The sequence below is a fragment of the Sturnira hondurensis genome, unplaced genomic scaffold (genome assembly GCF_014824575.4).
Source record: "Sturnira hondurensis isolate 20B ecotype Veracruz unplaced genomic scaffold, ASM1482457v3 Scaffold0004136, whole genome shotgun sequence".
NCBI classification, from domain to species: Eukaryota; Metazoa; Chordata; class Mammalia; order Chiroptera; family Phyllostomidae; genus Sturnira; species Sturnira hondurensis.
In genome coordinates this window covers 19,914,509-20,145,260 of record NW_028076767.1, presented here as the reverse complement: position 1 = coordinate 20,145,260, position 230,752 = coordinate 19,914,509, and the positions used below count along the sequence as shown (strand labels likewise).

At 41.2% G+C, this 230,752-nt stretch overlaps 4 protein-coding genes across 8 annotated transcripts; 1 reads left to right on the top strand and 3 right to left on the bottom strand.

The window, feature by feature from the left end:
- Positions 1-14,972: 14,972 nt before the first annotated feature.
- Positions 14,973-36,211, bottom strand: DYNLRB1 (dynein light chain roadblock-type 1). The gene is made up of 4 exons (XM_037043905.1): positions 36,111-36,211; positions 27,447-27,522; positions 19,630-19,797; positions 14,973-16,096 (listed from the first exon to the last, which is right to left on the bottom strand). The coding sequence occupies exons 1-4, from the start codon at positions 36,111-36,113 to the stop codon at positions 16,053-16,055; spliced, it is 291 nt and encodes a 96-aa protein (XP_036899800.1). The 5' UTR covers positions 36,114-36,211; the 3' UTR covers positions 14,973-16,052.
- A 4,013-nt stretch (positions 36,212-40,224) lies between these two features.
- ITCH (itchy E3 ubiquitin protein ligase) lies at positions 40,225-147,591 on the bottom strand. Of its 4 annotated transcripts, none has more exons than XM_037043898.1 (25): positions 147,448-147,591; positions 143,638-143,721; positions 115,054-115,144; positions 100,510-100,651; positions 97,277-97,401; positions 95,047-95,184; positions 90,134-90,179; positions 83,196-83,353; positions 81,550-81,739; positions 80,100-80,195; positions 78,686-78,860; positions 75,612-75,681; positions 70,184-70,268; positions 65,863-65,991; positions 62,142-62,214; positions 61,269-61,340; positions 58,259-58,347; positions 57,387-57,546; positions 56,982-57,115; positions 56,555-56,695; positions 48,712-48,832; positions 48,178-48,282; positions 46,047-46,143; positions 42,274-42,346; positions 40,225-41,713 (listed from the first exon to the last, which is right to left on the bottom strand). In XM_037043898.1, the coding sequence occupies exons 3-25, from the start codon at positions 115,121-115,123 to the stop codon at positions 41,614-41,616; spliced, it is 2,589 nt and encodes an 862-aa protein (XP_036899793.1). In that variant the 5' UTR covers positions 115,124-115,144; positions 143,638-143,721; positions 147,448-147,591; the 3' UTR covers positions 40,225-41,613. The 4 variants fall into 4 exon arrangements, with proteins under 4 accessions (XP_036899793.1, XP_036899794.1, XP_036899792.1 ...); XM_037043899.1 differs by having other exon boundaries at positions 143,651-143,721; XM_037043897.1 differs by lacking the exons at positions 143,638-143,721; positions 147,448-147,591 and adding an exon at positions 143,587-143,611.
- A 47,804-nt stretch (positions 147,592-195,395) lies between these two features.
- AHCY (adenosylhomocysteinase) lies at positions 195,396-210,564 on the top strand. Of its 2 annotated transcripts, XM_037043895.1 has the most exons (11): positions 195,399-195,542; positions 198,884-199,058; positions 199,451-199,641; positions 200,778-200,853; positions 202,208-202,357; positions 203,467-203,579; positions 204,004-204,211; positions 204,303-204,390; positions 204,498-204,615; positions 205,407-205,601; positions 209,665-210,564. In XM_037043895.1, exons 2-11 carry the CDS (start codon positions 198,965-198,967, stop codon positions 209,794-209,796), a joined length of 1,365 nt encoding a protein of 454 aa, XP_036899790.1. In that variant the 5' UTR covers positions 195,399-195,542; positions 198,884-198,964; the 3' UTR covers positions 209,797-210,564. The 2 variants fall into 2 exon arrangements, with proteins under 2 accessions (XP_036899791.1, XP_036899790.1); XM_037043896.1 differs by lacking the exon at positions 198,884-199,058 and having other exon boundaries at positions 195,396-195,542.
- Positions 210,565-218,383: 7,819 nt separating this feature from the next.
- Positions 218,384-222,814, bottom strand: ASIP (agouti signaling protein). Its single transcript, XM_037044708.1, is given in 5 exon segments — positions 218,384-218,466; positions 218,469-218,513; positions 218,516-218,558; positions 221,221-221,282; positions 222,550-222,814. Coding segments are annotated over 5 exon segments (393 nt in total). The 5' UTR covers positions 222,710-222,814.
- Between the last annotated feature and the right edge of the window lie 7,938 nt (positions 222,815-230,752).

The following is a 230,752-nucleotide window of genomic DNA, read 5'->3' as shown; positions in this document are numbered from 1 at the left end:
TGATGAAATATAAAAACCAAGTCCACTAGTGTGGACCACAAAACAAAGCTAGACCTTTGAGAAAACCAATCAAATAAACATTAATTGCAAAAGGTTTATACCTACAGCTATATCAGAAATAACAAAAATAAGATTATAAACTCCATGCCAGTAAATTTAAATAGGTGAAATGGACAATTTTCTAGCAAAATATAATTTTAATATATTTTATTATGCTATTACAGTTGTCCCATTTTTCCCTTTATTCCCCTCTACCCTGCAACCCCCTCCCACCTGCCCTGTCCCTCCTTAGTTCATGTCCATGGGCCCATGTAATCCCATACATATAAGTTCTTCAGCAAAAGATAATTTGCCAAGACTAAAAAAAAATAGACAAAAAGAGAGAGAAAGAAATAGATAAAATGAATAGCCATATACCTCAAAAAAACCAACGAGTCCAAATGGTTTTCTAAGTGAGCTCTTTCTCTGCCCCGCCCCCCAAGCCCCCTGCAGACATCATCCTTGAGGGTAAAACCCTGTGGTATATGGTAACATGTTAAGCCAGGAACAGTTTTAAATTTTTTCACTGAACAAGAATGCAGTCTTATATGGAGGTCCCAGCTAGAGCCACCAAGACACTCATTCACAGTCAGAATAACAAAAGGAATCTACAAACAAAAAAATGCTAATAAAGTCTGACGACACCAAGTTTTAGAGGAATATGGAAATTGTTTACACTGCTGATGGGAGTATAAATCATTCCAGCCACACTGGAGAGCAATTTGGCAAAATCTAACATTGAAGTTGCCTGTATCTTACCCACCAGGAATTCCACTTCGGTGCGCCCATGAGCCCAAGAAAACACGGGCAGGCGTGTTTATTGGAGCATTTTCATAATAGCAAAAAATTGGGGCACCTAAACGTCCAATTAAATATCTTTGTTCCTATAACAAAATACACTGTTACGGTGAAAGGGGCGAGTCAGCACACTTTTCCTTTTAAAAGCCGGACAGTCCACATTTTTTGGCTTTGCAGGCCATGTGGTCTCTGGCAACCCCTCGGTTCTGATGCAGCAGGGAAACTGCCCTGGACAACTGGAATGGGCATGGCTGTAGCCAACAAAACTCTGTTTGCTAAAACAGATTTGGCCTGAGGACCTTAGTTTGCTGACTCTTGATCTAGAGCTGTGTGTGTCGAAGTGGACACATCTCCCAAACCCAAAGCTGAGTGCAATCACAAGATTGCACTATTGCACTATTTGGCCAATAAGAACAAGCCAAAGGACTAGGTCAGCCGTGGCCTGGGGAAGTGGTCACACGACTCTGTCAGACCACGCACTGGGCTGAGACTGCAGTGGGGGAGGGGCCCATGCCCCAAATCTCAAGGTCTGTGCTCATTCTTCTTACCTGACCAGTGGGCAGGGCTAACACTCCCTCCTCCAGTCCTCTTGTTTCTCACATCACTGCTTCCTCCTCCCCCCCATCTCCTCTGAATCCAAAGGCCTGGTCTACTTGACTCTAGTTGAAGGTCTAGCAAACATCAGAAACAGGATCTCCCCCAAATGAACCCATCATCTGGCCCTGGCATGTGCTCCAGTTGGAATCTTCCCTGTCCCCATCTGTCATCTTTGACTGTTTTCTTTCCCTCACTCCCCTGCACCCCCTTCAACGGACACATCCAATCCGTGCCCAAATCCTATTGGTTCTACATTGAAAATATCTCCAAGATCTCACCACTTCCACCACTGCCACTCAAGCCAAAGCCACCATCATCTCTTGCCAGACTACTCCCATCACCTCCTTCCTTGTCTCCTTGTCTGGCCTTGTCTGCTTCCGTCTGGTCTCACTACATGGACAAGAGCAATCCTGTTGGATCGTGCGGTTCCTGCATCCCACCTGTCAGAGCAAAGGTCAAGGCTGAACAGTGGCCCATGAAGCCTATGGGATCTGCCTCCCTGCTGGTCCTCCGGCCTCGACACTCACTCTCAGCCTTTGACTTCAGCTATGCTGGCCTCCTCACTATTTCAGGAACCCACTTGAGCCCCAGGACCTTCCTGTACTTACTGTTCCATTGCCCGGAATATTCTTCCCCAAGATCTCTCTGCATGGCTCACACTCTTAATTTCCAACGTCTCCTCAGGGAGGCCTTCCTGAAAGATCTTATTTAATATTGCAGGCCCTGCCCAGTGACCCCCTGTTCTTCTCCCAGTACCTTGCTTAACTTTTTCCCAGAGCAGTTATCACCTTCTAACAGGCTAGATAATTTTTCGAAGTATTTTATTATGAAAATTTTCAAGCACACAGAACCATTGAAATAGTTGTTCAATAACCACCTGTATGCCCACCAGTTACATTCCGCATTTAATCTTGCACCATTTGCTCTATCACTATCACTACCGGTCCATTCATCTGTCTGTCCATCCATCTATCCACGTTTCATCTTTTTGATGCATTTCAGAGTACGTTGCCAAGCAACATCCATTATGATAAAAACTCAACAAAGTGAATACAGAGGGAACATACCTTAACATAATAAAGACTACACACGACAGCCTATAACTAATATCACACCAGTGAAAAGCTGAAAGCTTTTTCTCCAAGATCAGGAAAAAAGACAAGGATGCTCATTCTCACCACTTTTATTCAGCATAGGATTAGAAGTCCTAGTCCGGGCAATTAAACAAGAAAAAGAAATAAAAGGCATCCAAATCAGCAAGGAAGAAGTAAAACTGTCACGTTTTGCTGCTAACATAGTATTATACATAGAAAACCAAGATCCCACAAAAAAACTTGTTAGACTAATAAATTCAGTAAAGTTGCAGGATACAAAAATCTGTTGCATTTCTACACACGAACAACAAACTATCAGAAATAAGTTAAAACAATTCCATTTAAAATTGGATTGAAAAGATAAAATACCTAGGGATGAAATTAAAGTAGGGGAAAAATCTGTACTCTGAAAACTGTAAGATTTTAAAAAAGATTTTATTTATTTTTGGAGAGGAGAAAGGGGGAAGAGAAGGACAGAAACATCAATGTGAAGTTGCCTCTTGAGCACCCTCTACCGGGGACCTGGCCTGCAACCCAGGCATGTGCCCTGACTGGGAATAGAACCAGCAACCCTTTGGTTCACAGGCCAGCACTCAATCCACTAGGCCACACCAGCCAGGGCTGAAAACTACAAGATGTTAATGAAAGAAATTAAAGAAGATACAGATAGCAATCTACTCTGTGCTCATCAGAGTTTTGTTAAAATGCCCACACCACCCAAAGTAATCTAACAGGTTCAATGCAACCCCTTTTAAAATTCTAATGGAATATTTTGCATAAATAGGACTAAAAACATCTAAAATTTCTGTGCAACCAAAAAAGACCCCAAATAGCCAAAGCTGGAGGCATCAGGCTCCCTGATTTCAAACTATAGTACAAAGGTCTAGTGATCAAAACAGTATGGTATTGGCATAAAAACACACACACAAATCAATGCAACAGAATAGAGCCCAGAAATAAACTCATGCATGTATGTTCAATTAGTTTATGAGAAAGGAGCCAAGAATACACAATGGGGAAGGGACAGTTTCTTCAGTAAATGATGGAGACCATGGATGACCACTGGATCATTGGAAATCTGGACAGCCACATGCAAAAGAATGTAACTGGACCACTGCCTTACACAAAAATCAACTCAAAATAGATTAAAGACTTGAATGTAAGACCTGAAACCATAAAGCTCCTAGACAAAAACATAGATGGTAAGCTCCTTGACATCAGTCTTGTATGACTTTTTTTTGATTCGACACAAAACAAAGGTGACAAAAGAAAAAAATAAGTGGAACTCCATCAAACTAAAAAAGCTTATGCACCGCAAAGGGAAACAAAATAAAAAGACAACCTACTGAATAGGAGAAAGCAAAGCATGTATCTGGTAAAAGGTTAAAACTGAAAATATCTGAAGAACTCATACAACTTAATAGCGAAAACCCAAACAATCAGATTTTTAAAATGGGCAGAGGATCTGAACGTTTTCCCAAGGATATACAGATGGCCAACAGGGACATGAGAAGGTGTTTAACATCACTGATCATCACGGAAATGCAAATCAAAATTGTGAGATACCACCTCACGCTGGCTAGAATGGCCATTATCAACGGGATGTAAAATAACAGGTGTTGACGAGGACATGAAGGGAACCTTTGTACACTATGGTGGGAATGTAAATTTCCATTATGGTAAACAGTATGGAGGTTCCTTCAAAAATCAACAATAGCCCTGACCAGGTAGCTCAGTTGGTGAGAGTGTTGTCCCAATATGCCAAGGTTGTGGGTTCAATCCTCGGCCAGGACACAGACAAGAATCAACCCATGAGTGCATAATTAACTGGAACAACAAATCAATGCTTCTCTCTAAAATCAATAAATTAAAAAATTTAAATGTATATATAAAATAGTTAAAAACAGAAACTAAAAATAGCACTACCATATGATCCATCAATTTCACTTCTGGCTATTTATCCAAAAGAAATGAAATGACCAACTCAAAAAGATACATGCACCTCCACAGTCACTGCTGTACCCACTTTAGGCAACATATGGAAACAACACTTAGGTCGTTTCCAGATAGATGAATAAAGACAGGTGAATGTGTGTATATATGTACAAACAAACACACATTCAGTGAAGGCAATCTCGTCATTTGCAACAACATGAATAGACCATAAATTCACTTATATGTAGAATCTAAAACAAACCCAATATCATAGACACTGAAGGTGGGGGGAGGTGGGAGGGGTTGACTGGGTAAAGGGGACAAAAGATAAAAACTTCCTGTTATAAAATAAAAAGTCATGGGCTATAATGTACAGACAGCGTGGTGACAATGGTTAGAAATACTGTAGTAAAAAAAGTTTAAAAAGAAATAGAAATACTTTAGTGTATATTTGAAAGTTACTAAAAAGAACAGACCTTAAACTTCTCATCACAAGAAAAAAATGTAACTATGTGTGACGATGGATGCTAACTAGACTTATTGCAATATATATAAATATATAAGTTGTGTTGTACACCTGAAACTAATACAATGCTATATGCTTTATATCTCAACTTTTTTTAAAGGGACAAAAACAGTGAGTTGCAGGATATCAGTTTTGCTTTATTCCCAAATCCTTCACATTTATATCAATTTTTGTTTTTCGGGTTTTTAAAAAAGATTTTATTTATTCATTTTCCAAGAGAATGAAAGAAAGGGAGGGAGAAAAATATCAATGTGTGGTTGCCTCACGCATCCCCCACCAGGAACCTGGCCCACAACCCAGGTGTGTACCCTGACTGGGAATCGAACTAGCAACCCTTTGGTTTGCAGGCTGGCGTTCAATCCACTGAGCCGCATCAGCCAGGGCCATTGTTTTTTAATGTCCCCTTTGGAGAGATTAAATTTACATACAGTTAGACACACAGACTGTGAGTGTGTGACTGAGTTTTGACCTGTGTAATCCAAACCCCTATCAGATACAGAACACGACCACCACCTCTTCAGAAAGTTCCCTCTTCAGTCCACCTGCACCCCACAGCCGGAAGCAACCACCACCCTGAGTTTTCCACTATAGATTAGACTGACTGGGCCCAGAACTCCATAAAATGAAATTATACTACATACTTTGTTTCTGGCTTCTTCACCTCAACATAAAGATTTTGAGGTTCATCCATGGCGTTGCAGAATCCGGTGGGTCGTTTCTTTACATTACAAAGTAAAGGGTCCATTGATGTATGTAGCATAGTTTGGTTTTCCATTCTTCCACTGACGGCCATCTGGACTGTCTGCAGTTTTTGACGATTGGGAATAAAGCTGCTATGAACATCCTTGGAACAGTCTTTGTGTGGACACACTTATTTTGTTTCACTTGGACGACTGTCTAGGAGTGGAATTGCTAGGTCATGGGGCAGATGTGTGTTTAGTTTTCTAAGAAATTACCAGCTATGCCCTGGCCGGGTAGCTCAGTTGGTTAGAGTGTTGTCCCCATACACCAAGGTTGCAAGTTCAATCCCCAGTCAGGGCACATACAAGAGTCAAGCAACGAATGCATAAATAAGTGAAATAACAAGTTGATGTTTCTCTCCCTCTCTCTCTCTCCCCCGCATTTAAAAATTAATTTTAAAATTCTTTAAAAAAGAAATTACCAGCTCTCTTTCCAAAGTGGTAGCTCCATTTTAGATTTCTATCAACAATATACGGGAGTTTGAGTTGCTTTGCACCCTTCCAACACTCGGTGTGGCCAGTCGTTTTAATTTTGGCTGTCCTGGTAGGTGTGCAGTAGCATCTCAGTGTGGATTTAAATTTAATACGCTATATAATTGAAAATCTTTATTTCTCCCTCCCACTAATGTGCAAGCCCCTCAAGGGCTGCGTTTTCTATGTGTGGTCCCTGCTTTACCCCAGGACCTGGACTGCGCAGACAGCAGGTGCTCAGCGAGGGTCTGTTGGCTGAGATGCTCTCCTCTGGCCCCACACGCCCTTGCTCTGCGTCACTGCCCATCTGGGGTCTGTCTCCTCTCTAGATCATGTGTGGGGACTGAGTTCAAGCCAAGCACCGAGTTTGGTGGGGGGCACTAAGGGGTCTGAGAGGACCATTTGGGATGATGGGGGTAAGCCCTGTTCAGGGCAGCGTCTCTCCCACGGGCAAGCTCACCCTCCCCATCCTCCTGTTCTTGCTGATCTGTGGCTTCTGACTGGGACTCATGGGCCTGAGAAATGGGAGACGGCCGGCCTTGGTTGGCCTGTCACGTGAGGGTGGAGCAACCCCTCGCCTGAGTGGCCACCAGTCACTGTGTGACCAGGCCAGTCCCTCCTCTGGGCCTCTGTTTGCTCCTTTGCACAGCGGCAGACAGACCTGGGTCTGAAGTACTTTACCGCTTACAGGATGACTTTGAACAAATGCGTTCCCCTGGAGGCTTATTTTTTCATCTGTAAAATGGAGACAGGAACAACCTACCTCTGAGGTTGAGGATTAGTGAGTGACCAGGAGGGCATAGCGTCCTGGGGGAAAGGGCCTGGAATCAGATGGACCAACTTTATCACCATGGTGGCTATGGTATCTCATTTAAGGAAATGAACTCGTAAAATGGGCCTCATGTTGGGAGGGCCCAGGAGAAACGAGGTCAGAGTCAGGGTTATTATCTCTGAGTAAGGATGAGTTGTTCCTGTTTACAGACTCCAAGAGCAGTTCTCCCAAGATTGGAGGGACTGAAACCCACCCAGAAGCCCCCAAGCCATGGGCATGGGGTGCCCCACCTCACTCCTGAAGCTCTCTGGCTTCACTGGGAGGTGGAGGCCATGACCATCAGCCCCACCGCTCACATGTGGCCTTGGACACGGCTGTTCCTTCCTTTGGGTCTCACTCCCTCGGCCCCTCCTCTCTCTCTGGCCAAGGGGAGTTCTCTCTCTGTTCTCAACCCACCTCCCTGAGTGATGGGCAGCATTACCTCCCTCTCCCCCTCCTCCTCTGTCTTCGCCTCTGCCCTCCCCAGACGCCCACCCTCGGAGCTGGCCAGTCACTTGGAGAGGCTGCCTCCTCCTGGAATTTCCAGCCTCTGGCTGCACCCCAGCCTGCTCCTCCTATCATGGCCCTCAGCTCTCACCCCACCCCTGTCGTCCTGGGTCATGTCCATGTTCACACCCATCAGCACTTCCAACGTGACAGCGACTCCCTATTCCCCGCCTCCAGCCCCTGACTATCCCTCCGTATCCCAGCTTTAGTTCCTGCCTCCCGAACGAAGGTCGACTCGGAGGCTTAGGCTTCTCAAACTCAACAGGTCCAAATGGAGCCAGCGTCCTCCCCAATACCTGCCAACAGCTAACACACACCTGCCCTCACACCCGGTCACCACAGCCCCGGCCTCAGCTGGGCTCACGCCTTGCCTGCCAGTCTAGTCACTCTGAGTCCTTTCAAACTGTCTGTCCCCTCCCCTCGCCATCCTCACTCCTCTGGGTGGCCTCTCCCCTGAGCCTGCTCCACTTGAACTTGTCCCCACACTTTCCTGGCCTCAGCCTAGAGCACCCCCCACAAACGCACCTCTCCTTCAAACACAGATCCGAGGGTCCCTGGCCACCATCCTTCGAGCAAGACAAGATTTCTGCCTTCATCCTCTCATTTGTTTCCTTACCTGTCCCCACGTCCTCCTGGCCCAGCACAAATTACACAGCCCATCACCAGAACCCCTTTCCAAAAGTGCTGGGCTCCCTCATTCTTTTAGGAGCTGAACTAGACTGGCAAAATCCCAGTCCTGGTTGAAGGCAGCTGTGAACGCGCTACACAGCTGCGCCTGGGCTGCAACTGATGACACAAACTCGTTGACTCAACTACGCTCAGCTGGGCCCTGACCGCTGTCCACGAGGTTCGACCCAAACCTGGAAGGTCTGAGTCCTCCCCTTACAGCCCCAGCAGCACCTCAGACCTTGCCTGTCCTCTGTGCCCTTGTCCTGTCTTCCCTCGGGTGGCAGCGTGGTAGCTGTCCCTGCTCCAGACTCAGACCAGCCCTTGCCCTGTGCCTGGTGCCACCCCTCCCCACTCTCTCGGCTCTGCCCCCCCCCGCCCCCCGAGAGAGGCCCCTCAGTCTGCCCCAGCAGCACTCACACCCCTCTCCAGCCCAGCCCCCTTCTCTGCTCCCTTCCCAACACCGCTTTCTCCCTGAAATTCTTTCTTCTCTTGGTTTCCATGGCAGAGACCACCTGATACCCCAGCAACTACTGTCCCAGTGCCCCTTGGACAGAACCCTGGATATCGCCTCAGGTGGCCATGCCCCCCGCCTGGTCTCTCAGCTCCCACCACAGTTAAAAGGGTCAAGATGATGAAACTTTGGTCAATAAAACTAAGTGTTGGGGAACCTGAGCATTTACGACAGCAAGACTTCAACCAGGGGAAGTCAAGCCCGAGATGGGTGGTTACGACCTGGGCGAGTTCTCCATCCCCTACAAGCCTGTGAAGCACTCTGGGCCACCGGTCCTCCTGCTGCCTCCTCAAGTAGCCTCAGCCAAGAAAGACCCAGACTTCTCTTAAAGGGGGAGGAGGGGCATGGAAAAAAAAAACAGTGACGTACTGTAGGGGGTTTCTGGGAAATTTCCTTAAAGGGAAAGGGTACCTGAACTTGAGTGTGATGGCTGGGGCTGCAGCAGCTATCTTGAACCACAAGGACAAGGGCGGTACCCTAGGGATGGTGGAAGCAAAGATGGTAGGAGCCTGGGTCTCTGACGATTTTGTGGAGTCACCATTCCAACCCTGGACTGCTCACTAGATAAACTTTTATCTTGTTTAAGCCACAGTCGTTTGGGGGTTTGTGCAGCTGAACTGAACCCTAATTGAAACAATGTATTTTACCATGTATAACGTGCACTTTTTGCCCAAATTTTTTGAGGGAAAAATAAGGATGCGTCTTGTACATGAGGATAATGACTACATACCATGGGTATAGTAATGGGCATAATAATCCCACACACAATGGACACAAAAACATGGGTCTGCATCATACACAGCAAAACCCAGTAGCTTCCATTTTAGTTGACTCTCCTGACCCGTCCTCTCATTTGCTGGCTCCTGCTCCCAGAGCAAACTGCCGCCCTCCCCTCCAGAGGCCAGGTGTCCCCAGTGAGGCCTTCACACCTTCTCTCTCCTCTCCTTTCATTCTTGTGAACGCATTCAGGCCCCCTTGGCTTTAACCACAGGCGATGGCTGCAAATCCGCACGTCCAGCACAGCCTGCAGAGCTGGTGTTCAAGTCTGTCACGTATCTTATTAGACACACGGATGTCTAATAGGCTCAGATTGGGCAGGTCATTTCAAATTGCTGAGCCCTCTAAACTTACTTCCCCGTCATCCACATCTCAGGAAGTGGCAGCATCTGGCGGCTCACGTAAGCACCCAGGAGCCCCTGGAGGTCTCATCCCATCGCTCCCATGTTCAGAACTCACCGGCAGGTCTTGCTGCTCTCCTAGGAGATCCTGCCACCACCCTCGCCACAACCCCGAGGTACCCCTGTGGTCCAGGCCACCACCAGGGCTCGCCTGGCTGACGGGGCTCCGATTCAGCTTGGGCCCTGCCTTCTCCACAGAGCCACCAGAATGCAAAATATGTGTGCAATTTTAAAGACAGGCGATTTCAAAGATATTTCGTGCTTGCAGTGGGTTCCCTCTGATCTACCCCTCCGAATTCCCTGAGGTTCTAGAAAACTCTCATTCTTCAGTTACTTCATTGCAACAGGGCTAGAAGCACCTAGATAATAAGCTTAGGTTATTTCAAACTTTCAAAATTTAATTTTTACCCAAATAATACAGTATGAAAAGGTCAAATAGCAATTTAAATACAGCTGTTCCTTCTGATATTTACATTCACGTTTCCAAGCACCATGGTTTTCCTATTTTCTTTAGCTCTTACGAAGGAAGGGGATTTGCCTGAGGCCCATTTGCCTGTGGCCTCTCCTCACCCTTCCCCCAGCAGTTACAGGTTTGGAGTATTAATGTTTTTTCTACACAACTATTGTTCATAGCTGAGTCACATGGGCCCTGGATTTGCTTTTTATTGTACATTTTAAAAAATGTTCTAGAGTTATGGCTTAATTTGCCATCTCTTGTTTTGTTTTCCATGCCCCAACACTACATTATCCATAAATTCCTTGCAGAAGTAAAAACCTCCTCTAAATATATTCAAATGCAATGGATAACCTGTTGGTTTTGTTTTCTTCCTGGAAACACCCTCCTAGGCTACCCAGGACTCTCCCCGATTTTCTGCCCCGGGCCCCGCACCACCATCTCGAGTTTTATCCCTTGTCTCCCTTCTTTGCTGGGAGCCTCAAATCGCCTGGGCCCCGTCTCACTTTCATTGCTTTGCTCCTTTACTTTGCTGTACAGTCCTCAGTAGCCTTCTGAAAAACGGTGCCTGGTAGATAAACGCAGATGACTTTCTATGCCTGAAAATACGTATCTTACTCTTACACTTGATTAATACGGGGTATAAAGTTCTAGGTTGTAAATACATTTTTAAAAATCAGCATTTCGAGGGCATTGACTTACCTGTGTTGTTTCTAGTGATGCTATCTGGGAGGCTCATCACTTTTTAAATGTCCAGACCTTGGTACCCTGGTTTTCTCCCCTCTGTGTCTGGATTGTGTCTGCCCCGTGCTCTGAAATGTCATGGGGACAGGGCCTGGCACCGGTTAAAGCTAATTGCTTTGGACACTCAGATCTTCCAATCTGGAAACTTATGTCCTCAGTCCAGGGAATATCTTTCTTACAGTTTCCTGCTGATAATGTTCCACCCTGTTCCCGCTTTCTGGGTCTCCTGTTAGTCAGAGGCTGAATATTCTAGCCTGATACTTTTCATTTTCTTGCATGCTCTCTTCCATTTTCTTTTGCTCACTTTTTTGGAGATTTTCTCATTTTCAATGCGCAACTCTTCTGTTGAATTTATTACCTTCCTATTTTTAATCTTTCAAGAGTTCTTCCTTTTTGCAAATATTTTATTATAGCTCTCGTACCCTTCACCACGGGGTACAAGGGGCTATGCCAGTGGTTCTCAACTCCACAGAAACCTGGGTAGCCTGCGCAAACCAACGAAGTCCCAGGATCTTGCTCACGAATACGATTGAATAGGTCTAGGGTGGGTCCCCAGTATAGCTTTTTTTTTTTAAATTGGCTGTCTCATCTCCACTAAACGATTGTCATTATCTCCTTTATGTTTAGACTAAGGCCTGGTACATAATAGGCATTCACTAAATGCCTTTTGAATGAATAAATGAATAAAATGCTTTTGTAAAGGTTGGTCATGAAATAAGAACAGCTTATAGGCAATCTACTTTTGTTCATGTTTTCCCTAAAAATGTCTGAAAACCAGCCAAACAGTAGTTTTGTGTGTCAAAAAGCGTTTAAAACTCAAAAAGTTAAAACATTTTTGCCATTTCTTGTTTCATCTTGCCTTTAGGCAGTCTTTTTTTTTTTTTTTTTTTTTAAAGAGGGGAATGGAGGGGAAGAGAGAGGGAAGAAACATTGATGTGAGAGAGAAACATCGATTGGCTGCCTGGCCTCCTACCTGTGCCCCAACTGGGGGCTGAACCTGCAACCTGGGTGTATGTCCTGACCAGGAATCAAACCCGTGACCTTTTGGTTTATGGGACGAATCACCAACCGAGCCACACTGGCCAGGGCTAGGCAGTCTTTAACACTGTATTTCCTGTGGACTAGGAAGTTCAAGTGTGATTATTTTCATTTCAGTTTCTGCTGTGACACCCAAGGCAATAGTTGCTGTAGACCAAGGAAAGGAGCAGGACCAGTCAGTGCAAGAAGTTAGAGAACAACTTTCAGAAGCTGGTGAAGTTCTGTGACTCCCACCACCCACGGAGGGAGGCGTTTTGCCTCGGAACAACAGAGGGAGACTGAAAACCAGGGGACAAAACAGGGTTATAAGGAGCCAACCAGAGAGAGTGCATCATCCAAAATAAGGCAATGGCAGGTAGGAGGAGGAGAGAAGTGGATGGGGTGTGGGGACAAGGAACAGATCTTTGCCAACTCATGAGATGTACCAGAGGCACGGCTTTAAACACACCCGGCTCAGAGAGCCAGAAGCCAGGTCACAACTGTTTTGTTACAGCACACGGTGCAGGAATAAAAACAAGCCTTGCGGCCCCGCCCCACCCCCAAGGGGGAAAGGCTGGCAGAGGCCCAAGCTGGGGTAGGGGTGGCCTCTATCTCCAAAGGCAGCTCAAAGGCTTTGTTGTTATACTGGACCAGACGCATCACCTACCCAAGATGGGGCCTTCAGTACCGGAAAGTGGTGAGGGAGGCCTGGGACTTCCCTACATTACACTCAGGGACAGGGGAAGGTTGAGCCCTCAGAATAAATTTAACAGTGAAAAACCAAGATAAAATTGGCCTTTGATCCCACTGAGCTTGTTTAACATTACGGTAGGGCTAGTACTTTGTGTCGTTTTCCTTCTCAGTTGAGTGTAATGGATCAGCCCAAGTTCACGGACACTGAATTGTGTCTTCCAATACGATGTCTGGCGTTTCCTACCTGCTGCAAATAATGGAACAGCTGCCTCGTCAGGGGGATGAACCTGAAACCCAGGCCTGCACCCTGACCAAAATCAAACTGGTGACCTTTCGCTTTGCAGCCCTATGCACAGCCAACTGAGCCACACTCATCAGGGCATCCTGGAGTGTTTAAACAAACATTTTTTGGCAGGGGGTAAAGGTGGTACCAACTCGCAGAGGAACATCGGGATTCCAAGGAACACCGGCAAGTGCTGAAGCAGGGTAAGGAATGGTGAATGGAGGTGGTAGCAGCCGCTGCATTTTTCCTGAGGCGATGACTTTCCTGACCATGGCCCTCTGTACCGGGACCCCAGCCAAGAGCTGGACCTTGCTGACGGGAATTGGCGCAGACTGTGGATACAAACTGCGAGGCAGAAGTTGCTGGGGTGATGTGATCCTGAAGGGGGAGGTTGACAGGTGTACACATGTCACTTAGGTGGTATACTTATGTGTAAACTGCACTGCATGTACATCTCACCCACCTACCAAAAAGGGTAAGCTAGTCAATAATACGGACATTGAAGTATTTAGGAGTGTGTCCTGTCTGCAACTGTCCTTTGAAACACACCAAATGGGATGGAGTTATGTGATGTTAATTGTAGAGTAAAACGGAGAATGTAAAATTATTTCAACTGTTTGAAATTTTTCATGATGATGGGAGCGGGCACACCGTGCTTAGGCAAATACACTCTGAAACCCAGAAGCTGTGCCTGTCCCCCCACGCCCAAGGCAGTGATCGGTTTGTAACATTAGTAGATACTGCATTCCCACACCCTTGCTGCCCCCAAGTGGCTTCCCACGGGGGCTGGGGAGGTGCAGCATCTTCATGTTCATGAGTTCCCTGCTTTTCACCGACGTCAGACTGAGCCTACTTTCCTCAGGACCTCGAGGGAGTTTCAGGATGGGGAACTTAAAGGAAAATAAGAGGGAGGAATGATGGGTGGGATCAGATCTTCCCCTATTATTCTTCTTGGAGAAACTCAAGCCAAAAGTACACAGGAACCTCACACCTGGAGCCCCACCACCCTCAGCCTCTGAGCACAAAGAGAAGATACTGGTCACCACGCCTCACTTTTAAAACTGAATCTGAGACAAAGATGGATGCAGGGTCAGTTTGCCCCAGTCCGGCAACCCCGCTCTCCAGGGTGTGCTTCCTGAGTCTGCAGGGCAAGGCCCACCTGCAGCTGGTTTCCCAGGGGCTGTTCTACTTGGAGATTTGGGAAAATTACTTGAAATGTATTAAGACAAACATGGATATATAATGCAATGGAAAATTCCTATGTTCTTTCACTAAAATAGGAGATTTTGAAGAGATGTGCCAAGCCCTTATAAACTACTAGGTTGGCTAAAAAGTTCATTTAGCTTTTTTCCCATACAATAGCTCTAATAGTGCTTAGTTATCTTTAACTTCATTCAAAACAATTTTGTTACATTGTGACAGCTGTCGTATCAGCATGCATTTAAAGAACTTATCAAAATTGCTGAATTTTTGTGCAGCCATTTTAATATTCAAGTTGACAGAAAATATGCAACATTTTCAGTGTAGTATGCTTTATTATTTCAAGAAAGGTAAAAACACAACTGGAACACAAAAAATTTGTGCAGTGTATGGAGAAGGTGCTGTGACTGATTGAATGTATTAAAAGTGGTTTGCAAAGTTTCTTGGTACTATTGATATTTTAGCCAAATAATTCTTTGCTGTGGGGTTGTCCTATGCATTGGAAGACATTTAGCAGAACCCCTGGCCTCTGTCCACTACAAGCCAACAGCAGGAGACAAATGGCATACTCAAAATATCCAAATCAATAAAGTTATTGGTGAAAATAAAAAATGTTTATTTTACGGAAAAAACCATACAAACTTTTTGGCCAACCCGATACACCGCTAGGCTTCTAAGGGTACATGTCTTACTTCTTTGATACTGTTTCAGGAAACTTCACTGGCAAATTTATTAAAGTATTTTGCTAGATGAAAGAACTCACACAGTAGACAAGGTTCCTTATGGGGAGAGGACAATGAAGAGGGATTTCAAGGTATCTTCCCCCCCTCTAACAAGAAACAAATGTAAAAAAAAACCTAATGAAAAAATAAACAAACATGTGATTTCTGGAGGAAAATCCCAGAGTGCTGCTGAATGGTGGGTGGCCTACAGCCTCGCAGAGTAGCGGGCACCTCCTGGGACCCCCCCCCCACCGAATCCAAGGGAAGGCGTCCGTTCACCCAGGATGAGCTCCCTCAGGTGATTTCCTGGAAAGGCCGTGCAGAGAGCAGAACTTCTGGAGTTGCAGACCTGTGCTCCCAGGTGAGACCCCAACTTCCCCATTTTTAAGATGGCTTTGACACCTTGTCTGTACCAGGAGGATGATATGAGCCATGGTACATAACACACCAGATACATTCTGGGTACTCAACACATATTACTTCTTTCCTCTCCCCAGGGCGGTGTAAGAGAAAACACCTTTCACCGCAAGAGACCCAGCAATCTGGGTACCAATGATAAACCAGGCTCAGCGGCGAGTACGGCCACAGGTGCCATGTGGAGCAAGCCTCTCAGGCTGCGAACTCAATCTGCAGCAGAGGCTGGAGGCGGCACTGGGCTCAGCCTTCAGACCACGTGATGACATAGGGGGAGAGAGGTCCTTTCAACACAGTGTTTACAGAGACACACAGCAGGGCAAGTTTCAATTATTTTTAGTTAAAGAAAAACAGCCTTTTCCAAGGGCAACAAAGTGAACTGAAGGTTAGAAGGAAGCAGGGTGTGTGCCTCTCACAGGCTCTTGTTCAAAACCTGGACTGGAGGAAAGAGGGCCCTCCTGGGAACCCAGGGGTGACCAGCCAGCAGGGGGATGACTTTGGTGGGATGGGGTGGAGCTACAGCCCACCGTGGCCACTTGATTGGTCTGCATGGGCTCCCAGGTGATTTCTACCTGCCAGGTGACATGATTAACACTATTCTTCTTGGGGACACTTAAGAAGGAATGATGTGTGGAGCCAAGAGGGTGGCTTATTCAGTTGGATTCTGAATCACAATCAGGAAATAGTCTTTATCTGCAAAAGAGAAAAATGAAAAAAAAATATCAGTAAATGTAAAAAGGGAGAGAAACACACTAGCAAAGGATTAAATCATTAAACCACCTACTATAAAACAGGCGGGGTGAATACAAAGTATCAGTGCTCAGGCTACTTCCAGTGGCTGCGAAAGTGAACTTGCAAGTTTCCTGTGGTGGCCTTTGCAAGTGTGACCCCGCAGTGCACCCTCTTTTCTAATCTTCCCAAAACTAAGAGGGAGGGAGGTATCATCACCGTTTTCTGGGTAGGGAAACTCCGGTTCGGAGATTTTCAATAACTTGCCTGTGGCAGTGGTTCTTAAGATGGAACAGCCTGGAGGGCTCTTTGGAGCGGGGAGGTCTGGGGTAGAACTCGAGAATCTGTATTTTTAACACTCCTAGGCCGTGCTCATGCTACAGGCTCTGGGAGAACCAGCGGTTTACGGTCAGCCAGCTGGTTGGTGTCAAAGATTCCAACCTCAGCCCCATTGCTCTTGGGGTTAATGTCAGTTCTGTCACGGACTGGATGAGAACATTTCAAAGGCACCAGACCAAAGGGGGCCAAAGCTACCTGGATTCCGGCTCTGGGGATCCAGCCCAGTGAGGAGGGATGTCCCTTGTGAAATCATCACAGGTCCGAGACCTCAGGGCTGAGCCTGACTGGCCCTCCTTTTACAGACAAGGAAACTAGAGAAGCAGAGTTTCGACTCTGCCCACTTCATCACCAAGCTGCAAACATTTATCAAGGTTTCCACGTGGCGGGCCCTGGGCCAACCATTTCTCACATGGCACCTCAATGAATCCCCGAATCGCTGTGAGGCAGGTACGAGTGTTTTCTCATTTTACAAACGAGGACACTGAGGCTCAAAGAGTTAAATGGCTTGCAGAAGCCAAGGCAAAAACGCAGGGTGGGGTAGCTGGGTTTGACAGCCTGAACATAAGCAAAATGGTAAGACTTCACCCACATCTGCTTCATGTTTGCTGATTTAAACCTAAAGCTTGCTTTTTCCCATGACGGTTGGCTGATGGGACTGGGGAGAAGCAGACCTTAGATGACTAACAGTTGCATGGCTAAGCAATCTGTGTAAGTAAAGATACAAATCACTTCCTAATAAAAATAAAAATAAAAATAAAAATAACTTAAGCCACTGACAAAGGCAGACATAATTAGCAACGGTAGTGTCTTTTCTTCCAAATAATCTAGCTCTAAATTCAATGATATCACTCCAGGTGCTCTGTGGGGAGCAGAGTTTTAAAGCTTGGTTAGGCTGACAACTTAGGTTTACATGAACGAGGTTAGTTAAGTGAAAACCAAAAGACAGTCTTGAAAACATCTCTTCACATGGGCTACCCCGGGCCAAGATGGAGTGAAACGTGGTACACACTCATACATGGGAACCAAACTGACGCCACCTCCTGCTACTCCTGGTCTTCTCAGTTTGATCAATGAGGAAGATTAAGGTGGGAAGAAAGGGACCTGGCCTCCTCCCTGGGCAGGGCTGCTCCAGGATGCCCGCCCCCCACGGGGTGCTAATTAAAGCCCCAGGAGGGCCCGCCTGAAGGGCGCAGCAGCTGGGCCTGGGGACTGGCGACCACACAAACCCTAGGGCGATCCAGCCCAACGCCTCAGAGGCTGGGCACAGCAGCTCCCGACATGGCGTGGTTATTCTGGCCATTACTGAAGTGGGTGTATCACGGTGTTTTCATCTTAAATAACATGTCCCATGGGCACACCCAATCCCCATCCCCACTGCCGACCCCACCTCTAACCCCCACAGTGGGAGGGTCAGCAATAGAGGGAGGTTTATAAAGTCCTTCATTTACTTATTCAACAAATATTTGTCAAAGGCTTACTACGTGTTTACAAGTTTCTATTTTTGGAACTGTCTAGAGGGGGAGATAAGACTTAAAAATGCAGATAAACAGGCCGGTTAGCCAAGTGGGAAGGCAGGATGGGAGTGCAGCCAAGAGCAGGGTGGCTCATGTGAGGGCCCAGGGAGAGGCTCCTAAAGGCAGCAGGGTGGCTGGAGGGGTGGTGAGGGCGTCTGAAAGGCCACTCCTTGTGTTTAAGGCAAAATGGCAAAGCCACACCCGCCAGCATAACAAGGGGTGTGTGTGTGTGTGTGTGTGCGCCCCCCCCATGAGGATGTGAGTGCGAGACAGTGAGCGAGCAAGTGGGAGTGCGAGCACACCCTCCCTCCCTGCCGGCCTCTCTGGGTGTCACCAGAGCCAGGGTCTGGTCACTGCATCCTCACCCCCCCGCTGACAAGGCTGTGCACCCAAAGGAGAACCTTTAACTGGACTCAAGCACCAACCACACCCATGAACTCTGAAAGCCTATGGGTCCCTCAAGGGCACCGAGTTACCCCAGAATTCTGCAGCTGGTCTCTGCCATCTGTGTCGCCAAGCCCAGGGGCATTCGGTGTCCCTAGCCTCCCTACCGCCTCCTCCATCTAGGCCCCCATCACAATCACATTGCCTCCTGCCTTAAAAACCTCTGCTCACAGGGTCCAGTCCACGCAGCCGAGTTTGGTGTTGGAGGCCCTTTCTCCTTCCTACACATATTCCGATGCCCTGGAGGGACCGCACTGCAGCCTGCCTGCATCACTGCACGGGCTCAACTCTGTGGCTCAGCCTAAAAAGAGAGAGGGAGCGAGAGAAGCAGCAACACGAAAACGGCCCTGGAGACTCTGCCCACAGTCTGTGCATGCTGAGTGAGGTGAGGCAGGGCAGGTGGTCTTGCCACCGTCGCCTGTGGTCCCAGGCTTCATGGGCTCCTCCCAGGACGAGCATCTCATCACCCTGAGAATGACCCTAAGCCCTAAAGACAGGGGTGTTGTACCACACAGCCGGCTCCGAAGTGCAAGCCAACACTTCACATGAAACAAAAGCAGTGATCAGTGCCCGGCGGGGGGGTGGGGGTGGGGGTGGGGGGTGGGGCTGGCTGTATGGGACCCAGAGAGACAGCACTGTTGTTCAGAAGTGGGTAACCGAACATTTTTTCAAAGACAAAATTACTATACAGTATCTTTGCCTTCCGCTTCGGTTTAAAATTATTGAATCTTTTTCCTTCAAACTTAAGCTTTCTTGCCCCTCTGCTTGCTTACACTTTCCTGTGCCCTCAAGATGATGCCCCTCAGCTGAAACGTCCCCTCTTCTGGGAAGCCTCTGCTGACTGCCCTGGGCAGGCCTAATCACACCCTCTTCTACGTCCCAAAGTGCTCCTTGAATGTCCCACATCAAAGTGAGGGTTACAATGAGTCATGCTTACAAGTCTGTCTCCCCCTATGAGTCGAGACTCCCCTTTTTGGCCTAGAACCCAAGACAGTGCCTGACTCAGTCACTGCACATGAGTCTTGGCTGGGATGCCAGCCAGAGACTGGACAGGCGGCAAGGCAATCAGCTCTGTCCCTTCAACTCTTCAGGCCTTTATGTGGAACCTGAGGAAATACCAACATGCTAAGCCTCCTCCACAAGCTGCAGAGCCTGTGCTGTGACGGTCTGATCCAGGAGGGGACATGGGAGACCTCTTACCTGGGGCAACCATAATCTCATTTTTCTTGGAGCGAATTCGAAGGAAGGTGAGGTCATTCTGGGGGTCAATTTCACGCACGGTGCTCCGGGCCTTCAAGATGAAGTTGTGCATGAGGTTGGCGTACTGTGTGGTGGTGGGATTGTCCATGGTGCTCTTGATAGGGATGCCTGAGGGAGAGCAGACAGGCTGAGCAGGATGTCGGGGCCCTTTCTGCCCAGCTCCCAACCCACACCCCTAATTCTACAGAACTGGACTGGCAGTTAACGGTCAACACCACTACTCCCTGAAGGCTCGTGGGCACAGTGCTGAGCACTTCAGGTGCGTCACTGCCAGTCCCCAGAACTACGCTGTGGGTGGTGTCACCATCCTCACTTGCCAAATGGGGCAACAGACTGGGCAGGAAGGCCACCTGCTTACGGTCACAGAGCAGAGCAGCAGTGGAGCTGGGACTCAGTGCAGACCTGCACACTCCTCTCATAAGGCTGCACTGTCTTGACCAGTTTCTGGCACTAAAAGGAGAGACTACCATTCAGAACACTAAGAACCCGGCACGCAGGACAACTCCTATGGATCTAAACCCCAGAGAGCAGGAAGAAAACAGCTCGGCTTGTGCCAGGACAGAACATCACTAGTGTGTGCTCCTGTTCCCAAGGGAGGCTCGGGGCCCAGCTGTAACAGACTGTTTAGTTACAGCCCATCTCCCCAGATTAGACCCTGTCTCTGCCTGCACACACCCTTGTAGACAGCATTGCTACAATTTTCAAAGAGCCCGCAAGTGGCCATTCCACTGAGTTCATCGTGCCTCCACTGTTGGGTACTGAGGCTGGCTTAAAAAATTTTATTTTGGGACTTCCGCCAAGATGGAGGCATAGGTGGAGACACTGTGCCTTCTCCCACAACCAAGTTTGGATACAACAAAAGTTTTGGAGATCTAAGACACACCCTTAGGCCAGAAAACCGAATTATACGGAAGTCCGACAGCTACAAACCGTTCAACGGGGATGGTAAGAGAGGCAGAGCCAGCAGTGGAGCAGGGTCGGGAAGGACAGACCTAGGAGCGCAGGCAGCCCGGACCTAGTCAGGGTGTGGGGCAGACTGACCAAGGTCGCACATTCACGCGCAGTGAGACGGACCATGCAGGCCCCAGGGGGCGAACCCAGTGGTGGAGGGCTGACAGCGGTGGGTGGCACACTCGCGTGCAGTGGAGCGGGGCACGTGGCCCTGGTGACGGATGTGGCTGCAGCAGTGGCGGCAGGCGCCGGAGGGAAGCCATTGCCCCCACATACAGCGTCACAACCCAGCGACTTAGTTGCCCTGCTCTGGTGAAAACCTAGGGCTCCGTTCCTGCCACTTAACAGGCACAAACAACCCAAAAGATGGTGCAAGAACTCAAAGTCCCAGAGCCAATAACTCTAAGCGACCAACAGATTGCCAGGCTCTCAGAAGCCCAATTTAAAACACTATTTATCAGGATGCTCACAGAATTGGTAGAGTACAGTCACAAATTAGAGGAACATATGAAGGCTAAACTAATTGAAATCAAGGGAGATGTCCAGGAAACCAATAGCGATAGAAAGGAAGCTGGGACTCAAATCAATGGAATGGACCAGAAGGAAGAATGAAACATCCGACCAGAAAGGAATGAAGAAATGAGAATTCAAAACAATGAGGAGAGGCTTAGAAACCTCCAGGACATCTTTAAACGTTCCAACATCCGGATTATAGGGGTACCAGAAGGGGGAAAGAAACAGCCACGAGTGGAACACTTATTTGAACAAATAATAAAGGAGAACTTCCCCAGTCTGGCAAAGGAAATAGACTTCCAGGAAATCCAGGAAGCTCAGAGAGTGCCAAAGAAGTTGGACCCAAGAAGGAACACACCAAGGCACATCATAATTACATTAGCCAAGACCAAAATGAAGGAGAGAATCCTAGAAGCAGCAAGGGATAAGGGGATAGTCACCTACAAAGGAGTTCCCATCAGACTGTCAGCTGATTTCTGAAAAGAGACTTTACAGGCAAGAAGGGGCTGGAAAGAAGGATTCCAGGTCATGAAAGGCAAGGAGCTACATCCAAGATTGCTCTATCCAGCAAAGCTTTCATTTAGAATGGAAGGACAGATAAAGTGCTTCCCAGATAAGGTCAAGTGAAAGGAGTTCATCATCACCTAGCCCTTATTATATGAAATGCTAAAGGGACTTATATAAGAAAGAGATGATGAAAAATATCAACGGTGAAAGGACAGCAAACACACAGGTATTAACAACCACACCTAAAACAAAAGCAAACCAAGAGGACAGCTAGATCAGGAGTGGAACCATAGAAATGAAAAACACATGGAGGGTTAGAAACAGGGGGGTAGGAGGAGGAGAAGAGGGGAGAAGGCACAGAAAATAGCATAGATGGTAGGTAGAAAATAGATAGGGGGGAGGGCGAGAATAGTGGGGGAAATATAAAATCGAAAGAAGCTGAGACACGTGGTTATAAACTAAGGGGGGAGAAGGGTGGGGGAGGGAGTGTGCGGGTGGAGGGGAATGAAGGGGGGAATAGAACAACTGTAATGGTATAATCAATAAACTATATTTAAAAAAAATTTTATTTTGAACTTTTGTTTATTTTTTAAATACTCACCTAAGGGTCCACTGATTTTTAGACAGAGGGGATGGAAGCGGGAGGGGGAGGAAGGGAAAGAGAGAGAAACATCAATCTGTTGCCTCCCATGCACACCCCAACCGGGAATTGAACCGCAACCCTTTGGTGTACGGGATGGGCCTCCAAGCGAGCCACACCAGCCAGGGCTGAGTCTGGCTTGTTTACTGCATTGCTGTGCGATATACGCCACTGTGCATCAAAGCCTTTTCTGTTTTGAAGACTGTTTCCTTGTGACAAACTACTCCACGGACCTCCCTCACTGGTCAGTGCCTGTTGTCATGGAGGGAGGAATGAGGCTCAGTCTGAGTGACCTCAGGCCCCACGTGGAGCATCAGGTGCCTGTGAATCACTGTGACATGCCAACAGAAGAGGCCCCAGGTGCTCACAGCTGACAGGCACTTGGGATGAATGTGGTACACGTGGCTCCTCACACATAAGTGGCTGGATTTGGGACACAGGCCCTGCTCATCTGGGCCACAACTGACCAGCCTAAGGATGAGCCAAAAGCAGTCACCCTCACGCCTACCCACGGGCGGCAAGAAACTGCCCCAATCTTATCTTTTGAGGGCACAGGGACACAACAGTGGGCAGAAGAGGACACAGTAGCAAGAGAAGAGCTGAGTTAGAGAGGCTGCTCTGAACCAACTGAAGCCAAGAGAACAGGTTGCAGTAATCACTTGCCTTTAAGAGATAAGACAAGTGGGTCACCAGCTGGTGCCCTTGGGTCCTAGCTGGCAACAATGTGTCCACCAGGGCCTTGCTCAACAGTGGAACCTTTCTGAGGATGGTAGTATGAGCAGCTGGGGTGGTGACTGAGTAGGAACTCTGAAATCCGATGACCTGAACTTACAGCCCTGCTCTGCCCCTTCGTGGCTATGTGGCAAGACAAGGGATCACCGTTCTCTAAGCCCCCATTTCCTCATCTGTGAAGTGCCTGTGCTTCAAAGTGCTGCTGGGAGGATTAGTATGACTTAAGAATGTGTAGCAAGGCCCGTGCTGGGATGGCTCAGTTGGTTGGAGCATCATCCTTTAGACTTAAAAGGGTGGGGATTTCATCTCCAGTCAGGGCACACACCTAAGTTTTGGGTTTGATTCCCCCGTGGGGCATGTATGCGAGGCAACCAACCAATGTTTCTCTCTCCCTTCCTCTCTGTCCAGAATCAATAAACATATTTTATGAAAAAAGAATACTTTGCAAGAGTGTACATGTAATAAATGCTGGTGTTTTAGCAACATCACCCACACAGTAAATCCCACCCCCCTGATAACTTGAGAGGCAAACCTCAAGGCCTGGCAAAGTTCAGATCAAACCTCTTGACCTTCTCTTTTGTATACAAGGGCACCTGCTCCCAAGTTCCTCTGCCTGGAACTTTCCTTTCTCCTCCTGTTCTCTCATAATTCCCACTGGTCCCTCAGGCCTCCATCTTCTGGTGGCCCCACCCCCCCCCAGATGTGCTCAGCTCCCCATTCTATCATCCCAGCACCATGCGATTTTCCTCTGCAGTTACTTGAGTTTGACATCACACCTTTACGGAGGTGACCATTATGTGCGTCCCCCAGCCAGGACCAGGTCTGACTTGTTTACCAATGTGCTTGGAGAGGCTGCATTAAGCATTCATCGCTGCTGATAAATGAGAAGTCACAAGGGCTACTTCCAATGTTTGATTACATTCCTACCAAGTGAAAAGGTGTGTAAAGGAGACAAGAATCTAACCACTTGCTGGCTTGCAGTAAAAGCAAAAGAAGGCCCTGGCCGCACAGCCCAGTTGGTTGACCGTTGTCCTGATACACCAAGGTAGTGGGTTCAATCCCTGCTCAGGGCACATACAAGAATCAACCAATGATTGCGTAAGTACATGGAACAACAAATCGATGCTTCTCTTTCTCTTCACCTGTCTAATATTAATAAATAAAAATTTAAAAACAAAACACAACCCAAAACATAGACAGAAAACATGAAGGTGGCAGTAGGGCAGGGACCAAAACTGGGGAGAATTTCAAAACAGAGATCAGAGGGTGTCAGAGCTGGGACGCGTCCGAGGCACCGCAGGGACCAGGCCACCCGCCCCGGAGCCACTGCCCTCACAAATGGGCCTGTGCAGCCCGCAGGGCCGCTGGTCGCCGGGGAGGCACAATTTCTAACCCGAGACTCAGATCTGTCAGGCCATATAGCCAGGTCCTTCCACCAAACCCGACTCCGTCAATCAACAATAAAAAAAGTTAACAAAACTTAACAGACATTTATTACACACAGACTGTGTCAGCACTGTTCCAGGCTGGGGCACAGTCGTGAACAGGAAGACAAACCCCTGGCCCTTCGGAGCTTACACATTTGAGTCCGTTACATCACCCTGTGTGGGTAGCAGCAGAGGGTAGCAGGGGGGCTGGAGAGGTACAAATAGACCAGAATGTTCCTTAAATTCTTGCTAAACTGTCTTTTTAAAAAAATTTTATTTAATTATCAAACTGTCTTAAACTCAGACTTCTATCATGAAGCATCATTGCCATTTGGCTAAGGCAGAGACGTCAAAATGCAGTGGCAGGTTGCTGGTTTTAGAACAAGGCGTGTCATGAGTTCAGAGGCAAGAGTGATCATACTGGGCTGGGTGGTCAGGGGAGGCAGCCCTCGGGAAGAGGCAACTGAGTTGAACTGTCCTTTACTGGAAGCTTCCAGAGTTTCGAGGCCCTCTAAGCAGTGAATTCTGGCCATCCCCACCCACAGCTGGGTGACCTTGGGCAGGTCACCTCGCCTCTCTCAGCTTCAGGTTTCTCATCTGAAAAATGGGCAAACAGCCCTGGTGAGTGTGGCTCAGTTGGTTGGAGCATTGTCCCATAGACCAAAAGGTTGGGTGTTCGATTCCCGGTCAGGACACATACTTAGGTTGCAGGTTCAATACCCACTCAGGGTGTATATGGGAGACAACCAATTGTTTCCTTCTCACATCGATGTCTCTCTCTCCCTCTCCCTTCCTCTTTCTCTAAAATCAATAAACACGTTAAAAAAATTTTTTTAATGAGAAAAACCCTGCCTTGCAGGGTTGCTGCATGAAATGTAAATAAGATTGAAGAGTAAGCTCTATGAACGGGACACAAAAATAAATACACACAATAATTTAACACTTTAATGGCATTTACTATTCTAAAAGCTTCCCTGAGAAGGAGACGGTATGATTATATTTTACTGATGAGACACTGAAACAGAAAGGTGAAGTCATTTTTCCAAGATTTCAGGTGTGTTTTCCTCGCTTCTCCCTCTCTCCCTCTCTCTCTCCCCTATACTCCAAGGGCCCCTCATTTGCCTCTGCAACTTGTTTCCTGAGGGGAAAACAAAAACCAAACCAAAACAAATCCCAGGCAGTCTGGTTCCACAGCCCATATTCTCCACCACTGAGCAATACTGCCATATTAGTATACAAAAAAATGCTCATTAGTATCCAAAAGGTAAGTAAGTAGTTGGGACGGTATCTTTCCAATGAATACGTTCAACTGTTGCACAGTTTTAAGGCAAGAATGGAGGCTTATGGTCTGCGAATACCACAATACTAGTGAAGGTCTAGGGGTCCCAGCTGGGGAGTCAGCCCCTGAGCCTGTTCCCTTCCATTTGGAGTCAAAAAAGTCCAGTCCCAAAAGACAGTCTCTCTCTGAGTGACATACAAACAGTCCTTCGGGCCTTGGACCAACCACTCCACTTGGGGCAGCTGAGGCCTGAAGAGGAGGCGGCAAAGGCCCAGGCCCACCTGCTGCTCCACAGCAGACCTAAGCTGGGGCCTGCTGCTCCTCCCAGTGTCCTGGGCGCTCCCAACCTGCTGCCTCCTTTAAATGCAATGACCACATGGTCTAATTAGGGTTCAACAAAGCCTCGGAGCAGCCTCTGCCTAACTCTGGGCTGGCCAGGGTTTAATGACTTGGAAAACGACACTCTAACTGAAGGTATGCCACCTCCACTTCGTCACCTTTGGTGACGTTCATTCTGCTTTACTAAAGAAGGCACCGTTGAGAACTTGGCCTTTCCAAGACAAGGCCCAGAACGAGGACACACATGGGGGCTCTCACAGGGCCTCGAACAACTCCCGATGAATGAGTGCGCTGAACCAGAGAACTGGGGAATCCCAGCCGCGTGACTCTGGGCCATAGACCTGCAGCCACTCCCTGGTCCTTCAGAGGTGTGAGAGAAGGCGCACAAGTGCCTCGAACAGACTTGGAATGACATCTTGGCTTTGCAGTGGCAGGCAAGTCAACTGATTTCTAGACTCAAGTTTCCTCCACTGCAAAATGGAGAAAGGGCTGCTTCAATAGATAAATGAAACTTGTTTATAAAGCACCAGTCCGTGGCCAGGCACAGAACAGGCAGGTGAGAAACATTAGCCTCCCTCTTCGCCATGTCTACAGCAGTTTGGGAAAATCAGAATCTGTACTCTTCTGATGAAATAACGTTCCAGACGAGAAGGGGAAAACTACAGGCATAAAGAAGCTGACCAGAGTATCACCTAGCAAAAAATGGAAACAACGTAAATGGGGGGTAATTTAATGAACACTGTACTGGCAGTTAAAAAATCACGCTTATGTAAACCATGAAGCAAAACAAACAAACTTCATGAGTAAACATATGCAAAAGGTAACAACCATAGTCTTGGCGGGTGTGACTCAGTGGACTGAGCACCAGCCTGTGAACCAAAAGGTCACCGTTCTGATTCCCAGTCAGGGCACAGGCCTGGGTTGTGCGCCAGGTCCCTAGTTGAGAGTGTTCAAGAGGCAACCCATTGATGTATATCTCACACACAGATATTTCTCTCCCTCTCTCTAAAAATAAAATCTTAAAATATATATATATATAAAACTCAAACTCCCTTAAAAGTAAAGAAAAAGAAAGAAAGAAAGAAAGAACAGAAAAAGAGCAACTATAATTATGGCGAAGAGAAAATGCACCTGAACAAGGGCTGAAAAAGCATGGCACACTTACCAGTGTGCTCTGCCAGGAGAGTGGGATTGAGCGACTTTTTCCTTTACTAAAAGTCAGAATTCAGTAACAGTGCTAGGACAACGCAGGTGTTTAAAAAGGGTGAAAATTCACGAAGGGGCTTGGTAAACAGCAAGTGCTACGCTGTGTTCGGGCTGTTTTCTGGGGCCGCCTGAGTACTGGTCATGGTGGGAGGGGAGGGCGTACCTTCCGTGTTCACCACGATGATTCCCTGCACTCCTTTCTGGCTCTGAAGTCGCTTCAGTGTCTCCTCCACCTCTGCCTGCCAGAGAGAACAAGACCAAGGTTAGGAGGGGCCAGGAAAGCTGGATTAACTCCCTCTTACCCTGGCAGATGAATCACACATTTGTTTTCCAACAACAAACAAGTAACACCTGGACACGTGGTACCTCCTCAAAGCTCTCCAGGCCTGAAGGTTCCCAAGCCTCCACTAGCACCAAAGCCATCTGTTCACACCCCTGGCATAGGGCAGGGTTCCTCTTGGCCCTTCGCCTACCAGGCTCTACTACCCCTCCTGCCTCAGCTATTCGGGAGCAGAACAATGATACCATTCCTGGGAGTATAGACACATCCATGACTCACGTATCTGGTACCCCTGGGGGACAGGACGACGACGATTTGAAAAAAACCCAAACAGTGGTGTCTAACAGGAAGGAGACGCTGTCATTTGGGGCCCAAACAGCACAACTGAAAACATTCCAAAGGAAGCAAAATGACCCCATGAGGACAGACTCGGGGACTTAATAAGCTAGTGTCTGAGATAGTGTAACATATGGCTCATAGCCACAGGAAATACGCCTGGGCTAGGGGCTCATTAACCCTGATTCTCCCGAAACTAGTCAGGGTGGGATGCTCTGGCACATGGGATCTGTAAGCAGAGGGGACGATCAGACATTTGGCGCCCTGACACGCAAAGCCTTCTATGTTAATCACGCGCATCTTGTACCCCACCCCCACTCCCCATCTACATGCCCACACCTGTTTCCATCTCTTTTTATCCTAGCAAGGCTTCTTCTCTGCTGAAATCCAACAAATTCTTCTAGATATTTAAGACATCACTTCCTTCAAAAACCTTTACCAACCCCAACTCAGTGGAGCTACCACTCCTGACTCTGCAAACTCTCGACTGTACCTTTCTGGGGATACACAGAACGGTCTGCAGAATAGAAACTCAATGCCACAGCTGCTCAGCTGAAGCCAGCCTGACTCTTCCTGCGGATGGATATGGGCTCTGCAGTGAGCTCGTTCTCTGAAGGCCCCTTCCAGATGTGTCCAGAACCCAGCCAGAACCCCCAACAGGCTGGGAGTTAGACTACGTTGGAAATAGAGGCTCCATTCTCCAGGAGAGTGGTTCCACACCCCTAGAAGCTCATGAGTTGGCCTGGGAGGAGGAGCTTCTAAACAGTGGATGGAGATGGCACAATGAGCTATTGTCTTTCCAGTAGGAAAAAGGCTAACATTCCAGTCTCTGCCACCCACCCCTCTATGATGTAAGAATACTCTCAAATGCTGGAGAGAAGGGCAAACAAGTTCCTCCTACAAAGTGGCCTGTCACCTCCAAAATCTGGAGCCTGTGTGAAAGGTCAGGGCTACATGAGAGTATACAGTACAGTGGGTCATACATGTAAGAGATCAGAGTTCATTCAAAAGACCCACTGAGTTCCTACTATGTACTATTCTGGAGAGGCGGGGTGGTGGGATATGATCACCACAGTACTCAGTCTGACCTGGTGACCTTCCTGGAAATTCATCCTAAGGAAATAACCCAGAGAAGCAGAAAAACACAGCAAGATGCGGTGACATCAGCATTAGCAAAAGGCAGAAAGAGCCACAAATGCCCAGTAATAGGGAAAAGGCCAAGTAAATTATGGAATGTCCATTCACAAGAATATATTGGATTGGGCAAAAAGTTTGTTTGTTTTTTTCCCATAAGATGGCCCTAGGAGGGCTTAGTTGTCTTTAATTTCCTTCTAAACAATTTTATTAGATTGTACTGTGACAGCTGTCACATCAGTGTGACAGCTGATATGACAGGACGTTTGATGTTCTATTTTTAATAAAAAATAAAACATCAAAATTGGTGAATTTTTGTGTAGCCATTTTAATATTGAAGATGGAAGAAAATATGCAACATTTTGGCATATTGTGCTTTATTATTTCAAGAAAGGTAAAAATGCAACTGAAACTCAAAAAAAGATTTGGGCAGTGTATGGAGAAGGTGCTGGGACTGATCAAACATGTCAAACGGGGTCTGCCAAGTTTCGTGCTGGAGGCTTCTCTCTGGAAGATGCTCCTTGTTTGGGCAGGCCAGCTGAAGCCGACAGCGATCAAATCAAGACATTAATTGAGATCAACATTATGCCACGTGGGAGACAGCTGACATCCTCAAAATATCCAAATCAATCAAGTTATTACTGAAAATGAAATATGTATGTGTCTTTGCCACTTCATTTTTTTAAATTTTATTTATTTTTAGAGAGAGGGGAAGGGAGCAAGAGTGGGAGAGAAACAACAATGTGTGGTTGCCTCTCATGTGCCCCCTACTGGACCTGGCCTGCAAGGCAGGCATGTGACCTCACTGGGAATCGAACAAGCAACCCTTCGGTTTGCAGGCCAGCACTCAGTCACACTGAGTCACACCAGTCAGGGTGTATGTGTCTTTTTCGGAAAAAGCCATGGGGACTTTTTGGCCAACCCAATGATATACACAGTAACAACGATGATGAGAATAAACCAGAGAAGATTAATGATGTAACCTTCCATAAAAACAGCTAAGTGCAAAAATAAAGTGCTTGGTGACTACAACCACGTGAAAACAAGAAGGCTAGAGGAGTTAAGAAAAATAAAACACACTGAGAGGAGGGAATTCTAGATCGTCCCACCCGCAAAACAGCCTCTTTTCATTCTATTATTTCTACTTAAAAACATTTTTAACCCCTCTCTCAGTGTATCCAAGAGTGAGATCTGTCTGACACGGGACTATAGGGCTCTGACATGCTCAGCATTATAAGAATATAAAAGAATAAGTTGGATGACAATTTAGGATGCCTCAATCAATCTGCAATCAACCCGAGGAAGAGGAAAGAACTAAAACTAAAGGTGACAGAATCAAGGTCTAAAATATCTTCTGGAGGATGGAAAGTGGGGCTAATGTGAAAGAGGATAAAATCCCACAAAACTGCTCTTCATTTAATAACTTAGTGCCTCCTATGTGCCAGACACTGTTTTAGGCCTGGGGATGCCATAGTGAACAAAACATAACAAACATCCCTGCCTTCATGAAGCTGATATTCCCGGGTGGGAAGTTAGACATTAAACAAACAGAGAAGTAAACTATAAATGTCAGATACAGTAATGAAGGGGGTCTATCTGGAAGGTCGGGGCTGGCGGCAGTTTTAAATAAAGTGGTCAGAGAAGTCCTCACTAAGGTGAGATAGTTGAGTCGAGATGTGAAGGATATGAGGGAGTTAACCGTGCCGAGATTTCTGGGGAGAGTGATCCAGACAGCACAGAGAACAAGTACAAGAGCCCTGAGGAAGGAGGGGCACACTCCAGGGAAAGCAAAGGAGCCGGTGCGGCTGAAGTGCAGTGGAGTGCCGGGTGGCCAAATGAGACAGGTAACCAGGATCAGATTGGATTCCAGAGGGTCTGGTAGACTATAGTAATGACTTTCGCTTGTAATACGGTTGGGGGCGGGGGGGAACCACTGGCAGGTTTTGATGTTTCAAAGGGCGGCTCTGGCTGCTGTACAGAGAATGGACTGCAGGGGGCAGGCACAGCCTGCTTGAGCTAGGTGCCCTAAGCATGTGATGCTCCCTCTGAAGGATGCAACCTTCTCCCTTGATGTAACTAACTCCAAACCCTTTGGACTTAGTTCATGCGCCTCCGTGAAAGACCTTCTCTGACATCTACCCTTCTAAATACCCCTGGAACTCTGCCTTCATAGCACTTATCACAATGGGGTGTAAATGCCTGTTTCTTATCTGCTCCAGACCCAAAGTACCCTGGGAGCAGGGACCTAGACTTTACAGACCTAGTACCTGACACTGTTTAGGCTCAATACTTAGGGAACACATAAAAAAGCATTTCTACAACTGTTTCACAAAAATTGACCTTTCTAAGTATAGGACAGGGGACATGGCCTTATAGTACCCAGTGTAAATAAGAGCTAGGGTTTTAGGTAATCCTAAATTTAATAAGAACCAGCCACTGACATCTGGCTGCTTAAAGTAAACACACTTACCAAGAAAGGAAGTATGAGTATATAATGACTATTCAGCACCTGCTACATGTCAGATATTGGGGATGAACATTTTCAGACACATCTGTCCTCTGGCCCTTTTATGGTAAGTATGATTCCCATTTTACAGAGAAGGAACTGAGGTTCAGATGGAGAGTTTTGCCCTAGGACACATAGGTCACGAGGAACTGAATATACCTTTGACCAAAACTGGTGAGGTCCCTGCCTCATCATATCATATTCTGGCAGGAGAGAACTTTAAATAGCAAGTGACCAAGATTCCTGCAGGGGACAGGGGAGGGCAGCAAGGGAATGCTAACCTGGCTAGTGTGGTCAGCAACACCTGAGGATGTAATCCTTAAACCAAGAACTCAATGATGAGAAAGTAAAGCACTCCAGGCAATGGAATAAAACCAAATGCAGAGAAGCAGGAACAAATTCGGCATGTTCAAGAACAGAGGTTCTTGAATTGCTACGTTTTTTGATTCCTTGCTAATCTGATGGGCAAAGACCAAATAACAGAAATCCAATCTTTCTTTAATTTTTAAGAGTTATCAGTAAAGTTAAAATGCATCTCTCCTCTTTTGAGTCTTCTGACTTTTCTTCAAATCTACTGATTTTCAAAAACTCTTGTATTAGGTTGGCCAAAAAGTCTGTATGTTTTTTTCCATAAAATAAAAGGCACATTTTTCATTTCATCAGTATGTTGGCTATCTCCCGTGTGGTATTGTTCTCAATTAATGTCTTGATTTGATCACTATCAACATCAACTGGTCTACCTGACCACAGAGCATCCAGTGAGAAATTTCCAGCACAAAACTTCATAAACCACTTTGACAGGTTAGATCAGTCACAGCACGTTCTCCATACACTCGCTGCACAAATCTTTTTTTGCATTTCAGTTGCATTTTACTTTTCTTGAAATAGCAAATATGCCAAAAATGTTGCCTATTTTCTTCCACCTTCAATATTAAAATGGCTACACAAAAATTCACCAATTTTGATGTTTTATTTTTGATGCACACCGACATGATGGCTGTCACAATACAACTTAACAACATTGTTTCAAATGAAGTTAAGGACAACTAAGCCCTACTAGACCCATCTTACAGAAAAACAAACAAACTTTTTGGCCAACTAGTATGTTAGAAATAATAGACTTTTGTCTATCATAAATTACACTTCCCCCATTTTTCACTTAATCTTTCGATTTTTTTCAGTAATAAGGAGTTAACAATTGTTATGTAGTCAAAGTATTTTATTTCTGTAAGAGTAGAGAATAGCTTCTCTACCTGACCCCAACCGGCAGGGTCGGGTGAGGCCTGGGTGAGTGAGTGGAGGCCATGGAGTCTAAGCGCTCTCTGTGAGGCACAGGGCACCAGCCACCTGTCTGTGTTCAGAAGAAATTGCTTATAACAAACTTCAAGTTCAGTGCTACAGGCGAAGGGAGGGAGGGAGGGAGGGAGGAAGAAAAGGAAAAAAACGATGCCAACCCCTCCCCCACCCCCCACAAGCTGCAACAGGGGCATGTGCAGATGATAAAGGACAGTTCTACTCAGGCATCCAAGTCATGCCAACTCTGCCTCAAACTCAGTCTGTCATCCCTTCAGTGCTGGCCAACGGGCACCAGTAGGGTCTGGTTAGACGGGCAGCCCTGCAGGGTCAGCTCACAGACAGCACCCAACTGGTGTCCTCAGGATCCTGGGTATGCAGTACTATCAACATCGTGTCTGCAACAGAGAAAGGACAAAGCTTCTGGGGTTTTCAGTTCCCAGGGTGCGTGTTGCTGACAAATGGAAATATAAGTAGCAATAAAACTCCAGGATTATTTATTGGTTCAGCACAGGAGAAATAACCATCTGAAACAAATGATTCTCAAGGGAACTGTGACCAGTCTGACTGCTAACCATAAAAATTAGAAATTTGCCTGGGCTGGTATGGCTCAGTGGGTTGAGTGCCAGCCTGCAAAGCAAGGGGCTGGCTGGTGTGATTCCCAGTCAGGGCGCATGCCTGGGCTTCGGGCCAGGACCTGGTGGGGGATGTAGGACAGGCAACCACACACTGATGTTTCTCTCCCTCTCTTCCCCTCTAAAAATAAATAAAATCTTTAAAAAGTGTTTTTGAATTTTTATAAAAGAATGAATCAAAAGGATATAAAAACATCTGCATCAAATAGAACAAAAGAGTGATTCCAAAACATCACACAAAATGATTAAGAAAAATAGCATGTCTTTAAAAGTCAAGTGGGCAAAAATAATACTAGGTAGAAAATACACCTAAGAGAAATTACAAACACACAGACTAATGTTCATTATTCCCTGTAAATAAAGAAATGAAAAAATCACAGCAATGCTGAGGTAATTTTTTCATGTTGGCAATGTTATAGCAAAATTGGTACAAAGGCAGTATGACTTTTGGGGATAGCTACACGGTAACACTATTGCAAGAACCAAAAAGTACTGGCCCTTTCACCTCAAAAATTCTTTTCTTGAGACTTTCGCCTAAGGAAATAATCTGATAAACTTTATTTTTTGATAAACTTTTTTTTAAAAAAGGAAAACTGTACACAGTCAGAGGCATTCATTACAGCACTAGCTCCACTAATGAAGAACTAGAAGCAACACGAAGGCACGCAGGGGAAATGGTTTGGCAAACTGTGGTACAGCCATTTCACTGATTATCACACAGCACAAAGTTATTCATCACAAAGATGATGCAGCAACAAGGTTAAAACAAACAAAAAGGAAAAACTATCATATGCATCTCAAAAAATACACATATGTGAACAAAGAGAAAGAACATACAAAAAAGAAAATAGCTGTGTAGTGGAGTAAAACCAGATGAGAATGATGGATGATCACCATTCTAAAGGGCAACTTGGCAGTTTCTACCAAAATGTAGAATAGGCACCACTTCTAGGAATCTATCCTACATAAACAGTAATAATCACTAGCATGAATTTTTAAAAAAAGAGAGTTGAGAACAGTTACTGCAGCATTGTCTGAAAACTAAATCACTGAAATGTATATACTGCAATAGCATACTATACAGTCCTTAAAACAGAATAAAGTAAATGTGTTATATTAACATGAAAAATATTTGATTTTTTAAATGAAGAGTAAATTGCAAAACACATAGCCTAAACACAAACACAGCATAAATACAAACACAACAGCATGGTAAAGGTAGCAGTGAGCTACAATTGGTGTAAGAGAAACCAGGGACATACACATGCTTACATCACACATACAGAAAACTAACAATGTTTCAGAAGAGACTGAGGCTGGGGGTCAGGGTCCAGCGGAAGATTTACTTTTCACTCAGATACTTTCAGACTGTATTTTACTGTACACAAGTATTATCTGCTAAAGACTACTTTTTCCTCACAGTTTAAAAGCAATGTGAAAGAAAACATGATGTGAAAGACAAAGTTACTTATGTTTGAAGCATTATCACTTATATTTCGTGACGTACATTCTTTGTAGTGTAATACATGAAGAAATCAGACTCCACAACTGTACATTCGGTAGGAGCTAAACCCTATGCAGCAATAACTGAAGAGAAAAACACTAGAATATGCTAATTAATATAAGCAGTTGCTTCTAGATTATGGCACTTTTTTCAATTTTACTTTTTTTTTAAAAAAATTATTTATTTATTTTTAGAGAGAGGGGACAGGAAGGAGAAAGAGTAGAAGAGAGACATCATTGTGTGGTTGCCTCTCATGAGTCCCTTGCTGAGGACCTGGCCTGCAACCCAGGCATGTGCCCCGACTGGGAATTGAACCGGTGACCCTTTACTTCACAGGCCCGCGCTCAATCCACTGAGCTACACCAGCCAGGGCTCAATTTTTCTTAGAGACTTTAAATTTTTAAGTAAGATTTCTGAAAAGTAGCACACTTACATGGCTAAATATTCTAAGTTTTTTACAGGTTGGGAGGATTAAAGGCATGAAAAAAGAAACTTGAAAAGGCGTTGAGGAGCCCACAGCTCCCGCCAGCAAAGCAGGGATCCTCCAGGGCGGACCCGCCCTTTTCCGATTCAGGCAACCAAGTCCCAGCGGCAAGAAAGAACCACAAGGACAAAAAGGCAGGAGTCAGTTTCTAGGGTTCTAATCCACTTCCGCCATTTCCTGGGACAAAGCACTAGGTTTTCCCAGGCTTTGGATTTCAAGCGTGTAAAATCGGAGACGATGCCATATCTATCTCAGAGACGTGGTGAGGAAAAAAAGCCAAACTACATAGAGAGCTTTAAGTGCCTGAAACAAATTAATCTTCCAGGAAACCTTGTCGCTATTGTAATCGCGCAACAAGGCCCAGGATACTAGGGTGCACCGGCCGCTGGGCCGGCTTCCCCAGCTCCGTCAGATCCAAGCCGAGGCCTGAGCTCCCGCTTCCGGTCAAGGGGCAGCGGGATGCACTGGCCCCGCCTAAGTCCCCTCCGTCAGGGTCTGCAGGCCCACCCTACTCGCGTTCCGCCCTTGGTCAGCGAGGACCCAAACCAGCCCCGCGCACGGACACTCTTGGAGGATGGAAGTCTAGGGGCACGGTGGGGCGGCCACGGTCGGCCAGGTTCCCACCGTCAGCCGCGGGCTAAAGAGAGATACTCACCATCTCGGACCGATCCGGTACCTCCGGGTCTCCACAGCACAACCCAGTCCACAGGAATTTCTGCGCCTGCTCAAAGCATTACTTCAGAACGGACAGCTTCACTAGCCAATCAGGAGCCAGCATGAGGCGGACGAGGCGGACGGGCCGGAAGACCTGAGATCTCTCAGGGCTCGTGGGAAATCTGCCCTCCGCTGTCCGAAAGTGAAAAGCAAGGGAGAACGTTAATTATGGAAAACTCCCAACTCCCGCAGTGTCGGAAAGATGCTGGTTCCCGCTGTCGGAAGAGGCAGGCCTTCAACCGTCTACGAGGCCTGACTCTGAAAGGTCTAGGGGGTGGGTGGTGGGCGAGTATGAAGGCGGGGGGCGGGGGGTGGCGGTTTGCTGAGACACCCCCACCCCTTCTGCGTCCAGATTGAGGCAAAGTGAAGCGCGGTGCCAAAATGTGCCGAAGATGTGAGAGAGTCCGCGGTTAGGTCTGGACTCCAAGCGTCTCTGGGATCTCAGAGCGACCCCGTTGGGAATATCCCATGCAGGCTCGGAGATGAAGTGGCTAGGGATGGTCTGAGAGTCTGCACACTTAGGGCTCAGCCCTATCCCTGTTACCTGGAAGAAGCCACTTCACATCTCTAGGCTCCCTCCTTTTCCCACCTTTAAAAGGAGGACCCTTCTTTCCAAAGAACTCTCCCGCCCTCTCGCTTTCTACTCCCGCAGACCACAGAAATTTCTGGGTTTTGTAGCGGAAAGTAATTTGTTAAAACTGCCCTTTAGTGAATCTTGTGCCTCATTACCGGCCTGAACACTTAATGCGTGCTATCGCAAGTAGCCTCAGCATCCCTTCACAAATGTCTCGTCGAGGCACTGGAGCTTGCTGAATTCAACACAGATGATTTTCATTCCACTGTAGCCGCTCTTTAACTGGGGAAGGAGTTGGTGCTCCTTTCAGGGGTGTCTTGTACTATAATGACTTGACAGTAAGGCAATCTGGCAAACACCATTTTAACTGTATGATCGAAGATAACATTACTGGTAATAGGATAGCTATATTGATGTCTGCCCCCTATATCAGGCACTAAGGGCACATCACCTCTGTGGTATTTTTCACAAAAATCCATGGCCTTAAGCCGAGAAAATATTAAACCAAATTTGAGGGACATTTTATAAAGTATCTACCCAGAACTCTAAAAAAAAAGTCAAGGTCATGAAAGAATGTGGAACTGTCACAGACTGGAGGAGACTGAGAAAAATATGATTGGTAGAAAAATTGGTGAAATCTGATTAAGGCTGTAGTTTAGTGTTACTTTACCTATGTCAAATTATTAGTTTTGGTAACTGTAACAAGTTATACAGGATGTTAACATTGGGGAAAGGTGGGTGAGTGAAGGGTGTGCAGGATCTCTCTACACTGTCTTTGCAACAGTTCTGTCTCTGTAAGGGTTGCAGAGACTGGATCTCAAAACATCTTGGAAAATAAGCACACAACGGATCATCACCCTCTTGCATATGGAGAACCAGGCTGAGAGAGACGAAAGGATTTCACAAGATCACAATCACAGATGCAAAACAGAGTCTGGCCAGTAGTTCATGTGACTGGTGCCAGAATGATGGGGAAGGAGGAGTTGGAGATAATTGTTGGCTTTGAATGAATGACAGGTTTCTGAATTCTGGAGTTTATTCTTTGTCAATGGAGGAATCATTGTAAGATTTTAAGCAGGGAAGAAGCATGAGACTAAGGTCTTCCACAGGTCATTTTGAGGTTGCACAGATGGACTGCAGGGGAGATAATGAAAGCAATGACAAGAAGTTGCTACATTCAACCAGTGATGAAGATATGGGCTGTGACAATGAGAACATCTCTGAGAGGAGTGATTCAAAAGAAGTTTTGGAGGTGGGCTTGACAGGATTTGGAAAACAATTAAATGGAATGGCTGAATCAATTACGGAAGACTACAAGGGCTGCAGTTTATGGGTAGCAGAATAGCCAAATGTGTAAGTATACAGCCTTTGGAGTCAGTCCTGATTCCAGTTTGCCCTCTCACCACAAAATAGCTCTGTACACTTCAAGGTAATCACTTTGATAATTTTTTTAGCCTGTAAAATAGAGGTAATTATCCCTCTCTGAGAATGGCCAAGAAGATTAAAAGCATATCTATGTTTGGGACATAGTAATAAATATTGACAGTTGTCCTGAGACATAGTCATGAATATAGTTGTGGTACTGGTTGCTAGGATAGCAAAGACAAATAGAGACCAACAATGTCTTTCTGAGGTCTCCACTGAGGATCCTCCTCCTCGTCAACCAAGAAATTTCCCCTGGATCCTCCCCACAAATGTCCTGACACAAAGAAGTCCTATAGACACACAGGAATTGAGAACTGAAATGGACCGGGACAGCTTTCTGTCCTCAGTTATGCAATATAAGATTGTTTAGGTTTAGGTAACAGTTGCCAGTCAGCAACAGCTGAGTCCCAGGTCCCAGTTTGGGGCTGGAGAGTCAAATGGTCACTAAGAACGATTACTTATTTCCCCATGGAAGATTTTCTCATGCTGTGGGGAATACCCCTTCCCCTCTTTTCCTAGCTACACTAAAGCTACAGTTTCCTGCTTATATGGGACAGATTAAAGAGGAGAGGGTATACTACTTCTCAGCACTGGTGAAGAACCAGCAGTTTCTGTCCTCCAGTCACTGATAGATCACCATATGTATTAAGAAATCCCACTTACATCCCTGGCTGTAACTCAGTGGATTGAGCGCCAGCTGCAAACCAAAGGGTCACCGAATTGGTTCCCAGTTAGGGCACATGCCTTGGTTGCCTAGAGGGGTCCCTAGTGGGGGCCACATGAGAGGCAACCACACATTGATGTTTCTCTCCCTCCCTCCCCCAATCTCTAAATATAAATAAAACCTCTAAATAAAAAATTATAAAAAAAGAAATCCCACTTTCCTTAGCCTCTCTCCACTGGTTCTCTTTTAAATGAGCTTGATCACCTTGTTTCCCAATAAGAAAAAGGTCTTCTGAAGCTAGTGAGCAGAAAGGCCTATTGAGAGCAGTCAGTCTTGGTAGCTAGCTGGTGGTTCAGCATCCATGGCTAAGGTCCTGACTTAGAGCACCGTGGCTGTCTCAGAAAAGCAGGTATCTTCATCTTGGTTCTCTTCACAATAGACGCCAAGCCAACTCTCATCTTGGTGGATCTTTCTGGTATTTTTTTTAGTACTACCCCTTCTACAGTACAGTTAGGCTGTAACCCAGTCAGTTACAAAAGCAGTCAGCAATCTGTAAGATCTGGTCTTTTCTACAGGTGGGGAAAACCTTACAAGACTAACAAGAAAAATGTGCAAATGAAAGACCAAAAAACTTTAATTATAAACAGTCTTACATCTTTTAAGGAAATGCAAGTGAGGCAGCCCCCAAGGGACCTTTATAAGAGCACTTGACTCCCTGTGATATCTGAAGAGTTACCTGAGTATTTTGAAATTACAGTTCAAGGGGAAAAAAGGAATGCCAATACAGTAATATACAATCCAGTGATGCTATTCCGTTTTTAGTTAATGAAAGCAAAGCATATATACAAATAATCTTGTAAATAACTCTAAAAGAGAAAACAAAAAAAGCGAGGGGGCTGGAGATACCAACTATTAAATAGAAATATTTAATCTTAAGGAGTTTAGAAGAATGAGAGTTACATCCAAATCAAGGAGGGATATAAATATAGAGAAGTCTTAATTCTATGAGTCATCCCTGGTAACATTTCAGATTATTAACCAGATAAAGAAAAAGGATTGACTGAAACAGCTCATTTAGCATGAGACCTCTGTGGGCAAGTGAGTCATGTTTCACTTAAATTTCTGATGAATTGACATTGGTATGTCAATCTTTTGGTGAAAAATTAGTACCTCAATCTTAAATAGAGTTATTGTAAGTCTTATAAAATTAGATTCTTCTGTACAATATAAGATCATAAAAGACAGAGTAGGAATTCATTATTACGAGCAGCTGGATCAGTTTTAAACCACTCTATCTATTTGATGAAATAATCGAGGTCCTTCCCTACTGACCCAGGCTGTGAAATGCTGCTTTCCCCAACCTCCCAAAAGAGCAAAAGAAAAGGCAATTGCTCATTTTACTTTGTTTTTATTTCAACATAACATGCAGTTAAAAAAATTAACAATTTATTAGCATTTACAATGCTGACAAAGAAAAAGGATTCTAAAAGCAATTTAGTTCATATTTAAGAAATCACTCTAATTAAACACTTACAATAAATCTATTTCCAAATGTTCAGTTTTGACCAAAATTTAAGATAGCATTTGGTAGATATTTACGTCTGCTGTCTATCTGCAGTCTTTTTATAAAACCTCTGATTCTTGGGATATCCAGCCCCCATTTTTCTAACACAGCAGGAAGACATATACATGTGGCCACTTAAATTAAAGAAAGAAATGCAGTAAGGGAGATCCCAGGCTGCAAAAATATATACAAGCATTTACCTTTTCCAGAACTAAATGTTTCTTGCATAAAAATATTAAATAGCCAAGCCCTATAGAACTAGGGCTGGGGCTACTTAAAATATAACTATTCTGTATTTTAAAAATATATAGGGCAGAAAGCCTTTTGGGTGATATTTATACATTTTCACACAATATTTCTAGGTCCCTAAATGAATCATCAAGCATTATGTAGAACCAAAAAAGTCTACTTTCTTACATTATCTCTTAATTTAATCTCATAAATCTCTAGTAAATATTGCAGGTAACTACATTTCAACATGAGAATTCACCTCTATAGGAAGTCTTTATTGAAGGCTTAATTTCCATAGCCGTATGTTACCAAAGTTCGGCCTTATACAATAAATGGGTAGGGGGCAGACATTCGCTCTGTAAGACAAAGCAATAGCATTTTCCACCCTACCAATGAAAAGGTACTCTACTGTGGGAAAAAAAAAACACGACAAAATACTAGCGCTTTAAGAGACAATACCACATACATTTTTCTGGAGTAGGTGGCATAAAAAAACAAATGAATGTAGGGCTGGGTAGACCCTAACCGCCTCCCCTTTGAGCTGACAATTTCTGGATGAGGTGATCCTGTCACTTGCATCAAGTCTGCTGTAGGACGGCAGTGTTAGAGCACACACACATGAGGTTAACAATGTTTCTGTTACTGTTCTAAGATGTAAAAGTAAGAGTGAGACTTCTGATACACATATACATAATCAAGGAAACAATCTAGTGGAATAAAACAAGGCAGATTTCATTGTTGTGTTAAATCTCATGGTAAGTAAGGTTTTGACTAGTCATTTGCAGATCTGATTTCTGGAAACATTTGAGTAAAAATCCAGAATCACTGGGAGATAAATCTCAATGATAACATTAATTTACTTACACTCAGATAACTCTCTAAACAGTCACAGTCCAATTTTACAACAAGATGTGCAAAGGCAGAGAAGGAAAAGGACAAACATTGCAAACAAGTTCTTGTCCTTTGGTGGTGCAAGTTTCCAGAAGTTACTCTTGTCCAAATCCTTCTGTTTCTTCAATTGCAAATAACAGCTTTTCTTTCAGTTGCTCATAGCTCTTATAGGGTGGCAGGTCCAGGCGGTTAAAACTAAAAGTAAGGAGTATTAGTTTGAGGAAAGGAAATGTACAAAGAATCCTATATAGGCAGTATATTATACAACAACACTGCATATTTTTATTTTTTTAAAGTTGATTTTAGAGAGAAAGGAAGTGAGAACGAGAGACAAACATCAACTTGTTGTTCCACTTATCTATACATTCACTGGTTGACTGTTGTATGTTCCCTGACCAGGGATCAAACCCACAACTGTGGTACATTGGGACAATGCTCTAACCAACTAAGCTACATGGCCAGGGCACAACACTGGTTTTTAGTTATCACTTGACGGCAGATGGGCAAATTGTTTTGGGGTAATGGAAATATGTTAAAACTGGATTGTAGTGATGGTTACTACTCTAAATCTATTAAATCTCATTGAATTAAAATGGGTAAGTTTTATAGTATGTATTATAAATTATGCCTTAATAAAGCTGTTAAAAATAATTCAATACAATAAGAAATATTTCATTTTTAATTTCTAATAGGCTTTAATATATAAAGAACAACTGGAAATGGCAATTTTCTCTACTCTTTCTGATTTTACTTACCAGGTATGACTTCTGGGTAACCAATTTTCTTTCCCAACTTTTTCAATGCAGAATTTTTGTGGTCCATTGCTCCCTGAAACGTAGTAAAATCAAGTTTGATAATACAATGCTTCTCAAATTGTGATCCCCAATCCAGCAGCATCAGATCAGCATTACCAAGAACTTGTTAGAATCACAAAACTACAGGTCCTTTCCTAAACATACTGAATTGAATCAGAAACTCTGGGGGTAAGGCTCGGAACTATGTTTTAATAAGCTTTCAGGTGATTCTGATGTGTGTGAAAGTTTCACAACCATTTTGCTAATGTATGCACACAAGAGGAGAAAATGCAGTTTTATTTAGCATTCTTTAGCTAGAATAACAGAATGTTATAATCACATAAGAGAACACATAAAAAGCGTACTTCTAGTTTTAAATACCAGAGGAAAGGTACAAACCACTGTCTTATATGATAAAACATGATTTAAACATAAATGGTTAAAACTTTATAAAATGTAAACAATTTTATAATTGTTTACTGAACCACCTAGTGGTTCAGTATTAACAATGCTTGTGGCACATAGATCTTGTAGGGCATACCCTTACACACACCTTATTCTTGCTTCTCATTTATCTTCTGTTGGAGACAGCTGTGAATGCCGATCTTTAAACGCTGGTCTTCCAAAAGGTCAGTACTGCTTCTTAGGAAGCATTTATTGGTGGTCACTGATTGGTAGTGCTACTCACTCATTAGAAGGGACTAGGCACACTAAATGTTCTGCAATGTGTCAGGAAATACTCAGAATTTTCTCATGTCCCACAAGAATAAACCTTGTAGAAATATAAATCTGTAATACTTTTGTATCTAATAACATTGAAGTATTTTCACAGGTAGTTAAGTGAAAAGCCCAGTGATATAGGATATGGTTATTATTTAAAAGGATAAATAATTAAGTTAGAAATTATCAAATAATTTATTCACACTGCACATTCTCTCAATATATTACAGCATTTCTAATCACATGGATGGAAAAGTTTCATTTAATAGTGCTAGTTAATACGGAATGGTAAGACATAAAGTTGTAAACATTATATACTGCAATTATTTTCAGGTTACCTGTTATTTTCAATCTACTCTGACACTCTCCTTACACTACGACACTTCTATGTAGACTCTTGCACTTATATTCCTGTTTTCAACCTATTTAAACTTCCAAATAATACGGTCTCTGAGGTCTTTTTACACATCAGAGCCTTGAACTGTAGTGTAATTTCATGATAGACAATACACTTTTAAAAAACTCCTCATCTGAGAATGTTTTGATTGGTTTTAAAGGGGGGGCGGAGGAGGGGGAGACAGAGACAGAGAGAGAGAAGATCATCAATCGGTTGCTTCCTGTATGTATCCCAACTGGGATTTAAACCTGCATCCTAGGCCTGTGCCCTGGCTGGGAATCAAACCCATCATCTTTTGGTACACAGGATGATGTTCCAACCAAACTGAGCTACCTGGTGAGGGCTAGACACTACAGTTTGAGATCTACCTTATTTTTCTCTACTTTGATTATTTGTAATTTATTCTGGCAGGTATAGTATCCCTACTTCATTCAGGTTATTTCCCACTTTTTCTTATGATATTATTTAAGTCTATTATCTATCTATCTATCTATCTATCTATCTATTTTTCTTACCTTTTCTATTTTTTCTTTCACATTCCAGTGCTTCTTACACAGAGGGGCTTTTAATCTTCCCTTAAACCCAAACCTTTTCTTAAACATAAACAAGTATCTGACTACTTATTTGTGTCTTCTAACATAGCTGTTCCCAAATATACATGTATTGAAATAAATATTATTTTATTATAAATTATTTCTTAAAAATTTACTGTTATGTACATATATTTTTTGGGAAATAAAAGATATGTTATTTCACATCTACCAATTTCATGCCAGAATATTAAAGAGATTACAAATATTGTTATAAAAATGGAATGTCAGATCTGGTATGTTCAAGCACCACCAAATTAAATTATTATATATATCACTCTTACAACTTTATCCTCCTACACTGGGTAGAAGGTTAAATCAGATGGCTTCTAAAATTCTACGAACCACAGTCTTGGTGTCTCTGCCTTCCACAGGTGCCCTTCTGTGTTGTTTTCAACAGCTCTACCCAACCCCAAATACTCCCAAGAGCAGACCTAGTTATCATCTCTAATAATCATATTTCCAGTTTATAGTGAGAATCTTGTACCATTTCCCCCCCTCATTTTGGTCACTACTCCTAACCCCCAACATGTTTTCTCTTTTTCAAACTAGAGAGCATTCTCGAAGGTGCCCCTCTCTAATAACTTATTTAGAAACTGTCCTCTCTCTAGCACTGGATTAAAAACCTCCCTTTACATTCCTTCTGAGAAATTAGAATATTTATTTCTCCTCTTTACTCTGAAGCCTCCCCTTTAAGTCTCCCTCTAAGCTATTAGTCTCATCCCTAAATACAGATGTTTTAAGCATCAACCCTCTATTCTCTTTTTGCATAAGCCCATTCTCACAGTTTCAAATATAAGGCTCTGCTTCTCCTCTCTTATCTCAAAAGTCATGCTTTGGTAACAGCTATAAAATTACTCCCTGCCTCCTATTTTCTACTTGGTTGTCTGGCAGTCACCTTAAACTCAGCAGATCTTAAGCAACTCATTATCCTCCCCCAATACTTCCAAACCATGTTCACTACATGTCACAACTTCTAAAATTTTCCAGATTTCATAACTACCTTCAACATTCTTCCTTCTTATCTCATCTTTTAATCAAGTACTGTTTCTACCTGTAGAATTTCTTTAGCATTTATTCACTCTTTTCCATCTCTACTTTCATCTCCTAAGATCAGGTTCTCATCATTGCTCCAATAATTTCTTCCTATGCTCCAGGCTCTCCCTATCTTTTGATGCACACTATGTCTTGCCAGCAAACCTTCCTAAAATGCAGCTTCAGCAAGTGTTCCTCTTTTCAAATAGTTTCCATAGCTTACAATACCTTCAGAGTAATGTTCAAATTCTTTTGGTCTGGCTTTTAAAGACACTGAAATTGGTTGCACACTTTGTCCAAAATTACCTAGTTCTTTTTATTCTGTCTCTTTGTTTTAGCTGAAGCAGGCTTAGGGATCACAACTTCTCTATCCTCCTATGGTAACTGACATAATATTGGTATTAAAGGAAGACTTGAATTTATTATTTAGTTGCAAAATATTCTCATAATAATTCATTTCAAAACAATGCACTTTAATCTGGCTACTATGTGATAAGCATTATGCTAGGTGTCAGAAATAAAAAGGTGAAGATATGGATCTATATCTTAAGGAGCTCCAAGTATAAGAGGGAAGAGTGGTAAAAACATCATTAAAATATAGTATAATACAACCAACAGTGCCTCAGCGGAGACACAAAAAAGGTCTGCCAAATGACTGAATGAACAAATAGATTTACAAATAGAAGATTGCTATCCTACTGAGTTAAAATGTGGAGTGTAGTCTAAGGGTTTAAAATGTCTAGAAGTAAAAAGTACAAAGTGTTTAAAAATTTATACAAACCTAGGTTAACTATGACTATTTAAGAAAATGGCTATACTTATCTTTGTTATTTCTGATAAGTATGTATAACACATTGATATGAACATAGGCTGAGTCCCTGTTTTCAATTCTTTTGGGTATATCCTAGGATGATAATTGCCAGATGCCATTACATTGATGTAATAGCAGTGTGATAATTTTCTGTGAAGGAAAAGTAATCCTATACACATACCCATAAGGTCAGCAAATCCTCCAACCGGTAATCGGCAGGTTCCAGTAACAAATTGTAGAAGTCTCATTCTCTTCTCATTATCAATTTCTTTAACAAACTGTTAAAGCATATTTAAAGAGATATATAGGTCATATGTTACATTCAGCATACTAAACAAGAAAAACAATTATTTAAAATCTTAAACAAACTCCCAGTGTCAGATGCACTAATGACTGTACCCACCACTGTGGATGGAGGAGTGTCTCTATGTTTGTCAAAGTCCCACCAACCTTCCCATATGTAAATCTCAAGACCACATCCTTATAGGGAGATAGAAAAAGAGGGTGTCCTGGGCCCAAGAACTCCCTACTCATAGTCTCACAGTCAGTTCTTCTAGGGCAGCTCCTTCTTCCCCTACCCCAGATATATTTATCCTATAGAAGACTCATGTCATTACATAAAACATAGCTTGAGGCAATACAGACTTTTGGTTTTACGAACAAATGAAATCAAATTCAAAAAATTCTGATCCAGATATGCCCTAACAAGTTAAGTGTTGCCAGAATTATGTGTCTTTTAACTCCTATAAAATAATTCTGACCCTGGCTGGTGTAGCTCAGTGGATTCCATGCAGGCCTGTACACCAAGGGGTTGCCAGTTTGACTCCCAGCCAGGGCACATGTGTGGGTAGTGGGCCAGGTTCCCAGTAGGGGGCACTTGAGAGGCAGCCACACACTGATGTTTTTCTACCCCTCTCTCTCTTTCTTCCCCTCTCTCTAAAAATAAGTAAAGTCTTATAAAAAGAAAAAACCCCAAAACATTACGTTTCTGGAGAATGCTTTTAGCCTAGAGCATAAGTATTTTGGCGCAGCCAAATTTTTTTGGTAAAGAATAACTTTTATCCTATTGTACTACTGTCAAGTATTTTTAAATGCTAATCTGATTTGTTACAGGACTTCAGTTGATCTTTCTTATGAATTTAAAAGAACAGCAGCAATATAAATTAAAAAATGTTTATTATGATACAATATATGTAATATACTTAACATTTTAAGTATACAATTCAATGGCATTAAATACATTAACTCTACTGTATAATTATCACCACCAATTCCAGAACTTTCTTATCACCCCAAACACAAACTCTGAATGCATTAAACTTATCTTCCCACTGTTCCTTCTCCCCAGCCCCTAGTAGCCTCTATTCTATTTTCTGTTTCTATGAATTTGCCTGTTCTCGATACCTCATATAAGTGGAATCATACAATAACTGTCCTTTAGTGGCTGGCTTATTTCACTTAGTATAATATCCTCAAGGTTTATCCATGTTGTAGCCTATGCCAGAATTTCCTTTCTTTTAAGGTTGGATAATATTCCACTGTATGTATCATATGTACCACATTTTGTTTATCCACTCATCCGTTGATGGATACTTAGATTGCCTTCATCTTTTGACTATGTAATTAATGCTTTTATGAACATAGGCTGAGTCCCTGCTTTCAATTCTTTTGGGTATACCCTAGGATTAGAATTGCTGGATCATGTTAATTCTGTGTTTAACTTTTTGAGGAACCACCCAACTGTTTTCCACAGTGGTACACCATTTTATATTCCCAGGAGAGTTCCAATTTCTCCACATCCTCACTAAGGATGATGATGATGATTTTTGGTAAATAGCCATTTCAATAGGTATGAAATAGTATCTCACTGTGATTTTGACTTGCACTTCCCTAATGATTAGTGATACTGAAAATCTTTTCATATGCTACAGGAGACTTTTTGAAGTAGACACCATTGATTCCAAACCAAGTCTATTCCTTAAGGTCTGCTTGCTTACCATTATCTGATTCTTAATGAGGTATGAATAACGAAAACCATCCTTCCATTCTATAAAATTTCGAAGCATTTAGATTAAACGCAGGAGAATCTTAACATCTGGAGTTATACCCTGAGCAAAGGTGCAAGGAGTCTGCCACTTACTAATCTTAAAAAGATGCTGCTATAATCTATATTCATTTATTATAATGTATAGGATGGAATAAGGAGTCTGAACATACTGCTATATTTTGTTCTGTAATTTATTTTCCTATATGGTAAAAAAAATTCTAAAAAATTATGGTGTGTTTGTGAATAGAAGTAAACTGAGACAAACCTGCCAAAACCACATGATCTGTTTGCTTGTCCTAGTATAATGACGGTAGATGGCATGTCTTTGCCAGTCATTCAAATCAATCTCTTGCATTCCACATAAAAGAACCTTTTGGAATTAAAAAAAACCAAATGATTTTTATAGGTAATTGTATAATCTATATAATAATACTAGACATAGATAAGAAAGGACTGATATTAAACAACTTTCAAAAACAAATTAATGAGGCTTTGGCTTGTAAACTGCGTATCAAGAATTGTAACTACAATACTTCTGAAGGCTGAGTTTCCAAGGTATAGTGTTATATATACACAGATTAAGGTAAATGAGTCATTCATTGTAGAGATGTTCTGACTGTAATACTTTGATATATTTAGGTAAGTTATGGACATTTTAAACCACAGGGGATACTTCAAAACATCCTGCCTACATAAAAAATAATATTGCTACTAGAAAGATGGGGAACTGAACCTACAGCAGATAACTGAAGGTATTATTTATTAGCATGCTAAAGAGGAAAGAAGAAAAAGTCATTACCTCTAACTCCTTTGCATCAAAGTACTGCAAATACTGCTGGGGGAGAATTTCATTAAAACCCTCAAAGAAAGCTTGTGTCTGTTCTTCAACACCTCGAGACAACCTCCATTCAGCTACCATTCTAGTAAATAAATATAAAAAAAGCTATCAGGAAGTTTAAACTTTATGTTTAAATTCTGAGTACAAAAATAAAATTTTAAAACTTTACTATTAGGAAAAACGTCATATACAAAAGAATATAGGGCACGGCTGGGTAGTTCAGTTGGTTAAGAGTGTTGTCCTGATATACGAGGGTTGCAGGTTTCATTCCTATTCAGGGCATATAAAAGATCAACCAATGAATGCATAAATAAATGGAACAACAAATCAATATTTGTTTCTCTCAAATCAATAAAAAAAAGAATATAATAAACCTCATACATAGATATCCCAGCTTCCATACAATACCAGTGTTACTTCATTATGTCCCTTACCCATACTTGAGACATAACTTCAATTCTTTTTTTTTTAAACATTGTATTTATTTAGCCTTAGAGGTGAAGGGAAAGAGAGAAGGAGAGAAATATCAATGTATGGTTGCCTCTCATGAGTCCCCCATCAGGAACTGGCCTGCAACCCAGGCACGTGCCCTGACTGGGAATCGAACCGCGATCATGTGGTTCGCAGGCCCGCACTCAATCCACTGAGCTACACCAGCCAGGGCCATAACTTCATTTTAAACATAATTTTTATTTTAGTATGTATCTCTACAAGATGAGGTCTCTTTTTAAAAACATGACCACAATTCTATTATCACACAAAAAAGCGAATAATTACTTTATATCAAATACTCAGTTCTTAAATTCCACCAAGGCTGATTAAAAAAATTGCTTAAATCAGAATTGAAAGTAAGTTCATACATTGTACCCTGGCTGGTGTGGCTCAGTGGATTGGGTGCTGGCCTGCAAACTAAAGGGTTGCTGGTTCAATTCCCAGTCAGGCACATGCCTGGGTTGCGGGCCAGGTGGCCAGTTGGGACTGCATGAGAGGCAACCACACATTAATGTTTCTTTCTCCCTCCTTTTCTCTAAAAATAAATAAATAAATAAATAAAATAAAAAAGAAAGTTCATGCATTGTCTCTTAAGTTTCTTTTAAATTACAGGTTTCATCTTGCATTTTTTTCAATGAAAATATTTTAAAGGAAATTGTCCTCTACTATTGTAGATTACAACTTCTGCCTCCTTCTAATCTTCATATACATAGCTACATAGCTAAGACATAGAACAAAGTTAAAATCACAACAAATACAAACTTTTTTCTATTTTATTACATTTATTTTTAAGAAATTTAACGAACAAACAAATGTGATTACTTAATGACAACTTAAGGCAACTAAAGTTCTCAAGTTTACTGAGAACTCTGAATTTTTGAAAATGGCAGCATAGGTTGTATTAGACTAATCCTATTGGTAATACAATTGTAAACTGTACAAAAACAGCCCTGGCTAGTGTAGCTCAGTGGACTGAACACTGGCTTGTGAACCAAAGGGTCGCCAGTTGGATTCCTGGTTAGGGCACATGCCTGGGTTGCAAGCCAGGTCCCCAGGGGGCGGTGTACAAGAGGCAACCACAGGTTGATGTTTCTTTTCCTCTCTTTCTCTCTTTCTTTCTGTCTGTATAAAAAAAATAATAAATTCTTAAAACTAGAAAAATTATAAAAAGATGTTTGAAGTCATCAGAGAAAAGTCAAAGGCAGGCAACAATTAATTGGTGGGGATGAGATTCTTAAAGGAGCTTGGGACACTGGAGCGGATCCACATTTAATAGGCTTTTTCCCTAAGGGCACTTCCCAGTTTACACAGAGTACAGAAGCAAGTCTTACATGTTACAGAGGTAACATGCCGTTGGGAGCTTGAAGCTGCCAAAGACACTATGGGGATATCCCAGGAAGAAAGAAGACAAAGAGAGGGAGTTCCCAAATCTGCACAGAAAAAACATCCTGCAAATCCTTAGTTGAGGCCCAGCTAGTGTGGCTCAGTGGATTGAGCATTGGCCTGCAAACCAGGAGATTGTGGCCTTGATTCCCAGTCAGGATACATTCCTGGGTTGTGGGCCAGGCCCCTAGTAGGGGGTATGCAAGAAGCGATTGTATCTCTCACATATCCATGTTTCTCTCCCTCTCTTACTCCCTCCCTTCCCTTCTCTCTAAAAATAAATAAATAAAAATCTTTAAAAAAAAAACTTAGTTGACTCCTAAATATACATGTAGAAAATGGTGAGACTCCAAGGAAACCCACACAAAGCAGTAAGCCAGCTAACAATTTAAGCAGAAATTTCAGCAGCTACCTAATGCTAAAGAGACAGAATTTAAGTGTTCGTATTTCACAAAATTACATGGTAAACACCTTGGGCTTTCCATTGTAAGGAGCAAGGACCATATTCTGGGAATAAAGGTTATGTTTTAGGATTAAAAGCAAAATGGAAATAGACCAGCTCTAACTGGCTTCCACAGGATCAATGTAATCTGCCTTTAATTTCACTGCCTGTCAAAACAAAACTCGATGTTCTTACAGAAGAAGAAAAAACCCAGAGTATCTACCAAGTATCATCCATAATAAAAAATGACTACAGACTTCTAGTCAAGATGGTGGCATGGACTCACATCCTCTTACAACCAAACTATACAACCATTGTTTAGAACCAAACAAGAAGCCACACTGAGACTTACAGGAGGAGTACAGAAGTGAAATGGGCAGTGAAATAGGCTGATTCCACACCCATGTGTGGCAGATAAAAACCCAGAGGGACATATCAACTGCAGAGGTCTCCTATGAGCAATAGGGAGTCCCAGCTCCACATCAGGCCTCCCAGACCAGGGTTCCAGTGCCAGGAAGAGAAGTCCCCATATTCTGGCTATATAAACCAGGGGGATTGGGGTGGCTCAGTGAGATGGAGGGCTTCTGCTGTTCCAGTCAGTTCCTCTTAAGGGACCTGTACATGGACTTATTCAGACTCACTCTGAGTTCCAGCACTAGAGCAGCAGCTTGAAAGGCACCAGGGACAAACAGAAAGGAACTGAACTATCTGGCATCAGGGTAAGAGCTAGAGGGGCAGCTTTCTGCCAGACAGAAATGCTAGGGGGCAGGCACCATATCTTAGTCTCCATCAACTAGGTTATCACTGTGCTTGGACCTGGTCATTCCCTGAGACCCTGCCCCACCCAAACTGTGAGCCCACTCAAGCCAGTACTGGTGGCTTTTCCATACAAATGGCTTTTCTTGGCTCATGCTTCAGACTTTTCTAAAATCTATCAAACAAGCAGTATCCGGCCTCATAGTAGTACCTTGTACCTCTTGTTAAATGGCCCCAGGTCTAGCAACAGCCAGCCTTAGGTCACAGTTGGCCTCTCCTGGGCACCTCCAGGCTCAGCACAAGTAGCAGCCATCTTCAGATCACTTTGTAGCTCATGCCAGGTAGTCCCAGACAGAACATAGGTGGTAGATGACCTTGGCCTATACCTCCCAGGAGGCCCCAGAGCCAGTGCACCCAGTGAATAGCTCAGACCACACTGAAGCACCACCCAACTACCCCACAAGTGACACACTCAAGGGGCACCACAGCTCTGCTGAAGTAAGTCCTACTTCATGAGGTGGGCCTCCGCACAGCTAATTTGTTACAACCAGTCCTTGCAGCCCACTGGCCTGGGGGTAAATCCCTCCCAATGGTGTGCCAACAATAAATAAGTCTCAACCATAACGGAGGGGTGTATACAGCCCACCTGGGGAAAGAAAGGGGATGTGGTGCACACCTGGAGTGTGCAGTTCTGGTGTATGAGAAGGCTGTGTCACTGGATCCCACAGGACACCTACATATTAGGCTTCTCTACTAAGCCTGGGAGACATAGCAGTTTTACCTAATACATAGAAACAAACACATGGAAGCTGCCAAAATGAGGAAACAAAGAAACATGTCCCACATCAAAGAACAGAACAAAACTCCAGAAAGGGAACTAAACAAAATGATGACAAGCAATCTACTAGATGCAGAGTTCAAAACACTGGTTATAAGGATACTCAATGAACTTAGGGGAAAAGGTGACAAATTTAGAACTTCAAGAGCATAAAAAAGGACGCAGAAACCATAAAGAATACCTGGTCAGCCCTGGCTGGTGTAGCTCAGTGGATTGAGCATGGGCCTGCGAACCAAAGGATCACAGTTCGATTCCCAGTCAGGGCACATGCCTGGGTTGCAAGCCAGTTCCCAGCAGGGGACACACGAGAAGCAATAAAAAAGAATAATACATTTCAGGGAATGTATTATTTCCTGGTCAGAAGAATACATTACAGGGAATAAAGAGTTGAACAGATGAAGCCGAAAATTAAAACAGCAATTTGGAATATAAGGAAGCTTTAAAACATCCAATCAGAGCAGGGAAAAAGAAGAAATAAAAAAACATGAGGATAGTGTAAAAAGCCTCTGGGACAATTTTCAAGCATATTAACATTCAGATCATGGGGGATGCCACAAGGAGGAGAGAAAGAGCAAGGAACTGAAAACTTATTTGAAAAAATAATGAAAGAAAACTTTCCACACCTGGTGAAGGGCATAGACATACAATTCCAGGAAGCACAAAAAGTCCCAAATAAGAGAAACCCAAAGGGGTCCACACTAAGACACATCATAATTAAAATGCCAAAGGTTACAAACAAAGAGAGAATCTTAAAAGCAGCGATAGAAAAGCAGTTGGTTACTTACACAGGAGCTCCCATAAAACTGTCAGCTGATTTCTCAACAGAAACTTTGCAGGTGAGAAAGGAGTGGCAAGAAAATTTCAGAGTGATGGAAACCAAGCACCTACAAACCAAGATTACTCTATCTAGCAAAGCTATCATTTACACTCAAAGGACAGATAAAGACTTTCCCCAACCAAAAACAAACCTAAACAAGTTCATCACCACTAAACCAGTATTACATGAAATGTTAAAGGGTCTTCTTTAAGAAGATGACAAACTACACACAAAAAAATATGAAGAGCCCCAGCCAAGTGGTTCAGTTGCTTAGAACACTGTCCTGTACACCAAGAGGTTGCGGGTTCAATCCTCAGTCATGGAACATACCTATGGGAAGCAAGTGATCGATGTCTGTCTCTCCCCCTTCCTCTCTTTCTAAAATAAATACACATATCCTTTGGTGAAGATTAAAAAATGAAAAAGCTATTAAAAATATATTAAAAGAATTTACAGCAAAAGATGGATAAAACAGAGGTGAAGATTCTCAGCAGAGAAACTCTTAAAAGAATCATATGGAAATTATAAAACATCTGAAATGAAAATTTCATTGGGTGAGCTTAATTAAGAGAAGTGAATGCAAAATGATCCAAACGAAAGAACAGGGAAGATAAAAAAAATATATGCAGCATCTGAGAACCACAGGATGATATCAAAGGATAAGTATGTATGTAACTGACATCTCTGAACTATGTACAGTGGGAATCAAGGAAAAGGAACATCCGCTGAGATAAAGCCCCAAATATTCCATGACCACTGAAATGGCATCCTTTGCAGATTCAAGAAGGTCAGAAAAGCCAAGCAGGATAAATATACATACAAGAAATCACAATTACATCAGAGTCAAAACGCTGAAACCAAAATTAAGGAGAAAATCTTTTAAAAGCCACAGGGGGAAAAAAAACCCACATCATTCAGTAAAACAATGGCTCATATCAAAATCAGATGCCAACAATGAAATGACATTATTGAAAGTGCTCAAAAAAGGAAATGATATTGAAAGTGCTCAAAAAAAGTAAAAATATCCTTTAAAATTAAACATAACATAAATATGGTTTCAGGCAAAACCTGAGAGAATTTACTGCCAACCAGTACACATGAAGATAAATGGTAAAGAAAGCTTTTAAAGTTGAATGGAAATTATCCTATATGGAAAAATAAATCTGTGGGAAGAGATAAAGAGAACCGGAAATGGTAACGTAAGTAAACATAAAAAACTAGTTTTTCTTAATTTCTTTCAAAATCTATTGATTGCATAAAGCAAAGCTAATAATAAGGTATTATAAGTTTATAGCATAAGAAATAAAATATGACAACAATAAGCACAAATGGCTGAAGTGAGAGAAATGAAATTATACCACCATGAGCCTCTTACACTGTATAAATAATAGTGTGCTATTGTTATATTATTATACATAATGCTAATGTTAATAGAATATTAATTCTAAGTGATAAGGATTCACATTTTTATAATCATTAGAGTATTCACTATAAAATTAGAGATATAGTTCACCAACAGGAGAGATTAAAACAGAAAATTAAAAATTACACCATTAATTCAAAAGAAGCAGAAAAGGAGGAACAAAGGAAACTGGGAAAAATAAATCACAAGGTGGCAGATTTAAGCCATCATGTATAACAAAACTAAATGTAACTGTACTAAAAAGTGCAATTAAAAAATGAGCCCTGCCTGGTGTAGCTCAGTGGATTGAGCATGGGCTGGGAACCAAAGGGTCGCCATTTCAATTCCTGGTCAGGGTACATGCCTCCTCCCCCTGGAGGGGAGTATGAGAAGCAACCAAACACTGATGTTTCTTTCCCTCTCTTTCTCCTTCCCTTCCCCTCTAAAAATAAATAAGTAACTTTCTAAAAAAGTAAAGATTATCAGACTGGATAAAAACAGCGAGACTGAAGAACATGCTGCTGCTGAGAAACATACGAGTATTTTAAATACAAAAACACAGGATTGAAAGTAAAAGATGGAGGAAGATATACCATACAAATACTAATCATAAGAAAGCTGGAATGAATATGTTAAACTGGAATATCAGAAGAAGCACATATATGAAATGAATTGGTGTTGAGAATATGTGAACCAAAAACTCTTGAGACTAAAAGTATGAACCAATGCAAAGAGTAAGAGAGGATTGTACTATAAATCACCATTTTACTTCAAAATTTTACCTGATCTTACAATATCCTCTATGAAAATATCTGCATATAAATTTGAGATTGTTTTCAACGATATGTTACATGGCATAGGAGGTAACAGAATTGGTTGTTTAAAGTGATCTAGAACTATTTTCTACCATTAAAATTCCTACTTTTGGAGAAAAGTGAAAGTTTTCTATAACCAAAATTCTCTCCTATCACTTCATGCATCTTCAAGATTTTGGTTAAGCTGAAATATACCAGGAAAGGAATATAAAACCCAGGAACAACCACTACACAAAGGGCCTACAAAGGGCCGAAATAATGTTAGGACTGTATAAATGTAACCACTCTTTAACTGTTAAGGAGTTGAAATTACATCCAGCCCTTTGAAGGCAACCACGAGGCTGATGTGGCCCTTGGTGAAAATCAGTTTCACACCTTTGTTCTAAAGAGTCTTCATTTTCTTTGGATTCTGAAATGCAAAGCATGGCAGAATGGGATATCAAACCTGAGCTGCCTGACAGCACCTCACACACCAGGGATACTCTTCCCTATTACTGCCTATGATTTGTGCTTTCCAGCCTCCATCTCTCTGCTCAAAACTTTTGCTCTCATGTCTACACAGCTGAAAGGCTCAACTTAAGTACCATCAACTACTTGCTCCATGATTACAACTAGATGAAATGACATCTTCTTCTTTAGACTTCTCACAGCACTTTCCTTGTTCTTCTCTCAAACACTTACGAGGCAGAAAAAGTGATCATTTGTGTCCTTAATAATACATGTTCAGTTCTCATGATTAGTTTTTTAGGCAAAAATTATTTCTAAAAATATTGTCCACTAGTATTACAAGGCAATTATCAACATGCTATAGTCCAACAGAAAGGCTACCAACTGTATCAAAAGGAGCATTCTCTCTCACCTGATATATTCCTCTTTATTTTCTTCTGTTACAAGAATATTGCCGCCATTGGGTTTCAAATCATGACTCTTGATTTCACCTAAAATTTCTTTATCGACGGAGAAATACATTTCCAAACCACATTCTTCAATATTGTTTTCTCTGCACAATGAAATTAACACTATTTGTTATACTAATCCAATTATTTAAAAAGTTTTAAACTAAAGGACTATGTTCTTAAATAACTATAAACCAAAATAACAAGAAAACTAAAAAAATTACGTTCTAAAGTCATATTTTGCCTAAGATCTTGGTTCTATTTCTATAAAATTTATCATGTTGAATAATGGAACAGGCTTAATGTAGACTATGCTTACAGTTTAGATATTAACACCATATTGAAAGCATATAGACTGTATTTTGATAAAATAAATGGAAACACACTTACTTAACCCAGATGAGAGAATTGTAAAATTCTGGATCAATAGATTCTAAATCCTTGAGTCCTACTGGTTTGTTCAAGATGCGCTTGTAGAATGGCAAAGAAAAACCTGTGTCTATGAATTTCCCATGGAACAAAGCCTATGAAAAAAAAAAACAACCAAGTACCATTTAAGATAATTTTATAACATTATTGTATTTCAGAATGTTAGATGAGTTCTTCATTAAAGAAAGGCTCCCTTGATATATGATTCCATTATATTCACCCTTTTTCTAGAGAAAGGGCAAATATAACAAATCCAATCTTAGAAATGTCTTAGTGATGAGAAAATTTCAAATGACAAAGTTAAAGAAACAATTCTTTAGTACCGCTGAATTAGCAAAGTAAACACAGTTCTCCAACTGTACTTACCATGGCAATAAACCTGCCAATAAAACGAAAATATTTCAGATGATCTGGATTGATATAAGAGGCGGGGTTTATCTGCAAGCAGTAGTTGTCCTTCCCTGCATATTCAAACAGGCAATACATTGGGTTCAACACCTCATGTGACAAAAGAAAGAACCATTCTCTGAAATGAAAAGAAAATTTTAAGTAAAAAATCATGCAAGTGACCATGACAACAAATCAGAGAGCAGTGATACAAAATTAAAATCTACATTCCTCAACTGGTAATAGTTACCTAATTTATCATGTTGATTTTACTGCTTCTGTTCAAACTGACATATATTTTACAGAGATGATATTTATACACTGTTTATTATATTTCAAAGAATCTAGGATACCATCAACTTTAAAGACACCACTATTGGATGAACCACTAAAACTTTTCTCCAATTATAATTGTGACACACATCCCAATTTCAGAAATGTTAATATAAAAATGTTAGTCTTAGAACCAATAAAATACTATACATAGTCAAGTTGAAACTTCACTGATTGACCCATGTGATTAGAGCAGCTGAAACAAGTCTAATCTCATTCCATCTATTTTACTAAGCCCTACAGTGATCCACATCAAGTACCACTGCTCTCTAAATCCTAGACAGATATGAAAAACAACCCAATTTCACAGAGCAATGTAGGCGAAACCAACTGGCAATACCTTAGTTACCTTCTGAATTAATGTTGAAATGCTACAGCTGAAGAATAAAAGTACAATAATTTCCTACATTTCATTTTCCTAAAATGTAAGATTTGAGAAAATAATACTTGCAAGCAAAGTATAATGATACCTTTGAAGGAAAGAAACTATAAGTTCTGAATAGTCATACTATCACTACCTTGCTACACCTCCATAATCTAAACCTTCTTCTCCTGGAAAAATCACCCACAAACGTCTTCGCAGATCTTGGGGACTGAAGCTCATTATCTACAAAACAATAAAGTAAAAAAATTGGTAAAAGCAGTTAGTGAAACACCATTCTATCACTTCTAGGTTTGAAATCTCCTTCATTTTAAATAAATTCCCCATGGTCTAATCAATACCACACATACAGAAAATACATTAACATTTAACACTATTTTTATATGATATATATCTATGTACTTACATACTTTATACATATTAATTTTCTTGTTAATGAGTCTAATATTGACATAAAGTTGCTTCCCTCACTTGCTTAGAACAGAGCAAAAATGGGCCTGGCCAAAGGTTAGGTGCTTTTTTTGTTCTGTTTTGGTTAAGTCTCAGTTGTTTAACAGTCAAAGGTACACATAATAGCTAATTGGCTAACGTGGAAATGAAGAACCAGTGGCTGCAGAGAGAATTAGAGTTAACTTTGGAAACTCAAGTTTCTCAGCAGAAACTTGTAGGTACCTAGAAATATTACTCAAATTCTGCCTCCCACTATGGTGATTAATAAGATCACGTTCATCTTTGAAGGTGAGTACCATTACTGAGCTACAATAAACAGGTCATTTGGGTTCTTTCTTTGTAAAACTACTTATCTGCCAAAAATTGGGCCACTAAAACATTATAGATACTAATTACCCTTAGAAAAATGAGAGCCTAAAGAGAGAGAGGTTGATACAATGCCTCTATTTAATGAAACAGTATGAATGAAGTCTCACAACATTTAAATATCCAGAGAGGCTCAGTAACTTACTTGCTTATGCCAGGGCTTCTTTTCCCTACTCATACTTATATCCCACTCAAATTCGTATTCCACTCAAACAAGAAAATTCAAGATGTAACAAAAAAATGCAATGCTTATTTCATGTTTATGACAAATAGTCTATAAATACTACAGGCTAGATACAATGAAAAAACAAAGAGGTTAAAAATATCTTTTTTGTTGCTCTGGCCAGTGGCTCCATTGGTTGGAGTGTCATCACCTACACCACAGGTGGCAAACACAAGGCCCGGGGCCCAAATCCAGCCCTCCACCTTGTTTCTTGTTTCTACCCAGGGAGGAAGCACCTAGCTCCTTGCCCCTAGTTAAGGAGTAGTTACATTTATACAGTCCTAAAATTACATTTGGCCTTTGGAAGGCAACCGAGATGCTGATGTGACCCCCAGTGAAAATGAGTTTGACACCCCTGCCCTACACTAAAAGGTTGTGGGTTTGATGCCTAGTCTGGGCTCATACCTAGATTGCAGTTCAGTCCTGTGTATGGGAGGAAATTGATTGGTGTTGCTCTCTCTCTTAAATCAATAAATGTTGTCTTTTATTGTCTTACTCCCTCTGACTATTCTTTGTCCCCTTGGCTGCTCCCCAAACCCAAAGGCTATCCCTGATCTCTCTTGAGACTGTTCCCCCAAGTCTGAGACTGCTCTCCTGGAAATTCTGGTTGTTCCTTTTCCCTGTGCCTGATATCTGGGGATTCACTCTTCCTTGGAAAAAATACCTTTAAATATCCTTTAATAAATGCCTAATATGAAGGAAAAAGAAGTTTTGTCCTACAATTTCCCTGATAAGCAGCTGTGCCATGCTAATAAAAACAGTTACTATTCTAAAACAATTTTATCCAACAGTTATGAAAAAAATCTGATGCTAATTTTGCTGTCAGATTTGTCATTCTTTCGAAGCAATCAAATATTTCTCAAATTGTAATTTCATATTTAATTGATAAGTGTCAAATCTAAGATGACAATTTTAAACAAGTGTTTTAGCACCATCTGGTCTGTCATTTTGCAAAAGCCTCTGGTTTAATAGACAAAAGATAAGGAGACATTTACACATGTTTTTCATCTTTTCAGCACTTCTGTAAGCAACTGATGTTCCAAGAAACTGGCTGCCCACCAGAAATTGCATACTCAGTGACTATACAGTGGTTATGAAAATGAAAATTAGAAAAAGGTAACAAATGTAGTAGGGAATGGCCTTGGAGATATATATCATATCAAAGGAATGACTCACAATTCTCTAAGTAGCCTTAGTTGAGTGCTGCTGCTAAAAACCTATCTGCTCCTACTTAGCGGGATGCCAACTGCATTTCTCCCTTTCAATGTTAATAACTGAGGTTCCATTAAGAAATGAACATAACTGCTTCCAAAAGGAAGTAGCCAGCTACTTTCAACTATCTCAATGTTTTTTTTTAAATTTTTGCATTCATTGTGACACTTATTGAAGCTGTAGCTATTACAATTATCAAAAGGGCTAGGTAATAAAGAATCACATCCACATCTGGCCATAAAATAAAGACTAACTGGATGTCTTCATATTAACACATTTTTTCCACTTGTCATTTAATCTTCCCTATAACAAAGTCACTTAACATTTAGTTGCATTTGGTTGGTAAATAAAGTTGCGAAATAAAGGTTAAGTAATAAATTAACTCAGGTTTTGAGGAAAACTGAAAGAAAAAAAGACAACTTCTAAAAACATGTTTTTTAGATATTGTCACCAATGATCATTTTCCTTCCTACATAATTTTTTTAAATTATAAGAGTATCACACTTATTGTAAAAATGCAAGCATTACAGAACTATAAAAACTGTGAAGTCTTCCCCCAATCCTATCCAATGACACTGATATGGATATTTCCAGATTTCTACCAAAAGCCTATTTTCTTACTTACAAATCAAATACTAAGCTTAGAAACAGAAACTTGAAACTCATTAATTACTTTAAGTTACTCTGACATTTCAAAAACACAAAACATACACAAAACACACACCGAACTACCTTCATGTTCCTAAATTTAAGCAGTAAAGCAGCTGGCAATGAGATTAAATTGAACAATTCAAGCACTCCAACTCAAAAATTCCCAACTGTTTAAACTGCCAACACCAAAAGATGATTTGGAGCTGGCAACCAGAGGGCAAACTACTTAGTGGAAAAATAGTACCTGCTGAAAGGAATCCTCAAACAACGTTTTTCTTGTTACTGTAATCTTTATGTGCTGTGGCATGGCCAATTGCTGAAATATAAATATTACTTAAGTCAATTCTTACCATTTAAAATGGCCTATCAAAAAAATAAATAAAGTTTTATTTACTTTTATCTCTGTTTACAGAAACAAGTAGAGTTTGAATATGAATTTATATGCAATAATGTTTTTGTGAGCCTTCATGATAATTACAGATCATTTGGTAAATACAATATAGAGGAACACGAGATCTCATATGCACAGAGCTTACTGAGTCAAATCTTTTATGTTCAAAATCCTAATTCAGATTCTTCTTGCTTGTCTACTTGATTATAAGTTTGAAGTTTAGAAATATTCATCACAGTAACATTTTGAATAGTACATTAATTTTATTTAAAACCCATAATGAAATTATTAATTCAATAAATATTTTATACATAAGAAATAGTTAATCACATCAGAGAAAAATAATCTTAATATAACCATATATATATATATTAAAGTGGTATATGCATGTATGTATCAAATGCTAATATGAAAGGGGATGCTAATAATTTATACATCAGAAAAAATGTTTTAGCTCATTTAAGGATTTCTGCAATCTGGACATAATGGACACTGGAAAGAGATTAACAATGTTTTCTTATTCAAATGGTTTCAAATTTACTATTCTGGACAGCAGAAGCGACAAATTATCGAACTGATAAAATCTATTTTTTGTCTTGAAATAGGAGATTCTGATGTTTTCAATTTATCTGTTTTTCTATGAATTATTTTCACAATTACTGACTATGTAATATAAGCAACATAAACAAAACAAAGGGAGTACAGAAACATAGTCCCAATACTAACCTGACACCAGAACCTGAAATATTGAACTTTTGCCTTGAAGTCCCGTACATAGGCTATCTGGGGTCCATTGTCTCTAAGAAAGAATGGTAATAAGAATGGTAATTGTAAATAACTGTTTACAAGATAAAATATTGAGGAAAAGCAAAATACCATACCCCCTCAGTACTTAGCAGTCAAATACAAAAACACCCTGGCACAGCATATTCTTACCATCACCTTTTAAAGTTTTTATTTCACAAGGCTATTTTTAAGTAAAAGACAGAAATAAATTTTTACTTTATTTCTAAAGACTTTATTTATTTATTTTTAGACAAAGGGTAAGGGAGAAAGAGAAGGAAACATCAGTATGTGGTTGCCTCTCACATCTCTCACGCACTCGCTACTGGGGATCTGATCTGGCCTATAACCCAGGCATATGCCCTGCCTGGGAATTGATCTGGCAACCCTTTGGTTCACAGAACAGCACTCAATCCACTGAGCCACACCAGCCAGGGCAAATTTTCATCTTTTTAAAGCTACTGTTGCGGGTCCTTGGCCAGTGTGGTTCAGTTGGTTGGGTGTCTTCTCTCAAATTGAAAGGTTGCAGGTTTAAGTCCTGTTCAGGCCTGGCTTGTGGGTTTGGTCCTTAGTTGGGGCTCATGAAATAGGCAACCAATTGATGTCTCTCACATTGATGTTTCTCTCCCTTTTTCTCCCTCCCTTACCCTGTCTCTAGAGTCAATAAAAGAAAGAAAAATTTAAAGCCACTGTTGTGAGACTGTCTCAAATCTAATAGGACTAGGTAAAGTAGATTCTGTCTGAGAATGTTGTCTATTTCCCAAATCCATTCTCTCCTTTGTCCTTAAATCAGACTCTTGATATTTACCTAAGCAGTATTTATGCAAATAAAAGTATCTGATAAAATGTAACATTCTTTCATCATTAAAAACACACACACAACAAACTAGGTCTAGAAAGAAACTACCTCAACATAATAAAGGCCATGTATCAAAATCCTACAGCTCATATCACACTCAATAATGAAAGGATGAAAACTTTCCTTCTAAGATCAGGAATAGTGCAAAAATGCCTGCTTTCACCACTTGTATTCAACATAGTATTGGAAGTTCTAGCCAGAGCACTTAGGCAATAAAAAAATAAAAGGCATCCAAATGGAAAAAGAAGGAAAAACTATTTGTTTGAAGATATGATCTTATATACAGAAAACCTGAAAACTTCTAGACCAAAAAACAAAACAAGAAAACCCATTAGAATAAGCAATTCAGCTAAGTTGGATATAAAACAGTACACAAAAATTAGCTGCATTTTTATAAACAACCAACAATCTGAAAAGAAAATTAAGAAAATAATTCCATTTACAAATAGTACCAAAAACAACAAAACATTTAGGAATTAACTTAACCAAGAAGGTAAAAGACCTGCACATCGAAAACTATAAAACACTGTGGAAATTAAAGAAGGCAAATAAATGTAAACATAGCTTATGTTCACAGACCAGAAGACTAAGATGTCAATACTAACCAAAGCAAACTACAAATTCAGTGCAATCCCTATCAAAATTCCAATGACTTTTTTTTGCAGAAAAGAGAAAAACCCTCCCTAAAACTCATATGGAATCTCAAGGGACCCTGTAGAGGTAAAACAATCTCAAAAAATAAAAACAAAGTTGGAGAGCTCACATTTCCTAATTTTAAAATTTAATATTGAATATAAAGCTAAAGTAACCAAACCAGTGTAGCACCGGTGCTGGAATGAAGACAGATATCTAGACTAATAGAACAGAATGCCCAGAAATAAACTCTTGTGTATATGGTCCAATGATTTTCAACAAGGGTGCCAAGACCATTCCATGGGGAGAGGAACAGTCTTTCCAACAAATGGGGCTTGGATAACTGTATATCCACATGCAAAAGAATGAAGATGGATCCTTACCTAACACCATTGCAAAAATTAACTAAAAACGGATCCAAGACCTAAATGTGCTAAAGCTATAGAACTCTAAGGCAACATACAGAATGGAAGATATTTGCACATGACATATTTAATAAGGTATTAGTATCCAGAATAAATAAAAAATTCTAAAACTCAACAAAAAATCCAAGCAACTGAATTCAAAATTGGGCAAAAGACTCAGACATTTCTTCAGATATACAAATGGACACTAAGCACATGGAAAGATGTTCAACATCATGACTCATTAAAGAAATAAAAATAAAAACCACAATAAGGTACTACTTCATACCTATAGGATGGCATTATAAAAAAGAAACAAGCAAAAAACAATTGTTGGTGAGGATTGAAAAAAAAACCCACTGAATCCATCTGCATTGCTCATGGGAATGTAAAATGGAGTACCTGCTGTGGAATACAGTATGGCAGCAACTCAAAAAACCCACAAAAACTACCATTTAATCCAGCAATTCCACTTCTGAGTATATACGGAAAAGAATTTACAGCAAGGATTCGAACACTTATTTGTACTTTCATGTTCACAGGAGTGTTATTCACAACAGCCAAAAGGTAGAAACAACCCAAACGTCCATGAATAAATGTATAAAAAATATGGCATATACATAGGCTGGAATAATATTAAGCCTTAAAAAATGAAATTCTCATACAAGCTACAACACAGATAAATTTTGGAAACATTATGTTAAGTGAAATAAGCACCAAAGAAGAAATACTGTACAATTCCACTTATATTGAGTAGTCAACCTCATAAAGAAAGAAGAACAGTGATTATCAGGGGCTAGGGAGGAGCATTGGGTAGTTATTACATAATGGGTACAGAGTTTCAGTACAGGATGACATGGTTGCAAAATAATGTGAATGTACTTATGGCCATTAAACTGTACACCTAAAATAGTGAATTTTGTTATGGATGTTTCACCGTAATTTTATTTTAAAAAAATTTTTAAAGATTTTATGTATTTATTTTTAGAGTGAGGGGAGGGGAGGGAGGGAAAAAGGGAGAGAAACATCCATATGCTGAGAGAAACACTGATCAATTGCCTCCCACGTGCCTCCAACTGAGGACCTGGCCCACACTCCAGGTATGTGTTTTGAGCAGGAATCAAAAGAGTGACTTTTCAGTTTGTGGGACATCTAACCCACTGAACCACTCCAGTCAAAGCTACCATAATTGAAAAAACCCTACACAAAACATAAGTTGCTTTTCAAAAATGAAAGAGAAAAGCAAAGTTAAGGAACCTTTTAAGTTCAAAGGTAGCAGAAATGAAAGAAAACAAGCACCAGAAATCAGGGATTAATTGGTGAGCAGTACTGTAGTGATAATTTCTAAAAAGTCTCATTTAGTGCTGGGTGCACAGATGGTAACAAATATAAAAAGTCAATCTATAGAAGAAAATATTCATGACCTGGCTGGTGTAGCTCAGTGGATTGAGCGCGGGCCTGTGAACCACACGATCGCAGTTCGATTCCCAGTCAGGGCACATGCCTGGGTTGCAGGCCAGTTCCCAGTAGGGGACTCATGAGAGGCAACCATACATTGATATTTCTTTCCTTCCCTTCCCCTCTAAAGATAAATAAATTTAAAAAAGAAAGTATTCAAAATGGTAATGGCAATACAAAATATTTCATGAATAGAAATCTATGAGCAAGCCAACACAAAAAGAACTGCACTTTTTGCTAACTCAAATATTTTTAAATCAAAATCTTGGAATCCGTTTTTGTTTTAATCTGCAATGTTTAAAAAACTTACAGGGCAGATTTGCCAGTGCGGGGATCTATATAGGTGGTTGTTCTTCTATTGTGGTCCACAAAATACGGAATTCCATCGACTGTGAATCTCATTTCCCAGCCTTCAGGTAAGGGCTTTTCATTTAATTGACTAAAGAACATAGGAAAAATATAAACAAACAAAAAAAGTTAAAGACTTGCTTGTCTGCCAAATACAGAAACAAAAAACAAATGTAAATGTAGTGGAAATCTTCTAGAAAACTATTCAGTCCAGTATATCTGGTTGTTTATAAGACCTCTTTACCTATATCCTCTTTATCCTATAAATCTTTACCTTTATCCTATTTATCCTTAACCTGTCAACAGGTCCATTAACCACCACTTAGTCTTCTCTCACCTACATGACTTGTATCCCCCATCTACCTAATAGCCTACCTAAACATCCCAGGGCAACCAAATTCTCCCCATTCTGCCTCAGAAGCTTTCATGTTCATTACTATTGTCAATCTCCAGCACCATCTTTGCTCTGGCTTTATTCATCTCAAACTTTCACAATAGCCACCTAACTGGTTTTTCCTGCCTCTAGTCTTACTCTGGTCCTACACTTGTTTATTTCATATTGCTGACAGAGTACTAAAATAGAGGTCTGATCAAATTAGTTCTTTCCTTAAGGTGAGAGCACTGTTTACTACAACCAATAATATGATCTAAATCTAAATCACTACACCTCACTCACTCTGGATCTATACTCTGCCCTCAAATCCCTTCCCTGAACTCTGTGATTTTATAGCGTTTAACAATAACATCGCCATTTCCCTAAGCATGATATGATCTGCCACATCTCCAAGTGAAGCCTTTCCTCTTGTCCAGAATCTCTATTATTCCTCTGTTACAACAACTCAAATGTTCTTTACCAAGTATTCCTATGTCCTTCCTTAATACCTACCTTTAAGACCTTGCTTCATCCCTCTAAACTTTGGCTTCTTTGTCCATAAAATAGAGATAATGTCTATGTAGTAAGACTATATGAGTAATCAATTAGACGACACAAGTAAAAAGCTTACCATGTAGTTTTATAACCAAAAGGGTTAAGTATGGACAAAAAATCAGCCACATACTACACCTGAGAAGCTCAGGGGAGGCCCGCATGGAGGCCCCACAAACTCAGAGACAGAACATAACACATAGTATGGTCTGAAATGAAAACTTTCTAACTAAAAGTGGTTTACAGTGGAGGGCAGTATTTTTCCCTATCAAAGGTCAGCCTTTATCTTAACTGAGCCTATCTTTTGCATATAGAATAAAGTACATGATTAGGAAGGCTTTGGAATAACAAAGTAATTTCTGCCCCCCACCACCACCCCTTAAAGGGCAACCACAGCATCAGGCAGAACACAAATCCCCTTATTGTAATTATTATTATCATGGTGTTAATTGTTGGCTTTTAACTATCTCATACCCACCTATTTAAAAGAAGTATGTGTAAGCCCTCAAACTGTTATTATTCCTCCTACTATATATTGATCCTTCTTTTCAGGTCTCTCAAAGAACTTCCTTCATACTTCTATCACAGCATTTATCAAGTATTTCAGCTTGTGTTGTCTGGCAACAACTTCCCTCCCTGAAAATATTATTATATATGAATTTTAAAACAGGAACTACGTTATAAGGCAACAGTGACTTGATTTTCATTTGTTATATATTAAAATAACTGAGGTATTAGCATACATATTCAAAGCTGCATGTTCACTGAACCTGAGAAATTTATTTTTACATTTTAAAATATTACACTAGAATACTAGTATGAGTAGGGAACTATTGAATATCTCTGATGCGTTTGGTGAGAGACAGAGCAATAGAAATGTTCAAGTTCACATGAGAAAGGGAGGAGTTGAAGGCACTTAAGCTCACTGTTTCAGAGAGCTACAGTTGTGACACGAACGTCATTTTCTTCAAGTGCACTTTAGAAGAACCAAACTCTGGGAACTGTTGCACAGAACGGTGATTTTATTATGTCGAGAGGCTACGAACATTTAGTTATATTCACAGAACTGAATACAATGTCAGATAAAACAGACTACGAAACTTTTTAAAAGATAACATTTCTCATTTGTTGTAACTGTATTTATAAGACAGACTTAGTAACAACTTGTTGCCTTTAAAAGCAAAAAAATCAAATAGACCTGGGTTATTTTTAGTATATGTTAAAATATGATTCTGACTTTAGCTCTACAACTTTAAAGGTCCAAGGGGAAACAAAAAAATGCAGCAAATTACAGTAAGGTGACATGGTCTACTCTATCCCTTTACCCTCAGAGATAGAATTTTTCCCCTACTCCCCACCAGAGGATGTTTATTGATTTTACGGGTGGGGGGAGAGGAGGAGGAGAGAGACAGAGAGAAAAGAGAAAGAGAGAGAAAAACATCAATTGGTTGCTTCCCATACCCGTCCTGACTGGGGCTCAAACCTGCAACCTAGGTATGTGCCCTGACTGGGGATCAAACTTGCAACCTTTTGGTGCACAGAACAATGCTCCAACCAAGCCACCCGTTAGTACTCAGAAATAAATTTCAAATTTAAAGCATGCCTTTAGAATAGCAGTTCTTAAAACTCTGAGCCCTAAATGTGTTAAGTGAAGAATTAATCAGTCATACCTAAAGAAAGGTTTGGTCTTTGCTCTTGGCTACCAGGAAGTATTCTCTAGGCCTCTGGAATGTGTTTTATGATGGAGACTTTGGGATATTCCGTCTTGGTTCCAACAACTGAAAACCAAAGGTTTTAGACCAAACTCTGGGAAATGGCTGGAGACTAAATGTTAGCCATACATGCAGTACACGATGAAGCCTTAATAAAAACCTTGGATACCAGACTCAAGTGAGACTTCATGGTTAACAATACTCCACATATACTGTTCCACATCAATTCTGGATGTTTGGAACCATCTCAGTTGCTGGCCTTTACATCTCTTTCTTCTGTTGGTTCAAATTTGCAGCCTTTCCCTATAATAAGTGACTGAGGTCAAGAGGCTTCAGTTGAGTTCTAGTCTCTCTAATGAAAGTGGTTATGGGAATGACTGAAATTTGTAAAATTTGTAGCCAGTTGGTCTGAAGTGAGAGTAGTCCTGGGGACCTCCCAGCTTATGGTTAATGCCTGAAGTCAGGGCAACCACGTAGTGACTGTGCTCTCTGACTGTATACCTTGCCGAATTCCTCGCAGAATGGAATCCTTTCAGCAGCCTGATAAATGCATAGTATTATATATCATTATGGGCAAAACTGTCATGGGCCCTGCAAATTCATATGTTGAATTCCTAATCCTCAGCACCTCAAAATGACTATATTAGGAAATAGGATCATTGCAGATGTAATTAGTTAAGATGAAAATGACAGGCCACTAATATTATGACTGGTGTCCTTATAAAAAGGGAACATTTGAACACACACACACACAGAAAGAGTGCCATTTCAAGACTGGAATTAAACTGCCACAAGCCAAAAAAACACCAGAAGGTAGGAGAGAGGCCTGAAACAGGTTCTTCCCTACTGCCTTCAGAAAAAGCACAGGTCTCCCAACACCCTGATCTTGTAGCCTCAACTATGAGACAAATTTCTGTTGTTTAAGCCACAGGTACTTTATATTAAGATGGCCCCAGGAAACTGATACACAAACCATTACATAATGTTACAAAGAAAAGCAATGATATATACATAGTTTCCAAACATTAAGAAGATGAACTTATACTAACAAACTTATCCTATTAATATATTAATAGACACATTATACTAATGTGTCTATTAATATATTAACTAGCAAGTTCCTGTAATGATGTGTGTAAGCAGTATTTGATGTACCTGGAACAACTACAGAATGATATAAAAGACCCATGATTTCTACTGATGGTGAAGTCCTAGGCATTGCTAATTTTACTATGGTTGTAGCCTACAATCACAATGGAAGAAAACACTCAATTTCAGGTAAAATTTAATAAAAATGAATGTTTGATTTTTTTCTTCCCTAAGTCATATACTCCCTAAAGTTTATCCAGTGGATCCCAGGTTGCAAAATCCTACTTTAGAATTACTTATCTTGTCTTATTACTAATAACTAGGTATTTTTAAATATGTAAGTATATTGGCATATATCATTGAGATTTTTTCCCCTTAAGAAACCCACATTCATTATATAAAATAGTATAATTTTTTCCTCTTTATAAGGTATGTACTTGGGTGGCTGATGTTTAAGGCCTTTGGGGAAAGAATATGTAATTGATCTTTTTAATAAATGAATCAGAAATAGGGTACAATTTTAAGTTATCTATAAACTAGTAACTGAAAGCTCTTACCCTTGACTTCTGGGGTCTTCCCACTGGGTAATACGAGTGTTGTGGTTGACAAAATATACTCTACCATTGGTGTCCGTTCTCTTCTCTTATATTAAAAAAATAAAAAAGAAAAAGAAAAGAAAGAAAAGCATTAGAGTTGGCATAGTCTTCTTCCTCAAACTAAAATAATAAGATGAGCTGAATCTATCCATTTCTTATTGTATTATTGGTTTTGTAGTTTTAAAATCACAACTCTCAAAGCTTAATTTATTCTTTCACTATTAAATTCACACACTTGCTAAGATATAAAAATATGATTATATCCTAGAAACTAAACAGATTTAATTCACAATATCCTGCCCGTAGAACCTTTCTGCTCAATCCAACCAACAGCAGAACTATTAACTGCTTTAACTTTCATGGGGTAGGTGGTTTTAGTTTATTTTGACAATAAAGACAGTCAGACAGGTTAAGTGATCTGCCCAAAATCTCAAAATTAAGTGGCAGTGACAGGATAGAAACTCCGGCCTTCAGTCAGGAATTTTTTTCACACCAAACCATTTTCCTTCTTAAAATTTAATGGGGGTGATATATCTTAATTGTTTATTATATACTTGGCATTATTCAACTGGGGGAAGACACTGTTTCAAAATATGTCCTGTACCTTAATATGTCCAGCTCCTAAATCCTAAATACCTATAGTAACTTTCTGCATAAGAAATGGGCATCTGAAGCTGCTGTTTACCCTCCCCACTCCCTTACTTTAGGATTCTCCTTGTTTTCTTGTTTCCTTTCTTAAAAAAATTTCCCTGCTTCCCTGTGCTTTCTCATCACGGTCCAGAAGACATGTGAATATAATTTCTGCCTTTAATAACCAAATAGTTTTGAAAAAAATTTAATATTCACCTGAGAATACGTTTATTGATTTCAATAGGGAAAGGAGGGGGGAAGGGTGAGGGGGAAGAGAGAGAGAGAAAGAAAAAGAGACAGAGACAGACAGACATCAACATGAGAAAGAAACATCTATTGGTTGCCTCCCATACATTCCCTTGACTGGGGATCACAACCTATATATGTACCCTGCTTGGGGACTGGACCCACGACCAACTGAGCAATCCACCCAAGGCATAGTTTCAAAATTTTAATATTCTGTTCTGATCTATTGACTTCTCTGCTCCATTACCATTAACTCTTCAAAAGATAGGTCTATTCCTACATCTGAATTTTTAAAATTTTGATAAGATGTTTTAAAATAACTAAAGTATTACAGAGTATAGAATGCATTCCAACTTTTTAACAAATATTTACTAAAAATTAACAATTCTCAAATAAAACTTTAAACTTAATTCCATGCTGATAAGGCCAATTTTTATTTCCTGTGGTTTGAAAAGTTTTATCTGTTTTTCAAATAACATTTATTTAGATCCTCTGATCTTTAAGCAATATATTGAAGGACGAGTCTCATCAAATTAGTATCTGTTAATGTTTAACTATTTCTCCAGCACTGATTCCATGACTTCAAGTAGCAGTGATGATATGGGGAGGTTAAGGAATATATCTGTATCATGAGTATCATGAACCCACTCCTGACATACTGGCTAATTTCTATATTCGCTGAGACTGAAATGGAAACAGAACTCCACGTATACATGATATACAGAAAAATGGGACTCTGTATCCTGTAACACACTGAGTATTTTAACAATGGCTTCACTGACCATGGCATCTTGAGTGTGAAAACATACAACTAACTTAAGATCCATTCTAACACAAAAAGAAGCACCCCCAGTACTAGAGCCAGCTACATGATAACAAAGTAAGTTCATGTTCTTGGCAGTCACTATAATTTAAATTTTTCAAATATACTTGAGAATCTATAAATTTCTTGATTCCAAATAATTTTTTATTATCTAAAACTAATACCCAAACTGTACAGCTAAGCATATATTCATCTTTTATCTGCCATGTAAGTTCAGATTTCAGGGCCAGAGATTTTCTCTTCAAAAGTTAACATGAACCAAGATAAAGTTAAGAAAAAACTTACTGTCTGTTACATTCTAAGTATATACTGCTAATATCAGCATTTCTTGAAAGAGGCTATAGAAAATAAAATTTCAAAGGTGGGTGTACTTGCAAACTGAAGGCTTATTATCTACTCAATGAGAGGAAGAACTATAGCTGTGCAACTGACTTTTTACTTTGTGGAAAAATCACATAATAAACAATAAATGACTGAACATCAAACCCTGAATGCAAATCAGAGCACTTCCTGACTCAATGAATAAAACAGTAAAAGCAGAAGCTTCTTGTTGGCCCATGTATTCTTTCATAGCAACTCTTAAAATGAGAAAATATCTTTATACTTGAGGGGTAAAACCAGCTATATATACACAAAGACGTATTAGACTACAAATCTGAATTAAAATATTCTGTCATCCAGCCTCTATAGTTTGTGTGTGTTAACAAATTCTCCACTTCAAGGCAGTAATGTCTAGTCCTAGCGTATAAAGTTCTGAAAGGGCAAGGAAACTGGATTTAAATCTATTTGGTATCACAAAAATAAAGCTGTCAATTCCATAACATAAACAGAGAATATAAACTGTGATTTTATTTCCTGGGACAATCCTAAGGGTACGTCAGGTGGGTCTCAGCTGTCACAATACCTGTGTTGTCGCTGGTTCCACAAATAAGACATATGCCCCAAATGCAGAGAATCATAAACAGTGCTTAGTCTGAGTAATAGGATGATCATGAACTCACTTAAGAAGGAGGGCACACTTCACCTTGAGGAGTGTGACCCCTAAAAATAAGCAGACTGTATATAAAATAAGCAAAATAAACACTCTTACAACCTGGATAAGCTGGGACTGGAGTCTTCAGAGGAGGTATTTTAAGGAGATGTTGGCTAACGAGAAAATGAGAAAGATCTTGATGATGAGAATAATGGTAAATACAGAAGGCAAGGACCAGCTTGCAGGAAACGCTTTCTAAATAAAAGCAATAATGCCTGTAATTCATGCTTCTATGAGTAAGAGGCAATTTTTCTTACAGCTGCTCTGGGGGAGTAAAATAGTCTATGTTTCTGACAAAGATCAATTGGATCATCATTTTTCTGTAATAAAATTAAAAGAATAAATACATAACCTTCACATACATCCTTTCAGTGCATCAATTTCTCCCCTGTAATGTGACACAAACAAACTCAAGAAAAAGCTGAGAAATGCATTCATGTCAGGGAATACAATCTGACAGGTCTGGTACAATATACCGCATAAGGACAACATCCCCTCTTCTAAAGGAACTTGATGTTAACCACACACTGTCCAATCTGAGGCTCCAACAGAGCCAAAACACTCCTTACCAAACTGCCAGACTTTGAAGAAGACAAAAATTTATAATTTTCATATGGCCTCCTTTTGCTTCAAAGTAGTAACAGTAAGTTATAAGTATAACCTATTATATTTTATGACTCACATGAGTATTAAGGATAAACAACCTCTTAAGAGCAATGGAATTTCTCAAAGGTAGGCTTATAGAGCCAGTATCATTTATTGCCCAGATTCACGGGATCTCGACATATCAATTTTTTCCATCCATGCCTCAGTAAAGTAATGCTAAAGCAATCTACCTTAGGGACCAGTGCTTCCCAACAAAGCTATCTGGAAATACCACTTTCTGAACTGACCCCAATGTTATGAAATACCCGCAGCTCTGTTTCCATAACAGGCTTTACTTTCCTGTTTTCCACTTTCTATATTCTCTTTGGCTCCCATGAAAAATTGTTTCTATAATGCCAGACAGTATATTCTAAAAACTTGCTACAGTGCTATGATATATAAAACAGAATCTCGTGTATACATTGAAGTTTTAATAATTAAAGTATCAAATATACTTGATAACAGAACATGTTCATGTGCTCCATGATATACGACACAAAGCCACCATCTTTGTGTTCCCCTTCCACTGTTCTCAGGTAACATCCATCAACTCAACCACGCTCTGAACTGTGTTTTGGAAGCACCATGTAATCAAAATATTTTTAAAGTTAAAAAAATATATATTATTCACAGAATGTGGCATAAATCACTCAAAAAATCCTTCAACCAATTTCCCCCACGTCAATAGTGATATGTTATATAGCTACAATATCAAAGTCACGAAACTGACACTGGTAAATATTTACTACAGGTTTTATTCAGTTTTCACCAATTTTTAAAAAGTTGATTTTAGAGAGAATGGGGGGAGAGAGAGTGAGAGAGAGAGAGAGAGAGCGCGCATGCTTGCCTCCCATATGCACCTTGAACTGGAATTGAACATGCAACCTAGGTATGTGCCCTGACTAGGGGTCAAACCCGCAACACTTCTGATGTACTAGATGACACTCCAACCAAGTTAGCCACCTGGCCAAGGCATCAATTTTCACCGATTTTAAAAAATGAATTCATTTATGTCAGTGTATAGTTTCATACACTTTTATGTCATGTACAAATCTGTGTAATCACCACCATGGTCAAGGTATAGACCTTTCCACCACCATATAAGAACCACTCATCTTCTGTATGTATACTAATCTACTGGCTGTCTCTTGGTACCTATTAATCTGTTTTCCATCCCTACAGTTTTATCATTTTGAGAATATTATATAAATTAAACCATGTAGTCAGTACATAATCTCTTTTTTTAAATCCTCACTTGGTGATACATTTAGTGATCTGAGAGAGAAACATCAATGTGAGAAAGAGAAACACCGACTCGTTGCTTCCCATATGCACCCTGACCAGGGATTGAGCCTATAACCTTTTGGTATAAGGGACAACGCTCCAACCAACTGAGCCACCTGGCCAGGGCACAATATATATAATCTTTTGAGACTAACTTTTTTCACTAAGCATAATGCCCTCCAGGCCCATCAGATTATTGTATGTATCAATAATCCATTTCTTTTTATTGTTGAGCAAAATATTTTTAAATTCTAGAAGAATAAAATAATTCTGAACCCCAATAAAAGTTTACTATAATAAAAGGTCAACTTAGAACTTTTGGGAAATTTAATGCCTATTTAGCGCTCTGAATTAAACCAACACACCCAAAAATATTCCCAGAGATTCATTCTAGCAAGAGCAAGATATTATCCATAAATACCTGATTTTAAAATGACCAAATTCACCCTGGCTGGTATGGTTCGGTTAGCTGGAGCCTCATCCTGTAAACCAAAAGGTTGTGGGTTCAATTCCCAGTCAGGGCACATACTCAGGCTATGGGTTCAATCCCTGGTTTGGGGGCACATATGAGAGAACAACCAATCAATGTTTCTCTCTCTCTTTCTCTCTCTCCCTTCCTCTCTTTCTAAAGGCAATTTTAAAAAAAGTCCTCGGGTGAGGATAAAAATAAATTTTAATGAAATAAAATAAAAATGACCAAATTCAATGAAAAAATTCACACAACTTACCCCATCCAGGTGGCAGGGGCCCAAGGGGATCAAATTCTTTATTTTGTGATGTAGCAAACAAATCTTGAGTCTAAAGAGAAGAACAACAAAAAGGTGAAATACTGAACTTAAACAGACAACTAAATTCTGGTATGCCTTCCCTGGCAATATGCAACATTAGTGAACTCTTACAGAGTTCACATCTTAGAGAAGTGTTACATCATCATGGATAAATGTCAAAGCACTCTGGTGGGACAAAACATCATTGCAAACAGTATTTAACGTCTGAAATTCAAATATTGCGAATATATAACCCTCACCCCCAAATGACTGTTTTTATCTTTATTAGCTACAAATCTTTAAGTTACAGAAATACAGGGGTGGGTAAAGTAGGCTTCAAGTTGTGAATACACAAATCACAGAGTTTATTCTCATATTATTATTTATTATTATATTATTTTCCATATGAACAACAGTAAACCTACTTTGCCCACCCATGTATAACCCTCCAAAAGTTATTTAGAAGTAACTATCATTGGAGAAGTGATAAAAATCTTGTATTTCTAACTCAACAAGAGAGGATCACATACAGAACAGGTATATACAAAGAACTGTGGGAAGAGAACTGGGGTAGCAGAAAGAACTGGCTGTCAGGTGAGTAAAAGGAAAGAATTCCAGGTGAAAGGAGTTGACAAGCTTAGAACTATATAGAAGATTTCTTAAATGTCTGTTTGCAATTATCACACTGATGGAGAGAGAGGTTTGGCTAGATAAAAGTAAGAGTCAACCACTAGAAAAAGAGATGCAAATGTAATACTGACTGTGTAAAGTTAATGAGTGTGTTTGGTTTAAATGTATAATAAAGCAGGGATAATTTGTGGTCTCTTATTAAGATCTGGTTAAGCCCTTTCTCCTTTAATAATAAGGCAAATAAATAATAGACTCTGTTCTGAAAAAATTATTACTGGGGAAAAAAAAACCCTACACAAGTAAAATAGGGCAGTGCAGCCCTTATACCCAGCATCAAGACTCAACACATTTCCTTATCTTTATTTTCCTACTCTTTGCTGAAGAGAATCTGTCATCATTTCATCCCTATTGTATTTTAGTATGCTTTTATAAAAAATATGAACACATTCTTACATAACCACAATACCATTACCACTACTAACAAAAATCGATGCTGGTTTCATCATCTAATATCCAATTCCTAATTAAATGCCTCTAACTGCTTACTTGTTCACATCAGAATTCGAAGTCCTCACTTTACATTTGATGGAGTCCCTTAAGTATCAATTTATATTTGTTCCCCTCACTCTCACTGACTTATTGTAGAAACAGAGTTAACTGATTAAAAGTTTTATAGCATATGAGAGATACCTTCATTTCTGATTTAACTGTTCTTGGAAGATAGGCCTATCAAGAACTAGCCTTGCTCCTCCTGATGAGGAGCAAGACAATTATGGAAAGGAGTAAGAGTGGGAGGCCAGGAAGGAACACAATATAAGGTTTGAACCCTGATCATAGAACAGGTCTGAAAAGTTTGGCATGTGACAAACTATTCTGGTAATTTTCTAATCCAAGCTTTTCTCTCTGGCTCTCCCTGGACAGATAAACTGGGAAGCCATGGGTTAGGAAGACCTATCACGCAGTGTTACAGCATCAACCATATACATTCTGAGGTTAACAGTGCTGGCATGTAATAGCCTATTGCCCTGTAGCCAAAGTCAGAACAAAGGCCATTTCATATGCCCAATAAATAGACTTTCTCAGCAACAGCCCAACACCCCATAACTTTTTAAGTAGCTGGCATTAAGAATGTTCAATTCATATCTCTTGCTAAGTTAAGGGTAACTAAAGTAAATTCCTTATGATTTAAAACCACTCTATAAGCAAGAGCAAGAAGCAATAATTTCAGAAAATTGGTCAGATTATTTTGGATAGGGAGGAAAAAATCCATGGACAATGAGGTAAAAGCTGCAATTCAAGAAAAGTTCTGAAGACTCTATCAAACCGGTCAGGTTACAATGAAGCAGTATGCTGTAGGTGCTCCAAAATTTTGCTCATCTTCCAACAATAGAATGTTTTAAAAGATTATGCACTGTAAAAGTGAGATAAATGGCACATTTACAAATGTACATATGAAGGTGAGAAAAGATGAAAACTAATACTTCTGTGCATGTAGTTAGTATGTGCTAGACATATGAGAAACTTTATTTTACAGAATCCTCAAGAAAATCCTCTGAGGTAATTAAATATAATTTATAAAGTAATGAATCTTGATGAGTAACTTTTTAAAAAACATTTATTTATTTATCTTTAGAGGGGAAGGGAAGGAGAGAAATATCAATGTACGGTTGCCTCTCATGAGTCCCCTACTGAGAACTGGCCTGCAACCCAGGCATGTGCCCTGACTGGGAATCAAACTGCGATCCTTTGGTTTGCAGGCCTGCGCTCAATCCACTGAGCCACACCAGCCAGGGGGAAAATATGTAAAATTTCAACTGTTTCCAAAAAGGAAATGTTTTTATACCAAGGATAAAATAATTTGCTTTTGATGCCAGAATAACATACTTAGCATAATCTTCTAAGAAGTTAAATTTCTATAGTCTCCCACAGCACCAAATAATTTATGAGGTATACTTTATCTTTATACATTACAAAGTAATTCGATTCTATCATTAATTCCATATAACCACTCAAGAGTCAGGTGTTCTTAGACTCAAGCTTTCAAATGTTCTGCTAAGTTTGGCAGTACTAAATTTAGAACTGTTCTAATTCTTTTCAAACTGCTTGTGTTTGCTTTTACTATTCTTTTGCCCATGGATTTTAAATTATCTTATTACCTTTTTTTTACTTTTGACACTAACAAAAAAAAGCAGATTGAACTTCAGGAAATTTCACAGAGGAAAGAACAGATCACATACACAGGATACTCGAGATAAGGTCTAAAAATACTATCTATGGACAGCAACAGATGGGTTGACATCCTACTATACCTTCCTTCTAACTAGTACTTTACATTTCATACACAGGAAAAGGTTAAAAACCACATACTCTTATTAAGTTTATAAAGCAACAAACAGGTTGCTCACCCCATAAATGAATCTCTGATTAAACTGCTGTATTGCTCCTTGGCGCTGACTACGGTGGAGCTGCCACTGTTCATAGTTCCGGACGGATTCCAATGTTGGCCTCTGCCACGTGGTTGTTCTTGTGAAATGGTCAACATAATAAATACGTCCCATGTTGTCAACCCTGCGTTCCCAGCTAAATCAGAACAAAAACAACCTAATTCAACAAACACTTGTGAAATAGGTAAGAATTAAACAGGACTCTGTCTTGGCCCTGGTGCATGTTTGGTAACATTGTACCTTGGTAACTGCTTTTAATTTACCTGCAGCCTTTTATTTTATTTTAAGCCTATTTATCTTAAGTAGCCTATAAGTGAACTTAAACACAATGTCTAGTAAGTAAGTCTCAAATAGTCATTAAGGAAAAAGTTCTCATTTTCTTTCCAAAAAGCATTTTCCATAAGAATATAACTATCTAATTTATCATTTCAAATGGGAACATATTAAGTAAACATTGATATAGTAACTGTCATTTCTATCTTGTTGATTGATTAGGGTTCTTTCCAATATTCTGATGATCATAAATAGTAAAATGACAATATATCAAAAATTTTTTTCTTCCTCTGCATTATTTAAGATAAATTTCCTGGAGCAAATTACTGAGTATGTGCATTATTATAGTTATATACAATTTTCTGCAAGAACTGTAACTACCACCAGCGATGTTGGAGGTAAAGTTCCTCCACAATTTCATAATGAATATTATCTGATAATTTAACAAGTAAAACAGTACCTTTTAGGTGTGTATTTAAGATTACTAGCACAATTAAATACTTCCATGTTTGCTACTGACCTCCCTTGAATAAAAATACTTTCCTTCTAAGTATATAATGTAACATTTTCAGTGCTTAACACCCTATATTAATATAATATAGTCTTTATTCCCCCAACTATTCTGCAATGACTTTATTATTACATAACAAAGTTTTTTCAATACAATAGGGACTTTATCTTCATATATATAAGGACTACAATTCTTATTCAGTCATATAATTACTCTTGGAGAAACTAATCCTAAAACCCTGTGATTTGAGGTGGTTAAAATTCAGAAAGGAAAATTTGGGAGTAGCAAGACCTATAGAATCTTCAGTCAGAAATACATGAAATTTGAAGTAATAGACAGAAAACTGTACTTGAAAAATAATTAAATAAAAAAATTGAAAAAAAAAAAAAGAAATACATGAAATTTGAAATCATTCATTATGCTCAATCAATTCTGACTCTCTTCTTTCCAGTTTGCAGCTACCATAAAACAATGTGGATAGAAAAAAGACTGACGGGAAGAGTAAAAGTAAGAAAGCAGTGAAGATTTTATAGAGACACAATCTATAGCTCTGAATAAATACTTTTTCTCTTCTTTAATTCAGATACTTACTTAGGAGGTAGAGGTTCTGGTCTATCCCATGTTGTTCTTTTTTCAATATGATCCACATAGTAAACTCGCCCATGCTGGTCCACTCTCTGCTCCCAACTTAAACACAAAATTGAAAAGGCTGGTATGGTAATTGTATTAGTAGCCTGGCTCTTTAATCCTGTCTTTTGACTTTTTCTCTTATATGATCATGTTATAGAACTGAAGCAAATAAGCATGTCAGTATATAAAGAAGATACAAAAAGAATTTAGGGACAAAATCAAGAAATGTTATCCTGAGGGTAACACACAGTGGATGAGATTACTTCTGCAGAAACATAAGCTCTAATAGGGGTGTCCAAATTTTTGGTGTCCCTAGGCCACACTGGTAGAAAAAGAGTTGTCTTGGGCCACACACTAAATACACAAACACTAATGAAACACTGATGAGCAAAGAAAGAGATTTTAAGTAAATTTACAATTTTGTGTTGGGTCATGGCTGGACACCCCTGCTAGGAGATGTCTTGTATTCTAAAGAGGCTTGAGAATGAAGCACTCAGGAGACAAAGTCTGTTTCAATCTGATCTGGGTATTTGCAGGGCTTGAGTGGAAAAGAGAGCTGTAATTACTGTTATGAAATCTAAAGAAAAACTAAAGAATTACTAACTAAAGGATAAAGAATTGTTTGGGTTCTAGAAACACTAAAATCAAAGAGTAAGGCTTTATCAGATATGTCTCTGCACAGTACAGTGGACAAAGTCATTCTAAGTATTTTAGTATTGGTAGGTTATCTCCAAATTGAAGAATACTAAACCACTGTAGCTTAGACGTACCCATCACTTCTAAGAGCACCCAGTTTCTCTTTGGTAATCCCCTACACAAACAACTTTCTAATTTGGCTTCCCATGGTGGCATTCCAAAAGGAAAAGAGCCTAACTACCTACACAGGTATTATATAATCTTTTTAGCAATTAAAATTATCTTCATGAGAGTTTATTAATCTGCTAGTTAGTTAATTTTGATTAGCATTCTAAGCTCTAAATTAATTTGAATGAAATAATATATATACATATATCATCTATTAGAGTATTATTAATTTAAAAAATAACCAGTAGTGATTAAAATGGGATTATGACCCCTGGCTGGGTAGCTCAGATGGTCAGAGCATCATCCTGATATGCCAAGGTTGCAGGTTCACTCCCTGGTCAGGGACAGGGACACTCCAGTACATTTAAAAAAAATTTTTTTCCACTATTCCACTTTGCCCTGGAAATGAGGGAGAAAATTTCAAATATGGGGAGGATTTTGTTTTTGTTTCATTTTTGGTTCAGTTTGACTCCAGATCCCCACCAAAATCAGTTACAACTGCTTGAGGACAGTTTTTTAAAGAAAGGAGTTTAGTATTATTTTCCTTATTAATAAGTACATGCAGAAGCCTAAAGCAAACAAGCATTAACCAAAAACAGTTACTCACCCAGGTGGTAGGGGAGCTTGGGGTACAGGATTTAATGGCCTAGGGCCAGAGCCCCCAGATATAGTAAGAGGAATTATTAACCCAGACGTTGCTCCCTCAGATGTATTTGAATTTGTATTTGTTGCAGGCAGAGAGCCTGTACTAGATCCATCACTTTCAGAAGTGGCAGAAGGTGAACCATTGACAGATGCTATAAAAGATTTGGGAAAAACAGGAAAACAATCTTTTATTTTCAGAAATCAAGATAAAATTTTAACTTTAAGAAGTAAAAAGACAAATGAAAAATATAAATGTAATATGTGGATATGCAGGAGAAAATTACTTAAATAATGAGAAACAGCCAATGGTCCCAACTAAGCAGGCTTGTTCACATTATTCTATGTTCTGTCTACTCCACGTCCTGTTAATAATTATAAAACGCAGGTTCTGATTTCCTGATACCACAGGAAATATTAAAAACTTTTAGAATAGGTAAGTATTAGTATTCCACAATATAAGTTCATTTAGTAATTTTCCAGATCCTTAAAATTATCTTTCCTATGAGACCTTGCAGATCAGAAACCAATTTTGATATTAAAATACAGAAGATATGGCTGATAAAACAGTAACATTCTTACAAATAGTTATTGAATAATATTACATTTTTGAGAAATACTTATTGACAAAAAATTTCTGATAGAAGTCACCAATATTTTGACAAAGTAGTTTTTGACTTGAAAGACTGGGAATATATTGTTAACACAAATATCTATAGAAAAGGGGGGAAGATGTATAATGAAACACAAAGTCATTTACTAAAGTAATTTGTGAAAAACCAGTTTACTTTTCTAGTGATATTTGGTTTAATTATTTTACATGCCCTGTCCACATACTAGCAGAGGAAAATTATAAAAGATTAAAAGATTTGTTCTGGCCAGTCAGAAAAGAAATGGATATTCTACCTATAGATGTTTACATTTTACTCCATGAAGTATGTTCATTTGTTATAACAATTTTTGCTTCAAAATCTGAGTATCATTTAGCATTACTTGACATTTATTAATTATCTTTCTAAAGGATATAATGAGAATAAGCAACCAGATCCTTGACTTAATGGGCATACTTATGCCCACACAGTTATAAACCCTGACAGAAAGCTGCAATCTTTTTTTTTTTTAAGATTTTATTTATTTATCTTTAGAGGGGAAGGGAAGGAGAGAGGGAGAGAAATATCAATGTATGGTTGCCTCTCCTGGGTCCCCTGCTGGGAACCAGCCCGCAACCCAGGCATGCGCCCTGACTGGGAATCGAACCGTGATCATCTGGTTCGCAGGCCCGCGCTCAATCCACTGAGCTACACCAGCCGGGGCAGAAAGCTGCAATCTTATCTGTACTGCCTATACTTATATAACGCACATGTGATTTACACTCTGAATTAACCATGTGCCTCAATAACTTCACCCCTGAGAAAAAAACTTAGGTAAAAGGCACATCTTAAATACCTATAGAAAGAGCATTCTTGGCCAAAATTTTAATGTAATAATACAGCTTGAAAAACCAACCTAAAAGGTCCTCTTGACACTTACCTGAGGATCAGTTCCCAACAGAATATTACTTACAATCATAGTATAAGAGCTACATCCCTAAAGTATGACTGAAATACATACCTGGTCTACGTGGAGTAGGTGGAGGTGGTCGTGAAGGTCTTGGAGGCCTAGAAGGTTTAAAACCACCATTTGAGAGTGATGGAGAATTATTTCCATTGACCCTCCTATTTTCACCAGACCCTGCATCCTCAGGGTCGTCTGATCCATTTGTATTCACTCTAGATAAGAAGAGGGTAAAGAAAAGGGAGAAATGGGAAATGATCTTTGAATTTAGCAAAAACCAGCAGAAAGACCAAAACTAAAAAGTTTTGGGAGTTTGAGAAAAGCTTTCTTAATTTCTGGCTAGCCTTAAATATATAAATAGCCCTTGGGTAGTAGGGGGTCTTATATATAACCCTCAGAGACAATCCAGAAATAGAATGACAGGAGTCAGGGCACAGAACCACTTGGGGCCATTTAAAACCACTAGGTATACTGGTTCAAATTTCAAATAAATATACTGAGGCCCTGTATAAGCATAAATGTAATCAAATTTTCAAAACCCCAAATGCCTTAGGAAAGGGCACACTATTTTATCACAAAGACAGATAACTTCATAATTTTCTTGATTTCCATTGGCCTTTAGGTTGGGGCAGGGCTGACTGTTCCATGGCAGGAGAAAGAAATACACTTATTTCCCAGGGTACGTGCTCCCCAATCCCAATAAATGGTATGGAAAATGTTCAAAGTTAATGACCTACAGAAGAGATGCCCAAAGACCTTTTTTAAAGAAGTTATCATTTCTTCAGAGCAATCACATTAACTAGAAGGAAAGAAAAATGGAAAAGAACAGTAATAAGAAATGTCATTTTGAACTTTATTACTACTGCCAGCTAACAATAGTTGATTCCTTTTCCCAAAGGGAATTTACTCATGGATTAGAAAATAGAATGTAAGTGCCCTGGCCAGCTAGCTTAGCTGGTTCGAGTGTAGTCCCAATGCAGCAAGGAGGTACACTCAATCCCCAGTCAAGGGACATGCAAAAGTCAATCAAAGAATGCATGGATGGGTGAAGCAACAAATCGATGTTTCTCTTCCCAGGCAAAACCAAACCAAACCAAACCAAAACAAGCAAAAAAGGCAGACAGTGAGTTAGCCAGTTTGCAGCTGTCTCAGCTAAGGCTCTGATAACTATTATCTGGTAAGTAGTAAACCACTACACAGTATTAATCCATAACCCTGGGCCGTGATCTAGAACAAACCTAAACATATTAAAATATTAGAAGATTTCAAACTAAGTTTTCCCAGAAGTAGTTCGGAACCTTTCTTCCTCTTTTTTTAATTTTTAAAAAATCCTCACCTGAGGTTATGTTTATTGATTTTAGAGACGGGGGCGGGGGGGAGGAGACAGACAGACAGACATCCATGTGAGAAAGAAACATTAACCAGTTGCCTCCCATATGTTCCCTGCTGAGGACAGACTCTACAACCTAGGTATGTAACCTGACCAGGGATCGAATCCACAACCTTTTGGTGTATGGGACAATGCTCCAACCGAGCCAACCAACCAGGGACTAGGGCCTTTCTTCTTAAAGTGTGGTCTTTGAAATCAGAAGCCAAGGACAACATACATAAACCTGTTAGAAATGCTCAATCTTGGACTCCACTCTCAACCTACTATATCAGAGCTAGCATTTTAACAGGATCTCCAGAGATGTGTGGAGATCTGTATGACAAACTGCTTTGGGAATTCCTCAAATGCTCATTTTGAATAAAGGGGAGAGCTTAGTAACTGGCTGTCAGCACCTGGCCTCATTAGTGTTAACTGCCTGAAGGAAGGCCAAGCCACCCCTGGCTTGATGAATCTAACACTTTACTCTCTGCTGCAGTATTTGGCAGTGTTAAACAACCCATCTTTTAAAAAGCATTCTTCTCAACTTCTGTGACAACGTTTTCCTAATCTTATACTCTAAACTCTAAACATTCCTTATTCAGTTTGTCCTCTTCCTCTCATTTATTAAATATGCGTTCCTAAGGTACTATTCCTTCTTCTTCTCCATGGATTTTCCCCTACAGTCTCAAATTCCCTGATTTCAGAGATTATCTCTAAAATGATTCCCAAATCAAAATCTCTAATCTCTGTCTTGTTCCCATCCTCTGGTAACAAATTACCAACTAAATGCAGGAGACACTGGTTCTGTAGGTGACACTGCTCTCCTCCCAGGCAATCTGACTTTTCTTCTCTCCTGTGCCTCTTGACACCAAGTCCCACTGATTTCACTTCCACATTCTCTCTATTCTTCTACCACGGCTGCTCTGTTTCTAACCCTCACTGGACTAGAGTAACAGCTTCCCACATAGGTCTTCCCACATTCACTCACTACCTCATAATCCAAACTACATACTGCTATCAAATAATTTTGTGTGGAATTTTGATCATACCGACGCCCTATTCAAATATTTTTAGAGACAATCCTCTCCACAGAAAAAGATTCTATAAGCTTATACTTGCAAACCAAAATCACCATCTAGCTCCACCTTCTATAATACTAAAAATAACATTTATTGATGGCCGAGCACCCATTTACATGGGAAAAAAAGCACTCCATTTTAGGCAGAAGTAAAGCATGACAATGATGAGCTCGGGCTCTGAAGACAGTCCCAGGTTCAACTGTGCCACTTAAACCACAAACTCAGGCAAGTTCTTTTCATTTTGAGCCTCAATTATCTTATCACCTATAAAAATGACACCTACCTACCTCACAGAAATGTCTATGTCCTCTAGGTCTCAGAAACCTAGGAGACACTGTTCTAAATTATTTATGATAATTTGATTCTTAATTATATTATTGATTGATCCTGCCCTCAAGTTTACCACCTGCCATTTCCAACTTTCAGTTATTCTTTCAGCTAAACACTGACTGAAGATTTCCAATAAAACCCCCACCTTTTTGACTGTTTTTCTTTTTTCCACCTAGAACTTCTTCCTCTCTCCAATTCCCCCAAGACATGCACACCCAAATTACAGCTATGCTTTATGATCTCAAGTCAAACGCTATTTCTTCCATGAAACTTTTACACATTTTATACAATTTAAATTTTTAAAAGCAATCATGTATTATTTTCTAACAATAAAAACAGTTAAAAAAAGAAAAAAGATGAAAACTAGTTTGGAAATAAAATGGATTAAGATGGAGTGACATTTCTGGCACATTCTTCAAGCCCGAATTTTCAAGAAACAGACTTCGTTGCAGAATTGACTAGATTTCCCATAAGTTTGTCATAATCTAAGAAACATCTTTATCCTGGTCCAGCAGCACCAGTATCATCATCACCAGGAAACTCGTGAGAAATGCAAATCTTGAGCCCTACCCTAGAAGTGTAATAAATCAGGAATTGAAGATGAGACTTAGCAATCTGTGGTTGAACAAGTCCTTTAGATGACTCTAATTGTATGCTCAAGTTTAAGGAACATGCCTATAATAAAATAGCTCTATTGGTTTGTTTTAGTTCCGTTAACAAGTAGGTGTGAAACTAAAGCCTGAAACAGATCTTGAAAACCAACATACTAAATAAACAGAACTGTCAGTGTAAACTCATCACACTACGGTCTTTTAAAGCAATTAGCTATTGCCAGGCAGGTGTGGCTCGATTAGTTGGAGCATCATCTCTTAAATCCAAAGATCACAGCTCTGATTCCTGGTCAGGGCACACACCTGGCTTATGGGTTCAGTCCCCAGCCTGGTAACCTATAGATGTTTCTTACATCTCTCCCTCTCTCTCTTCCCCCCTCGCCCTGTCTCCCTCTCCGAGATCAATAAATGTATCTTTGGGCAAGGGTTAAAAAAAGATAAAAGCATGAGCTACTAATTATGTGCTACTGTAGCTTTGTTCCTTTGCTTCACAATCTTACAAACCTCTGCTTATCTCACCATACATAATACATCTGACCTACAAAGAACCAAGATGCTAATACAATAAGGTCATAAGAAATACACAAATCAAAAAATAAGTCAAGAAGGCACATCTAACAACAAAATCTTGAACATCAGAGACCAATCATCGTGATACTTCATAAAAATGACAGAAGACTAAGAAATATAAAATATCCAAACATGTATGGGGGAAAGCAGACCAGCAAGACTATAATAATGATATAAGTGGGAACCCCCAAAACAAACAAAAAAACCCCAGGATTATCTTCTGGAGGATGGGCCCCTTGTAGTACAGACTTCCTCAGCTGGGTGAATGTTTAGGAACCTATCTGCATCAGTGTGTCAGCTGGCATTGTTGTGAGAAGCTGAGTTTGGCCTCAGTGAATTTTTTTTGAAGACTCTTTCAATGTGTTTGCCCATTTCATGATGGGTGATTTGCGAGCACACCTGCCCATACCTCGCTAAGTGTTGAGCAGTTTTTGACCAAAAGCAGCATGACCCCCATGCCCCACTCTCCCTATTCATCTGATCTTGCTCCAAGTGACTTTTTTTCTGTTTTCCTGGATGAATAAAGTCCTCAATGGGAAATGTTTTGCAGATTTGAAAGAAGTGAAACAAAAATGGCAGAAGCACTAAAAGGCATCAAAAGTGATGAGTTTAAAAACTGTTTTGAGCAGTGGAAAAAAACATCTCAACAGGTGTATTGCATCAAATGGAGAGTACTTTGAAGGTGACTGAAGTTTAAACATGTCAGAATACACAATTTTTTTTTAAAGATTTTATTTATTTATTTATCTTTAGAGAGGAAGGAGAGGGAGAGAAACATCAATGTATGGTTGCCTTTCGTGTGTCCCCTGCTGGGAGTTGGCCTGCAGGGAACCAACCTGCAACCCAGGCAAGTGCCCTGACTGGGAATTGAACCACGAGCTTCTGGTTCGCAGGCCCGCACTCAATCCACTGAGCTACACCAGCCAGGGCACACAATTTTTTAATAAATAAATTCCAGGGAGGTTTTTGCCCCCCACCCCTGTACACATAGTCCTTGAACTAGGACAAAAAGGTAAAACAACATAAAACTGCAATAAACTTCTTATATGATAGCTGGGACATGGAAGAGTGGAAGCCATTGTTCACTGAATATATACTGTACTGCTTTTTGGTCATATTGTTATGAAATCTGCAAATAAAAGCAAAGAGGAAAAGCCAGTCATGGTCATAGTTATTGTGTAGTAACATTTAAACAGCATTTGACAGTTAACAAAATGCTTTTCAAACCTATTATCTCAGAGACATGCTCTCTAAAACAAAAGCTAATGCAAAGGAACTCATGCTTAACATAAAAGACATGCTCAGCCCTGGCTGGGTGGCTCAGTTAGTTGGAGCATCATCCTACACACCAAAAGGTTTTGGATTCAATCCCTAGTCAGGGCACATGCCCAGGGTGTAGGTTTGATCTCTGGTCAGGGTGCATAAAAGACGCAACAGATCAATGTTTCTCTCTCCCTCTCCCTTCCTCTCTCTCTCTAAGATCAACGAATATGTCCTCGAGTGAGGATTAAAAAAATAAATAAATAAAAACACATGCTCAAAGACTAGTCTGGCAGTCTCAGAAACCTAGAAGACACTGTTATTCAGATTACTTATAACATTCACTTGGGAAGATGTAGCAGGGGTATCCAACCTGCAGCCCAGTATGGCTATGAATGCGGCCCAACACAAAATCATAAGTTTACTTAAACCATTATGAGGTTGTTTTTTTTTAAGTGCTTGTGTATTTAATGTGTGGCCCAAGACAACTCTTCTTCCAGTGTGGCCCAAAGACACCAAAAGGCTGGACACCTTTGAAGTACTGATTAAATAAATGACATGAATTAAGACCTATAGGAATGCCTTTGCAAGAAATAGATAAATGTCTAGAGTGGTTTCATAGAAGTATTGTTAAGAGATTTGCAAAAAATTAACAACAGAGTGGCATAAACAGAACCTTTCAATAGGTATACAAAATTCTATCACATTACCACTTATTAATGCAAAAATACAGGTTTATTATATAAAAGAAGAATTAACTGGCCAAAGTAAACTGAAATAGTACAACATTTTTACGGGAAAAACTTCAGGAATTCAAGAAATCTTCTATTAAACAAAAAACTAAAAAGAGGCACAAGAGGCATAGTTGTCTTTATGTAATTTTAAAAACTATTCTGTACTGGCTGGTGTGGCTCGGTTGGAGCACTGTCCTGTAAAATGAAAGGTCACGGGTTTGATTCCTAGTTGGTGTTCATGTTTAGGTTGTAGGTTCAGTCCCCAGAAAGGGCAAGGCAACCAATCAGTGTTTCTCTCCCTCCCTTCCCCTCCTCCCTCCCCCTCCCCCCTCCCTCTCAACACACACACACACACACACACCACCACCACCACCACCACCACCACCACCACCCCCCCCCCAAAAACCTTTTCTATTGCTTTTTATTTCCAACAAGAAATAAAATAAACATTTTTCTCTGGCCAAGAAGTTATCACTCCTTTAATATTCTACACTTCTTGTGAGATTAGTATAGGAGATGATTCTTTGTCACAGGACTGACTCTGAAGGCAGAAATCCATTAGGTAAAAGACAATAGTTCTATAAACTGTGATTTTCCTAAAGATCTTAATGAGCTGTATTTTTAAAACTTTTTATTATAAAATTTTTATACATTACAAAAGTAAATAGACAACCACAACAAATTCCCATGCCCTTATCAACACAGCTTCAACAACCCGCATTTGTTCTACTTGCTCCACCTATTCTCTCTTGAAGTATGACACTATAATAAACTCATTTTTCTAGATATTTTCCCTCATGTTCTTCGACACTGCTTTTCTAACTCTTCACCTCTTCTGACTACTGCTTCTGTGGTTCATCTTCCTACACCTAAGAGTCCTGAAACTTTTATAAATATTTCCTTTCTTACCTTGGGCCCTGAATTTTTTGAAACTTATTCATTCTTCTATCAATATGAACTTGAAGTTTCGACTAAAATAAATATTTATTAATTTTCCCTGTCTCTTTTCTGCTCTCTTGATAAGCAATAAGTAAACTCTTACCTTGTTTCATCCTTCGGTCTAGAGCCATCATCATTCTGTGAAGCACCTAACAGCAATAAAATTTAGATGGAAAATCAGTTTCAAAAGTGGTTTTCATGTTTTTTTTCAACCTGCTGTGTAAACAAAGCCTTTTATTTAATCTTTCTAGAAAGAAGGTACTAGAACTTAAATTCTAACATGACATTTAAAAAGAAAATGTGATAAATGTTCATATGATTGAAATAAGTTTTACCAATATTTTATGCATATGATTATGTGTAAGAGATATTAATTAGTCAAGGTATATCACTCCTGGGCTACTTCTGCCTTCTTGAAACATATGTTTGCTTGACTCTAATGTAAATCTAATTATTTTAGCCATTTTTATAGTCCAAATGCCTTACAGAAAAGTGCTGATCACCAGCAGAATGATTAATAAAATAGATTCTGAAAACAGAAAAACCAGTAACATCTCTCCTATACTAGGACGTGGAAAACAGCTTCAAGAATGGGAAAGGCAAAAACGGATCTTAAAGCAACCAAAGGAATGCCACAATGTTCACACTTTCTTCAAACTGTATCCACAGGAAATACTTCCAGAATTCAGCAGTAAAGGCCTGCATACTATAAAACATTAGGAAGAGGCTGCTAGGGATAGGCACACTGCCACAAAAACAGAGAGGGAAAAACTATAAAATGCATAAATAAGAACTCAAATTTAACAGTCTAGGTCCACTTAGTCCATGAGAACAACAGTCCCTATGTAAACAGCCATAATTTCCAACAGAGAAATCATCACTATATTACTCTAAAGCATAATCAATAGATTAACCCCTTAAAGAGATGCTGAGTCATCACTATACTATATAGCAAGGTTGGCAAGTATCTCATTTAGTTGAGAAATATTACATTAAAAAAGATGGTAGAGATGAATAAATAAAATATAGTATATCTATGCAATGGAAAACTATTTATTTAGTAATAAAATGGAATAAACTACTGAAACATGCTGTCATGGATAAACCTAAAAAAAAAACGTTACGCTAAGTGAAAGAAACCTGACACAAAAAACCATGTTGTATGATTCCATTTATATAACATGTCTAGAAAAGACAAATTTTTAAAGACAAAATACATTAGTGGTTGCCTGGGGTTTGGGGTGAGAATAGGATTTCCTATAAATAGTCAAGAAGGATCTTACTGAGGAGATGAAACTGTTCTAAATCTGATTTGCAGTTAGTGGTTGGATTACCCAGCTAAATTACTAAAAACCATTAAACTCTATACTTGAAATGGGTGAATTTTGTGAAATATAAAATACATCTGAATAAAGCTGTTAAAATAGTTTAAAAAACATGACAATGAAGAAAAGGGTACAATTCAGTTTTATAAGAATTATTTTTATATGAAATATATTCCCCTAAGATAGATAATAAATAAAATATCTTATGATTTTATTATAGCTTTAACACTTCATTTTTAAAGTAGCACTGATACAGTAAGGTAGAAATATAAAAGTGTGGAAAGGACAGTTTATTGGCTTTTGGGGGAAGGTAAGTTAGTTAATATTATGGGCATACATAAAAATGTTTAAATGTAAGTCAGTTTTTTTAAATACCATTATAGCAAAGTTTCTCTCTATGAAACAATTAGTTGGGGCCCTGGCCTAGTAGCTCAGTTGGTTCTAGTGTCTTCTCAATACATCAAGGTTTCAGGTTTGATCTCTGGTCACGGCACAGACAAGAATCAACCAATGAATGCATAAATAAGTGGAACAACAAATCGATGTCTCTCTGTCTCTTAAATCAATAAAAACAATGTTAGTACCCAGACCCAGTTGAAATCTGGTAATTTCAAATAATATTTGGTAAATCAAAAAATTTAGGCTGGTTTCCTAGATTTCATTATACTGGTAAAAAACATTATAGATATATTCACACTGAAAATGGCTATTGAGCCTAAAATTAATGCAAGAAAGTCCAATACGAGAAAGAATGAAATAAAGTCAAAATGAAATGGAACATATATAATAAGAACCAGGGGTCACATATGCCAAGGCATAGCCCTAAATTAATTTTAGGTACATTTCCAGAGTATACATGGTATAGAATATAGATCTTCACAAGAATATGCTCCTATTTTATAATAATGAATTTAACAGTAGTATTTCTCTTTAGGAAAAGTAATGTCTTTGACAACAATAATTTTTGATGTTTCTTGTTGGATGTCCTATTTGGAAAGACAGGTATTAAACTAACACTCCACTACCAGCCACCCACCCAAGAACTAAAAACAATGAATTGGGAAGTTGTAGATAGGAACTGCCCACTAGCAAATTAAATAAAAGCTTCTTCCCAGAGACTTACAAAAGGAGATTAACTCTGCACTTAAGTAAAGGAAAACATCTGAGCAAATTATGTAGTCACTTTCTAAATCAGAGAAATAAGAAAGAGCATTGAAACATTACAACTGAGACTCTCAGCTGGTCATTAAACTTATTCCCTGAGTGAGGGCTGGGGTAGGGAAGGTGAGAACATAGAGTTCTCTGGTTTTTAAACAAAGTTTGAAGAAAAGTAGGAAGAACAAACAAAAATGCTAAATAAATTTTGTTTCACTTGGAAAAGGTTTAGTTATATAACTGTCATCTTTTGAAAATTTATCCACCAAAAAGAATGAACCAAAAACTCATAAATACCAAAAGACATAATGTCTCATTGGAAAAATCCAATGTTCACAGTATATCCAAATATAATTGCAAGCTATATTATTTGGTTATTTTTCATACCAAAATTCAGACAATGACTCTTTTTATAAACATTATCTAATTAACCAAAAATATCAAAATCTATAAGAACAGGTTTTATTGTAAGAACCATCCTATCTATGTGTTCTTCCGCAAAGACTTCTGACTGAATATGCTCAGGGGGGAAAATCTAAAAACCTGTAACATTATAAAAATATGAAAATATACAAGTTATGCCTCTACCTGCACACCCCACCCCCCAGTTCTAATCCCACCAAACAATGCTCAGGTAGCAGAAATTCCATTTCAGTGCTAAACTCTACTTTTCATTTCTGGCTTGCAGTTCAAGTTACAGAAATGGAACCGATTAAAGGAATATACAAGTGCAGTTCCCACCACACTGCTTGTAGGCTGAAGTGAGTTTTGTTTGTTTGCTCAAAACCAACTCATGGTGTAATAGATTTTAAATATGTACTAGAAAGTAGAAAGGAAAGGAAATATAATGCCTTACAAGACTGTGATGGTCAAATGAGTATATGCGTAAACACATCCAACATTGTGCTTGGCCCATGCTAAGCATTAAAAAACAAAAAACAAACAAACAAACACCCCTGCTATTGCATCTGGCAACTCTAACCCTAAAATCCACTGTGACTTTCCAGTCAAAACCATTTTATTTCAAGGAATCATGTTAAATTCTGCTAATTATTTTCCTCCTTGAGCAGAAAACTGATGACACAGAAATGTGCACTTCTGTAGAAAATAAACAATAAAGTGTTAAACATAAATAAGCAGCTTAGATTCTACTCTGAAATATGAACACTGACATACCTTATTTTTGTTAACTTTTAATATTCTGAATTAATAACAATTTCAAATTTGTAGGAGATAAAACTTAGGAAGCTGTAAAAACTGAAGTTTAGAGCGGTTTAACAATATAATTTAACCTATATATTCTAGAACTCCACTTTATAGAAAAATGTAACTCTTACAGAGTTCCCATAAATTGCTGCCAATTAAAATGAACATATCAACTGTGAACCAGTATGACCATTTCACAAACTTCTCTTCACTTTCATTTACTGAAAAGAATCAATCTGGAAGACACACCAGGACCATCTGGAAGGTCCTGCTATTAAAAAAGGTTATGAGGTAAAGTAGGAAGTTTTCCCAAGTAGAAACAGAAGAGTAAGAGCACCCAACAACCACAAAATGTTTCATAATGCAGTTTCTAAGTAAACAAAAAGATCTTTGTCAGACTACTCAAGGAAACCATTAATCTGTTCTCTGTGTTGCAGCCTATAAAATCTATGTTTCAAGGGAAAATACAGTTAGCACAAGAAAAGTGATGGAAATATCTAAAGAGAATCCACTGGAAAGTAGTTTTATTAAGCATGCTAGCTCAGCAGGCACAACTTGGGTGCCATCAAACTTCTTTCAATTTATAGTTCATGTTCATTCCCTTTAACAAATAATAGTTAATCATAAAATGTAAGATATATCAGCATACATATAATGAATTGGTTTTGTCATTATTATAACACAAAGACATCTCTGTAAATTTAACCTACAGAAACAGAAGTGGCAAATAAATTTAAGCTTGTATTGGCTGTCTGGTACAAAGAAGAATTTTTCAGTCAAATTTAAACTCAACCACACACTGCTACAGACCAAAAACTATGCCATATGCCACATTAACTGCTATTGTTGGCCTAGAGAATAAATATTTAATAAATCAATTCATTACCCATAGGGCCAACTGTCGTTCAACTTTTATTTGGGTACCCTTTCAACTTATAGAAAAATGTTTTATTCATAGAAACAAAGCACTAAAAGGAAAATGTTTAAAATTATCAGTTTCTCTTTTTAAAAAGGAAATTTCTTTAATGTGAAAGAATAGTAGAAACTACATAGAGCATACTAGAGTGGCTAATGTAAGAATCATTAAAGATCCTATACAAAAAAGAATTCCTTACATCCTGGGTATTGTGGCTCGGTGGACTGAGCGCCCACCTCTGAACCAAAAGGTCACTGGTTCAATTCCAAGTCAGGGTACATGCCTGGATTACATGCCAGGTCCCCAAGGGGCATGCAAGGGGCAACTGATGGATATTTTCCTGCCTCTCTCTCTTCCCTTCTCCTCTCTAAAAATAAATAAAATCTTTTCTTTTTTAAAAAGGTAATTACTTACTTTCTGAACATGCAGTTTCACCATTAGTGACAACTTCAGACTCTAATTGCAGCCCATCAAGACACACTGACAAGTCTCCAATTGTTTCTGTTGGCTCTCTGTCACCTACAAGCTGTAAAGTCACAACTACTTCCTCAACTGGAAGAGAATAAATTACAGGACAAATGGTCATTTTCTTTTCTTTAAATCATCTTAACTGTTAAAAAACTAATGTCAGAAAAATATCTACATAATGGTCACTTTTATTTTCCTGTAAGTAATTATAACTGTTGAAAAAAATACATTTGTCTTCTTCACCCAAGGTTTCAGGGTTTATGCCAACAAAACATTTTAGAAATAGATCAGAATTTGCTGATGTTTAGTATTCATAATGTAAAATGCTAATAGCTCAATCATCTCATTTATTATGCAAGGGGGGACCCCAAAACCCCAAAATTTATTTATTAAAAATCGTGGTTTTATTCTTACATGTTTAAACTTCAGTCATCCTCAAACTACTCTCCATTTGATGCCATACACCTATCGAGATGTTTTTTCCACTGCTCAAAAGTTTTTGCATCTGTCAATTTTGATGCCTTTTAGTGCTTCTGCTGTTTCTTTTTGTTTCACCTCCTCCACATGGGCAAAACGTTTCCCACTGAGGACTTTCTTCATCCAGGCAGATAAAAAAAAGTCACCAGGCAAAAAAAAAAAAAAAAAAAAAAAGTCACCAAAAAAAAAAAAAAAAAAAAAAAAAGTCACCAGGGACAATATGGGTCAATCACCCATCATGAAAGAGTCTTCAAGAAAAAAAATCACTGAAGCCAAAAGCAGCCTCTTACAACAATGTCAGCTAATACACTGATACAGAAGGGCTCCTAGAACACTCACTGATTGGGAAAAGTCTGTACTACAAGGAGCCTGCCCTCCAGAAGATAATTCTGGGTTTTTTGGGGGGTTGCCCCTTGTCCACATTCCATCCTTGTATAAAATGAGCCAGCAGAACAATCAAGATTATTCAGCAATGTGCCTGAATAATACTGACTGAAATGCATCACTTTTGTACCAGGGCTAACAATGGATTAGCCCTGGTTAGTGTGGCTCAGTGGATTGAGCACAGGCCTGCGAACTCAAAGGTTGAGGGTTTGCTTTTCAGTCAGGGCACACGCCTGGGTTGCAGGCCAGATCCCCCAGCTGGGAGTGTGAAAGAGGCAAGGGATTAATGTATTTCTCACACATTGCTGTTTCTTACCCTCTTTTTTTCCCTCCCTTCCCTTCTCTCTAAAAGTAAACAAATATAATCTTAAAAACAAAAACAAACAAAAAGCCCCACAATGGATTATATCTCTTAAATTCTAAATGAGAAATAAAATTCTTACAAGTATATTTTAGATAGTCAAGGGGTTGAAAATATGTTTTAAAAATCATGACATATTAATCATACCATATTTTTTGGACCATAAGAGCACCTAGGTTTTAGAGGAGAAAAATAGGAAAAAAATTTCTGAAGCAAAAAATGTGGCAAAATATTTAATAATATAAATAACATAATATTTCCACCAATGTCAACATAATCAGAATTCAACAACACCATTAACAACCATTATTCCCCCCAAATTGGGGGGCAGGTATGTGTCTTATAGTCCCCAAAATGTATTATTTGGGGTATGGTAATATATTAATCAAAACAAGTATGTTTCAAGTTTTTATATATTTACATATACACATACAAAGTGGGACAAAAGTAGGCTTCCAGTTTTAAGTACATGAAACAGAGTTTATTCCTGTATTATTATTTAACATTTTATTATTTTCCAAATTATGAACAACTGTAAACCTACTTTCCCTCACTTCGCATAAATTTAAAAAACCTAAAATGAGAAAATTTTTCAAATGAGCATTTGGAAAAGGAAATCTGCCAAAATATTAATTATATCTGTCCCACTTAAGTGGGATTTTTTTCCTTCATCTTTGCTCTCTATCTTATATTTTCTATAATTGAGTTATGTAGTACTTAAATAAATATCTATTTACTAAGTGAATATTTATTTAAAATATTGGATCCAAAAGAAATGGTCACACCAAAGTTATTCAGAATGCTTTAAATAGTTCAAGATTCTTCTTCCTGTTAATATATAACCAAGTAAACTTAAAAAAAATAGTGAACACAGTCATTTTGTATGTTTGGCATATAAATTTCTTACAGGGGGGGAAAAACTGAGCACAATTTCTATTACTTTTACATACATACGTTTCATATTGTTTGACTTTAATGTTTCATAGATATCTAATGCAGCAGTTCCCAACAAAACATCAGATTTCAGTGTCTGGTGACTCCATACACGAAAATGTAATTTACTCACAGGGGTGACGATACTAAAAATGAAGAAAGGTGAAAACATTTTTTTCATTAAATATCACAATGGGATGCTACATAAACTACAATTAAGTTTTAATGTCTAAAATCTTACTGCTCCCCTCATAGTTTACTGTTCAACCAATACTGCCTATATTCTACAATCTTGAGAAAAACATCCGAATGTTACATGCTGGCATGACCATTTTTCCTTGTGACTGACCTAATATGGGCAACTCACCCATGCATCATCAACAAAAGTGAAACTGCTTATCACGCTATGAACCGCTGGAAAACTATACACTAGAATAAAAATAAATTTATAAATTAAATCCTTATTTTATGTAAGGTTGTATGCTGAGCTTGAGGTTACTTCATTTAATTTTCAAAACAACCCTATGAGATGGAATCTGGCACCCCCATCTTCAGATATAGAAACTGATACTCAAATCTGTTAAGCCAACTGCCCAATATCACAGTTACTGGCAGACTACTCTAAACAAAGGCCTACCATTAAAATTTATATTAATGGTCAGCTACATAATGATGATTTGAGGATTATATTGTGAAACCTCAAGTTTCACACTACTAGAGGCAAAGTGTCTAGGACAAATGTCAAATATTGATTAATTAATACCATGCTAAATGCCAATAAAGAATGCTATCTGTAATGGTAATTTCCAAAGCAAACTTTAGAAAATTTGTATTAGCAATAAATTGTATTCAAACTATTTTAGAGTCATCGATTAGAAAAACATGAACAGCATATAATCTACTATAGTCCTATGGTTCAGTGCCACAAGGACAAATTCTTGAAATCTTTCAATTTCTCTATACCTCATTCTAAAATGTGATCAAATTTGGGGGGACAAATAAATACTTTCCTCCTTATAAGTCTGCCTATACCTGTAACTCCATCATCATATTTCTACCATCATTTTAATAGTAACAGGTATTTTAAAAAAACTAAAAAATTTTTACTTTAACATTGCCTTTTTTTTTTGGTGGTGGTGGGGGAAGTAGAATGTATTCATTCTCTTCAAAATTCTTAAATGTTACTTTCAGAAGAACATATAGTATGTAGCAGGAAAACGTTTATTAGTCATCTGGGAAATCATAATGGAGATATAAAGAGCTGATAAATTTAATTTTACTTTAAGTAGAGACAGGATAAAGTATACTGTCACAGATGATCTTATCTAAATCATTTCAATTCAATTCTAGACAGAAGTCTGGAAAGTCTGCTATATACCAATGAAAGCTGTGTTAAAATCACAGGCCAATCTGCAGCAAATTAAAAATTCAGGAGAAGAATGTGAATTACATCTTCTCCCAAACATCTGGGCTCAGTAACAGCACTACCAATATGGGGCTACAAGGAGAGTTTCTTTTTTCTTAACTTTTTAACCACTAAGAAGGAGTTCATGTCATTATCAGCTTAAGAGTCTCAAAGTGTGGATCTAGTGAGCACAGATAGCAGCTGACAGAAAGTTGATTAGCATTCAGTCTATTATTCTGTTGAACATCTCTAGTCATTATGGAGGCCATGAGATTTTATAAATTTCATTTGATTTTTAAAATTTTTTATTCATAATTGTTTAATTTAGATTCAATCTCTAATGAGCCATTAGTTAAAAACAAAGCCTAAGAAAATTAATGTTGAAATGAATACAGATGAGGAACGTTAGAATACTTCTGCAAATAGGCCTCAAGATGATCTTCCGAGAATTCTTGAATTTCATTCATTTACTCAAAATCATCATGAAGTGCCCTGCCTGGTGTAGCTCAGTGGATTGAGCATGGACTGCAAACCAAAGGGTCACCAGTTCGATTCCCAGTCAGGGCACATGCCTGGGTTGCACGCCAGGTCCCCAGTGGGGCCCAAATGAGAGGCAACCACACACTGATGTTTCTCTCCCTTTCCCTCTCATAAAATAAATAAAATCTTTAAAAAACATATACATATATAAAAATCACCATAAAGTACATTAAGCTGCCTCAGACCTTCAAAACCCATGTTAAAGAATAATACAGGTATATCCAATTTCTTTGTCATTTATTAGGAATAAATACTAATCACATAAACATGTATCATGTGAAAAAAAAAGAGCTTATAGTTTTAAATGTCTCAATTGACCATTTAGAAATAAAATTTTTTTTTAGTCAGTGGTTTATTTCTCTGAGGGGGAAAAAATACAAGAACTCCAAATGTTAGGTAATGAAAGCAATTTGTGTATATTTGATGTGACACCCAGTAACATTTGAACTACATTTTTGTATATATTTGATCCCCAAATCAAGTATGTGTTGTTATTTTAAAATTATTTTGTTAATAAATCATACTTATTTCATTTTAATACAAATAATTAAAATCAACCTGTAATTTCCTATAGTGAGTGCTCAATACCAACTTTTGGGGCTTTGTCAATGAGTGTTGAAACCGAGCTATATCCTACTTCTATGAATTCATACTAGAGAGAACACCAACATATAGACATATGTACATGGATATATGTTTTAACAGTGTCTAAAAGCACAACATTAGAAACCAGTTGATCAATAAGAACTAGTAAAATAAGTGATAGTCTATCCATATTAAGGAATATTATGTAGCTATATAAGAGAAATTAACCTTGTATGTACTCGGATAACCATGTTATATATGCTAGGTATAAAAACAGAGTTGTAGAATAAAGTACATAGTGTAATTTATTTTTAAAGGAAGAAAATCCCTATGTAGGTTCTGCGTGGGTATTGTAATTAAAAATTGAAACAAAACCAAAAAACAATTTTTAAAAATTAAACTGAGTTACTCATGGCCTTCTATTTCCTAAGTTGAGGAAAGAGGTACTAAGAATGGTTCATGACCACGGGCTTGCCCAGCTGTTGTTCAGGGGCAATAACGACACCATCATCAACTAAACTGGAGAAAGTAAAGAACAAGAAAGGCTAGAAAGAAACAGAAATATCTGAAGAGAAACAAAAAGGGGCTAGAAAAAGGAGTTCTAGGGCAGGGGGGAAAGATGAGAGAGGGAAAAAGCGAAGAAAAAAGTGAGAAACTTTTTTCAAGCTAGATTTTTGCTCACCTACTAAACAAAATGTACTGTAGAAAATACTTTCAAACCTACACTGTAAGGGGTTGTTTCCATTTGGGACTGCTTGTATTGTTACATTTTTCTGTCTTCTTTGACTGTCCATCTACTGTGACTTCCACATAAGGACTTGGTCCAAACCAATTCTTTTTATTTTCTTTAAGTTTTGCTGAAATGACTAAAAGAAAAAGAAAAATAGTTCAATATTTGAGATGCTAGTTCATTTTCAAATCACTTTAATTTCATAAAGGTTATATAAAAATTACTTTTACTCAGAGAAGCAGTTTTACTTTAAAGTATTTACTAATTTTATTCACTCATGAAACTTGTGTTTCCCCCCATCCTAGTTAATAAATAATAAATATTGGACTTCCCCACCCCATCCTCCCAAATTCCCAACAGCATCATCAATATAATTCCCCACTATCAGTATTACTTGTCCTAGAACTCCAAAGTCAATTAAAGAGTACAATGACAAATTTGGTCAACAAGTATTTAAACGCCTACCATGTATCAGATAGTGCTCTAAACTGTGGATAGAGCCATTTACAGTACAGAAAAGGCACTGGCTCTCAAGGAGATACAATCCTAGTTAAAGAAAAGTTCTTATGATGAAAAACAGGCTAATGTGGCAGAGTGACTTCACAGTAAGAAAGGCCTCTGAGGAAATACTTTTAAGCAACCATATAAATGACAAGTAGCTCTAGTCAAGTGAAGATTAGAGTTGGAAACAGACAAAGCTCAGCCTATCTGAGGAAAAGTACAGCAATGAGGGAGGGATGATAAATGACGTGAGATCATGTTTAGCCAAAATAAGGAATTTGGATTTTATTCTAAGCATCCAGGAAAGCCACTGGAGGAAGAGAGTTACAAACCAAGATTACTTTTAGCATCCATATATCTCATATCATCTTAGCATGACCTTCCTACATTGTACATTGAGAGACAATGACTCCTTACCCTTTACCCTTGAGTTAGTCACTTTTGCCATAAAACAGTCAGGCAGGATAGCTCAACTGGTTAAGAGTGTTGTCCTAATACACCAAGGTTGCAGGTTGGATCCCATCAGGGCACATATAAGAATCAACCAATGAATGCATAAATAAGTGGAATAACAAACTGATGTTTCTCTCTCCCCTTCCTCTCTCTATAAAATCAATCAATAAAAATTATTTTTAATTACTTTTTAAATTTAATACTTATTATATTTTTCCCCATTACCATTTAGTCCCCTGTGTCCTCCTCCCCACAGTAGTCAGGACTCATGGAATTGGACAACAGTATGGTAAAAAAGTTTTTTAAATAGCCTTGCCCAAGCCCTGTGGAAGGTATAACAAATAGATAGGTTTCAATATAGCAGAGCACACCATGGTTCCACATGTGACAACTCATTGCTTCCCTATCAATGAGGTGATCACGGCCAAGGAAATACTCTACCATCTGAATATCTACTCCAGCAGAAAAATTTAGAGAATGCCATTGCCCATAAGGTTAAGGGACCCTTAGAGTTGCTGGAGGAGTCTGTATAGCAACTATCCAAGAAGCTCAATCAATATACAGTCCAAATCATAGATAGTCCAGACATCCTAGCAGGCACAGTTCCAGGTGGCAGCCCTGAATCTATAGACTTCACCTAGATCAAATATTTCTGTCCTTTTGCAGTTCTGCTTCATTTTCGTAGCATTCAAGCCAGCTACTACTCTAACAATGTATGCACATTCTATGAATGAGAGCTTCATCATTTTTAAAAATATTTTCTTTTCTTTTTTTATTTTTATAGAGGGGGAAGGGAGGGAGAAATAGAGGGAGAGAAACATCAGTGTGTGGTTGCCTCTCATGTGGCTCACAATGGGGACCTGGCCTGCAACCCAGGCATGTGCCCTGGCTGGGAATCCAGCCAGTGACCCCTTGGTTCACAACCCCCATTCAATCCACTGAGTTACACCTGCTGGGGCTAAGAGCTTCGTCATTTTTTGAAATGCCTGGTATAATAAAGTTCAATCTGATTTGAAATCAATATGCATTACCAAAAACATCTGTCAAAGAAAAAGAAGAGCTGCAAGAGATAATGCTAGAAAAGTAGGCAATAAGGAGCCACTGAGGACATTTAAGTAAAAGAGTTCTATTCAACAGATTTACTGGGTGCCCAAAACACATCAGGTATTGTTACGGGCACTGAGGAAACAAATGACCAAGTTAACTCTGAAACATTACTCTACTGCTGTGGGAAAATTAAGCTGAAAGGGAGACAAAAGTAGAGGTTAAGAGATTAATAGTCATCTAATCAAGAAACTAATGGTGGCTTGGACATGGATATGGAGAAGAATAACTATTTTCTAAGGAAAACCAATAGGATTAGATTGCATGAGGAAGCTGGGAAAAGTAAAAAGGGTAACACCCAGGTTTCTGGCATGAACAACTGGATGGAAGATAGTGTCATTCAATAAGGAGGAAAAGAACAAGTTTGAGGAGGGTGGCATGGGCAGGAAATCAAGAGTCTTATAATGAACACAAAATTTAAGATGCTTGTAAGGCATCTAAGTAGAAACACTAAGAAGTCTTTTTCAGAACAGAATATATTCAAGTGGGGACCAGACCTATCTCGGATTAATGTATAACTATATATATATATATAGTTATATATTAACTATATATATACAGTACTTATATATAAGTACTATATATATATATAGTACTTAATAATACATAGCCAAATTTAATCATAGAATTGTCACAGAAATATATTACATCCCTATTTTTAATTCATTTCTGGTCTGAGAAAAGTGGGAAACAAGTCAAAACAATTATGCATAAACCCATTATATTTCTGGGGCTCTTGTGTTCCTCTGAAACATATCAACTTTGAACAAAGAGCAACTGCAGTCCTGACAAGAAGGAAATACTCTGCTGTCAGTGGCTTTTTAGGGGTGAAACTTTTGAAAGCTATTTTGACACATAATGCCACCCAACCCCACAAAGCTGTTTAAGGAAACTTAAATTGGGAAATAAAAGAGGTAAAGGAAATCAACACCAATTATTAGTATTTACTGTGTATCTGATGCTTAAATATTGTCATTTTAATACTAATGACTATTCTGTGAGGTAGGTATTACTATCTTAATATTTACACATAAACAAACAAGCTCAACAAAATTTAAAAAGTTTGCCCAAAGGTTACTGCAAACCCTGGACAGGATACTACCTTAACGAAATTTTAATTCTCAGTAATTAACAATAAAATTAACCGTAAATTATAAACTGGAAGAAAAGGAACTAGAAAAAAGTATTATCTGTTACTTAGGCCACTTCAAGAGACCTCTCATAATTGTCTGATTTTACTCTAACTTCTCTAATCTAATCCCTCACAGCTCTTAGAATTATCTTCCTCAAACAGATGTGATGATGTTAATATTTTTCGGTGATTCTCTAATGTCTGCAAAATGAAGTTTAAACTCTTCTGGAACATTTTACATTTTTTTACTATGTACTGTTACAGCCTCCTCCTATACCAAATCCCACCCAGCACCCTGGCATTCTAACCACAATTAGCTGTTCTTTCCTTCACAAGTGCCACGCACTTTCATGTCTCTGTGTACTATCTTTTCTCCTTTTTCACCCAATAAAATCCTACTTCTTTTTTTATCCTCAGCCAAGGACATTTTTTTCATTGCTGAGAGAGAGAGAGAGAGAGAGAGGGAGGGAGGGGAGAGAGAGAGGAGAGAGAAAGAGGAGAGAGAAAAAAGAGAGAGAGAGAAAGGAAGGAGAGAGAGAAAGGAAGGAGAGAGAGAAAGGAAGGAGAGAGAGAAAGGAAGGAGAGAGAGAGACATGGAGGGAAGAGATATCAACTAGTTGCCCTTGGTTGCCTTCTAAAATGTGCCGTAACAGAGGATCAAACTCACAACTTGAGTATGTGCCCTAACTGGGAATTGAACCTGAGACCATTCAGCCCATGGGACGACACTCCAACCAAGCCTCATCAGCCAGGCCAAAAAGAAAATCCAACTTCTTAACAGACAAATGCTTCCTTCTCTTTGAATGCTTCTAAAATCCTACAAAGTTAATTGTTCCTGTCTCTAGGCTTCCATTGCATTTTCATATTTATGTACGCCTCTTAGAGCTTTTCATCCCTAGTTTTTCAGAAAGTTTATTAGTTTATACTTGCTTAATTCACCCTGTAATAACCGTCATGGTAAGGATGTAGTCAGTCTTTATAACTCCTGTACCACTTAGTGATTTAAATAAACTTCAGAAACATTTAATACATTTGTTGAACCAAATGATTAGTCATAGTAGAAAACAAGTGTCCCTGCTTTACAGTTTGTCTGTCTGTCTGTCTCTCTCACACACACATACAATATCTACTGCATATATGGTTTTGCAGTACATATTAGCATTGTTCTGATCACTCAATGCTTTGACCTAATTTCAATTCCTCATCTTTCTCCAATACAAAATAAAAACTTTGATAATTTAAATATGAAGAAAATGAAAGTGACTCCTTAACTTATCTAAACTATTTTTATAATCAGGAGGCTATAGTGAACAAGGGAAAACAATTAAAAGGTGTTGAGACCAGATAAATTAGCCATATGATGAACTGATAAGAGATAAAACCAATTAGGAAAGGGCAACTACCTCTGTGGTCAAAAGTCATGACAGGCCTCTGGCAGAATTACGTCTTGGCTGGGTAGAATTGGATATATACTCTTGACTTTAAATTTTAATTAATGAAGGACCAAACAATCAGAGCTAAATATACGATATTCCAGTAAATTTAGGTAAATACAGTAATATTTAATTCTAATTATTAATAATTAAAATAAGATGGTTTCTTTTTTTTTTAAAGATTTTATTTATTTATCTTTAGAGAGGAAGGGAAGGAGAGAAGGAGAGAAATATCAATGTATGGTTGCCTCTCATGCATCCCCTGCTGGGAACTGGCCCCTGCGGGGAACTTGCCTGCAACCCAGGCTTGTGCCCTGACTGGGAATTGAACCGCAATCGTGTGGCTCACAGGCCTGCGCTCAATCCACTGAGCTACACCAGCCAGGGCGCTCTTTTTTTTTTTTTAAATATAGTTTATTGATTATGCCATTACAGTTGTTCTATTCCCCTCTTCATTCCCCTCCACCCGCACACTCCCTCCCCCACCCTTCTCCCCCCTTAGTTTATAACCACGTGTCTCAAGTTCTTTAGATTCTATATTTCCCCCAACTATTCTTGCCCTCCCCCCATCTATTATCTACCTACCATCTATGCAATTTTCTGTGCCTTCTCCCCCCTTCTCCTCCTCCTACTCCTCTGTTGCTAACCCTCCATGTGTTCTTCATTTCTATGGTTCCGCTCCTGATCTAGCTGTCTGCTTAGTTTGCTTTTGTTTTAGGTGTGGTTGTTAATAACTGTGAGTTTGCTGTCCTTTCACTGTTCATATTTTTCATCATCTCTTTCTTAGATAAGTCCCTTTAGCATTTCATATTATAAGGGCTTGGTGATGATGAACTCCTTGAACTTGACCTTGTCTGAGAAGCACTTTATCTGTCCTTCCATTCTAAATGAAAGTTTTGCTGGATAAAGCAATCTTGGCTGTAGGTGTTTGGATTTCATGACTTAGAATACTTCTTTCCAGCCCCTTCTTGCCTGTAAAGTCTCTTTTGAGAAATCCGCTGACAGTCTGATGGGTACTCCTTTGTAGGTGACTGTCCCCTTATCCCTTGCTGCTTCTAGGATTCTCTCCTTCATTTTAGTCTTGGCTAATGTAATGATGATGTGCCTTGGTGTGTTCCTTCTTGGGTCCAACTTCTTTGGCACTCTCTGAGCTTCCTGGATTTCCTGGAATTCTATTTCCTTTGCCAGACTGAGGAAGTTCTCCTTTATTATTTGTTCAAATACGTTTTCCACTCGTGGCTGTTTCTTTCCCCCTTCTGGTACCCCTATAATCCGGATGTTGGAACGTTTAAAGATGTCCTGGAGGTTCCTAAGCCTCTCCTCATTTTGTTGAATTCTCATTTCTTCATTCCTTTCTGGTGGGATGTTTTGTTCTTCCTTCTGGTCCATTCCATTGATTTGAGTCCCAGTTTCCTTTCCATCACTATTGGTTTCCTGTGCATCTCCCTTCATTTCAATTAGTTTAGCCTTCATATGTTCCTCTAATTTGTGACTGTACTCTACCAATTCTGTGAGCATCCTGATAAATAGGGTCTTAAATTGGGCTTCTGAGAGGCTGGCAATCTGTTGGTCGCTGAGAGTTATTGGCTCTGGGACTTTGAGTTCTTGCACCATCTTTTGGGCTGTTCGTGCCTATTAAGTAGCAGGAACGGAGCCCTAGGTTTTCACCAGATTAGGGCAACTCAGTCGCTGGGTTGTGACGTTGTATGTGGGGGCGGGTTCAAAGATGGACAATGGCTTCCCTCCGGAGCCCGCCGCCGCGACCCCCACCAGCACCGCAGCCACCACCGTCACCAGGGCCATGCGCCCCGCTCCACTGCACGCGAGTGTGCCACCGCTGTCAGCCCTCCACCACTGGGTTCGCCCCCCAGGGCCTGCGCGGTCCGTCTCACTGCGCGCAAATGTGCGACCTTGGTCAGTCTGCCCCGCACCCCGACTAGGTCCGGGCTGCCTGCGCTCCTAGATCTGTCCTTCCCGACCCTGCTCCGCTGCTGGCTCTGCCTCTCTTACCGTCCCGGTTGAACGGTTCGTAGCTGTCGGACTTCCGTATAATTCGGTTTTCTGGTCTCTGGGTGTGTCTTAGATCTCCAAAACTTTTGTTGTATCCAAACTTGGTTGTGGGAGAAGGCACAGTGTTTCCACCTATGCCTCCATCTTGGCGGAAGTCCAAAATAAGATGGTTTCTTCTCCTCATGAGTTTTGAGCCCTGGCTGGTATGGCTCAGTTGGTTGGAGTATTGTCCAATAACAAAGGGCTACTGGTTCGATCCCTAGCCCCTACACTCACAGGAGGCAATCAATTGACATTTCTCTTGCATCAATGTTTCTCTCTTGCATCAATGTTTCCCTCTTGCATCAATGTTTCTATCTCCCCCTTCCTCTCTGTCTAAAACAGCAACAGAAAAAATGTCCTCAGGTGAGTATTTTTAAAAAATGAGTTTTGACTAAAGATTGAGACTAAGAAATTTCTAGAAAATATGGAAGTACTTATTTTGTCAATATAGTATAATGTTAGCATACAGCAAACATCAAATAAAAAACACAGATAAATTCAGTATAGCTGAGGTTATGTATAGAACATAATTAAACAGGAAATGGCTAAAGACAGAAAAGGATGTAAGAAAATAGACTTACATCCAAGGTAAGGTATCCACACACCAGGATTAGAGAAAGAGAGTAGATGCTCCAGGAAATGCAAAAGTAAAAAATACAAGAATCTAATGATGGACAGGGATGCAAAGGATAATAAAGAGGGAAATAAAATACAATTTTTGCATCTATCTGCCAAATTATACAGGTAAGCTACTGCCCAACACAAGAATAATACAAGTATATTCAATGTTAAACGATCATTTAAAAGCCAATGTCACTTCCCAAAGGGGATACCTCAATGAACTTCCTGGAATCTATGCGAAAGAGCAGCGAAAAAGATAATCTTTCCTACTCAACTTAAATCTGAACAGTTAAATGGCTAGTCAGCTTATGTCCATACATTAGATTCAAGTTATAGAAGGTGTTATGTAATGCACTGGTACTGCTTTTTTTTTCATGTAAATACTGAAAAGGAAAGGTAAGGCTGCCTTTCGTTTGATACTCCTATAAAAAGTTCAGGGATATTAAAGCTCACCCAAGTTGATGAAGCTAATCCAAACAATCCACTGATCAACACCACTATGAATTATTTTTTAAACCTCTATTCTGCTACAATTTATAATAGATGTCATTTCTCTGAAATAAATGTCCCACTTGCCCTTACTTAATCTGGTAAGACAAATTAGCAAATATATATTATAAACAAATAATAATAATATATGTATGTGTGTATGCATCATAGAGTTAAGGAAATAAATCTGACCAGAACCACAGAGTAGAATTTTAACTTCTGATTCTAAATTCTATCAGTCTTTCAAATCAACTTTATAAAAACTATCAGTCTTTCAAATCAATTTTATAAAAACACAAATCCGAATGACTGTTCTTTGTTAAAAACTCTAATTACTTCCAATCTCCCTTAGCAATCATTATTTTTGTAGCCCTGACATACTGAAAGATGATGATCCACCTCCATTAATTCTCATGATGCCTCCTCTATGCAGCAGTACCTTTGGGCGGCATAAAGGGAAAGCTTGTGCATTTCTTCATTCCTTATTCTCATATTCTCTCCTGAGAGGATCCTGTTCTACCTCTCTACATTTAAACAGCAGCAACGCTTCAAGCACCACCTCTTTTGCCAGCTACTCTAGACAAATAATGATCTCTCTTTCATGACCAAACTTATGATCTCTTCTGGCCATTACCATCCACCATGACAATTATTTTTTACACCTACGTACTTATGCTTTCCTCAATTCTAGAAAGATGTCAAAGCAGCTTACAACGACACCACCACAAAATACTGTAACTGATCAATTAACACAGGATAAAAAATACAATGTCATCAAAGGGATTTGTGCAAAAAAACCCCTTAGATCTGCAGGGTCCAGCATTAAAATCAGAAAAGTAAACAATGAATAATGAAGGGCACTTGTTTGTATTCAACTTGGCACTTTACTGTTGATTATCTTGTGCTCTCCATTTGCCTCATACTAATGATGTTTGCTAAATAAATAACTTTTATCCATTATTCAAGATTTTTAAAAAAGATTTTGTTTATTTATTTTTAGAGAGAAGGGAAGGGAAAGAGAAAGAGGAGAGAAACATCAATGTGTGATTGCGTCACACATGCCCCTACCGGGGATCTTGCCTGAAACCCAGGCATGTGCCCTGACTGGGAATCGAACTGGCGACCCTTTGGTTCCTAGCCCAAGCTCAATCCACTGAAAGATTTGGTTTTTATTAAGCTGTTTTTACCCCGAACTCTTGCACTCTCAGAATTTTTAGACCAAGATTAAAAACTTTTCCTTTCTTTCTTCCCTCCTCTTCCCCTCTCTCCCAACTTCTGCCCTCCCTTCTCTCTCAAAACAATGGAAAAAAAATGTTCTGGGGGGAATGGGGATAAAAAGTTTTTTGGTTTTTTAAAAAATATTTTATTTGGAGAGGACTTCCGCCAAGATGGAGGTATAGGTGGAAACACTGTGCCTTCTCCCACAACCAAGTTTGAATACAACAAAAGTTTAGTAAACAAAGACGCAGCCAAAGAACAGAAACCTGAACTATATGGAAGTCCGACAACAATGAACCGTTCAACCGGGACCAGTAAGAGGGGCGGAGCCAGCAGCGGAGCAGGGTTGGGCAGGAAGGATCCCCTGACCCAGGCGACCCAGGCAACCCAGGCACAAAGGCAGCCGGGGTAGCATCTCAGACCCAGTGAGGGTGCGGGGCAGGCTGAGCGAGGTCACACATTCACACGCAGATAAACCAGCAGAGGTGTGAGCAGTGAGACAGACCCCCTGAAGGCCCCAGCAGAGGACTGCACAGTCCCCACCTGCGAACCCATGTTCGCGCCCCGCAGATAAACCAGCAAAGGAGTGAGCAGTGAGACGGACAGACAGGACTGGCCGAGGGAGGAGGCAGAGGGGACCGCCACTGATTCCCTTTGACCCCGCCCCCATATAAGCATCACAACCCAGCAACTGAGTTGCCCAGCCCTAGTGAACACCTAGGGCTCCGCTCCTCATACATAACAGGCACGAACAGTCCAAAATATGGCTCAAGAAGAACTCAAAGCCCCAGGGCCGATAACTCTCAGTGACCGAGGAATAGCGAACCTCTCAGATGCACAGTTCAAAACACTGGCAATCAGGATGCTAACAGAACTGGTTGATTATAGTCACAAATTAGAGGAACATATGAAGGCTAAACTGATCAAAATGAAGGGAAATGCACAGGAAACCAATAGTGATGGAAAGGAAACAGGGACTCAAATCAATGGAGTGGATCAGAAGGAAGAAAGAAACAACCAAACAGAAAAGAATGAAGAAACAAGAATTCAAAAAAATGAAGAGAAGCTTAGGAACCTCCAGGACATCTTTAAATGTTCCAACATCCGAATTATAGGGGTACCAGAAGGGGGAAAGAAACAGCCATGAGTGGAACACTTATTTGAACAAATAATAAAGGAGAACTTCCCCAGTCTGGCAAAGGAAATAGACTTCCAGGAAATCCAGGAAGCTCAGAGAGTGCCAAAGAAGTTGGACCCAAGAAGGAACACACCAAGGCACATCATCATTACATTAGCCAAGACTAAAATGAAGGAGAGAATCCTAGAAGCAGCAAGGGATAAGGGGACAGTTACCTGCAAAGGAGTTCCCATCAGACTGTCAGCAGATTTCTGGAAAGAGACCTTATAGGCAAGAAGGGGCTGGAAAGAAGTATTCCAAGTCATGAAAGGCAAGGACCTACAACCAAGACTGCTCTATCCAGCAAAGCTTTCATTTAGAATGGAAGAGCAGATAAAGTGCTTCTCAGATAAGGTCAAGTTCAAGGAGTTCATCATCACCAAGCCCTTATTATATGAAATGCTAAAGGGACTTATCTAAGAAAAAGAAGACAGGAAATATGAACAGTGAAAGGACAGCAAACTCACAGTTATTAACAACCACACCTAAAACAAAAGCAAACCAAGAGGACAGCTAGATGGGGAGCAGAACCATAGAAATGGAGATCACATGGAGGGTTAGCAACAGGGGAGTGGGAGGAGGAGAAGGGGGGAGAAGGAACAGAGAATAAGTAGCATAGACAGTAGGTAGAAAATACACAGGGGGGAGGGCAGGAATACTATGGGCAATACAGAATCTAAAGTACTCCTGATACATGGACATGAACAAAAGGGGGGGAATGGTGGGGGAGGGGTATGCAGGGTGGAGGGGAGTGAAGGGGGGAAATGGACAACTGTAATGGCATAATCAATAAAATGTATTTTAAAAAAAATTTAAAAATTTTAAAAAAAGCTTTAACAACAACAACAACAACACAAAGAATCCAAAAAAATGAAGAGTGTAAGCAGCCTCTGGGACTTCAAATGTTACAACATTAGCATCACAGGGGTGCCAGATGTAGAAGAGAAAGAGCAAGAAATTGGAAATTTAGTTGAAAAAATAATGAAAGAAAACTTCCCTAATTTGGTGAAGGAAATAGACAAGCCAGTCGAAGTACCAGAAAGAACCCCAAACAAGATGGACACAAAGAGGCCTGCTCCAAGACGCATCATAGTTAAAATGCTAAAGGTAAAGATAAAGAGAATATTACAAGCAACAAGAGAAAAGCAGTTACCTACAGGGGTATTCCAATAAGTTTGTCAGTTTGTTTTTTAAAAGAAACTTGCAGACTAGAAGGAATTGGCAAGAAATATTCAAAGTTATGAAATGAAGGACCTATAGCCAAGATTGCTCTACCCAGCAAAGATATCATTTAGAATTAAAGGGCAGATAAAGATCTTCTCAGACAAGAAAAAGCAAAGAAGTTCATCATTATCAACCCATTATTTTGGACTTATTTAAGAAAAAGAAGATCAAAACTATGAACAATAAAATGTCAACAAATATATTTCTATCAAAAAACAAACTAAGCAACAAACAAGAAGAACACAGACAGAATCATGGGTACAGAGAATGTTTTGATGGTTGCCAGATGGAAGCGGGGTAAGGGGAATGGGTGAAGAGGTGAGAAGATTAAGAAGCACAAATAGGAAGTTACAGAACGGCCATGGAAGTATAGCACAGGAGATGTATACTGACAAATACATCTGCCAAACAACCTATACACATGACCCATGGACAAGAACAACAGTATGTGGATTCCCTGAAGGAGTGGGGGTTGCTGGGTAGAGGGTGACAAAGAGGGAAAAATTGGGACAACTGTAATAGCATAATCAATAAAATATCATTTTAAAAAAGAAAGGGCCCTGGTTGGTGTGGCTCAGTAGATTAGTGTCAGCCTGCAAACCAAAGGGTCTCCAGTTCCATTCCCAGTCAGGGCACATGGCTGGGTTTCGGGCCAGCTCCCCACTGAGGGGCACGCGAGAGGCAATCACACATTGATGTTTCTTTCCCTCTCTTTCTCCCTCCCTTCCTCCCTCTCTAAAAAATAAATATCTTTCAAAAATAAAGGGATATAAACCTAAATTTAAATGAACATAACAATATTTGTCTTCAAGGACTGTGACAATGTATTAGAATTCCTCACTTCATTATTTTACTGAGTGTTTAAAATAAAAAGCATGCAGCCATAGCCTGGCGGCTCAGTTCGTTGGAGCACCAACCCTGCAACAAACGTTGCAGGTTTAATCCCTGGTCAGGGCACATATCTAGGTTGAGGATTCAGTCCCCAGTTGGGGTGTATAGGGGAAGCAACTGATCAGCGTTTCTCTCTCTCACTCTCTCTCCCTTACTCTTTCTCTAAAAGCAATGAACATGTCCTTGGGTGAGGATTTAAATAAATAAATAGATAGATAAAAATAAAAAGCACGTACACTATTGGGTTGGCCAAAAAGTCTGTTTAGTTTTTTTCCATACAATGGTAGTGTTTACTACCATTGCTCTGGTAGTGTTTACTAGTCTTTAACTTCTTTCAAAACAATTCTGTTAGGTTGTATTGTGATAGCTATCTTATCAGTGTGCATTTTTTAAGAAACATCAAAATTAGTGAATTTTTGTGTAGCCATTTTCATATTGAAGATAGAAGAAAATATTCAACATTTCCAGCATATTATACTTTATCATTTCAAGAAAGGTAAAAACACAACTGAAATGCAACAAAATGATTTGTGCACTATGTGGAGAAGGTGCTATGACTGACTAACTGTTCAAAAGTGATTTCGAAGTTTCTTGGGACTACTGACATTTTGGCCAAATAATTCTTTGCTGTGGGGTTATCCTATGTATTAGAAGACATTTAGCAGCACTTCTGGCCTCTGCCAACTAGAAGCCAATAGAAGGAGACAGACATACTCAAAATACCCAAATCAATAAAGTTACTGGTGAAAGTGAATAAAGTCTTTTATTTTATGAAAAAACTAAACAAACTTTTTGGCCAACCCAGTCAGTACTTGTCTAATCTGAAAACCAAAGAATTTTTTAAAAGACTGTTCCAATCAAAGATCTCAACATTAAGCTTTCCTCTCAAAAAGAAAAGCCACAAGAATCTTGGCCCAATTAAATCAGCTACTCAGGCTAACTTGAGGATGGGAAGAGAAGAAACAATTAGAAAGTGACTTTAGCAAAAAAAATATATTTATCTCTCTTGGGGAATCAGATATTTCTTAGGAAAGAGACTCTAGTTAGTGAAGGAATTCCCAAAAATAAATCATAAGATCCTGTTAGCTTAAGAAAGTGATACTTTATATATTTCAATCACTTTTAGGTTTTGAGGTAATAAGGCTGTAATTTTTTAGTTTAATGATTCATAATACATAGGTGGGAAGAGTAAAAACTAAAATAACATACAGAAGATGATAACTGTTCTATAAACAATAAATGCTATTAACTTTAACAGGGAGAGACTGGGATTTTGCTGTGTGATAGAGACACATGCATGTCTGAAGAAAATCCAGTGATTCACCTTGACTAGTACAAATAATTCATATGTATAAAGAACTACAAAGAGATCATATGGATCCAGACCAGTAACTTAGCACAAGCTAAAGAAATTCTATACCATAGTCAAGGAAAAGGCTCTGAGGTTTTCTGAGCAGGCATGCAACATCAGGTGGCGTGTTAAGAATATTAACCTGAAAGTACTATACTTGGTTAGTAGGTTAGAGGAAGAAACTTAGTTAAGCAAAAAGAGCAACAAAAGCATTTAAACATATTTAGACAGATATTTCTCCAAAAAAGATATAAAAATGACCAATAGCTTATGGAAAAGATACTCGACATCATTATCCATCAGAAAAATGCATATCACACCCACACAAGATACCACTTTATACCCACAAAGATGTCTATAATCAAAAAGCAAACAACAAATATAGGCAAAGATGTGGAGAAAGTGAAACCTTCACACAAAGCTGGTAAGAATGTTGAATGATGTGGGATGCTTTGAAAATTTGGAATTCTTCACAATGCTAAATAATGGGTATTATATGATTCAGTAATTCCACTCCTAGGTATATATTTAAGAGAACTAAGAACATACATATTCACAAAAACTTGTACATAAATGTTCATAGCATTATTTACAATAACCCAAAAGTGGAAACAACCCAAACACCTATCAACTGATAAATGTATAGATAAAATGTGGTATGTCCACACACAAAATATTATTTGGCAATAAAAAGAAATGAAACACTAATACACGCTACCCAAGAATACCATGAAATAAAAATGTGATTTTTATGCATGTACACATTTTATTTATTCATTCATAAGGCAAATATTAATTTAGCACTTGATATGAAGCAGTCGCTAAAGATTTTCTTAAGATTTTTTTTATGTTGGGGGGAAAAAGTAAAGTAGTAGGCCTTTTTAAGACTTACCAGTGATCTGAAGTTGTGATTTCATGGTCAGGCTACCCATTGAACCAGGTTGTGATCCACTGTCAGACATACCACCAACAGGATGGCAAACCTGAACATGGCAAAGAAAATACTTATAAACATCAAAAATTCCCATTTAAACAATATATAAATAGTGTTAACCAGGCCATTTCCACATCCCACTGAAGGCCACATAATTGCCAGTGGACTTCAACATTGCTAAGTATAATTTTCAGTTCTAGTATTCATCCTGCCTAGCCTATCAGCAAAAGCGGACATAGTTGATTATTCCTCTTCCCAAGATTTACCTTCTTCCTTTGAGTTTCCAAGGCACCTTCTCTAAGTTTATGTTGTACCTCACTGATTGTTTCTTCTTACTCTCTTGTGACAATTCTTTCTCTTCTCTCCATTCTTTTAATGTTGGAGTAACCTAGGGATCAGTTATTGGTTACCTCTTATTTCTTGATACTCATTTCCTCAAAAATATCATCCAGCCCTGGCTGGTATAGCTCAGTGGATTGAGCGTGGGCCTGAGAACTAAGGAATCGTGGTTTCGATTCCCAGTCAGGGCACATGCCTGGGTTGTAGGCCAGTTCCCAGCGGGGGACACATGATAGGAATATCATTTCTATCCCACACGTCAATCTTCAACTCTAAACAACTTTACTTGGGCATTTAAAGATACACCAGACTTAACATATCCAAAACTAAACTCCTCTTCTCTATAAACTATCTCAGTTGATGGCAACTTCAACATTTCAGATGCTTGGGATAAAACTCTTATATCCTCCTTGAATCCTTTCTTTTATATTTCCCTTCCAACCTGCTAGCAAATTTTGTTGTTTCTGTTTGCAAAATATATCCAGAATCCAACCATTTCTCATTACCGCTAATGAGAGGTAATGTGTTCACAGCTGCCTGACAGCCATCTTTTTCTTAGATTATGTAAAGCTCCTAAATTACTGCAATAACCTAACATTCTACCCTTGTCTAGCCTCAATATTTATTCTCAACACAACCAGGATGACTCTTTTTAAAATACTGAAAACCCATAAAAGGCCTCCCTTTTTATTGAGAGGAAAAGACTAATTCCACACAATGACCTAACAGACCTAATATTACGTGCTTCCCCTACTCCAAACTTCCTGATCTTATATCTGTTTCCTTCTATCCTCCTCCCCTACTCAGGCACCTTACTTCCTTATGATTCCAGCATGCTCTAGCCTTAGGGACCTTTATTCTATTTGATCTGGCAATTTTACAATCTGTTCTACATACCCAGGTCATTTTCTCCTTCCACAGAACATATCACACCTCCTGACATACTAAGTAATTTACTTTATAGTTTATGGGTTTTCATGCTCTTGCCTAGACTATAAAGTCCATGTGAGCAGGGATTTTTTGTTCACTGATGAAACCCAAAAGCCCAAAACAGTACCTGACATACAGCAAATACTTAAATATCTGTTCAATAAAATGAACCAAGAAATGGCTATTGCTGTGAATTTTACATGAAAAAACTGCAACATACCTTCTTCAGTCCCTAATCAGGAAAAAGTTAATCCCCACATAAAAACAGCATACTTGGTATAACAAAGATTTTATTGAGAGTAGGAATACTTGGGCTTGATTTCCTAGCTCAATACTTACTTTATGTTACTGTTTTAGTTATACAACCTCTTGAGGTCCCAGTTTCCTACCAGAAAAATGCAGTAATACCATCTCTAAATCACAGGGTTGTTGTCAAGATTAAATGATTATGTAATTGAGAAAAAAATCATGAACTGTGTTTGAGTTAAACTAAATATGTTTTAATATAAAAATCTGTGCTTGGGCTTTTGGGGACTGGATGAAAATATTAGAAATAGTTTAAGTAGGCCAAGGTAAAGATTAAAGTCAAACAAAATTTAATCAGCACTACTTTCCAGATACTACAAAATAAGTATACAAATACAAAACGGCAAACAATATATCATTAAACTGTAAATACTACCTTAAACTTTATACAAAATCAGATTTAAATAACATTTAAATATAAAACAATTCTGATGTCTTCACATATCTCTCAAAATGAAATGGAACAACAGTTCCTGTTGAAGACTGCTCTGCCTGGTTCTAGGAATTGTATCTCGACTCCCTGTGGGCTAAGGGCCAGCGACGGACGACCTCTGGAATGTGAGCCGAAGAAGACAAAGCTTGTTTCGGGTAGCAAACACTGCCTCAGTTTCCTTTCCCTGCCCCCAAAGCTTGGTCGGAAGTCAATAATGGGTAAGACCCCTCACAGAGGGGGGCAACCTAAGCCAGATTTGATCACTTGGGAGGCCATTATGGAAGGACTGTGGAGGAGGGAGCCTGCAACAAAGAGGGAGCAATGAACTCCACCCACCTCCGGCTTTGACAAAGCCAGAGTCCTCATATTCTCTGGGAGAAGCACTTCCTGGCTCTAATCCCCTTGAGCCTGAATACCTGATGGGGAGGAGTGCAGCTCCTTGCCCTGCTAGAGCGTGTCCTGGGGAAAAATCTGGCATCACAAAGACTTCCTGATAAACCTGTGAAATATGCTCTGCTAAGAGTGCTTTCATTCATATGTTAAGGTAGGGGTTCGAGCAGGAAACCCTAAAACTCTGTTCCTGATAGACTCTGACTCAAACTAAGCCCTCATATTTCTTTGAAATGTTACCTACTGTTTGATCCTTGCTGCCCTGTATTCCTGTGTATTACAATCCAATAAAAGCCCCTGGAGGAGAGGGCTCAAAGCCTTTTCCACCTGAGAAACTGGCCACTGCTCACGGCCTTTTTCCTCTGGGAAAATGGCCACCTCTCCTCCCCAAGCAGATCACATCATGTCTCAGTCATGTCTACTCTCATCTGTGGTGGCTGGGGGGACTTTGCGAGGAAAGTCACCCCCACAAGTTCCTACTGAAATGAACTCTAGAAAATTAGTGTTTTATTCCTTGATCTACACATGAAAACACTCAAAGATAAAATTGTGGCCCTATTACAGTGACTAAGCTCATACCTTGGTCTGGTATATATATTCTTCAGCTTCTTTGTTTGTTTAACCTGTCCCATTTCAGAGGTTTTATAAGTTACAATTTACTAAAAGAGACCTTTTATTTTAAATAAGAAAGGCATACACCATAACTAAAGTCATTAGTAGTCAAATGAGATGTTAACAGGTAAGTTTTAACAATGCAATGCATAGGATATTCTTCTAATTCAAAGTGCCTGTTACAGAAAGGACCCTCAAAGATGACATTACCACATTCTATATAGTTATGAACCTCTCCTCAATACTCAAAGGCTATTTGCCACAGAACTATAACATTAAGAGATCCAAGATGGGAGAGGAGTAAGTGGAAGCTATAACTAAATTGTAGGGAAATCATTCTGAATAACCAACTGAACACTAGCTAGAGAGACAATTTATAATCAAGGACAGACAGAAGAAACCACTTCAGCACAACGAGACTGGTAGGGAGTGTGGAGGTGGTGCACGAGGGCTGGGTGGGCTCCCAACAGGCAGTAACTGAAGTTCTGGTGAGATATTTCAACAGCTGGGGGTTCCACCTAAGAAGTGTGGAGTCTAAATCTCCAGCTGGACCCCCCATCCTATAGTAGCAGAGCCAAAAAGGAACCCAGATACCACTCAGTTGTGAAAAACAGCAGGTTTCTGTCTTGCCAGGAGACAGCTGGAGACTCAAAAGAACCTCTAAAAGGGCCAGTGCACAAAATTTGGTTTGTAGCCACTTACCCTGGGCTATGGCAGAGAGAGGGCAGAATGTACTACAGATGCTTGAGGGGAGTCTGGGGTTGGTGTTTCCAGGGAAAAAATTGAAGGAACAGCTGCCAGGATTCCTGTGCTGAGTCATTCCCTATACAGCAGAAGCCATCTTTGTCAGCCAGACTACTCTTCTCCAAGTGGCATCAGCCTGAGGGGAAGCAAGAGCCCACCCTGTAGGAATGACTCTGTCCCACCCTGTGGAGCTTAAGCCAGGCTGCTGATTACAGCTTGAGGCTGTATCACTAATCACCTATAACAACTAAGGTGGAAAATACAAAGAAACAGACCCCAAATGAAAGAACAAGAGAATTCCCCAGAAGAACTAGATGAAATGGAGGCAAGTAATTTACCAGATTGAGAGCTCACAGTAATAATTATAAGGATATTCAACAGCAGGAAAAAAGACATAGAAACCATTAAAAAGTCAGAAATAAAAACAATACAATATATGAAATAAGTAATGGCCCTGGCTTGTGTGGCTCAGTAGGTTGACTACCAGCCTGCTAACCAAAGGGTCACCAGTTCGATTCCCAGGCAGGGCATATGCCTGGATTGAGGGCCACTCCAGCTGGAGGCATACAAGAGGCAACTACACACTAATGTTTCTCTACCTCTTTTTCTTCCTCCCTTTTTCTAAATATAAAAATCTTTTTTAAAAAATGAAATAAATAATACACCATGATCAAGTGGGATTTATTCCAGAAATGCTAGGTTGGTACAGCATTTGCAAATCAATAATGTGATTCACCACATAAACAAAATGAAGGATAAAAACCACATAAATGTATCAATAGATGCAGAAAAAGCATTTGCTAAAATCCAGCACCCATATATGATTAAAACTCTCAGTGCAGTGGGATTAGCAGGAACATATCTAAACATAATAAAAGCCACATATGACAAGCCCACTGCCAGCATCACATTCAATGAGCAAAAACTATAACCCCTTAAGATTGGGAAGAAGACAGGGATTCCACTTTTACCTCTCTTACTCAACATAGTACTGGAAGTCTTAGCCACAGCAATCAGGCAAGAAGAAATAAAAGGCATCCAAATTGAAAGGAAAGAAGTAAAACTGTCTTTATTTGCAGATGACACAATACTGTACACAGAAAATCCCGAAGATTCCACCAAGAAACTACTAGAACTGATAAATGAATTCAGCAAAGTAGCAGGATACAAAATTAATATCCAGAAATCACTTGTTTTTATATGACAACAAGCTAACAGAAAGGGAAATTAAGAAAATAATCCCATTCACAGTTGCTACAAAAAGAATAAAATATCTAGGAATAAACCTAACCAATGATGTAAAAGACGTGTACTCAGAAAATTATAAGACACTGAAGAAAGAAACAGAAGATACAAGTGGAAGCACATATCATGTTCATGAATAGGAAGACTTAACATCATTAAAAGGTCCATACTACCCAAGGCAATCTATAAATTCAATGCAATTCCTACCAAGGGTCCAATGACGTCTTTCAGAGAACCAGAATTAATTATTTCAAAAATTTATATGGAACCACAAAATCCCCCCCATAACAACAGCAATCCTAAAAAGAATAAAGTTTGAGGAATCATGCTATCTAATATCAAACTATACTATAAGGCCACAGTAATCAAAACTGCATGGTACTGGCATAAAAACAGACACACAGATAAATGGAACAAAACAGAGAGCCCAGAAATAAACCCAAATGTTTATGGTCAATTAATATTTGAAAGAATAAGCAAGTGCATACAGTGGGAGAAAGATAGTTTATTCAATAAATGGTGTTGAGAAAATTGAATAGATATGTGGAGAAAAATGAAATTACACCACCTTCTTATACCATACACAAGAATAAATTCAAAATGGATCAAAGACTTAAATGTTAGACCTAAAACCATGAAAGTTAGAGAAGAAAACATAGACAACAAAATCTCAGACATTGCTCTAGCAGTATTTTATTGGATACATCTATGCAGGGAAGAGAACAAAAGAAAAAATAAACAAATGGTACTACTAAAACTAAAAAGGTTTTGCACAGCAAAGTAAATCATTAACAAAATAAAAAAACAATCCACAAAGTAGGAGAACAAACAAATATGCTAGTGTAACGGATAAGGGGTTGATATCCAAAATTCCTTAAGTATCTACAAAACTCAACAACAAAAAAACCCCAACAACCTAATTAAAAAATAGGCAAAGGACCTGAATAGCCACTTCTCCAAAGGACATACAGATGGCCAACAGACATATGAAAAGATGCTCAATGTCACTACTCATCAGAGAAATGCAAATTAAAACCACAAAAGAACTTATATGTACTATCCATGGACATGAACTAAAGGGGGGGAATGTGAGTGGGAGGGGTTGTACAGGGCAGAGGGGAATATATGGGGGAAAATGAGACAACTGTAATAACATAATCAATAAAATATATTTTTAAAAAAAAATAAATAAAACTTTCATATTCTGTTCAAAACACACACACGCACACACATGCACACATGCACACACAATGTCCAGCTCTGGCCCATGTCGCTCAGTTGGACAGAGCATCGTCCTGTGCACAGGAAGTTCACAGATTCAATTCCCAGTCGGGGCACATACCTAGGTTTCAGGTTCTGTCCCCAGTCTCCAGTCAGGGCATGAATGGGAGGCAACCAATCAATGTTTTTTTCTCCCTCAAATCAATAAAATGTATCCTCCCGTGAGTAATGAAAAACAAACAAAAAGCACTATATCCACATAAAATCTGTACAAAAATGTTTACAGTAGCTCAACAGGTAAACCATAAACTGTGGTACAATCATATACTAGAATTTACTCAGCAATAAAAAGAAAAAAGTACTGATACATACAAAAATCTGAATGAATCTCCAAAGTAACACGCTGTGTCTGAGTGAAACCCAATCTCAAAAAGGTACATGTTTTCTGCTTATGTGGCAGTTTCCAAAAGAGAGAACAAATCTGTAGCTACCAAAGGTTAAGAGTAGAGGGTGGGTATGTCTACAAAAAAGCAGTACAAGGAAAGTTTTTGGTGTAATGGAACTGTTCTGCATGCTGGTTGTAATGCTGGTTTTAAGAATCTATACGTGAGCCCTGGCTGGTGCAGCTCAGTGGATGGAGCGCAGGCCTGCGAACCAGAGGATCGTGGTTCGATTCCCAGTCAGGGCACATGCCTGGGTTGCAGGCCAGTTCCCAGAAGGGGGCACATGAGAGGCAACCCTACATTGATATTTCTCTCCCTCTCTCCTTTCCCTCTAAAGATAAATAAATAAAATCTTTTTTTAATAATTCATTTGTTTAAATATAAATAAAAAGTATTGTTATATCATATAAAAAGATCAAAGGAAGAAAAAACACAAAAATCAGGTTAGGTGCTATGGGGACATTAGAGAAATAGTAAAAGAGAATTAAAAATAAGCACAAGTTAGGTATAATGGCATTGTAAATTATTCTACCTCCTGAATAGTGTGGCAAAGTCACGGGTTTTGATGTTATACTTTAAAATTTTTATATATATTCCTTTTCAATATATCATAACAAATAATAAGAGTTTTTCAAATATAAAAAATTAAGTAGAATGTTCTGGGAAATTCCATAAAGCCAATCACACACACAAAAAACACACTTGAATTATATGGAGATAAATCAACAGTGAAAACCTTGTGCACAGGAGAGGAACTCTCTACAATGAGAGAAATTCAAAAGAAATTTTTTAAATAATGAAAATGTTCAGAATCTGAGCTGTCCAATAATCAGTAGTACCCCATAATCAAATGTAGTGATTATGTAGTACCCCATAATCAAATGTAATAACTAAGCATATAAAATAGGGCTAGGCAGCTGAAAAATATAATTTTTTCAATGATGTTGTAATATTTATTTTTATTTTTTTAATATATTTTATTGATTATACCATTACAGTTGTTTTATTCCCCCCCTTCATTCCCCTCCACCTGCACACTCCCTCCCCCACCATTCTCCCCCACTTAGTTTATAACCACGTGTCTCAAGTTCTTTAGATTCTATATTTCCCCCACTATTCTTGCCCTCCCGCCTGTCTATTTTCTACCTACCCTCTATGCTATTTTCTGTACCTTCTCCCCCCTTCTCCTCCTCCCACTCCCCTCTTGCTAACCCTCCATGTGTTCTTCATTTCTATGGTTCCACTCCTGATCTAGCTGTCCTCTTGCTTTGCTTTTGTTTTAGGTGTGGTTGTTAATAACTGTGAATTTGCTGTCCTTTCACTGTTCATATTTTTCATCTTCTTTTTCTTAAATAAGTCCCTTTAGCATTTCATATAATAAGGGCTTGGTGATGATGAACTCCTTGAACTTGACCTTATTTGAGAAGCACTTTATATGCCTTTCCATTCTAAATGAAAGTTTTGCTGGATAAAGCAATCTTGGCTGTAGGTGTTTGGATTTCATGACTTGGAATACTTCTTTCCAGCCCCTTCTTGCCTATAAGGTCTCTTTTCAGAAATCCGCTGACAGTCTGATGGGAACTCCTTTGCAGGTGACTGTCCCCTTATCCCTTGCTGCTTCTAGGATTCTCTCCTTCATTTTAGTCTTGGCTAATGTAATGATGATGTGCCTTGGTGTGTTCCTTCTTGGGTCCAACTTCTTTGGCACTCTCTGAGCTTCCTGGATTTCCTGGAAGTCTATTTCCTTTGCCAGACTGAGGAAGTTCTCCTTTATTATTTGTTCAAATAAGTGTTCCACTCATGGCCGTTTCTTTTCCCCTTCTGGTACCCCTATAATCCAGATGTTGGAGCGTTTAAAGATGTCCTGGAGGTTCCTAAGCCTCTCCTCATTTTTTTGAATTCTTGTTTCTTCATTCCTTTCTGGTGGGATGTTTTGTTCTTCCTTCTGGTCCATTCCATTGATTTGAGTCCCAGTTTCCTTTCCATCACTATTGGTTTCCTGGACATCTCCCTTCATTTCAATTAGTTTAGCCTTCATATGTTCCTCTAATTTGTGAATATAATCAACCAGTTCTGTGAGCATCCTGATAAACAGTGTCTTGAATTGTGCTTCTGAGAGGCTGACAATTTCTCGGTCGCTGAGAGTTATTGGCTCTGGGACTTTGTGCCATCCTTTGGGCTGTTCTTCTTGTGCCATCCTTTGGGCTGTTCGTGCCTGTTAAGTAGCAGGATCGGAGCCCTAGGTGTTCACCAGAGCAGGGCAACTCAGTCGCTGGGTTGTGACGCTGTATGTGGGGGCGGGGTCAAAGAGGAACAATGGTGTCCCGTCTGCCGCCTCCCCCACAGGTGCAGCAGCTGCCACTGTTACCGTGGCCCTCGAGTTTCGTACCACTGCACGCGAGTGTGCCACCGCCATCAGCCCTCGCCCCCTGGGGCCTGCGCGGTCTGTCTCACTGTGCGCGAATGTGTGACCGAGGTCAGTCTGCCCCACACTCTGACTGGGTCCGGGCCACTTGCACACCTGGGTCGGGGAATCTGTCCTGCCCGACCCTGTTCCGCTGCTGGCTCCGCCCCTCTTACTGTCCCGGCTGAACGGTTCGTTGTTGTCGGATTTCTGTATAGTTCAATTTTCTGTTCTTTGGCTGTGTCTTTGTTCCCCAAACCTTTGTTGTATTCAAACTTGGTTGTGGGACAAGACACAGTGTTTCCACCTATGCCTCCATGTTGGCGGAAGTCCCTTCTCTGGCCGTTCCGCCTGAACAGACTTCCCTCCCAAATAAATAAAATTAAAAAAAAATATATGTACATGTATGGCCCTAGCTGGTGTAGCTCAGTGGATTGAGCACGGGCCTGTGCATCAGAGGATCGTGGTTCGATTCCCAGTCAGGGCACATGCCTGGGTTGTAGGCCAGTTTCCATCAGGGGACACATGAGAGGCAATCATACATTGGTCTCTCCCTCTCTCCTTCCTTTCCCCTCTAAAGATAAATAAAATCTTTTTTAAAAAAGAATCTATACATATATTAAAATTTATGCAACTGTATGTCAAAAAAAGCCAATTTTATTATACAGTAATTTTTAAAGTTAACATTTAAAATATTTTTAAAAGCTACATACCCATGTATTAATATGGGTTGAATAGTGTCTCCCCCCAAATTTAAGTCTACCTGGAACCTCTGAATGTGACCTTATTTGGCCTTATAAGGCTTTGCAGATGTAGTCAATTTAGGATAAGGTCCAACTACACTAGGGTGGAACCTAATTCAGTGACTGATATCCTTATAAGAAAATTTGAACACAGAAACATGTACACAGAGACATGTAAAAATGACGTGATAACATACAGGTAGAATACCACTTGAAAATGGAGGCAGACTGGAGAGATACGTACAGAAGGTAAGGAATGCCCATGATTACAGACAACCATCAGAAACTAGTATAGTCATGAAACAGATTCTCCCTCTCAGAGTTTCCAATGCTGCAGACACCTTATTTTGGCCATATGGACACCTAAACTATGAGACAATAAAGATGTTATATATTTTTTAAACTACCTAGCCTTGACTAGTGTGGCTCAGTTGACAGGGTGTCATTCTGCAAAGGAAAAGGTTACTGGTTTGATTCCAGTCAGGGCACATGCCTGGATTTTGAGTTCAGTCCCCAGTCAGGACATGTACAAGAGGCAACCGATCAATAGTTCTCTCTCCCTCTTCCCCTCTCTAAAAATAAATAAATAAAATCTTAAAAAAGAAAAGAAGGTACCTTGGTTGTAGTAATCTGTTACAGTAGTACTAGGAAACTAATATATCCAATGACCCTATTTATGACACTCTGGAAAAGACCGAGTTATTGGGAAAAATATGTATCAGTGATTCTTAGGGGGTAGGACTAGAAAGAGATGAATAACTGCAAAGGAGCACAAGTAAAGTGTTTATCAAAATTCAAAGATGTGTATACTTGAAAAAAATTAATTTTATTATGTATAAATTATATCTCAATAAACTTGACCCAAAAAAAAGTATTCTCTGACCTGGCCAGGTAGTTCAGTTGGTTAGAGCATTGTCCCAATATGCCAAGGTTGCAAGTTGGATCCGAAGTCAGGGCACAAAGACTCAACCAATGAGTGCATAGATGGGTGGCACAACAAATCTCTTTCCCTCCCTTCCCCTGCTTCCTCTCTCACTCTAAAATCAATAAAATATTTTTTTAAAATGCATTCCCAATGTGAATGACCAAAAAAAATGCTCTTAATCTAGTTTCTACAACAAAAAGAAAACTTAGTTTCCTTATCTTGAGGAGACCCATTTCTAGCTCCTCCTTTCTACCTCCACAGCTCACTGTTAGATTAACCTTTCTTTCCTAATGTCCCTTTCATCTTACAATCTATCCTACTTTCACTTTTTAAAAAATATTTAATTTATTTACTTTTAGAGAGAGGGGATGGGAAGGAGAAAGAGTGGGAGAGAAACATCAATGTGTGGCCGCCTCTCATGTGTCCCCTACTGGGGACCTGGCCTGCAACCCAGGCATGTGCCCCGACCGGGAACCGAACCAGCAACTCTTTGCTTCACAGGCCCGTGCTCAATCCACTGAGCCACACCAGCTAGGGCTACTTTCACTTTTTTTACCATCCTCCTAACACTCAAATTTATTTTATTTATAAAAAATAAATTTGTTTGACCCAGCAATTCCACTGCTAGGATTGTATCCTAAGAACCCTAAAACACCAATCCCAAAGAACCTATGCACCCCAATGTTCATAGCAGCACAATTTACAACAGCCAAGAGTTGGAAGCAACCTAGGTGCCCATCAGTAAATGAATGGGTCAAAAAACTATGGTACATATACACAATGGAATTTTATGCTGCAGAAAGAAAGAAGGAGCTCCTACCTTTTGCAACATCATGGATGGAACTGGAAAGCATTATGCTGAGTGAAATAAGCCAGGTGTTGAAGGACAAATACCATATGATCTCACCTTTAACAGGAAGCTAAACAACAAAACAAACAAGCAAGCAAAATATAACCAAAGACACTGAAATAGAGAACAGGCTGACAGTGACCAGAGGGGAGAGGGGAGGGAATTTCAGGGGAAATAAGGGAGGGATTTAGAGAAACCTATATAAAGGATACATGGACAACAACTGAGGAGGGTGGAAATGGGAGGGAGGGGGGAGGATGGGGGGTAGGATGGGATGGGAGTAATAGACAGAAAACTGTACTTGAAAAATAATTAAATTAAAAAATTGGAGAAAAAAAGAAAAAAATAATAAATTTGTTTATTGAGGGCAAGAGAATGAAAGTAATATAAAAATCAAAACCTATCTATAGTTTTAGTTGACTTTTCTTTCTCTTGTCAAATGGGGGTGGGATTTTATTTGTACATTTTTTCTAAGGGTCCCAATCTGCTCATGAAAACTTTATACAGGGGGAGGCTGTGGGGCAGAAATTCCTTAAGCAACCAATTTGGAGAACTCTTTATTAGGGCAGAAATAGCTGCTCAGTGCTACCTACTTCTTTTCCTAATACAAAATAGTCACGGCATGCAATGGGGAGCCCAGTAATTAGTGAAAAGAAGCTCTAGAAGCCCACTCTGCCCTCTCGGCACTGGTCCACATCTTTCATTATTTTGTCTGCAGCCAGAGGGTCTTTTTGATCTTCCAAAAATCCAGGGAATTCCTTTTCCACCAGTACTCTGTAACGTAGCCTTTATCCCTAGCAAATCTGTAAAACGTAAACAGCATGATTTCCATGGCATGTTGCATTTGAGACAGCATTTTGGTGAGGTCTTGGCCAGAGACTCAGCAGGATCACTCTGCTGGCCAGGACGTGTGGCCAACACTCAATTTTTAAAGCCATTTCAACTTTGCCTCCATCTACAGCTTTAAAATTCATAACAAAGACCGAGGTAAATGCCTGTACATGAACTTCCTATGGAAATAACTGATTTTTAAAGGGATTTTTAAAAAAGTTTTCACAATCAAGTACAGTGGTATGGTTTACTAGGTATTTCCACCTAATAAACCATTTTGACTCGAACCAATGAAGGTATCAGTTTGAATCTAAGATCAGATATAATGTTAAAATGATCTATTACCTTATTAGCCTGTAGGTTACAAAGGAACAAAACAGAGTCAATTCTTTACAGTTTTATATAATCTGAGTAATGTTTACTATCACACTATAAAAACATGACAGACAGAAAATGTAGAAAAAATGTGCTAAACCATTGCCAGAGGTAAAAACTAGTCTTAACGTCTTCCTGACAGGCAGTGGAGAGAAAAATATGAAAAGAGAGACATATTTCAAAAGATTATTTCAATAACATCTTGACCCATAAGCAACAAAGAAGCAAACACATTTCTGGCCTTATTTTAAAAATATGTATCCTATTTATAAATTATTAGATAGAATATTATGAAATTTACTTGGTATATTTTCAGAAATGCATCTCTAAGAATCAGTTATTTTTATAGGCCACATCTATTCTGACCTAGAACACCTTTCAATAATTTAATAAGGCCTATATTGCCTTAAAAGCCACCAAAAAGACATTTCAGGTAACATAAAAAACTGATGAGAAAAACTGGTTATTGAAACAGAAAGTACAAAGTTCAGAGCTCAAGTACATAGTGGTATTCAAAGAGCTAAAACCTAATGAAGTCAAACCCTCAAACAGCCTTATTAAAATACAGAAGCATAAATGGTAACTGTAAATACTGAGTAGTCTCCCTTGAATAGGACTAGTCAACCGTGTACCCAAACTACGACTCAAGTGAGAGTAATGTATCAAAGGACCTGTTTTGAAAATCTGTCATCATTCACCAGTCACTGCTGTGAAGAGTGGATCCAGCTTCAATCAATCCACTTGAAAGTGAAACCACAAAGTTAATGATGGTTCTTGTGTATGCAACTAGTAGCCACCAATATCCAGTGGGGTTGAAAACTAGACTCTGTTCCCTAAGGTCACAGTAACAGAGACTGACTACAAGGAACAATGGTTTCAGATCCTGTTCTCTACTAGTGACAGCAAAGGAGCTGACCTTGGTATATGGGGTTGCTGAAGGTATCATCACAGAGAGGTATCATCAAAGAGTTCTTTGGGTTGGGGTAGAAAGTAAATACTCATTTCCATAACTTAATTTCTCAACAAAAGAGAGGGGAACGAACTCAAACCCACACATGAAAAGTTGGTTTCCTATTTACTGGAAAAAGTTACCTTAACAGGGAGGCAGGATATAGACCATCCTCTCTCCCCCACAACAGTGACACCTTGGCTCTGAACATCACATGTCATTCATTGAAAGATCCTTTCCCACTTTCCAACCAAGTGTGTCAGCATGGATTTGTGAAGAATATCCATAGAGATGATTATCTTATTCAAAGAGAAAAACAGGAAGGTACAACTTTCAAAGTTCAACAGTATGACAACAAAGTTTAAGGAAACTGGCACCAGAACTGAACTTTTAGCATTCATTTGCTGGTTTGAACTCTGTACCCAGTATTCCAGAAGTCAATTTTTTCTGTTCTCCCAAATGGCTTTCCAACAAACATTTTAACATTAACTACTGTTACAAGTTGTTTCCCAGCTTTCATTACTTACTGCTAGAGTTTAAAGGATTTGACATGCCACAATAAATATAACTACTGTTGTGCTACTACAAATATTGCTCTTTTGTGTAATAATATACCACATTACATGTAAAGTTTATTTCCTGACTCCTAAAACATTCTTGTTTCTGACCATCTCTCAATATCCATGAGTTCTCAAAATATAAAACCCTGATGTCCTCTATCCCCAATCTTCCAGCAAGCCTTCTCATATAATTTCTAAACACTTAAGAACTAGCAAGTAAATTTGGTGTCAATACTAGTAAGTTACTGAGTAACCTATGCACACTTTAGAAACAAATGTATGCATTTTTACTAAAAGGAGTTTAAAAAATTGTTATTCAGATAGTATTTAAAACCAGAAAAAAAAAAAACCCTGGCTGGTGTGGCTCAGTGGATTAAGCACAGGCCTGAGAACCAAAGGGGTACAGGTATGATTCCCCATCAAGGCACACACCTGGGTTGCAGGCCAGGTCCCCAGTGAAGGACACCTGAGAGGCAGCCACACATTGATGTTTCTCTCCCTTCCTTTCTCCCTCTTAAAAAAAAAGAAAAGAAAACAGGAAAAAAATCAAAGAGAGAGTAATTTACACTAAGCCTTAAATACTGGGGGGAGAAAAGATGGGATAAATTACCACTTACCTATTAAGAAACAAATAGGATTATGAAAGCAGAGTCAACTTTACACTCCAAAAAAAAATTGGGTCTACATACTTTCCCCTTACTATTTATTTTATTCCAAGACTACCTCCTCTACTTTGACTGAATCTAAAAAGGAACTGAATAAAAATATTATTCCAAAGAGGGCAACATACCACACACATCCTTTTTGTTCTCACAGGTAAACAAATTGAAATCAAGGAAAGTTAAATGGATTGCCTAATTAGACAAAGAATTCCTTTTTTAAAACATTTTATTTATTTATTTTTTAGAGATAGGGCAAGGGAGAGAAAGAGAGAGGGAGAGAGAAACACTGATGTACGAGAGAAGGTTGCCTCTTGCATAGCCCTAATGGGGGACCTGGCCGGCAACCCAGATCGCTGTGAACCAGCGATCTTTTGGTTCACAGGCCAGAACTCAATCCACTGGGCCACATCAGCCAGGGCTAGGCAAAGATGTTGTTACATGTAATACCAAAAGTACCATCCACAAAACAAAAAAAAAATTGAGAAATTAAGCCTTGTCAAAATTAGGAACTTTTACTCTTCAAAAGACACTATTAAAGGGGGGAAAAACTGGAACAACTATAATAGCATAAACAATAAAATATAATTTTAAAAAAAGACAAGCAAAAGGCTGGGAAAATATATTTTGTAAGTCATATATCCGATAAAGGATATATATCCAGAATTCATACCTCCCCTACAAAAACCCCTTACAACTCAAAAATAAGGCAAACAACCCAATCAAAATGGACCATTCGAGGTCAGAACATAAGCTATGCCAAAAAAACTGAGATCTCTAGCCTTGCTCAGTGTTAATTTCATGATTTAAAACCATGGTTCCATAAAAGAGCCAAAAAATATAAAAGAGAAACAATAAAAAAACACTTATTGCTATATTTGAACTTATTCGGTTTAGTCCTTTTCAAATTTATTAAAGTATGTTGAGTCTAGGATTACTCCAACTCTCTCTTGACAAAGACAAAACCCTAACAAATACCACAGTCTCAAGACTTCTCATCATCGCATAATAAAATCACGTTAAAAAGTGAATCACTGATATGACTGAAACAGATTTTTCCCCTCAGAATTATGAAGGGTAAAACCCTTGTTTGAATTCCTCAGGGTGACTTGTATTTTCTTAGGGAAACAGTAACAACAGCAAGAAATCAAATTTCTTTTAATAAGATCGTATATTTTCCTTCTCTAAAGTAAAATTTAAATGACACAGGGACACTTCCTTGTGCAAAGGCTTAATCCTTTATAAATGGTTACCCCACCAAGTAAATGGTTAAAAGTGAAATACAGAGAAATTCAAAACTTAAAAAAATGTAATGAAGGTCTTGCCCCAACCAACCTTCACTTGTAACCTCTCGTCATCAAACATTTACCAAAGGACTATATATAGAGAATGGTTCCAGGGGCTTTGTCAACAATAGGGAAGGAGAAGGACCAGCAGTAGAATCAGACACAGAAAAGATATAGACAGCAGCCTGGAAAATTATTAAGATGTCAAAAAAACAAACAAAACAATTTAAAAAATGGGCAAAAAGCCCAAGCCAGATAGCTAAATTGTTGGAGCATCTCCCAATACACCAAGGTTGCAATTCAGTTCTGGTGAGGGCACATTCAAGAGGCAATCAATGAGTGCATGAATAAGTGGAACAGCAAACTGGTGTTTCTCTCTCTCTCTCTTTCTCTGACTCTCCCTCCGTTTCTCTCGATTAAAAAAATCAATAAATTTTTAAAATTTACATAAAAATAAAAAATGGCAAAGGACTTAAGTAGACATTTCTCTGAAGATACAAATGGTAAAAAGAACATAAGAAGTGCTCAACAGAAAAATGTAAAGGAAAACCACAGTGAGATATCACGTCGCCCATTAGGAGGACTTACTAACAAAGAAATAGAAGACAACAATGTTGACATGGGTGTGGAAAATGGAAAATCTTGTGCACTGCTGGTAGAAACGTAAAATGGTACAGCTGCTGTGGAAAACTATGTATGGTGGTTGCTCAAAAAATTAAACCTGCATTACTACATTATCTAGCAATTCCACTTTTAGGAATACACCTAAATGAGTTAAAAAGGACATAAGATATTTGTATACCCACATTCCTAGCATCATTATTCAAAAAATGGCCATAAATGGAAATAATCCAAATGTCAATCAACAGATGAATGGGCAAACAAAATGTGGCATATACATAAAATGGAATAATATTCAGGCTTAAAAATAAATGAAATTCTGATACATGCTACAAAAATGTTCTTGAAGACATTACATTAAGTGAAATAAGCCAGACCCGAAGGAAAATCATTGTATGATTCCACTTACATTTGGTATCTCAAATAGCAGCATTCTATATAGAGAAAAAAGTAGCACAGTAGCTACCAGCAACTAGGGTAGGAGGTTGTGAGTTACTGTTTAATGGTAACAGTTTCGGTTTGGAATGATAAAAAAGTTCTGGAAATGCATAGTGGTAAAAAACAATGTGAATATATTTAATTTTACTGAACCAAACACTTAAAAATGGTTAAAATAGTAAATTTTATGAATGTATATTTTACCACAATAAGAAACAAACAAAATAATAATCAGGACAGATAAGTTCACCATTTTCTTTGTCCCTTAGAAATGAAAACATCAATTCATATGGTTTATGTACTGAATCTTCATTCCCTCATGAAAGCCTGGCAAAATGAAGTAAAGGAATTAAAAAGTATAAACCCTTAGGGCACAGACAAAGGGGGAGGAGATGACTACAGTTAAATGTTGGCAACATTCTGGACAATGAAAAGGAATAGTAGTTATATTCTGCACATTTCAATATACATAAAATATAGTTTTTAATTAAGACCTATAGTAAATATCTTTCCTCCAAAAAATTCAAGAACAAAAAAAGTCTGGGATTTCCCTTTAACTACTGACATCTCGCAGAAGCAAATGCAGCTAATTCCTCTCGATGTCCCCATGTTTCTTTCCTTCCCACTTCCAAAGCAGATTTAGAATTAAATGAACCACCTGAAAATCCCTTTTAATGTTCAAGACAAATGAACTCCAAAAACTAGGTTAGGCAGTGACTCAAAAAAAAGAAGCAAAAACAAAAACAAATCCCTTCCCTTTAAATGAAATTTAGCTCAATTTTACACTATTGTTACATCTCTATAATGACAACAATTTTGTGTACTTTTCAGAGGCTCAGTTTAGTACTCTTATTCGTCAATGAGGGAAATGTTACTGTATCTCAAATATTCTTTTATTTTATTTTTCTTACATTTTATTTCTTTATTGTTTTAAAAGATTTTATTCATTTACCTTTAGAGGGAAAGGGAAGGAGAGAAGGAGAGAAATATCAATGTGTGGTTGCCTCTCGTGGGTCCCCTGCTGGGAACTGGCCTGCAACCCAGGCATGTGCCCTAACTGGGAATCGAACCATGATCCGCTGATGCACAGGCCCATGCTCAATCCACTGAGCTACACCAGCCAGGGCTATTTATTTATTTATAGAGAAAGGAGAAGGGAAGAAGGAAGAGAGGGAGGGAAACATTCAGGTGATGGGAGAAACATCAATCAGTTGTTTCTCACATGCCCCCAACCAGGCCTACAACTTGGGACCTGGCCTACAACCAAGGCATGTGCCCTGATAGGGAATCGAACCTGTGACTTTGAGGTTCTGGCCTGAGAACCTCAAAGGTTTGGCCAGCACTCAATCCACTGAGCCACACCTGTCAGTGTTCCAACATTCTTTATACTCAGGCTATCTTTAACACTATTTTTTCAGTTTACTTACTAAAAAAACAAAACAAAACAAAACAAAACTACTTACAACACTAAATTTTTCATTTTAGCCAAAAATAAGGAATAACTAACATGTGTATGTCAAGAAAATTGTCGTGATAACATAGAAACAGAACAAAGAGCCTGGTGAAAATAAAATCCAAAAATCACTTTCTCATGTTATACAGAATAAACACATTCCACCTTTCTACAATATTTATCAGTCTTTTTAAACATTCTGAATCATAAATTAATTATTGTATCAAGTATCCGCTGCAAAAATCTACATTTTTTCAATGACCAAACCATTTTTCAGTGTTTACAAACCTTTGTAAATACAAAAATTCCACATATAAATGAGTTTAATGAAATTTACCAGGGGTTAACTGAAATAACCAAAAATCCAAAACTAGAAATGTGATAAGCAGTTGAACAACTTTGATACTTCCTTTTTCTTTTTTAAAAAACAAGGTTACTAACAATAGCTATCATATAGTCATCATTTTTTCATGTGCAGTTTCATGACAACCATGGGAAGTAGAAATTACCCATTTTTCAGAGGGAAAAAAATGAAGGCCAGCGTATCTATGTTTAATACAATGATGGAGCTGGCAATACAAATCGCATGCTTTAAAACCATCATATTACACAATTTTTCAAAACTATAATCTTTTCAAATCCTAGTTTCATAAAACAAAAAAACCCTAAGTGCGTAGATAAAGATCCACTTTTTACCTAATTCATCTCCACTGTTTATAAAACTGTCTGACAGAGACTGGCAGCATTTATATTTAGTTATACTGCTAATTAACCTTCAACTATTTGTATAGCACATAAAAACTTACTTGTCCTTCTATTCCACTTGTACAAACTAGAAAATCGTAAGACTATATATGTGATCCATCTTTAAGGAGTTTGCTGGCGCTGAGAGTGTGATGAAGCAAGATCTGCAACATGAAATAAGAGGGATAGCCTGTCCACACAGTGTTATCCTCACATACCCCAGTTTTTACAAAACAAATAGGAAAAGAATCTTTCAAAACTAGCCCTCTTTATCTGTTGTAGGGTTCCAGTGACAAAGGTGACCCCAATACAAGCTTTTGTCCCTTCCTTTGTATTCCCACTACCACCTCCTTAGTCTGGTCTCTTTGCCTCCAAACCCCACCAACTCTAATAAATACTGCAGACCTCAATAATATCAAATAAATCTTCATAAAATCCCATTTAAATTGTCAGCCAATAGGACTTAAGGTTATCCCAAAATAAGATCTCTTAATTCTTCCCAACTTTCTCCTATTACCAGGCCCACACAAAACCCCTTCAGACTAATCTAAACTCCAACTAATCTATTCTCTTCACCCTTGCCCATTCTGAATCCCAGTCTTAAATAACTTCACTTTTTCTGCCTTAATAATTATTCTACATACCCCTCATACAGCCCTAGACTGCTTGGAGGTATTACTTGAACTGTCTTAAATCTTTATGTGGGTAAGGACTTTCTTCCCAGAGAGCAGGGAATATGGGTTATGCTGCAAAAAGTCAAGCCCCAGATCAGAGGTTGCAAAGTGGTAACCCACAAGGTAAATTCAGCCCACAGTGGTAATTTGTTTGGCCCACAGTGTTTATATTATGAATTTTATAAGTTGCCAACATTTAAAAATAATGAGTTCTTACACAAAAACTGAATTTCCAGCTTCTCTTCAGAAAAAAAATTAAGATGTTTAGACCACACGCAGTCTATACTCTCCACTAGATCAATAGTGAACCAACACTGAAGTATATATTTTTAAATGGTTACACTGGTGAATTTTACCTCAATTAAAAAAAAAAAGAAAAGAATGCGTCAGAGCCCTGGTCAAGTAAATAAGTTAGTTAGAGCACGGACCTGATACACCAAGGTTGCATGTTCAATCTCCAGTCAGGGCACATACAAGAACTGACCAAGTAACACATAAATAAGTGGAAAAACAAATCAATATATCTCCGTTTCTCTGGTCATCCCTCTCTCAACATCAATAAATTTTAAAAAGGGAAAAAGAAAAGTGAATCAAAGCTGCCTAACAGTTGTCTAATTGGAGAGACAAATTCCCTCATTCACTTCAGTCCCAACATAATGTATCTTTACTATTTAAAATGTTCATCTAGCCTTTATTGGCTTTTGAATTTATAATGCTCACCCTGGATAAGTGACAAGGTTGGTGGTAATGATGACAAAAATAACAGTAATAATAATTAACATTTCACACTTATTTTGAGCTAACCATTGTACAAAAAATACTTTATCTCAGACTTCCAGCCAAGATGGAGGTGTAGGTAGACACACTTCACCTCCTCACACAACCATAGAAGGAATGATAACCAGATCTCAAAACAAGTAACACTGAGAACTGTCAGAAAATCTAGTTGTATGGAAGTCTGACAACCAAGGATTTAAAGAAACCACATTCATCCAGACAGGCAGGAGGGGCAGAGTCACAGACATGGGCAGAGATACGGTGTGGCAGAGAGAGGTGGCAGTAGCAGAAAGGACAGTCTCACAATCATGTGTAGTGGATAAAAGCCAGGAGGGATACCTTGGGAGCAAAGGATACCTTGGGAGCGAGCAATCCCAGCCCCAGGCCAGGCCACACAGCCCAGGGTTCTGGCACCAGGAAGATAAATCCCCATTACCCTGCCTGTAAAAACCAGAGTGGAGTTGGAGCAGCAGAATAAACTGCCAGATTTTCGCCACTTAAAGGTCCCATATGAACTAAGAACGTACACAAACCCACCCACTAAGGGTTTCACCACCAGGGCAGTAGCTGGAGGGGCACCAATTGCACGCAGGAAGTGGGTGAAGTGACTGGAAATGGGGCAAGTGCCAGAAAAACCTCCAGAAACCAGGCAGCAGCACTGTCCCCTCTCTGGACCCTTCCCACACACAAAGCCACAAAGTCACCCCACCCTGGCAAATACCTGAGACTCCACCCCATACAACTTAACAGGTGCACTAAGTCAGGGAGTCAAAGCAGATCTACCTAATATACAGAAACAAACACAGGGAGGCTGCCAATTTAAGAAGACAAAGAAATATGGCCCCGATGAAAGAACAGGGGGGAAAAAACAGGAAAAGGACTAAACAAAACAAAAATAGTCAACCCATCAGATGCAGAATTTAAAGCACTGGTGATCAGAGTGCTCAGAGAACTCAATGAGTACAGCAAAAACATTAAGGAAGAAATGAAGGTTACACTAAGTAAAATTTTAAAAAATCCACAGGGAACTAACAATTAAGGGAAGGAAAATGGGATTCAAATAAATGATTAGGAACATAGGAAGAAATAAACATTCAATCAGAACAGAAACAAGATTTTTAAAAAATGAGGACAGGCTTAGGAACATTTGGGACAACTTTAAGCGTATCAACATCCGAATCATAGCGGTGCCAGGAGGAGAAGAAGAAGAGCGAGGAATGAGAAACTTATTTGAAAAAATAATTTTAAAAAACTTCCGTAATTTGGGGAAGGAAATAATCATACAAGTCCAGGAATCATAGTCCCAAACAAGTTGGACCCAAAGAGGACCACACCAACACACACCATAATTAGAATGCCAAAAGTTAAAGATAAGGAGAGAATCTTAAAAGCAGCAAGAAAAAGGAGACAATTGCCTACAAAGGAGTTCCCATAAGACTGTCGGCTGATTTCTCAAAAGTAACTTTGCAGGCAAGAAGAGACTGCCAAGAAATAAATATTCAGTCAAGAAAAGCAAGGACCTACAACCTAGATTACTTTACCCAGCAAAGCTATCATTTAGAATGGAAGGGCAGATAAAGTGCTTCCCAACAAAGGTAAGGGTAAAGGAGTTCATCATCACCAAGCCATTATTACATGAAATGTTTTATCATTTAAGACAAAGAGATAAAAACCATGAACATTAAAAAGGCAACAAATTCACAACTATTAACAACAGAATCAAAAAGAAAAAGAGAATTGAAATCTTTTTGAAGATGGCGGTGCAGGCAGACATGGCTCACTTCTTCACACAACCACATCAAAATTACAACTAAAATACAGAACTACCATCACTCAGGAATGTCAGAGATCAAGTTGAACGGAAGTCTGACTACAACAGAATTAAAGAAACCACATCCATCCAGAATAGTAGGAGAGGCGCAGATGCCAAACAGGCAGGAGCCACATCCACATGCAGTGGATAAAAATTCTGGAGGGATGTATCAGGAGTGAGGAGTCCCAGACCCACACTAGGCCCCCCAGCCCAGAATTCCGGCGCCAGGAACATAAGTCCCCAAAACTTCTGGCTGCAAAAATTAGTGGGGATTAAGTCAGTGAAATAAATCACTGGAGCCCCAAGCAGTTCCTCTTGAAGAACCCACACACAGACTCACCTACTTGGACTCATTCCCTCTGAGCTCCAGCACCAGAGAGGCAGCTTGAAAGGCACCAGTGGCAAACAGGAAGAAACGGAAGTATCTGGCATGAGGGTGAGCAGAGGCCATTGTCCCTTTGCTAAATCCTACCCCTCACAGAGCTGGCAAGCTGGTGACATATCTGAGATTCCATCAACCTGGCTAACACTGTTTGACCCACCTTGTAGATCCCCAGAGGCTCTGCCCCACCCAATTTGCAGGCTCAACCAAGCTCCTTTTCCATAGAATGGCTAGTCTTGGCTCCTAAATCCTACTGGCTTCAGTGAGCCCTAGTGCAGCCATAAGAGATTTACAGCTTGGCTTCACCTGGGAATCTCCAAGCACAGTATAAGTAGCAACCATCTCAGATTGCTTTACAGCTCAGGCAGGGTGCCCCAATGGGAAAAACAGGTGGAGGCTGACTTTGGCCTACACCACGTGGGAATCCCCAGGGCCAGTGCACCCAGTGGATAGCTACAGACAGACCACATTCAGAGTAAAACCACCCTGCCCCTGCCCTGCTGATCCTCCACAGAGGGCAGAGGTTGGTGATCAGTAGTCATAGCCAGTCATTGCAGCTAACTGGCCTGGATAAATCCCTCCCACTGATCTGCCAACAGCAACCAAGGCTCAACTACAAGAGGAGGTTGCACTCAGCTCACACAAAGGGTACACCTCAAATACCCAGGTTGGGTAATAGGGAAGGCTATGCCACTGGACCCTACAGGACACCTACTACATTAGGACCAAGTCAAAGCAGCTCTACCTAATACATAGAAACAAACACAGGGAGGCTGCCAAGGAGATAAAGAAACATGGCCCAAATGAAAGATCAAAACTCCAGAAAAAGAGCTAAATGAAATGGAGATAAGCCATATACGAAATGCAAAGTTCAAAACACTGGTTATAAGGATGCTCAAGGAAATTAGTGAGGATCTCAGCAGCATAAAAAAGACCCAGTCAGAAACTAAAAATAGACTAATTCAGGGGTGTCAAATTCATTTTCACCAGGGCCACATCAGCCTAACAGTTGCCTTCAAAGGGCTGAATGTAATTTTAGGACTGTATAAATGTAACTACTCCTTAACAGTTAAGTGAAAGCTCGGTGCTGCTGCCAGGTAGAAACAAGGTGCCGGGCTAGATAAAACAAGGTGGAGGGCCGGATTTGGCTAACTGGACTAATTGAAATAAAGAACAATTTATAGGGAAACAATAGTGGATGAAGCCCAGAATAAAATCATGATTTGGAACATAAGGCAGGCAAAAATAACCAATGAGAACAAGAAGAAAAAGAAAGAATCCCCCCCAAAAAATGAGGATAGCATAAACAGCCTCTGGGACAACTTCAAGAGGTCCAATATTTGCATCACAGGGGTGTCAGATGGAGAAGAGAAAGAGTGAGAAATTGGAAATCTATCTGAAAAAAAATAGTGAAAGAAAACTCCCCTAATTTGGCGAAGGAAAATAGACTTGCAAGTCCAGGAAATACAGAAAGTACCAATTATGATGCATGCAAAGAGGGCCACTCCAAAACACTTCATAAATTAAAAGGCCTAAGGTTAAAAATAAAGAGACTCTTAAAAGCAGCAGAGATAAGAAGTTAACTATCAGATGGTTGACAGATGGGAGCAGGGGCGGGGAGAATGGGTAAAAAGGTGAGGGGATTAAGAAGTACAAATAGGTAGTTACGGAATAGCCATGGAGATATAAAGTACAGTATAGGAAAAGGAGTAGCCAAAGAACATATATGCATGACCCATGGACATGAACAATGGTGGGAGTATTGCCTGAGGGAGTAGGGGGCACTGGGTGAAGGGGGGCAAAGGGAGAAAAATCAGGACAACTATAATTGCATAATCAATTAAATATAATTGGGGGAAAAAAACAAACCTAAGCAAACAACCAGAACAAGAACAGAATCATAGGTATGAAGATGATTTGGACGGTTATCAGCTGGGATGGGGAAGAGGGAGAATGGAGGAAATGGTGCAGGGATTAAGAAGCATAATTGGTTGTAACAAAATAGGGGGATGTTAAGAGTAGTACAGGAAATGGAGATGCCAAAGAATTAACACACACGACCCATGGACACGAACTAACTGGGGGGATTGCTGTGGGGAAAGAGGGGTACCAGGTGGAGGGGAGCAAAAGGAGAAAACTGGGACTATAATGGCATAATCAGTAAAATATACTTTTTTTTAAAAAAAGGACCCTGCCTTGGCTGGTGTGGCTCAGTGGATTGAATGCCAGCCTACAAACCAAAGGGTTTACCAGTTCAATTCCCAGTCAGAGCACATGCCTGGGTTGCAGGCCAGGTCCCCAGTAGGGGGTGCACAAGAGGCAACCGCACACTGATGTTTTGCTCCTCTTCTCCCTCCCTTCCCCTCTCTCTAAAAATAAATAAACAGAATCTTTGTTTTAAAAAAAGGACCCTAAAAAATATACAACTTGGTCAAAGTCATACTGCCAATACATGGTAGAGCCAAAATTCAAAATTAGACAGTTTAACTCTAGCACATACTAGAGTGCTAGAGTTATCCCTATATGATTATATAGGGATATAATCATAGGAATATTATATCCCTATATTAATCCCTATACGATTCCTTAAGACTAGAATACTTTCTTTTTTTAAAAAAAAGATTTTATTTATTTATTTATCTTTAGAGGGGAAGGAGAGAGGGAGAGAAACATCAATGTATGGTTGCCTCTTGTGCGTCCCCTGCTGGGAGTTGGCCTGCAGGGAACTGGCCTGCAACCCAGGCATGTGCCCTGACTGGGAATTGACCAGAGATCCTCTGGTTCGCAGGCCTGTGCTCAATCCACTGAGCTACGCCAGCCAGGGCGACTAGAATACTTTCTTATGTGACCAACTAAACTGATTCTCTGAAACAAAGAATCAAAAGACTAAATTTTAGAGTCTACTCTTTCTTTGCACAAATGATTAAGTAGTAAACCAAAGTTCACCTAAATGCAGATGGCATTTATGGATTTTTTTCCCCTTGTCCTAAAAGAAAAAAAAATTCTCTGTAATTGACAGAGAAAGGGTTAAGGAATCCAATAAACCGTATTCTCTCGGAAAGCCTGTATGTTATTTATTAGACATTTCTGGAGTGAGATAAGCTCCATGTACAAAAATTTTCTTTCTATCTATCAGGGTAAACAGTTTGTAGACATGACATAAAAATGCAAGCTTCTTTAGGGCAGGGACTGCTTTTTCATCATGAATCCCTGTAATGCCCAGCATAAAGCAGTACTTAACATATATTCAATTATATCAGAAATAAGAAACCTAAAAAATTGCAATTCAATGCAATCCTTATTGTATCATCTTGCTTTTTACAATAACTACTGGTAAATGTATTTTCATGACAAAACCAGAAAATCCTTGAGGCAGGGGTTTTATATTAAGCAACCTTTGGGACTTAGCACAATAGGAGCTCAATGAACACTTGCTGAATATTACAAACTTAACATTTCTTTACCTGGGTTCCCTACAAGTCTCTCTTTCTACTCGTGTTCAAAATATAGCTTAAAATGCTTCTCAATTATAAAGCACTAGATATTATGAAGTGCTACTACGAGACATTTCTGAAACCAGTCCTACGTGTTATCAACAAAGCACTGAAAAATTAGTGAACTAGTACAGAAAGTACTAAGTATAATCAAAAAATGAGCTAGAAGGAACCTGAGAGATCATGTTTAACACTTTCAATAAACAAGTGAGGAAACAGAGACCCACAGAGATTTAAGTAAATTGCCCAAGATCACAGAATTTAAGTAACAAGCAATCCAAGGTTGGAACCCAGGTCTTCTGAATGTTTGCCCAGTTTTCTTTCCACAGAGAAGTACTTTGTGAGCTCAGAATGAAGTGGATACTTTTAGAAATATTTTAAAGAAATTTGGTATGTAGAATGATCTTTCCCAGAACATAAGTTTTTGTGAGATATTACATCACCATTAAATAAATGAAAGCTGCCATGCTCCTTTACCTCAGATAACACCATCTCCTTTCCCTTCCTTTTTTTTCCCTATATACGCTTCTCATGTCTTTCCTTTCACTGTCAGATTCTAAGAATTCTTCCTTTTACCATTTCTACTTTCCTCTTACTCATTCTTTTCCTAATATCTCTCACAAAGCATCCCATCTCCTTGTTTTCTCTCCATGATTATAAAAAAGAACAGATTAAACACACGTTTGATTATAGTACTGGGACACCATAATAAGCAAATCACAGCCTTGGCAATTAGTTAACAAAAAGTAAAATAAACAAAGGTTCCTAAAAATGACTGAATAATAAATATTGATGTTTACAATGGAGACAAGAACATTCATGCGAAGGGAGTGGTAATGACAACAAATAGCAGAAAGGTAAAGGTTAGGCAAGGGAAAGGGACCACTCTTTTCTTATTCAGCTTCCTCACCTACCAATTCATCTGCTCTACTCCACTCACTCCCTATTCTCTTATTGCTGTCTTTTTATATGTTCTACTTTTTTTAATCCACTAGTCTTCCTTTCCTCTCTCCCAATCTTTTAAAGTGAATCTGTCCTGTCCTCATCTTTTCTTTTTGACTATTATTGCCAACTTCTCCCCTTTGTAGATCTAGATAATGTCCTAAGTTATAAAAACTCCTGTTTCCTACAGATTTAATATGTATTACTTTATTTGATCCCTACAACAATGTCAGGGAGACAGATAAAAAGCAATACATCTATTTTAGAAATATAAACTGAGTCCCAGCAAGATTAAATAAGTCATGAAAAGTCAGTTTGTCAGTGGCAAAAATCAAATGACAACCCAGACCTATTCTTTCCACGTCCTCCATTTTTTTTCCACTATACCATGTTGCCTTCTTTTTAATGCCTGCACTTTTTTACCATATACATGCAAATGCCTAGATAAGTATACAAAGATGTTTATAAAACAGCACAAATGGGAAAAGTGTGTGTATATCTAAGGAAGCTAGAAAATCAGAAAAGTCAGAGAGCCATACTAAGAGCACCATGTGACCCCAGCTGGTGTAGCTCAGTGGACTGGGTGCAGGAATTGGACCTGAAGGGTCACCAGTTCAATTCCCCAGGTTGCAAGCCAGGTCCCCAGTAGGGAGTGTGCAAGAGGCAACTACACATTCGTCTTTCTCTCCTTCTCTTTCTCCTCCCCTTCCTCTCTAAAACTAAATAAATAAATAAATAAAATCTTTTTAAAAAAGAGCAGTGTGGATCACATGCTAATTCTTACAGAGGAGACTTTGGGTTTCAGCTCTAAGTAGAAACTATTTTTTCAACCAACTGATAGAGCCAGCATTAACAGTCCTCTCTCACCATGCCTCCCACAGCAGTTATATTATATGCCCAAGGCTCACCCTCTGTACCATTCCTGTGCCACAATCTCTCTCACAGGCATGCCATCATACCTGAAGTTCTCACCGTTCAAGTCACGAGTCACTTCTTCGGGTTAAGGTGCTGTCTCCAGAAGGCCACTATTAAATGCATGTTACCTGAAAGGGGGAAAAGGGTCCATTAACACATTGCTTCTATGGTTAAATGCATCAAATTAGTAATGACCTTGGGAATCTGACAGCACAGTATTTTTTTTAAAGGTTCCCTGGATAGATAATTGTTCGTGGGGCAGGCAGGAGACTCATACATAGTGGGTTATTCTGGGTAAGATGGCTACATGGCAAAAAATGAGAGTAGCCATAGAAACACATATTCTAGCTCTAGTCACCCTAAGGACAGTCTCTGCAATCTGGAAGCTCCTAGGGATATGGGGATTAAAAAAACACTCCAAGGATCTGACTGTAGTCAGTTCTGAAAAGAAGAAAAAGAGCTGAGCTGGCAGCAGTTTTCCAAGGACAGTCAGTACACTGCTAGACGGAAGAAGGATAGAAGCAGAAAAAGCTTCTAGTTAACTATGTACTTGTAGTTGTGAGGCTAGTTTCCAACCGAACATTTTTAGCTGAGTGCCAACTTCCCAACCAGAGAATACTGCAATTCAACTCTGCAACACCCCCCCCTTGCTAATTTATATTGACTCAAAGCCAGTATCATTTACAGTCACAAAAATCAACACACCTTTACTGAGCGCTTATTATGAGCCCAGAATTTGACTAGGTACTATAAATACAGAAAAAAAAACTGTATAAACCTTTGCCTTAACTTGGAAAAAAGAAACCAATCCCCAAAACCCAAAATTGAGAGACAAAAAATAAGAAAGTAATTTTAAAAGTTAGTTAATTCTTATCAGCACTAACACAAATTTCTTAAGCCAGAATGAATACAACAAAATTTACTTCTCAGCCAAAGTTCATTGTTAAACTCTTGCCTAAACAGTCAAGAGGCAAAGACTAGAAAAACCTTTCTTTTTCCTTTTGGTCTAATACTAAAAACTCTTTAGTAGCACACATCCATCTTGGTACACTGGAGAATAACCCACAAAAAGTTACAAAACTTGGTTCTACTTCTAGCTCTGATTCTTAGCTCGGTTTAGGTAAATAATTTAACCAGCTTAGGACTTTATTTAAGAAGACAAACAACCCCAGAAAACTAAAAGAATGGACTAGTCTAAGACTAACCTGGTACATATACCTGCCACCAGAGAACTATGTCCACAGGAGGTATCACCAGTCAATCATAACTCCCTTACCCAGAGAACCCATATGACAAAAATCGTTTCTCAACACATTACTTCTAGAAGCTACCTTAAAGCAGAGTTGGCCCATAAACCAAAACATACTTGCCACTGTGGACTAGATAATCTCTGCAATCTCTAAATTTCTAATGCCAAGTTTCTCAGGGTGGAAGAAAAACACTTCTAATAGGCTTAGATCAATAATGTTGACAGTTATAAATTTCAGTCTAAAATCCAAGTTCTCCTCTAAATTGAACCCAATCTGGTTCTTTAAATTTTTGAAAGATGCTAACAAACAATATACTCCAATACCATTAACATATATAGCCTGACAATATTATTTATATTTGCTGATGGGTTTTTGACAGAAAAGGAGCTTTTTACCCAGACTGGCCCTTAAAAAAAATCATCATCCAAAATTACGTCAACAATATTGCACCAGTAAAGAACTAAACCCAATCCTCTGATCATCCCTACAGCCTCTCTCCAAGGTCTAGACTCTTCACTCTCACCTAGACCTCTACAATAGCCGCTCTTCCATCCTCTCACTTATCAGAGCCATCTTTCTAAAACACACATGTATTCATATCACTTCCTTATTTAAAAATTGTTACTGCTACCAACATATAACTCAAGATTTTTAGCATTATACTTAAAACTCTTCATATAATTGTCTCCTTGTACTTTTCTGGCCTCACATTTCATAATACTCTCCTTCTCCACTCGACTCTGTTCCCTGAAACTTTTTTCTTCCATAATCCTCTGCATTGACAAAGCATTAAGATGCTTCCTCTGCCTGCCCTGTTCTTCCCCTTCCCTATCCCTATCACACTTACTCATCATCTATCAGTAAGACCCATATTAAGTACACAGGCAGGTCCTGCCTCCTTCTCTGGCAACCTCAGACAGAACTGGTCACTTCCTCTTGTGTCTCAAAGCTTCTTGAGCTGTCCTTGTTATATCCACAGTATTATTTGCCTCAGTGGCTCCCCAAACCATCACAATTGCGTGAGGCATGTTTTAAAAGGAAATTCTGCAGGTCCAACCCAGGGGTACTAAATCAATCTCAGGAGATGAAACCCTGGAATTTCTACTTTTAAAAAGTTCCCCTAATTATTCTAATGGTCAAATTTGGGTACTAATTGTTTGTCTATCTCTTCCAGTAGGTATAAAGGTGTGTGTGTTTAAGGAATGTAGAAATGATTTTCACTAGAATACACTATGGAAGTATTGTGCACTTGGTTTTTCTTTTGTTTTCATATCACATTTTTGTTGACCCAGGTCATGCTGAAGATGAAGGAATTCCTTTTGGATTCACATCCCCCAAATTTACATTCATTGTTCAAAAAAGCAGTTGAATTTCCACGTTCATATCTAAATATTAAAAATCAAGTAAGTACACCCATGAATACACAATGCAGGCTTTCTCACCAGATCTGCCACAGAACTTTATTTCTGCTGAGTAAAAACCCTTGGCCGATTTTTAGGATAGAAATGCACGCGGCCTTTATATACTTCCATAAGATCGATTTGCACTAGGAAAAATGTCAGAGACCCCAAATTAGTGTAGTGATAGGTGGCTGACTCCAGTACCTCAATAATTTTCAAGGAAAAATTACATTCTTCTCTCCCCACCCGTCACTCCCCCCAATAAAATGTAACAACATTAAGATAGACTATAACCAAGAAAAAAGGTTTAGTTGTTAACGGGGAATCATGAATTTCGGGGAGTTTGCAATTTCACCTGGTTACATCTCTAACTTCAGGCCCAACCTCGGGGGACAGACCGTGTTTTATCTCTGTAAATCGCGACTCGGAACTAAGTCTGAAAACTTGATTCCTCACCAACTCATGTCCTCATCCTGTTAGGGCCCTTAGAATACGTTCACCGCTACTCTTTCCTTTTCTCTACTAAAGAAAAGGGCACTTTGAGGAGGGTGGACAGTGACAGTTCCACGTCTGCAAAACTTGGCGCCGGGAGGCGCCAGCGGGACCGCGATAGAAGCGGGCACCTAGGAGGGCGCCCGGGCCGGGACCACCACGCTGGAGGACAATGGAGGGAGGAAACACAGAGACAAGGGGAAGCAGCGGCGGTGCTAGGCCCCCCTCACGACTGTGGGCTCCAAGAAGTCTCGGGAAGACCAGCCGGGTGGCAGGTGGGCCCAGCCACCGCCCCTTAAAGGGCCACGTCGCCCGCGCGGACCGCTGCCGCTGGGCCCCGCGTTAAGGCCGGGCCCCGAGAGAGTGGCCCCGGGCAGGACTGCGGAGCTGGACCCTGACGGTTCTGGCCACAGCCAATCCCTCTCATAACCTGGCGCTCGCGGGCCGAGAAGCTCCAGAGTCTCAGCCCGACGGTGGCCTTTCGGCGCGTCCGGCCGTGTCCTCCCCACCCCCCCCACCCCCCGCCACCCCCAGCCGCAGCCACTAGCCCGAGGTCTCCGCGCCCCCAACGGGCACCGGCTCTGAGGGAATAGCGAGCAGCCGCGGATCTGGGTTCCGGCTTGCGCGCCGCATTCCTCCACTCCTCATTCTCCTCCGACACTTTTTCCCCCCTGTCCCCTGAACTGCCCCCAGTCCGCCAGTGGGTGTTTACCGGGACTCGGGGCGGCGGCGACTCCTCAGTCCCTCGACTAAGATGGCAGCCGGTCCCGAGCCCCAACTACAGCGACTAGAGCGAGTTGGCGGCCAATGCGCAGGCGCCTCCGGATTTGGACCGATTCGCACTACAATCCCCAGAAGGCCTTGCGCACTAGCCCGCCCTCCAGAATTGGCAGGGGACTGGTAGCCCCTTCTAGATCGGTGTGCTTGCCTTCCCAGGTGAGAGGAGCTCTTGAATTGCTCCCAGCATCTCTAAGCTTTTCTTTTAACCCCCCACCCTCACCAACAGCACAAACTCTAAAGTCTGTAGCTTGGTTCCCAAACTACAGTGTGAATCAAAATCACCCGAAGGACTTGTTAAATCTTAGACCGCTAGACCCCACCCCCAGAGTTTGTAATTCAACAGATCTGGGATGGGTTCCATTGTAATAATTTGCATTTCTAACAAGCTCTGTGGTGTGCTACTGGTGAAGGATCATGCTTTGAAAAACACTGGATTATAGTACTCTCCGGGGTTAACCTAGATTGGGGTCAAATCTACCTTTTACAAGGGTACACTTAGGGATGATGAAAATAGTTTACGCAACCTGGCAGATGTTCTAAGACCTGATCAATAAGCTTCTTAAATTCTCACAACAAATCTACAAGGGAAGTACCCTCACTATCCTCACTTTACAGATGCATAAATCAGGTCGTATGGCTTCAGAGTCCATCCTCTTAACTTCCTTCATAGGTTCTTTGTGAAAATGAATATATCGTGCAATTACACTCAGAAACGCAAGTAAGTGCTTAATAATTAGTCACCTTTGTTATTATTGTATAGCATGTTTCCTCCTAGTGAAAATAATCTTTTGCCACCTGGAAAGTCACTCACACTTTTCAAAGTACTTTTAAATCCCCCATGTTAATGTTTCCTGAAATATGTCTTAGGAGAGTTTTTTAAAGATACAGATTCCAAGACCTGTATGCCATGAAGATTCTCTAGGGCAGTCATTCTCAGACTTCAGTGCCCACCAGAATCACCTGGAGGATTTGTTAAACAGTAGATTGCTGGGCTCCACCCCCATAATTTCCAACTCAGTAGGTCCCCCTGGGGTGGGTCTGAAAATGTACATTTTTTAATCAAGGACCACATCTGGAGAATCCCTGCCATAGGGCACTGTTTCTCAATTTTTTTTTCCAATTACAGTTTACACTCAATGTTATTTTCTATTAGTTTATATTCAATGTTATTTTCTATTAGTTTCAGGTGTACAGTATAGTGGTTAGACAATCATATACTTTGCGAAGAGGTATCGGGTCCCCCCTGCCCATTACTCACCTGACACCATACTTAATTATTACAATATTATGGACTATATTCCCTATGCTCTACTTTTACATCCTGTGACTAGTTTGTAACCATCAATTTGTGAAACCGTTCATTTTGTCACTCATGCCTCTAACCTCCCTCACGTTTGGGAACCATCGATCTGTTCTCTGTGTCTTTGGGTCTGTTTCAATTTGGTTTGTTCACTTATTTTGTTCTTTAGATTTCATATATAAGTGAAACCATATGGTATTTATCTTTCTCTGCCTGACTTATTTCACTGAGCATAATGCCCTCTAGGTCAATCCATGCTGTCACACTTGTGAGAAAAAGGGGTCATAAGATTTCACTCTTTTTTATGACCAAGTAGTATCCATTATACATATGCACCAAAACTTTTTTATCCACTTATCTATGGATGGGCACCTGAGTAGTTTCCATATGTTAACTATTGTAAATGACACTGCAATAAACATAGAGACCCACATACTCTTTCGAGTTAGTGTTTTGGTTTTTTTCCAATATGTACTCAGAAGTGGAATCGATGGGCAATAGGACAGTTCAATTTTTTTTAATTTATTGAGGACCCTTTCAATAGCAGCTGCAGCAATCCGCATTCCCACCAACAGTGCACAAGGGTTCCCTTTTCTCCACATCCTCAACACTTGTTTCTGGATTTGTTGATGACAGCCATTCTAATGGGTATTCAACTCTTTTTTTTTTTATCATCTCTCTAAGGAGCAACTTTAGACATGTTTTCCCTAACCATTACCCCCATAACACTTTAAAACTTTTATTTTTTAGATTTTTGAGAGAGAGAAACATTGATTTGTTATTCCACTTTATTTATGCATTCACTGATTGATTCTTTTTTTAAAAGATTTTATTTACTTATTTTTAAAGAGAGGGGAAGGAGGGAGAAAGAGAGAGATAGAAACATCAACGTGTGGTTGCTTCTCACATGCACCCTACTGGGCAACTGGCCAGCAACCCAGCCAGGCATGTGCCCTGACTGAGAATCAAACTGGTGACCCTTTGGTTCACAGGCTGGTGCTTTTTTTTTTTTAACTATTCTTTTTTTCTTTTTTTTTTCTTTTATTTATTTACCTTTAGAGGGGAAGGGGAGAGGGAGAGAAACATCAATGTATGGTTGCCTTTTTTTGCGAGTTCCCTGCTGGGAGTTGGCCTGCAGGGAACTGGCCTGCAACCCAGGCATGTGCCCTGACTGGGAATTGAACCGCGATCCTCTGGTTCGCAGGCCTGTGCTCAATCCACTGAGCTACACCAGCCAGGGCCTGGTTCACAGGCTGGTGCTTGATTCACTGAGCCACACCAGCCAGGGCTTCATTGGTTGATTCTTGTATGTGCCCTCAACCTTAAATCAAACCCACAACCTTGGCACATCAGGATGACACTCTAACCAACTGACCTACTTAGCCAGGGACCTCCCCACATGAAATTTTAATATCACAAATATAGTATGTATCTATTTACTATATGAATACCTGTTTTTTATATAAAGAAATTTTTACGAATATCCTCTTCACCTCTGACCAGTGTTTGTCCCATTAAGAATGTATTCTCAAAGTGAGTATAGCTGTACTTATATCTGACAAACAGATTTCAAGATAAAAAAGATAACGAGACAACAATGGACATTTTATAATGATCAAGGGGACAATACATCAAGAAGACACAACACATCAATATATATGTACCAAATCACTCTGGCTGGTGTGGCTTGGTTGGGTGTCATCCGGCAAAGCAAAAGTTCATGAGTTCCTTTCCAGTCAGGACACACGCCTAGGTTGTGATTCCGTCCCCATCCGGCGGGTTGTGTGAGAGAGGCAACCCACTGATGTTTCTCTCTATGTCCATGTTTTTTCCATCCCTCTCCTTCTCCCTCCTTCCTCTTCTCTCCAAAATAAATAAATAAATATTTAAAACAACACATTAAAAAGATAGTATATCACAATCAAGTGGGGTTATTTCCATGGGCACAAGGATAGTTCAACAGCTTCAAATCAATCAATGTGATACATCACGTTAACAAAATAAATGATTTTGATATGATCATATCAATAGATGCAGAAAAAACATTGGACAAGATACCAAATCCATTCATGATTGAAAAATTCAATAAAATGGGTATAGAAGGAAGTACCTCAACATAGTAAAGGCCATATACGACAAACCCTCAGCTACTATCCTACTCAATGGTGAAAAACTGAAAGCTTTTCCTCCAAGATAAGGAACAAGATCACTCTCATCAGTGTTATTTAACACAGTAGTAAAAGTCCTAGCCAGAGCATTCAAGCAAGAGAAAGAAACAAAAGGTATCCAAATTAGGAATGCAGAAGTAAAATTGTCACTTTCTACAAATGACATGACTCTTTTTTTTTTAAGATTTTATTTATTTATTTTCAGAGAGAGGGAAGGGAGGGAGAAAGGGAGAGAAACCTCAATGTGTGAGAGAAACATCTGTTGGTTGCCACTCACATGTGCCACAACAGGGGACCAAGCCCACAACCCAGGCATGTGCCCTGTCCAGGAATCACACCAGCAACTTTTTTGCTTTGTAGAATGATGTCCAACTGAGTCACACAAACCAGGGCAACATGATTCTTCATATAAAAAACCCTGAAGACTTTATCAAAAAGTTATTAGAAACAATAAACAAATACAGCAAAATTGCAGAATACAAAATTAATATACAGCCCTGGCCAGTTTGCTCAGTCGTTTAGAGTGTTGCCCCAATATGCCAAGACTGTCAGTTCGATCCCCAGTCAGGCACATACAAGAATCAACCAATGAATGCATAAATGAATAAGTAGAACAAATTGTTTTTTCTCTCTCTCCCCCTTCCTCTCTTTCTCTCTCTCTAAAATCAATAAATTAAATAAACAAATAAATAAATAAGAATTAAAAATTTAAAAATCAATGTACAAAAATCCATCGTGCTCCTACATACTAACAATGAAACTTCAGAAAAAGAAAAGAAAAAAATTGCACTCGCAATTGCAAAAAATACAATAAAATAACTGGAAATAAACTTAATCATGGATGTGAAGGACCTATACACTGAAAACTACAAGACATAATTAAAAGAAATGGAAGACAAAAAGAAATGGAAAGATATTTCATGTTCATTGATTGGAAGAATCAACATAGTTAAAATGGCTGTAACACCCAAAGCAATACACAGATTAAATGCAATCCCCATCAAAATCCCAATGGCATATGGCATTTTTTAAAAGAAATAGAACAGAAAGTCATCAGATTTGCTTGGAACCACAAAAGACTCCAAATAGCCAAAGCAATCTTGAGAAAAAAACAACAAAGTCAGTAGTATCATACATACTCCCTGACTTCAAATTAGATTACAAAGTGACAATAATAAAAATACCATGGTATTGGCAGAAAAACACACACACAGAATTGAGATCCCAGAAATAAACCCACATGTATATGACAAATTAAATTTTTTTGATTTTTTAAAATATATTTTATTGATTATGCCATTACAGTTGTCCATTTCCCCCCTTCATTCCCCTTCACCCTGGACACCCCTTCCCCCATCATCCCCCCCCCTTTAGTTTATGTCCATGTGTCACAAGTTCTTTAGATTCTATATTTCCCATACTATTCTTGCCCTCCCCCCTGTCTTTTTTCTACCTACCGCCTATGCTACTTATTCTCTGTACCTTCTCCCCCTCTCTCTTCTTCCCACTCCCCTGTTGCTAACCCTCCATGTGATCTCCATTTCTATGATTCTGCTCCTGATCTAGCTCTCCTCTTAGTTTGCTTTTGTTTTAGGTGTGGTTGTTAATAACTGTGAGTTTGCTGTCCTTTCACTGTTCATATTTTTTATCTTCTTTTTCTTAGATAAGTCCCTTTAACATTTCATATAATAAGGGCTAGGTGATGATGAACTCCTTGAATTTGGCCTTTTCTGAGAAGCACTTTATCTGCCCTTCCATTCTAATGAAAGCTTTGCTGGATGTAGGTCTTTGGATTTCATGACTTGGAATACTTCTTTCCAGCCCCTTCTTTCCTGTAAAGTCTCTTTTCAGAAATCAGCTGACAGTCTGATGGGAACTCCTTTGTAGGTGACTGTCCCCTTTATCTCTTGCTGCTTCTAGGATTCTCTCCTTCATTTTCATCTTGGCTAATGCAATTATGATGTGCCTTGGTGTGTTCCTTCTTGGTCCAACTTCTTTGGGACTCTCTGAGCTACCTAGATTTCCTGGAAGTCTATTGCCTTTGCCAGATTGGGGAAGTTCTCCTTTATTATTTGTTCAAATGACTTTTCCGCTTGTTGCACTTCCTCTTTCCCTTCTGGTACCCCTATAATTGGGATGTTGGAACATTTAAAGATGTCCTGGAGGTTCCTAAGCCTCTCCTCATTTTTTTGAATTCTTGTTTCTTCATTCTTTTCTGTTTGGTCATTTTTTTCTTCCTTCTGGTCCACTCCATTGATTTGAGTCCCAATTTCCTTTCCATCACTATTGGTTTCCTGTGCATTTCCCTTCATTTCAATTAGTTTAGCCTTCATAAGTTCCTCTAATTTGTGGCTAAAATCAACCAGTTCTGTGAGCATCCTGATCACCAGTATTTTGAACTGTGCATCTGATAGGTTGACTATCTCTTGGTCGCTAAGAAGTATTGGCTCTGGGGCTTTGAGCTGTTCTTGAGTCATAATGTTTTGGTCTGTTCACACCTGTTACATATGGGGGCGGAGCCTTTGGTGTCCACCAGGGCGGGTCAACCCAGTCGCTGGGTTGTGGTGCAGTCTGGAAGAATGGTTTATTGTTGTCAGACTTCCATACAGTTCAATTTTCTGTGTTTTGGTTGCGTTTTTGTTACTAAAACTTTGTTGTCTTTAAACTTGGTTGTGCGAGGAGGCACAGTGTTTCCACCTACGCCTCCATCTTGGCCCTGAATTAAATTTTTGACAAAGGAGCCAAAAACATACAGTAAAGAAAAGAAAGCCTCTCTGATAAATGGTGCTGGGAAAATTGAAAAGCCACATGCAAAAGAATGAAACTAGGCTGCTAATTGTCACCATACACAAAAATTGGCTAAATATGGATGAAAGACCTAAATATAATACCTGAAACAAACTATATATAAGAAAACAAAGGTATTGCCCTGGCTGGTATAGCTCAGTGGATTGAGCCCCAGCCTGTGAACCAAAGCCCAGTCAGGCCACATGCCTAGGCTGCAGGCCAGAACACTGCCATCCTCGCACAGGGACCAAGGTCTGCACAGATTCCATATTGTGAAGCTATCAAAACTCACCTTTTTAGAGGCCTTCAGGTTTGAAAAACTGGTTTTGGCTAGAGGGTTTTGATACACATTCCAAGTGGCCTTTTGTACAATGGGGTTTAGAATTCAGGAATTCAGAGGCTGTGCAGAGCCTTCCCAGGTTAGCACAAGGTCTCCCGGGTTGCCTTTCTAGCTACTTTCTTTCTTTTTTTTTCCCCTAACTTCTTTATGACATAGGGAAGCATAACATGCACTCTGCGGTTTTGGCTGATTTCCTATAAATGTTGTTGTTTAAAATAAATTTTACCTCTTATTCAGATTGACAGCTTTCTTAATAAATTCTAAAATTCACATAAATAAAAAGCCAGAAGGTGCTCTGAGCCCCTCCTCCTGCAGTATTTGGGAGAAATGACAGTCAGGTGGGCAATTGCAGGACTGAGGAACTCCCTTAGAAAATAAACAGCACCGCAGAACTTCTGGTCCTGCTCATGACCCTCAGTTCCTCTTTTCTGGCTTTCAAACCTAAAGTGCCCTTCCTCTAGGAAAGACCCATGGGTCCATCTCTACAGATTGCAGATCAGAATCCTTTCTTACCTAGAGTTCTCACTGGAAATGTCTATTTAACCCAAAATCTGTATCACTTCAAAAAAAAAAAAAAAGCCCTGGCTGGTGTGGCTTAGCGGATCGAGCACCGGCCTGCAAACCAAAGGGTTGCTGGTTCAATTCCCAGTCAGGGTACATGGATGGGCTGCAGGCCAGGTCCCCAGTATGTGGCATGACAGAGGCAACCATACACTGATGTTTCTCTCCCTCTCTTTGTCCCTTTCTTCTCCCTCTAAAAATAAGTAAATAAAATCTTTTTAAAAAAATAAGTTAAAGGCATACCTGCAAATTCCTCAGGCAAAGATACAATCAGTGCAAAGCATCCAGGTCACCTCATGCAATGTGCAGAGTGGGAAGGTGTGTCAGACTGAAAATGCTCCTAAGAATCTTAGAACCCATCTTTGATCCAGGTAAATATCTCCTGAGGTTGCAAGAAGTATAATTTGAAATTCAAAGGGATGTGTCACCTTGTTTCTAGTCCTTGAGGATCTTCTAAACTTGAAGGAGAGGCAGGTCACTCAAGGTCAGATGGTCCAGTCATCTGCATTCAAACTGTTTCCTCATCTGCAAAACAAGACTAATAATAATACCTTGCCTCTTGAGTGTTATAGGGAGGATAAAATGAGAAAACATTAACACAGCACAGAGCCATTGTAGGTGTTTGACTAATTCCTAGCTCTTCATTTTTCAGATCAGGTAACTGTGTCCCAGAGAAGTTTGATGATTTGCCTGAGATCAGCTAGTAACTGGTGGAAGCAATACTTAAACTTGAAAGCCCATTTTCTTAAACTTTAAGCCAGTATCTCCTAAGGACTTGTGCATTAATGGATGTACACAAGATGCTTTTAGGTGGTGCAATTAATGGCCATTAAAATTTTTTTCATTATGAAAAATTTCAAAGATATGTAGAAAAAGAAAATAGTATAATGAATCTCTGGCTTCACCCAGCTTCGAGTATCAATTCAGGAACAAACAGCTTTCATCCATTACCTCCACTGATACCTTATTTGGGAGCAAATCCCGGGCAGTATATCATTTTATCAGAGGTTATTTTGGTAAATTGTATGGTAACTTTTTGTATCTCAGTAGTTGTGTTTTCTAGTTTGTATACTAAAAGAGTATGTAGCTAATATTATACATTGAGCTGATCATTTCACAGGTAATGCTTAAGATGTGGCTAAAGCAGGACCTTAGCAAACTAAAACTCTTGAGATGCTACATTTTCACTATTAGATTGACAAAGAACAAAAAGTTTGATATCTCAGTTGTGTTACCAAGGGCATGAGAAACAGCCAGGCTCACTGCTCACTGTTGTGATGCCAATTGTGTGGTGGGAAAACAATTTGGCCCTCTCCATCAAAATTAAAAACCATTCTGGGCAGGTAGCTCAGTTGGTTACAGCACAGTCCCAATATACTAAGGTTGTGGGTTCAATCCCTGGTTAGGACACATACAACAATCTACCAATGAATGCATAAATAAGCGGAACAACAAATTGATGGGTTTTTCCTCTCTCTCTCTCTCAAATAGATACAAAAAATTTAAAGATAAATAAATACATAATGTCAAAATACCTACATGTATAAAAATGAACTTATATCTCTATTTCACACCATATACAAAAAATAACTCAAAATGAAACAGAAACCTAAAGAAAAGAGTCAAACTAAAATGTTTAGAAGAAGATACTGGGGGGAAATCTTTAAGACCTTGGGTTAGGCAAAGATTTCTTAAATATGACAGCAAAAGTAATAGAACAAAAGCCACTTTCTCAGGCCCTCTTTCCCAGAGCTAGCTGGACCCCATAAAGCGTAACTGACCCCAGCTGTCCTTTATCCTCAGGACTAGAGTTACCAGAAGACCCCTAAAGGCTCAGAGGCTCTGGAAACTTACAGAACAGACATATCAGACCTCAACGACCACCGGACCCTGCACCCAAAGATAACATCAAAAGATCCTGCTCTACAGTGACCCCATCACCGGATAAAAACTCAAAGCCCTAACCCCTCAGTGCCATTGCTGGTTTTGGTCAGGCGCTCAATGTCCACAGATGTGGACATTTCTCCACATCTAGCTCTTTTCCTCCCTCAGGGAAGTAAGAATAAAACCTTTACTCTCTGTGCTTTCTTCTCTTTGTGAATTCTTTCAAGGACCTTGTCACCAATCACCCTAACGAAAAGTATTATCTATAAATTGACATCCAAGAAAAAATTGAGAAGTTAGATCACCAAAATTCAAAAATGTTATGCTTCAAAAGATACCATTAATAAATTATGCAGTTTTAAATAGTTAATATTGTTACGTGAACTTTACTTCAATAACATTTTTTTAAGGCTCCATTAAGAAAATGAAACACATCCCTGGCTGGCATAGCTCAGTGGATTGAGCATGGTGGGTCTGCGAACCAAAGAATCACTGGTTGGATTCCCAGTCAGGGTACATGCTTGGGTTGTAGGCCAGGTCCCTGATGGGGGGCGCGCAAGAGGCAACCACCCATCTACATTTCTCTCTTCTTCCTCCCTTCCCCTCTGCCTAAAAATAAACCAATAAAATCTCTTTTTAAAAATGAAACAAGTCCTGGCTGGTGTAGCTCAGTGGATTGAGCGCGGGCCTGCGAACCACACGATCGCGGTTCGATTCCCAGTCAGGGCACATGCCTGGGTTGCAGGCCAGTTCCCAGCAGGGGACACATGAGAGGCAACCATACATTGATATTTCTGTCCCTCTCTCCTTCCCTTCCCCTCTAAAATAAATAAATAAATAATAACAATAAAAATAAAAATGAAACAAGTGACAGAGTTTCTGCTGGTGTGTCTCAGTAGGTTGGGCATCATCCCACAAATCAAAAGGTGTCTGGTTTGGGCACATGCCTGAGTTGCAGGTTTGGTCTCCAGTTGGGGCACAAGCAGACGGCAGCCAATCAATATTTCCCTCTCACATCAAGTTTCTCTCCTTCTCCTTCTCCCTCCCTTCCCCTCTCTCTAAAATCAAACATAAAAACAAAAGTAAATTTTAAAAAAGAAACATGAGTGACAGAAAGGGGGAAAACATGTGCAAAACTGATGAATGGTCAAGAATTTCTCCCCTGGTTCGTGTGATTCAGTAGATTGAGGGCCTGACTAGAAACCAAAAAGTTGCCGTTTGGATTCCCAGTCAGGGCACATGCCTGGGTTTCGGGCTAGGTCCGCAGTTGGAGGTATGCAAGAGGCAACCGATTGCACTTCGATATTTCGCTCCCTCTCTTTCTCCTTCTCTTGCTCTCTCTCTAAAAATAAATTTTAAAAAAGAATTTCTAACCAAAATGCACAAAGAGCACTTTAAATTCAATATTAAGACAAAAGATTTCAATAAACATTTCACCAAGATACTGCCAATATGTGCATGAAAAGATGCCTAATATCATTAGTCATTAATAAAATGCAAATTAAAATCACAAGGAGATGCCATTTTTACTAGAATGGTTGTTAAAAAAATAATAACATTCCAGATATGAACAAAGATTGACAAGAATGTAGAAAAGCAGGAAGTCTCAAACATTGCTGGTAGAAATCTAAATGGTATAGCCACTTTGGAAAAAGTTCGTTGTTTTCTTTTTTAAGTTTTTTAAAGTGTATTTTATTGATTATGCTATTACAAGTGTGCCATTTTTTTCCCTTCCCTTTATCCCCCTCCACCCTGTACCCATCTCCCATGAACATTTGCCCCCCTTAATTCATGTCCATGGGTCATACATATAAGTTCTTTGGCTTCTCCATTTCCTATACCATTCTTAACCTCCCCCTGTCTATTTTGTACCCACCATTTATGTGTCTTATTCCTTGTACCTTTCCCCCCATTCTGCCCCCCATCCTCGCTGATAACCCTCCATGGATTGCCTCTTACATGCACCCCGACTAGGGACCGAACCCACAACCCCTGCATGTGCTCTGACCAGGAATTGAACCAACAGCCTTTGGCTTTGCAGAACAATGTCCAATCAACTGATCCACACCAATTAAGGCAATAGTTTTTCATACTTTTTGAATAATGTATCAGATGCCTGTATTAGCTATTTGAAAAACAGACTTGTTTAAAAATAACTGAAATCATTTAAAAAGTAATTGACTCAGAGAAAAATGTAAGTCACGTCATAGAGTATATGCAGAGAAAGACACAGCACTGAGGTAGGATGTGGACATTTGTGGCTGGGAGCCCACCCAAAGCCATGCAACAGTGCAGCCGGCCTAGGTCTGCCTACCTGGTGACTCCACACCCTGCTCTGCCTCACTTAGGGAGGGACAGAGACTGGGCCCATGAGCCCTATGCCCTTTGACCAGGACAATGGACATAAAAGGATCTGTCAGGTATTTGTGACTGCTGCCTGGGAGGGTGAAAACAGGCTCATGACCAACACAGAGCTCCCAAAGCCCTAGCTGGAGAGCTCAGTTTGTTGGAGTATTGTCCTGCTACGCCAGGGTTATGGGTTTGATCCCTGGTCAGGGCACATATAGGAATCAACCAATGAATGCATGAATAGGTGGAACAAATCAATGCTTCTATCTCTTTCTCTCTCTCCCCCTTCCTTTCTCTCTCTAAAAATCAGTAAATAAAATTTTTTTAAAAACCCACAGAACCCCCACACTGCATCACTGATAAGGTCTTTTGGGCATCCAGGGCAATTCCTTAGTCCCAGAGAGTCCTCTGCAGTTGAGGTGCAAAACTCAGGATGTGGAGTCAATCCTGGTTCTGATCATTTGCTGTGTGACCTCCTACAAATCATCTAACTTCTCTGAGCCTCAGTTGCCTCAGCTGTTAACATGGAAATGATACTTTCAAAATATATACATATAAAACAAAGCAATAGAACAAAAGCAATAGAACATTGTCTTTTGTAAAAGACAGTAAGGGAACAACCCAAATGTTATCAAAGAGAGAATGAATAAAATAAATTACAGTATATTCACACAATAGAATACATAGAACAATAAAAAGGACAAACTACTACTACACACAAAAACATAGATGAATTTCACAAACATAATGCTGAGTGAAAGAAGCCAAACAAAAAAAGCATACACCATAAAAAATTGTACTTTTTAAAAATGTTTATGAACACGTAAAACAAACATAAGGTGACAAAGGTAAGAATACTAATCACCCTGGAGAGGCAGGAATTAGCTGGGAGAGGTCATGAGGGTGCCTCCTGGGGCATGGGAAATGCTCTGTATGTCGATCTGACCTGGTTACACAAAAATATTTTACATATGCACACATATAAATTCAACTGTATACAATATTTGTATCATTTACTGTATACATGTTATAGTTCAATATAAAATTTTAATAGTTAAAAAGAGAGGCATGATAAACATAAGACGCAGGAGGAAAGTTATCTCAGTCAGGGAAAGGGTTAGGAGGGGAGGAGGGCATATAGTTAAATGCAGGTTATTGTGAGGTTTTGCATTTATTTTGGGATGGTGGAGTCTCAAGCACCTATATCATTTACTTTGAGAAACAAATAACTCAAAAATAATTTTAAAATAATAGAAAAGATACACATACCTGGTAGAGTTGTTACGGGTTATATCATTCAGGATTCTTAGTTGCAAATAAGAGAAACCAACTGTCTTTAGCTTGAGTAAGAAAGGAACTTACTAAAGGATGCTGAGTGGCTCAAAGAATCTCCCTGAAAGTCAGAGCTCTAGGCTTGTGGGCTGTGTGCAGTTAGGAGCAACTCCCAAAATCACCCCAAAGATTCAGGCAGGCTAGGAGAGATGCTGGGTCCCAACTGTAGGGCAATAAATGCCTATTCAGTTAGGGTTAGCAATGGTAAGGTCAGGTGGCAGCTGACAGGAATGCAGGTAAGATCCCTCAGAATTCTGAGGAATTCTTGAAGGAGACCTGACAGGGAGTGCCAGCCTGCTTTGCCAGATGGGGTCCAGGAAACATGAAATTTTTTTTCTTTTAAGATTTTATTTTAAAGAGAGGGGAAGATAGGGAGAAAGAAAGGGAGAGAAACATCAATGTGAAAGAGAAACATCCATCAGCTGCCTCTCACAAGCACCCCAACCAGGGACTTGTTACAACCTGGGCATGTGCCCTGACCTGGAATTGAACCAGTAACCTTTGGCTTTGTAGGACAACGCTTAAACAACAGAGCCACACTGGCCAGGCCTGCAATTTTTTAAAAGTCATTTTAAGAAGAATGTTTAACCTGGTACAAATGCTATCATGCCCATTATCTTATCTAATTTTCATAATTTGCAAAGGGCAAAAACTATGAGAGCCAGAAATACTCAGAACTGACATTAGCTCTGCAACTTCCTGGCTGTATGGTCTTGGGCAAATGACTTAAATTACAGATGAGGCCTTTTGTCCTCATCTGTAAAATGGAGAAAAAATGAGATGCCACGGGGACCAAATGATAGAAGATTCATGCCACAACTGGCAAGGGGTAGGTGAGTGATAAAGCTAATAGAAGCAGGTGCTATTTTATTTATTTATTTATTTGTTTATTTATTTATTTATTTATCTTAGAGAGAAAAACAGAGGGAGAAAGAGAGGGAGAGAAACACTGATCAGTTGCCTTTTGCATGCCCCCTACTGGGGATCTGGCCCACAACCCAAGCATGTGCCCTTTCTAGGAATCGAACCAGCAACCTTTCAGCTCACAGGCCAGCACTCAATCCACTGAGCCACAAATGAGTGAGCCAGAGCTACAAATGAGTGAGATTTAAAAATACACTGTACACTACAGAAGAAAAGACGGGTAAACGTGAAGATACAGCAATAAAAAATATCTAGGAATAAACACAAAGAAAAGGGAATTTTAAAATAATGAACAGAGCATCAGTGAGATAACTTCAAGTAGTCTAATACATGTGTGATTAGAGGCTCTGAAAAAAAGGAGGGTGGGATAGAAACATTATTTGAAATAACAATAGCTGAAAATTTTCCACATATGATGACATAATGGTCTATGTAGAAAGAAAGCCCAATGGAACCTATTTTCAAAACTACTAGAACTAATAAAAAGATCAATATACAGCCCTGACCAGTGTGGCTCAGTTAGTTGGCTGTGGCTCAGTTGGTTGGCTGTATCTCCAGCACATGTATGTTTCTCTCTCTCTTTCTCCCACCTTTCCCCTCTCTCTAAAAATAAATAAATAAAATCTTTAAGACTTTAAAGATTTTAAGAAGATAAAAAAATAAAAAGCTTTAACTTCTCAAAAAACAATCTCACTCATCTCTAGAGCTTTGACTTCTTTTTTATATCTCCCATATCTCTGCTTATCTTTTTGGACACGTATAATGCAGTTTTAATAATTGTTTTAAGACTCCGGCCAAGATAGAGGTGTAGGTGGAAATGCTATGCCTCCTTGTACAACCAAAATTAAGGACAAAAAATATTTAGAAACAAAAACACAACCAGAACAGACAGAAAGTTGAACTGTACGAAAGTCCGACAACCATTCAACCAGACTGGTAAGAGGGGTGGAGTTGGCGGCCGGCGGAGAGGGGTCACAGCAGGAAAAGGCGGTGGCTGCCAAACCCGGGAGCACAGGCCACGTGGGCCTAGCATATCCCGGGCACAAGGAGGAAACAAGCAGAACGTGCAAGGCCACTGACTGACCACAGTCACACATTCTCGCACAGATAAACTAGAAAAAAACAGGCAGTGAGACAGCCTATGCAACCCCAGGCCCCAGCAATGGGAATTAAAGCCTAAAAGCACTGATTGAAAAGGTGCTGGGAGAGACTCCCAGCCTCACAGGAGAGTTCGTTGAAGAGACTCACAGGGTCCTAGAATGTACACAAGCCCACCCACCCGGGAACCAGCACCAGAAGGGCCCAATTTGTTTGTGGGAAGTGGCATAGGGGACTGAAATCCAAGAGAGAGCAGAACAAGTGTCATTGCTCCCTCTATGACCCCGCCCCCACATATAGCGTCACAACCCAGGGACTGGTTTACCCTGCCCTGTTGAACACCTAAGGCTCCGCCCCTCATATGTAACAGGCACAACAAACCCCCCCCACCCAAAGTGGCCCAAATGGAAGAACAGATCAAAGCCCCAGAGCTAATACTTTCAAGCGACCAAGAGATAGCCAACCTATCAGATGCAGTTCAAAACACTGGTGATCCGGATGCTCACAGAACTGGTTGGTTTTAGTTGCAAATTAGAGGAACAAATGAAGGCAAAACTAATTGAAATGAAGGGAAATGCACAGGGAACCAATAGTGATGGAAAGAAAACTGAGACCCAAATCAATGGAGTGGACCAGAAGGAAGAAAGAAACAACCAAACAGAAAAGAATGAAGAAACAAGAATTTAAAAAAAAAATGAGGAGAGGCTTAGGAACCTCCAGGACATCTTTAAACATTCCAACATCCAAATTATAGGAGTACCAGAAGGGGAAGGGGAAGTGCAACAAGTGGAAAACTCATTTGAACAAATAATAAAGGAGAACTTCCCCAGTCTGGCAAAGGCAATAGACTTCCAGGAAATCCAGGAAGCTCAGAGAATCCCAAAGAAGTTGGACCCAAGAAGGAACACACCAAGGCACATCATAATTGCATTAGCCAAGATTAAAATGAAGGAGAGAATCCTAGAAGCAGCAAGAGATAAGGGGACAGTCACCTACAAAGGAGTTCCCATCAGACTGTCAGCTGATTTCTGAAAAGAGACCTTATAGGCAAGAAGGGGCTGGAAAGAAGTATTCCAGGTCATGAAAGGCAAGGACCTACATCCAAGATTGCTCTATCCAGCAAAGCTTTCATTTAGAATGGAAGGACAGATAAAGTGCTTCCCAGATAAGGTCAAATTCAAGGAGTTCATCATAACCTAGCCCTTATTATATGAAATGTTAAAGGGACTTATCTAAGAAAAAGAAGATAAAAAATATGAACAGTGAAAGGACAGCAAACTCACAGTTATTAACAACCACACCTAAAACAAAAGCAAACTAAGCGGACACCTAAAACAGGAGCAGAGCCACACAAATGGAGATCATATGGAAGGTTAGCAACAGGGGAGTGGGAGGAGGGGATGGGGAGAAGTGCAGAGAATAAGTAGCATAGACAGTGGGGAGAAAATAGACAGGGGGAGGACAAGAATAGTGTGGAAAATGTAGAAGCTAAAGAACTATGACACTTGGGCCTGGCTGATGTGGCTCAGTGGATTAAGCATGGGCTGTGAATCAGAGGGTTGCCAGTTTGGTTTCTGGTTGGGGCACATGCCTGGGTTGCGGGCCAGGTCCCCAGTGTGGGGTCCATGAGAGGCAACCACACATTGATGTTTCTCTCCCTTTCTTTCTCCTTCTCTTCCCCCTCTCTAAAAATTAAATAGATGAAATCTTTTTAAAAATAATATTTAACAAGTTGTAAGTGTGAAACCCATTGAAAAAATAAAATAAAGAACTTATGACACATGGACATGAACTAAAGTAGGGAATTTGGCTTGAAGGGGGTGTGCAGGGTAGAGGGGAATGAAGGGGGGAATGGGACAACGGTAATGGCATAATCAATAAAATGTATTTTTAAAAAAGAAAAATAATTGTTTTCATGTCTTTACTCATTGTTACACCTATGTCAATTCTGGGTCAATTTCAATTCATTTTTCTCCTTATTATTTCCTGATTGCATGACTGGTAAAATTTTTTATTGGATGCCAGATATTGTGAATGTTACCTGTTGACTAATGGATATTTCTGTAATTTTCCTCAGTATTCTTGAACTTTGCTCTGGAATGCAGTTATTTGGAAACTGTTTGCTATTTTGGGGTCTGGGTTTTAGAATTAGGCAGGACCAAAGCAGTGCTTAGTCTAGGGCAGGGGTGTCCAAACTCTGGCATCTCTGGGCCACACTGGAAGAAGAAGAAGAGTTGTCTTGGGCCACACATTAAATACACAAACACTAACGAAAACTGATGAGCGAAAAAGGTCCGTGCATAATTTTCGTGATATCCGCCACCACAGATAAGCAAAAAGGTCCTCACATAATAACCCTAATGATGCAGTGGCCCCTTCAATAATCTAAAATCATCGAGCAGGTCCCAAGTTTGTGACCATTAGTACAGAAAATGTACATATCTAAGTGATGAATCAGTATAAAACTTAGTAATTTAAGTAATGCTTCAAATAAATTTACGCTTTTGTGTTGGGCCACATTCATAGCCATCCTGAGCCACATATGGACCGTGGCTGTGGGTTGGACACCCCTGGTCTAGGGCTAATTCTTCTCTACCACTGAGTTCTGTGCTCTCCACTGAATGCCCTATGCACCACAAGGCTTTTCAGTCTGCCTAGTGGGAACAGGCACTCAGTGAGCAGAAACACTGTCACCTCTAATCTTTCTGGATGGTTCTTTCCCAGACTTTGAATAGTTTCTTCATGTGCACGTGCTAGTGAGTACTCAGCTGAGTATTTGAGTAAATCTCCAGAGTTCTCTCTACACACAGTGCTCTCTCCTCTCTGGTACTCTGCCAACTCCAGCATCTTTGGTTTCTCCAGGCTCTCAGCTCTATCTCCCCGACTCGAAAAGTCTGTTGGGCTCCACCTGGGTTCACCTCCTTGCACCATAGCTTGAAAACTCCCAAGACAGTAATTTTGGGAAATCATAGGTCTTACCTCATTTTTTCCAGTTTCAGTGATCCCTGTCCTTCATTACCTGGGGTCCAGGGACTTGAGAAGAGTTGTTTCATTCAGGGTGTAAGGTGGAGGAGCTTTTAAAATTCCCAATGTCCAAGTCACGTCCTAGAGAATTAAATTCAAATCTCTGGAGGTGGGGTGCAGGCATCATTAACCAATACACATCCAAATTTGAGGCTCAGTATCCTATGCTGTGATTTTACTTCTTTGGTGAAGGTACTATGGCCTATTTTCAACTGATAGCTGAGCCCATGATTAAAGAGATGAAATCTCTTTTAAGTTGCCCTGATTAAAAAACAAAGTTCGTCTCAAACCCAGAGCAGGGCAGAGCCTGCATGTGAGAGTTAAGGAGCTCTAGCTAAGGGGAGAATAGGGCAGAGCAGGGAGCTGGGCTGCAGGCTGGGCGCATTTACACAGTTGACTCTTGAACAACACAGGGGTTTGGGGCACTGACCTCCATACAGTTGAAAATCCACATGTAACTTTAGACTCCCCAAACTCTGACTACAGCCCCTTGTATATAAGGGGATTGTTTGCAGGACCCCTGCAGATACCAAAATCTGCAGATGCTCAAGTCTCTTACATGAAATGGCAGAGGACAATGAGTGTGGGCAGTCCTCCGCAATCACAAATTCCCAACTATGGATAGAAAATACTGTTTTCTGTTTGCAGTTGGTTGAATCCATGGATGTGAAACTCCAGGTTAAGGGCCAACTGTATATTTATTGAAAAAAATTGGCCCTGGCTGGTGTAGCTCAGTGGATTGAGCACAGGCCTGTGAAGCAAAGGGTTGCTGGTTCAATTCCCAGTCTAGGGCACATGCTGGGTTGCAGGCCAGGTCCCTAGTAGGGGACACATGAGAGACAACCATACATTGATGTCTCTCTCTCTTTCTCCTTCCCTTCCCCTGTCTCTAAAAATAAATAAATAAAACATTAAAAAAAATAAAGTTAAGAGTAAAAAGAAAAAAAGAAAAAAATCCATGTATAAGTGGACTTGTGCGGTTCAAACCAGTGTTGTTCAAAGGTCAACTGTGGTTCATTATTTCTACTTAACCAAGTTTTCATACTGTCTTGCTTTATTTGCTTCCCCCAACAATCCTGAGGCAAAATTCACTACCTCTGTTTGGCAGATGAGAACATGGTGCTCAAGAGGTTGGCTGACTTGACAAAGGGCAAATCAGTAGCACAGTTAAAATTTAAACTCAAAGGAAGTTGAGGAAAGCAATCCTTAGCAGGTTAGCTGCCAGCGGTAAGGGAACATCCCAGCAAAGCGCTGAGTCAAAGCAAATTGCCTTGGTAGGGCCCTGAACAGTGGTGAGACAACATGGATACCCTCTGCACAGTGTGACAGGCATTAAAGATTTATATAGTCCTGATTGGTGTGGTTCGGTTGGTTGGGTGTCATTCTGCAAAGCAAAAGGTCATCAGTTCGATTCCTGGTCAGGGCACATGCCTGCAATACAGGTTCGGTTCTTCACAAGGCAGGTCCAAGAAGCAACCCACTGATGTTTCTCTCTCACATCTCTGTTTCTCTTTCTCCTCCTTTCCCCTCTCTCTGAAAATAAATAAATAAAGTCTTTAAAGAGAATTGTATAGAACTGAGCAGGGTGGACAGGGGTACTGGCACGTGACCCACCCCAGCTAGGGGGAAATCCCTTACTTTGCAGGGCAGTGGCCTGTTCCAGGAACCAGCAGCTCACAAGGTACAGGGGAGGAGTCCATCAGACAGTCTCTAAGAGCATTTACGGCAGCGGACTCCTCACTGAACAGTCTGTCCTCCACAGACTTCGGCCTTGGGAGAAAGTATGCAAGTGCACGGTCGAAGCTGAACTGCAGGGAAAATGAAGATGATACTGGGCGTTGTTACTTCATCCTCCCTCCTGGCCCTTACTCACACAGTACTTAACCTCTGCTCTCAATTAAAGAGGATCGTAAAATAATACAGCAAAATTGGCTCCCATCAACAAGTGTTTGCTATGAGCCAATCCCTTTCCAGACATCATCCTGTTGAATCCTCGCCCTGATTCTGTGAAGCAGGTACTATCATCATCCCCATTTTAAAGATGAAGAAAGGGAGGCAAAGAGTGACTGTACTTATTATCTGTTGCTGTATGATAAATTACCCAGCTTACAACTGCAATAAATGTTTATTCTCCCCATATTTTCTGTGGGTCAGGAATTTAAGAGAGGATTACCTGGGTGATTCTGGCCTGGGGCATCTCAGGAGGTCCCAGCCAAAATGTCATCCAGGGTTATAGTCCTCTTAAAGCTTGACTAGGGCTGCAGGATCTAACTCCAAGGTGGCCCATGCACATGGCTGCCAAATGATCTGGCAGTGGACAAGGTCAAGATCTCAGTCACTCGCCATGTGGGTTTCTCCATTGGGCTGCTTGAGTGTGCAGAAGGAAAAGGGGCCACAACTTAAACCTGAGAAGCTCAGGGGAGGCCTGCATGGTGGGCCTTACAAACTCAGAGACCCGAAGTAACCACATAGGATGCTTTGAAATGAAAATTTCCTAACTAAAAGCAGGTCATGGCAGTTAGTCGTGTCCTAGGCTGGTTTCTTCCCTGACAAAGGTCAGTCTCTGCCTTCACTGAGCTTATGTTGTTGTTGGTGGTGGTGGTTTTTGGTTTTGTTTCTGCATCTACAGTAGTATATCTTTGAAATATCAGGGTAATTTCCTTTTTCCAGACCCTTCAGGGCACAATCACTACACCAGAGCACAACCCCTCATTATTACTATGATTGTGTTATTAACTGTTAACTCCTATATCCACAAATGTAAAAGAAGTGTCTACTCCGTTTCTTTTTATCCAGTCTCAGAGCCCCCCCCCTTTTGCATTCTTTCACCTCCCCAATGCCTCACCAATGGATTTCATGTAAGCCCTTGCATCTTCCCTTTTGACTCTATTGTGTACGATAGAGTGCAAAACTGCCATTCTCTTGAGCATTTTCTCAATCCGTTGAGATTTTGCTTCCTGGCAATTATCATCAGTTTGGCTCAGATAAACTCGTAACAATTCCTACAGGTTTGAGAATTTCTTACGTTACCCCATGTCTTGACTTCCCCCTGAGCAAGTGATCCAAGAGAGCACACTGGAAGCTGAAATGTCTTTTCCCACCTCGTTCCAGAGGTCACATTGTCATTTCTGCTGTGTCCCAGTGGTTCCAAAAGTCGGCCCTGATTGTTGTGGGAGGGGACTGGCTACACAAGGGCATGGATACGGGGGCGGGGGGGGGGAGAATCACTGACAAAGTAATTTATGCAAGGTCAGAAACATGAAAGGCATTAGAGGTGGACTTTAAACCCAGGCAGCTACTATGTCACAGCAAATATTGGTCTGAAGGAGTAGAGGCAGGCAGGTATCCACAGGTCTCCCACTACCTGGAGGTATTCATACGTAAGGTCACATGCATCTCATTCCAGGGAGCATGTACCTCAGACACTTTATCTGATACGTCAGACACTTTGTCAAACCAATGTGCCCTGGGCATGTTTAGAAAAGATTGCACAAATCATCACTTGATGGTAAACTTGGTTGGTGAGTCAAGAGGAACCTGGATTCTGTCTCCATCTTTACAATTAACTTTTTGGGTGACCTCGGGCAAGCTGCAGCCCCTTTGAGGCCTTTGTTTTCCTGCCTGTGCAATGGAGCATTTTGATGAATTCCATGGGCCCTGAAGCCCTCTGACTGAGAGGTTCTGGGATTCCATGTACAGTTCGTTATCAGGAAGGCTGAAGGGATTTCCTCTCCAGTGCCCCTGGATCTCTTAGGCTCTTGCCCAAGTGAAGTGGAACCCTCAGGTGCAAGGGTCGCTTTTTTGGACCGAGGCCAGGTCAGGCCAGGCTGCTCAGCTCTGCTTCACCCGCAGCTGGCTGGCACCATTGTTCCCCCATAAAGCCGGGCCCCTTTCCAGCTGCTGCTGCAGGAGAGAAGCTCAAAGAGCTGTTGTGTGACTTCCCTCCTCCCCCAGGGCAGGACTGGGTCACCCAGCAGGCTGACTCAGCCCCTGCGGGGGAACAAAGGAGATGAGCTATGGTTTCAGAAAAGAATTTGACATTTACTATTCTCCCCCACCCCCCCAAAAAACTTCAAAGTAATCATCATGGGGAAAATTCTCTTATACTTATTTTATAGTTTAATAGGATAATAAAAAACTGGGGCAAGGACATTATAATCTTTCAGGGCCCTAGGATCCCATATTTTAATGATTCTACAATGCACATTTGTTTGCCACGTACTTATTTATTTTTAATATTTTATTTACTTATTTTTAGATAGAGGTTGAGGGAGAGAGAAATCTCAAGTGATGGCCTCTTAAATGTATCCCAATCAGGGACTGAACCTGGAACCCAGGTATGTGCCCTGACTGAGCCACACGGGTCAGGTCTGTTTGCCTTTTAATATCTTTGAAATTGGGATGCATGTAATGGCTGATGACAAGTCATAAACTAATGGCAGCATTTAAAAAATTATGTAGTGTTTCATAAAATAAAATAATTGTGCATATCACAATGGTGGATTAAATTCGGTGAAATATGGTGTCTAGGTGCTGTTCTTGGAGCCTGGGCCCTACTGCGCCCCATCCCCTCCCCTCCCCTGGCCACTCCTTTTCACACCCACACGCTTGTCCTTGCCTTGCAGTGTTGTCTTAATCCTGTTAAGACGGGGTTGTCTCCACTATAGTCCTTCAGACTTTTTAAAGTTTTTCCCTGCATAAGACCCTGGAGGAATTATGAGTGGGAAGCTGAAGACAGAGAGGTTATTTAAACCAGGGAAAGGGCACAGGATAAAAAAATAAACTTAATTCCATGAGTAATAGCTAACAATGATCTTATATTACATAACAGGCAGGCACTATTCTAAGTGTTTTATGCGTGCCAATTCATTTAATGCTTACAGCCATTTTTCAGGGAGCTGCTAGGGTATCTCCACTTTAAAGATGAAGCATATAACTTGGTCAAGATCACACAGCTAGTAAGTGGCAGAGCCCCCGGGTAAAAAAAGCAAAATGCCTTCTTTGCTCCAGAGGTAACACTGTCATCAATGTCATGTATATCATCCTACGTCTTGTTTTTATGTATATGTGACATAAACATATAGAAATCTATCATTTTGCTTTCCCAGGGGGTCGTGTTGTGCTGCAACTAGCTTTGTGCACTTCATGAGTTGGAGATTTATTTTCTATATAGTACACAGAGATTTACTAGTTCTTTGAAACTGCTGCCCAGTATTCCACAGTGAGTATACTGGGAAAATACACCCTAGAGCCTATGAGGCACCAGACCCCAACTCCCACGCTTCACGTGTGTATCTAATTTTAACCCTCCTGCCTGTGACCACTAGCATTCTTTCAACTTTTAAGATAAAGACAATGAAGCCTGGTGAGGTTAAGTATATTAACTGAGTGAATAAAACAGGACTTGAACTGTGAGTCCATCCTTTTTTCCTTTTGTGCCCTGACCAGGAATCGAACCAGTGATCTTCTGTCCATAGAATGATGATCTAACCAATCGAGCCACACCAGCCAGAGCTGAGAGTCCACACTTTTAACCATTGCTCCTCTGTCTTCCTAAATGAAATAGTTTATTTAACTCACTACCCTGCTGGTAGATATTCGACGTGTTTCCAATTTTTCCCCATTACAAACAATGCAGACCTTGCACGTGCTTCCTTCTGTCCACACAGGTATGTTTCCTGGGTGGGTTATGATGATGAACTTGCTCAGTCGAAGGTCATTACAGTATTAATTGTGATACTGCCACATCTCTCTCAAAAAGGCCTTTCTAGTTTATACTCCCACCGATTACCTCTAAGAAGCACAGGATTTGAAGCTACCATATCTGAGGTTGAGCCCTGCTTTTGCAACATGACTCTGGACACATCATGTTTTTGAGGACTTAGTAGTTTCTCCCTCCCTTCCTCTACTTTGTCCTTCTCTCCTCATTATGCAGTGTTTCAATGTGTGAATAGTTCGCAATTTCTCTGTCTTGCTGGTGACAGGTGTTTGGGTTGTTTTCAGAGAAGGCTGCTAGGAACACTCATGTATACATCATTTGGTAGACCTATGTATTACTCGTCTTGGGTACATAAACCTAGAAGCATTTCTGAGTCATAAGGGAGGTGTATATTTAGCTTTAGCATACACTGCCAAATAGTTTTCCAAAGCGGTTGTGCCAATTTATTCTCTTACCAGTAATATATCGAATGGCAGTCCTAAATGCTCCGCATCTTCATCAACACTTGATAGTCAGTTTTAGCTATTCTGGTGGCACTGTGCTATGTTAATACTCATGTCACCCCTGAGAGGTAGATGTGTGTGCAGACACTGGTTAGTGGCTGACTTTGTCAACACATTCCTGTCTAGCTATCTTCCAGCTAAGGGGAACCCTGCGATATCGTTTTAGACAATGAGACAGAAGAGAATATCCGTTAGGTGAGACTTCTGGGAACATGGTGGCTTCTCTGAAAGAAGAAGAGACTCAGGTCCATGCTGGTGTGGCTCAGTTAGCTGGAGCTGGGCCCATGCATGAAAAGGTAGTGTACTGACTGGGTTCAATTCCCAGTCAGGGCACATATCCAGGTTGCAGGTTTGATCCCAGGCAGGGGATGTACAGGAGGCAACTGATCAGTGTTTCTCATACCAATGTGTCTGTCTTCTCCCTTCCCCTCCCTCTAAAAATCAATGAATATATCCTGAAATGAGAATTAAGAACTCAGTTTGCTCATGCTTTATTCCTAGAACATGGACATGCTATCATCCACAGAACAACTTATTTCATGAGGCTACGGCATGAGGAAAAGTCCAAGAGACTCACAGAGAGATTGGCCATGACATCGCCAAGCCAGTGAAACAACGCAAACAGCCTTCTGTGTTGTGACTTCCTGTAAGACAAAGAAGTCTCCTAATCTACTATTGGTCAAGTTTTCTATTACTTGCAATAAAGAGCATTCTTTGGCAATACTTTATCCACTTTACAACTGAGGAAACAGAGGTTCAGATAGTTCAACTGACTTGGCCAACGGATGCAATTTCAAATCTTTCCAACTCCAAATCATGAGTTTCTTCTTCTAGCTTCCTGGCATCCCAAAGAAAGGAAATTTGGGTTAAGAGAAAGATGTGGCAATCCTTTTCAAATGGCTGTGGTCACATGATTAAGTCTGGCCAGTGAGATGTGGTGACTTCTGGGATATCTGGGGGCTAGGGGTGGGATGATGTCATACCTTCCTTCTTTCTTTCTTCTGCTTGGAAAGATAATACAATGACTGAAATTCAAGCAGCCCTTTTGAACTATGAGATGACTTCAGTAATGGAAACCATTAAGGATGGTAGAGTGGAACGATAAACTTCTGGGTTTCTAATGATACCATAAGGCTGCCATTAACAGCCCTGGACAGCCTACTTCCAGTCTACTTCCAATCTTTGTACATGGTAAACTTAGTTATTTTTTAAGGGTTTGAAAAACATTTTTTCAATTTATTGATTTGAGAGAGTGAAAGGAACGGGGAGAGAGAGAGATAGAGAAAGGGAGAAAGAGGGAAATATCAATTAGTTGTTCCACTTACTTATGCATTCATTGGTTGATTCTTGTATGTGCCCTGACTGGGGATCGTACTCACCACTTTGGTGTACCTGGACAATGCTCTAACCAACTGAGCTACGTGACCAGGGCAAACCTTAGTTCTTTTTTTAAGCCAAATTTTTCTCTGTGTTCTATGTGCCTAAGTCTAATTCTTGCTGATACACCAGCATTTAGTGTAGACACGAGTAGATGATGCAGTTCTGGTTGCTGGGGAAGTTTATTGCCAAGTGGCTGGAGTAGGAGGAGGAGAACACATTCCGGAAAATTTTACTTTCATTTTATAAAATGACATAAGGAAGAGAAGGTCCCTTTCTTCCGCCTCTTAACATTGTCCCAGGTTGTAATATTTGGGCCTGGGCTAGCCACCTTGTGAGCATGTGGGGAATCAGTTTGTATCTAAGGACAGCAGAAGGGAGAGAAAGAAGAACCTGAGTGTTTGATGAAGTCACAGAGCTGCCACTGAATTAATGTACCCTGGAGCCACTCTACCTCCAGATTCTTGTGACGTGAGGTAACAGATTCCCTTTATTGTTAAAGCCATTTTATTTGGGTTTTATGTTATCTGCAATCAAAATTCTAACCAGTACAAGCAGTATGATAAAGGCCTAGGATACGGCCTGTGGAGGAGGTGGCTGATATGAAGTGCAGATGAAGGCAACTAACAATCAGGAGGATGAAGAAAATGGAGGCCAGTGTATGAGAAGGCAGGACTTGCGAGGGAGAAGAAGAGTTTGGGGCAGGGGCCAAAGTCTTCAGTAAATGAAGGGGAGATTGGTAGACAGCAAAGCAGGTAGAGGGGAATGTAATGAAGCAGCACAAACCCCCAAAGAGTTGGGGTTTGGATGTGAAGAGGAAGAGTGTATCAACCAGGATAGTTTGGGTTATAAGCAACAACAACAAAAAATAATTCTGGCTAACTCAGCAGAAAAATTACTTATGGAAAGATGATGGATAACTCAGAATCCCCTGGATGTGTACAGACCCAGGCTTGGAGATTCCCTAGCACGGTTCGTGCCCCAGAGCAGAGGCCAAAACTGGCCCTACAAACAGAAAGAACACTGATGTCACCAGCAGCCCAGACATAGCTGTCCCCACAGACAGTCTCTGTGGACTTGTGAGTGTCTGTTGACGGGGCCTAGGTCACATGACTGTACACTAGCAGCAAGGGTGGCATTTCTAGTTTCTAGTGTGGAAGGAAGGCTCCGTCTCAGAGGCAGGGGATTTTCCCAAACACTGCAAAGGAGTTCAGTCGCTGGATCTCCAAAAGGAATGTTCAATATCCACTGCAAGCAACAATGTGTAAGGAGCACCGGGGAATGAAGGCGGCACTGAGATGCAGGTGATTGTCAGGGAATTAGGGGCCCCAGCTTCCAAGGGCTCAGGTGACAAGCCACCATAAAAGCTTTTGTGAAGATTAGGACAGCTCCCAGGACAAATTTACAAAGCATCCTTCCTCCTAGTGAAGTCAACCTGGAGTTGGCCTCCCCCCCACTTACTCTTGTGCAGAGGCCCTGAAGGAAAGAGACATTTTAGGAGGATCCAGAAGTGTACACTGTGTGGGAAAGGCAGTTCAGAGGCCACCGAGGAAATGTCTAAGACAGGGACCAATGTGGGAGGGTCCAGGGTTAGGGAAGCCTGGAGCAGCTCAGGTGACAGTATGGTTCAGGGTGGGAGTACTCCAGGCAGGACAGGGGTGGGGCCAGGGTGGGAACAGAGTTTACATCCCAGGGGATGAGAGTCTTGGTGGCAGAGACTGGCACCACTGTCATCACTCTGCCCCAACCCTTTCTGGTGGCAGCAACTGCTGAGGGTCCCTGAACAATCCTGGCCTGGTCTCAGAGAGGTGGTAAAGGTGTCATGAGATCTGTAACGGGGCAGCACAGTGTTGAGCTGGGCACAGAACACCCCAAACACGACTGCACTTACCCCACCAAGTCTGTGCCTGTGGCTCCCACAAGGCTTCCTGATGTCACCAGCAGCCCAGACACGCTGGGATTACAGCTAATTTCCTCCCTATTAGGTTCAAGGAGGTAAAGATAAGCTTGATTTCCCTTTATTTTTGTTGTCAATTTGAATAATACCCCAAATAAGCATTTTATTTGGTCCTTGGTAAATAAAAGCTTAATATTTTGTAGATGGACTAATAAGACCAAGTTATATGTGTGATTATGTGTTCTGTATTATAAATAAATTCATTTTTAATATTTTGCATCTTTTTTCATCGTGTTTATTTATTTTTAGACAGGTGAAGGGTAGGAGAAAGAGAGGGAGAGAAACATTAATATGTGGTTGCCTCTTGTGCGCCCCCTACTGGGGACCTGGCCTGCAACCCAGGCCCGTGCCCTGACTGGGAAAGGAACTGGCGGCCCTTTGGTTCCATTCCAGGCTAGTGCTCAATCCACTGAGTCACATCAGCCAGGGCTCATTTGTAATATTTTAGAAACAAACAAACAAATTTCTTTTTCTATCCCTAGGGGTGAGTGCCGGATTGGGAGAATATTTAGGCCTCACATGACTTGTTCATTAATTTGCTGTGTGGCCTTAGGCAAATCAGTCAACCTTCCCAGGGCTCAGTTTCTTTATGTCTAAAACAGAGCATGGACTTGATCTTTGAGGTCCTCCTCAATCTGCTCTCTACATTTCTCTTATGTCTTCTCTCTAACCCACCTGGAAAGTAGCATTACATTACATGAGTGCACCACATTTTATTATCCTGTTGATGGACCTTTGTCTCCCTTCTAATATTCTGCATTAACAGTGATGCCATGAACAGCACTGTACATGTCCTCTTGTGAGTTTCTCTCATGTATAGACTTGGGGATGAATCAGTGGGTCAAAGGGGATGCACAACCCTTCCAAGTTATTACCAAGTGGCTCCCCAAAGTGTTTATACCCATTTACTCCTCCCTACCAGCAAAGCAGAAGTCCCGGAGCTCCTTATCCTTGCCAACACTCGGCACTGACAGACTTGTTAATGTTTTGGCTGAGATATAACAAACGTACGGTTAAGTAAATAAAATGCAATTGTCCTAAGTGTCCAGCTTCATCCATTTTCACATTTCTTAAACCTGTGTAACCGCTATCCAGTTTATTTCTGTCCAAGTTGAGAGCCCCCAGTTTCCTAGGCAAAGTAACTACTATTCTAACTTCTATAAACATAAATTAGTTCTGCCTGTTCTTGAACTTCATACAAGTGGAATTATACAGCATGTGCTCTTTTCCATTTGGCTTCTCTCACCACTTAGTATCTGAGAGTCACCCATGTTGAGAAAAACAGAGAAAGATTGATTTTGAGGAATTGGCTCACATGATTACAGTGACTAAGAAGTCCCATGATCTGCCATCTGCAAGCTGAAGACCTAGGAAAGCTGATGGTGTATTTTAGTTCAAGGGCAGAGGACCAACATCCAGTTCAAGCACGCGGTCAGGAAGGGAAGGAGTCCTCCCGTACCATGCTTTTTGTAATATTCAGGCTGCCAATGGATCAGATGATGCCCACCCACATCGCGGAGGGCAACCTACTTTACTGAGTCCACTGATCCAAATGCTAATCTTACCCAGAAATACACTTACAGACACACCCAGGAATAACGTTTAATCTGGGCATCCTACGGACCAGTCACGCTGACATGAAATTAACCATCACAGAGGGTGAGGGTGGCAGGTACCCTTGGCTGACCAGAGCAGCCGCAGGCAGAGGTTCCTGTGCTGGGCCTGCCCCTTCTTTTTGAGTCTCATGGTACCTAGTAGAGACTCTGTACTCAAAAGAAGCTTGAGAAAATTAATCGGTGACCTAATTTCATGGGGACATTACTCAAATAATAACAATTCAAAATTGAGCGCTTTTTATATGTGGGGCACTGGTGAAAGCATTTTACATTCATGATTACATCTCTCTCCTTTTTAAAATTTGCTCTCTCTCTCTCTCTCTCTCTTGTTTTTTAATATTTTATTTATTTATCTTTAGAGGGGAAGGGAAGGAGAGAGGAAGAGAAACATCCATGTATGGCTGCTTCTTATGCATCCCCTGCTGGGAACTGGCCCCTGCAGGGAACTGGCCTGCAACCCAGGCATGTGCCCTGACTGGGAATCGAACCGCGATCATCTGGTTCGCAGGCCCGCACTCAATGCACTGAGCTACACCAGCCAGGGCTCTCTCTCTCTTTTTTTAATATGGGGAGAGAAACACCAATGTATGATTGCCTCTCATGTACCCCTTACTTAGGACCTGGCCCACAATCCAGGCATGTGCTCTGACTGGGCATCAAACCAGCAACCCTTTGGTTCGCAGGCCTGTGCTCAATCCACTGAACCACACCAGCCAGGGCTACATCTCTCCCTCTTCACAATCCTTGGAATCCAGGCTGTTGTCTTCTTTTACAAAGACAGAAACTGAAACCCAGACAGGCCACACTTGGCTCTGCCTTAGATCCTAGAAAAATGAAGTGAGTGTGTTGAATGGTGACCCCTCCGCCCAAACATACATCCATGTCCTAATTTCAGAACCTGTGATTATGACCTTGTTGGGAAAAAGGGTCTTTGTGGATGCAGTTAAGGATTACAAAATGAGTTTATCCAGGTGGGCCCTCAATCATAAATATAACAACAAGTACCCCAGGAGAAACAAGTGGAAAGAGACAGAGCAAGAAGAGGAGAAGGCCATGTGAAGAAGTCAGAGACCGGAGTGATGCAGACAAAACCAGTAAAATCTTTGAGCCTCCAAGAGGCTGGAAAAGGCAAAAGTGGATTCTCCCCTGAAGCCTACGGAGGGAGTGTGGCCCTGCTGATACGGCGATCTTGGACTTCCGGTCTTCATAGCTGTGAGAGAATAAATTTCTGCGTTCTACACCACCAGTCCATGGTAGTTTGCTGTACTGCCCCCAGGAAACAGACGCACATGGGTAGTGGAAAGGGGAAAGGGAAGGAAGGAGAGGGACCCTCCCTGCGAAAGCTCATGGTTCTCTATGTCCGGGTGGCTTTATGACCCAATCTCTTCCCCTTTGCCCCCAGTTCATTCCACCGCCTCCTTGTCATTCCTGGAAGGTGCCAGGCACATACTCACCTTAAGGTCTTCATGCTTGCTGTTCCTTCTGCGTAAATGTCTTCCCTTCAGACACTCTTAAGTTGTCTGCCCCACAAAGAGGCTGCCCTGATCTCACCTCTAGAGCACCTCCCACCTCCCCAGTTAGTCCCCCCTATCCCTTTTATTTACGGTACTAGGAACCACCTGATGTTATTTGTTCATGGCATATATTTTTTAAGATTTTATCTATTTTTCAGAAAGATGGGAAGGGAAGGAGAAAGAGAGGGAAAGAAACATCAATGTGTGGTTGCTCCTCACATGCCCCCAACCGGGGACACAGCCTGCAACCCAGGCATGTGCCTTGACCAGGAATTGAACCGGTGACCTTTTGGTTTGCAGGCCTGTGCTCAGTCCACTGAGCTACACCAGCTGGGGCTAGGATGGGGCTTTTGTTCACCACTGTACCCCTGGCCTCTAGCATACTCCCAGGCCCCGTAGCAGGTACTCAATAGATATTTGAATAAGTGAACAAATTATCTACTAATTGCAATGGGAATGAGGAGTAGGAAGACTGCAATGCTAAACTGTCATCCAAGCTGAAGAGGCGACTCTGTGTGGGAAGCAGTTGGCCCTAATAGGAGCCCTGGCTCCCAGCCCAAGCGTGATTACTAACCGCAGAAAAGCCTTTCCCCACACCCCTCCACCCGCTCGCCTCGTCTTTCCAGCTGGTTGTAGTCACCAGGGGTTCATTTGATTCGAACATCCCTGGAAGCTCTGAAAGGGTTCTTTGTTTCTACGTTTTCTCATTTTTTCCAAGCTCCAAGTAGGGACAGGCAACTTCTAGAAAATATGCACTCCCGTGCACACAAATACACACAATCTAACACACATGCTTGGCCGCACCCCACGCTCTCGTACACCCTCATGGCTCAGTCTGCCCACACCCAGTGCTAATCATGCACCCCTGTGGACACACACTCACACTTGGCCTCAGCCATTCCCACTCCCGTCCCACACATTCACAGACATCAAAGTCCTGACGTGTCCTCATGTGCGCAGGCAGGCCTCCACCCAAGTTCCCACCCACACACCCACCTACACCAACAGACACACACATTCATTTCAGCTGCTGTGGCCATGTGCACATGGACTCACTTGCATGAGTGGACCCACTTGCATGGACTCACTTGCACGCACAGCTTTGAACACACCTCTGGGCTTCCTCACACACACACAAATAGGCTAACGGCCTGGTGTGATAGATCACATTGATTAGAGCTTAACGCGATGAGCTGTCCCAACAACAGTGGTACCCGCTGAGCCCCAGCCACAATGCCAGGTTCCTTGCACTTTGGGTCCCTAACTTGTTTAATACTCACAGTAATCACATGAAGTAAGTGCTATTATTGGCCCCACTTTAGAGATGAGGAAAATGAGGCTTAGAGCCATAAATGGTAGAGCTGGATTCTAACCCACACATCTGACTCCAGAACTCACCCCGTCTGGTGTGGCAGAGTGTATTTTTAAAAAATGATCACAGTGATGGGGATGTAAAGTACAGTAGAGGGAATTCAGTCAATGATGTTGTAATAACTATGTATGAGGGGGGAACCAAACCTCCCCAGAATTTATTTACAAAAAATTGGGTCTTTATTCTTACATGTTTAAACTTCAGTCACCTTCAAGCTACTCTCCATTTGATACAATACACCTAACAAGATGTTTTTTCCACTGCTCAAACAGTTCTTGAGTTGATCGATTTTGATGCCTTTTAGTGCTTTTGCCATTTTTTATTTCACCTCTTCCACATTGGCAAAACGTTTCTATTGAGGACTTTCTTTATCCAGAAAAACAAACCAAAAAAAGTCACTTGGGGTGAGACTGGGTGAACAGGGAGGGTGGGGCACAGAGGTCATGCTGTTTGGGGTCAAAAACTGCTGAACACTCAGCATGATGTGGGCAGGTACACTCACAAATCACCCATCATGGAATGAGCAAATGCATTGAAAGAGCCTTCCAAAAAAAATTCACCAAAGCAAAACTCAGCCTCTTACAACACCACCAGCTGGCACACTGATACAGTTGGGCTCCTAGAACACTCACCTAGTGGGGGAAACCTGTACTGTAAAGGGGCCTGCCCTCCAGAAGATAATTCCTGGCTTTTTGGGTCCCCACTGGTGATAGGTGGGTACTGGAAATATTGGGGGGGGAACACTTTGTAAAGTGTATGATTATCTAACCACTATGTTATCCACCTGAAACTAATACAAAATTATATTGAATGCAAACTGTAATTGATATATTTTTTTCTTTTCAATGTATGGTTGCTTCTCATGCATCCCCTGCAGGGAACTGGCCCCTGCTGGAAACTGGCCTGCAACCCAAGCATGTGCCCTGACTGGGAATCGAACCGCAATCGTCTGGTTCGCAGGCCCGCACTCAATCCACTGAGCTATGCCAGCCAGGAATTTTTAAAAATTTTAAAAATGAAGAAAATAACAATAACCATATCTCCTACCCCTCATGCTCTTTTAGAACCTTGCAACTTTCCAATCAGAGGTCAAGTCTATGGTCCCTTCTCATGAACTTCATTGGTTTGTCTATGGCTGCTTCAACTACCAGTATGGTGGAAGTAATGCCATAAGAATTCTACAGCTAAATCATAAAAGGTGATACAGCCTTGGCCAGAGTGCCTCAGTTGGTTGGGCATCATCCTGCAAAGTAAAAGGTCACTGGTTCAATTCCTTGTCAGGGCACATGCCTGGGTTATGGGCTGGTCCCCAGATGGGGCATGTGTGAGAGACAGCTGATCAATTTTTTTCTCACACACTGACATTTCTCTCCCTCTCTTTCTCCCTCCCTTCCCCTCTCTCTAAAAATAAATCAATTCTCTAAAATAAGTAAATGAAAATAAAAGGTGATGCATACAATAGCCAAGACATGGAAACAATCTAAATGACCATCAATGGATGAACAGATAAAGAAAATGTGGAGCCCTGGCTGGCGTAGCTCAGTAGATTGAGCGCAGGCCTGCGAACCAGATGATCGCGGTTCGATTCCCAGTCAGGGCATATTCCTGGGTTGCAGGCCGGTTCCTTGCAGGCTAACTACCAGCAGGGGACGCACAAAAGGCAACCATACATTGATGTTTCTCTCCCTCTCTCCTTCCCCTCTAAATATAAATAAATAAATAAAATAAAATAAAATAAAAAGAAAATGTGGTACACACACACACACACACACACACACAGGAATATTATTTAGCCCTAAAAAGGGAAATCTTGCAATTTTAAATAACATGGATGGACCTTCGGGGCATTATGCTAAGTGAAAAAAGTCAGACAAATACTGCACAATTTCACTTGCATTTGGAATCTAAAAAAGCCAAACTCATAGAAACATTAAATAGGATGGTGGTTGCCAGGGGCTGAGCTGTGGGGAAATTGGGGAGGTGTTGGTCGAGGGCACAAACCTCCTAACCTGAGTAAGTTCTGGGAACCTCATCTTCAGCAGGGCAACTATAGTTAATGATACTGTAGTACACACTTGAAAGTTGCTAAGAGAGTAGATTGTAAATGTTCTCACTACCTACACCACCACCTCCACAGAAAATTACCACTAATTACATGAGTCAATGATGTATTAACTAACCTTACTGTATTAATAATTTATAATATATATGTGTATCAAATCATAACATTGCACATCTTAAACTTACACCATGTTATATGTCAACTATAACTCAATAAAGCTAGAAATATTTTTAAAGAATATATATATTTTTAAAAAGTGATGCAACTTGCCCTGGCTGAATGGCTCAGCTGGTTGGAGCATGGTCCTGTGCACCAAAAGGCAGTGGGTTAGGTCCTCGGTCAGGACACATACCTAGGTTGCATGTTCTACGCCCAGTCAGGGCACATACAGGAGGCAAATGATTGATGTTTCTCTCTCACATTGATGTCTCTCCCCACTACCCCCATCTCTTCATCTCCTCTCTCTTAAAAAAAAATCAATGAAGATATCCTTGGGAGAGGATTTTTAAAATAATAAACAAACAACACGTTTTAAAAAGTGATACTTCTGCTTGGCTCTCTCTTGGGACATTCAGCCTTTAAACCCAGCTCCCCTTCTGTGAGGAAGCCCAGGCTACAAGGAGAAGCCAGGATCTGGCTTCCTGCCGACAGCCCCACTGAGGTCCCAGCTGGCAGCCAGCATTGGCTGGCAGCCGTACTAGTGAGGAAACTTCTTCAAGACGACACCAGTCCAGCCACTGTCTGACTGCAACCACGTAAGAGAACACAAGCAAGAACTGCCCAGCTGAGCTCGATCAGCCCCCCAACCCAAAAAATTAATAATAAATGATTATTGTTGTTTTATGACACTAGGATGAGTGGTTTGTTACACAGGAATGGTTAACTGAAAGACAGGGCAGAGAATTACCCACAAGTAGCCTCAGACCGCCATGCCAAGCTCTTTGTCCTCCTTCTGGACCCCCCTCTTCCACCCCGAAAGATCCAGAAGCTCGGAGCACAACCCTCACCATTTCATTCTCACACCATGCGCCCACTGGAACATCAATCTGCTTATTTGGGTTTGAGCTCCTCAACCGCAGGCTCTCGTCCACTGCTAATTCTGTGATGCTTCCGGAAAGTACTCATCCCTCAGTTTCATCTTCTGGAGAATGTGTAAGGGTCCCAGTCCAAAAGCTTGAGTGTAAGGGGTTAGTGTTATTATTATTATTACTATTGTTTTAAAGATTTCACTTATTTAGAGAGGAAGGTAGGGAGAAAGAGAGGGAGAGAAATATCAATCAGTTGTACTTTGCATGTATCCCAATGAGGGACTTGGCCTACAACCCAGGCACAGGCCCTGATCAGGAATCAAACCAGAGACCTTTAGTGTTGCAGGATGACACCCAACCAACTGAGCCACACCGATCAGGCAGAAGAGTTATTATTAATGCTTGCATTTTAGGATCCAGTTGAGCAACTAAGAGATAGGTAAATTATAACCAACAGATGAATTCAGAAAGCCCTGCAATGTAGAAACAAGCAACTCAACAGGTGCTATGCAAATGAGAAAGACAACCAATGGTCATTGAGAGGATTCTGTTCCATTGAGAAAACTTTAAGCCAGAGATCAGGCTGTCAGGTGGGGATATATGTTGGCCTGGATAATTTACACACCATCTAAAGAGGTTAGCTAACATCCAGCTCACCCATTCTTTGCCATAGGACAATATAGCCTTAGTTGCCAGACCTGATAATTTTTTCAAGAAGCTAGAGATATGAATTTTCTTGTGACCTCTCCCAATTTTTAAAAATGGAATACTAATTTAAAACATCAGAAAACATTAGTTCTGGCCCTGGCTGGTGTAGCTCAGTGGATTGGGCGCAGGCTGTGAACCAAAGGGTCGCTGGTTCGATTCCCAGTCAGGGCACATGCCTGGGTTGCAGGCGAGGTCCCCAGTGGGAGGCATGTGAGAGGCAACCACACATTGATGTTTCTCTCACTTTCTATCTCTTTCCCTTCCCCTTTCTCTAAAAATAATTAAATAAAAAGAAAACATTAGTTCTGGGGCAAAAATTCCAAGGACTACCATGTTCTAACCTCTGCTCAAACCCTTGTATCATCCATGCCAGTCTGCAAACCTTAACCAGGGAGCTGTCCTAGGCCAGGCCAGGAGCTGGATGCTGGGTTGCAGAGATGCCCAACATTTGGTGGTTGCCTGGAGGAGTTCACGGTCTTCTGAGCTTTCAGTCCTCCACGAAGAATTTAGGGGCATGTATTACACTAATTTACACAGATGTCTGCCAAAAAACAAAACAGAACCACATGGTTCATAAGGACACACTGCATGAAAGTTCTTGGGCAGAACAGCATGTTGGGTGCAGAAGGAGGCACCAGGGTACTTAGACAAGTTTTGGAGGGTACACTGCTTTGGTGCACCTCTCGGCACCCCCTTTCGGAGCAGAGGGAGAGAGAAGGAGGGTGTATGTCTGTGCACAGCAGATGTGACACAGTCAAGGCAGCAGAGCCCTGGGGCCATGGCAGACCTTGGTTCAGATCCTGACTCTGCAGCTTCCCAGCTGGGTCTTCCTCACCCTCAGGTTCCTTACCTGCAAAATGCAGTTAATTATCTTTTTATCCCACAATGTTGTTGAGGGGGTTAGATAGGATAGTCTACAAAGAGGGTTTGAAACAGTTCATGATATAGACTATCTTTTAAGTTGATTTCAGAAAGAGAGAGAATGAAACATCAATTTGTTGTTCCACATGTTTATGTGCTCACTGGTTAATTCTTGCATGTGCTCTGTTTGGGTATCGAACCTGCAATCCTGGCATATCAGACAACACTAACCAACTGAGCTAACTGGCCAGAGCCAATATTTGCCCCCCCCCAACTTTTTTACTCTGCCATGAGTAATAGTGTCCCCACACTTGGGTAGGTAGATCTCTTTCTGCTTTCTCAACTTGGCTCAGGTGGGAGTCTTTTCCTCTGAGAAACCACCCACAGCCCCCAGGACGGTGCATCCAGGAGTGGAGCTCCTCCCTCCATTCTAGATGCTCCACCCAGACCTGCCCTGGTATCCATGACTGTGGCAATTGTTGGTGAGTCCTTCTCCCCCCTGGCTAGAAAGTTCCTTGAGGGCAGGGGCCAGGTCTGAGTCAGCTGGGCTCCCTAGTAGCCTGCTCCTAGCGGGCAGCTGGCAATGTTTGTGGAATGAATGGAAGGGAAGAAGAAGGGAGGGGTGTCACAGTCAGCTCACAGATCACAGGTTGAACCTAGCGCCCTGGGACCCTGGCAATTTAAGCACAGATCTTGAGTCACACCTAACAGTGTGCCTATCTGAGTAAGTGTGACTGAGTATATGAGATGTGACCGTGTGCATATGTGTGAGTGTGAACATGTGTGTATGCATACATTTGTGGGGTGGGGAAAGTGTACACTGTATATGTGAATGAATAGGCATCTGAGAGTTTGTATGACTGCATTCAAGTGTAAACACACATATGTTCATTAAGATGGTGCTGGGGAGCCGGGTCTTTGTCCTGTTCCTCCTTGTGTCTTTACATTTAGCATTCTCAAATGAATGGGCGGTGGTCTAGTCTACAGCCATACCACCCTGAACGTGCCCGATCTTGTCTGAATGTGCGGTGGTGGGTACAGGGGAGAGTATGACGGGAAAGCAGAGCAGCACAGTGCTACCGGTAGAAGTTCTAGCACCAGACACCATTGGCACTTCCTAACTTTGGGCCAATTGACCACAATCAACTTCATTTTTCTTTCATCTGTAACATGGATATAATAGCAACATCTACCTTACAGGGTGGAGCATAGGAAGTACTTAGTAAATTGCAACTAGTATCATTATACTGGTATTACCAACACTCAGAGCTGATGCTTCCATGGGCTAAAGACCTTCAAAACAAGCCCAAAACTACTGACTATCTACGTCCATTAAACTTCTCTGAGCCTTAGTTTCTTGTATGAGAGGGAGCAATAAGTTGCATTTTGCCAGTCTGTCAGGGCATCTGGGAGGTTTATGTATCACAACCGAGGCAGGAAAAACTTAGGGGTAGGGTGCCCTCTCCTGGCAGTATGGGGTAACGGTTGGCTTCTGCCAGACAGGGACTGACCACGGATGTTAGGGCGGCGCTGTCAGGACACCCAGCAAATGGGGCAGTGGGCTGGGGAGGGGACTGTTACAGCTTCAGAGCAGGAGCTGCCTCCCCTTTTCTGCCTGCCAAACTCCTCCTCCTTCAGATCTCATTTCAGAATGTCTTCCCTGACCCTGGACCAGCCTGGGCTAGGAACCCCTGCTACAAGTTGCAGAGCATCTGTGTCATTTTGCATTTCTCTGTGGGATTATTTAGGCAACGTCTATCTTTCCACAAAGGAAAGGATCATCTGAGAAATGAAAAGGAGTGGAGCAACCCAGACTGTTAAATTCCTAGCGTCCCTGGACTAGGTTCTCAGCAAATATTAGAATAAAAGAATGAAATTCTGACTCCAGTGGGAATTGGCCAAGCTCTCTGGGGAAGACTCCAGCCTGATCTGGGATATTTGAGACCTGGACTGGAGGACATCCTGACCTCTACCCCCAGGGCAGCCGGATCTGGAGGCTGAAGCCAAGAAACACCACAACATGAGCTTCTGGGCAGACACCTGAGAGCACTGATTCATTCTACAAATACTGAGTGCCTTCTGTGTGCCAGGCCCTGAACTGGACATTGGGAATACAGCAACAGACAAAACCAGACACCTTCCTGACCCTCCCAGAAGTAGTGGGACAGTCAGACACATAATCAGATAATTTTGACATACCCCCATCTTACAGGTAGAATGATTGAGGCTCAGAGAGAGCTCTTGGCTTGTGGGGAGCACTCCCTTATATTCTATGAGTCTGGAGGACTCCTTCAAGGGGAGAAGTGTGTTGGTGGAGATTTGTGGCCAGATCCTGGAACTTCTGTGAGCTCCCTCACCAGCCACAGTGGAGCAGTCTGGGATGAGGGGGCTTGGTGGGAGGGGGAACCCTGTTCTGAGTTCTTTAAGAAATCCTCCTACCTGTGTACTCCACTGCCCAGGCAGTGACATCAAGGCAGACTCAAAGGACAGTTTATAAATCCAAGGGAGGCTGGAGGGGGAGGTGTGGGAGGAATTGGGAAACAGGGTAGACATCATGATAGGACTCGAGCAGTGGGGGTTCTTCCTATAACTGCATTATTCTGTCACATCCTTACTAGTGAGTGTCTTCAGCATCTGGAGATTCCCCATCTCACAGTGCCCCAATTAATCCAGAGTGTGAGCACTGGATGCTGGAGCAAGGCCAGTATAGATGGCCCCTCAGCCAATGGGCAGGCTCCTTGCCTCTCCGCCCCTCTCCTGCCTCCACACTGAGGATCTCAATGTCTACAAAAGTAAACACCGAAAGGGCAGGTTCAAAGGGCAGGCAGTGCAGCCACATGGTTGGCCTGTCTCTGCCTATTGTTTCGGGGGCGGGGGGCCCACACCCAGCCACTGTATAGTCTGCTGCCGGTGCCTGGGATGGAAGAAGGCCAGTCTGACAATTATTTGTCCACTGCAGCCTTCAGCAGAGTTGGGCAGGGGGTAACCCTGAGGACGTGCTGTTAGCAGTTGCTTGTGTATCCAGCCTGTTGACACATATAGGCAAACACCTACTTGTGTGTTTTTTTCCTTTTATACAACTAGTAACATAGTAGACATACTGTTCCTCACATTGCTTTCTTTTTTCTTCACTTGACATTTTATCTTGACAATGGATCATTCCCTATCAACAGATAAACATCTCCTTTTTATTTTTTAACGATTTTATTTATTTATTTTTTAGAGAAACGGGAAGGGAGAAAGAAAGGGAGGGAGAGAAACATCAATGTGTAAGAGATACATTGATCGACTGATTGCCTCTTGTATGCGCCCCGACCAGGGACCGAACGTGCCACCCAGGCGTGTGCCCTGCCTGGGAATCAAACTGGAAACCTTCAGTTTCCAGACTTGTGCTTATGCCCCGAGACAAAGCCAGCCAGGGCAATATCTCCTTTTTTAAAAAGGGGCAGACTCAGCATTCCGCTATGTGGAATGTACTGTTTTTTATGTAACCAGCCTCCTACCAAACAACATTTAGACTGTTTCCCGTTTTTTATTCTTCTCCTCATTTCACTCACATCATTTCATCTCACTGAGATAAATTCCTAGTAGGACGGCCGGTCAAACAGTATGTGAGTTTGTAATATTAGCTATTACCAGAGTGTTGCCCACGAAAGTTGGACTGAAGTACAATCCCCAAAGCAAAGTATGAGGGAACCTGCTTCCCCAAAGTCTCACCAACAGTTATCACGCACCTTCATTTTTATCCATCCGATGATAAACTTGAAAAGTCTGCCACTCCGACCCCACCAGCCAACCACACCAGGAGTCTGGACTCCACCCCATCCAGCACTACTAAGAAATTCCTTCCCTTTCCTGATATGTTTTTATTTTTCTGTCATTGTTTATTTCTTTTCCATTATATAATGATAACAGGGTCAACCCACCAAGAAGACAAAACATGACTGAACTGAAAGGAGAAATAGACAAATTCATAATTACGATTGGATACCTCAACACCTCTCAACAATTGACAGAACAACTGGACAGAAAATCCACAAGGCTATAGAACCCAACAACACCAACAGCCAAGTACGAACTGACACACCCAGAACACTCCACCTGGCAACAGCGGCATGCACACTCCTTTCAAATGCTCAAAGCACTTATGAGTATCATGATCAACCATATCCTGGGACATAAAACACATCTTACAAAATTTAAAATAACTGAAATCATACAGAGTGTGTTCTCTGATCACAGTGGAATTAAACTTAGTAATCAGCCCTGGCTGGTGTGGCTCAGTGGATGGAGCATGGGCCTGTAAAACAAAGGGTTGCTGGTTCGATTCCCAGTCAGGGCACATGCCTGGGTTGTGGGCCGGGTCCCCAGTAGGGGACACATGAGAGGCAACCACACATTGATGTTTCTCTCCCACTCTTTCTCCTCCCCTTCCCTCTCTCTAAAAATAAACAAATAAAAAAAACCTTGTTAATCAATAACAAAGGCCCTGTCTGGGCTCAGTTGGTCCCAGCAGCAAATTTCAACTTGTGTGACATAAGAGTTTTTAAAACATGCAATACCTGGCTCTTTAGTCAGGGGCGCTGACCTCTTTTCCCTAACATGGTCAAAAAAACAAAAACAAAAACCCCCAGCCCTGGCTGGTGTGTCTCAGTGGATTGAGTGCCAGCCTGTGAGCCGAAAGGTCGCCAGTTCGACTCCCAGTCAGGGCACATGCCTGGGTTGCAGGCCAGGTCCCCGGTTGGGGGGTATGCAAGAGGCAACGGATTATTTCTCTCCCTCTTCTCCCTCCCTCCCCCCTTCTGAAAAAAGAAAACAAAAACGTATCCTCAGGTGTGGATTAAAAAAAAGAAGAAGAATCCAGCCTTGACCAGTGTGGCCAAGTTGGGTGGGCATTGTCCTGGAAAGCGAAAGGTCACCAGTTTGATTCCATCAGGGCACATACCTAGCTTGCAGGTTCAATCCCTAATACAGATGCATTCAATTGATGTTTCTCTCTCACATCAGCGTTTCTCTCCTTCTCTTTCTCCCTCCATTTGCCCCTCTCTAAATAATTAAATAAATGATTATTTAAACATTAAAAAAAAGAATCAACAAATGAATGCATAAATAAATGGAACAACAACTCAATGTTTCTGCCTGTCTGTCTCTCCATTCAATGAATAAAAGATTTTAGCCCTGAGCAGGCTGGCTCACTTGGTTGGAGCATCCTCCTGTAAGCAAAAGGTTGTGAGTTCAATTCCTGGTCAGGGCACATAGCTAGGTTGTGGATTCAATCTCTGGTCTGGGTGCATATGGGAGTCAACCAATCGGTACTTCTATCTTGCATCAATGTTTCTCTCTCTCCCTTCTTCTCTCTCTGAAAGGAATGAAAAAAAATGTCCTTGGGTGAGAATTAAAAAATTAATAAATGGTAATGCCTATTGCTGTGGAACCTATTGCAAAGTTCTGTCACCCAATAAATTAGGAAATATTTGAAGTACATAATTATACTCATTTTCAGAGAATATTGAACCAAATTTCCAGAGGGTGATTAATTTGGCAAATTGGGTCAAGACTTTGACAAATATTGATATTCCCTAAGCAAGCAATTCTATTTCTTGAAATTTATATGAAGCCATAATGCATCAGAGGGGTCAAATTAATGCAATGATTTTCAACTTTTCCATCTCATGGCACACATGAACTAATTAATAAAATTTTGCAGCACACCAAAACATGTATTTTTTGCTGATCTGACTACAAAAGGTATAATTTTGATTAATTGACACTGGTCGGCTATTGTTGTGTTGGCTGTTGTCATTTTTTCAAGCAATTTTACTTTGTTTTAAATATTTATTTGAGAGAGAGAAACGTTCCTTCATTGTTCTACTTATTTAGTCACTCATTAGTTTGTTCTTAAAAAAGATTTTATTTATTTACTGTTGGAGAGAAGGGAAGGAAGGGAGAAAGAGAGGGAGAAATACTTAAATGTGTGAGAGATACATTGATTGGTTGCCTCTTGCACGCCCCCAAGTGGGGACCTGGCCCTCAATCTAGGCATGTGCCCTGATTGGGAATGGAACCAGTGACCTTTGGGTTTGCAGGCCAGCACTCAGTCCACTGAGCCAGACCAGCCAGGGCAACACTGGTTGATTCTTGTATGTACCCTGACCAGGGATCAAACCCACAACCTTGGTGTATTCAGTCAATGCTGTAACCAACATGAGTTAGCTAGCCAGAGCCAGCTGTTGTCATCTTTCTTTTAAATCCTCACCAGATGATATGTTTATTGAATTTAGGGAGAGAAGAGGTGGGGGAGGGAGAGAGAGAAACAGATCAGTTGCCGCTGATAACTCTCCATGTGATCTCCACTTCTGTGATTCTTGTTCCTGTTCTAGTTGTTTGCTTACTTTGGTTTTTCTTTTCCTTTTCTTTTTTTTTTTTGGTTTAGTTGTTGATAGTTGTGAGTTTGTTGTCATTTTACTGTTCATATTTTTTATCATCTTCTTTATCTTAGATAAGTCCCTTTAACATTTCATATAATGAGGGCTTGGTGATGATGAACTCCTTGAACTTGACCTTATCTGGGAAGCGCTTTATCTGCCCTTTCATTCTAAATGATAGCTTTGCTGGATAGAGTCATCTCGGATGTAGGTCCTTGCCTTTCATGACTTGGAATACTTCTTTCCAGCCCCTTTTTGCCTGTAAGGTTTCTTTTGAGAAATCAGCTGACAGTTTTATGGGCAGTCCTTTGTAGGTAATTGTCTCCTTATCTCTTGCTGCTTCTAGAATTCTCTCCTTCATTTTAATCTTGGGTAATGTAATTATGATATGCCTTGGTGTATGCTTCCCTGGGTTCAACTTCTTGGGGACTCTCTGAGCTTGCTGGACTTCCTGGAAGTCTATTTTCTTTGCCAGATTAGGGAAGTTCTCCTTCATTACTTTTTCAAATAAGTTTTCAATTTCTTGCTCTTTCTCTTCTCCTTTTGGCACCTGAAGTACATACAAGGTAGGCTTGTTAAATCTGCAGAAGCAGGAGTGTTGACAGTTCCCAGAGGCACTTTCCAACTGAGGGACTCCATCGTGGCTTTCCCACATTACTTACTTTGCACTAGCCACACACCTTCCCTGCTCACCAGTAAGCTGAAGATAGAATATTGACAAAACGTGTACATACCAAAAAGTGAAATGAAATTGGTCTTGAGCATTTCCTCTTTGGAGAACAAAACACATATGCATGTAACAAGCTACGAAATACAAATTGTGTAATTTGGGTGATTTTGCATATTAATAAATGCTCTTATATTTACTTTTAAAACTGGCATTGTACAATATAAAGATAAATGGTACAATTTAACTTAAATTTTTTTCTTGACTTAGAGTGGCAATACAAATTTTAAAAACCCCATGACAAAGAAAGAGAGAGAGACTTTGGAAGAAAAGCAAAAGCTTTATATTTTAGTACCTTTAATGGCATACCACCACTCCCCAGCCTCCTAGTTCCTGAGTTTTTGAACAAGGGTCCTGCTAGGCTGGATGCTTGGAGGACCGTGAGGAAATTGGTGCACTGATCCAGATGGGAGATGATGAAAAATGGAACCAGGCTATTGGCCATGGAGTAGACAGAAGGGGATGAATTTAAGAGCTCTATTGATGATAAAATGGGCAAGTACTGGATGGAGGGGGGCGCCAGCCAGTTAATGAGATGAAGAAGGTAAGAAGTAGTTGGGCAAGATAAAGGCACCCATGTCCACCTGTTCCATTTACCATTGTACTGGAAGTCTAGCCAGTGCAGTAAGGCAAGAAAAAACAAAGCAAAACAAAACAGTGTCAGAATTTGAAAAATAAGAAAATTGTTATTTCTTACAGGTAACATGATTGTATACACAGTCATTACAAAGAATTTATAAGCAAATAGGAATTCATTAAACTCCAAAATAGACCAACCTATTAAAAGCAATTCTTTTCTATATATTTGTCACAAAAATTTAAAAATAAAAAATTAAATGATAAAGTTTAAATAACAAAAAACACCTAGGAATAAATATAACAAAATATATTCAGGATCTATATGGAACTTTATTGAAAGATATTAAAGAATATCTAAATAAATAGATAAATATATAATGTAACTATAAATGTATATGTACATTTGTATACGAGGCCTGTCCACAAAAAGTCCAGCCATTGTTAATACAACAAGAAGGGTTTGCGTGACATTGATGTAACCTAGCAGTCAAGGAGAGTGGACTGCAATGTACATGCCTGAACAATGACAACTTCACTGCACTAGTCAGTGGGGGTGGTAGACGCCATTAAGTGAGCATGTATACTATGTGTGGCCGTCCCATTCAAAATGACTGAGCAAGTAGAGCAACGAATCTGCATCAAATTTCATGTTAAACTTGAACATTCCTCTGTGGAAACTATTTGGATGATTCAGAAGGCTGCAGCTATGGGCAACTGGTGATTGGCAGCTTCATCACGACAACATGCCTACTCACGCATCATGTCTCATGCAGTTTACTGGTGAAACGTCAAATCACCTAGGTGATTCAGCCCCTCTACAGCCCAGACTGGGCACCCTCTGACTTCTGGCTTTCCCCCAAACTGAAATCACCTTTGAAAGGGAAGAGATTTTAGACTAATGGTGAGATTCAGGAAAATACAATAGGGCAGCTGATGGGCAGAATGGGAGAACTGTGTGAGGTCCCAAGGTGCCTACTTTGAAGGTGACTGAGGTGTCATTGTCCTATGTACAATGCTTCTTGTATCTTGTATCTCCTTCAATAAATGTCTTTATTTTTCATATTACATGGCTGGATGCCTTCTGGACAGACCTTGTGTGTGTGTGTATAATTTGTCTGTCCATATAAACCATATTAATGGTTGGAATACTCAATGACATCAAGATGTTAATTCTTTCCAAAATTATTTATAGATTAACATAATTTCAGTAAAAATTCTAAAAAGCTTTTTTCCACCTTAGAACTTTATAAAGTGACTCCAAAATTATATAGATGTGCAAACATCTAAGCTAGCCAAGACATTCTTGAAGAACACAAGGTGAGGGGGCTTCCTCTACCAGATATCAAGATGTTATAAAGCTATAACAAATCATTTATCACAGTGATGGCACTATAGGTCCCTAGGGGAAAGATGTGCTATTCAGTAAGTGGTGCTTCTCCATATGGGAAAAAATAGAATTCCTACCTTATACCACATATATATTTTAATTATAAAACTTTGGGATGACAATATAGGAGAAATTCTTTATGACCTTGGCATATACAGGCTTTCTAAAACCAGACAAAACTTCCATTAACTCTAAGGGAAAAGACTGATAAATCTGACCACATTAAAACTAAGGATTCCACTCTGACTGGTGTGGCTCGGTTGGTTGGGTATCATCCCGCAAAGTGAAAAGTTGCTGGTTTGGTTATTGGTCAGTGCACCTGCCTGGGCTGTAGGTATAGTTCCTGGTCTGGGTGAGTACAAGAGGCAACTGATTGATGTCTTTCTCTCACAGTGAAATTTCTCTCCCTCTTTTTCTCCCTCCCTTCCCTTCTCTCTAAAAATAAATAAATAAAATATTTTAAAAATAAAACTAATTTTTAAAAAAGTAAGAATTTCTATTTATCAAAAACAACATGGCTCTTGCTGGTGTGACTTGGTTGGTGTGTCCTCCCATACACCAACAGGTTGCAGGTTTGATTCCTGGTCAGGACACGTATCTAGGTTGCTGGTTCAATCCCTGATTAGGGAGCCTACAAGAGGTAACCAATCGATGTTTCTCTCATGCTTCCATATTTTTTCTCTCTCTCTTTCTCTTTCTCTCTCTCTCTCTGCCCCTTTCTCTCTCTCAAATAAAAGCAATGAAAAAAATCTCAGGAGATGGTTGAAAAAAAACATGTTAAAAATGTGAGAAGACAAACCACAGACCTGGAGAAGATATTTGCAATATATATATATAATTAGCAAGGAACTAGTATACAGAATATGTAAAGAATTCCTATTATCTGAAAAGGAAAGCAAATCATCTATTTTTAAATGGGTAGACATGGATGGAACTTTTACAGAGAAAGAATCCCAGATGGGTTACAGCATATGAATAGATGTTCAACCTCATTAGTAGTCAAAGCAATGCAAACTAAAACCACAATAAGGCATCATTTCACACCTGCCAGATTGACCAAAAATAAATAAAAAAATGATAATAGGAAGCGTCGGTAAGGGCATAAAACAAGAATTTTTATCACTGTTGGCAAGAATGTGGATGATTCAACCATAGTGAGGAAGAGTTTCATATTACCTAGTTAAGTTGGACACGAGCATATCCGTTCAAGCAACTAGACTCCTAGATTAGACTCTGGACTTCCAGAATGTTAGAGCAGTATTCTCTTAGTAGCAAAAACTGAAACAACCCGAAGTCCATCAATAATAGAATGAAGAAATAAATGGGTTATACAAAAATGAAAATAAGTGAGTCCACAGCTTTCAACATCTACACAAATGGCTCTCAAAAATAACGTTGAAAGAGAAAACAAGGTGCAGAAGAATAGATACAGTATGATTTCACTTACAAAAAGGCAAAAAACTAAACAACGTATTGTTCAGTGATGGCGAAATGGAGCATGTGATTGAGAAGGGAAACGGGGCAAGACAACGTTTTATTGCATGAACGCTTGAATTACCTGGATATATGTGGTCACTACAGCCATAAATGTGGGTGAGACGGCCCAGGAAGATAGAGCAGAATAAGAGGAAAAGGGAACATGAACACTTGAAGGGGCTAGTGAAGGAGGAAGTTGCTAAGGCCTGTTAAGGAATCCTATGAACGATGGGAGGAGAGATTGGAGAGTGGGAAGCCAAGGGCACATAGGTGGGTCGGGATGCAGGCCAAAGCACATCTGTTGGACTCAGCGTATACCGTATACCATTTATTTAAAGGTTTTAAGCACAAAAATTCTACGAAGCGTTTAATGATTTAAACACATGTAGTAAAAGTATAAAAACGCATACAAACTTACCTAAACTCAGGATAATGGTTTGGTTTGGAAGAGGGTGGAAGGTCTGTAATTCTAGCTAGTTGACAAATTGCAAATTATCATATAATCTGTGTGGTAGATATCATTTGGCACATTTTACAGATGAGGAAATTGAGGCTCAGGGAAATGAACTGGTTGTAATTTCAATTCCACTCGATTTTGACATCTAATTCACTGCCGAACGAAAGAAAGGACCTTCCTTTGCTCACAGGTTCCCTTCCTGACCCACGAGGGATAAAACCTGCTGTCTTCACTGCGGAGGTCGAAGTTCCGCACTTGGTCCCGCCCTTGTGCGTTGGGCCCCGCCCCGGAGGGCTCAGTCCTAGAGGGACATGAATATGCAAATAGTGGAAGATATTTAAAGGCGCGGGCGCCAGACGCAGACCTCTCACTGTCGCAGCCCGCCCTGTTCCGATATCCTCTCTGAGGCCCGGCCCCCTTCGCCTGTGTCTATCACTATCACTCCGTGTGGAGTAGCAGTCAGCATGTCGGACAAACTGCCCTACAAAGTCGGTGAGTTCCAAGATATGCAGGTTTTGTACACCTTGGGGCCTATACGGCAGAGGCCGCCGAGACGAAGGCGGGGGGCTCTAGACCCCTTTGAATCGCTTGGCTGGGCGCGATCCTGGCTGCGCGAGGCTGCCTGGGAGTTGGAGTTTTTGCGCCGCGTCCAGCTGGTTGTTGTAGGGTGCTGCGGACTACAAATCCCGGGATATCTCGCGATGCCCTGTGCAGCGGCGCGGACAGCGGATCCGCTAAGCGCCGGCGTGTTTAGCATAGAGGTCTTTAGGGCAGGCTGGGAGTGCGCACCTGGCGGCAGACTGGGACCGCTGGCAAATGCCAGAACCTGCACTAGGAGGTCCGGAAGCAACTTCCGGGGTCCGGACCGGCCTCTTGGCCACCTGGGTGGTCCTAGACAACAGCTGGTCCCTCTCTGAGCCTCCTACAGGGAAGGCGAGGGCACTGGAGCCCCAAAAGGCCGGTGAAGAGAGGCTTGGAGAAGGAGCCCAAGGCCGCCACTGGTCCGTTTGCAAGGGACTTTAGGCTTGTTACTCAACCTCTGGGGTCACCCGTCTGGCCAAGAGGGACAGCCCTGCAGAGAATCTGGAAGAAAATTTGGAGTGGTTAGAAAAATCCTTCCTGCTGTCCTATGGATTGAAGCTGATGTACATCATGATAGTTTACGTTTACTGAGCGTTTACTGGGGGCTGGGCTCCACCTTCTGCCTTTATTCCAGATTAATTCATTTTATTCTCTTCCTCGTTTTATGGTGAGTGTACTGAGACACAGGCAATAAAGGTAACTTGCCCACAATCTTACAGCTGGGACGAGGTGGAGCAGTATACGAATCCAGGCCCTGTAGGGGCACTTGGAACAACACTAATGAAGTTTCAGCAAAAACCGGTTCAGACTGATTAATAAGTTTTAAAGTAAATTCAAGACAACCTTACACCCGGAATAAGGCACCAACATTTATGGAGCACTTGTATATCTGGTGATTTGCATGTGTTTACAGAATAATCTTGAAGAGGTGAATTTTATCCCATTACACTGTACAGTTTAAGAAGCTGGGGCTTTAATGGGAAGTGATTTGCAGAGATTGTGTGAAATACAGGTGACCGTGTACAACAAGGGTCCATGTATATGCGGCTTTTTTCAATAAATACACAGTTGGCCCTTTATGTCTTTGGGTTTCACATTCATGGTATTTTCCCATCAGTAGTTGGTGGAATCTGCCCATGCAGAGGGCCAACTGAATGTATTGTTCTATGCCATTTTATATGAGGGACTTGAGCATCCATGGATTTTGGTATCTACATGGGTGGGTTCTGGAACCAATCCCCTATGGATACCAAGGGATGACTGAAGTTTGGGGGGAGTCAGAAGTTACACCCAGATTTTTGGCTGAGCAGGGTCATTGCCTCTAATCCCTGCGTTATTCAAGGGTCAATTGTAATAACTTATCAGTAGTAGCTCATGAAGTTAAGTAGTGGCCAGAGTAGACTGTCGTCCCCATTCTGTGGATGATTAAACTGAAGCCCAGAAAGTTTAAATCGAGGTCACGTTAGTGGCTGAGTTGAAATAGAGACTATGAAGAGAACGATGGTGGGTCAGGGTTGAGGACATCAAGTTGCATAGGAGGAGAGAAGGCTGCATGTGGAAGTGAGATAGCTTGGCTGGATAGAGTTGGAGGGAGGAATCCCCCATTGAGAAGGGCATACTGTCCCAGACTTTGCCCATATGACATCTTTAATCCTCAGGACTCAGCAAGGTTTGGGATGATTATTCCCACTTTTATAGATGAAGAAACTGAGGCTCAGAGAGGATCTTGCTATTCCTCTTGGCTTGTCCGGGCACAGGTGTTCCTGCAACTTTTTCAAGTCCTCAACTCCTGCAGGACCAAAAGCCCCGGAGCTTGGAGTACCAGACCTCCCTTGCCCTCCGGGTTGAGGGGTCCATGGAAAATCTGGAGCTGGCAGTTACCATGAGGGGAGTGGAGTTATTTTTAGCTAGAGGGACAGATGGTGATGGAGGGGAGTGGAGCTCAGCAGGATAGGACAGCAGCCATTGTCCACTACTGCTGGGCCCCTCTCAAGAGCCTAGGGAAGGCCTCTGGCTCTAGCTCTTCCTGGCTACCAGTCCCACTTCTGCCACTGACTGGCTGTGGAACCTGGGGCAAACCCCTCTCCAGGCCCTGTCCTCATTGGTAAATGCTGCAAGTTGTACTGGGTTTAGATTTGTTTCTTTTTTGTATTGTGCCAGTCCCTTTCATGGACTTTCTCTTATTCAGTCCTAATAACAGATATGGTCAGTAAACATTTGATGACCACTTTTCTGTGCCAGGCCCTGCTGGGAACTGGACATACAAAGGTGACTCAAGGATGAGGTTGGGACAGACTTGTACACAGGTAATGTAGTATCATTGTCCCCATTTTATAAGTGAGGAGTCCTGTCCACTTCTGTCTCCACAGCCACCACCCCAGTTCTGGTCAACCTCCTCATAGATCTTCCTGGGTCTCTTGCTCCATAGATACATGCAGCAAACAAAAGGGTCTTTTGAAAAGACAAACTAGTCATGATATTGTACAGTACTTCCCCTTAGAATTCTGTAGTCTTCCCCCTTCCTGGGAATAAAATCCCGACTTATCCTGCTCCCTCTACTAGAGTCACCCTGGTTCACTCCGTTCCTCCAGCAGGAATATACCAGTTCTTTCCTAGGTCCAGGTTTTTGCTGAGCACCTACTATGTGCCAAGTCTGTAGTAGGTGCTTGGGGAAGAGCCATCCAGGCTAAGAAAACTGCTTGAGTTAAAGCCCTGAGGTGGGAATGAGCTTAGCTTGTCCAAAGGCCACCAGTAAGCAGATCCAAGTGGTTAAGCAGCAAGGAGGGGGGAAAAGAAGGTGGGGAGGTGGGTGGACAAGCTCGGCAGTCCTGTGGGTAGGGCCTTGAGGCCAAGTGAGGAGTTGGGATTTTATTCATGGGTTAGGGGAAGCCATTGGAGGTTTTTCACTTTCAAAGAAGGGTGGAAGTGAGATAATGTAAATTTTATAAAGCTCATAATAGTATCCTTTTTTCCTGCCTGAGAAGTTGGACAAATTTGAGACATTAGGGTACAGATACAAGCCAAAATAAAACTTCATTACTAATAGCATTGGAGCCAGAGGATGTAGATTAGTGTCAAAGTCTAATGATCCTGCTAACTGAACCCCAAAATTCAGTTACACATCCATTTCAGGTGAGGTGGGCCTGGGTAGGTCTCTGTGGAAGAACATGCTTCCGGCAGGCAGGGTGACTGGTGCTTATTTGCTAAAGAAGGGAGAGATGAACTGAGCATGCCCAGTTTATCCTCCCAAGTTTACTAATCAGACAAGTCACTCCACCTCCCTTGGGACAGAGAGGAGCCAAGAGTGTCACTTACACAAATGAGTTCTCTCCATGGGGAAACATCAGGAGTGGGGGAGAAGCATTTTCATACCTTTAAGGAGACCAAAGAACTGTGCTGAATCCAAGGTGTTAAGTAATGTCACTTATAAGTGTTGAAGTCAGCAAGAGTGATGATGTGGAAGATGGATGGATAGCGGAACTAAAGCCTTTAGGGAATGAGGAGGTTGGTAGGTGGCAGCAGAAAGGGTAGTGGGAAGTGAGTGAGTGAGTGTGTGTGTGTGTGTGTGTGTATGCTGATAGATAATTTTTCAAGGGGGTACTTACCTGTGTTATTTACATGTACCTGTGCGATTCTTTGACTAAATGTTCTCCCAGAAGACTGAGCTGAGGTTAGCTAGGGATCTATCATGCCTTTCTATTTTGACTGCCTCAGCTCTACAGATCCTTGTTGAATGAGTGAGAGTCAGTGACTAGATTGCTCAGCCTGGTTGATGGGGTGAGCTGCTCATGGAACTGCTGGCCATCTTGCCCCTGCAGCCGACATCAGCCTGGCCTCTTGGGGACGCAAGGCCCTGGACATCGCGGAGAACGAAATGCCGGGCCTGATGCGCATGCGGGAGATGTACTCAGCTTCCAAGCCACTGAAGGGCGCCCGCATCGCTGGCTGCCTGCACATGACTGTTGAGACAGCTGTCCTCATTGAGACCCTCATCGCCCTGGGTGCTGAGGTGAGGCTGCAGCTGTTCTGTGCAAAGTGGGAAATCCAGTGTGGTGCCTCCTCAGGCCCAGCTTGGACACCCAGGCTTGTCACAGTGTTGTCACTTTTTGTGGTTACTGTTGTGCAGATTCTTTTTCTGACTGGGAAGATAGCATCTAACTGCCCTCAATTCACATACTCCTGGTTGAGGAGCTCTGTTGGAAAAAATTTAGCCCCAGTATCCAACTGAGTCGTGAAAGAACCAGCTCTCATTGGCCCTCCTAGGGTTGTATGCCTGTCCTGGGCCAATCAAAGCTGCCAGAAGTATGGTGTTCTAATTGGTTCAGCCTGGGTCATGTGTGCATGATTGACAGCTCTTCTAAACTCTTTAGGAGTTTCCAAACTAGATATATTCCTAAAGAGGGCAGGGCATAGCAGCCAAAACCAACTAACAGACTACACTAGAGTTCAGTTCTAGGACCTCCTCTTTCTTTTCAACATTCACATTCTTGGTGATCTGATTTTATGGTTTTAAATACTATCGACATGGTGATGACTCCCAGAAAAATGTACCAGCCTAGACTTCTCCCCAGAGCTCCAGACTTTCATATTCAGTAGCTGATGTGTTATATCCACTAGGAGATCTAATAGACATACCAACCTCAGCATGTCCAAACAGATTCATGATTTCATAGGCCACTCCCCACCCCCTTTCTGCAGTCTTTCCCACATAAGCAAATAGAAATTAAGCCTTCCAGGTTTTCTTAGTTCAAGAACCTGGGGTCATCACTGACTCTTCTTTCTCTCTCACTCCCACAACTAATCCTGCAGAAAATCTGGTCAGCTTAGCCATCAGAGTACACCCATTATCACCTCCACTGCTACTGTTACATCTCTAGTCTGGCCTCTTACGACAGCTTCTTCACCTGTCTCCTTGCTTCCTTGTGAGCCTGTTCTCCACAGCACCAGAGTGATGTTTTACAACATAAGTTGGGCCTTGTCACTGCTTTGGCATCCATGCATTCACCAGGGCCCCTACTCTACGTTCACAGAGCTGGGTGGGCCTAGATCACAAGTCTGTCACCTCTAGCACCAGGGCTTTTCCTTATCCTTGTCTAGTGACCCTAGTGCTTCTGTGACCACAGTCTGTCTTGCTGGCTCTTCTAGGTGCAGTGGTCCAGCTGCAACATCTTCTCCACCCAGGACCATGCAGCAGCTGCCATTGCCAAGGCTGGCATTCCAGGTGAGTCCTGCTTGCTGCTGGAGTAGGGGTTTTGCTTCTCCATGTTTGCTTCATTGACTCCTACAGTGTCAAGACTTCCTTGTGGCACGGGGGAGGAGTCATGGCCACATAATCCTAACCTAATGACCCATAGGAAAGAGCTGTTTTGCCCTGCTGTCATCTAAAATTCTATGGGAAGTGCTTATTGTCCCTGCTTAAGTCATGTGATCAACAAGGGCAGAATTTCGTGGTTGGGAACCATTGGTGTGGAGGAGGGGAAGTTCCTTAAAGAAAGAAAGTGGGTCCATTTCCAAAAGAATTGGAGAGGACTACTGGTCAGAAAAAGAGCCCCAGAGGTTCATTGCCTGGGGTCTGATGGTGTAGAGGCTGGGGAATGACCAGAACTAGTAGGAAGAACTTTCATAAGCCTGCTGGAGAAATTGGCATGTGTTTTCCTGGGCCTGTGGAGGGGAGTGCTTAGCTCTGATGGTGATTAAGTAGGACATTCATTAGTCCTAACTAGCCTCAGACGGAAAGGAAAGGATCGGGAGGATCCGTCCAGAGACTTACCGGAACTGGATAGGTATGTCTCCCATTTCTCAGCCTTTGGTTGGGCTTCATGGACCTTTTCTGGGAAATGCTTTGTTTTGAAGACTATTGTCTGCCACAGTTAGGCAGAAGGGTAGCTTTCCCTGCTTGGCTAGTGGCCTTTGTTCATAGGAAGTTCATGGGAGCCCTAAATACATGTCCTAGTCATACCATGTGATGGGGGGAGCCTGAACTGGCAGTAATGTCTGGCACAGAGAAAGTGTTCCATACATAGTAGCTGCTATTAGTAATTTTTTGTCCAGACTTTCCCTGAGACCACCTACCACAGAGACTGTGGAGCCCTCAGGTCATTTCAGTGCAGAACAGTCCTTAGATCTTGCCTTACTTGTCCCCCTGAGTTTGCTGCCCTGCCTCTGCAGCACCCCGTCCCAGCACTTTGAGTTGGAACCTGATCAGTGGGTAGATGCTCCAGTCCTTGGGGCCCAGATAGAAGGGGATAGGAAAGTAAATAATTATTTCCAGTTACCTGTATCTGGCCTCCATCCTACTTAATCCATACTGTTTTCCCCATTCACAGATGAGGAAATTGAGGCTCAGAGAGGTGAGGGGTGATTTGCCCAAAGTCACGCAGATGGGAAGTGCAGAGGCAGGATTTGAATTTAGATCTCTCTGGTTCCCAGTTGTGTTCTTACTACTGCTGAGTCCTTGGAGGGGCTGGAGGTGGCTGGGCATGGGAATTAGGGAGGAGGTAGTATTGGCCCAGGTAGTTTCCCTGAAGCAGGTACCAGTGAGGAAGGCAGACCCTGATGTGCCACTCACCCCCTAGTGTATGCCTGGAAGGGTGAAACAGATGAAGAATACCTGTGGTGTATTGAGCAGACTTTGTACTTCAAGGATGGGCCTCTCAACATGATTCTGGACGATGGCGGTGATCTCACCAACCTCATCCACACCAAGTACCCACAGCTCTTGTCAGGTGAGTAGGGTGGATGGGTAGGCTGGGTGTCGGCAGTGTAGATGGACTGCTGCTTGCCCATGAGAATGCAGCAGGCCTGGCAGGATTCCCAGCACCTCAAGCAGCAGATTCTGTGAAAGATAGGAGAATGGCAGGTCCCTGCAGGCATGCTGGGGCCTGGCCTCCTGACTTCTGATGGTGTGGGACTTGGATGGCAGGGTGGGGGCAGGGGGCCTGGCTGAGATGGTGGTTCAAGAGGAAGCATAAGTCAGGGCTGGGAATGAGTCAGCTTTGTTAAAACCAGTGCAGAGAGGAAAGTGGGGTGAAGGAGGCAGTGAGTGCAAAGGCCCTAAGGCAAGAAAGGACTGACTCAGGAAACAGGAAGCCAGCATAGTAGTTTCCTTCACTGAAGGGAGTATTATAGGATGTGGCTGGAACTTTAGTGAAGGCCAGATGTATGAGTACTTAATAGGTTAAAAGAATTTGGCTTGAGCCTTGGCTGGTGTAACTTAGTTGGAGCATCATCCTGTAGACCAAATGGTTGCAGGTTCAATTCCAGTCAAGGCACATACCCAGGTTGCAGGTTCAATCCCTGGTCAGGGTACAAATGAGAAGGCAACCAACTGATGTTTCTCTCTCCCTTTCTCTCTCCTCTTGTTCCTCCCTCTCTGAAAACAACGAAAAATTGTCCTCGAGTGAGGCTAAATAAATAAATACATAAAAGAGTTTGGCCTGATCTTGAGATCAAATAGAAATAATTGGAGCATTTAGAAAATATTTCTCTGAAAATGTACATGTTCAAAATGCCTGCTGTGTGGAGGATGGGTTGTGGCTGGGAGGTCAGGCAAGCGATGATGGCAGCAGGGACTGGGCAGTGGCAGTGGCAATGGAGAGTTCAGAAGTGGTTGGGCGGTTTGGGAGTGTCCTGGTGATGGATGATTGTGTGAACTGTGGTACCAGTCACAGGTATGAACCCAGAAGGAGGAGTGGCTATAGGAGGCAAAGATGAAGGGTTTGGGTCAGTTAAGGTAGAGGCTCTTGGGGCTTCATTCCAGAAGGCCCCTCCCTCCTGGCCAGTCCCTTGGGCAGCCCCTTCCTGGCCTGAGGCTCACCCCTTCCCTCGTGTTCAGGCATCCGAGGTATCTCTGAGGAAACCACAACGGGGGTCCACAACCTATACAAGATGATGGCTAATGGGATCCTGAAGGTTCCTGCCATCAACGTCAATGACTCCGTCACAAAGGTGAGCCTGTGGGTCAATGACAGCTCTAGTTGTTGGCACTCAGTGCAGCTCAGGAGTAGGACCCCCAGGAGGGCTTCAGGCTAGGGATGTGAAGGTTCATTTAAGGAGAGGAAGGAGGTTGTAGACTGAGGGCAACCAGTACATTAAAGAGGAGAAGAACTATACAGTAAGAACTAGGCATCAAGAACTTTAAAGTGAAGCGGATTCTCTTTCTGGGCAATCTCTCCTAGTAATTGAACCTGAAGAAGCCTTCGGGACCAGCAGAGAAAGCCTAGCAAGAAGGTCTTGGGGCTGATTACGGGGAGAGGCATATGAGGACATTAGCTGGTGGGAAGAAGTCATAGATGGCTTAGGTGCTAGGAGAGGGTCTGAGGCCCCAGGGCCTTGCCTGTCCCTATCGTCCCCTTGCTCCCTCTCCTTTCAGAGCAAATTTGACAACCTCTATGGCTGCCGGGAGTCCCTCTTGGATGGCATCAAGCGGGCCACAGACGTGATGATTGCGGGCAAGGTGGCGGTGGTAGCAGGATATGGCGACGTGGGCAAGGGTTGTGCTCAGGCCCTGAGGGGTTTCGGGGCCCGAGTCATCATTACCGAGATTGACCCCATCAACGCACTGCAGGCCGCCATGGAGGGTACGATAGGGTAAGGGATGGCTGTTAGCCACTGGGACCAGAGGAAGGGCAAGGCCACCCTGGATGACCCACAGCCACTGTCTCTGCACAGGCTATGAAGTGACCACTATGGACGAGGCCTGTCGGGAGGGCAACATCTTTGTCACCACCACAGGCTGCATTGACATCATCCTCGGCAGGTAGGTGCCAGGTAGGGGTTTCTGGGGAGTGAGGGAAGGGGTTGGCTTGGGGCTGCTCTTTGTCCCTTTGTCCCTGATGGTCTCCCATGGGTTTGGGCTTCCCATAGACACTTTGAGCAGATGAAGGATGACGCCATCGTGTGTAACATTGGACATTTTGATGTGGAAATTGATGTCAAATGGCTGAATGAGAATGCTGTGGAGAAAGTGAACATCAAGCCCCAGGTGAGAAGCCCCAGCCCTTCCAGCAGGGAGGGCAGATGGAGGGCTGAAGGGGTCATGCTTATGGGCTGGCCACCCAGGGAGGGCAGATGAGGAGGCTCTGGCGACCTGGGCAGCAGGATGGGGGGAAGAGGGCTTGGTTTCAGGGTCACTTAAATCAGAATCTTGGGGGACAAGGCATTCCTTTTTTTAAAGGTCCTGAGATGATTATGACGTGCAGCCAAGGTTTAGCGCCATTGCATTTGACTTACTAAGCATGGTGTTTGAGAACACGGGCTCTGTCCTCAGACTGTCCAGGCTCAGATCGCAGCTACTTCTTAGTGTGTGACTGCAGACAGGTTTAACCCTTTAAATTTTTATTTTTTTATTTGTGAAGTGGGGATAATAGTAGTACTTAAATCATTGCGCTGTTATTAGTTGTCTGTGTATGCGTACATATAGGTATAGTTATATGTATGTTTTTAGCCCAGGGCACGTGGCAATAATAATAATAATGACAATAACAACATTAGTTTAATACTTACTGAGTACCTGGTATGTGCCAAGCCGTGTGTCAAGGGCCTTACAATTCTCTTTAAATTCTCAGAGCAGACCTGTGAGATTTGTAGCTTGATAAATACTGTCTGTTACTGAGTGTGCCAGGGCCTATGCTGGAGGTTATTCCAGGGCAGTCCAGGCCCTTCACAGGCACCGTTGGAAGCGGGGAGGCCTGCCGTACGAGAGTGGGATGACACAGGGGTGGACATTGGGAGCACTGCCCTACCAGCCCTCAGTGCTGCCCTACCCACCTGCAGGTGGACCGCTACCGGCTGAAGAATGGGCGCCGCATCATCCTGCTGGCCGAGGGCCGGCTGGTCAACCTGGGCTGTGCGATGGGGCATCCCAGCTTCGTGATGAGCAACTCCTTCACCAATCAGGTGCTAGCCCAGATTGAACTGTGGACCCATCCGGACAAGTACCCTGTTGGGGTCCACTTCCTACCCAAAAAGGTGGGTACCCACCTCCAACCTTGGGCTCACCACACAAGGTTTGCCAGAGCTCACCTCTCTACCCTCTTAGAGATCCTCACAGGGTATTCCACAGAGCAGAAATCATTCTTTTCATATAATAGAGGAGGAAACTCAGGCCTAAGATAGGGGAATGACTCCCAGAGTGGCTGGACTGGGTGGTGAGAGGAGCATGGGCTTGGTAGGGAGACACACCCCTGTTTAAATCTCAGCCTTACCACCTAGAGGCTAAGTGGGGCAAGTTAATTTCTTTGACATTTATTTTCTCTTCTCCCTCCTTTAAGGATTGTGAGGGTTTCCTTAGATTGGGGGTCACAAACCCACATGCCTACGGGGATTGTGCAGGTGAGCGAGTGAATTGGGGTTGGTGGGGGACTAACAGAAGAGCACATGCCCCAGAGAGGGGTTCACCGACTGTCAGTAACCTGGAACCCAGACCCACTGGGCCAGGGCTCCTGATATTTCAAGAGAAGCCAGATATTAAGATCTTTGTATGAAATACTCCATTTTTAAATATAGGCAACTTGTTGCAGTTTTGAAGAATATCCAGGTGGGTCAACTTGGATATGTCTGCAAGCCATATGCAGCTTGCAGACTGTAGGACTGTGGCCTTGGAACGAGATACCACTAACACACCGAGCTTAGCACCTGACATACTCTGGGTGTGTGGTCGGGGTAACCATGACAGGTCTTCTGACATCAAACCCTGTCCTCTTTCTAACACCCCATACAAGGTGCTGTGTTTTAGTCCTGACTCTTTTTTTTGCTAGTGTCATGGGTGAACGTGGCTTTGCCACATAGCCTGTCTGGGCATCAGTTTCCCTATCAGCTAAATGGTAAGAGTAGCTCTTACTCTCTAGCATTTGGCTACTGGAGAGACTGTGATGGAGTCTCCATTACTATTTCTCTCACCCCTTGAAAGACTGGTCCTGCAAAGTGAGATAGGAAGAGGCCCAGTGTCCTCTCAAGGCCTGAGCCATCTGTCCCCAGAGCCAACCCACTCCTTTCCCCCTAGTTTTCCTTGGACACTTCCCTTGGGCCAGATGTTTTATCCATAAGGGCCCCAAGGGCTGTCCTGTTCTGTGCAGCCTGCCAGGTGCCCAGCCTTGTTGTGGGTTTAAAAAGTCTCATTTGACCTCCAAGTGATCCCACCTGGAGGAAAGATGGCTGTGAATATGGTGAGAAATTGGACAAGCCTTTGAAGTGGGGTCAGTATTGGAAGTAATAAGGCAAAGATCTCATTTCCCACCCCAGCACATGGCCCCCATCCTTACTTCCTTTGTCGAAGGCAAGGCATGGATAGGGGACAAGATACCCCAGCCTTTGTTTCATGCCTCACATTGTGATATGTGGGCCAGGGATTAGGTATCTTGGTTAATAATGACAGAATAGTCGTCATTTATTAAGCTATCGACTTGCACCAAGGAGTCTATCATTGATCTCCGTAATGGCCATGAGAGAGCCATCCTACAAATGAGGAAGCTAAGGTTCAGAGATTGACCTGCTCCCATAGCTGTCGAGTACTGGACCAGGAGTAGAAGCCAGCTCTACTGTCTGTCCAAGTTGTTCACCGTTATGATTCCCTGCCTTTTGAGTGTGGGTACAGAGAGAAAGAAGAAGTGTATTCAGGGCTAGGCCAGGCCGAGATAAAGGAGGATTCAATGTGTACTCCAGGAATTGGAGACCTTCATTATGCCTCCAGGACTAACATGAACGTGGGCCTGGTCTCTGCTCATATCTTTGTTGGACTCTCCCCAGTTTCTTCATCTGTTAAAAAGAAGAATAAATCCTGCCCTCCTTAGGAGTATTTGTGAGAGTCTAATGAGACAGTGGATGTGAAACCACTTGGAAATGTAAAAGTTCTCGGGGCTGGGCTGTGGTCCAAGGCTGTTGTATCATCATAGGATGGAACCTGGGGCATTAGAGATAGAGACCCCACCCAAAGCCAGAAACTGAGAAAGTGAAACATCCTGCCACCGCCACCACGCGCCGCCCCCCAACACACACACAGTTGACCCTTTTCTAAGTGCAAACGCTTTCCCTTCTTTTCAGACCCCTTTTATGCATTTCAGCACTGGTCAGACTTAGAAATTGGCTTTATCTAACCTCAGCCTCTGTCCTCCTTGGTTTCTGCTCCATCTTTTCAAAGCTGCCTTGGAGGCCATAAGTTGGGATGCTTGAGACAAGTTTGGGGGTTTTGGACTAGGGTTCAAATTGTAGCTCTGAGGGTAACTCGCAGTGTGCTCTTGGGCAAGTCATTTTACCTTTCTGAGCCTTGATTTCTACATTTGTTATCTATTGCTAGATAACAACTTAACCCCCAAATTTATGGCTTAAAACAATAAACATTTACTATTTAAGTTTGTGTGGATAAGGAGTTTGAGAGCACTTTGGTGGGGTGGTTCTGACTTGAGGTTCTCCATGAGGTTGCATTCGTCTGAAGGCCAGACTGGGGCTGGAAGAACCACTTCACTGTTGGCAGGAGATCTTAGTTCCTTGATACAAGGGTATCTCTGTAGGACTGGTGAAGTGTCCTCATGAGATGGCAGCTGGCCTTTCCCCAGAGTAAGTGATCCAGGAAAGGAAAGAAGGTAGCTGCAGTGTTTTTTAGGACCTAGTCTCCAAGTCACACACCATTACTTCTGCTTTATTCTGTTCATTAGAAGTGAAGCCCTGGCTGATTTAGCTCAGTGGATTGAGCACGGGCCTGCGAACCACACAATCGCGGTTTGATTCCCAGTCAGGGCACATGCCTGGGTTACAGGCCAGTTCCCAGCAGGGGACTCACGAGAGGCAACCATATATTGATATTTCTCTCCTTCCCTTCCTTTCTAAAGATAAATAAAAAATGAAAAAAAGAAGTTAGTCACTCAAAGGGTGAGGAATTAGGCTCTACCTCTTGAAGGAAGGAGTATTACAAATTTCTAGACAAAGAAGTAAAGGGCATATTCTAAAACAACCACAACTAATTTAATCTGAAAATAAACTCTCTTGGCTATACAGGGTTGGGCAAAAGTAGCTTTACAGTTGTTTGTACGGAAAATAATTTAGTAATTAATAATATAAGAATAAGCTGTGTTTCCTGTACTCACAACCATAAACCTACTTTTGTCCCTCACTATATAATGGAGGAGTCCAAGGTTCAGATAGTGGGCCTAGGGCTTCAGTGTTTATTGGTGCTCTGTGTTTCTCTGTCTCTTACTCTTTTTTTTTAAACATTCATTTCACTTGTCAAATTTTGACAATATTAGCAAGCTGAGACTGATACCTTCCCAGTTTAGGAATCCCAGTGAAATTAGACCCTGTCTCCTCCTGCTATGAAAACTGCTCTGGCTCTGGGCAGTGTGGGTCAGTGGATTGAGTTTTGACTTGCAAACCAATAGGACACTGCTTCAGTTCCCAGTCAGGGCACATGCCTGGGTTGCAGGCCAGGTCCCCAGCTGAGGGCATGCAAGAGGCAACTAATGAATGTTTTTCTCCATGTCTTTCTCTTTCCATTCCCTTCTCTCTAAAAATTAATAAATAAAATCTTCCCTGACTGGTGTGGCTCAGTAGAATGAGCACTGGCTTGAGAACTGAAAGGCTGTGGGTTTGATTCCCCGTGAGGGCACATGCCTGGGTTACAGGCCAAGCCCCCAGCTGGGGATGTGTGAGAGGCAACTAATTGATGTTTCTCTCCTCTTTCTCCCTCCAGTCCCCTCTCCCTAAATTATAAATAAAATCTAAAATAAATAAATGTTCTTTAAAAAAAGAAAAGAAAAATGCCCTAGTTTCTTGGGTTAGTGGAAGGTAAGAAAGGAAATGTGATTGATGGTCCCCCCAGGGTTACTTGGAGGGGAGGGTGTAGAACGACTCCATCTTGAGGAAGAGGACAGTCAAAACCATCACATCTGCTGAGGCTGACTGAGGACAGGATGAGGTAATATGTGTAATACACAGCATATACCCCAACAGAACAGTTCTTACCTCTATTGGCAGCTGGATGCAGGTAAGGGGGTTTCCGCAGCATGGTCCTGATACCACGTCTCCCTGTGTTTCTCCCCAGCTGGACGAAGCAGTGGCTGAAGCTCATCTGAGCAAGCTGAATGTGAAGCTGACCAAGCTGAGTGAGAAGCAGGCCCAGTACCTGGGCATGCCCCGTGATGGCCCCTTTAAGCCAGATCACTACCGCTACTGAGGACCAGGCCTGCCCTTTCTGCCTTCTAGCTGCTCTCCTTGGCCAGGTCCCACCTCTCCTCCCCAAGAGCAAATGGCACCAACTTTGAGAATGGTTTGTTAATGTCCCCCATTGATTCCTTGGGGCTGGTCACTCAGTCTTTGGCCTCTGCTACATCCCTCATACTGTTCCATGTGTGGCAGGGGGAATTGAGAAGTCCCTCTTCAAGCCCTGGTCACCGTGATATACATGGGAACCAAGAGCTCAGGGGTTTTGTAACTGCTCACTCAGTCTTTCCTTAGGCTGGGAGTTGAAAGTGGTGGTCACAGCGCCTGTGCACTTCACTGCCTCTCACCTGGCCTGTGGATGTTGTACCCATGTTCTTGGTTTACAGGTTCACTGGCTCTGCAGCCCATGATGGATGAGAAAGAGCTGTATCAGTGGGCAGGGAGGAACTGGTGGAGTTTGAATGCTCCTGAGAATCTGGCTTAGTGCTGGGCATTCTCTTAAACCTCAGAACAGTGAGGTTGGTACTTTCAGTCCCTATTTTACAGGGGTTATAAAATATACTGTTATGGGATAGCCGAGAAAGGATAAGGGAAGTGACAGCCAGAGGTTGAGAGGGGCCAAAGAATCTTAAAAGCAGGCGTAGGTCTGCTACCACTTTGTAATGGTTCCTATCACAACCCTGGATCAAAAAGAGATTAATTTGGTGTATAATGTTTATTTGTATAATGCTTGTAATGTTTGAGCAGGAAGATAACTAAATAAAAATGTTGGTGCCTAAAAGAAGTTTGAGCCTTTAATTTAGATAATCCACTGCCAGCAATGTCAGCCATGAGCAAGGGGTAATATTTGTGTGCTAATGAAGATATAGGGTGTGGGGTTATAAGGGCTGCGGGCAAACCCTTGGGCCTGGAAGGATGGGTAAAGGGAAGAGAACTCTTACCTTTTTAGGCCTGTCTCTTGTAAACAGCTGTTTTTAACCCTATCTAAGACTCATTTAACAGGTGAATTTAGCCCTTTCTACTTATTATAATTCCTATTTGCATTTATTTTCTCTGCCTTACCAATTTGTGTCCCAATTCATACATTCTTTTTCTCCCCACACCCACTTTGGATTGATCTTTGCAGAACTATTATTTATTGAACACCTACTGGGTGCTGGGGACTTTGTAGTTGATTTTCTCTATTCTCACAAGTTTATTACTAACATCCTAATTTTTTAAAGATTTTATTTATTTGTCTTTAGAGAGGAAGGGAAAGAGAGAGGGGGAGAAATATCAATGTATGGTTGCCTCTTGTGTGTCCCCTGCTGGGAACTGGCCTGCAACCCAGGCATGTGCCCTGACTGGGAATCAAACCGTGATCATGTGGTTCGCAGGCCTGTGCTCAATCCACTGAGCTACACTAGCCAGGGCTACTAACATCCTAATTTTATAGATAAGAATGGAGATTTAGCAAGGTTAAGTGTCTTTCCTAAAATCACACAGTTTATAAGAGGTCTTAGCATGAATGAAATCACAGAAGGGCGGGTAGAAAGTTGGGCTCCCTCCTATGTGCCTAAATGGTCATTTACTGAACCCCTGTTCTGGTCTTGGAAATCAAAGCAAAACAAGAACCCACCTGGGAATGGTAACATGGCAACTGGAAACTACTCTAAGGGTCATCTGCTGGATGGAAGGCCTGATGGGGATGGTTGAGACCCAATGCCAGCCTGCTAGGATCTCAAGGTGGAGGGAGCGGGCAGGCACCCGAACAGCTTTGCCATCTACTAGTATGTCTTTATCTGCCCAGTCTTGGGAGCAGCAAGAGAACGACAGCAGGGAAGAGGTGGAACTTGAAATAGATCTTGAAAGACAATTTAACAGAAGGAATTGAAAGCAAGGGTATTCCAGGCAGCAGAACCGCTTAAGCTGGGGTGACTGAGGGGGTGGGGAGTAGGAGAGTTCTTTGGCTGTGGTTTAGGGGAGTTACGAGATGGAGCACTAGAAAGGTGGCCTGGGGGATGGGAAGGAAGGGTCTGAAGCATCAAGAGAAGACCTTTGGTTTTAATCCTTGAGCTGCAGACTCCTGAGTTGTCCTTTTTTAAAAAAGATTTTATTATTTTTACAGGGAAGGAAAGGGAGGGAGAAAAACATCCATTGGTTGCCTCTTGCATGGCCCCAACTGGGGACCTGGTAGTCAATCCAGGCCTGTGTCCTGACCGGGAATCAAACCCACACCTTTTTGGTCTGTGGGATGATGCCCAACCTACTGAGACACACCAGTCAGGGTGAAATGTCCCTTCTTGATTGAACATTCCACACTTGTGGCTTACTCACTTTTGCATTCTCAGCCTTTGGCTATGAGGTAATGTTATTACTCTTTTGCTACTAATGAGGACAGAGGTTCAGAGAGGCCAAACTGGCTGACCCTAGATTATATGGTAAATTGTATGTATATATGATATGACTCTGCTGTAAATAATTTACCAAATTTGGTGGTTAAATGAATTAGTCAAAAATGACAGGGGACCCACTTCTTAACTGATCATGACACCAGTGATCAAAAGAGATCAAGGTTCACTACTGTGCCCACTGTTATTTCTTGCACACTTAATTATGTGCCAGGCATTGTGCTAAGTAGGAGCTTATTTACCTTCATAATAACCTTGTAGAGACGTAAATTCCTGTTTTACAAATCAGGAAACAGGCTCTGAGAGACACCATGAGAGTGAACTGGCTTTTGTACTGGGTAGAACTCTCAGCCCCAAATCCAAGTCCTTTTTTTACCCACAGGCCCCAGTTTAGGAGGAAGGGGGCCTGGTTTCAGACCCTCCAACACTTGGAGCAGTAACTCTGGAACTATAACCTGAGTTCCCTAAAGGCAAGACTAGCACCAGAGAGTGTTGCCCACAGCGCCTACCTCAACCGCTCCACCATGGTGGTGTTCGGGAAGATGACTTCTCTGTGGAAAAGGGGGAGCGGAGCATTGTTTATCTGAGCCAGAGAGATTAAATGCCTTATTTCTTTCTCATCACAGCCACGCTGCTCCCTCCAGGGGCCCCTGCCTGTGTGTTAGCACACTTCCTTTCCTTGTCTGCCTCCACCCAGATGCAGAAAATACCTTTTCAGATGTTCCCATCTGTGAGATCCCATGTAGCCCCCCACCCTGCCCTGCAACCTCCGGTCCCCAGGGATTCTGGTTTATTATCCAGGCCCTTTCCCCTTTCCTCTTTGGAGGTGTCCTGCCAGTGTGGTCTCAGCCTTATTACCTCTGGTCTCAGGTCTGCTAATCTGTCACACAGGTGACACTGACCAGGCACCTACAATGAAAGATGACATATCTCCTAACTCCCAACCCAACTCTGACTCCTGATGTCTGGGCTCTGCCATCAAAGCTTCATGGGGAGAAAACACTGACTTGGGACTTCCAAACAAGATGGAGGTGTAGGTATACACACTGTACTTCCTCGCACAACCAAAATAGGGACAACAATTTAGAAACAAAATAACAACCAGAACTGATAGAAAATTGAACTGTATGGAAGTTGGACAACCAAAGAGTTAAAATAGACACATTCATCCAGACCGGTAGGTGGAGCGAAGTCGGGCTGCCAAGCAGAGAGGGGTCGTAGCACAAAAAGCGGTGACGCTGGGAGCACAAGGCACCCCGAGCGCGCAACATGGCAGCAGGTGGACCCTGGGCCTGGGGTGGCAACAGGCAGACCCAGCAAGGCAGCAATTGTGAATGAGGCACTGCACGCAGGGTGGCTAGCTGACCGAGCAGCGGTCCCACATTCACACGCAGATAAACCGGGTGAAACTGGGGAGCAAGACAGACCACACAACCCAGGGTCCCAGCATGTGGAAATATAGCCTCAAAACACCGATTGAAAACACCTGTGGGGGTTGAGGCTCAGGGAGAGACTCCCAGCATCACAGAAGAGTTGGTTAGAGAGACCCACAGGATCCTAGTTCGTACACAAGCCCACCCATGTGGGAATCAGCATCAAAAGGGCCTGGTTTGCTTGGGGAAAGCAGCAGAAGGGACTGAAATCTGACAGAGAGCAGAGAAAGCACCATTGTTCCTTTTCTGACTTTGCCCCCACCCTCACATACAACATAACAACCCAGCCACTGGGTTGCCCTTCCCTGGTGAACACCTATGGCTCTGCCCCTCATATGTAACAGGCGTGACAAGACCCCCCCACACACACAAAAGGGCCCAAACGGAAGAACAGATCAAAGCTCTAGAGCAAATACAACCAAGCAATGAAGAGATAGCCAACCTATCAGATGCACAGTTCAAAACGCTGGAGATCAGGATGCTCACAGAATTGGTTGAATTTGGTCACAAATTAGATGAAAAAATGAAGGCTATGCTAAGTGAAGTGAAGGAAAATGCACAGAAAACCAATAATGATGGGAAGAAAACTGGGACTCAAATCAATGGAGAGGACCAGAAGGAAGACAGAAACAACCTAACAGAAAAGAAGGAAGAAACAAGAATTCAAAAAAATGAGGAGAGGCTTAGGAACCTCCAGGACATCTTTAAACATTCTAACATCCGAATTACAAGGGTACCAGAAGGAGAAGAGGAAGAACAACAAGTAGAAAACTTATTTGACCAAATAATAAAGGAGAACTTCCTCAATCTGGCAAAGGAAATAGACGTCCAGGAAGTCCAGGAAGTTCAAAGAGTCCCAAAGAAGGTGGACCCAAGGAGGAACACACCAAGGTATATCATAAATACATTAGCCAAGACTAAAATGAAGGAGAGAATCCTAGAAGCAGCAAGAGATAAGGGGACAGTCACCTACAAAGGAGTTCCCATCAGACTGTCAGCTGATTTCTCAAAAGAGACCTTGCAGGTAAGAAGGGGCTGGAAAGAAGTATTCCAAGTCATGAAATCCAAAGACCTACAGCCAAGATTGCTCTATCCAGCAAAGTTTTCATTTAGAATGGAAGGACAGATAAAGTGCTTCTCAGATAAGGTCAAGTTCAAGGAGTTCATCATCACCAAGCTCTTATTATATGAAATGTTAAAGGGACTTATCTAAGAAAAAGAAGATAAAAAACTTATATAGTAAAATGACAGCAAACTCACAGTTATTAACAACCACACCTAAAGCAAAAACTAAGCAAACAACTAGAACAGGAACAGAACCACAGAAATGGAGATCACGTGGAGGGTTAGCTACAGGAAAGTGGGAGGAGAGAGGGGGGGAAAGGTACAAAGAATAAATAGCATAGATGGTAGGTAGAAAATACGGGGAGGGCAAGAATAGTATGGGAAATGTAGAAGCTAAAGAACTTAAGACACATGGACATGAACTAAAGGGGGGATGTGGGAGGGAGAGGGTGTTCAGGGTGGAGGGGAATAAAGTGGGGAAATGGGACAACTGTAATAGCATAATCAATAAAATATATTTTTAAAAAACCTTCATGGCGAAAGAAGGAATTGGCCGAGGGTCCTGTGGTGTCTAACCTGGCCATGGCTGGATTTTTTTTTCCAGGAAAGGAAACCATTCCTAACAATTGTTCTAGTCTCTACAAGGGCCAATAGTCATGTCCCACTGGATCACAAGTTTTGTAAGGAGAGGATCCATATCGGACTTGTTCACAGTATTCACAGCACCTGGCACACAGTAGGTGCTCAGTACACATTTGCTGAATGGATAAATAGTTGGATCTTCCATGTAGTCGTCTGGACCCAGCAGCTAAATGGTTTTTATCATTAGTGGACTGGGTCTTTCTTTGGCTTTGCATCCCTGGCCTCACCCCTGGGGACCAAATGGTGCTTGGTTGGTGAGCAATGGCAGGTAAACACAGGAGCAGTGGCTGCAATATATTCCCAGTATTCTCATTAATGATGACATTTATCAGCAGTAGCTGTGGTACAGGGTACAAAAGGTTCTTGTCCTGTGGGCATGCAGCCTAAATGATAGAAAACAAAACAAGCAACTGGCAGCTCCCTCCCGCCCCCACCATATTTCTTGTTAAGGCACAAGAAGCATCCTTATTTCAGATTTATAAAAATAGCAGCAAGAATAATCAATAAATAGTAGGAACTTCCCACTTTATAGGCAAGTAAAAGGAAGCCCAGTGAAACAGACTTGCCCAGTGTGCAGAACTGCGTTGCTAGTCTACTCCAGAACACCCACCTTTTTTCTTGTACTCTCTCCAGGTGGCCTCTGCTCTACCCAGTCCAGGTTCTGAAGTTTGCCTCCTACTGCACACAGGTTTTGTCACTTCAGGTACAACCTAGGTCTTCATGGTCCTTGGAAAGGAGGGGTTTTAAGGAATTTGAAAGGTGGAAGATTGTGAGTGGACAAGTGGGCAGGAGAGGTGGCTTCAGCTGTGCTGGGCCCTGAGCTTCACCATCCTCACCTCCAGGAACAGAGATACACAGTAGTTATCAGGGATGAGGCAACTGCTCCACATTTTTCTGTCTCAGCCTTCAGAATCTTTTCTGTACACGCCTTTTAAAAATCATTTTATACCAGTTTGCAACTTCCTATTTCTTGAGTACAGTGATTCTCCAGGGTGCACTGACAGGTGGCATCTCAGCTTTTCCTCTCCTGGCAGTTCAAGCAGATGATGTCATTTGCAGCCCTTGTGCCTCAAGGTGCTGGGAGTTTCTATGCGATCCTTGACCTTAGCTGGTCCTTCCTCACAGACCCTGCTCCCGCCTCTATCCTGTCTTCTCAAAACAATATTTCAGGTGTTCCCCTTTCTAGGGTCCTTCCAAAGATATGATGTACTCGATTTCTCACAAACTCAGAGAATCTCTAAGAATGAAATTTCAGGCAACAGCTTGGGACATTTTAGGTGATAGATCCCAATAATTCAGGACCAAGGTTGCTGCCTACTCACTTTTTACCTTAAAAATAAGTCAGTTGCCCTGGCTGGTGTGGTTCAGTGGATTGAGCACTGGCCCAAGAACCAAAGGGTTGCTGGTTTGATTCTCAGTCAGGGCACATGCCTGGGTTGCAGGCCAGGTCCCCAGTAGGGGGTGTGTAAGGGCAACCACACACTGATGTTTCTCTCTCTCTCTCTTTCTCCTTCCCTTCTCTCTAATAAATAAATAAATAAATAAAAGTCATTTTACCTGGCAAGGCAGCTCCATTTGTTAGCTCATTGTCCTGGTTCGCCAAAGTTGCAGGTTCCATTTCCGGTCAGCACACACAAGGTTCAGCCAATGAATGCACAAGTAAGTGGATCAACAGATTGATGTTTCTCTCTCTCTTCCTCTCTCTCTGAAATCAATAAATATAAATTTAAAAACAAAATACATTTGTAAAAGTCAGTTATTTTACTGGCAAAATAGGCTTATTTGGGAAGAGCAGAGCTGCAAATCAGGACAAGCATGCTGTAACAAACACCATAGAGACAAGTCCAACAAATGAAGGAAAGGAACTTTATTTTATAGAGAAAGAGGAAGTTGGGAGAGGTTGTTTTGAACCAACGTCCACTGGAGACAAGTGAGATTTCAGGGAGATAATGGTTTCTCATTGGCTGAGGTGCTGGGGTAGTTGATTTCTTGTAGGAGATGTGATGTACATCCTTTCTTGTTGGTGCTTATAATTGATTTTTTCCTGTTCATTCTTCTGTTGTAATTGACAACTATTTGCCTAGTGATAGTACTGTGTTAGAGCTCCTCCTTCTGGCCCCTGGCCTCCATTTTGGCGGTTTTCTTTTATTTTCAGAGCACCAGAACCAAGCCCGCCGCCAGGTTACTAGCTGGCAGAGCTGGGGTATGAGTGAGAGAGAATTCCCAAACCCTGCTTTTTACTTGGGAGCCCCAACTCCAGGCTGTCATGGTTAAAAATGCTTGGGGACCAATAGTGAGTGTTTAGCATGGGAGTGGAAGAAACTCCTCCCAAGCCACTGCACCTCTGGGAGAAAGGGAGGTGTGGGCACAAGTGGCATCTTTGGGAGCTTCTTAAGGCAGAGCCTTCTGGCTGCAGAGACCCATGGCATCGCCCAGTCACAACCAGCCACCCGTTTTTGTCTGCAGATCTCCCAGGACAGACAGCCCAGTGAGATTGTGTATGGAATTGTACCCTTTCTGGTTTGTCTTGAAAGTGGGTAGGGGGAGCTCCTTAGAAAGGTGAAAAGACTGAATGGTAGCTCCTTAATACTTTCTTTCTAGAAGCCTGCATTCCCTGGATTTGAAGGCAACTCTAGTGTTCCCCAGTATAAAGGTAGGGGGCAGCATTGTCTCCAGCTGTCGGATGGGGAGAAACGCTTAAGTGCAGCACAGATTTAGGGTTGGAGTAATCGGATTTTCCCCAGGTCCCAGAGACGACATTTGCAAAAGCAGTCGGACTCCTGATGTGGGCTCAGCCAAGGGAAAAGGAGCTTTCGGCTCCTTTAAAGAAACAGTCACACACTTTCAATCAGCCTGCATATAATATTATTTGGATTTTAGCCTGGCCCACGCCATGTCTCCTTTACTTCCCTTCTTCTAAAAGCTATGCCCTGACCTTAGTAGCCACGCCTGCATCCAATCCTAAAAAGCCACACATCCTAGAGCTATCCAGTCTCTCAGGGTCCCCAGGGTCGCTGGAGAGCCGCCAACTGAAAGCTGCGCCCCACGGGGGGGCGGGGAGGCTACCCTCTCAGCAGTTGCGGTTGAACTTGCGGCTGGAACTGGCGCTGCGGAAGAGGCGACACTTGCAGGAGGCGCATGGGTTACAACAAGCGGCGCCAGCTGCCTACAGCTGTCACGGGTGACTACACTGGGAATCGGAGGCAGGTCCGGGGCTGCGCCACCTTCTTCACTGAAGCCTTTTTCTACAGGGAAATGCCCGGGTTGCCCGAGTCGCCCACTCCTGTCCCACCAGTCCTCACCTCTGCCTGGGAACTCTTTGGGCTCTGGAGGCCCTGGACCAGACATCCCCACCCGCTGCCCGCTACCTGCTCTATTCCTGCCTACGGGGTAGCCCAAGGGAACCCTGCCTACCCAGCCCCCTCTCCCCAAATCACGTCCCTCCTCCATCCTCATCAAAACTGACCTGACCCGCCCTGACCTTCTTCGCTCCTTAGGGGACGCCATTTAGCTCCGCAGTTTTTAAGTACCATCTCTGATTTCTCCTTTCCTGTGTATGTGCAGTCTCTCCCAGTTCTGCCTTTACAGTAAGTCTGGAGTCCACCCACTTTACCTCTGCTGTCCGGGCCGCGAGGCCCCCGTGTTGTGTCTGCTGCTCTGGCCCCTGCACGGTGCTCCCTCCAGTGTTCCAAAGGAGCCTCTTGGAAGACCTACGATGGCATCCCACTCTAGTTTAAAGCACCCCCAGTGGTTTTTCTTTACACTTAGAAAAAAACTTAAACTTTAGCCCTTGACCCCCCTCAATTATGCCCCCTACCCACCCACTCCCGTCTTCCCCACTGGCCTTCCTTCTGTGCACCAAGCACAGAAAAGGTAGGTGTTCCTGCTCCAGAGCCTTTGAACATTCTTTGCTATGCTGCCCACACACGTAGCCACTAGCCATTCGTGACTTCTGAGTCTTTGAAATGTGTAGTGCAACTAAAGAACTGAATTTTCAAATTTAATTTTAATTTAAAACTGAAGCAGTGTAAATTTTTTTTTCCTAAACACTATTTTTTTTAATCCTCAATAGAGGACATTTCTTTTCCCTATTGCTTTTTAGAGAGAAAAGGGAGACAGGGATAGAAATATTGATACCCATCAATCAGTTGGTTGTCTCCTGGCCAGCACGTAAGTGTGGGGGCAGGAAATTGGGAATCTGGAATCCAACCCGCAGCCTTTATTCTACAGGATGACACTCCAGGCAACTGAGCCACATCAGCCAGGGCACTTTATTGTTTTTCTAGGACTATGTTTGACTTTGTTAAAAATTAGCATCAGAACTGAAATGTAAATGTAAAATAGGAACTAAGTTTCAAAGACTTAATACAAGAAAAAAGAATATAAAGTATCTCAACTTTTTTATATTGCTTACATACTAAAATGATGTTTTGGATATATTAGGTTATATACAATATTGTTAATTATATGTGTTTCTTTTTACTTTTAAAAATGTGGCTACTAGAACACTTAAAATGGTATGTGACTCCCATTATATTTCTATTGGGGGTTGCTGTTCAAGATTACTGAAGTGTTCAGTCTTGTGTTTAAGTGCTGCTTCCTTGGAGAGGCCCTCCCTGATTACTCTTCCCTCCACTCTCTCATTACCATGCTTGAATTCCTTCAGTGTTTACTGTATTCTAAATTTATTAACCTATTTATTGGTTTACTTGCTGTCTTTGTTTTCCCCACAAGAATGTAAACTCCATGACAGCAAGGATATTATCTCCCTTATTCACTTCTACATTCCCAGTATCTAGCACGTAAATGTATTTTTCAATTATATACTTTTATCTGTCAATCATCTGATCTGCTCGTACACTTTACAGAAGGCCCAGAGAGGAGCAGAGACGTCCTCAAGATCAGACAGTGCCTGGTCCTACCTCCTAATTCCTAGTCTAGAACTCCCTGCTGTGGTTACAGCTGATCTGATAAACTGAGGCACACTAGGACAGGAATAATGAGTGCATTTCAACAATGTCTTACTCCAATATTTCCCAAAGTATGGGCATGTGTACCATAGTCATAGGATTTTAAATGATGCATGAATCTTATATATTATATAATGCTGAATCCCAGTGAGAAAGGATTGATTTTTGTTCAATCTCATCTAAATTGAAAAGCTCAGTTTGGTGCCAATTTGTCCTTAATGCCTCCCCAATCTCCCTTTTAACATAGAAAGCATGCCTCAGATTTAGAGTTTTTGTCAGGAAACACTATTTGGCTAGAATCCACTAACAATGTTTTGTTTTCATTTAACTTATGGCTACCTTCTATTTATGACAAGTGACACCGGTTTTCTATCATACTTACATATTTTTTAAGTTTTAATTTTAAACAAGTATACTTAATAAATAGATGAATCACAAACATGGCAAAAGTTGTACGGTTAGCTAGTATAGGGAGACGCTTTCCAGCATGTAAACTATTTCACTCAGTAAACTTAAGTTCCTCGGGCTTCTGTGAGGGTCTGGTTCAGGGCTCAAGGCCAGGAAGCCTTTACTTATTTATTTATTTATTTTATTTTTTTATCCTCACCTGAGGACATTGTTTCATTGCTTTCAGAGAGAGGGGAAAAGGAGAGAAAGAAAGAGAGAAGCCCTGACTGGTTGCCCCCCACACACATCCGGGCCAGGGATCAAACCCACAACCTAGGTATATGCTGGGAATTGAACCCACAACCTTTCAGTTACAGGACTAGGTTCCAACCAACTGAGCCACACCGGCCAGGGCCAGGAAGTCTTTAGGTAGTTGTCAGCTTGTTTTGTACACGTAGGCCTAGAAAATCATTTAGTTCTTAGTCAAAGTGTGGGGGTTCTCCCCTTTTAAGTCTGGTCCCACCTCCACAGTGAGAACTCCCAGGCATACCTTGGAAGATCTCTTCCCTTCCGCCTCTTTTGTACTGGTCTTTTTGGATTTCTTGTTTAGTGCTTCAAAGAGAGAGAGAAAGAGCAAAGACGGTTGTTCCTGGGGGCCCTGAGCTGCAGTGAAGTAGGAGGAGACGAGGGCCTCTGGGAAGTCCCAGGGTGGGGGAGAAGCTGAGATGTTGGCTGGACGAATCACATATTGGTACTTAGGCCATCAGGTTCTTGTTATCCTGGCTGCTGGCCTGGAGCCTGGGACTGGGAGCAAAGTGTCCTCTGAGGGAAGGCAAAGGGGAAATTCCAGAAGGCCCTGAAATAGGGACTCAGTGTCTTATACATGGATGGTCCTGTGTTTCACAAAATCTTATTTTCCGTTTCTCAGACCTTTGGAGCCAGGCAGAGCTGATTTAAATCCATACTCCGGCATAAAATACCTGCATAGCCTTAACCAATCTACTTAACCTTCTTAAGACTCTGTTTTCCCATCTGCAGATAGGCTACTATAATACCTACCCTGTAGGGTTGTCTTGAGCATAAATAAGGATATTTGTGAAGCGGAAAGTCTAGCACATCAAAGGGGATTGATCAGTGTTGATGTGCCCCAACCCCTTCCCTTGCCTTCCTTCACTGATATATCTAGCATACCCTCTTTTCCTAGTGAGAGGCAAGGCAGTAAGAGGTATTAGTTTTGATTTTAGGTTCTGGAGTTAAACACCTGGGTTTGAATTCTGGCTCTGCCAGTTGAGAACTGTGTGACTTCATCTTAGTTACTTAACTTTACTGAACTTCAACTTCCTCAACTGTCAAATAGGAGTAAAAATAGTACTCACCTCACAGTGCCTATAGCACACAAGCGGTATATCTATTATTATTGCCAGAGGAAGTCAAACAGAAGCTCTCCAGTGCCAGCTCTAATGGCCCTGATACATTCCCTGAGCAGTCATTCTCACCCCTGGGATGACAGGACTCGTTCATCCCACTTGGTTATATTTTACAGGATTTCCTAAAGTTTATTACCATTGATAGGAGTGCTGTGATTCAGTAAGTTTCAGAAATGCTAAGTTACACCAAGTTCATCAAGTGTCTTAACTTCAGGCTTTCTCAGACCCTCTGACATGCTAAGCTGCATTTCAGATGGGTGGCATGCAGGGCTTTTGCAAAACAAATGAGTCAAGAGATGCTTTAATGCTCCAGGATTATTTCACGGAATGAACAAGGAGCCCTGGCCTACGGCAATGGATCCTGGTATCAGACTGGGGGGCATGTTTGACATCTTGAAGCCCCTTCTCATGGGCTAGAACCCAAAAGCTGGGCCCCAGACCAGGTGACTTACGCATGATAGAGACTGAGGGGGAATCCAGCAGGTTCATAGAGGAGTTTCTCCTCAGACTTCTGTCATCTCTGGGCTTCTCCTCAGGGGCCAGGTGGCCACAGGCAGTGAGGAAGCATAGGCAGATCAGCAGAGTGGCCAGGAGCAAGTGGGTGACATCCATCTCAGGAGGCCTGAGTGGGACAGGAAAGGATCTATAAGCTTAGAACCACTCAGCTTCTAGGAGCTAAAATGGAGACCCTCTTTTCATATATTATGTTCCTGAAACCTGAGTGGTGCTCACCCAGAATCACAGGCACAGGAGAGGATAGACTGTCGGTTTCTTTCTGTTCAGGCAAATTCGGTTCTAGAGATGGGGAATAGGGTTTGTTGGAAGGGGCACACCATTCCATACTAGTGATGATTTAGAATATATTTAATGCAGGGAGAAGAATGTAAGAGGACTGAATGGTAGTAGGAAAAATACAATAAAGATCAAATAAAATATATAAAATTTAAAAAAGAATATATTTAAGAAATATAACATTGAAGCAAACTGAAGACTATAAACAATGTGGTCCTATTTGTGAAAAATATCAAATCTCCCTCAAATGTGTATATGCTTACATATGCAAAAAAAAAAAGCCTGGAAGGACACACATTAAAATTTTAATAATGATTACTTCTCGGGAGTGAAACTGAGGATGTGACTGAGGTAGAGACGTGCATTCCTTCATGTACTTCTGCATTTGAAATTTTTTTATAAGCATGTATTTACTTTGTAATAAAAACAATGAAGAATGATACAAATGAAATACTGGATGCCACTTGACATATCATCACAGTATTTAAAGAAGCTGAATAGAGAGTTATATTCGATTAGTGACAGTGAGGGAAGGGAATGTGCAGTAACTTCCTTCTTCTTTGTACCTCAAATTCAAGGTAAAGTTTGCTCTCAGCACCTATTGCTTTGTTACTAAAACAGGACTTTCTCCAAGTGTATCTTTTTACCTGGGGCCCCTTAGCTGCCCTGGAATACTCAAAGCCTGTTATTCTAACGGTTCTTCAGCCATTGTATCTGATACACATTGTATCTGGGAGAGGTAACACAATTTTTATTGTGGTTCAGTTTCTCTGCCAAACAAGCTATATCAAATACTGAGGTCAGGGCCAGAGGAGAAATACCTCTGATTCATAGTTGCCTAGATTTCCCTCACCAGATGTTCAAGGGCTACAAAAGGATCCCGCTGCTTGACAGGTCTTTCACCCACTTGGGCAGCTGGTGACACGCATCTATGATAAGTGCAATTGGTCTGAGCTTAGGAGGTTGCAATGGGCTACTGGCCCATTCCTTAATGTTCACTCAGGCTTATCTGTGACAATAATTTCTGGGGTAGCATGAGGGTGGTTATACATTTTATCTACTTAGTTTTGTCCTGGAATAGGCAATCAAGCAACAAATATTTTTTGAATGCCATGGGAAGCCTTCCATGATCCCCCACTCCAGGGAACTTAATTATTCTTCCTCCCTGAACACATTGTACCGTGATGATTTGCTAATTCGCTTGTCTCTTTTTGACTAAAGGGAAGAGCCTGTGCTTTATTCACCTCCATGCCCACCCTCGCCCCTCCATCTCCTGGTGCCAGTGCCTAGCATCGTGCACAGCACAAAATAAGGCCTCAGTTAATGTTTCTCTCAATGGAATCAATTTACTGTGTGCTCAGTATAGATGAATAACAGAGTCTCTGTCTTTAAATGACTTTTGGTCCTGCAAGGAAGATAACTAACAAAAAAGGGAGGAGAATAGCGCTAGAGCTGAGGTACAAAAGAAATAAATGAATCTGGTAGGCTGGAGAAAGAAGCTGGTTAAACAGTACAGTGTCTTGGATAATATGGTGAGTTAATCTCAAGCCAGGACCTCTCTGATTTCCATAGCCTCCTTCCAATTTTGCCTGCAACTCCTGGAGTACTCTCACACTCACCTCTGTGCTGCTCTTGCCGGGTCCTCCCTCTCTCACATGGTTCTGTGTAGCAGACAGGGATGCCTTTCCTCTCCATCCTTTGTCACCTTCCCCATTGGCAGTCTCCTTGAACTTCCTGCCCTAGAGGGTGGCTTCCTTTTAGAGCCATCGGGCCAGGGGTAGCCAGATGAGCATAGCCAAGTTCAACAACTGAGATTCCCATCCATCCTATTTTAATCAGTTATGTTGGCTAGACCTTTTCTTAAGAAGCCAAACCTCATACTGGAAAGATCTTTAGGTCCTACACATCCAAATCAGGGCAGCAGCCTGGGGTAATGGGAAGTAGTGGGTGGCCTGAGTCAGGGGTTATAGGTACCAAATTCCCTATCCTCTCACCAGGGATAATTACAGACATTTCATTACCCCTCTCCCAATAAAACAGGGAGACCAGTTTCCTTCTTGTTCCTGTCTCCTAGGATGTAAGTTATAGGCAGACTACCTAATTTGCAGGGGGCCTCCATGCAAAAGAAAAATGAGACCACTTGTTGAAAAATTAAGAATTTCAAGAAGGCTACAGGAGAGCATTAAACTAAGTGTGAGGCCTTCGAAATGTGGAGCCTGTGCAACGGCACAAGCTGCACACCCATGAGGCCAGCTCTGGTTTCAAGGTTGAGAGAGTTGACGCTGATGATGTGGCATGGTGGCTATGAAGAGGTTTGTGTATTGTGGGAAACATTAAATTACACTTAGTAAGTGTCAGCACTAGGCTGTGTAATAATGGGACTGCTCATAGGCAACCTCTGCAGCTTTCTAACCAAGGCCCCAGGCATCAGACATCTCAGTGGAGTGGGGGCCAATGAACGGACCAGGTTCTAGACCCAGCCCTGCAAGTAATTCATTGTGTAACTCCTGGCAAGATGCTTTCTCTCTATGTGCATCGTTTCCTTCACTTATATGAGAAAGGATTTGAATTAGATGTTTAAGTTCTCTTCTAACTCTGACCTGCTATAATTCCAAATGAGCAGCATCCTCTCTAGACAGTCTATAAGGCATCCTTTTGAATATTCCTTTTGATAGCAAGAACTGCCCCTTGGGAATAGGTCTAATTTCTGAAAGTATAGAGTGATTTGTAGCCAAGTCTGGTAAGGATAATAATGTGTGACCTAAATCATGGAATTTCGCAATTAAAAAATGATTTTATTTTTTAGCTGACATAACCAGAATTGAGAGAGCTAGTTGAGTATTTTTCCTCAAAGCTGTCACCTTGAGAGGCCATAAATTCATCCTTATACTGCAAGTTGCTTAAACTATCTTCACAATTCTAGACATGCCTTCAGAGGCAATTTAAAAACCATATGAGAAAAAGTACCGTGTAACTTAATAATCACAACTTTTATCTTGGGGATAGCAGCTTGTTTCAACTGAGGACCAGATATGCACCCAAAAAGTAATCAAGAGCCTTAGAGAAGTAAATATCAATGTAAATTAGTCTTCTTTTTAAAAAAATATATATAAGCTCACTACATTTTAGAATTTATATGAAGAGAATTTAAAAAAGCAGAAAAGGAAAGCAGAGAGGAGAAAAAGAAAGAAAACTAGAAAGAAAAAGACAAAGAAATGAAGAATTGTGGGGATTGGAGTTGTGGGGTAAAAAGAACAACTTTATTTGCAACTTTTTAAAATAGAAACTTGGCCCTGGCTGGTGTGGCTCAGTGGACTGAGCATAGTCCTGCCAACTGAAAAGTGGCTGGTTCAATTCCCAGTCAGGGCACATGCCTATGTCACAGGCCAAGTCCCCAACTGTAGGGTGTGCAAGAGGCAACCGAATGATGCATCTTTCATGAACTGATGTTTCTCTCCCCCTATTAGCCCTTCCCTTCACCTCTCTCTAAAAGTGAATAAATAAAATCTTTTTAAAAAGTCAGACTTAGCCCTGGCTGGTGTAGCTCAGTAGATTGAGCGTGGGCCTGTGAACCAAAGGATCACGGTTCGATTCCCAGTCGGGACACATGCTTGGGTTGCAGGCGAGTTCCCAGTGGGGGACGCATGAGAGGCAACCATACATTGATATTTCTCTCCTTCTCTCCTTCCCTTCCCCTCTAAGGATAAATAAATAAATTCTTTAAAAAAACACTGAAAAAACTAAAAAAAAGGGTCAGACTTAAAAATATAAAATAAAATAAAGACTTGAAGCAAATATGACAATTAAGGATGATTCTGGGTAGAGGTTACATGACATTTTCTATATTTAAAAATATTCTTATAATATTAAAAAGGGGGGAAAAGAGGTAAACTGTACCCTAGTTTGGTTGTAATCTGGTAGATTATGGACCTTTAAAATGGTGGTTAGGAATTCAATGCTCCTAGGTCTTTAGATTGTTTAAGAGTGGGGCAATTATTTACTGGCAAGCCAAGACAGTGGTTCCATTTCTCTGTGAAGGGGATGGCTCTCTTTAACTAGAATAAGGTTAAAGAGACATAAGGTTCATCTTATCCACAAGATCAGGGCTTGTGACTTAGCGTTACATGTTCCTAAGTGGACTCCAGCTTTCCCAGTTACGGAAGGGAGTGAAGGAAGGAAAACAGCCCCATCGGCATCGGTCAGAGTCAGCTGTTGTCAGACATGGCTGAGGCTTGACCCCCAGCATGCCTCTCTACAGCCATGGGTGGGGAATAGGGAGCAAGATGAAGGCAGAGTTGTACATTTCTGGACTTGTAGCTTCTGGTTTGTGAATGTGAGTTTCTTTTCACTTTGTGTAGAAGCAATGGCCATTCATCATCTCCTTTTCCAAATTCTACCCTTCCTTTTAGGAGCTGTGTTAAGTCCTGCCTTCTCCAGGTCCACCCTTCTCTGGCCTATCTCTGGGCTTTTATCTTCTGCCAGATAAGAGTAGTGTCCTCTTGGACCCCTGCCTGGATTGTTATCTCTTAAGGTTTCTATGGAAAGCCAGTCTCAGCCTATATTGCTCCTAATCCCTCTACCCACTGACCCAGGCCACCACCATCCAAGATCAACAATGTCTCCAGTTAATGCTTTTCTTCAGACAGCCTCTCTCTGCTAGCCTGAGTTCTGTGGGAAGGCAGAATGGGGTAACTTACAAAATAGAATTTAAACCTCTTTCTACCTTACAATATCTCCCCTAACCAGCCAGGTTCCATAGCATGTCTTATGGGTATGAGGGTAAAATGCAAAATGCTCTCAGTCATGATTAAGTTGGTAGCAACTTAAGTTGCTAAGCTTTCCATTTCCTACCTCTGATGAGAGGAAGAGAGAAAGAAGGAAAGAAATAAGGGTCCAGGGAGTTTTGGCACATGGTATTAGAAAGACAGATTCTGCTGAGGGTGGAGCTGGGACACCAGAAGGCAGGAAAGGGCTGATGAAAAGGCCCTTGTCATAAATTTGGCTCACTTCTCAAGACTGCCACTTGTGGATGGGTCTAAAGAAAGGCACTGTGGGGTGGGGAGGGATGGGTGGGTGGGCTGGGATGGGAGTAAAAGACAGAAAACTGTACTTGAACAACAATTAAAATAAAACTAAAAAAAAGNTGGGTATGAGGGTAAAATGCAAAATGCTCTCAGTCATGATTAAGTTGGTAGCAACTTAAGTTGCTAAGTTTTCCATTTCCTACCTCTGACGAGAGGAAGAGAGAAAGAAGGAAAGAAATAAGGGTCCAGGGAGTTTTGGGACATGGTATTAGAAAGACAGATTCTGCTGAGGGTGGAGCTGGGACACCAGAAGGCAGGAAAGGGCTGATGAAAAGGCCCTTGTCATAAATTTGTCTCACTTCTCAAGACTGCCACTTGTGGATGGGTCTAAAGAAAGGCACTGTGGGGTGGGGAGGGATGGGTGGGTGGGCTGGGATGGGAGTAAAAGACAGAAAACTGTACTTGAACAACAATTAAAATAAAACTAAAAAAAAGGCACTTCAGGGACTGAGCCCAATATTCCAAAGCATTCTTTAATTAGCCTCATCTATGACATGTGGGGGAAATATTAGAAAGACAAGCCCAACTAAACACGAGGAATTCATCAACCCCTCAAATGGATAATTCATGCTCGCTGTCTTTGCTTAACCCAGTCCCAGAGGTTCTGACCCCTCGCTGCACCACTAACCAAAGCTACCCTAGGCCAAGTCACCATCACTGTTGCCTGGGTAACTCTTAATATCTGTTAGTTGACATCCTGTCTCCACTCCTGCCCTCTTCCATCCATTGCCAGTAGCAGCCACAGTGATTTGGGGGGAGCAGGGAGGCACAATTCAAATCACATGTCATCCCTGCTTAAAACCTTGAGTAGTTTCTTGAAATAAAATAAAAATTGCTTGCAAAGCCCTGTTACTCTCTCTGACCTCATCTGATAGATTCTCCCTCTCAATCACTGCATTCTAGACATATTGTAATTCTTTTTTTGTTCCTCAAACATGCTAAGCTCTTTCCTACCTTGGCCCTAATGTTCATTCCTTGGCCTTGAACTTCATTCCCTCAGCTCTTTGCGTGGCTGGATCACTGGCAATCTTTGTACAAATATCACCTTTTTCCCTGATGATTCTATCTCAAAGTATTTTTCCCCGGTTTTTTACCTATCCCATCATCTTATTTCTCTCATGACTCTTACCACAGTTAGCAATTATCTCTGTTTATCTTCATATTGGCTTTCCTTCTCTTATAAAATTTAAACCGCCTGAGGGCAGGGACCTTGTCATATTCATTTTGCTGCTCCCACTACCAAGTAACAGCTGGCACAAGCAGGCACACAAATATTTGGTAAATGAGTGAATGGGTAGAAAAGAAAACTAACAGAAAATCCTCAGGCTTGTTGATCCTGTTGAGCTAAGAGGACAGGTTACCAGTCAGACTGATAGTGATTCCATGTCTTTTCCCTGGGCTTTGTTCTCAAATACTGGGGCACAGATGACTCTTAAATTTCATCACTATCCTTTATCTGAGTGGTAGGTTAGGCTCAGGACTCTGACTTTTCTTAATATCTTTTATCTTGTATTGATCAAGATAGGTAAATAGGTGATCTAATTTGTGGGTAAAAGTGACAGGCAAGGAGACTGAGATGAAGATACAAGAATCACAGGGCCTCCTGGCCAGGTAGCTCAGTTGCTTAGAGCATTGTCCCTATAAACCAAGGTTGCAGGTTTGGTCCCCGGTCAGGGCACATACAAGAATTAACCAATGAACGCATAAATAAGTGGAAGCACAAACCAACGTTTCTCTCTCTCCCACTCAAATAAATTTTAAAAGAAAAGAATCATAAGGCTTTGGAACTAGAAGAGATCTTAGGAATATCTTCTCCAGAGAACTTAAACCTGGCTATGCAGTAAAGTTATCATGGGAGATTTTTGCTTCCAGGCTAATAGTACTTTGTTAAGATATAATTGACACATAGTAAAATGCACAAATTTTAAGGATCTAGTTTGATGAATTTTAACTTATATATACACCTGCATAATCACCCTCAGATCAAGATATAGAAGAACATTTCTTTCACTCCTGCAAGTTCCCTTGTGCCTCTTTCCGGTTAGTACCCATTTTCACCACTAGAGGCAACCTCTATCCTGTCCAGCACCGTGGCTCAATTTTGCTGGTTTCTGTACTCATATAAATGAAATCACAAAGTCTTTTGTGTTTGATTTTTTTTTCCTCAACATAATATTTTTGAGATTTATTCATTTTGTAGCATGCTTAGGAGTTTGATGTCTTTCTTATTGCTGACTAGTATTTCACTGTATATAAACCAAATTTGTTCACCCATTCTCTTGGGGAGCTTTTACAAAACGTAAACCCCAAAGCCTGCCCTAGGACCACTGAATCCGAATTTCCAGGGATGGAGCCTGGTAGACATATTATTAAAAAACTTCCAGGCAATTGTGATGTTCAGCTGTGAGTGAGAAACAGTTACTTTGTCTATCCATTCAGGTTCTACAAATAAAGAAACTGAGGCTCAGAGTAGGAAAGAGGTTTTCCAAGCAGACACTTGAATCAGTGAGTCAAGACTAGAACCTCTTCTACTGTGCTACTCTTTCCACTGTAAGACAACCCAAACTTCTAATTAGTGACAGAGGCAGGAGTATGAATCATAATAGCTTCATTTGAGTATCTGCTATATGCCAGACTCTGCTCTAGGCAACTGTGTACATTTAATCCTCTTAACCAGCCACACAACACAGTTGAAGAAACGGAAACCCAGAGCAGCCTAAGGGACAGGGGTGCTAAGTAAAGGAGAGATAAGACAAGCCCAAATTTGCTTAATTCTAGA

What these genes read in the sequence shown, in the direction of transcription:
- AHCY (XM_037043895.1), top strand. Translation starts at nt 198,965, where the DNA reads ATGGGGAAACATCAGGAGTGGGGGAGAAGCATTTTCATACCTTTAAGG. An exon ending in TCAATGACTCCGTCACAAAG is followed by an intron (nt 203,580 to 204,003) that starts GTGAGCCTGTGG and finishes CTCTCCTTTCAG; the next exon opens with AGCAAATTTGACAACCTCTA. An exon ending in TCCACTTCCTACCCAAAAAG is followed by an intron (nt 205,602 to 209,664) that starts GTGGGTACCCAC and finishes GTTTCTCCCCAG; the next exon opens with CTGGACGAAGCAGTGGCTGA.
- ITCH (XM_037043897.1), bottom strand. An exon ending in CCAGAACCTCTACCTCCTAA is followed by an intron (nt 78,861 to 80,099) that starts GTAAGTATCTGA and finishes GTTCTGATTTAG; the next exon opens with CTGGGAACGCAGGGTTGACA. An exon ending in AATTCTCTCATCTGGGTTAA is followed by an intron (nt 56,696 to 56,981) that starts GTAAGTGTGTTT and finishes TTCATTGTGCAG; the next exon opens with AGAAAACAATATTGAAGAAT.
- DYNLRB1 (XM_037043905.1), bottom strand. An exon ending in CATCGTGGTGAACACGGAAG is followed by an intron (nt 19,798 to 27,446) that starts GTACGCCCTCCC and finishes GCTCTCCCTCAG; the next exon opens with GCATCCCTATCAAGAGCACC. An exon ending in TGAGATTATGGTTGCCCCAG is followed by an intron (nt 16,097 to 19,629) that starts GTAAGAGGTCTC and finishes TCTCTTTTGCAG; the next exon opens with ATAAAGACTATTTCCTGATT.